We start from the raw sequence: 227,530 nt of genomic DNA, 5'->3' as shown, positions 1-227,530 counted from the left end.
GCTTTATTGCTCGGGCTCCCACAGGACAGTCGGGCTCCCACAAGACAATTTCCGCACCACACAATGTCATTTGGATACAAACCTGGCAACACTGACAAAGCCTCTAGCCTCAAACTGGGCAGCATCGTGTGCATCCGTTAACAATTGCACCAGCACAGTTAATAAAGTGACCCTCTCATATCCACTCCCTCAGTCAAAACCAATGACTACATTCCCACTATTTCCCCCGATAGCACCCTGTGTGGGTGCACCCTCAGGGCCTACTACAGCAGCAGGCTCAGGGCAGACACTGAAGCAATGTTTGCTGAATAAGCAACAAATGAATTCTCAAGTGACAATGCTCTTTTACAAGTTGTGTAGGTTGTCCCCCACCTCCACCGTCCCCCACCCCGTCATTACACACACACACACACACACACACACACACACACACACACACACACATGCCAATCTTCCTTCCCTCTGCAGAGTTGAGTCCTTCTCCTTCCCTGGCCTCCCCTAACAGGAACACCACCTTCCACCTGAGCTACTTTAGCTCTTGGATATCATCATCCAGGCTCCTCCCAACACCGGTAAAAGGTTTCCCGCCACAGTCTGGAGGACCCCAGCCAGGACCCCCATCTGCGAAGCCCACATGCTCAGGGCCTGTGTCCCAGGAGGTCTGCAGCCTCTGGTCCCGCCCTCCAGGACTCAGTGAGGAGCATCCCTTCCTGGCAGGACAGCTCCTAGGGCGATGGGCCTCTGCTCAGCTCCCAAGCGAAGGTGGTGGCTGTAGTGAAGCCTAAAGCAGGAAGAACGCACAGTCCGGTGGGAACAGGGCACACCACCCTGACAAAGGCCGCTCGCTGTGCCCTGCACTCGGGGAAGTCCCTGAGCGCTCAGGTCCCCAGCTCCCGCGCTCAAAGACCTGTCTGCGCAGCTCCGGGCACAGCTGCCTCCTCCTGGGCAATGCCCAGCCCGGGCCAGGGCGTCCACCCTCTCCACGGGCCTCTTTGGAAGGCCGCGGGCAGTGGTAGGTTCATCCCTTACAGAACAGTCTGGAGGCTGTGCACGCCCTAAACACACAATGACAGGGTCCCTGCGCGTGCCTCCACCTCACAAAGTGGATGGGTCCGCGGACGTTATCCTATTATAGGCGGGGCCCAACTGCACCCCAAGATTCTAAATATTGGATCTAACTGCCCTCTTGTCTAACGTTCAGGTGCAAACATAGATCCTTATTTTATTATTGGCAGCTGCTTCGACATTCCTACTGGTGGACAAAGGCAGTGACAAGCAGAGAAGAAAGGAAACATAAAAGCTAAAGCGCAGACCTGGGAAGCGGGGCGCCTGTGTGTGGTCCTTCCCAGACTCTGGGCGGGGCCCTCAGGTCTGGGGCGTCGGGAACACAGTGACACCTTTCCTTAAAAAAAAAAAAAATAAATAAAATAAGCTAAAGCGCGCGCAGAGCGTCTCCCAAACACAAAGTGCGAGCCCTTCTTTTCCGTTCTCAACCCACCCCCACCCCCACCGGCCCTGCGCCCACCCTGTCCACTCCGGCACCCTGTACAGGGATATAGGTAAACAGACAGGGAGATGATGGTGAAGGCGCCGGCCGCTTCGGTAAAAATGGAGAGGTTCCGGAAATGGGGCAGGGGGTGGGGGGGCGCCTCCTCCTCGGGCAGGGGACCTCTCAACCCGGGCGCCGCTTCTCCTGGCTCCTCCTTCTGCCTCCGGCTGGTGGCAGATGGCTCCCGGCAGGTTCCAACCCCAGGGAGCTCCAGGGCTCACGTCTGGGAGGTCTCTGCGTGAAAATCTAGTTTGTTTTCATGGCAACCGGAAACGGAGCGCAGGAGGGAGGGAGGGCGAGCTGCTTGCTGGGAGCCAGGGGGGCAAAAGTGCAGCTTGCAGAGGGCCAGCCAGGATCCCAGCTGCGCCCAGGGCTTCCCCAGGACTTTATTTCTCCTTTTAAAAGAAACAATTATTGTGTGGGGTGGTGTCTTTTTTTTAAACTTAATACATGAAAAAACTAATACATAATATATGTGGAAAATGGAAGTGTGAAGCCACTGTAAGCAAAATCAGTGACAAAAGAAAGGCTTCCACAGTCCCAAGACCCAGAGACATGGCCAAGGAGTTGCTGCTTTTCTTCCCTTCTTCCTTTTCCCATCTCCCTACATCTACACCTGTATCTGTGTATCCTGAACTTTCTGTGCTCCTCACCTGAACCATCCTCCCACTCTCTTGTCATCCACCAGGCTTTTCTCTGGCTTCCATTGGTTCTGCCACAGACTGCTGGCACCACCATCTCCTGGCACCTCCGCTACACTCGGGTTTCCAAGGCTGGTTGGAATGTGGGGAGAACAGCACTAGGACTTATTTGGCTCCCAGTGGGTTGGAGGGGTGCGCTGGCAAGCCCTGCCAGTTGCTGCAGACCCAACTCCAACTATCATCAGAGAACTCCCCACCTCCTGCAACCGAAAGGCTCAGGGGGAACCAGGATCAGTGTACAGAAACAATATCACCTGGGTGCTGTCTCTCATCTTACAGAGCTGTCAGGACTTCTTGCAAGGCCAGAGCCTACCACATAATGGTGAGTATTTATTAAGTAAGTGATGCAACAAATGAATGGCTGTTGGTATTGATACTGTTGTAATAACTTGGTTATTCATTAACAGGAAAGTAGTAAAGGGAAGGCCAAATAATACAGGCATGCCATTAGTGCCAGAAAGCTGCCATTAACATTCTCCAGGTCTGTTCACTGCAGGTCGATGGGAAAGGGACTGGACAATAGACGCATGCCCAGTGAGGTGGGGTGGTGTGGGAAAGAGATTACCTGTCAGTCACACCTGGGAACTGGGTATTGGCCAGAAAGGGTATGGTCACTACAAGGGGGTGAAATCTCAGATACATTAACTCCTGAACAAAGAAGCTTTCTCTCTCTCTCGGCTCTCATATGCTGGGCTCCTGGCTCTCTTGTTGCAGGAGGATGTGGGACATGCTCCCCTGCATTTGCCCACATGGCCCACAGCCATGTGGACCCCACACACAATGGACTGATGGACTGGAATTAGCTGGATGCTGTGCCAGATTCCACTCCACCATGGAACAAAAACTTTGGACGCTGGCTTTGCTTCTAGTTCTACTGAAGCCCCAACTGCACATTTCCCAGGACTGGTTTAGGGGAAATAGGACTTTGCAAACCAAGGGATAGAACTGTACACAAATAAAAATCACTCATTCTTTCATGTGAGTCTTAGAAAACTCTTTTTCTCAAGATGTCTTAAGAACCCCACTTCCATTAGCAATGAAGAAATTCCACCCGTGCAATTCTCTGATAACAGTATCAGCAAGCTCACATTCTCACAGCTTAGCAACTCCAGCTATAAGAGCTTCTAGTTGGCAAAGAGGTACAAAATGTGTAACCCTTGCCCAGCTGGTGTGGCTTAGTGGTTGAGCATCGACCCTTGAACCAATAGATCCCCAATTCAATTCTGGTCAGGGCACATGCCTAGAGGGCGTGTAGGAGGCAGCCCATCAATGTCTCTCATTGATGTTTCTATCTATCCCTCTCCCTTCCTCTCTAAAAAAAAGTTAATAAAACATTTTTTTTAAATATAGAACCCTCATACACTGTTGTTGGGAATGTAAAATGGTGCAGCTACTTTGGGAAACAGTTTGGCAGTTGTATAAAAAGTTAAATGTACACTGACCATATGACCCAGGAATCCCATTCCAGGTTTCCATCCAACAGAAGTAAAAACATCTGTCCACACTGAGACTTGTTCACGAAAGTACATAGCAGGATTATTCGCAATAGCCCCACATTTAAAACAATTTAAATGTTCATCAGATGGCGAATGGAAAAACAAAATGTGATTTATCTATGGGGGGGGGGGGGGGGGGGGGATGTCCAGCCCTTATACGCCTTCAAAATCATTTGGTCTGGCCCCGCCAAGGCATTAGGGGTGAGTTAATGAAATGTTTGACCAAATATAGCAAGCTAATAATTTTATATGACCTACGAATGTTATAAATATCAAAATGGCCCTTGGCAGAAAAAAGGTACCCCACCCCTGCTCTAGAGGAACAGTCTTGCTGACCAGCTATTTCAAGCCAGTACTTGCCCATGTGGCTGGCTACTTTTCCACACTTGAATATTAAATGAAAGCATCTGAATAAACTTAAATGTACTTTATCTTGTCATAGTTTATATTTTTATGTAATGAAGCCTCCATAAAAACCCAAAAGGAAAGTTTGGAAAGCTTCTAGGTTGGGTAACTAGAACCCCACCATGCACGCCCAAACTCCATGGGGATAAACACTCCTTTGAAACCTCACCCTGTGTATCTTTCACCTGGCCCTGGATCATATATCCTTTGTAATAAAGTAATAATCTAGTTAATAAAGGTTTCCTGAGTTTGTGAGCCATTCTAGCAAGGTAATTAAATCCAAGGAGGGGGGTCATTGGAACCTCTGAGTTATTGCCAGTCAGTCAGCACAGGTAACAACCTAGGCTTGTCATTGGTATTTGAAGGGCAGCCTTTGTAGGGCTGAGCCCTTCACCTGTGTAATCTGATGCTATCTCTGGGTAGGTAGTGTCAGATTGAGTTGAATTATAGGATATCCAGGTGGCACCCTATACAATTGCTTGGAGGTGTGGGGAAAACCCTCATCAGAATTGAGTGCAGAACCTCTTGCATAGTATTTCCTTATAATCCTTTTTTATTTCTTTAAAGTTGGTAGTAATGGCCACTCTCTTTCCATTATTACCATGCCAAACTGTCTCCCAAACTGGTCCTGTCACTGCAGCAACTGTATGGGGAAAGTCTATTTGGGAGTGTATAGTTGGGAATAGGCATATTTTAAGGGAGAATAAACAGATAAATACAAGGGAAAGCTTGGGAGCAGGCATTTAGGAAAACTGAAGGTTTGATACTGCAAAATCATAGGATCCAATGTAGAAGGAAGCAGGAAATTGGTTGAGGCTGATGCTGGATGAGAAATGGGCAATGAAGCAGAGTGGGTAACCAAGTGTTTATTATCCTGATTAACAGGGCCAATCAGGTCTCAGCTGTTGTTTCCCTAATAGTACTCTACATCCTTATGAATTTCTTAATATTCTAATTTCACTAAGTACATCAGTTTTCAGTTGCTACCATAACAAACTTAGTGACTTAAAACAATAGAAATGCATTCTCAGTTCTGGAGGCCAGAAACCCAAAGCAAGCGTTAGCAGGGCCACACACTCTGGAACAGAGGTACTCAAACTTTTTAAACAGGGGGCCAGTTCACTGTCCCTCAGACCGTTGGAGGGTCGGACTATAGTTTAAAAAAAACTATGAACAAATTTCTATGCACATTGCGGCGGCAAAAACACCCGGTGGGCCGGATAAATGTTTTCAGCGGGCCGCACGTGGCCCGCGGGCCGTAGTTTGAGGACGCCTGCTCTGGAGGTTCTGGGAGAGCATCTGTCTTTTGCCTCTTCCAGCTTATGGTGGCTGTTGGCATTCCTGGACTTGTGGCTGCATCGCCCCAATCTGCCTTTGTCACAATGCTCCCACCTCTGTCTCAAATCCTTCATTGCCTTTCTCTTATAAAAGATACTTATCACTGGATTTAGCCACCCCACCTCCCCAGATAATTGAGGATGATCACCTCCGGATCCTTAACTTAATTATACCTGCAAAGCTCATTTTTCCAAATAAGGACAGTCACAGGTTCCAGGAATCACAACATACATGGACAAACCATTTGGGGAAATCACCATTCAAGCCAGTCAATACTAGGAGATTTTAAATAGCTACAAATGCGGGGGGAAAAATTTTTTCATTTGGGTAAAAAGTAATATTGAAGAAGGAAACATAGCATGACATTACATACAGCAGAAAATCGAAATTTAAAGCCTTTAAAAACATCTGTATTTCATGTATAGGATTGGGAAAAGAACTCTTTGATAATAAACATATTCCAAGTAAACACAGACTTCGTAAATCTATCAATATTTAATTGCAAATATTAATACCCTATGTTACTCTCCTACATAAAGGAGAAACTCCAAATCCTGTTCTTTAGGAAGACACAAGCAATACCTTGAGAGTAACTATTGCCAAATCTTCCCTTTTTTTGGGGAGACCTAACATGTTACATGGATTAATTACAAAAGGATATATCAGACTCCATTGAATTTAAGCAAAAGACACAGCTAAAATTTCCCACTGAGGGTAATAAATATTTGATACTTATGAGTGTGAATACATAAGTTAATTAAATATTAGACACACAAAAAATTCCAAAACTATCTGAAGTACGAATTTAAAAATGTCATAAATATGCCCTGGCTATGTTTCCTTCTTCAATATTACTTTTTACCCAAATGAAAAAATTTTTCCCCCCGCATTTGTAGCTATTTAAAATCTCCTAGTATTGACTGGCTTGAATGGTGATTTCCCCAAATGGTTTGTCCATGTATGTTGTGATTCCTGGAACCTGTGACTGTCCTTATTTGGAAAAATGAGCTTTGCAGGTATAATTAAGTTAAGGATCCGGAGGTGGCTAGAGCATCAGCCCATGGACTGAAAGGTCCCAGGTTCGATTCCAGTCAAGGGCACATACCTAGGTTGTAGGCTCAATCCCTGGCTTTGGTGGAGGCAACCAATTGATGTGTCCCTCTCACATAGATGTTTCTTTCTGTCTCTCCCCCTCATTTCCACTCTCTAAAAATCAATGGAAAAATATCCTCGGGTGAGGATTAACTAACAAACAAAAAATGGCATAAATACCAAATAGTCAGTTAACATAAACTTTGCTATTGCGTATGTTCCAGGCTTCCTCTTCTATTCCAGTGAGATCTGCTTCTTTTTTGTCCAAGGTCTTCCACTGCTAGGCTCCAAGACAGTAAATTGTTTAACACCATCAAGGCCTTGGTCATGGAAAGGATTTATTTTAGAAAAAAAAATTTCCTTTGAACAATAATAGATACAGAGGCAGAGCTGCCTCAAACTGATTGTCAAACTGCAGTGGGAAGGCCAGAGAGAGTTGGGGGGCAGGAGGGAGGGGAGTAAGAGATCAACCGAAGGACTTGTATGCATGCATATAAGCATAACTAATGGACATAAGACACTGGGGGGTAAGGGAGGGTAGGGGTTTGTCAAGGGCGGGGGGGGGAAAAAAGGACACTTATGTAATACCCTTTGTAATACTTTAAGCGAAAAATAAAAAAATAAAAATAAAAAAAATAAAATAAAATTGTATAATGACACACACAAAAAAAATTTCTTTCTTCTTTACTAAAGATTATGATTGTTTTTCTGCTACTTGCTTCTTTAAACTACATATCAACTTCCTGGTATAAGAAAAATTATGGGCAAGAGCACATATTCTATGTTGGCTGTCCCACAGTGTAGTGGCTGATTAATAAAGAAGCCACCCACTTGCCTGGCTGGTGTGGCTCAGTGGTTGAGTGTTGACCTATGAACCAGAAGGTCATAAGTCAATTCCCAGTCAGGGCACAGGCACAGGTTTTGGGCTCCATCCCCAGTGGGGGCATGCAGGAGGCATGTTTCTATCTCTATCTCTCTCTCTCTCTCTCTCTCTCTCCCTTCCTCTCTGAAATCAATAAAAATATATTTAAAAAAAGAAGCCACCCACTCAACCTTTTTGTCATTTGGTCTCATCTAAAGAATAAGTAAAAAGGATCAAGGTTACAAAGGACTCATGACCAAAGTACACCTTTTACAAATATCTTTTGACTGGCCATGGAAAGCTTTATTTCTTCATCAAGCCCCAAACGAGTCTTTAATGGATTAAGAATCCCTTCCCACCTATTAGAGGCCTATAAGGAATAAATGCTTCAAAGATCAGTTTCGAGTAGTACACAGATACTTCAGGGGAGTGGACCAAAGAAAAGAAAAATGTTTAAAGAAAATCCAACAAAATATACAGACCTACTTTTGACTGTCTCCTTTTACTATTTAGAAATTAAGATATTTTCAGTCTTTTGCTTTCCTTTTCCACATTGTCTCTAATATCCTGGAGTTTTCTGGAGTTCTGGGCCAGGAACACCAAGCTGTCCCTGAAATCACTAGTCCCATGATTTCTGCCAACATTTTCAAGCTCATCAAACAAAGCCAATGTCTGTTTAAGTTTGGCCTGAACAGTTTTTTGCTCTTCTAACTCTGCAAGAAGGGCCTGTTTAGTGCATAATTCAGTCTTGTACTTCTCCTGTAACTGTTCAATTTCTTTTTGGAGAACCTGGAATTCTTCCTCACTATAAGAATGCATCTCCTGAGATTTATCTTCCGGAAGCAAGATGTTTGGGGGAATACGCAAAATCCACTGTAAAAACAGCTGCTCCATTTTGACAAAAAGCTTATCAAAACGTCCTTTCATGAAGCAAAGAAACTTCTCTGTGCACTTACGAACCTGGACTGGGCTAATCTCACAGTTTGGGATGCCCTCCAGCTTCTTCAGAATAACCTGTTCAACAGCCTGCATCACTTCAAATAGGTAGTCTTGAAATGCAATGTAGATCCTGAGCATGCAAGTTTGTGGTGTGAAGCCAAAGAACTGGGCCTCATAGGTCATTGGATCGACAGACATCTTGACTTATTTTGCTGTTAATTTTGATTGTGAAAAATCTGCAAATGTAAAGGAAATATCATTAGATTACATCATCTGAAGAAAGTAATAAATCACATTATAGATAGAAAAGTTTGATACCCAATGCCAATTCCAGCCTCACTCATCCACAACAGGATGCTAACCCTTGCCTCTCTGAGGCTGTTCCCATCCATCTATAACCTCCCTTAGACCCTCATTTTCCTTACCTCTCATTTATTGAGGACTCTGGCCTGTGGTTCAGTCTTCTGAAATCTGTTATCATCCTAGAAAACATTCAAATTTAGACAAATAACCTAACCAGCCCTAGAGACAGTTTCATGAGATTCAATGACTTCACTCTTTTGGCTATCTGGCTCTTGATATTTGCAAATTCTCTCCCCAAATGCCCCCCCTTTTTTTGACAACTTCTTATGCTATTCTTCCAACTCTCATCATGCACATACTCATACTACACCTTAATCATCAAGACTTTCAACCCTCTGATCCTCTCTTTCTTGCACTCAGTCTATCCCACTTCACTTCTTTCCTTATCCATTTTAGGCTCCACCATCCATCACTTTAACCACTCCCTTGCCAATGTCCTCAACTCTCTGTCCTTCCAACCTAGTAAACAGGGGAAAAAAATCCAGTTCGTAGCTGAACAAGTGCATTGTCAGCTTTACACCTCAACGTGTTTTTTCAAGGGTCTAGAAGTCTTTACAATGCAAACATCTCGGAAAATAGCTCTCCTATCTCCTTGTCACTGTGGGAGTGACACTAGGCACTTTTTTTCGGAGCTATAATCAGATGCTTGTTGTAGAAATAAGAGAAGTTTCATTATTCCTTCAGATAAAGACAATTAGCAAAATAAATGGAAACCTCAATTACCAGATGAATTTAGGATGGATGAACTTTATGAAAGAACTAGAGGCCCAGTGCACGAATTTGTGCACAGCCGGGGAGGGGATACGGGAGGTTGGCTGGCAGGCCTGCCCCCGATGGGCAGGGGGGGGGTGGGGGGGGGGAGGGGCGGGGGCAGGGCTTGCCAGGGGGAGGGGCCGTGAACAGTTGGCTGGCCGACCCCGCCCCCTAGTCGAACTCCTGGTAGAGGGGACAATTTGCCTATTAGCCTTTTATTATATAGGATTTGAAGCAAATGGTACAAATCTTATTATAAGAAGATATGATGCCATTAATTTTGAGAATTTATATATGCAATGACTAAAATAGAATGGCTGTTGTTGTAATGTACCCCGCGAATCACAGAAGGACGCCTCAAGAAGTCGAATTAAAGAGTCACATTTATTACAATACGGGACTATGAGGGGCCATTCCCCAAATCTCATAGTTACAAGATGGTCGCAGTCCAAGGTTATATAGGCAAAAAAATCACAAAGGTATTGATTACATCCCAGGGTTTGGAATGAGGAACCTAGTTTGCAAAAAAGCAGTTTACAGAAGCAGAAACAGCATGTTATCTAAATTACAGTTTTGGGTCTAGAGCCCTCTGACCTTGGGATAACTGTGCTGTCCTTCCCAGGTAAAGGAAAATGTGCTTTCTAAGACCAGTATGACTACAACCCATGGGATATTCACATTACAATCAATAAGGCATTTAATCGAATGGGATGATTTATATAATTCAAAAAATCAAAATAACCTGTCCATTGTTAAACAAAGCAAATAGGTACATAAGCCAAACAGCAGGGTTAAAGTTAAACTATAATTTCTACCTGTGATGGTTACTACCATTCTTCACTGTAATTGCTTGGCTGCATAAATAAGGTAGAATTTCTTTCTGTCTTTGTAATCTCACCCAAATTATCCACAGTACATTGTAATCTGAATATGACTATTCATTAATAAAACTACTTTCTTTTCTATGTGTTGTGGAGAGGAGTCTCTGGGTTTGGCAGGGTTTTTATTTCCTCAACACTGCCCTATGCTTCAGAATCAAGTCCAAAACTCTTTCAACATGGCTTGCAAGAGCCTTCATCACCCAACCCTTACTAACCACATTCTGTCCGTTTTAAAACTTCATGTGTTCACAATCGAGCTGATCAGGGGTCCTCAAACTTTTTAAACAGGGGGCCAGTTCACTGTCCCTCAGACATTCCACACATGCACACTGCGGGCCCGGGACAAGTAGGCAGCTAAGCAGGACAGGCAGCGCGGCAAAAACACCCGGCTGGCTGGATAAATGTTTTCTGGGGGCCGCCTGTGCCCCGCGGGCTGTAGTTTGAGGACCTCTGTGATAGATAATACTTCCTATTTCACTCACTCTATTTTTACTTCAGGCAGGTCTTCTCTAACTCATTTTAGTCTTCTACCTTTCATCTCCCTTAGGAACCTACTCTAATGTTTGTTTTGCTTTCATCACCATTTATCCCCTCTATGCCCTCTTCCACCTCCTCCCCTCTCCCAGCAATCACCACAGTTATCCATGTCCGTGAGTTCTACTTTACTTTTTTGCTCAATCCCTCCCCAACCCCCCTGTTTCTAAATATGCTTTTTTCAATTCATCTTTAATGTTAATTCAACTAGGTTTTAGATATATATATTCTTGAAAAATACAGTTTTGCATATGTATGTTTACATTTTCCTTTGTTTACAATCACTTCGTTATTATACTTCAATTTACTTCATTGGTTCTGGCTGAAGTATACCAACAATTTTATCATATGCACATACCACACTTAATGTCCATTCTCCTTGTGACAAACACCTAGTTTGCTTTCAGCACCTTACTACCAGAAATGATATTGTAATAAACACCCTTCTATGATTTCTCCTTAGGGACTTTGAGGGTATTTATACAGGCAAGTAATTGCTGGCCATAGAATTTTCTCATAATTTCACTAAATACTGCCAAAATGTTCTCCAGAGCATTGCTGGGGGTGGGGTGGGGATGTCCTACCCTGAATTACACTCTCACAGTATGTGAGAATTTCTCACATCTTTGCGAACACCATTAAGCATTCTAATTTTTACCAATCTGGTAGACATACAATTATTTTATTGTGTTTTGAGAACCAAAACCATCTAGCCCCACACACGAGTTGGATACTGAGGACTGAAACTACCTACACTCCCACCCCAACAAGCAATTTACTGTTTACATTAGCGTGACTTTCCTATTCTAGGAAACCAGTCTATTTTCATTGTTCTAATGGCTTGAACTGCCCCAAAGGTGGATCAGCTCTTCAATGGGAAGCATCAACAAAGCAGAACCTGGAGAGAAAATGGCGGAGGCTTAGACAGACGTGTTGGTGCTTTGTCCCGGACCAGATAGGGGCGAGCAGCTGAAACGGGTAACAATCGGCCCGATCAAGCTGGGGAGGTTCAGCTGAGAGACAGTCTGCAGCCAGGAAAGACAGAAAACTCCTAAAAAATGCGGATGGTTAGAGATTGAGGCTGAAACCTCCCCCTGGGCGCCAGCGCAGCGGCGAGACCGCGCCATCTCAGGCAGCGTTCACCGGCATCCAGAGATCGGCTACTGACCCGGAGGCAACGATTCGCAAACAGCGCGACTGCAAGAGCCAAGGGGAGACCTGCACCCCTCCACGGAAAGGTTAGACTTACCTCAAAGGTGCGGTTCGCAGTTCAGGTTGGAACGAGGAACGCGCGCACAGGCGCAGGGGGAAATCTGCGTCCGCCAAAATCCGCGCTCTCCAAAAGCCGTGCCTATAGAGGCCAGCGTGTCTCGCAAGGGGGGAGGGCTCCCGCAGGGCTGCTGCCAGAAGGTAACACTATAAATGAGCCCATAGTTGGACTGGATGCATGAGGGCTGCCTCAGAGTTTCCCTGATAACCGGCTACTTGTTGATGCCAGGGGCTTGAGCGCGCGCGCAGACACTCCGCGCGGTTCTGGAGGGTGGAACCCTGCGAGTTCGAACAGCTTCCCAGGCTCTAGTTTGCACACTTCCTCTTACTTCTGTGAGTTTGATTGTTGAGCCCAGTGCATGTGAGTGCCCAGTTGGGGTCACTAGCAGAGCTTGTAGGGGAAGATTGTTTTTGGGGAGCCTGGGAAACAGAGCTGGGAGTGGCGCCGAGGGAACCACCTCTGGGCGGAGCTGGTTCAGGTACAATAGAGAACTGGTCGGAGAGAAATTATAACCTCGGAGGTCAACCCAGACACACTGCCACCCAGAGGCAGAGCCACGAACTGACTCCTCTGTAAATACAGATAAGGCTATAAGGACTGTGGCTTGCAACAAGGAGGAGCAGCGTATCAGAGAGAAAGTCAACATTCTCCTGAATTCCGGGCGTGCCAATAAGAAGAGTAGAAGATCTGAAGCACCTGCATTAATGCACATTTTTATTTTTATTTTTTTAAATTACTTTTTCTCCTTTTAACTAAGAAAACATTTTTCTTTTTTTTTTTTTCTTTTTTTTTTTTTTTTTTTTTTCCATTTTTCTTTTTCTCCATCACCCGATTTTGCCCTTTCAGCTACTACATTTTTATTTTTAACTAGTATTATTACCGCTACCATTTTACCAGTTTTTAAAGTGTCATCTTATCTTGTCTTTATTTTATTTTGGGACTAATGTTCTCCATTCTATTTTCATCGTTCCTTTAGCAACATTTTTCTCTACCTCAATTTGCCTCTGTGCTAAACAATCTTCCCCACTTTTTCCCTTTTGCTGTCCTGTTTCTCTTACCCTACTCCAGCTTTAGATCTTCCCTATTCTTTTTACCCTCTGTCAAAATTTAACCCTGCTTAAATATCCTACGTCCAATCCCCTGTTCCAAATCCTTACACACCTTTCCCTTATCTTCCTTCACTATCCATTTTTTTTTCCTCTCTCTCTTCTTCTTCTTTTCTCTCTCTATTGTTTTATCGTTGTTTGCCTGATTGACGAGTATATTGTTTTTCTTTTTTTTTTCTTTTTTCTTCTTCTTTTTTTTGATTGTTTGTAAGGTTAGACTGCTTATTCTTTTTATTTTCCTGCCCCTCCCTCTCCCCGCCCCCCCCCCCCCGGTTATTTCTGCGCTTCTCTGTCCCCTTGCGTCGCTTGATATTATTGGTTGTTTGTAGTTTGTATTCATCACCAGGAATCTGTTGCTGCAATTTGTTGGTATTAGTGGCGGTCCTATAGGAGTTTCCTCCTCACATAAATAGTCTCTTCCCCTTTTACACTTCACTCTCTTTTCTCTCTTCTTTTTTTTTTTTTTTTTTCTTTTCTTTTTTTTTCCTCCTCTTTTTCCCCTCCCTTTTCCAATCTCATTTTTGCACTCCTTTTTTTCTTTCTTGCTTTTTTCTCTTCTACCTTTTTCTCTTCTTTCCCCCTTACCTCCCAACTCTCTTAGCTCGGGTGGCCACCTTTATTTGGGGTTAGTAATATCGTAAATACAATAGTGTTCAGTGCCTGGTACGTTGTGCCTTGTTGTGTTGTATTTTGTGCCTCTAAATCAACGCAACAGATTCAAGCAACAGCGGCCTCCTGATCACCACACGCTCTGCCTGGGGAACAGTTGCTGAGTCTGAAGCCACCCTCCACCAGCCAGAAGAGCCACCACAACTGTGAACAGCACCCATCAGAGGCTCTGCTATCAACAGAGGAGCCGCTGCTACCACAACCGCCCAAGGAGCAACCACAGACCGAGGAGCCACTGCCACCCAGGGAGCAGCCACTGCCACCCAGGGTCCAGCCACTGAACAATTCAACAACAAGCAATGTCAGTGAGATCAAACATGGGTAGACAAAGAAACCCCCAAAGGAAAGAAAAGGAGGACTCGCCAGAAAAGCAGCTAAGTGAGACAGAGATATGCAACATGACGGAAAAAGAATTCAGAATAAGGTTCCTAGAGTACATGCACCGGATGTTCAAGAAGCAAGAAGAAACAGATGAAAAACTCAACTACGTATGCAAGAAGCTAGAAGAAACAGATGAAAAAATCAACAACTTAAGTAAGTCCCAAGAAGAAATGAAGAGCGACATAGCTGCAATAAAAAACACCATTGAAAGTATCAACAGTAGACTGGGAGAAGCGGAGGACCGAATCAGTGAATTAGAAGACAAGGAAGCAAAACACACTCAAACTGTACTGCAAATGGAGAAAAAAATTAAAAGACAGGAGGAGAGCCTAAGGGAACTTTGGGACAACATGAAACGAAGCAACATACGAATAATAGGGGTGCCAGAACAACAGAAAGATGAACATGGATTAGAAAACCTATTCGAAGAAATAATATCAGAAAACTTCCCTGAGGTGGGGAAGAAAAAAGTCACACAAGCCCAGAGAGTCCCAAACAAGGTGAACCCGAAAAGACCCACACCAAGACACATCATAATTACCATGGCAAATGTTCAGGATAAAGAGAGAATCTTACAGGCTGCAAGAGAGAGGCGGAAAGTAACATACAAGGGATCTCCCATTCGATTATCAAATGATTTCTCAACAGAAACACATCAGGCCAGAAAAGAATGGACGGAAATCTACAAAGTGATGCAAAGCAAAGGACTGAATCCAAGAATACTCTATCCAGCAAGGCTATCATTCAAAATTGAAGGGGAAATAAGAAGCTTCACAGACAAAAAAGGGCTAAGGGAGTTTATCACCACCAAGCCAGCCATGCAAGAAATGCTAAAGGGACTGGTGTAAAAGAAGAAATATCAAGCTCAGAAAGAAATCAGCCACACACACACACAAAAAAAGAAATGGCTACAAACAAGTACCTTTCAATAATAACTTTAAATGTAAATGGACTAAATGCTCCAAATAAAAGACATCGAGTGGCTGAATGGATAAAAAAACATGACCCATACATCTGCTGTCTACAAGAGACCCACCTCATTGGAAAGGACTCACACAGACTGAAAGTGAAGGGATGGAAAAATATCTTTCACGCAAATGGAAAGGAAAAGAAAGCTGGGGTAGCAATACTTATATCTGACAAAATACATCTCAAAGTGAAGGCCATAACCAGAGATAAGGAAGGCCACTTCATAATACTAAAGGGATCAATACAACAAGAAGATATAACCCTGGTAAACATATATGCACCCAATGCAGGAGCACCCACATACATAAGAAAACTTCTGGAAGATATCAGGGGAGATATCGACAATAACACAATCATAGTAGGGGACTTTAATACACCACTGACATCACTGGATAAATCCGCTAGACAAACAATCAGCAAAGAAACAGCAATCCTAAATGACTCACTAGATCAGATGGACTTAATTGACATCTTCAGAACTCTACACCCCACAGCTGCGGAATATACATTCCTCTCAGGTGCTCATGGGACATATTCAAAAATAGACCACATATTGGGTCACAAGCAAAGTCTCCACAAATTCAAGAAGATTGAGATCATAAAAAGCATCTTCTCAGACCACGATGGCATAATGTTAGAAATAAACTACAATAAAAACAACCCAAAATACTCAAACACTTGGAAGCTGAATAGCATGTTATTAAATATTGATTGGGTTACCGATGACATCAAAGAAGAAATTAAAAACATCCTGGACACTAATGACAATGAAAACACAACAATCCAAAACCTCTGGGACACAATGAAAGCAGTCCTGAGAGGGAAGTTTATAGCTCTACAGGCCTATCTCAAAAAACAAGAAAAAATGGTAGTTAATCATCTAACTCTACAACTCAAAGAATTAGAAAGAGAGCAACAAGAAAACCCCAGAGTGAGCAGAAGGAAGGAGATAATAAAGATTAGAGCAGAAATCAATGACATAGAGACCAAAAAAACAATACAGAAAATCAATGAAACCAAGAGCTGGTTCTTTGAAAGGATAAACAAGATTGACAAACCCCTCGCCAGGCTCACCAAGAAGCAAAGAGAAAGGTCCCAAATAAACCAAATCAGAAATGATAGAGGCGAAATAACAACAGACCCCACAGAAATACAAATGATTGTTAAACAATACTACGGGCAACTCTACTCCAACAAACTAGACAACCTGGAGGAAATGGACAAATTCCTAGAAAAATACAACATTCCAAAACTCAATCAGGAAGAATCTAAAAACCTCAATAGGCCAATAACTATGGAAGAAATTGAAGCAGTCATCAGAAAGCTTCCAGCAAACAAAAGCCCAGGGCCAGACGGCTTCACAGGGGAGTTCTACCAAACATTCAAGGAAGAACTAAAACCTACCCTCCTCAGACTACTACAAAAAATTCAAGAGGAAGGAACACTTCCAAGCTCATTCTATGAAGCCAGCATCACCCTAATACCAAAACCAGGTAAAGACATCACAATGAAAGAGAATTACAGGCCAATATCCCTCATGAACATAGATGCCAAAATCCTCAACAAAATCTTAGCAAATCGGATCCAGCAGTACATCAGAAGGATCATACACCATGACCAAGTAGGATTCATCCCAGAGATGCAAGGATGGTACAACATCCGTAAATCAATAAATGTGATACATCACATAAACAAATTGAAAGAAAAAAACCACATGGTCATATCAATTGATGCAGAAAAAGCATTCGACAAAATCCAACACCCATTTTTGATAAAAACTCTCAGAAAGGTGGGAATAGAAGGATCATACCTCAACATAATAAAAGCCATATATGACAAGCCCACAGCCAACATCATACTCAATGGACAAAAACTAACACCATTTCCCCTAAGAACAGGAACAAGACAGGGATGCCCACTCTCACCACTCCTGTTCAACATAGTACTGGAAGTATTAGCCATGGCAATTAGGCAAGAAGAAGAAATAAAAGGCATCCAAATTGGAAAAGAGGAAGTAAAACTGTCCTTATTTGCAGATGACATGATATTATACATACAAAACCCTAGAGACTCCATCAAAAAGCTACTAGACTTAATACATGAATTTGGCAATGTAGCAGGATACAAAATTAACCCCAAGAAATCTGAGGCATTTCTATACACCAATAGTGAACTTTCAGAAAGAGAGATTAGAAAAACAATCCCATTTACCATCGCACCAAAAAAATTAAGATACCTAGGAATAAACTTAACTAAAGAGGTTAAAGACCTCTACTCAGAAAACTACAGGACGTTGAAAAAAGAGATAGAGGAAGACATAAACAGATGGAAGAACATACCATGTTCTTGGATTGGTAGAATCAACATCATTAAAATGTCCATACTACCCAAAGCAATCTATACATTCAACGCACTTCCCATTAAAATACCAATGGCCTTCTTCAAAGATCTAGAACGAACTCTCCAAAAATTCATCTGGAATAAAAAAAGACCCCGAATAGCTGCAGCGATCCTGAGAAAGAACAAAGTAGGTGGGATCTCAATGCCAGATATCAAACTGTATTACAAAGCCACTGTTCTCAAAACTGCCTGGTACTGGCACAAGAACAGACATATAGACCAGTGGAATAGAATAGAGAGTCCAGAAATTAGCCCGAACCAATATGCTCAATTAATTTTTGACAAAGGAGGCATGAACATACAATGGAGCCAAGATAGTCTCTTCAATAAATGGTGTTGGGAAAATTGGATAGATATATGCAAGAAAATGAAACTAGACCACCAACTTACACCATACACAAGAATAAACTCAAAATGGATAAAGGACTTAAATGTACGACAGGAAACCATAAAAATTCTAGAAGAATACAAAGGCAACAAAATCTCAGACTTATGCCAAAACAATTTCTTCACTGATACAGCTCCTAGGGCAGTTGAAACTACAGAGAAACTGAACAAATGGGACTACATCAAAATAAAAAGCTTCTGCACAGCAAAAGAAACCATCAACAAAACAACAAGAAAACCCACCTCTTGGGAAAACATATTTGCCAACGTCATATCTGATAAGGGCTTAATCTCCAAAATTTATAGGGAACTCATACAACTTAACAAAAAGAAGATAAACAATCCAATCAAAAAATGGGCAAAGGATCTAAATAGACACCTTTCAAAAGAGGACATTCAGAAAGCCAAGAGGCATATGAAAACATGCTCAAAGTCACTAATCATCCGAGAGATGCAAATCAAAACAACAATGAGGTACCATCTCACACCTGTCAGAATGGCCATCATCAACAAATCAACAAACGACAAGTGCTGGAGAGGATGTGGAGAAAAAGGAACACTTGTGCACTGCTGGTGGGAATGCAGACTGGTGCAGCCACTATGGAAGGCAGTATGGAGGTTCCTCAAAAAATTGGAAATGGAACTCCCATTTGACCCTGTGATCCCACTACTAGGAATATATCCCAAGAAACCAGAAACACCTATCAGAAAGGATATATGTAACCAGATGTTCATAGCAGCACAATTCACCATAGCTAAGATCTGGAAACAGCCTAAGTGCCCATCAGTAGATGAATGGATTAGAAAACTGTGGTACATCTACACGATGGAATACTATGCTGCTGTTAAAAAGAAGGAACTCCTACCATTTGCAACATCATGGATGGAACTGGAGAGCATAATGCTAAGTGAAACAAGCCAGTCAATGAAGGAAAAATACCACATGATCTCACTCATTCATGGATAATAAAGACCATTACAAACTTTTGAACAATAATAGATACAGAGGCAGAGCTGCCTCAAACTGATTGTCAAACTGCAGTGGGAAGGCCAGAGAGAGTTGGGGGGCAGGAGGGAGGGGAGTAAGAGATCAACCGAAGGACTTGTATGCATGCATATAAGCATAACTAATGGACATAAGACACTGGGGGGTAAGGGAAGGTAGGGGTTTGTCAAGGGCGGGGGGGGGGGGGGGAAGGACACTTATGTAATACCCTTTGTAATACTTTAAGCGAAAAAAAAAAAAAAAAAAAAAAAAAAACAAAGCAGAACCTAAGATTCTCTGAAACCCTTGCCTCGGCTGTTTCTGCCAATCCTGTACTGTCGTGTCAGGGTCTCTACCCAACCCTAATCAAGCCCCCAAATTGAAACCGAACTTGCAGTTCTCAAAACATTCCCATCTTGCCTTTCTTCCCTAGGAGACACGGCCAAAGCTCTTTCAAGGCCCATTGTTCTTCCTTACCAGGGTAAGAGGTACATGAAGCATTCTCTTATCAACAGGGTGTGAGGGTGGTATTTGAGGAGCAGGCAAAAATATTTTTAGAGCATTTCTCTGATTACCAGTAAATTGGGTACTGCTTCCTACACGTTAGCTTTTTGGGTTCCCCTCCCGTGAACACCCGTTCATATCCTTTGTAAAAACCACTCTCTTCACCCTTTGGTTTGGTTCCTTCCTTACATACTACAAGATTTGATGGACACTCCCTATTCCTAAACTTTGAGCGCTTCCTTATTCGTTTGTCAAGATCTGACTACTCTTCCCAACCAAACCGAACTATTTTTTCCCCAGTGACTTCTTCCCTTCAAGGTAAGATGCCGTGGCCAAACCTCCTTGAGGGGTCAGTTTAAACACACTTCCTCGGTAGCGCACCCCCTCCCCTGAACACCATCAGGGCCTTTCTTCAGGCACCGACCGAGTTCCGCTTCAGGATGTTATCACGGGCCCGTCCCAGCTTCCCTGCTGGCCCTAGACGTCCTCAGGGCAGGACAAAGACGGCTTAATCAGTATTTGCAGAGTAAACACACGAGGTGCCCGGAATACCTCAACAAACTGAGTTGACAGAGTTGTAGATAACAGCCCAGCAGGAACTCCTTCCGGCCGGAGGACCGGCTCCCGTCGGGCCCCGCGACCCCGCTGCATGCCGGGACCTTCAGGTCGGAGGCCCAGCCGGCCAGGCGGCTGCAGAGCCCCGCGGTGATGCCTCACCCAGCTCCACTCCTCCCCTCCCTTCCTGTGAGAAAGTGCAGCCCCGCGGCACTTACCGAAGCGACCGTGAGGGAGGCAATTTCGATCAAACAATTGGTTTCCCGCCACCTCTTTTCAACCACCTCTCGCTGCCGGAGATCGGTGGCGCGGCGGCTCAAATCACCGAATGATGCCCGCCTCAGCGAACGAAAGCTAAGGCGGGATGATGTCGCGCTCCTGATTGGCTGGCTGCTCGGTCGGTGACAGACAGGGGCCGGGCGGGCGAGCTAGCTGTGGCCCGCGGGGATTGGCGGAAGAAAACTGCACTGACTCTCCTCTCGGCGACGTGGGAGGGTGAGGAAGCCAGGCTGGGTCCCCGCCGAGACGCAACTCCTGATTGGCGAATGGCTTTCCTTAGGGCTCCTGCGATTGGTGGTTGGCAGGCTGCGCGGCGCCGATTGGACAGCAGCGGGCAGGGTAACGGGAGGCCTCTTAGGCCCTGCCCGGCCGCTGGGCTGACTGGCGGAAGGGGAAGTGGGGCGGGGGAAGGCGGCGGTGGGGAAGATGGCGTACCAGAGCCTCCGGCTGGAGTACCTGCAGATCCCACCGGTCAGCCGCGCCTACACCACCGCCTGCGTCCTCACCACCGCCGCCGTGGTGAGCAGATGCAGCGCCGGCTTCTGACGATCCGGGCTGGGAATAATCGGGTCCCGGGGAGTTGGGCTTGGGCCTCGGGGAAGCCCAGATGGTTGGGTCTCAGGGTGGGTGGCGGTGGACAGGGCGCACTCTGGGCTTCGGAATTGCTTTCAGACTGATTAGCCGGGGACCCGGGAAGGGAGTGCCGCTGCGGGAGGGCTGGAGGATCAGGACTGCGGGTCAGTTTCTGAGACATGAAGGCCGGACCTGTCGCAAGTCAGGGCGGCGCGGCGGGAGCCGCCCACCCAGAAAACGTGTCTGGGGACCCGGGCGATGGCCAAGTGGCACCAATGGCCAAGTGGTACCGCGGTGACTAGTGGGGGAAAGTCCGCCTATGAAGAAACTTAGCTATGGAGGATAGAAAGCTGGAAGTTGTCCAGAGGCAAGAGGCTTAAAATAAACAGTGTGAATACAGAGGTTGGCTGGAAGCAGGGTCTTGAGTATTGTTTCTCTTTAAAAAATATATTTTTATTGATTTTAGAGAGGAAGGCAGAGGGAGAGGGAGAGATAGAAACATCAATGATGAGAGAGAATCATTGCGGGGCTGCCTCCTGCACGCCCCCCACTGGGGATCAAGCCGGCAACCCCGGGCATGTGGCCCGACTGGGAATCCAACTGTGACCTCCTGGTTCGTAGGTCGATGCTCAACCACTGAGCCACCCTGACTGGGCCGGGCTAGTCTCATTTCTTTTGAGTGAGATATGTTGCTTCACCCAACTGTGATGGGCAGATTCGGAGCAGCCGCTCTTACTTGCCCCATATCTAAGATGTGTATCACCACCTGCCTCCCATGCCTTCAGGCCAGCCTCAACTACTGCAATTTAGAACAGACTTTCATTCTGTGTTGGGTATTGAGGACACAGAATTGTACCAGTCCTAGAGAATTCTTTACCAGCCCCTCCTGGCGCCTTTAAAGGATTCAGTCTAAGTGACTGAGAGTTGGAAATTGCCAGCCCTACTAATCCTTCTTTCATCGTAGATGATGAAATTTTACTTCTTGATTTGATTTGCTTAAGGAGCTCTTTCTCTATTTCAGCAGTTGGAATTGATCACACCTTTTCAGCTGTACTTCAATCCCGAATTAATCTTTAAACACTTCCAAGTAAGTGGTCCATGGCAGTCATGATGTTTCAGTTTTTAAACGTGTTTTTCTTACTTTTTAATAGCAAAGCCTGCTATATGCTACCTCAGAAAAGAATGCAGAGAAATCAGTGGGAATGTCTGATTATAAGTCTTATTGTGGGAGGTATAAACAGTGTTTCTGTGGCCTCATTGGGAATGTTTAAGAGATTCTCAAGCTCCTCCTCATGTACTAAGTCAGAATAACCAAGCTTAGGAATTAAGAATCTGTGTGGAGTTTTCTAAAGTTCCCTGCATGGATTTGCTTTGATGTGTCCAGTTCCTATATTTATGAATCACTAGTTCAGAGTTAATATTGTATTTGAGAGACTGACCAGGGAGAATCTCACAAGATGCCCTTATTTTGTGCATTTACTGCCTGGTGCACCCACCACCTGGGTGTTATCACCATTGTCCAGTTCTGGAATTCAGCTCTATCAGTGCATTTTATTATTCATTTATTTATTTTCAAATTGTAAGAGAAAGTTTATTTAGAAAGTGACAAGCTCTGATGGGTAGCTCAGTTGGTTAGAGCGGTGTCTGGTTACACCAAAGTTGCGGGTTTGATCTCTGGTCAGGGTACATACAAGAAGCAACCAATGAATGCATAAATAAGTGGAACAACAGGTCTATGTTTCTCTCTCTCTCTCTCTCTCTCTCTCTCTCTCTCTCTCTCTCGTCAATAAATAGCCCTGGCTGGGTGGCACAGTTAATTGGAGCATCATCTTGTACATCAAAAGGTTGAAGGTTTGATTCCCGTTCAGGGCACTTACCTAGGTTGGGGTTCAATTCACGGTCAGGAGTATACAGGAGGCAACCAAGCAATGTTTCTCTTTCACATTGAGTTTCTCTCTCTCTCTCTCTCTTTCTCTTTCTCCTCCCCATCCCTCTCTCCCTCCCTCCCTCCTTTTCTCCCTCTCCTTCCCTCTCTTCCTTCCTCTCCCTAAACATATCCTTGGGTGAGGATTGAAATAAGTAAGTAAATAAATAAATTTTAAAAATCAATAAATAAAGTTTAAAAAAATAAGTGATCCAGCTGGGCTGCATAGGCTCAGGAAACAAGTTATAGAAGTAAAAGAAGGACCCTTGGAGCTTAGGAGAGGGAAAGACAAAAGTAACAGTTGCCGGGGGCGGGGGGGGGGGTGGGGGGGGGGAGTGGGGGGAGGGAAAGGTGTGAGCATGCCCCCAGGAGGGAAAGACCCTTAACTCTATTAGTGCTTTTATTTTATTTACTTATTTTTGAACTTTTATAAGAATTTCTTTAAGCCAAACTGACAAAATATGCCAGTGTGGGGGTGGGGAGCAAGATCTCAAATGCTCTTTCCTCTATTAGTGCTTTTAAGGTGATCCATCAAAAACTCAAAAGATTGACATCTTAAACGACATGCCAGTTTGGTAGATTGCAGTGGAAGGTAGTCCTTTCCAGTAATTACAGTGCTAAAAGAGAGATGTCTTTTCCTGCTCCAGGATGTTCACATAGGCTATAGTTGGAATGGGAGAGAGACCCAAAAACCAGTAATTCTGCCTCTATACATGCTATTCACTCTGTTTCAAGTGTGTTTCATTCACTTTATACCCACTGAACTCCAGCTTGCCTTTCAAAAGAAGCTTTTATGTAACCATCTCTTTTGTGTCCCTAGGGTATTTGTAAATGCTTCCTTTAGAGCAGCAGTTCTCAACCTGTGGGTCGCGACCCTTTGGGGGTTGAACGACCCTTTCACAGGGGTCGCCTAAGACCTTTGGAAAACACATATAATTACATATTGTTTTTTGTGATTAATCACTATGCTTTCATTCTGTTCAATTTGTAACAAAATTGGGGGGCACCACAACATGAACTGTATTAAAGGATCTCGGCATTAGGAAGGTTGAGAACCACTCCTTTAGAGCATCTCCTGTCTCAGACTTGCACTTGTTTATATGCTTGTGTCCTGGCTAGATTGCGGGCTCTAAATCTAGGACTGCAGAGCTGAATTGTTTCAACTTTATTAGTTAGCAATTCTTAAGAGTTTAATAATACTTAAAGCAGCCCTGTGGACTCTTGTCATGTCTTCTTCCTTTGATACTCATGGCCGTTGCTTGGTGCTGTAGCTCCACCCAAGTATTGCTTCAGGTTAATAATTGCTTGGCTTGATTTTGCCTGGAGTTAAACTCTTGATACTGTGAATCTGCATTAGGAGTTAGAAGTTTTAGGTTGGAGTTCAGAGTCTCCCTTTACAATTTATGTGTTCTGGGCAAGCCATTTTAAAAGTATTCTTAGTATGAAATGGGGATGGTGGAAACAAGATTAAGATCACATGAGCTACTAGAATATGTTAAACTGCTTTAAAATGTTAAGTGCTCTACCATTGTGAAAAGTTGTTTTTATTGTGAGCTCCATGGGTTGGGTAGGGAAGAGTAATTTTCAACAAGAACATGAGTGTCCTTATATCTACCAAGTAGACTCTAGTTATTAGAGCATTAGGTCTTTACTTATAGGAAGTTGGCTTTTTTTTTTTTTTAATGCATTCATTGGTTGCTTCTTGTATGTGCTCTGACTGGATATCGAACCCACAATTTTGGTGTATTGGGACGATGCTCTAACCAACTGAGCTACCCAGCCAGGGCGGGAGTTAGCTATTTGTTCAGACTAGAATTTGAATATTTGCTTTACAATGACTCTTTACTCTGGGTGTTGTGGGCTACTTAATATAGAAACACTTTTTAGTAATTTGTATTAGATCCCTGGAGTTGTTCTCTGGTGTCTCAAGACTATTCATTAAATTGTGATACTACATATATGACAGCACTGTTTTCTAATATGTAAATTAACCTAGTCTTTTCATCAAATTTTTTCCTATAATTTGCCTAACCATGCGGTGTGGGCTTTTTTTTTTCTCCCAAATTATAAGAGAAAGTTTATTTAGAAAGTTACAGAGGTAGTAGAAGTGAGCCAGCTGGGCTGTGTAGGTTCAGGAAACAAGTTACAGAAGCAGAAGAAAAGGACCCTTGGAGCTTAGGAGAGAGAAAGACAAAGGTGCCAGGTGCCCGGGGGGAAGAAGAGGGAACCGGAAAGGCTCAGGAGCAGGTGTGCTCCCGAGAGGGAGAGTGCGCAGGTGTGGGCTTTTTTTTGTTTTGTTTTTTTAAAGACAATCGCAATTTCAAGATTTCTGTCCTATTATCGTTACAGATTTCAGGAGTTGAGTGACATCATTCAGACTTTCAAAATCCAGTGTCAGATTTTGTGCCCCACTTTTTGGTCCAGAACATCGTATCACCTAGCCATGGCCTTTCAACCATCATAGTCAGAGGATATCTCTTTTGTCTTAATATGGAAGTGTTTCTTGGTATATTTACTTAATCTACCTCTCTCTTGATTTTTTTTCTTTTAACAGATATGGAGGCTAATCACCAATTTTTTATTTTTTGGGCCTGTTGGATTCAATTTTTTATTTAACATGATATTTCTGTATCCTTTATTAAGTGGGGTTAGCATAAAAACTTTAGGTTCACTTAGGAAATACAATACTAAGTTGAAACTATTAATCCTGTTATTTTTGTTACCATGTTATTTTTTTAAATATATTTTTATTCATTTCAGAGAGGAAGGAAGAGAGAGAGAAATAGAAACATCAATGATGAGAATCATTGATTGGCTGCCTCCTGCACACCCCCTACTGGGGATCAAGCCTGCAACCTGGACATGTACCCTTGACCAGAATCAAACCCAGGACTCTTCAGTTCACAGGCCAACGCTCTGTCCACTGAGCCAAACCAGCTAAGGCTTTGTTAACATTTTAGCTGTAACTTCTAGGTACTGGTTCAATAGTGCAGAGTACTTGGTCAGATAGTAATGTTTTGAAGGTGTTTGTAGGTCACTGCTGGTTCAAAGGGGAGGTAGCTATAATAATAAAAGTGTAATACGCTAATAAAAGTGTAAAAGCTAATATGCTAATTCCTTCCCCCTGCAAGGGAAGCCCAGGTCCCAGGTGCCTGCCAAGGGCCGGAGGGAAGCTCAGGCTCCGGGTGCTGGAGGAAAGCTGGTGCCAGCAGCCAGGGGAAGGAAGGCCTACTCTGGCATGAATTTTGTGCATCAGGCCTCTAGTTTAACCATAAAATGATTACATGTCTGCCTCTAAGTCACTTGCAAATCTGATCAAGGGAGAGGAGTGATTTGATTGATGCGTGCTTAGAAAGTAACATCAGCAGAAACTAAGTAGTAAAACACAAGATGAATATAGTGATAATTGATAGAGCTTTGATACAGGTCTGGGAGTGGATTCATGAAGAATGGAAACTTGAGATCTTGTATCTTAGTTGCTGGTTCTACTGGCTGAAAAGACAGAGCCATAATGTCTGCCAGGCTTGCCATTCCAGTTTATTGAGAGACAGGAAGAGTTGTGCTCTGGTCATATGGTAATTGGGGCCACTGAGCAGATTTTCCTCCTCCACCCTGACCCTCTGGAAAGAGGGCAGGGACAGCTCACCTCAGCCTGCAGTAGCCTGAGAGCCATGTAGGGGGTGACAGGATTCCTGCTCTAGGATGGATTCCTGTGTCTCCTATATGGTATATTCTGGTAAGTTTCTAATAATTAAATTTTTTCATCAAAATGCAGCTTCATTGACTGAGGTATAGAAATACTCTACCAGCCTGAAGAAGTAGATTACCAGTCAAGGCTTCTTGATCCAGATTTCTTCCAAGTTAGGTGTGCAAAAGCAAGGGTGACGTAGACTGTGGTGTGGCTGGACATGAGAAAGATGATACAAGTTTGAAAAGGTTTAATAGGTGACTGGAGGCATGTTTATCCAGCATCTGGCTTGATTCCCCAATTAGGGACAGTTTTTGTAAAATATGAAGTTGCATAAAATGTAGAGAGAAGTAACCATCCTACCACTTACAAACATTCTTACAGAATGACTTATAAATGATGTGGAGTCCAAGTATTCTTACGTGATACATTAAATTTTACTTTCTTCATGTTTGTGTGCTTAACATTTTCTTAACCTGAAACTTAAGATACCGTTACTGTCGAATGCTAGAAGAAGGCTCTTTCCGAGGCCGGACAGCAGACTTTGTATTTATGTTCCTTTTTGGTGGATTTTTAATGACTGTATCCTTCAACAAATAGAACAAACATAGGAAAATGTACCAACCTCTCTCTTCCTAAAGTTTTTCATCTGTCTCCCACAATTCACTAGATATTCTGAATAAGCAGAGACCTCCAGATTTTAGCTTGAGGGTACTACTGTTTATTGTACAGCACACTTTATGTGACAGTTTCTAAGCCTAGTGGTTAGACAGGATGCTTTTCTACTATGAGCACGTCAGAGGAACTTCTAACCAAGGTGGGTTACTGTCTGCTAGTGGATAAATGGATAAAGATGTGATATATCTATACACATATATATGTGTGTATGTACATACACTGAGTGGCCAGATTATTATGACCGGCCAGATTATTAAGACCACCCCATCAATACTTTATTGACACTTCCAAAAATACTGAATATTGAAAACTTCCTAAGCAAATACTCTCAAGGTTTTATTATTATTATTATTATTTGCATAACTAATTCACTTCATTGTACTGATGGAGTGGTCATAATAATCTGGCCACTCAGTGTGTGTGTGTGTGTGTGTGTATATACTCCGCAAAAAATGTATACATACACTTTAACAGCATTTTCAGTTTTGAAAGTGAAATGTATTTTAATAAACACTGCCTTTATAATTATTCAAAGTATGTGTATACATTTTTGGGATACCCTATATTATTGTTCATGGTGTGCTTCACTTCTAAATAAAGTTGGTAAGACATTTATTTGGTTACTACCAAAACTGATAAATTATTTTAAAAAAGAAGGAATTGTCAACCATATAACAGACTTGAATGTAGTCCGTCTGACACGATGGTTTTGCTGCCGTTGGCTTTATTCACCCTCTGTAAAGGTGCTAATGGTGAGTGAACTTCAATTCAATTATTGACCAAATAATTAACACATTTTCCAAAAAGACAAAAACTTCATGAAAGCAGAATAACACTTTGAAATCCAGATAATTTGGCCTAAGCAGGTTTTTGCCTGATTGCTCTGGGGAATTATTTTCAGGCCTTTTTCTTCTAAAGATGTAAGTAACTAATGCTTAGCTTTCCTAACTCAGACTTTTGTTAGAACACAATCTTTAGTTCTTTTGCACAGTCTTCCCTATTACATTTTAATGTTGATATTTTCCTTAATGCCATCTGCTAGATTTTTGGTTTGTTTGTGAGCTTAGTTTTCTTGGGCCAGGCCTTTACAATAATGCTTGTCTACGTGTGGAGCCGAAGGAACCCCTATGTCCGCATGAACTTCTTCGGCCTTCTCAATTTCCAGGCCCCCTTTCTACCCTGGGTGCTCATGGGCTTTTCCTTGTTGTTGGGGAACTCAATCATTGTGGACCTCTTGGGTAAGAGTCTTATTACTGCTTTTCTATCACGTTACTTATAAACTTATTTTGTCACTATTTTTCATTTTTGGCCTTCATATAATAGCTATTACGGGATTATTTAATAGTTATATGCTCAAAGATTGTAATATTAGTTTTCTAATTCTTACTATACTGATATTTCTTCCTAAATATAAGGAATTTGTGTTGGTAGATTCACTTGCAATTAAAATTTTAATCCTCTCCCTCCTTTATTTCTGGTTGACTTTAGGTATTGCAGTCGGACACATATATTTTTTCTTGGAAGATGTATTTCCCAATCAGCCTGGTGGAATAAGAATTCTGAAAACACCATCTATTTTGTGAGTACTTAACGCCAAGTTACATGTTTTGTTACAGGGTCCATGATCAGTGTTCAGGTCAGTAAATATTTACAGATTGAGCCATCTCGCGGCAGTTGAGGAGTGTTTGTGTGGGAGGAGCAGACAGTGCCAGGCTGGTGGCAGGAGGGAGGCTCACAGGCTCAGGATGTCCCGAGGCTGACTTGTTAACTGCTGTCCGGGATGACCACTAGCACCTCCTGCTCCAGAGAGGAGCCTGTGGGTTTATGAAGGCTGCTGAGTTTATAGAGAGGTAAGAGCAGAATGGGCAAAACCTTCTAGAGCAGCGGTTCTCAACCTGTGGGTCGCGACCCCTTTGGCGGTCGAATGACCCTTTCACAGGGGTCGCCTAAGACCATCCTGCATATCAGATATTTACATTACGATTCATAACAGTAGCAACATTACAGTTATGAAGTAGCAACGAAAATAATTTTATGGTTGGGTCACAACATGAGGAACTGTATTAAAAGAGCCAGAAGGTTGAGAACCACTGTTCTAGAGGAAAGTTTTTAATGGTGGAATTTCTGGCCTTCCAAACAGGTGGCAGTACCCTGGCCGGTGTGGCTCAGTTGGTTGGGCATCATCCCTTGCAGCGAAAGGTTGCGGGTCCAATTCTCAGGCAGGGTACATGTCCAGGTTGCAGGCTCAATCCCCGGTAGGGAGCATGCAGGAGACAGCTGATCAGTGTTTCTCTCTCACATTGATGTTCCTCTCTCCCTCTCCCTCTCTCTCTAAAAGTCAATAATAATTTTAAAATCTTTAAATCAAAAAATACAAACAGTGGTAGAGATAAGCCTTAGAGTAGAAATAGCTTTGGGCTACAAACCAGGTGTAGGCCGTTCCATCGAGCAGCCCTGTGATTTTAAGCAAGTCTCTTCTTTTTTGCACTTCATTTTTCCTGGGGATAGAGCTTTCATAAGACCTCTTTCTACTCTAGAATTTTGTGTCCTTGGGATATACTGTATTAAAAAGTTCACTTGAGGAATGAAATGTAAGTTTTTATATTATAAAATGTTGGTTATACAATAGTTAAACAAAACAAAGAAAGCAAAATTCTCCATAATCCCACCTCTTAGACATAACATTGTTAACTTTTTTATGTATTCGTCGGTCTTTATTGTCTGTGTACTTTTTAAAAATGCTTTTTGCAATCTTTTTAAGTAATGTGTCATAATTGTTCTTCCATCATAAATGTTCTACGAAATTGTGACAGCTACACAATATACCTGGTATGAATATAACCTAATTTTACTAATCCCTTACTGATGGACATTGACATTAGTTCTTGCTTTTCCCTTCTATGATTGGGGTCATGAATATCCCTGTAGCTAAATGTTTGCACACATCCATGATTATTTTCCAAGGTTAAATGCCTAAAAGTGGAATTGCTGTTTTGTTTATTGATAAATCGCCACCCAGAAGGGATGTTCAGGTTTACATTTCTACCAGCAACATATACAGTGTTCCTTTCCCACATCCTCGTCAAACGCAGGGGGTATTGTATTTACTCTTTCCTAGTTTGATAGCCATAAGATCGTGGACAAAGGATTTTCCCCCCTTGGGTAAGGGGGGAAAGTACATTGTCAGTATAATGCCCCATGACCCACCTCTTAGACATAACATTGTTAACTTTAATTGTGTTTTTTATAAATAAGGACGTTTCTTCTACAGTCAAAATCAGTAAGCGAACGTTAATCCTGAAACCCTGTTACACACTTGGAAGTTGTCCTCATTGTTCTTGATCCAGCTCAGCTTTAGAGGTTGCACTTAGTTATGTCTCACTAGTCTCCTTCAGTTTGGAACAGCTATTCAGGCTTTCCTTGCTTTTCATGACATAGACATTTGTGAAGATTATAGGCCCATTTTGACTAATGTTCTTTCACATTTAGGTTCAGGTTTTGCATCTTTGGCAGGAATGTTGAGAAGTGACATTGCATTCTTCTAATTGCAGCCTATTAGGACAGGATTTCAGGTTGTTGAATTTGTCAAAGTGGTAGTAATCACTGATTGTTTAAGGTGTCAGTGAGGCTCCTCCACTGTAAAGCTACACTTTTTCCTTTTTCTCTTTTTAATTTAATATATTTATATTGATTTCAGAGAGGAAGGGAGAGGGAGAAACATCAATGATGAGAGAGAATCATTGATCAGCTGCCTCCTGCACGTCCCCTACTGGGAATCAAGCCTGCAACCCGCTCATGTGCCCTGACTGGGAATTGAACTGTCACCTTCTGGTTCATAGGTTGATGCTCAACCACAGAGCCACACAGGCCGGGCTTTTGTGTATTTCTCATATGCTGCTTCACTCATTAGTTCATCTAGTTCTGAAAGGTTACTCAGTGTCATCTTGATCAGCCAAACATCTTCATAATAAGATTTGTTGACAAGTCCTGGATTTTCTGCAAGAACTTCATTAATTTCAGTTAATTCTCCTGGTAGAGGAGAGTTGAGTTCACGAGCAGCTTTCACACTTTTCAAAACACCGAACTCATCTTGTTAGTTCAATTTTGTCCCAATTTCAGGCAGACTACAGTAAACATCATCTCCCAAAGCTTCCTGTGCAAAATTGTTGATCCCACTGTTCCAATACCATTTTCTGTTGTTATCCATTCATGTTTCTCTGTGAACTTATGCACTGAGAGCAGATTGGGGCCAGTGCACAGCCTCCTACCATCGCCCTCCCTCAGGCCCCAGGACCACATGCAGGGTGTGGTGGGCACTGAGATGGCACTCACGTTGCAGGCCGCTGCCTGCAGGCTCCCAGCCCTGAGAACTCCATGTTGGTTCGCAGGAGTGCGAAGGTTTTCGGCACAGCTCCTATTAAAAGGTTTTAAACAGGTTGAGCGTGGTGGTGGATTTCGCTGTGGGCCTCTCATAGGGTACCCATGCAGAGGAAAATGCAGCCTTGAACCATTGCCCAGCTGTGGGCTGTGAGCACTGAAGGGGGTTGTACAGTGTGGGGGAGGGGAGAAGATTTTAAGCAGGTTGTGAAAAGATCACTGGGGGGCATCTTGGGTATGTTTATTGGGTAAGAGGATGGAGTAAGTGTGTTGTGTTCATATTAGAATTGTCCAAACCTGTAGAGAATTTTTGTAAGAGTTTATTTGAATCAAACTGATGACATCCTGGGAAGCAAGATCTCAAATGCTCCTGTTTTTATTATTAATTTGTAAGAATTGAAGGAGCTCATATTAAAATACAGATTCTTTTCCTGAGCCCAATATATAATAGAAGTTTTCAGATACACTTCTGATTTTATCAGCTGTGGGCAAGTACAATTAGAAATATGAATGTAAATAGAAGATGCTGCTTTAAAGTTTTTGGACATTTAATTTATTTAAAATTTTAATTGTGATTAAATACACATAACATAGAATTTATCGTTTTATACACTTGTAGGGCACAGTTCACTGGCATTAAGTACATTCACATTGTGCTTCTATCACCACCATTCATCCCTAGAACTCTTCATATTGTAAAACTGAACTCTGCCCATTTAACCAGCGATCGCCAACCTTTCAGACCTCACAGACCACCACTGGTCCACGGACCACCGGTTGGCGACCGCTGCATTAAATAATAACACCCGTCCCCTTATCCCCCTATCCTTTCACAACTACTACTTTCTACTTTCTGTCTCCATGAGTTTGACTACTCTAAGTACCTCATGTAAGTGGAATCATGCAGTATTTGTCCTTTTGTGACGAGCTTATTTCACTTAGCATACTGCTTTCAAGATTCATCCCTGTTGTAGCATGTGTCAGAATTTCCTTTCTTTTTAAGGTTGAATAATATTCCATTGCATGTATATTCTATTTTGTTTATTCATTCGTCTGTCAATGATTGTGGGGAGACATCCATGATAAATTTAGTGAAAATCAGGTTACAAAACAGAAGTGTGATCTAGGTTTTGTAAAATTAAATATATAAAAGTTTTGGAAGAAAAATAAAAACATGAAAAATGATGCCCTAACTGGTTTGGCTCAGTGGATAGAGTGTCGGCCTGCAGAATCAAGGGTCCCAGGTTCGATTCCGGCCAAGGGCATGTACTTTGGTTGTGGGCACATCCCCAGTCGGGGGTATGCAAGAGGCAGCTGATCGATGTTTCTAACTCCCTATCCCCTTCCCTTCCTCTCTGTGAAAAATCAATAAAACATATTTTTTTAAAAAAATTAGTACAGGAGGCTGGGCAGTGTGGATCAGTGGTTAAATGTAGACCTATAAACTAGGTCACATGCTCAGGTTGCAGGCTCGATCCCCAGTAGGGGGCATGCAGAGGTAGCCAATCAATAATTCTCTCTTGCCCTAACCAGTTTTGCTCAGTGGATAGAGCGTTGGCCTGTGGACTGAATGGTCCCAGGTTCGATTCCGGTCAAGGGCATGTACCTTGGTTGCGGGCACAACCCCAGTAAGGGGTGTGCAGGAGGCAGCTGATCGATGTTTCTCTCTCATCGATGTTTCTAACTCTCTATCCCTCTCCCCTCCTCTTTGTAAAAAAAAAATAATAATAATAACAATAATAATAATTCTCTCTTATCTTTGACTTTTTAATCCCTCTTCCTCTCCCTTCCTCTCTGAAATCAGTAAAAATATATATTTAAAAAATTTAGTAAAAAATTTAAATTTTTAAAAATTAAAATAAATAAATAAATAAATTAGTAAAGGAGCCCTGGCCTTTGTGTCTCAGTGGTTGGAGCATCAACCAGTGCACCAAAGGGTTCAATCCCTGGTCAGTGGCGCATACCTGGGTTGCGGGTTTGATCCCTGGTGCGTTCGGAAGACAACCAATCTAAGTGTTTTACATCGATGCTTCTCTCTCTCTCTCTTTCTCTCTCTCTCTCTCCCCCTTCCACTCTAGAACATCAATGGAAAAATATCCTCGAGTGAGGATTAACAAAAAAAACGATTTTTTTTTTCTTTTAGTAAACGAGGCCCTGGCCAATATGGCTCAGTTGGTTGAGCATCATTCCATGCATAGAAAGATTGCTGGTTTTATTCCTGGTCAGGGTACATATCCAGGTTGCAGGTTCAGTCCTGGTCAGGGTGCATATAGGAGACAACGAATGTTATTTCTCTCTCTGTCTCCCTTCCTCTTTTTCTCTTAAAATTAGTAAAGGAGGTAGAAGCTAACATAAATATGAAATAATTGTAAATACCTTTGAAAATATATAACTTTTTCATTTGTAGGCAGATGTAATGCTAGTCCATTGGTTGAAAACTCAGGGGATCTTTTCAACCTTGCAACATTTAGGACCTGAGATGATTCTGGGACTAAATTATATCGGTTTCCTGTTTTTTAGGAAAGCTATTTTTGATACACCAGATGAGGATCCAAATTACAATCCACTACCTGAAGAGCGGCCAGGAGGCTTCGCCTGGGGTGAGGGCCAGCGCCTCGGCGGGTAAAGCAGCAGTGCCAATAACGAGACCCTGCCGGGAAGGACTCACGACATACCCATTGGGATTCTTTTATCCTTTGTGTTGCAAAAGTGTGGACACTTTTGACAGCTTGACAGATTTTAACTCCAGAAGCACTTTATGAAATGGTACACTGATAATCCAGAAGACATTTCCAGCAGTTTGCCGGTGGTTCCTCACTGCACTGGTACTGAAAGTGTAATCTCTCGGAGCCAAAAACTGGAGAAACATACCCTGCCGCCTCTATCGAACAAGTACATGCGTGCTGAGTTCTGTGGTGAAAGGCAGAGCTCTTTCCTCCTCCTCCTCCTCTTTGATAGACGAGGCCGTGGTGTAAATGGAAGTTTCAGAGAGGACAAAATAAAACGCAATTCCATCTCTCTCTCACTCATTAAAGCTTTTGTGTGTGATCTTTTACGTGATGAGATTGTGTTCCAGCTCTCCTGCATAGGTCTGAGCTCAGAGCAGTTTACATGCCCACTCTTCGTGTGTCTCCACAGCTGTCGACTGGATTTCATTTCAAGATTGGAAATATGCGGCTGATAATATGTGGCTATAGATACATCTTACTCATTCAGAATGGCAGCTCCAGTAGGAACATTTGTTTATGTTGTGCAGACAGTTTGTTCTCCTCGGGGTTTTACAAAATGTCAAGTTGTCAGATAATGTGGGTTAGGGTGGTTCTTTTTTTTTTTTTTTTTTTTTTTTTATCCTCACCTGAGGATATTTTCATTGATTAGAGAGAAAGGGGAACATCGATGGGAGAGAGAAACATGCATCAGTTGCCTCCAGTATGTACCCCAATGGGGATTGAACCCTCAACCCTTCAATGATGATACTTTAATCAACTGAGCCACACTGGCCAGGGCAGTAGGGTGGTTCTTACACCAGCAAGAATTCAGATACTGGACAGTTCAGTTATAGGCAGAAAGTTAATGTGGCATCTTATTTATTCTTCATTTCTCCATTAAGAAATCCAGGGGAAGACACATCGCCACCTTTGTAAAGCCTCAGAAGGATCTTTAGACCGGGCATCAAGTTACAATGTTGACTTTGGAGCCAGATGAACAAGGTACCAGTTAGACAGGGATATATTTCTCCTGGGCCTTTGGCTGGTTAACATTTACTGTTTGCTTCATAAAAAGCTAAGAAGCTTTTCAGAGCCAAGTACCTGGTGTATCTTCCAAACTAAGTAGAAATTGGGTTCCACAGAAATAGGAACTTCATGCCTAGGGTTCAATAAATATCCAAAATATTCGCTTCCCTGGGTCTCAGCAGATTTGCATCACATGCCCAAATAATTCAGAGGACTAAAATGGCATCCCAAGAAAAGAGATTGTTTCAGAATAGTTTTAATGAACACCACATAGGCACAGGACTTCTTCCTAAGTAGTTGCAGACTGGTTAAGTGGTAGCTTTCTAGAGTGAGATTTCCCTCAAAGATGATGCTTTAGAATAAACAAAAATTCTAAATGGGACTTTTCAGATTTTGAAGTGAAATAGTATTTTAATGTCTAAATGGAATGTGCGTAAGGAATGGAATTTAAATATTTTAATGCTGCTAGTCGGTAACTTTGAATATGATTGTTGTGATTTAATAGAATATAGGTTAATGGGACTGCTTTTTCCCCCAAGTGGTTTAAAAAATTTAAATGCCAATCTTGGAATGCAGAATCTTTATGGGATTCTTTTTTTTTTTTTTTTTTTTTTTAAATATATTTTATTGATTTTTCACAGAGAGGAAGGGAGAGAGATAGAGAGAGTTAGAAACATTGATGAGTGAGAAACATCAATCAGCTGCCTCCTGCACATCCCCCACCGGGGATATGCCCGCAACCCAGGTACATGCCCTTGACCGGAATCGAACCCAGGACCCCTCAGTCCGCAGGCCGACGCTCTATCCACTGAGCCAAACCGGTTTCGGCTCTTTATGGGATTCTTAACTTGTTATGTCTTTATTCAAGAAAGCTTGAATTCAATTAGAAGGGTTTTTAAAAATTGTTTATTTTTTAAATAAGTTTCTCTAGTTTTATTTGTTCTCTCTTAGTTAACTTTGAGTTATTCAATTTATGGAATTCTTGTAAAATTTTAATCCTAAAATCTGTTCACTGAGTTCATTTAAGGAGGGAATGTCTGTACATATTAATGACTGGGTAAAACTGGAAACCAATTTTGAATTGATGACCTACACACAGTCAGTTATGGGATTTTGGTTTCTCTGTGCTATGAGAATTCCTAGTGGCAGAATTCCACGGTGGCAGTGGTCACTTCAGTCACTGTCCTCTTACCAGGTTGGCCAGTCCCACTACCACCATCCCTTGCCCTATGTTGTAAGCAGGTTACATAAGGAAAAGTCCTCACCTCTTCTCCAACTTACCTCTCAGTCTCAATTCTTCCAGAACACCCTTTTTTTTCATAATGCAAATCAACTGAAAAATGAGATTCAGTGTATGGAATTTTGTGACCAATTTACCTAACATAATTTAAGAGATTCTTGAATTCTACCATTAATAGTGATAAGCACACCTGACTAAGGCATAGTTATTGTGTTGTAGAAATACAATATATGTTCGTGGTTTTGTTTTTATTAAATGGACATACAAATTGCATCTCCCTAGGGCAGTGGTTGGCAAGCTGCGGCTCTCGAGCCGCATTCGGCTCTTTGGCCCCTTGAGTGTGGCTCTTCCACAAAATACCACGTGTGAGTGTGCACGTACAGTGTGATTGAAACTTCGTGGCTCATGCGCAGAAGCCGGTATTTTGTGGAAGAGCCACACTCAAGGGGCCAAAGAGCCGCGTGTGGCTCGCGAGCCACAGTTTGCCGACCACTGTCCTAGGAGATAACATTTTATATACATTTTGATATGGGGTTTACTATGATTTACATTTTCCTCTTCCACTTGTTCTTTTTCTATGTCGCTCTTATATGTCCCAATATCTTTCAAACTTCTTGTGTAGTCTTTCTAAGCAGAGAGCGCCCAAGTGTTGGATTTTGGTAAGGAAGCCCTCACTCTGTCTCTGGTGTCTATGGGAATTAGGAAATATTGGAGCTATTGGCATGTTGCATAAAGGGCTTCCTAGAATTGTCATCTGTCCTTGATAGCCTGCATTTTATGTTGCGGCTGTGTTTTCCTTTGACAGATGAGTGCCATCTGTGTTGTAGTCACAAAATGCCATTGTTTCAAGTGTCCTTAGGATGTCCCCTAAGCTATTTGCAGATTATATGAATTTGCATGAAAGCTGGTGAACTTTTTATGATCAAGTCATTTCTCTGCTCAGAAATCCACAGTGACTTCTTAGCCCCCATATCAAACGCATACCTTTTGCCTTTCCCTGAACCTTACTCCTACTTCTAACAGGAGCCTCAGTTTAGTTTCGTCAGTCCTTCAAGGCCTGACCCCTTTCCGACTCCTCAAGAAATTTTGTCTCTAAGGCCCATTTCATTGTCTTTCTTCTTTGAATCCCTGTAAGCTTCAAGTCTATGATATACTCCTACACGAAATTATATATTGTTTTGTACTGTTTCTAGCTGGTACATGTATATTAGTTTTGTCTCCCTCATAAGAATGTAAGCTCCTTACGGGCAGGGACCATGTCTTAAATTTTTGTATCCACCACAGTGCCTGGCATAGTGCTCGGCACATGGGTGCTGAATAAATACTTGGTTTTGATCAGCAAACTATTATCTGGTATTTTTAAAGAGAGGTTAATGGCCCAGCCAATGTGGCTCAGTGGTTGAGCATCAACCTATGAATCAGCTGGTCATGGTTCAATTCCAGGTCAGGGCATATGCCCAGGTTGCCGGCTTGATTCCCAGTGTGGGGCATGCAGGAAGCAGCTGACCAATGTTTCTCTTCCTTGTCCTCCCTCTCTCTAAAATAAATAAAAACATTTTACTTTTCTCTTATTTTTAAATCCCCACTCAAGGGTATTTTTCAATTGATTTTAAGAGAGTGGAAGGGAGGGTGAAGTGACAGAAATAGAAACATTGATGTGAGAGAGACCCATCTATTGGTTGCCTCCCGCACAGCCTGATCAGTGACAGGGATTGAGCCTGCAACCAAAGTATGTGCCCTTTACCTAGATTGAACCCAAAACCCTTCAGTCCACAGGCCAACGCTCTAACCACTGAGCAACTGGATAGGGCAATAAAAACATAAAAATAAAATGGACAGATTTCACATGAAAATAGTCATTTTTTTACTTTCCTTGAAAAGAATGGGACGGTCTGGCAATACCCAGCCTGCATGGCAGCTATTGCCCAGAGGTCACTAGTGGCTGCTTCTAGAGTCAGGGAATGTTCTCTATGAAGAGATTATTTTACTCATTTGTGTTACCGACCTGGACTTACGATCATGTGGAACACATGTCTCCTTCATTAACTTACTCGGGAAAGCACACTGGGAAAAAGGACCGAGGTCTGTCTTTTACATACTCCAGGTCCATAAATTGAGTTAACATTCAATTATCGCTATGGTTTGAATATTTGTGCCCCCACCCCAAATTCATAGGTTGAAATCCTAATCCCTGATGTGATGGCATTAAGAGGTGGGGGCCTTTGGGAGGTACTTAAATCATGAAGTAGATTCCTCATTAATGGGATTAATGCCTTATATAAAAGCTCCAGAAATCCCTACCCCCTTCCTTCACCTGAGGGTACAAGAAAGGCGCAGCAATGAAACAGGGAGAAGGCCCTCAACCAACGGCAACCATGCTGACACCTTGATCTTGGAATCCAAGCTCCAGAACTGAGCAATTCTTTTCTGTTGTTTGTAAGCTACCTAGTCTGTGGTATTTTGTTATAGCAGTTTTATTTGGTATTTTATTTTCCTTTTTAGTTTTGGGTTTTCTTTCTAAAATTTTAAGGGCAAGAAGTGAAATTTTGTCAATTCTTAAATACATATTTGCTATTAGTTCAACGTGTACTTTTTCAGTAACCCCTGGTCACTATACTGTCAGCAACTAAAGGAAAATTGCTTCAGATCTAGAGGAAGGGGAAAGGAGAATTTTTAACAGGTTTACGAATATAAGTGTCATGGAGATGACACTTCAGAGGATGCCTCAAATCCTTTATGTGGATTGAAGCTAATGATAAATTATTTTTATATAATTTCCTGTATGCAGAGCAAATGGGCTGCTTGCCAGTCTTTCTGTGTGAATTAGAAAATCGTCTAAGAGCTTTGAACTTAGGAGGGGACGGACAAACTAGTTTTAACCTACTTTCCCTTGCTGCAGTTCTGACTCTTCATTGATTGGTGTTTGTGTGATGGGTGTTGGGAAGCACTGTAGAGAACTTCAAAGTCTGGCAGGAATTGTTGGAGGAAAGGAGGGGGAAATACAATCTTAGTTCCATTAAAATCCCTCTTTCCCTGCTTGTATTACAGGAACATGCCACTCCATTTGGGATAGTCATTTTCTGAGGAGAATATAGAATTATTAGAAAATATATAATGCTTTCCTTTTCTGCAACTCAAGATGATCACGAGTATCCTTTTCAACATTCTGATTTTTTTTTTTTATCTGTGAATGACTTTAATTTTGGAGGCTCGGTTTCTTGTCTGTAAATTGGGGATTAATAGTATTAAATTGCTTAGAGGATTAAATAATTGCAAATGTTTGTGTTCCTCATTGATTTTTAAAAATTAAGCACTTTCCTTGAAAAGCGAGTACTATTGTGAAAGGAGAAGGGGAAACGCGTGTTTACTAGAATTAGTATTACCAACACAATAAAACTGGAAGACCGCTTTATTAGCCAAGGAAGGTGAAGATCCCAAGGAACCGTACACCCCTTCTTTCGCCGTGGCCGCTCCGGAACCTTTTCTTGTTGTACCGCGGATGCTGCTCTCCTCGCCCTCAGGAAGTTGAAAGCCTTCCCAAGCTCCCAGTGCATGCTGGGAGTTGTAGTTCTTTCCCTAAAGGCGAGAAGAGGCCGTGTCTCCCTTGGTCGCCGGGAGTGGCTAGCACGTGGCTGGGAGGGGCGGCGCGTGCTGGCACCCGGCTCCCGGGAGCTGCGAGCTGCCCGCCCTGGCTCCCCCAGTCTCTGCGCCCCCCCGACATGCCCGAGGAGGCGGGCTTCCCGCCGCCTAAGAGATTCCGGCAGGGCTTTGGGCCTCCGAACCACGACGGGAGGCGAGTGGTGATGCGGCTGAGTGCGGGCGGCGGCGGCGGTGGAGGAGGAGGAGGCGGCCGGCGGCGGCAGCCGCCCCTGGCCCAGCCCTCGGCCAGTCCCTACCCCGAGGCCGTGGAGCGGCAGCGCCGGAGTCTGCCCATCTTCCAGGCGCGGGGGCAGCTGTTGGCTCAGCTCCGAAACCTGGACAGCGCCATCCTCATCGGTGAGTGGCCGCGCCAAGTCCTTCCTGGTTCTCTGTTCCTGGCACTGCGAGCAGAGTCTTTCTTAGGTGCCTCTCATCCTCTTTGGTTTGTTTCTACCACAAACCTAACCGGCTTTTCGGTGCCAGGCCGGGAGAGGGGCCTCGGAGGAGTCTGACAGCCCTGCTCTGGGGGTGCTCACAGCCCGGTGGGGTGACCGAGTTGTTATGCAAAGACCCTTCCGAGTGAACGGGCGCAGGGGCTTGCCGGGGAGTCTGAGGGCGCATCGGAGCCAGTCTGGCAGGAGGCGGCGGAGGAGGCGGTCCCCGAGGGGGGCATCCTCCCAGGGGGAGAGCTTCGTGAGAGGCGCGTGGAGGCAAGAAACAGCCCGGTCGGCCTGACGCGAAGCAGCAGTTTTCGGTGCTTGAACTAAAAGGCGGAGCTATGACTTGGGGACCGATTGCAAGGGGCCTTGATCCCCAACGTTTAAGTCAGAGGAGCTTCTGAATGACCGAGAGGATGAGCCTCCAAACCGTGGGAGGAGACCCCAAAGAGCCAATATACATAGCTAAAGGGACACAGCGATAAGAAGCGGGAAGCCCTGGCCGGTGTGCTCGGTGGTTACAGCATCGGCCGCGGACTGAAGGGTCGCGGCTTGGATTCTGGTCAAGGGCGTGTACCTCGGATGCAGGCTGGATCCCCACCCCTGGTGGTGGCGCGTGCGGGAGGCAGCCAATCCATGTGTCTCTCTCACATAGATGTTTCTGTCTCTGACTTTTCCCTCCCTTCCACTCTCTCTAAAAATCAATGGGGGGGGGGGGAATATATAGATAGATATAGATGTAGATGATATAGATATAGATAGATATCGGATGAGGATTAATAAAGAGGAGGGGCATGAACAGATGCAGCAATGAGGTCCAATAATAAGTAGACCCCAAAAATGTCCACTGGGTTTGTATTGATTGTGGACCCACTGTGCGCTATTTCAGACAAGTTGTGGGGTAGGAGCTGATTTGTCATTGCACTGAGGAGTTAGTAGGAGGTGAGGGAATGAAGGCAGTGGGAGCTGGCCTCTCTTTTGAGAAGAAAAGGGGGCTGAGAGGAACTTGCAAGTCTGAATTAATAGGTTGAGAAGAAGAACTCAGAAGAGGGGGAAGCTGAAGATGGAAAGCCGGCACTAACAGCTGAGCGCAGGGGTCATGGGGAAGGGGGGCATTTGACGACAGGGGCTAGAAGCAGAATTGGCCTTCAATACAATGAAAGATGTCCAAGAGGCTTCGGGCTGGAGAAAGGAGCTGAGCATGGGTGTGACTGCAGAAAGCTTCCAGGGGGAGGTAGAGGGAGGTCACCTTGGAGGTTTCTTTTTCTGTGAAATAGGCACAGGAGCTCTGCTGAGAATGGGAGTTTCACGGCCTCCAGTGGGCCCTTAGGAAGGATCAGCACAGAGGACAGGAAGCAAAAACAAGGACAGGATGGATGGTCGTGCTGGCGCCCAGGTGCATTTGGCCCCACTGCAAACTCAGGGCTCTGTCTGCACAGTTGGGTTATTTTGCTTTATCAGCGCTCAGCTGGTGCAGGAACAGAAGAGATGGACAGGGAGACAGGAATCCAGGGTTAGGTTTTGCCTGATGGATTCAGCAGGATTGCAGAATAATCAAATTCTTAGTCCATGCTCTTGGCTAGATCAGGAAGGATGGGCAGTCAGAGGGGAGAAAATGGGATAATAATGGGACTATAGGAATGTGAGGGTTAGAGAGGGGAAAGATGCACCGGTGGACTGAGTTGTTTGTCCTAAGTAGGTACCATGAGGGAGAAAGTGACATTAAAGGCTTACCCTGTGCAGGATGCTCAAGTACATGCGAGAGACAGACAGACCTTCTCTGCCCTCCTGAAGCTGCTGGGGTTGGAGGAGATGGAAACATTTAAACTTGCAGACAGTGCGGGTTGGTCTGCTGAAAGAGATGAACAAGGCACTACGGAGCATAGCAGAGGCTGCCAGTGCGGCTCCAGGGGAGCGAGGTTAGGTCTAGCTCATCCTGTGGCGTGTGCCAGGCAGGCATAATGAGAGCAGGCAGTTCATGATAGTGCGGACAGAGGCAGCCCTAGTGAACGGTGAGGAGTCTGTCACAGCTGCAGTATATGGGTGGATGTCTCTACCTGTCAGAATATATACATTTCACTTTTTCTTTTGAGAAGTACATTTTTATATTATAGTTGTATTTCATTTTGTGTTTCACTATACTTATTGTTGAACATTTATATTCCAGTTTTTTGCTTTCATGAACAAAGTTGAGTAAAACATCTTTGAAGCCATATTTTTATGTACATCTTTAATTTTTCCTTAGCATCAGTTCCTGTAAGTGGAGTTTTGGGTCAAAGGGTATGAACATCTGAAAGATTTTTCTGATATAATTTGGCTTTCTGAGAAGCAATTCCAGTTAACACTCCACCAGCAGTATTTGTGAGTACCCAGTTTCCTGTGGCTTTATCAGAACTTAGAGTATTTTTTTAAAAAAATATTTGTATTGATTTCAGAGAGGAAGGGAGAGGGAGAGAGAGAGATAGGAACATCAGTGATGTGAGAGAATCATTGGTCAGCTGCCTCCTGCACACCCCACACTGAGGATGGAGCCTGCAACCCGGCATGTGCCCTGATCAGGAATTGAACCGGGACCTCCTGGTTCATAGGTCGATGCTCAACTGCAGAGCCACACTGGGCAGAACTTAGAGTATTTTCTTTTATCTTTTTCTTCTGACTTTGATACATTTGTTGGTGAAATTTGTTTCAATTTGCATTTAAATGAGACTTTTTTCTTTCCAGGGGAAACTGGCTCTGGGAAGACCACTCAGCTCCCTCAGTACCTCTATGAAGGGGGCGTTGGCCGCCAGGGCATCATTGCTGTGACCCAGCCTCGGCGAGTGGCGGCCATCTCTCTCGCTACTAGAGTCTCAGATGAGAAGAGAACTGAACTCGGGAAGCTGGTACCTAATTTGCTTCTTTACAAAAATTTCTCCCTCCCCTGCCTTTTATTTTTCTGAACAAGACTTCTTTTTTAAAAAATTTAATTATTTTTATTGATTTCAGAGAGAGAGAGAATCATTGATCGACTGCCTCCTGCATGCCCACAGTGGGGATCAAGCCTGCAATTGAACCGTGACCTCATGGCTCATAGGTCAATGCTCAGCCACTGAGCCACGCCGGCTGGGCTGAATAAGACTATACAGAGCGCCCTGACTGGTTTGGCTCAGTGGATAGAGCGTCGGCCTGCAGACTGAAGGGTCCCAGGTTCGATTCCGGTCAAGGGCATGTACCTGGGTTGTGGGCACATCCTCAGTAGGAGGTGTGCAGGAGGCAGCTGATCGATGTTTCTCTCTCATCGATGTTTCTAACTCTCTATCTCTCTCCCTTCCTCTTTGTAAAAAATCAATAAAATATATTAAAAAAAAAAAAAAAAAAAAAGACTATACAGAGCAAGCTTCTTTATTGCCACAATTGTCTAGGTCTTTCTCAGAGTTCTTTACCAGTTCCTAAGAGACCAGAAGGTCTGACAGGCTATCAAACCCATTTGCTTTGCTTTCAAAATTTGTTGGCAAGTTGGATAAATTAATTGTTTTCCTTGAGCATTTTTAAGGTGTCAATAGCCTCTAATCTCTTACCTCTATGTCTCTTTAGAAAAATTTTAAGCATTTTTCTAGCATATGTGTGCATATGGAGAATGAGTCCCAGAACTGTGTATAAGTTAGATTTATTTATGTGTGTGTGTTTATGTATTTCACTTAAAAACATCTTGGATGTCTTTTCATATCAGTACATAGCTTCTCTTGAAACTATTAAGTAGCTGGGGGTAGGAGGCTAGTTTTAAATCGTGGTCATGCTAATTATAATTGCAGTTAAAGGTACATGCCCACTGTCCATGTCATCCACTGATTACCTGGTGGATGACAAGGACAGTGGGCATGTACCTTTAACTGCAATTATAATTCCAGTTACCTAGTGAGTGTTGAGGATGCATTTGGTGAAGGAATGATTTCTCTGCACAGGTTGGCTATACAGTGCGCTTCGATGATGTCACCTCAGAAGACACCAGGATCAAGTTCCTGACAGATGGCATGCTTCTGCGGGAAGCAATTTCAGACTCCCTGCTGCGGAAGTACAGCTGTGTCATTTTGGATGAAGCCCACGAGCGGACTATCCACACGGACGTGCTCTTTGGCGTGGTGAAAGCTGCACAGAAGAGGCGGAAGGAGCTGGGGAAGCTGCCTCTCAAAGTAAGTGCAGCGCGCTCACGGAAGGAGGCCCGCGTTTCTTCCTCCGTGTTCGCCTTTGCCCGTCTGCTTCAGAACCGTGGACCGAGTTCACCTAGTGGGTGTGACAGGTTCCTCATCTGCTTTTAGAGCTTGGGAGGGACACAGAAAGGCTGTCGCCATGTTTGTTTCCATCTTCCTCTTCCATCTCGTACCCAGGTGATTGTGATGTCAGCTACGATGGATGTGGACCTGTTCTCTCAGTATTTCAATGGAGCTCCTGTCCTCTACCTGGAGGGTCGGCAGCATCCAATCCAGATTTTTTACACCAAACAGCCTCAGCAGGATTACTTGCACGCCGCCCTTGTCTCAGTCTTCCAGATTCACCAGGTATGGGAAGGGGGGCCGAGTCCTGAAAAGGTCTGTTTCCCTCACAGCTGATAGAGTACTCAGCCTTGGATGCTGAATGAAACACTTGTCACTGTTCCCTTTAGCAGGCACCCAGCCTAGAAGGTCCTCTGCCCAGCCCCGTCATGTACTCCCGTCCCCCATCTCTTCTATCTTTCAAAAATGGGTAGACACTTCTAATCTTTTCTCCCATAGCATTTGTCTTTCTGGGCTTATACCTTTACTGTCATCTTGATAGTATTTGGAGAAGAAGGTCAGTTTGCCTTGTTTACCTTCCAAAAGCCACCCTGAGCTGAGGCTTTTTCATGAATGGCAGCTGCAGGTGCATTCAGGTACGTGGTGGCTTTGATGAGTCCTCCCAATCGAAGCCATGATGAAGTTTTGACTGTTTTAGATTTCATCCTGTCTGTCCCTCCGAACATTTGTCCTGTTAACACTGGGCTAGCCCGGCCAGTGTGACTCAGTGGTTGAGTGTAGATCTATGAACCAGGATGTTGTGGTTTGATTCCTGGTCAGGGCACATGCCTTACTCCCAGTAGGGGGCATGCAGGAGGCAGCCAGTCAGTGATTCTCTCTGATCATTGATGTTTCTCTCTCTCTCTGAAATCAATAAAAATATATTTCAAAAAACAGTGGGCAAAAAAATACATGTATACCCACATAAATATGTATTTACATGCTTATACACATATACTCACATGTTATTAAACATGTTTTCAGTTATCAAGTACTTTCCAAGTACACCTGAACACACTTCAAAGATCAGGTGATTAAGTGTCTGTTAACTGGCTGTTCTTCCCTTTACAGGGTGAAGTGCTTCTGTGAAAGCCTAATGGTCCCACTTTCACTTTTGTACAGGAAGCCCCTTCCTCGCAGGACATCCTGGTGTTCCTCACGGGCCAGGAGGAAATCGAAGCCATGAGCAAGACCTGCCGAGACATTGCAAAGCACCTCCCGGACGGCTGCCCCTCCATGCTGGTCCTGCCTCTGTACGCCTCCCTGCCCTATGCCCAGCAGCTCCGCGTCTTCCAGGCGGCGCCGAAGGTGAGTGCACCGCCGCCTCTGTCCAGCCCCATCCCTGGGGACGCACGCGGATCCTCCCGTGGGGCCTGTAGGTATGCCTGTCACCAGACTCCAGATAAGGTATACGGGACGGGATGCTCAGGCACCAGATACAGTAGCTGAAAAGCTGCAGGAATATAACATGTAGCTGCAGCTGCAGCTCTCTCAAGGTAAGAACAGGGAAACGGGTGTCAGGGGACGAGGGAGAGGGCAAAGGCAAAAGCTGAAGGGTAAATGAGTGAGTCTTCCAGGGTCCAACATAAGCCGCGTTGGTCCATAATAGCATTTATTGGGCGCCCTGCTGTGCCAGGCACTGTGCTGACGTGCTACACACACTGCCTCTCATCCTCTCGGGAACTGGCAAGGTGGGTTATGATCCATTTAATGAGCACTGAGGCCCAGAGGAGGGAAGTAACTGCTTCAGGGACACACAGTAGGTAACTGGCAGCGCCAGGGTTCCAACCCACATCCACCTGCTTCTGAGTCTTGTGCCTGTGCCGCTACATCTCATCGCCTCAAAGTAAGCTTTTAAGACTGGAACGTCCCCTCTCTCCCACCCAGTTTAGTGGCCCACCATCAATATTAATAACTGTCATTAGTAACAGAGTCACCTTTTCTTGATCGTGAGTGAATTATGGAAATTAATGGTGAGGACTGTTTTGAAACTTCAGAATCATATATGTGTCATACAGCTTTTTGGTTTTCTTCCTCCTTTTAGGGCTATCGCAAAGTGATCATTTCAACCAACATCGCTGAAACCTCCATAACCATTAAAGGAATAAAATATGTAGTTGACACGGGCATGGTTAAAGCAAAGAAGTATAACCCTGGTGAGAACTTGTAGCTGATGACTGTCTCTTCTGTGTGTAGTGAGCACCCTCTGAGTTTCCTGTAGTCCCCGTTTCCCCCAATGAGCATTTCATGCTTGTAACTAACTGAGATTGGGGTGGCAGGCACCAAAAGTGAGACAGTGCAGGGGCGGGTCCAGAAAGGGGACCCGAGGCAGGTCTGTGAGACGAGAAGGCAGGGTAGAAAGAGAAGGCGAGGCTTAACAAACTTGGGAACAGAGGTGTCTGAGACCCTGTCAGAAGGTGGGTGAGAGGATGGCACAAGGGCCAGAGATAGCCTGACACCACATCAAAGGCTCTCATCTTTGAGCTTGGCGGGGTCCAGTTCCAGGTTTCCCAGAATTCCCTGAGCTGGGTGCAGCACTAGCTGTTCCTGAATTTTCAGTGGGAAGCTTCCTTCAGTCATTTTCCTTCGTGTCTGTTGTATACCTTGCTTTATTCTACAGAGGATTTGAGGCAGCTGAAATGATCGATTGCAGATTTTTAATTGACATTCACTAAGTGCTGCCTTTCACTGTGTATCTCTTAGCGATAACATGCGACAGGGCTTGGTTCTCAGTGCCCGGCACAGAGTGCACCTTGATGAAGAAAATCTCTCATTTACTCCTGCAGTAACATACATGGTCTGTTATTGCGGAGGTGGGAGGGAGGATACAGTATACAGGGCCTGGAGGCATTTCATTTCTGAGCCATTGATTGACAGGGTGACAACTATCCTCGTTTGCCAGTGACTGTCCTGGTTTTGTCACTGAAAGTCCCAAGTCCCAGGCCAAATGGGGTGGTTGTTACCATGTGAGCTAAGCCAGACCTCTGAAATTTACTCTGCTGTCCCCCTGCTATAAGCATGAAGTTTTTTTGATGTTTTATTTTTTTTAACATATTTTTATTGGTTTCAGAGAGGAAGGGAGAGGGAGAGAGATAGAAACATCAAAGATGAGAAAGAATCATAGATCAGCTGCCTCCTCCATGCCCCACACTGGGGATCGAGCCCACAACCCAGGCATGTGCCCTGACTGGGAATCAAACCATGACCTCCTGGTTCACAGGTCAGCCATTGATATTGTAATAACAGATTTCACAGTGTCCAGTACCAGGCCTCATTTCACTGCAGAACAGTCTGGTTTTGTGCTTTCTGATTTAGCCTTGAGTTTTTCTGACTCGGTAATGCAGAAAGGATCACTGGTGCTCTGAGGAATGCTCCTTTTGTCCGCACTGTAGAAGCAGTCTGTTTATGTGAAGGATGGGCAGAGCACTGATGTGGGCCATTCTCCCTCCAGACAGTGGCCTGGAGGTGTTAGCTGTGCAGCGGGTGTCCAAGACGCAGGCGTGGCAACGCACCGGACGCGCTGGCAGAGAGGACAGCGGCGTCTGTTACCGGCTCTACACAGAGGATGAATTTGAGAAGTTTGAGAAGATGACCGTGCCAGAGATCCAAAGGTGGGCCCGAGGTGCCCCGCACCCCGGCCACTGCCCCACACCTCCCTCCCTGCTGGCTCGGGTCTCCCCAGGGCTGCAGTCCTCACTGACACGCCTCGGGGGTGGTGCTGACTCGCCGGCTGGAGGATCAGGGGGGTGAACAGCGCACGTCTCTCACTCTGCACAGGTGTAACCTGGCGAGCGTGATGCTGCAGCTCCTAGCCATGAAAGTCCCCAACGTGCTCACCTTCGACTTCATGTCCAAACCGTCTCCAGGTGAGTGGGATCTTCAGTGGAGTGGAAGGTTGCAAGTAGACAAACAACAGCAAATGGACTCTCAAAAAAGCATTTTGGAGGTCTCCTTTGGTTTAGTCTGGTGGAGAACATGAACTGTCAGAGAACCATGAAGGATAGATGCGGTGCCATCAGCACCATCCCAGCACAGAGAGTGGCTTCGAATTGTACTTCTGGCAGCGAAAGGACTGAAAATACCACGTTTCTGTGCTTTTGACTGGCATTTGGTCAGTTCTGGTCCTTCATTGACCTCTCCGTGGAGAAAGAAGTAATTGGGGTTTTCCTAACGATGGCAGCTTTTAGCACTTGACATCTCTTCAAGACATGGTTTTCTTTTCCTTTTTTCCTCTTTTTATTAATGAAAAAATATAATTTTTTTAAAAAAATATTTTTTTATTGATTTCAAAGAGGAAAGGAGAGAGAGATAGAAACAACAGTGATGAGAGAAAAGCATCGATCAGCTGCCTCCTGCACACCTCTCCCCCCTGACTGGGGATCGAACCTGCAGCTCAGGCATGTGCCCTGATTGGGAATTGAACCATGACCTCCTGGTTCATAGGTCAGTGCTCAACCACTGAGCCACACTGCCTGGGCTGTTTTTGTGTGTGTGTGTGTGTTTTTAAGTAAAAATTGATAGGTATACAAGGGTCCCACCCCTGATCTTCAGGTTCTTAGTGTCCTGTTCCTAGAGCAATCCCCTGACCATTTTCTAATTGTCTCCTAAAGAAATTCTGTGCATATGCAAGTGTATATGGTCTCTTTTAAAACACAAATAGCAGTGCACATTGTTCACTTTCTATACTTACTTCTCCCCCCCCCATTTTATTGAGATATAATTGATATACTTCACTGTATAAGTTTAAGGCGAACAGCTAATAATTTGCCTCACATAGATTATGAAATGACTACCTCTTATAAGTTTAGTTAGCATCTATCATCTCATATAAATACAATAAAAAGAGAAAGCAAAAAAAGAAACACATTGTATTTTTCATTGCTAAATTTCTACACACAAAGGAAGACGTGTAAGGTAGGAGGAGTAAAACCAACACCTGTTCACCCCTCACCAGCGCCTTGAAGCCCCCTGCACCTCCTGGCCGCACTCACTTCCCTCCCACTCCCTCGGGGAGCCACCTCCCACCTTTTGTCCCAGGCCCTTGCTTTTCTGCAGTGTGTTATTCTGTGGGTGTGTGTCCCTAAGCAATGTGTTGTTTCTGTTTGCATGTTTCTGTGTCAGTTCCTCAGTAACCTTCCCTTTTCATTCATTCTGTTTTGTAAGATTTGTGTTAATGCATTTTCACTGCCAAATGCTATTGCATTATATGAAGAAAGCAAAATGCACTAGCCATTCTCCCGTTGACTGAGATATCTGTGCATTTCTTTGGCACTTAATGTATTTTACAGGTCGTTTCCTCTCCGTGTGTATATACTTATTACATCTTAGGAGAGCGTTTTATTCTTTAGTAGGTAATGCATTTACATGGCTCGAAATTAAAGACTATAAACGAGTGAGCAGTGAATAGTGGCCTTCTCAGCAGGGCCCTGGTATTGATGTTGTGGAGTGTGCGCTTCTAGAGACTCTGGTCCCTGTACATTGTGTGAGCACGTCTGTGGGGGAATTCTTGTTTGTTTGTTTGTTTATTTATTTGATATTTTTTCTTTGTGGGAGAAATTCTTAAGTATATCATTGCTGGCTTTAAAATTTACATACATATTGCCAAATAGCAGACCATTCTTTTTTTCTTTTTTTTGGTAAGAGAACATTTATTGGGTAGATTACAGAGGTAGAAGAAGTAATTTCTACAAGAAATGGGCTCAGGAAACAAGTTGTAGAGGTGAGGGAAGGGCCCTTGGAGCTTGGGAGTGAGGGAGCTAGTGATGGCCTTCCTGGGCAGGGAGGGGAAGGGAAAGGCACGCGTGCTCCCGGGAGAGAGAGTCTGCAGACCATTCTTTAAAAAGGGAATTGAGCCCTGGCCGGTTTGGCTAAGTGGATAGAGCATCGGCCTGTGCACTGAAGGGTCCCAGGTTCGATTCCAGTCAAGGGTGCATGCCTCCATTGCAGGCTTGATCCCCGGCCGTGTGCAGGAGGCAACAATGGCTGTGTCTCTCACGTTGATGTTTCTCTCCTTCTTTGTCTAAAAAGCAATGGGAAAATATCCTTGGGTGAGGATTAACAAAAAAATGAAATGAAATAAAAGGGAATTGAACTGAAGAAGTGGTGTCATTAACAGCTTTGAAAGTGAGTTCTGAGGACAGTGGTGGTTGATCAGTTGGGAAGTTATCAGAAGCACTGAACTAGTTGCGTCTTCTTTTTTGGATTTTTGGCTCCTTTTTTCTGTCTCTGTTTTTCAGATCACGTTCAGGCGGCCATCGCCCAGCTGGACCTGTTGGGTGCTCTGGAGCACAAGGATGAGCAGCTCACCCTGACTCCACTCGGAAGGAAGATGGCAGCATTTCCCTTAGAGCCCAAATTTGCCAAAGTAAATGATGCCCTCTCTTCAGTCCCCTTTCTGTACATTACAGGTTAGCCATCCCAAAGAGACTTCTAAACCCAGTGCTTCCAGATTAGCCCTCACTTTTCTCCTAAATAATTGTCCACTCCCACTTGTATCTAACACTGATTTACGTTCTCTGTGGGCTTAGAACTCATTTTAAATCATGAGCCCTACCCACAAGGAATTTGGAATCCTTCAGGAAAGACAATCAGTTGTTCTACAAACAAGTCAAGTAACATTAACACACAGTCATGGTTTTAGAAACGCCTGCCCTTTAACGCCTTAGAAGGGGAACTACAAAAGCAATGTACAGGAATACTGCATTCAGAGCCAGGAAGAATTTTGGTTAACGCAGTTTTCAATTTTGACTTGCAGACCATCCTCCTGTCCCCCAAATTCCACTGTACAGAGGAGATACTGACCATCGTCTCCCTGCTGTCCGTGGACAGCGTCCTCTACAACCCGCCCTCCCGGCGGGATGAAGTGCAGGGTGTCCGGAAGAAGTTCATCTCCAGCGAGGGCGATCACGTCACCCTGCTCAATATCTACCGGACCTTCAAAAACTTGGGTGGGAATAAGGTGCGCTTCGTCTCGTTCCTCTTCTCCAGTGATACCTCTTTGCGGGAATGTCGACCTTCCTTTCTTGGCTGAAGCATCTAAAGAGCCACAAAAAGAACGTCAGCTATCATTTCAGCAAGATCTTCTACAGGGACAATACCAGGGAAGAAATGCGATTTCTGCCTTTTGCTCCACTTGTGTTTAACTCATTTAATGTGGACAAATTAGTTCAGTAGTTAGTGACCAGTTTCTTAGCTACAAAATGGGTTTTCCCCACCTGCCCCTGACTTTCTTCATAGTAGTTTTTGCTTGTATGATATTTCAGTTCTTCAGACCAAGGGAAAACGGGTATATTATTTCATTTATCAGTATAATCAGTAATTGTGCCATGGTGTGCGTGCTTTAACTTGCTCTGCATTTTAATGCAGTCAGTTCTTTAAAAAAAAACCAGCACCCACTTTTAGCAGTTGTGAACATTTTGCTCTAATTGTCTCAGTTTGTTTTTAAGGACATAAAACGCTATAGATTTTATGCAGCGAAGGCATGCGCTGCTCCTATCCCTGGCCCTTCCTCCCTGTGTAACCTCTGTCCTGAGGGTGGCGTGTGGCAGCATACCTTACCTCATATCTGAACATTAGATGCTACAGATGTTTGCAGCTTGTTCCCATGTGCAGCACTGCTGTGCCCATCTGTGCAAGAGGAGGGTTTCTCTGGGTCCACACTCAAGCGGACCTGCTGGTCTTGGCAGCTGCATCCAGCTTTCCCGGGCGAGCACGTGGCTCCCCAAAGCTGTCAGCCCCTCTGCACTCCCCCTAGTAATGTATGAGCTTCCGTTCCCACCATCCTCTCCAATGCTTAGTTGAAATGACTTTAATTTTTGCCAAGTTGATGGATTAGAAATAGTATCTCAGCTGTCTCAATTACTTTGCCTTGATTCCTCAAGAGACTGAGAATCCTTATATAAGTTTATTGGTTACAAGTCATTTCTATTAAAACTGAGTTGTCTGTTCATAGCCTTAGTCTGTTTTCTACTGGACTTTTGGTCTTTTTCTTACTGATTTATAGGAGGTTCTTTTTTAAAAAATGTTTTTATTTAGTGATTTTTAGAGAGAAACATCGGTTTGTTGTTCCACTCATTTATGCATTCATTGGTTAATTCTTATATGGTATGTGCCTTGACCAGGGATCAAACCCACAACCTCGGAACAATGCTCTAACCAACTGAACTACCTGGCCAGGGCCTGTATTTTTTGTTTATTTGTTTGTTTTTAAAAACATCCATGTGAGAAAGACACATCGATTGGTTGCCTCCTACATGTGCACCAACCAGGGCCAGTGATTGAACTTGCAATCAAGGTACATGCCCTTGACTGGGAATTGAACCCAAGACCTTTCCTTCCCTGGGCCAATGCTCTAACCAGTGAGCAACTGGCCAGAGCTGTTGGTTTGTTTATTTTTAATATGTTTTTGTTTATTTTAGAGAGGAAGGGAGAGGAAGAGAGAGAGAAAATGATGAAAGAGAATCATCAATTGGCTGCCTCCTGCACACCCCACACTGGGGATTGAGCCCACAACCCGGGCATGTGCCCTTGACTGGAATTGAACCTGGAACCCTTCAGTCGCAGGCTGATGCTCTATCCACTGAGCCAAACCAGCCAGGGCTGTTTTTGTTTTGTAATGTGTTCTGGAGATACTTACCTTTATTGGCTGTAGTAATGCAAACATCTCAGTCTGTAGCATTTTTCATAGTGACTTGACATAAAAAAAATTTTTTGTTTTACTTTTGTTTAAATACTTTTTCTTATGGTTTACGCTTTTTAATATAAAGATATTTTTCTGTATTTTTGGCAACTAAAGTTTTCCCTCTAAATTCAACTATGTTCTAAAAATCATTGTATTTTCATTATAGAAATGAGAGGATTGAGATATCTCTTTTTCTCCTGTTCAGGAATGGTGCAAAGAGAATTTTGTCAACAGCAAGAATATGATGCTAGTAGCTGAAGTCAGAGCCCAGCTGAGGGATATCTGCGTAAAGGTATTCTTTCTTCCTACTTGTACTGTGGGGGACTAAGCTATTACTTTTTTCTAGGTAAAAAAATTTTAATTGTTTATAGCTAGTGATTACAAAAGAAAATCTTATTGTATGAAAATTTTTAAGTAAGAAAGAAAGTGAAAATTATCCACAATTCCATCTCACCATCTTGGTCTGTTTCCTCATAGTCCTGTTAAATGTTTTTTGCATACTTAGTTACATTGTATGTATAATTTATATTCAACTTCTGTAAACTGTAAAAGTATTTTCCAATGTTATTAGAATCCATCATAAGATTATTTTAGTAGGAATATATTTATTCTTTTCAGATTACATAAGTAGTGCATAATTTTTACAAGTTTATACAATGCAGAAAATAGTGATATAAAATGCAGAAAGTTTCAAAGTCTCCCATAACTCTGCCTCTCTAAAGATAAACCTCCGTTAACAATCCTTTATCCTTCTAGAATTTTTTCCGGTGTGTGTACATATACACATGGATACATATGTATATAACATTTTCTTCAGAACATTAATATGATACACACTTTGTTTTACAGCTTGCTTTTTTCCATTTGGTAGACGTTTGAACACTTAGTGCGTCTGGGCTGTCTTTCAGAGTCTTTATATGTCCATCTTACTCTTTTTAGTGACCTCATAGGTTTCCATTGTGTCTACTACATTTTACTTAACCAAGCCCAAGGGTGATTGTTTAGGTTATATCAGAATGACCATCCTCTGACATATGTGTTTGTGCGCATAGAGTGAATGGTGAATTCATGGATAGTGACATTAGTTAGGTCTTGATAGTTATTGCCAAATTGTCTACCAGAAAGTTTTCTGTTAGCTTATATTCCTCTTAGAGTACATAATGTTTTAAAGTCCTGTGTATATTAATGATTGTATGACACTGCATTTTACTCGGAGGTGGGAGTAGTTTTGTAAGTATCTCCTGTTGTTGAGCACAGGAAGCGCCGATGTGCTGTCGTAGACATCTCCGCTGACGGTCTTTGTGTGCCAGGCCTCTCCGGACAGCCCCAGTGCAGACTGTCTGCACGTCCCTAGGAGGCTTGTGGCCTGTGCCCAGCCTGTGTGCTGCCAGCGGCCTGTTAACATTTAATGCTATTTCTTCTCATGGTAGCCTGTTGTGTTCTGAATTTTACACATTTTCCCAAACCCCTCTTGCACTTGAACAGTTTGCCTGCCAAACCATCTCAGCCTCGTGAGTTTTCTGTTTATTCATGACAATAGGGGTGGTGCTTCTCTGTTCTGATGGAAGCTTTAGTGACTGACCACGCCCTCTTTATATGCCAGACACTGGCCAAGGTCCCGGAGGTGTACAGCTGCACTGACACTAAGTTTCTCGAGGAACAATCTGGAGGGGCAATCTGACTTACATATACACATATGTCTCCTGTGGGGAGCTGATGATAATTATAATTATAGAAATTGTTTATGAAGTACTTATTAAGGCACCATTCTAAGCACTTTTCATGTGATGCCTTATTTGAAATCCCCACTTCACCCGCTGTAAGGTTGATTCTGTTATATTCCCATTTCACCAATGAGGAAACTAGAGCCCAAGGAAGTTAAGTCATGTGCCCCAAGTCACAGGGCCAGTGAGTGTGCAGCTGGCAGCCGGAAGGAGAGACCAGTTAGCAGTGGGACTCTGGGCTTCCTGGAGGCGGTGATCCTGAGCTCCCTCCTGACAGATGAGGAGATAGTGTCTTCCTCAGGCCAGGATCAGCTGATTGCAAAGAACAAGACATCTTGCGCCACCTTAAAGCGGAAAAGAGGGGATAAAGAGGTACCTTTGGGATCTGGACAGGAAACAGTCCAACCCCAGTCCATACAGGGACTGGCATGAGGAACCAGAAAAGGCCACCGGGAGCAAGGGCAGCTTTCTGAGTCTGCTTGCCTCTTGTTTTGGGTGCTCTCTGCCTGCCTCCTTCCCCCTTTTCACCTTCCGCCTCAGCACAAGTGACTGCTTTCCCTGGCCTCCCCTTCAAAACCCTAACGGATTGCTCAGACTCCAAATGCCCGGAAGAGAGAACCTGGCCAGTGTGGTCAGGCAGTGCAAGCCACTGGCTGGTTCCGCTGTGGCCTGGGGTGTAAGGGGACGTGGCCCATCGGCAAGGGTGGGGAGCAGGAGACTGACGACCGCCACTGCCGCTGGGGAGCGGAGGGGTGCTCTGTCTCCCCGTGGTGCACGTGGGAAAGCCCCTCGTGGAACAGGCCCAGGAGGGAGGAGGCCATTGAGGATCGCAGATGCTCAGGACAGCTCGCTCATTCACAGCCTCACAGTTGGAAGCCTGCATTGCTTTGCCAGGAGCAGTAGAGAGAGTGAAGATTTTCAGGGGTGAAGAATGAGGAAGATGGCTGGCGGCAATGCATGCGATGGATGGATAGAGGGAGGAGACGAGGTGGTCAGTCGAGGGAAAGGCCTCTCCTTCCTGCCACGTCCTGGCCGGTGTTTCCATGGGGACAGGTGCTGGCTCACCAGGCCTGTCTGCTTGGCCCCTTACGTGACCGTCTCCCTCCTGGTCCTTACTCGCCAGGCTGCGCTTTTCCTATTTTCAGTTCACCCTCCTTCAGCTGCACCTCCTCCGCCCCGGGCTGGTCTCTAAGGTGTTTGAGGAAACACCTCCAAATGGCAACTTCCACGCCGTTAGGCCTGCAGTGTGGGCTGCGTTTTGGGTGCGGGTGTTCCGAATGCGATGCCGTGCCGAGCAGCGTGTATGTTTGGGGTCTTCTCCAATTTTCGCTTCCTCCTGACACAGATGTCCATGCCTATCCTGTCGTCCCGGGGAGACATGGAGACGGTCCGCCGCTGCCTGGCTCACAGCCTTTTCATGAGCACCGCTGAGCTCCAGCCAGACGGGACCTACGCCACCACAGACACGCACCAGCCGGTGGCCATCCACCCCTCGTCCGTCCTCTTCCACTGCAAGCCCGCCTGCGTGGTGTACACCGAGCTGCTGCACACCAACAAGTGCTACATGCGCGACCTCTGCGTGGTGGACGCCGAGTGGCTGTACGAGGCCGCCCCCGACTACTTCCGCAGGAAGCTGAGGACCAGCAGGAACTGAGCCACGGCCTGGGAGCTGGGGCCACAGCCGTCCTCCCAGCCGACTTCCCGCTCGGCGCCTAAGAGGCAGCGGGTTTTAACCTACCAGAACGTGCCCGACTTCCTGGAGCTTACAAGTGTCTTCTTTAAACTCCTTAGGCTGAATGAATCATGTAGATGGGTAGATGCTATTTATACCTTTGAAACATCAAAATTGTGCTTTAGGTCCTTGCTGGGTGACTTTGGGTGACATAGTTAACTTCGGAGCCTCAGTCTCTTATATGCCAAAGGGAGCAATAATCCTTATAGGGTTGGGGTCATGAGGTTTAGAGAAAATGAAAGATGAGCATACAATGAATTGTTGGCTTCATCTTCCTGCTTTTTACATAATGTGAATTGAGTACCACAAGATCCCCAGTTCTCGAGACTAAGGGGGACTTTCTAGAAGGGACTGTGGGAGGGCACAGAGCTATTGTCTTGGATCTATTTTAATGTCTGTCTGTACAGAGTATTTTTTTAATCCTCACCCAAGGATATATTTTCCACTGGTCTTCAGAGAGAGTGGGAGGGGGGGGAGACAGAGAGAGAGAAACATCGATGTGAGAGAAACACATTGATTGGTTCCCTCCCGCACACACCCCAACCAGGTCAGGGATCAAGCCTGCAACTGAAGCCTGCACCCTTGACCAGAATCGAACCCGAGACCCTTCAGTCTTTGGGTCAGTACACTAACCACTGAGAAACCCAGCCAGAGCTGTACAGAGTTTTTTGGGGTTTTTTAATATGTTTTTATTTATTTCAGAGAGGAACAGAGAGGGAGAGTGAGATAGAAACATCAATGATGAGAGCAAATCATTGATGAGCTGCCTCCTGCATGCCCCACACTGGGGGGTCGAACCTACAACCCAAGCATGTGCCCTGACTGGGAATCAGACCATGACCTCTAGGTTCATAGGTCAACGCTCAACCACTGGGCCATCTGGCGGGGCCAGAGTTTTCCAATAGAAAACATAAGAGGGAGGTGCTGGCCGCTCTGCTGAGCCTCTTCCTCAGGTGTGGGCGCTTGCTGCCTCCACGCAGAGGAGAGAAGGAGGCCTGCGGGTTGCTGAGCTGAGCATCTTCGTCCTTGTGTTTCTGTGGCGGACATCCTCACCTGTCCTTCCAGGAGATGTGGACGTCTCCTGAGTGAAGGTTGATTTGTATCTTCTGAATCATGTCAGGTATAACTGGAAAACGCCCGGAGAGTGATGGCCCCAGCATACCAGCTGCTGTTTCTCTGTAACGGCACGCTTAAATATGTGAGCAGAAGGAACGACTCCAGGCTACATTTCAGCAACTTCTCTTCTGGCAGGGCCACTGGTCAGAGAGCTGTTGTGGTGGAGGGAGAGACGAATGGTCCATGAGAACTAGGCAGCATTGGCTCATCCCATTCACAACATCTGGCGGTTATATTCTAGCATCTTATTTATTTTACCTTTTTCCCTCCTTTGGGACTTGGGGACAACCTGGGTTTGTTACTTCCTTACAAAGTGGCCATCACTCTCTAACCCTTAGTGTCTACATTTCTCAGAGGGAATTGGTGGTTCTCCGCCGTCTCTTCCTTTTCTCTTTTTTTGAGAATAAAAGTTCTTCTTAGCTATTTAATTACCAAAAGTGACTGGATGTCTTGTCCCAGAAGCAGCCAAGATTTACCCCTTTTAATGTGCTTAATTGGTCTGAACACCTGTGCAGTATTTTGGTCATTATTTACAGTGAACCATGCAGTTTCGGTGCAAGGGCCCAAACTGAGAGACCCTGCAGGGGCAGCGGACGGTCTCTTCACTCTGGATCCAGTGGACTCCTCGAGACCAGCCTGCTGGAGCTCCCCGTGCCCATCCCATCTATCCATGTCTGCTCGGGCTTCCAGCACTCGCTGGGGCCCTGAGAAGTCTAGCTTTTATCTAATGCTCGGGCACTTGAGACTTAATTGTTAGAAATACAGTGGGGCCTTGACTTACCAACTAACGAGTTTTTTGAGATACCAGCTGTCTCTCGGCCGATTTTTTGCATTGAGTTGATAGAGTAATTTGAGTTAACGAGCTCCTTAACAAGCTCGGTCTTGGAATGAATTAAACTCGTAAGTCAAGGCCCCACTGTATTTACGTTTAGACCAAATGGGATTCGGCAGATCCGATATACCCTATCTCAGTGATTTCCAACCTTTTCCTTCTCGTGGCACACGTGAACTAATTACTAAAATTCTGCGGCACATCAAAAAATATATTTTTTGCCAGCCTGACCCAAAAATTAGATATACTTTCGATTCATTCCCACTGGACAGCTATTGTTGTGTTGGCTGTTGTCTTTTTTTGTTTGCTTGTTTTATAATCTAAGGGAAAAGAGGTCAGCGCCCCTGACTAAATAGTCAGGTATTGCATGCTTTAAAAAGTCTTGCAGCACACCGGTTGGAAATCGCTGCCCTATCTCATTGAATACTTAAGACTTTTAGCAGGCTCTTCCTCAGATTGACTTGTTTTTACTGTTGCTGACCTTCCGGAAAGTTTGTCAGATTTTTAAAGTGTATTTTTCTTATTTATTAAATAGAAGTCTAGGATGTTTAGCCCGACTTGGTAAAAGAAAATGTATTTTTAATAAAAAAAATCATGTTGGTAAAAAATTTCAAGTGGGGTGATTTATCATGTCCCTCCACAAATTCTCTCTCAGAATAATTGTGTACAACTTAAGTACCTAAAGAGTTTCTGGAAAATGTATACTGTTATTCTTTTCTGAGCAGGAATAAGGGATAGATAGCTTCTAAGTAGCTTTAATGTTTCTGTACAGAAATACTTTGATCACTGTAACATTCTGGTAGACTTTTAATACAGTAGTTTTTTATTGGGCTTTTTAAAAAGTTAATTTTTAACATAGCTGCTCAGGGATTACATCAGATTGGAAAACCCATTCTGACTCCACATGTTCCTACAAAGAAGTAAATGGTTATTTATATTGAGAGCTGCAGGGGATAGTACATTTTAAACTTAAACTTTCTTAAGAAAGTTAAATGTTTCACAGTGATGTTGCAATGTGATCTTGAGCTACTCTTTTTCAATTGGTAAAATCTCTTTTCCTATCTGCAACCCATGTCTGGGTGAATCACCAGCTCCCATGAGCAGCTTCATGTAAATACATGCACTCCAAGCAGATCGCATGCCTGCTGCTGGTGTTGATCTACTTGCAGTAATCATGGCATGTGGAACCTCCACTACAGGGGAAAGAACTGGTCCTTGTTAAAAACCCTTACTTAATGTTGCAGCTCTGCTGGTTGTAAAGAGATGCCAGAATGGAGATAAGTTTTTGCTCTGTGAGTAAAACTTTCTATTTAAATCCATTTAATCCAGCATCAAGAACTGCTTGGAACTGTGGCCAGGCACCTAAGGTACCATTCCGTGAGCATATATTGGAACACTGCACCTGTCTGGGGAAGCAAGGATTATGTTTTACTTGATCAGAACATAATTTGCAGAGGGAAAACAGAAAAATCAAGTTGGTTCAGGATTATGGTGTATTTAGAGAATCTGGTTTCATTCAAATAGACATAGCTCTACCGAAATGTCAGTTCTTGTATTTAATGCTCAAATTTGCACATGACTATCAAATTCATTAAAAATGAATCTTGTACATGATATGTGTGGCTTTCTTTGGTCTCTTTTTTCCTTATTACAGAATGCTATTTAGAATATATTAAGTATTAATCTTTTCCACGAATTGGGAATGACTTACTTTCTTGGTACCTTATACATATATATCCTGTGTGTCCTGATAAACTAGGAACATCAGTTCTTAACCTAAATCTGATGTAAGCCATAGCTTCATGCCCCTAGAAAAATAATGTCCTATCAGAACCTGGGGGCAAGCTTGGAGGGACTGGTGAGGGAGGGTTGCAGGAATTAACTGGGGATCCTGCTCTTCAGGAGCAGCGGGCTGGTAGGCTGAGGGGAGGCAAACCAGCAGTGCCAGGACGTTTCTCCAGAGAGAAGAATGGAGTGTAGGGGTGGAAGGGGCAAAGGGGTGCACAAGCATAATTTCCTATCTGTTTCATGGGAGAGAGGAGGAGGTTTCAGGAAGGCATCTTACGGGAGATGACCTCGAAGGCTGGTCTTTAGGTTGCTGTGAATGGCAAGAGTACATTCCACAGATTCCACATAGTAACAGAAAGCCTGGTGTGCTTTTATTGTTATCCTCACCCGAGGATATTTTTTTCCATCGATTTTTATTTTAAAAATATATTTCTATCGACTTCAAAGAGGAAGGGAGAGAGAGAGGAACATCAATGATGAGAGAATCATTGATTGGCTGCCTCCTGCATGCACCCCAACTGGGGCTGGGGATGTAACCTGCAACCCAGGTACCTGTACCCTTGACCAGGAATCGAACCCGTGACCCACTGACCAACACCTGGTGTCCTTTGAGAACACTAGATGGCAATTTGGAGTATAAGCAGCCACTGGAGAGAAGTGATGCTGGCAAATTAAACAAAGCCTTGTACACCAGACTCAGGCCAGCCTGAGCTAAAAAGTTCAGTTAGCAGACTTAACCCGGGGAAGCTGCGCCGCCGGAGGATCCCAGCAGAGGGCGCGCTCCCGTCCACGGTGATTTGACCTGCAACGCTACCATTCGGAAGCGCTTTCCCGGGCGGCGCGGGGCGGGACTTCCGGCGGTGAGCTCGTGGGGCTCTTGGGCTCAGGTCGTCCTCATCCTCACGTGTCTTCCTCTGCAGCTGCCGCGGTCGCCTTCGCGATGCTTCCTTTGCTGCGATGCGTGCCCCGAGCGTTGGGCTCCGCCGCCGCGGGTCTCCGCGCCGCCGCGCCCTCCGCGCCGCTCCGGCCGCTGCTGCAGCTCGCGCCCCGGCCCTGCATCCGACCCTTCGGGCTCCTCAGCGTGCGCGCGGGGTCGGAGCGGCGGCCCAGCCTCCTGCGGCCTCGCGGGCCCTGCGCCTGCGGCTGCGGCGGGCTGCACACCGAAGGTGAGCTCGCGCACGTGGGCCGGGCGTGAGGGCAGATTCCGGATGGGCGGGGGCCGGGCAGGTGAATGGGCACCGCGAGCCGCCCGGCGAGGTCCGGAGCGTGTTCCCAGTTATTGGCAAGCAGAGGATGAAACCCACGTGTGATCTGGTCCCATTTCCCTTTCCCGTCCTTAACGCGTTCCATTTGGGGTTGGGGCGTCCAGTTAAACCCTGGAGTCAGGCTTTATCCTTAGCCTCTCACAAACGGAACTTTGGGGAGGCCCAAGGTCGCGGTAGAAAGTGGCGGGTTAGCCTGGCCCATGTGGCTCCGTTGGTTGCAGGGTCTACAAAGCGATGTTCGATTCCCGGTCAGGGCACATACCAGGTTGCGGTTGGAGTCCCTGTCGGGGTGTGTAAGGGACTCTACCCATTGATGTTTCTCTCTAAAATCAATGAAAGCATGTCTTCCGGTGAGGATTAAAAAAGAAAGTGGCCTGGTTATTATCTTTGGCAAGAGGAAGAAGGTAATTGAGAACTCGTTTGCTCTGTGTGAATGTGATAATGTGTTCATTGTTGCAAATCACTTTTTCAGAATCAAGCTCAGCTTCCTACTGGTAGTATTGGGGCATCTATACCGATAAGGACACTTAGACTTAGTTGGTGTGAGTTGGACTAAGCCCCAGAGAAGGATTAACAGTCTTAGTCCAGATTTCTGGCTAGAGGAACCTGGGTCGCTTTGGACTGATGGGTTCTTTTTCTTAATTTTTAAATATGTTTTTATTGATCTCAGAGAGGAAGGGAGAGAGAATCATTGATCAGCTGCCTCCTGTAAGCCCCTCACTGGGGATCGAGCCTGCAACCTGGGCATGTGCCCTGACCTGGAATTGAACTGGAATTGAATCGTGAACTCCTGGTTTATAGGTTGACACTCAACCACACTGGCCGGGCGGGCTATTCTTTTTCTGTAACATGGATTTTCATTGTAGGGGACAAAGCTTTTGTTGAATTCCTGAGCGATGAAATTAAGGAAGAAAAGAAGATACAGAAGCATAAGACCCTCCCTAAGATGTCTGGAGGTTGGGATCTGGAAGTGAATGGGACAGAAGCCAAGTTGTCCCGGAATGTTGCTGGAGAGAAGTAAGTACTGAGAGCCTGGATTCCAGCGCCTAAATCCATGACCCTCAGAACCTTACCTGTCAAAGCAGGTACTTTGATACATGGTTTCCAAGTCATGGGTTCATCTGGGTAACTGCATAAGTTCCAGGTAGTTCATTCACTGCACACAGACTTCCTGTGGGCTGGTTACTTCGGGGTGTATTCTGTAAGGCACCTACACCTTTTTCCTAGAGTGAGTCATAGCCGCTTCGGGGCCATTGAACGTTGCATTTCTGTGCCCAGGAGCCCCACTTGGTCAGCACTGTTGCAGATGAGACAGATTTTGTGGCTGAACCGGAAACCATTGTTCCTGTGGGAGAGCGGCTTCCTGGCAAAGCAGCCAGTCAGCACCGCTCCAGAGGGCACCGTTGTGGAGTGCCCTGAGCAGATAGCGCTTGCTGGAGTAGCACAGCCCGCAGTGCTAGTTCCACATCTCACACACTTTTACTTTCCACTCAAACTTGGGAACGGGATTTGTCAAGTGAGGGTTCTTGCACCTTAAAGTTGTCATTAGGCGATGTTCCTGTCCTGCTTTGTAATTATAACTCCACAGGCATTCTGAAGACTGGGTCTGTATTGCTGTTGTGAGGCTTCGCCTTCCTGGGGCCCAGGCTGCTCTTGGTCCTTAGCTGATCCTACTCTCTAGTGCTCCTTCTTCCTTACCTTTGAGGGGCAGGTTTTCTGATGGAAAAAAGCTTTTAAAGGAGGCATCTAGTCCATCCCACCAGCTTCTTAGCTGCTCACTGCCACTGGAGGGTAAGATCACTGTGAGCAGTGTCCACTGGCTGTGGCCATGAGAGAACCAGTGGACGAATGTTGGCAGTGAGCCTTGGGATGCTGGCTTGGCTGAGATAAACTGGGGCCTATTAGTTGGACTTTCAGCATCTGGCACATAGTAGGCACTTTTTATACCTGCTGAATCCATTCCGGGACGGGATGGAGGCAGCAGGCTTTTTTGGAAGGTTGTAATCACAATGTAAAGCCGGCTGGGGTGGAGACATTGTTTGAACAAGCATTTTAAACTAGCAGGCCTCAATACTTACTTCACACTCAGTGAAAACTGTACCCTGTCTTTTGTGTTTTCTTTTAACTTTCTAGGATCACAGTCACTTTCAACATTAACAATAGCATCCCACCAACATTTGACGGGGAGGAGGAGTCCCAGGGCCAGAAGGTTGAAGAACAGGAGGTAAGCTTGTAACGCTGTCACCGGCCGAGGACAGCCATCCTTGGGACTTGACTGGTAGAGCAGCATTGGGGCCAGCTTTAGCACCAGGAGTGTGGCCCATTTCCTTTCCCAGGTGCTGCGTAAATTGCCATCTGCAGGCTTGGGCTTAAGAGCTCGGTCTTCGTTCTCCTGATAGAAAGGAATGGGAACTGTCTGGCCCTTCCATGAGGGGAAGGCCTCTGATATTGGAGATTATCATTTGGAGCGTTTCATGTGAGGAATGTTCTAACATGTCACAGGCTGGTAATAAACACCAGCCACTGAGCCAAGGGCGTAAAGCCGGGGGCATCGGAGATTTAACATCAGGTCTTCCTGCGGCTGCTGGCCTTTGTGGTTGGACCTTGGACCTGGATGGTACCCAGTCTTCAAACTTTCTAGGAAGCAGTGTGTCTGGGCTAGAAACCACTTGGTATGAGGGCCAGAGTCCCCAGACTCTGACGAAGCAGGTATCAGTGCTGTCTCAGGCCTAAACAGCCTCCTGGTGACATCACGCTGGCATCTCTGACATTGGATGCTCACCATCAAAGGGAGGGTTGCTGTGATTATTCAGACATTCGATGGCCAGTCAGGCAAATGCACTGGCCTTGGCCCTGGGCTGAAGGATGATCCTGAAACAGAATCCGTTGGAAAGAGATCTTGGGGCTTTATGCTACCTGTGCAGTTCAGGGATGGAAAACGGTCTAGGGAGATTAAGGAATGGTCTAGATCAGCCATGGGCAAACTACGGCCCGCGGGCTGGATCCTGCCCGTTTGAAATAAATAAAACTAAAAAAAAAAAAAAAACCGTACCCTTTTATTTAATGATGTTTACTTTGAATTTATATTAGTTCACACAAACACTCCATCCATGCTTTTGTTCCGGCCCTCGAGTCAAAAAGTTTGCCCACCCCTGGTCTAGATCTAAGTTAATTGGCACTTAGCTGGGGCTGGGATTCAAATTTCTTCATTCTAAACCTAGTCTGTTACTTAAACAAGTAGGTGCTAACAGAAGTGAAACACTGTACTAAATATAAGATGATCTGCCCTCAAAAACAGTCTTTAACTTTAGAAAGGATCAATAGGAAGAGTTCAACCCAGGTTCCTGAATGAGCTGGCACGTGGCTTTAATAGTCTGTTAAAGATTCTCGGCTCCTTATTAGGAACGCTATAGTAAAGACTTTGAAAATGGCTAATATCCTGGCAGAGGTGGCTTCTAGACCCCCTGCATCATCGAGACTTTGGTCCAGGCAGCCAGCCCCTGCCAACAAGGCACGCGCTTGTTCTTGTTTCCCCAGCCTGAACTGACATCCACTCCCAACTTCGTGGTTGAAGTTATAAAGGGCGGTGGCAAGAAGGCCCTCGTGCTGGACTGTCACTATCCAGAAGATGAGGTACGTCAGTCCCCTTTGTGCATGCGTCTGGCTTGTCCTGGAAAGCCCTTCAGTTTCCCCAACTACTGTCTGTCCCCTCAGGTTGGACAAGAAGAAGAGGGCGAGAGTGACATTTTCTCCATCAGGGAAGTGAGCTTTCAGTCCACTGGTGAATCTGAATGGAAGGACACAAATTACACACTCAACACAGATTCCCTGGACTGGGTGAGTGCTTGATAAGATGGGGTGCTCCTGGGCCTGATAAGGGAGGTCCCGGACCAAGGACAGACAAGCATTTTATCGAGTGTTACAGATGAAGTCATACTACTTTTCTGATGGTGAATGTTTCTCCTTGTAGGCCTTATATGACCACCTCATGGATTTCCTTGCGGACCGAGGGGTAGACAACACTTTTGCAGATGAGCTGGTGGAGCTCAGCACAGCCCTGGAGCACCAGGAGTACATTACTTTTCTGGAGGACCTCAAAGGTTTTGTGAAGAGCCAGTAGGACAGACAAGACACTGAATACCTGGAATTTATGGCAGGCTTTGCCAGTGAACAAAACCTACTCTGAAGCCAAACATGTACTTTAAAATGGTTTTCACCCTAATATCATGGAAAATAATTCAGATTTAAATTATTTGTTGCCCTCTTATTTACTATTCATTTGTTTCTTTACAAGTCTATTATTTCTAGATTTTTGTATAACATAATGATGGACAATAAAAAATTGATTTATCTCTAAGGTGATGTCTTTTCTATCTGTATTCCTTCCTCCTTCAAACTGCATAACCAAACACCAAGAGCCAAGATGTTTGAAAGGTTTTAATACAAAATAAGTTACAAATGAAAGGTTGTATTTACAAGGCCCCCTCAGACGGTCTGAGTTGGTTCCAACCCAGCAGGAGGATGTGAGTAAAGGCTGGCTTTAGATGATCGCAGCCCGAGCATCGCAGGCCTGGATTTAAATAGAGAAAGTAGCTTAAGATTTATCTCATAGGGCTGAATGTTGTCATCAGCAGTCACATTTATGCTGCCATTAAATCTCTTACTTAGGAAAGGATGCTGAGTTACTTAGGAAATAGTTGCGGGTATAGTTGTAAGAGGCTTGGCTGGGTGTCAGTCCTGTGGTGTCAAAACAACTGCCTTTTAAACCCTCAGCAACAATAGTACCTGCAAACTACAAATCCTGGCAATGGACTGATTTGATATCCTCACCTCAGGAACCCTGTGACCAAAAAGGTTATTCAGACTTCTGAGAGTTGACAGCTATTAGAGCTCAGCAAGGAGGTGTGGTTCCTTCAGCTTAACAGGATTGAAACAGGCATGCACCATGGTGAGGTACAAATTATGCACACTGACTACAATCAGCTCAGACCCATTCATTCTAGCATACCTTCCCTGGTCTCCCCTAACAATCAGTAAGCACTCGAATGTAAACCTGGTTTCTGATTCCTTGACAGCTCAGCCCCACCACAGTGCTAAGGAATCCTGTGCTTAACCTTGACACCACATCCATAGGTAATATACTTGGCTTTCTGGTGGTCTAACATCCCCATCCCATGACTAGCCCTAGACTACTGTCCCTCTCACATTTCCAATATTCCAAGTCCTTAGGGCTCTATGTACCCAACTTTGGTAACCCACACCTATTTTCACCCTCACACCCACGCTTAATGACCCTACAGCCTGACACACTGGATCTTGAGCCTAATGATCTATTTTTCAAAGGAGTCTCTGGGATAGGCTACTGAAGACAATTTTGTCCTTCCTCTCCTGTTTCTCATCTTGGTATGACTGCCTTCTGCCCAGCAATGGCCTCCCTCTGCCCCCTGAGCCAGCACTGTCAATCATGCTGTCCCCACCACTGATGCCTCCACAGCCCCTGCCTTCCAAACCTCCCCCTCCACTTGGCTTCCCTCCTGCTCTGGGCTGCAGGGCACCGATGGCCAAGTGGGCAGACGACTGCAGCTGGACTAAGCTAAGCAACCTTTCGCGTCCTTATGGAAGCCTTTATCCATAAAGGAAATCACCTCCTCTGAACTCCCACAGGCCCTCCCCCTACAGCTCTCCAGGGCTACTGACTACCTGTTTTCTATATTCTCTTAATTACCAACCCTAGACTTGAACTCAGAGAGAATGCATATTTTTGAATTTTAAAAAGTCCTCAACACATTTAAAAAGAAATGAATAGAATTGAATAACTTATGGAAGAAACTTGATAAAGTGAAATGTTGGCTGTACTAGGCAATACTGTTTATAACAAAAACAACCCCTGTAGGTAAACTGCCTTTGAAATGAGAGGGCCAGGAGAGAACTAGAGATAACCCAGGAGGAGGCCACAGTGCTGGACTTCCCTAAGTGCAGAGCGCTCACAACCCAGGGTTCCCCTTGCTTGGGACTTTAAGCTACAGCCAGAGGTTACTGTAAGAGACACTGGTTCCTACAGCAAGCGTAGGTTCTAAACCATGGTGGCTCTACGTCCACTTGTGTGGTCCTGTTCCCTCACACCTGACTTGTCACTTAGGGGGCCAGACAGCAGCCCCTGGTCCCCCCGTGAAGATTCTTGCTGAGGAGGCCAGCCTGATGCTGCCCTGCTGTGGTTCCTGTTCCGTGTCCTACTGACAAACTGGTACCATGCTGGCCTACCTGGTCTTACGAATATGAAATAATCAGCTTCACCTAAGGCCACTGCTACCAATCAAACAAGAGCAGGCAGTGCCGCCAGCCTTCCTAATTCCAGTCCAATGCACCTCCCACCATCCTGTGCTGCCTCTGTCCTGCCCCTTTCAGGGAATGACTGGACTTTTCATTGAACAGGCTCGTCACCTTCACTTTCCTATTCAAGTAAACTCAGAGAATAAACTGCTTTTAAACGTGTACCTGTTTCCAACCTATGATTTCTCCCAGAGCAGGGATAAACCAAACACTGAGCTGCCCCTACCGTGGGTCCCCGGGAGGCTTACCAGGCAGCTCATGAGAAGACTGGACTTTCTTCCTGTCCCTTCAGTGACTGAAAATTGAGGTGTGTGAGGACAGTGGGCGCTGTGCTCATTCATGCTGTCCTCTAAACAGGCACGAAGTTTCTGCTCTGTCAATTCTGGAGACTAAAAAACAAAAAGGTTAAACCGCAACCTAATCTTAGTTACCTCATCATCAACAGGTAGAAAAACCTGATTCCTCACGATAACCTGTATCTGTGATGACTTGACTCCTTGGACCTTTAAAAGTGCTCATGATTGTACTAAAAAGGTCTCTAAGCCAGTCTCCACCTGACTGCCTCTCCAGACAACCAGAGCTCTCCTCTCCTCTGTAAAGCACCCTGCCACACACAGCACCAGGGACACTTGGAGCCGTCCTGTGCTTCTGCCTCCACCAGCCAAATGTATTCCCACCAAGAGCCAGCACTGCTTGGTCCCAGATCTGTCTGTGCTAATTGAATTTACTACTGTAACTGAGTAATCACATATTATGTTAAACAACAAAATAAGAGAATGAAAACAAAGTTTTCTTTTTTGTAATAATAAGTGGGATGTTTAGGAAACTCGAAAAAATGAGTTGCTTAAAAAATAAAGCTGTTAAATAAAAGGGAGGAAAAATCCTAAAGTTGCACACTCAGCTTCTCAATGCACTTTTCAGAAACAAATTAGAAGCTCCAGGCAATGCATTATAAGAGTGGTTTGTAAAAAAAAAAAGACAGCTCTCCAATCAGCAGAGCCCCACTCAAAGACTGGCAAGTAAATTTATATGCTTGAAATTTACTATGTTTCATTTTGATAATTCACCACTCTAATCAATTGACAAACTTTCACTCCCTGTCATGTCAGATAAGAGGGCTCCCTCTGTATTTTAAGATCACTGAAGCTTAAATTCTGAGTGTAGGTGTGTCTTCATATATGGACAATTTTTATGGATAAGTGTTTAACAAATGGCTCTGGGGTGGGGGCAGGGACCCCCCCTGGTTTGTGTGCTTGCCAATTTCCATGCTGTATATATTCTCACCATGGCTGACTTCAAGCTACCAATGTGAACCGAAAATGAGCTGGGAAAAGATGTGCACAGCCATCTCCAACACACTACTGAAGGGTCTTAAGGCAAATAGATAATTGTGGACAAAGGTGACAAAATCTGGGTGTGTAACACTTACATGAGATGGGATGTACAGGCCACACTGACACATGACCACACCGCTTGTTATTCTCAGGTTGTACCTAGAGGCAGAATTAGGACCCCATAGCTTCATGGCCAGCAGAGGGGAAATTCCACTCGTTTTGGAGTGGAGGGTGGGAACCAACAATGCTGAAAAGGTGTGGAAAACTCTTACTTTATGCACACAGGACAGATGAGGGAGTTTGCTTCCCACTCAGCCAGTATGATGCTGAGACACTGCTCATCAAACTGCAAGCTCTTCTCGTATTCATTGATGATGGACTGTTCTGCAAGGCAATGGACAGGCGGAGCGCTTCACCATGCTGCACCCAGCTGTCCTGTATTTAGTGCTAACTTCACCTTCACAAGCTTCATCCACCTGAGAAAAATTCAGGTAAAACCATGCTACCAATCACTACATAGTTACTCTTCCCTCAGGCTTCCTCTTGTTGGATTCCTCCCCTCCTGTCTGGCCTCACTTTGTGAGCAAAAGAGGTGAAGTGGTGAGGCTAAGGGACAAGAAGAGGACTTTCACACACATCACCAGAGGCCGTAGCGTAGCTGTAGACTGTCAGTCAGGTCCCAGGGGCAGCTGGAGAAAGCTGACACAGGGCACTTCTTTCTGATGCCAGCCCACCCTGCTGAGTCCACAGTGATCTGTCCCCCAATGTCCCTATGCTCAGAGTCTGTGTTGTTCAGAATCTATGTGTTCATTCGTTCAGCAAATATGCAACAATACCTAGGATGTGGCAGGCATGGGGTGCAAAGGTGAAAAAGACTGCTCCCTGCTCTTGATGAGCTCAGTCTAGACCAGTGGTTCTCAACCTTGGCTGCACATTAGAATCACCTGGGAATCTTTTTAAAATCCTGATTTCTGGGCCTCATCCTCGGGAAATTCTGTTTCTTCGTTACTAATGTTGTGGCCCCACCCCATAACAAAGAAACAGAATTTCTGGAGGATGAGGCCCAGAAATCAGGATTTTAAAAAGATTCCCAGGTGATTCTAATGTGCAGCCAAGGTTGAGAACCACTGGTCTAGACTTTAGCTCAGGGGTCAGTAAACCACAGCCCACAGGCCATATCCAGCCCAACTTCAGTTTTTTAAATAAAGTTGACTGGAATATAGCCATGCTCACGTGTTTATGTATTGTCTGACTGTTTCCATACTACAACCGCAGAACTGAGGAGTTGCAACAGAGAAAGCATGGACCACAAAGCCTAAAGTATTTACTATCTGGACCTCCACAGAAAGTTTCTCAATCTCTGTTCTAGCGTGTTCCATCTGACTGAGTATGGGCAGAACACAGTGAATCCTTATCACTTCAGATTTTTTAAACATACCCCAAAAGAAATATTTAGTGAATCTTTTGTTTCACCACTAAGATAGGTTTTGTAGGTGGGGGTGAAGGGTGAATCAATAAAAAAATCTATGGTCTAAATGGAATCAATACTAATCATAACTACTAACACTTGCATAGCACTTACAATATGTCAAATGCTATTTTAAGTCCTTTCCACATATTTTTAAAATATATATTTTATTGATTTTCTACAGAGAGGAAGGGAGAGAGATAGAGAGCCAGAAACATCGATGAGAGAGAAACATCGATCAGCTGACTCCTGCACACCTCCTACTGGGGATGTGCCCGCAACCCAGGTACATGCCCTTGACCGGAATCGAACCCGGGACCCTTCAGTCTGCAGGCCAAGGCTCTATCCACTGAGCCAAACCGGTTTCGGCTCCTTTCCACATATTAACTTATTCACTAATATTATCTTTATTTTAAAGATGAAGACACTGAGGCGTGGGGAGATTAAGTGCTTTGCCCAGGGCTGTACCAGTTAAAGTGGTAAAGCTCAGAAGTGAACCTCAGTAGCCAAGCTCAGGAGTCCATGGTCTTGCATCCTCATTTGTTGAAAGTTTTCAATATGCCAGACACTTCTCTACGTCTTCTACACATATTATTAAACGTAAGTTTCCACACACACAAACTTATAGGTTAGGCCTATTATCTCTATTTTACAGATGATAAATACTGAGCCTAGTCAACCTAGGGCAATGTGGAATAAATGAATTATGTAAGGTGTTAAATTGTGCACTGTACGGTGCTATGAATGCCTCAGGGAGTAGATGCTCACAAGACCCTGGGTAGTCGGTAAAGAATGGATGGGAAAGAAGACACTTAAATTAAGTTGTGCAAGAGAGCTGATCCTGCACTGTATCCTACAGGGTACAGGATTACTATCCATCTATTAATAGAGAGGTAGTGTCGGATAGTAGAATAAGCATGGGAACTGGATTCACAAAATTGATGTTGCTTCCCAGCTCCACCACTAGCTGTTCAGCCTGGGTGAGATGCCACTCTCGTCTGTCTCCTATTGCCTTGTAGGGTAGTTGTCAGGAGAAAATCAGCACGGAATGAGAAGTCTGAGCACAAGACCTGGCATACTTAAGACTCGTATTACTAGGAAGACAGCCAGTCAAGACTTCAGAGTAAAAGCAGAGACTTCTGGATGCTTGGCTGCAGGCAGAAGTAGAAGTTCAGAACTAATTCTGTTGAGAATAAAGGGCATTAGAGTGGCTAGGTTCAGGCAGGAAAGACCACTCCCAGAGATCACCTTGATCAATCAGCTCCTGTTGGATTTCCTCCAGCTCAGCCAAGTCCATCGGCTCCTCCCACTGCAAGAGAAAGTGGGATCATCAGAGGTTTGAAGTGATAATCAGTTGACAAGCCCCACAATGATTCATACTTGGAGGCTGGCTTGAAGAGCCCAGGTTTACCTGAGGAAATCAGTCAGTCCTGCCCTCCTGTAGACTATGCTGACAGTGGGGTAATGTGGTCATGCTGAGAAAGCATCAAGAAATGCCTAAACTACCCAGTGACAAAATAATGGCACTTAACTGGGGGCAGATCATATAGGGCAGCAGCTAAGTATGTGGTTCTGCCAAGCTATGTGACCGCCAGAATGTTCCTAACCCCTGTAAACCTCAGTTTGGGCTTCTGTAAAATGGGAATAAAACATAGCTGAGAAGGTTGTGAAGGTTATTGTGAGTACTAATTGTGATTATATAACACAAACATTTGGCTTACTATAGGACACATAAGAGATACTGAATAATGCATCATTATTCTAGAGAGCTTTGATGTTTTCAAAGCAGTTTCCCACATGTTTTCTTATATAGTACTCACAATACTGACATTATTGTCTTCATTTCATAAATATAAAAACTAAAGGCCAGCGAGGCAGAGTGGAGTTAAAAAGCAGTATCAAAACCAGGATCAGAATTCCAGAGCTGCTGGCTTCCAATCCAGTGCTCTCCCGACACCTGGTAAAAGGTTTCTATCCGCACTCAGCTCCCAATTCTGACTGAGATTAGAATCAGAAAGCTCCTGGAGACCTTCTTAAAAAGCAAGATTTCGAGCCACATGACCACTGCATCAAAACGTCCAGGGGTGTAGCCAAGGAGTAACATTACTTTCTTTTTAGTTTCATAATTGAATATAATGCAATGATGCAGCAGGTCAACAGTCTGGTACTTAGGAACCATTCATCTAAAACAGACTAACGTTAAAGGTAGAAGAAACTGGGTTAAAGGCTGTTAGAATCCCAACTGTAGGTTTGAGAGTATATGGGTGTAGATGACTCGGGGAAATAGGCAAACACATCCCAGCCTGACCTGAGCCAAGGCCTCTGGGCAGCTTTCCATCGAGTGCCAAGCATTCCATTCCTCTTCCATCAACTCTTGTGCGAGAAGGGTGCTCTGAGCCCTCCCTGCCACATTGCCTCCAGCCTGTCGGTATTTGTCCAGGAGCCTGTCCCGGCTGTTTCTCATTCTCTCCAGGCATCCCTTGGAAGAAGGGAGGAAGGTGGGAGGGGGGAAGGAGTATGGGGAAGGGGGAAGGGGTATGGAGGAGAGGGGGAGGGGTATAGGGGAGAGGGAAAGAGGTATGGGAGAGGGGAGAAGAGGGCAGGCAATTCCATAAAAAGCAAACAAACAAACAGTACCTCTTAGATTTCATTATTAAAACATTAAAGAAAACTTATAGACACGAATTATCAACTACAATCCAAACTATTGTTAATTTTGCATATTCCCCTCCCATCCTTATCCACATGTAGATAATGAAATTACAATACTTTGTTCGCATATTTCCAGGTCACTGTATTTCACGTTCTACCTTCAACACCAGCTTCTTTAATGGTTGGATGATAACAGCTCAACACCCATTGTCCTGTTATACAGGTCGTTTGCACCGCTTCCACATTCTTGCTGCTCTAGGTATGGCTGCAGTAGTCACCTAACTGTACAACAGTGTTTCTAAACTTGGGGCAATTTGTCCCCCAAGGGACATCTGGCAATGCCTGGAGACACTGTTGGTTGTCATAACTCTAGTGTCAGGGCTACTGGCATCCAGTGGGTAGAGGCCAGGGACTCTGCTAAACATTCCACAACGCACAGAACCACCACCCACAACAAAGAACTGTCTTCCTCAAAATGTCAATGGCCAAGGTGAGAAACCCTGATGTCAACAGTCATTTCCAGCATCAGATTATATTCCTGGGCTACCTCTACTACTTACGGGACTCCTGCAGTCCTAGGCAATGTTACAGGACGCACGCTGAGCTCAGACTAGGTCAGAACTAAGATGCGGTACAACTCTGCTAAGGCAGTAAGTGAGGCTCTCCTGAACAGACGCTCTACCTTGAACAGAAATAATTTCTCTCTTGCATGAGGTGCGTATACAGTACACAAAGTGCCTTCTCGGCGCCCACTACCCAACAACAGCAGGTGCTGTTACTGTAGAGTGCAGAAGGGTGGCAATGGTCACACTTCGAATTTAAAACAAACCCAAATCCAAAACTAAGGGGCCTGAGGCTGGTCCGGCCCGGGCTAATCCCGCACCCAGGGGTCCAGGAATTCCGGGAGGCAGCCGGGCGATGGACAAGACCCAGACCTACAGGTGCGAAGACTTGAGTCCCAGGTCCACCTCCACCCGCCAGGCACTCCTGACACCTGCCTCATGCGGCGAAGGCACTGAGGAGAGCGGTTCCTGGAGGGATTAGGGGGATGACCACGGCCCGCCCAGCCAAAGCTTCTCAAATCCCACACTCACCTGCCTGAATGTCTCTTTCCACGGAGGCGAGCCCACCAATTTGTACATCGACCGGTGCGGAGAACCAGACTGCTCTTCCATCTCCCCTCCGAGGGAGCAGCCTCCGGAAAGCCCCGCCCCTGCGGGCGCGCAGAACCCTGGGAGTTGTAGTTTCTGGTTGCTGATCATACTACACAGCAGGGAATTCTGGGAAGTGTTCTACTGGCCGTCCCAATAAGGAGACAGCTTTGGGCAAACGAAGGGTGGGTAATTGCGGGAGTGACATCCGTGAGGTTAACCCACCTGGGTTGAGGAAGTTAAGTCTCGAGGAAAAGCTTTGAATATCTAGGTTTACCCAGGTGGAGGTGTCCAATAAGCAATGAGATTCACAGGAGTAAGACTCTCAGGTTCTAGACTTTTCCGCGGCCCCAAAACTTGAAACCGGCACTGGCCGATCGACTTTCTCGTCCCGCCCCCTGGGGCGTGACTGGCTATTGGCTATCCACTAGCGATGCCGCTGCCTGATAGGCTGGCCTCACTTTATTAACCTAGTCTCGTGCTTCCGGGCTGCCTGCTCGCTGATTCGCCAAAGCAGTGGGCGGCCGGCCGCGGATTGGCTGCGCTCAGCGGCGGGCTGAGCAATTGGGATGAGGGGAGCAGTTGGGCCAAGATGGCGACCGCCGAGGGACCCTCGGGCGACGGCGAACTGTGGCAGACCTGGCTTCCTAACCACGTCGTGTTCTTGCGGCTCCGGGAGGGACTGAAAAACCAGAGTCCAGCCGAGGCCGAGAAGCCGGCTTCTTCATCATTGTCTTCGTCGCCGCCGCTGCCGCCGCCGCCGCCGCAGTTGCTGACGAGAAACCTGGTCTTGGGCCTCGGCGGAGAACTCTTCCTGTGGGACGGGGAAGGCAGCTCTTTCCTAGTGGTTCGCCTCCGGGGCCTCGGCAGCGCGGGGGAGGAGTCCTCCCTCTCCCAGTACCAGGTACGGCCCGGCTCCTCTTGGACATGAACCTCGTCCGGGATCCGAACTAGTTTTTTGTTTGTTTGTTCCCTCCCCATCCTGGCTATTTTTCGTCTTCTGTGAGGCGTGCCGTTCCAGTGTAAGCAGACAGACGTCCAGCCTCTGGGAGGGGCACGGTCTCGCTCTTATTTTCACTCCACCCTAACATGGCCACGTAACCTTCCGTAGCCCCTTTTTTGACCCGACACTGTGCCTGTCACAGTTGGAGGGACTCATGCTCTCGGATGCGTGAGTTCTTGGGGCCCGGGAGGAAGGGAAGGACCACGTCAAGCTCAATAAATAGCGTCTGTCACGCAGGGCGAGGGGAGGGAGCGGGTGTGGTTCCTCTTTTTAGGAGGTTGGTCCTGAGAAACCTCAGTAATGATGTGACACTCAAAATCGTAGGGATAGTCCTAACTTCCTCTTGGGATTGTTACGAGCATCATCCGGGAATGGATTTGAAAGCACCACGTTTTGTGCCTGACACAGCGGAGGAATCCCCTGTTCCTTCATTTACTCTTTAGAAAATCAGGCCATCATCCCCAAGGTGGGAAGGGATTTTTGTTTGTTTTTGATAAGGCAGCAGCATGTGAAAGTGGGTGTGATCAGAAAGGACTCCATCCTGGCTGTAATCAAGCATGGCTTTCTGGAAATGTTCATGCTATAGGAGGGGCCCGGTGCACGAATTCCTGCACCTTGGAAGGAACTGTGGGCTGCGAGGCTCGGGTGGGCACAGGGGTGGGTCTTGGCCCATCCTCTGCGCCCTGCCAGGCCCCTCCCGCACCCGCAGCAGCCCCCCCCTCCCTCCCGCCGCTGGCCCTGCTGGCACCCACGGAGGAGCGATTGGGGCCTGGGGTCAGTGCTATCAGTGGGCGCAAGCAGCAGCTGCTGCCCCAATTGCTCCTCAGGAGCAGGGGGAGGGGGAGAAGCCCTCAGGGGCAATTGGGGCCGGCAGCCACTGCTCGCACCTGCTGACGGCGCCGAGCGATTGGGACTGGTGCCAGCCAGCGGGTGCCAGTGGGGCCGGCGACAGCAGCAGGTTCGAGTGCCGGGCAGGAGGACCACAGCGCACGGGAGCAAAGAATTTTCAGTAACCACCAGAGGCTGGCCCCAATGACAGTGACCGGTGCCTTGCCTTGGTCTGGCGCCCCCGCTCACCTGCTCCACCATCCCACCGTGGCCAGCGCCCGCTGTATTCCACGCACGCCCCCTGATGGTCAGCACGTGTCTATTTGCATATTAGGGTTTTATATTTGTATCTATACTAATAAAGAGCTAATATGCTAATGAGTGGGACGCTGTAACGTGTAACGACCAGGTCATTAGCATATTAGCTGGGGCGTTGCTCCGGAGATAGGGCAGAAGTGGGGAGGCGCCCAGAGGAGGCAGGACCATCCCGTGCTGGGGAGGGCAGGGGTGAGAGCCCATAGCACCCCCCCTCACCAGTCCTTCACTACCCACCGCTTGCAGCAGGCGGGAGGCTTCCACGCTCTCCTCCAGAGCCATGATGGGGCGGAGCCGCCGTGTTGCTCCGGAGACAGGGCAGAAGCAGGGAGGCGCCCAGAGAAGGCAGGACCAGCCTGGGGCGACTGGAGGGACTGAGGTCAGGGCTTGAAGCGGCCAGAGAAGGCCAGAGGATTTGGGGGCTGGGCCAGGTACGCTGAAGCTCTGCATGGACAGGTTCGGGTGTCAAGGCAGGGCTGCAGGTGAGTGGCCGACGCTGCGTGATATTGTGCGCGGAGCTCCTAGTAGATAATAAAAGACTAATATGCAAATCCACCAAACAGTGCACTCCCACAGGGGGAGCACCACTCAGCCAGAAGCCAGGCTCACGACTGGCGAACGCAACGCCTCTCCCGCCTCCACAGCAGCACTAAGGATGTCCGACTGCTGGGTTAGGCCTAAGCTGTCAATTGGACAGCCCCCGAGGGCTCCCAGATTGCAGGAGGGTACAGGCCGGGCTGAGGAACACCCCTCTTCTCCCCCGCCCCAAGTGCACAAATTTCATGCACCGGGCCTCTAGTTGGTAAGAAACTGATTTTTTTAGAGATTAAAAACTGCCGAAGCTGGTTTGGCTCAGTGGATGGAGCGTGTCGGCCTGCGGACTGAGAGGTCCCAGGTTCGATTCCGGTCAAGGGCATGTACCTTGGTTGCGGGCACATCCCCAGTAGGAGATGTGCAGGAGGCAGCTGATCGATGTTTTTCTCTCATCAATGTTTCTGGCTCTCTCTCTCTCCCCCTTCCTCTCTGTAGAAAATCAATAAAATATATTTAAAAAAAAACCCAAAAACTAAAAAACTTGGCGAACATTGTAATGCCACATCTAATGTGTGGCATTGTCTGATTCTTGTTGATGAGAAATGATTTGAAACTAAAGAGGTGCTAGATATATTTTTGCAGTTTTGAAAATAGGTCACAGGTCTACAATCTACTAACTTTAATATTTCAGTTTATAAGAGTAACTTACAAGATGCTCAGCACACAGTATTTCACTAGTACCCTACATTGCTGTGCAGCATTTGGCACAGTCATGAGTAAATTTTTCATATTTATTTATTGTCTACTTTTCTAGACAGTAAACACCAAGTCATGGCCTCTGTATGCCTTACTTATTTTTTTAGGTATTTCCAGTATTTCACTCAGCTCCTGGAACACATAAGCTCTCAGTAAATACTAGTGTTTGTCTGAATGACCCTCAATCTTCCAAAAGATCCAAAACTCTGAGATAGGCAAAAAAGCAGTTTAGCATGAGTTGCGAGTTTAACAAGAGTGTAAGTGGTGCCTTAGAAACAAAACAAACTAAAACCCCTAAGTACTCTGATTGTCACAAGTGATTTAAGGTAATTGGATTGTGTGTAGCAGAAGAAAGGTGGCTTCTATTTGATGTGAGGTAGACTGTCAAAATCAAGTAGAAAGAAAATAGGGGTTGAGAAGATAGGGAAAAGAAGGAAAGAACCATGACAGGAGGAAAAAGTCAGCAAAAAGGCAACTATAAAAAACAAACAGGCTTATAGACATCAGTAATAATTAATAGAAATCTCATATTCACAACGTCTTGTCTAAAAGGACTTTGACTTAGTGGGATTCTTCATACATAAGGATAAGCAATACGTTGGCAATTTCATGGTTTATTACTGAAAGTAGAAAGAAAAGAAAAAGGCAACATGGTAACGAGAATAGGAAGAAGTGACGTTTTTTGAGGACATATGATGCCGAGACAAACACTTCCATACCTGCATAGGTAAAGCACCATTTTACTTCCTACAGAAATTCTTAAACCCATTCTCTATCTTATTGTACTATTTCTAATATAATGTAATTATCATTTATTAATGCTTCTTAGTTCTTCATTTGTCTTCACTAAAACATTGAGAGTGAGTTATATTATGCTAAAGATACAGAGAGGAAAGACACAGATTCATAAGTAATTCATTCTTTTTTTAAAAAATATATTTTATTGATTTTTTTACAGAGAGGAAGGGAGAGGGATAGAGAGAGTCAGAAACATCGATGAGAGAGAAACATCAATCAGCTGCTTCCTGCACACTCCCCACTGGGTATGTGCTCGCAACCGAGGTACCTGCCCTTGACCGGAATCAAACCTGGGACCCTTGAGTCCGCAGGCCGACGCTCCATCCACTGAGCCAAACCGGTCAGGGCTAAGTAATTCATTCTTAATATTCGTAGTTGTATGGGATGAGCAAGTAAATAGATACTTAGAATGCAGGGTGATAAGACTGTAATAGAGGATGCTATAGGAGTCAGTCCAGAAAAGATGCACTTATCCCTGGGATATTTTTGGGGGAGGAAAGTGTATCGAGGCTTTCCTCCAAGAATGTGTTAGCTACCAAAAAAAAGGAAAATGAGGGCATTGCAGGAGGAGAAACACGTATGCAAAAACAGAGAAGCATAATAAAGCCTAATAATTACCCAGAAGTACAAGTTAATCTGATTGGAGTGTCAAGTACAAGAGGGGAATGGTGGAGAGTTGAGGCTGAAGTGGGAGCTGGAGCTTGATTATAAAGAGGAAATTTATGTGCAATATTTATTTATCAAGGTAGGGAAATTTGATGCATTTTATAACATTCCAGTCAAAATGGTTAGAACTATTTCTTCAGTTAATGGCTCGAGTGTAATTATCCAGAATGCTTCATTACCCTACAGTTATGGAAAACTAAAGCAGTACTGTGCTTTCAAGTAATTGCCACATATATTTACATTAAAATTAAGTATTTTGACCAGTTTGCTTTAATTTCAGAGATTGCTTTGCATAAACCCACCCCTGTTTGAAATCTATCAAGTCTTACTAAGTCCAACACAACATCACATAGCACTTATAGGAATTAAAGGACTTATGGTATTAGAATTACCTAAAAGATGGGGGAAGAATTCTGAATTTGAAGGTGGAAAATCAACAGTGAATTGTAGGTAAGTTGTATTTCCATTTAGTTGTTATCTTTTAATTTGTAATACATGCAGAAAATTACTCAAGACCATTGGTTCTTAAGGTATATTTACTGTGAATACTCCAGATGGTCTGCACATTGGCATCTTATAATAATGTTTATAGTATATGTGTGATTATGCTTTTTATTCTTCCTGAATTATCACGCTGCTCTCTCAATAGAAGTCAGGCTATTTTTCAAGTAGGTAAAAATAAGGTGTGTGTGTGTTTGTTTTTAAGTACATATTTTTATTGATTTCAAAGGGAATGGGAGAGAGAGAGAGAGAGAGAGAAACATCAATGATGAGAGAGAATCATTGATCCACTGCCTCCTGCACGCCCCCTACTGGGGATCGAGCCTGTAACCCAGGCATGTGCCCCGACCAGGAATTGAACCCTGACCTCCTAGTTCAGTGATGGAGAACCTATGACACGCGTGTCAGAGGTGACACGCAAACTCATTTTTTTGGTTGATTTTTCTTGGTCAAATGGCATTTAAATATATAAAATAAATATCAAAAATATAAGTCTTTGTTTTACTATGGTTGCAAATATCAAAAAATTTCTGTATGTGACACGGCACCAGAGTTAAGTTAGGGTTTTTCAAAATGCTGACACGCTGAGCTCAAAAGGTTCGCCATCACTGTCCTAGTTCATAGGTTGATGCTCAACCACTGAGCCACGCCCGCAGGGCGAGAAATAAGGTTTTTTGTTTGTTTGTAAAATATATTTTTATTGATTTCAGAGAGGGAGAGAGAAAGAGAGAGAGAGAGAGAGAGAGAGAGAGAGAGAGAGAAAGAAACATCAGTGATGAGAGAATCATTGATGGGCTGCCTCCTGTAAGCCCCCTACTGGGGATCGAGCCTGCAACCCAGGCATGTGCCCTTGACCGGAATCGAACCCAGCACCTTCCAGTTCACAGGCCGATACTCTATCCACTAAGCCAACCCTGGTAGGGCGAGAAATAAGGTTTTTTAATAGCAGTTATTATCTATGAATCAGACAGTTTGTTCATAAGTTCAATTAAGTTTTACTTTTGTATTATTTTTCAACAAACTCAGAAAAGTGAGAGTCCGAAAGATCTGTTGAAAAGAATATAAGATAGAAATCCACCTTTAGCTCTGTAATTTATAGGTTGGGTCCCTTTGAAGTATTTCTAAATTTCTATTTCCTCATTTCTACAATAGGAATGATAATATCTGCTCTTGTATTTTTCTTACAAGGTTACTAAAAAGATCAAATAAGGTAATATATCTGAAAAATACTTTTTATTTTGATTCTTTGATGTTAATCGAGTAGGTGCTTTGAATGCTCTTCTAGCAAGACTTAAGTGAAAGAAATTTGAAGGAAAGCAGAGCAAAGAGTGTTAAAATAGGTTTTCCTTTCGAATGTTTTTCATCGAAGAGCTACAAAATGTTTTGGAAAATTGTTGTCTTTATTTTAGTACCACTCCAATTGCTGAGAGATTTTTCACCAGTTCTACCTCTCTGACTCTAAAGCATGCTGCCTGGTATCCAAGTGAAATGCTGGATCCCCACATAGTTCTGTTAACATCAGACAATGTAATAAGGTAAAGTTTATTTTTATGTCTTACAGCTTTGTGAATAGGGAAGTTCTGTTTCTGTTTTCCAGTTAATAGCTCAAGGTACCACTAAAGGGGTCCTTGGATGTTAGAATGCTTTGTATGATGGCTGTTGTAGCCCCATTCTCAACATTCTAACTGCCCTAACTTACATGCCTTAATTACTGCTATTTCCTCTCAAATCTTCCAGTCTCTCCTATCCTAATCTGATTTGTAAGCACTGATAAAATAATCTTCCACAAACTATTTTCTTTATGTCACCATTTTGGTGGTAATGTGACAGGAGAAAGAGAATATAATTGGGAATAGAGAGATTGAATTCTTGTCCCAATGCCACTTCTGTCTTTGAGATCTCAAGCTTCTTTATAGGGAGTATTAGTTTCCAGTTTATAAAATGAGCAGATTTAATCATTTCTAAAGTCCCTTTCAGGTTTTGTACTCGATGATTAAATGCTCTAAAACTACAGATTTCTTTTATCAGTTAACTTTCTGTATCTGCCTTATGTAAAAAGTTGATGGGGAGATTCTACTAACTGAGATACAAATACCTCCAGTTTTATTTTTCTTAATCATTGCTTTTAACTGTGCTCTGCCAAACCTTCCTTCTGTACTGAATGCTTGATCCCGTAATGGCACCTTATACAGATCTCATAGCTTTCTGGTTACTTTTAGGTATAAAAACTAAGTCCATTTAAAACTCCGATCTCAAATCTATTTCAAAACTATACTGGGCCTATCACAGGTCAGACCTTGAGGCATCTGAAATGAGTGGAGAGGGCATGATCTGCTCTTTGACTCACCTTGAGGTAGAGGTGAAGTATAAGGAGGGGGCTGCCTCCTCTGGGTGTAACTCCTTGATAGTGGGAGTAGGAAGCATGGGGCAGCTGAGGCAAACATCTTACCTAACTGGTTATCTGTCAGTGATGGGGCAGAAGGGTGGGGGACATATCCCTGATTCTAGATTAATTGAGTTCCACCTGCTGCTGGTGGCCTGTTGATGTGCTAGTCTCTGCACCAATGGGGTGTATGTGTTTTCTGGGGCAGCTCCCTCCATCATTAAGGAGCTGTTTCCCATTGGCTCTATTAGCTGTCCATGCCCTGAACCCACTCTCAAGAGTAGCCCCAAACTTGATATTCCTCCCTTCTCTACTTAAACTTTTTGGTCGTTCATATGGAGTCATGGTAACTGCCAAGATCCTTTTCCTTGCCCTCCAGGGACCACAGAGACTATCCCATGGTCCTTTCTTATGCTGTGCCAGCCTCCCTCCTTCAGATATGTTCATATTAGATACCACATAGTGAGCACATGCCCCCAACCCTAGGATATGGAATGTCAGTTTTGCCCAAGAATTCCCTCTGTGGCCTGTAGTTTTCTGCAACACATCTGGCATTCAACTCAAATGAGATACTGATCTCCCTTTATTACAGGCACTCCTAAATCTCACTTTCTCTTAGAGCCTTCCCTGTCTACCCATTTGGTTTTGGAGTTGGGGATAAAGAAAGAAGGAGGGATTACCTCCCATTACAAATATTGTACTGTACTCCTAAGGACTCTTGACACCCTCTGTCTTAGTCTTCCTTTTATGTATGCTGGAAAAGGAAACAGTGGGAGATAGTATAGTCTAGGCCAGTGATGGCGAACCTTTTGAGCTCGGCGTGTCAGCATTTTGAAAAACCCTAACTTAACTCTGGTGCCGTGTCACATATAGAAATTTTTTGATCTTTGTAACCATAGTAAAACAAAGACTTACATTTTTTATATTTATTTTATATATTTAAATGCCACTTAACAAAGAAAAATCAACCAAAAAAATGAGTTTGCGTGTCACCTCTGACACGTGTGTCATAGATTCACCATCACTGGTCTAGGCCTTCCTCACTTAAGCCTTAAAGGAAGTATCTGGCCTCAATTATTATAAAGGTTCTTTTTTAGACATGGGGTATTTAGCACTTCTCTTTTCCTAAGCTGTGGATTTTGTTGACAATTTCAGGGCAACAAGAAATTCCCACAATGTCTGTTGCATTTACTTTTTCACTATTCCCCATTACAATATATACTGTTTTGTGCTTATGTATATTTTGAAGTCAGTAAAGTTTATAGGAAGACCACAGTGAATGTGTGTTCAACTGGATCAAATTTTCATTTAAAATATTTATAAGATGGTATTTTATTGGTAATGGAACAGACTGAGTTTTAAAATCCTTAGTGGGTCAGACAAAATAAGTGATTAATTTTATTAATTTGTAAAAAGACTTCGTAAGAGACATTGGATTTCTAATAATACTGACCTTTTGAAAGTTCTTTCTCCTTTTAACAGTAGCCATTATATGCTGTGAAAATTTAAGTTATTTTACATTAAAGTGATTTGGTAAAAATCTTTTTTTCAGTTTTAAACTTTCCTTGAGAAAATAGGGATGCGTGATAGTTTTTATATCACAGAAACATGTATTGTAGGCTACACATCACTCACTCTGCTGGTCAAAATAGTGAGATGTAGTTCCTTCTCTAGTGAGATTTGTTGTCTAACAGGCCGAGGAAGATGGGTATATTTGAAGGGAAGCTGGCAAACTTAGGGGCAGTAGTGAGATGACTAGACAAGGTGAGTATGGCTAAGGATTTAGGATGGAAGAGACAGGTGCAATGCCATGGAGTAGGCTAATAAAGAGTTTGGGTAAGGATGGAGAATATTTCTTCAGGTCCCAAGGAAACCTCCTAATGTTAAAGAACAAATGAAGTACCTACTTTGTCAGTAACAGCAAGATCTTTGACAAAGAAATGGTTGTGATAACTGGTAGGAAAATTCTCAAGAACTGACTAGATATAGAAGAAAGGACAATTTTGGGAAATGAAAGAATTTTAAGTGCTGGCTTCCTTCTCTTTTGATTGTTAGAATTTACTCTCTACGTGAGCCCCAGACACCCACTAAGGTCATCGTACTTTCAGAAGCAGAAGAGGAAAGTCTAATACTCAATAAAGGGTAAGTTTTTATTTGTGTCATGATATACTTTTCAAATGAGGTTATTGAGGTTATAAATGCAATTTTAATAGAGATTGCAAATTTTCCAGGGGTGACTTTAGCATGCTTTTGGTAAGGTGAGAAATAAGCAAAAGAAAGCAATGTGACTAAATAACAAGAAGTTACAAATCTGAATATCTTTGTAACTACTAGCTTGATATATTTTTCAAGAAAGTTTGGAAATGTGAGTGGCTGAAACTGACTCCATGTTGTATCTTGAATAATAGAATAAATTTTAATATTGCAAAGTACAGAAAAGGTGAAAGGTGAGAGTGTTGGGGTAGAGGCCTACCAGCTATTCATTCACTCAGCCGATTGCTGAACTCCCAGACCAGCAACCAGTATCCCAGAACCTGGAGTGGAACATAGATAGCCCTTCTGATTCCCCTGTGACCCTGGCTTTTATGTTTTCTTATCCACTACAGAGGCAAGTTCCTGGCTACTTTGACCACTAACCCAGTCACTCTTGAACTCACAAACCCGATTCCTCTGGCCTCCTGATCAATCTTTCTGGTGACTACCACACATGATCACCTACAGTGTGTCTTTGTCTGTCAGACTTACTTCGCTTAGCATAATACCCTCTCAGTTCTTCCATGTTGTTACAAATGGATTTCATTCTCTTTTTATGGTCGAGTGATATTCCATTGTATATCTGTACCACAACTTTTTTATCTATTTGTCTATTGATGGGCACTTGAGATGCTTCCATATCTTGGCTATTACGTATGTACATAGGGGTGCATATATCTTTCTTGGTTTCTTTAGATAGAAACCCAGAAGTGGAATTGCTGGGTTTTTATTATTACTTTTCCTTTTTTTTTTTTTTTTGTACTATTTTAAATTTTTTTAGGAACCTTCATACTCTTTTCCATAGGGACTGCACCAATTTGCAATCCTACCAATAAGACCCAAGAGTTTTCTCCACATCCTTGCCTACACTTGTCGTTTATTGATTTTTTGATGATAGCCATTCTGACAGGAGTGAAGTGATAACTCATGTGGTTTTAATTTCTCTGGTAATTAGTGACATTGAGCATCTTTTCATATGTCTGTGGGCCACCTGTATGTCATCTTTGGAGGGTTTGTTTAGGTCCTCTGGCATTTTTTAAATTGGATTTTTTTGTGTATTATATGTTAAGTTGTAAGAGTTTTTTTTATAAATTTGGGATATTAACCACATATCGTATGTATCTGGCTAATATCTTCTCCCAGTTGGTAAGTTGTCTTTTTGTTTTGCTTGTTTCCTTTGCTGTGTAAAAACTTTTTAGTTTTCCCTGACCAGGTGGCTCAGTTTGTTGGAACATTGTTTGGTATACCAAAGGGTAGTGGGTTTGATTCCTGGTCAGGCCACATACCTAGGATGGGGATTAGATCTCCCTGGTCGGAGAGCATGCAGGAGGCAACCAATCTATATTTCTTTCTCACATTGATAACCCCCTCACCCCACCCGTCTCCCTTCCCTTCTCTTTCTCTCCCCCTTCCTCTCTCTCTCAAATCAATTTTTTTAGAAAAGTATCCTCAGGTGAGAATTTTTAAAAAAACCTTTTTAGTTTAATGTAGTCCCATTTGTTTATTTTTTCTTTGTTTCCGTTGTATCAAAAAATATATATATCACTAAGAGCAATGTCAGAGAGTTTACTGCCCATGTTTTCTTCTAGGAGTTTTATGGTTTGGGGTCTTAATGTAAGTCTTTAATTCAGTTTATTATTGAACTGATGTTTGGGAATATTAAGAGCACAAATTGGGGTGTGTTCCTTCATAGAGGATTTTCATCAGCTTCTACTAGGAGTTAGAGGTTGCCATCAACCTGGGATCACTTTGATAGCACCAGAATTGAAAGTTTCAGTTAAATGATTCTAATGTCTTACAGCAGCAGCTACTTCAGTTTCAGTGTGTCCATCTCCAAAATAGGGAAATAACTGCCTCTGGGAAGTGACAGGCCCTGTTCTGGTATCAGGACATTTTCTCCCCTGCGGTGCTTCCATAGCTTATACCTTCTTCTGACAGACACATGTCTAGATGAGAGGCAAGAGAGCCATGTTCAGAGCTTTGGCTCTGGTGTCAACACAACTAGCTTCTAATCTCAGCTCTTCCACTTGTCAGCTGTGGCATTTGAGCAAATTACTAAGTTGCATTAAGCTTCATTTCCATAACTATTCCACAAATATAAAAAATAATAATAGTCTGATTCCAAATCTTAGCTATTGTAAATTGTGCTGCTATGAACATAGGGGTGCATATATCCTTTCTGATTGGTGTTTCTGGTTTCTTGGGATATATTCCTAGAAGTGGGATCACTTGGTCAAATGGGATTTCCAATTTTAGCTTTTTGAGGAAACTCCATACTCTTCTCCACAGTGGCTGCATTATGCTAAGTGAAATAAGTCAGAGAAAGATAAATATCACATGATCTCACTCATTTGTGGATTATAATGAACAACATAAACCAATGAACAAAAATAGATCTAGAGACAGAGAAGCATCGATCAGATGCTCAAACCTCAGAGGGAAGGCAGAGGAGGGTGGGGCTAAGGGGGAGAGATCAACCAAAGGACTTGTATGCATGCACATAAGCCTAACCAATGGATATAGACAGTGCGGGGTGAGGGCATGAGTGGGGGCGTGGGGGGACAATGGGAGGATAAGGACACATTTGTAATACCTTAATCAATAAAGGGAAAAAATTTTTTTAAAATAATCTAGGGTAGCAATACTTATAACAGACAAAAAGTAATAATAATAGTGCTCATTAGGATTATTGTGCAGAATAAATGAGACTATGCATTAAAAGTACTTAGCATGGGTCTTGGCACAGATAAGTCCTTATTAATTGATACCAATTATCATTATTAGATAGATAATTAGAAATAATACTAAATTTGATAAGTTCCCACTAAGTTTTAATGGCTTTGAAGTTTAAGTCTCTTTAATTTCTATGTCTGTTTGTTCCCATTTATTGTCTTAATTTTTTAGTTTAACTCACGCAGTTCTTTTATTCTGGATATTGGGATTTCTCATTTTTAGCTTTCTGATAACCATATACCTTTCCATGTGATAAAAAAAACTATGATATGGTACTTATAATACCTTACTTAGAATGATGTTGATTATCATCTGTATGAAATTGTGGTTTTATTTTAACCATATTCATTAACCTTGTATTACTCTGGAATCTTTGAATAATCAATTACACTAAATTTTAAAATTATAAAAACAGCATGTTTTATCATTTATCTTTTCTGATTATAAAGATAATGTATAGCCCTAACCGGTTTGGCTCGGCGGATACAGCGTCGGCCTGCGGACTCAGGGGTCCCAGGTTCGATTCCGGTCAAGGGCATGTACCTTGGTTGAGGGCCTATCCCCAGTGGGGGGTGTGCAAGAGGCAGCCGATTGATGTTTCTAACTCTCTCTCCCTCTCCCTTCCTCTCTGTAAAAAATCAATAAAATATATATTTTTTAAAAAAGATAATGTATATTTATTATAGAAAATTGGGAAAACTATAGTGAAGTATTAAGAAAATGAAATCTTTTGTAGTCTCCTATTGTCTGAACTCAATATAGCAACCAGAGTGATACTTTGGGTGTAAATCAGATCATTCTACTTTCTTGCTCTCCATACTCCATTGACTGCCCCCTCTCCAGCTTCATTTCTCCCTCTGTGCCTTGGCTCTCTAACTTTAACCACCTTGGTCTCTTTGCCATTCCTTAGACACCATTAACCACCTTCCCACCTTAGAGCCTTGCATGTGTCCTTCCCTCTGCCTCAACTGCTTCCCTACGTAACCCAGATGTGCTCCGTTGCTTCCTTAAAGTCTCAAGTATCCTCTTACCAGAATCCTTTCAGACCACCTCCTCTAAAAAACAGCACCTCCATCAGTACCCTCTTACCCTCCTTTATTTTCTTCATAGCATCATTTTCTGACTTTGTGTTATGTGTTTACTTCTCTGTTGTAGGTCTCTATTACTAAAGAGCAGGTCCTTGTTTAATTCACTGGTGTATTCCTAGAACTTGCAACAGAACCTGGCACAGAGCAGATACTTAGTAAATATTTGTGGAGTAAATGCATCCTACTATTCAGGTGTAACTATTGATGTTTTCTTCCTGTTTCTTATTTGTGTTTGTGCATATCTCTATGTGTATATTTTTATTATTGTGTGTCTTTATAATTAAAGTAGCATTATATAATTTTATGGCCTTCTTCACTTAATTTTATGAGGATTTTCCAATGTTGCTTCACATTCTTTATAATCATAGTTTTTTGGTATTCTCTATTGGTTGACTACACTTCCATCCCATCTCCTATTATTAGACATTTTGATTTTTTTTTCAACAAGTTGGTTTTTAAATCTCTTTTCAGGAGGGCATATACTGCATCTCTAGGAGAAACAGCAGTTGCATTTGACTTTGGGCCATTGGCAGCCATCCCGAAGAATATTTTTGGACAAAAAGGCAAAGATGAAGTAGTGGCATACCCACTGTACATCTTATATGAGAATGGAGAGACTTTCCTTACATATGTTAGTCTGTTACACAGGTAAGTTGAGGAAGTGACCCATCTAAATGAAAGCCCAGCTTGTGCTCCAGTAGAGATTGTCATAGTTCAACTTATTTACTTATTTATTGTCATAGTTGGAGTTATTTATTTATGTATGTATGTATGTATTGCCATGGTTTGATGTGGGATCTGTTTTTGAATTGTGGAAGGTGTTGCTTGGCTTGCACCATTTGGAGAAAGATCTGGTACAGATCATAGGACCTTTCATTTACTCATATCAATATGGGAAAATGCCATAGTATTCTTGGATAATCACTTAAGATAAGACTGAATTTGTTTTCACAAAGTGTAGTCAACCAAAAAAGCATTTATTGTGTATCATATGAACAATATATTGTGGGGGTGGTTAGACATGGTAATCTGGTGTCTTACGTCCCAGCTGTGGGAAAAAGACATACATACACAAGAAAAGATAATTACCACATCAGTACAAAGACAGTAAGAACCCAGAAGAAGGAGAGATTATTCTGATTGAAGAAGTTACAGAAATTTTCATAGAGAAGCACTGATGTTATGTGGGACTTAAAGGTCTAATGCAGGATTAAATGAAGCATCAAGAAAGGGTAAGAGCATTTTAATTACCAGGGAAGCATGAAGTAGAGTATGAAAGTAAAAAATGCAAGTGTCATTCAAGGTTCAATGAGACATTTGGGGCTAGAGGAGAGGATTCTGGTAGGGAAAATTAAATGATAAAGCTAGAAATATCTGCCCAGGGAGAAAATGATGGATTTAAACACCTAGTTAAGGAATGTGGGTCTTTTCTGTAGGAATGGGGTAGTAAGAATGTAGTGATGGTTTCTCAGCAGGAGAAGATAAAATAATTGGTTAGGGAAGGGACTGGAGCAGAGAGACTTTAAAAAATTTTTTTTTTATTACTAATTTCAGGGAGAGGGAGAGAGATAGAAACATCAATGATAAGAGATAATCATTGATCCGCCACCTCCTGCACGCCCCACACTGGGTTCGAGCCTACAACCCGGACATGTGCCCTGATCAGGAATCAAACCATGACCTCCTGGTTCATTGGTCGAAGCTCCAACATTGAGCCACACTGGCCAGGCATTTGTTTTTGTTTTTGTTTTTGTTTTTGTTTTTGTTTTTCAGAGAGACTTTTAAAGAAGCTGTTGTAAAATTTATCTTAAAAGTCTACAAGAGTTAGAACTGCGATGGTTGTAATGCAAAGGGAGAAATGAACATAGCAGATACTACAAAGGAAGGATCAATAAGACTTAGTTATTGTTTGGATATGGTAGTGAGCCATTAATAAATACTGAGATCAGGAAGGGCAGCTAATTTGGGGGAAAGAGGATATAATAGAATTGTACACCTGAAACCCATATAATTTTATTAACCAATATCACCGCAGTAAATTCTTTTTTTTTTTTTTTTAAGTAGTTATAGGGAAGAGAGAGAGAGAGAATGCAAAATTATAAAGATGAGAAAAACTAAAGAGCTTGATAGATTGCAGAATGGTAAGGCTTCACTGCTAATTGCATTTTCCTTGACAGAAGTATTCTCTGCCTTCCACACATGACCTCTCTCAAGAGACTTGTGTAACATTATTACTCTCTCCCTCATTTGTCTACACTATGATCTACCTAATAATCTTATTCCCAAACCTAAAAGTCATCTACATTATCTTACATCAGTCCAGTTCCAACATTTTATTGATTTTAACATGAAAATTTCTTGATACATCCTTCTCTCTATTCCCTTGTCCTTCCTTCATACCCTCATCATCTTCTGCCTGGGTCCTTCTTAAAGGTTCTCTCCATGTCGTTCTCCTCACTACTCTCACTACCAGATGAATCTTAGTAGAGCGAAGCTCCATCCCTCTTGATTTAAACCTCAAACGACACACTGTCCCCCAGCAGATAGACTCTGCGCTCTCTAACATGCCATAGAGATCATCTGCTTTGTAAGGCAGTCCTGATAATCTGCTTCACTTCTTTGTTGCCTTAGACTTTGTACTTCACCTCCCCTCACACTAAGCTCAGTTTCCTTCTTGCTAATTCCTTGTCTTTCATGCCTCAGGACTTTGTATATGCTGCTCCCTAGCTTGGGGTGTTTACCCCCCCTTCCCAGAATATACTTTCTCCACTGATCTGACTGTGATGCCATTTTTATACACCTCACTTTTTTTGTACCTTTCTGTATTTCTCAGTAGAGCTTTGGATTGTTACACTTACTAGTATCACGTGGTAGAGTAATTCTGGTTAAATGTCAGTTCTGTGGGGGTGTCATGTAGCTCTCAGTAAATGTATTTATCTAATTCAATTAAATATGTGGGTCTGGAGCTCCGAAGCAACATTTCAGAAGAAAAAAATTGAGAGTCATCAGAACAGAGATAATAGTTAATGGTTTAACATGCTGTCATGTATGTATATTTTGAAAAGAGAATAAAGCTTACAGCACCAGTATTTTTTCACCCAAATATGTTTCACTCTTTCTTTAGCCCTGGGAATATCGGAAAGTTGTTAGGTCCATTGCCTATGCATCCTGCGGCTGAAGATAACTATGGTTATGATGCTTGTGCTATACTCTGCCTACCCTGTGTCCCCAACATCTTAGTGATTGCTACCGAGTCAGGAATGCTCTATCACTGTGTTGTGCTGGAAGGCGAAGAAGAAGATGACCAAACAGTAAGTCAGCCTAGTGTGTGTGCACATTTGTATCTCTGGCACCTAGTTTACATCCTGTACCAACATAAATGCTTAGATGAGGCATTTCATTTGTTATCTGACACCTCTATATATTTTGGTTATTGAACGAAGTTAATCTTAAAAATTTAAATGGGAAGAAGTTAGAAGGTGCCCAACTTACTTGATCCACCAACCTATATATTTCTTTCTTGACTCTACCAAATTGGCAATCTTCGGTGACAAATATAAAGAACTTTTGAGTCACTGATTTAGCTCTTCTCTGACTTGCTTATTCCTGTCTTTCTAAAAGAAGGGAGACTTTTTTCTCTTTGAAGACTATAAAGACGCTGTCAGAATAGGGGGTGGAATTAAGAATTTGAAAGCACTATTTGATCCAGCTTTTTGCTTTTGTTTTTCATTGTGTACATTTTCACATAGACATGAAAGACTAAAAATATGCTTTTTTTTACAGTCAGAAAAGTCCTGGGATTCCAGGACTGACCTCATTCCTTCTCTGTACGTGTTTGAGTGTGTGGAGTTGGAGCTTGCCCTGAAACTGGCGTCTGGAGAGGAGGATCCCTTTGATTCCGACTTCTCTTGTCCAATCAAACTTCACAAAGGTAAAGTATTTTTTTCAATTACAATTTACATTTTATTTATTTTATATTAGTTTCAGGTGGTTAGAAAAGACACCACACCCGCCCCTAATAATTCTAGTACCCAATTGGCACATAGTTATTACAATATCATCATTATTATTTATTTTTCTGTTTACATTTTTAAAAATTGATGACAGTATTACGGAAGCCCCCCAGGTTCCAGCCTTTGCCCCTGTCCACCCAGTCTCCCTTCCTCCACCTTAGACCTTCCCCACGCTATTTTCTGTGTCCATAAGTTATACATATATGCATATACTAGTATATTCTTTGGTTAATCTCTTCCCATCCCTCCGCCCCCACCTCCCCTTTGAGATCTGTCATTTTGTTCCATGCATCCATGCCTCTGGACCTATTTTATTCATCAATTTATTTTGTTCATTAGATTCCACATATAAGTGAGATCATGTGATATTTATCTTTCTTTAACTGGCATATTTTGCTTAGCATAATAATGTCCCGGTCCATCCATGGTGTCACAAAGGGTAAGAGCTCTGTCTTTTACAGCCACATTAGCATTCCATTGTGTAAATGTACCACAGCTTTTTTTAAAAAAAAAGAATAGTTTAAAAAACATTTATTTTTAAGAGATAGAGGAAGGTAAAGCAAGAGAGAAACATCCATCTGAGAGCGTAACATTGATCAGCTGCCTCCTGCACACCCTGTACTAGGGATCAAGCCCATAACCTGGGCATGTGTCATTGACCAGGAGTCAAACCGGCAACTTTTTGGAGCACGGGATGCTGCACAACCAACTGAGCCACACCAGCCAGTGTGTGTACCACAGCTTTTTTATCCATTCATCTACTGATGGGAACTTGGGCTGTTTCCAGATCTTAGCTATTATAAATAATGCTGCTAGGAATATAGGGGTGCATATATCCTTTCTGATTGGTGTTTTGGAATTCTTAGGATATATTCCCAGAAGGGGATGTCTGGGTCAAACAGCAGTTCCATTTTTAATTTTTTGAGGAACCTCCCTACTGTTCCACAGTGGCTGCACCAGTCTGCATTCCCACCAACAGTGTACTAGGGTTCCCTTTTCTCCACATCCTTGCCAACACTTGTTTATTGATTTATTAATGGTAGCCATTCTGGCAAGCGTGTACAATATTACTGATTATACTAGAGGCCCGGTGCATGAAATTCATGCACGGGACGGTCCCTAGGCCTGGCCTGTGATGAGGGCCGATTATGTTCCCCACCCCCACACCTCCCTGCCTCCTCCTTCCCTGGCTCCCTCAGCACCCCGCCGCTGGTTGCCTGCCATGTTCCGTGCCACCCCCTGGTGGTCAGCGCACATCATAGCGAGCAATCGAACTCCCATTCTCCCGGTCAAACTCCCTAGGGGACACTTTGCATATTAGCCTTTTATATATATAGATTCCCTATACTTTACTTTAGATACTCATGACTATTCTATGACTACCAATTTGCTTTTCTTCATCTCTTCATCTTTTTCACCCATCCCCCTCCCCTCTGGCAACCCTCAGTTTATTCTCTTCATCTATGAATCTGTTTCTGTTTTGTTTGTTCTTTACAGTCCACATGTAAGTGAAGTCATACAGTATTTGTCTTTTTCTGCCTTACTTCACTTAGCATAATACTCTCTCAGTCTATTCATGTTGCCAAAAATGGTAAGATTTTATTCTTTTATGGCCAAGTAATATTCCATTGTATTTATGTACCACATCTTCTTTATTTCATCATCTGTTGATGGGCATTTGGGTTGCTTTCATATCTTGGCTATTGTAAGTAATACTGCAGTGAACATAGGGGTGTATATATTTTTCAAATTAGTGTTTTGGATATTCACTAAATTTAATTCTTTTATTTTATTATATTTATACTAAAACTGTCATAGACTGTCCCTGTATAATTTATTTGTTCTGTGGTTCCAGGCTTTAAAAATTAGACTGGCTTCTTTTGTCCTTTTAGTCATAGATCCAAGAAAGACTGAGCAAATTTTCCAAGTTTGAAAATAGTGGTCTTTAGTCTGGATCTACCCACATTTATAACAGTGAATTTTTCCTGGTTCAGTCAAAGGTAGATATTTCATGCTTCAAATACTTAAGGATATACAAACTTTAATAAACTTTAAAAATCAAATTATAATATACTGATATTAAGATATCTCTTTAAAATATCTTTCATTTTTTAGAACACATCTTGTTATAATCAGATCCAGTTTGAATGTTACCCTTTTTATCTTTTTTTCTTTTGTTTTAATTTACCTGGTTGGTCCCAGATCATTCTGGCAACTTATCTCTGTTTACCTAGGGAGGTCTTGGATAAACAGATGAGACAGTTAAAGAGCATGTTGTTCAGAGTGGCTGAGTGGAAGGAGTGTGTGACTAGAAGTCTGGAGTGTCCTAGGTTTTAGTTACAGCTCTAACATTAATAGGCTCTATAGTAGTGGACATTTACTCAACCTTGGTCTTCAGTTTTCTCGTCTGAAACCAATAGGGATAACATCAAATGATCTTTAAGTTCCCTTCTAACACAAAAATTCTGTAATTTTATTTGCCCCTCCACCCTTTCTCAGAGTCTCCTCTAGATCTTGTCTTCTCAGTGAAGAAGGAGGAACAAAAGCTTATTCAGCCTGGAATAACTAGGTGTATCTTTCAAAGTTTTCTTCTGTGCAGTGTGGAGAGAGGGAGTTCAGTCTTAGAACAGCCTGATATAATCTGCTTAGAGTCCCACTAACCATTTTGGGTAGGTTTGGTAATAATGACTTTGACTCTGTATTAAAGTATAGCCAAAACATTTAAGGGGTCTTTATATAATAAACCAGGAAAGAGAACTCATTGGGTATGTCTAATTAAACAGTATTGGGAGAGATAGTCTAAATATATTAAGTCTTAGAACTTTGCTTTATAGATGAGGAAATTGAACCTATAAGGTAAAGTAATATAAACTAATTGGTTTCCTTATAAAGCTACATATGTGCCCTGGCCAGCTAATTCAGTTTGTTAGTGTCATCTTGATACACCACAGTTGCGGGTTCAATCTCTAGTCAGGGCACATACAAGAATCAACCAGTGAATGCATAAATAAATTGAGTAACAAATTGATGCTTTTTCTCTCTCTCTCTTTCTTCTCTCCCCCACCCAAAGTCAGTCAATTTTTTAAAAGTTAAAAAAAAGGTACAGATGTGTATCTTTGGGAAATCTTAAATGTAGGCATTTTTATCGTAGTTCTTCTGAGAATTAACATTCTCATATGTGAAACTAATTCTTGACTTGTTCATAAATTGTATGTAAGGCATATTACAATCACTGAAACATTCATATTTTTAATGACATAAGTGAAATAACTACATATAACATGTTGGGGGGTATCTAAATTTCCTACTTCAGATATTAATGTTGCCTCTTTTTCATAACAGATTCCTGTTACATCCAATATTTACATTTTTCTGACTTTAGCACAACAGGCACATTTTGAAATGCCATTCTACACGATAGTAGACTTGATGATTTGAGCCTTACGTCTCAAGTATGGGCAGATGAAAAGAAGCTTTTCAATATTTATTGTTCAGAGAAATGATTGCCATAGACCAGGAATTTTTAAACTTCTTACAGCACAATGCTTTTTTCAGAGTATTATGCAGAACCCCAGCATATAAAACAAGATAATAATAATTTAACCACTATACAACATGTACATACTATAAAGTCAACAGTAAGAAAGTGAGGCTGTCTGATAAAAGGAATTTTTAACCGTTTGAGTCCCAAGCAGCGCAATTGCGCTGCTGAGATTTTAGGTTGAGAAAACATACGATTTGTTTGAGTCCCAGGGGGTATTGAAAAACACTGTCGAAGAATCCCAAACAGCGCAACCGCGCTTTCTCTAAATGAGTACGAAAAGACCCAAACAGCGCGATAGCGCTTGTTTTATTTTATGTCGAGAAATACCAAGCAGCGCAGTTGCGCTGCTTGGGACTCAAACGGTTAATTTAGGGGCTTATGGATGACAGTTACCATCTTAAATCAGCTTTAGTGTATACTTATTTCTATATCTTGATTTAGTTATCTAATATTTTTAAAATCTTGAGTCACAGAAATATATGTCTATATATATATATATATATATATATATATATATATATATATATATATAGCATATATATATGGCTAATATGCTAAGTGTTCGTCTGGGTAATGATGTCACGTAGCAACGCCCAGCTTCCTCTCCCTAGTGACAACTAGCCTCCTTGGAGTTTCTTCAGCCCAGGAATATGACTTGCTTTATAGCCAGGTACAAATATTTCACACTTTAACCAAATGTCTGTGAAGCATTTTCCCGTGCCTCATCTCATTTGATCCTCACAGAAGTCCTGGAGTAGGTAGATAGGAGATTTAGTGGAATCCTATTTTCTTTTCATTAGCCAGAAAACAGAAATTTAGAACGTTTAGAAACTTGACCTGACTGAATAGAAGAAATAATGGACCTTGAAAATGACTTTAGGTTTTCTCACTGCACAGAATATAGTCAAACACTGCTGCAGTTAAATATTTTACCCTTTGTTCTCCCTGCGTGATCTACAATAATAATCTGCTTTGTGTTGATATTTACTGCTGTGTTGCTGACAATTACCTGAAAGAGAAGTTGGGGTGCTTTACTGGGCTGGAAAAAGTTTAGCTAAATCAGAAAGCAGGTCTAATTAAGCAAGTTTATTCTATATCTATAAAAGGCTAAGTTGACTAGTACATGTGCAGTACATATAAAGCTCTCACTGGCGTAAATTGCATGCGTGTGTTTCCATCTCATTGTTGATCATGAATTTGATTGACACTTCTATTATAGAGAAAGGGCGAATAGTGATATTAAAATATTCTAATTAATTTCCTTTCAATGTGCATAAATTCGTGCACTGGGCCACTAGTTTGTAAATAATAATCAGTATTTAAGAGCTCCTCTTTTAGTCTCAGAATGGTCTTACTAATACTAGGGCTCAAAAGAAGTATAGAAAATTTCATTAAAATTACATAACTTATCATATATTTTTTAAAATATATTTTTATTGATTTCAGAGAGGAAGGGAGAGGGAGTTAGAGAGAAACATCAATAATGACAGAATCATTGATTTGCTGCCTCCTGCACATCCCCTACTGGGAATCAAGCCTGCAACCTGGGCATGTGCCCTTGACCGGGAATCGAACCTGGGACCCTTCAGTCCACAGGCTGGTGCTCTATCAACTGAGCCATACCAGCTAGGGCATAGCTACTCATATTTTTTAGTATAAATATAAGTGATTGTCAAACAAAAATTGGAAGTAGAACTTAAAATAAACTTAAAAATTATCTGTGAGTCAACATTATCAAGACAAGTAAAGCTTTACCTTTCATACCTGCCTTACTGTCTTATGACAGAACTATTTACTAACCAGTTGTACCGAAGTCTTTTAGTGTACCTGTACTATAGGAGTGCACTTGCTTCACCAATTTCATGTAAGTAGATGTGTGCATAAGTTTTCTGCAGACCTAGTCATTTTATTTTGAATACCTGTAAATAAATGCACAAAAGTAAACAAAGGCATAAATGATTACCTGGTAGCAAGTGTTTATATTTTGGTGAACTCTATTGTGTTAATGTTTAGAAAATAATGCATTTGCATTGTGTTTATTCATCATACTTTTTAAAACACCTAAAATATATTTGAAAGTTAAATTCAGATTTTAAAATTTCAAAAACCCCCTAACATAGTGTCATAATAAAAATGTCCTGTTGATCTTCCATCATTTTCATCAGAAAACGTGTTTTTGGGCTGCTGGGGTGAATATTTTCAGTTTTCCACTGGCTTACTTTATATCATTAATGATTCCATTTGCAGATCCCAAGTGTCCCTCAAGATATCACTGTACTCATGAAGCTGGTGTACATAGTGTTGGACTAACTTGGATTCATAAACTTCATAAATTTCTTGGATCAGGTGAGTTTTCTGTGCTTTTCAGTATGTTTCACAGATCCTATTAAAAAGTAGTTTAGAAAAACCCTGGCCTTTGTGGTTCATTTGGTTGAGCATTATCCCATGCACCAAGAGTTCATCGGTTTGATTCCTAGTCAGGACATATGCTCAGGTTTCAGGCTGGCTCCCCAGTAGGGGGCATGCAGGAGGCAGCCAATCAGGGATTCTCATCATTGATATTTCCATCTCTTCCCTTCCTCTCTGAAATCAATAAAAACTTTATTTTTAAGTAGTTTGGAATAGAAAAATAATTTTGGAGAAGAAAATTAATGAAACCAAAAGTTGGTTCTTTGAAAAAATTAACAAAGTTGACAAACCTTTAGCCAGTCTGAGCAAAAATAAGAGAGAGAACTCAAATTATGACAGTTAGGAATGAAATAGGGGTATTACTACTGATCTTTCAGAAATAGAAAAGATTATAATAGGATACCATGAACAGCTGTATGCCAATTAGATAACTTAGATGAAATGGACAAATTTCTAGAAAGACATTACCAAAACTGACTCAAGAAGTAGAAAATTTGAATAGACCTATTCAAGTAAAGAGATTGAATTAGTAAACAAAACTACCTAAAAAGAAAAGTTCAGGACAAACTGGCTTCACATCTTACCTAATAATAGACAAACATGCAAATTGACCGTTCCTTTGCTACACATTAAGCCACGCCCACCAGCCAATCAGAACAACTATATGCAAATTAACCCAACCACGATGGCGGCCAGCAGCCACAGAGCTGGAGCAAGCAGGGGGCTTGGTTGCCCCAATGATGGAGGAAGCCAAGCTTCCCGGAGGCTCTGAGCTCCACTCAAAGCAACAAAGTTTCAATTATAGAAGGTAAATAAACCTCAGATACCTGCTTCCAGTCACCATGGCCACGGAGCTGGAGTGAATAAAAAAATAAATAAAATGAAAGGCTGGGAGTTTCGGTCGCCAGGGGGCTTGGTCAGTCTGAAAACAGACATCAGCCCCTCACCCAGGCTGGCCAGGCACCCCAGCAGGACCCCCCTCCCTGAAGGGGGTTTGGGCAGCCTGAAAACGTCCCTCAGCCCCTCACCCAGGCTGGCCAGACACCCCAGCGGGACCCCCACCCTGATCCAGGACACCCTTCAGGGCGAACCAGTCAGCCCCCACCCATGCACCAGGCCTCTATTCTATATAATAAAAAGGTAATATGCAAACTGACCCTAACAGCAGAACAACTGGGAATGACTGGTCACTGTGACACACACTGATCACGAGGGGGCAGATGCTCAATGCAGGAGCTGCCCCCTGGTGGTCTGTGCGCTCCCACAGGGGGAGCTCTGCTCAGGCACAAGCCAGGCTGATGGCTGCCAGCACAGCGGTGGTGGTGGGAGCCTCTCCCGCCTCCTCAGCAGCACTAAGGATGTCCAACTGCAGCTTAGGTCTGCTCCCTGTTGGCAAGTGGACATCCCGCTAGGGCTACCGGGCTGCCAGAGGGATGTCTGACTGCCAGCTTGGGCCCAATCCCCCCGGAGAGCGGGCCTAAGCCAGCAGGTGGTCATCCTCCGAGGGGTCCCAGACTGCAAGTGGGCATAGGCCAGGCTGAGGGCCCCCCCCCCCCCCAGTGCACAAATTTTTGTGCACTGGGCCTCTAGTTTGAAGAATAAATATCACTTATTCATAAGCTCTTCCCAAAAATAGGAGAGGAACACTTTCTAACTCACTCTATGAGGTATTACCCTGATGCCAAAACCAAACAAAGATGTTAAGAAAACTACAGACAAATATCTCTCATGAATATGAATAGAAAAATCTTCGACAAAATACTAGCAAACCAAATCCAGCAATATATAAAAAGCATCATATACCATGACTAAGTGGGATTTATCCCAGGAATGCAAGAGTAATTTAACGCTCAGAAATCAATCCATGTATTGTGTACCATAGCAATAGCATAAAGGGCAAAAACCATGATTATCTTAATAGAGAAAATGCATTTAAGAAAATTTAATAGCCTTTCATGTTAAAAACTAGAGGCCCGGTGCACAGATTCATGAATGGGTAGGGTCCCTCAGCTTGGCCAGCTCGGGGGAGAGACCACAGGAGGTTGGCTGTGGGAGTGTACTAACCAACAGGGGGCAGCTCCTGCATTGAGCGTCTGCTCCCTGGTGGTCAGTGCACATCATAGCTACTGGACAGTCATCCGATCCTCTGGTCGTAACAGTCGCTTGGGCTTTTATATATATAGATACTCAACAAACTAGCACTTTCTGAAACGGATAAAGGGCAACTGAAAAATCCACAGCTAACGCCATACTTCATGGTGAAGACCAAGTGCTTTCTGTATTAGCTTTCTATTGCTGCTATTATAAATTGCCATAAATGGCTTAAAACAATAAAAATTTACCCTGGCTGGTGTGGGTCAGTGGTTAGAGCACCAGCTTGCAAACCAAAGGGTCACAGGTTCAATTCTCAGTCAAGGGCAGATACCTAGGTTGTGGGTTCGATCCCCGATCTGGGCACATGTGGAAGGCAGCCAATTGATGTTTCTCTAAACACCCACCCCCTTCCCTTCCTCCCTTCCACTCTGAAAAAAGAAAAAAATAATGGAAAAAATATCCTCAGATGAGGATTAACAAAACAAAATAAAAAAAAATGGTTTGAGACAAGAACTTAATTGCTTTTAATTAATATTGTCAGCATTTTAATTTGAAGACGTTTGTGCATCAGTTAACTTGTATAATGTGATAATGTGTTCCTTTGTAGATGAAGAAGATAAGGATAGTTTACAGGAACTTGCTACGGAACAGAAATGCTTTGTGGAACACATCCTTTGTACAAAGCCATTGCCATGCAGGTAAGAACCAACTCCTTGTCTACACAGGTAACTGTTGTTTGCCCCAGTAATCCAGATACATGTATGCATCACACTCACATGCAACTCACCCCTTAGAGTATCAGTTCATCCAGTGATCATCTGGAGCTCCCCTGTCTCAGGACCCTCACGTACTGTGTCCTCTCTCTGGAAGTCTTGTCCCAATTGCAGCTGTAGTTTGCTGTCTTCACTCGGCTAACTCTACTGATTCTTCCTGATCTTAACTTAGTACCAGTTCTTCAGAAGGGGGTCCTCGATTCCCCAGTCTAACCTCAGGTTCTCCTCTTATTCCGCCGTTTTCTCTGTAGTACATTAAAGGTGGCGTCTGTATTTGTTTAATGTCTGTCACCACTGCTAGAGTATGTTTCTGGAGCGCAGAGACCATATCTGTTTCCTGCCATTTACTGTCCCCTCTTGTCGGCATACTCCCTGTCTGACGTGCCTAGTGGGTGTTCAGTAAATATTTGATGACTAAATAAAGGGAAATGTCTAGAATGACTCCCAAGTTCCTACTTGGGATAACTGGGTAGATGTGGTCCCCTGAAGACACGTGGGACATAGGAGAAAGTTATGTTTGGGAGGATGGAGACATGTTAATGGGGGCACTTGGAGTTTCCTGTTCCTGTGAAACATCCAGGTGGAGGCACTCAGTAGGCTGTTGGACATGTGTCTCTGGTGTTCGGATGATCTGGGCTAGAACAGTATGGATGTGGGAATTGTCAGCTTTGGAATGTGTCTATGGTTAAGGTTACTCAGAAAGGAGCCTAGCATGAGTAGAGGAGACCTGTGAAGAGTCTGAGCAACACTTTCTCACAGTTGGTGAGTCAGGATAGAGGAGCCCAGCCAAGGAAGGAAACTCGAGTCCAGGGCTGCCAGAAAGACTACAGGAAACCTGAAGGAAAAGATGTCAGGATGCCAGGGAGGTGGGTGCCTCAGGGAGCAGGCAGTGGGCAGCAGCAGGAAGGAGTCATGAGTCTAGACTTGGCAGTACAGGGGCTTCATCTGGAACTGGAAGGGAAACAATCGTAGGTGGGGGAGGAGAGCACCAGAGTGAAAAGTGAACAGGGAAAAGAGAGAATAAATTCCACTTACATACATTTCAAAAACAGGAGGTAAAATTAAACAGGTAAAAGTACCACCTAGGAAGGAATACATAGAAAACTATGAAGCAAAGCAGGAGCGTGAGTATCATAAAAGTCAGAATAGCGGTGACTGCTCTAAGGAGTGGAAGGCTGGATCGGGTAGCATCAGCGCCCTGGTAGCGGCAGCATTCTGATTGGTGACCTGGATAGTGGTTACAGAGTGTATGTATGCACTCTTCTGTGTGTAGATTTCACACTGAAAATATAAAATACAAAATTTTTAACCTCCCAGACTCCCCCTTACCTACCTCCCCTCTTATAGGTTACAATTTACAGTCTGTTGATTCTAAAGAGAAGGGAAGAAAAACTATGTTAGGGGGTGCTTGAAATTACAGTGGAGAGAGCTTTGAATGAAGAGACGTGAGCATGTTTATAAGCCGAGGGTAGACAATAGGAGATTTTGAAACTACAGAGTTGAGATCAGAAGAGGTGAGAGGAAATGGCATTGTCAGTCCAGGGTGGAAGTGTGCTGTGGGGGTGGGATGAACATTGGGGCAGGTGGAGCAGCCTGTTGGCAGGAAAGACATTTCCTCCAGTGAAATAACCAGGATTAAAAGGGAGATGCAAGCCGTGCACAGGAAATGAAGTCCTGTGACAGGTGTTGGGCTGCCTGGGATTTTTCATGTGAGATAGACTGAATTCAGTCAGCAGTTTCTGAGCACTTAATCTGGGCTAGGCAGAGACAGCTGGGTCTTCTGTGCAAGTTGGGGAGAAAGACACGTATAACTTCATTGAATCATGGTAACTGCTGAGGTTAGTGCGCATCATGAGGCTCTGGGTTCCTGAGTGACTTGTAAGTCAAATGGCCTCTAGGCTGCTAAGTGACAGCATGTTTCAAACCAGTCAAAGCTGTGAGTATTACAGGTTTCCAGGTCAGCACCTTTGAGGTTACTGCACTAAGAGCAGGTCCCAGGCAACTGATAGCCCAGCCAGAGAAGGCGGCGAACCTCAGCCATGTCATTACACTTGGATCCACTGCGGTTGCCATTTCCTAACTTCCCTGTGCCTGTGTGTGTTTCCAGGCAGCCAGCTCCCATTCAAGGGTTCTGGATTGTGCCTGACATCCTGGGGCCCACGATGATCTGCATCACCAGCACCTATGAATGCCTCATAAGGCCTTTATTGTAAGTACTTTTTTGTATTCCCCACACAACTTGTTAATTCTGCAACATCTAAACTGGGAAAATGCCCTTAGAAACGGCTTGAAGGTACTTGGATTATGCTTTGGCTTCTTAAGAGGGTTGGAAAGATAGGATTGGATTGGTTTTAGGCATGATATCTTCTCTGGCTACCTGAGAGTCAAGAGCTTTACTTCAAAGTATGGGAAAGCATACTAAAATAGCGAACTCCATTAATATGAATTATATTCAATGATTATCATGTTCTAACTAAGTGCCAGACTTAAAAGTAAGGCAGTTACATGCATTTTCTCCTGTAACCAAAGCGACCCTGTAAGGACCACACTATTATGCCCATCTTGTAAAAGGAAACAGGGCTTTCTCACTCCCAAGTCCATGCTCACACTTTAACTTCTCCATTTCTGCCAGGCTCAGAGGGACGTCATAGACATGTAACTCTGGAAGTCTGGTGGTATATAGCTGAACTCGTAATCTTCCTTCTTAAAGCACTCGTATGAAGCTATAAGCGCTGTGTGGTTGTTTTGTTTTTCCAGCAACCCTGGAATGTCATTCTGGGTTTTATAAATGCAGGAATAAGCCACCGGTGTTGAACACTGGCACCCCCCTTCCTGAGTCTCCTGGTGTCATTTCAAAGCATGTACTTTTAGACACTGACACAGTTTGAAATACTGCCATTAATTTACTATCCTTCAAAGAACTCCCATGCTCTTTGAAGATTGGTAAGTTACACTATTTGGAAAGCAAAAGAACTCTTATCAATTTTGTATTACTTACACTAAAAGAGACTAAAAACTCTAGCAAGAATAAACATAATACAATAAAATCCCTGAAAAAATTCCTTTTTGCCTATTGCCTCAAGCATATTTTTAAAAACCCATCCTACCTTTAGTGAAATAAGACCTACACACTGGGTTACTTCAGCATAAAAATGTGAATCTCGAAGGAAAAGAAAACTGAAATGTTAAGTTATCTAGATACATTCAAATCATGTTTTCTGCTAACTCCCTAAAATACAGGTTGTCTATAGTGTAATATTGTTAACGAACTCCCAGATTATTGTTGCATTCAGAGTAAGTCGCTCACCATGGTGTTAACTTTTGCAGTCTTTCAAGCTTTCTGAAATTGCCATCGTGAATATTTGTAATACTCGAATGAATGTAATTTTTATAAGTCGTTATATATAGAGAGTAAGTACAGTATTTAGTGGTTATCTGGGTGAATATTGGTTTTGATCAAATCCAAACTGTACCTAGGAAATGAGTGATTCATTTGTTTATGACTGGCTTGTAACAGGCTCTCGAGTCCTTGCAGAAAAGTTCATGATGAATTTATACCCTGTGCTGCCTTGATCTTTACAAAAAGAATTTGGAGTGACAGGGCCCAGAATGCTTTGACAAATGGTAGCATTGGTAGAATAAGGGGGTAGCTCCCCAAGGGTCTGTCTTCATGGCAGAAATGTGCATCCTGGTACTCACACACACAGTGCCACTCGATAGTTCCTTAAGATTCTGGGCAGATGTGGCTAATGCTTTCTTCTGATACAGTAAACAACTTCATGGTAGATTCTGTTTCATTTATTTTGCAGAAGCACAGTCCATCCAGCGTCTCCTCCCCTGCTTTGTACTCAAGGAGATGTTGAAGTGGCAGAGTCTCCCCTCCGAATTCTAGCTGAAGCCCCGGATTCCTTTGAAAAGCATATAAGAAGCATTTTGCAACGCAATGTTGCAAATCCAGCATTTTTGAAGTATGGGATATAGGTTATAGGTTTTAAGAACTGGTTCATCCTGTCTCTCCTCAGCTATTTATTTCATTTCATGTACTTTTTACTATGTTGGAGTTGGAAGAAACATAGGGCATATTTAATCAGCTAGTGAATAGACAGAATGGATATAGAGGCACCTTGAAAATGATAAACAGGAGGTATAAAAAGGGAAAAAAGCAACTATGACTTGAGTCAATTTTTAGTTGTTTTACTCACCTAAAGGAAAGTAATGGTAGAAACTTTTTTTTAAAGATCATCTGAAAAAGATACAGCCCCTCCTCCTGAAGAATGTCTTCAGCTCATCAGCAGAGCCACCCAAGTGTTCAGAGAACAGTACATTCTTAAACAGGACCTGGCCAAGGAGGAGATTCAGCGGAGGTAGGTGGCCTTTGCTCACGTACCACCAGCTCCTGGCGGGCAGCCGACACTGTGTAATGGCCTAGACCTGGCTTCCCATTACATTTCTTTCTTTCTTTCTTTTTTTTTTTTTGCTTTTGAAGGATCAAATTATTATGTGACCAAAAAAAGAAACAACTTGAAGATCTCAATTATTGTCGAGAGGAAAGGTAAGTGCCAAAATTGGTGAGGAGAAAAAAAAAAAAAAAAAAGCTCCAGACGACTGGAACTGTATCTTGCCCTAAAACCCAGACCACATTAGCTGGCGTCACCATCAAGATGGACCCTAAGAGTCTCTTTTTTTCTGCCATTAGGAAAAGTCTGCGGGAAATGGCTGAGCGCTTAGCTGACAAATATGAGGAAGCCAAAGAAAAACAAGAAGATATCACAAACAGGTCAGTGGTCGTACAACATTCAGTTCCCCGCTCAGGTACTACTAGTGCTACGTGCTCAGATATTAGCAGTGCGACGCGAAGTGGGCCTGGAGTGTTCCCCGAGGCCTGCGGGATGGAGCTGGCTCCCTTACCTCTCCTGAGGTGCGTTAGGGAAGACAGTGCAGTGATGCCTTCCCCGTCATCCTGGTGTCTATCCCCTTCATAGATACCAGATTCATCCCTAAGTAGCAGAGATCTTAAGCTGAGATGTTTTCTTGCCTTTTTTAAAGGATGAAAAAAGTACTTCACAGTTTTCATTCTCAGCTTCCAGTTCTCTCTGATAGTGAGAGAGACATGAAGAAAGAATTACAGTTGATACCTGATCAACTTCGACATTTGGGCAATGCCATCAAACAGGTAGGAATGAATATAGGTTGTTAAATTTTGTACTTATGTTTGTTCTGTAAAAATTATTTCATAAAATATAAAAAATTCTCAGAGGGGGTAGGGAAGGTGGGAAGAGATTTACTAAAGAACTTACAAGTATAATCCATGGACATAGGCAGTAATGCAGTGAAGGCCTGGGAAGGGGGCAGGAGTGGGGAAGAGTCAATGAGGGGGAAAAAGGAGAGGGGGGCGGGCAAATCTGTAATACTTTTCAACAACAAAAAATACATTTAAAAAGTAAAAAGATACCATGAAAACATGTAGCAAACCACAGCCAAAAAACCTATGTTCTGTTTGATACTTAAGGTTACCATGAAAAAAGACTATCAGCAGCGCAAGATGGAAAAGGTACTAAGTCCTCAAAAACCCACCATTACCCTCAGTGCCTACCAGCGGAAGTGCATTCAGTCCATCCTGAAGGAGGAGTAAGTAATACTAACAGTCAGCTGTTATGAGGTAGCTTTTTCTTTGCAATAAATATGCCAAAAGTAGCCTTTCTCTGCCCAGCTGACATTACTTGGCATTTGTATGTCAAGTTTACTGAAATAGGAGCCATGTGATAAAGAACTTGAGATGATGACTTCATTGTAATATGATTTTGTTGTGTGGTCAAGGTGTAGTCCCCAGGGAACATGTTAAAAAATATTTCCAGCAGTTGCAATACTATTTGCCACTGTTGTTAGCCTTAAATAAGTAGTAAACACCATTACTATCCATCTGAAATGTTAACCTGTTTATTTTAGCAAAGCACTTCTAATTTCAACATTACTAACTAGTTTGAATTCTTTATGGCTTACTCATTTGTTCTGTTCCCAAAAGTGATTTTATGATTTTACAGGGGTGAACACATAAGAGAAATGGTGAAGCAGATTAATGATATCCGAAATCATGTCAACTTCTGACACCACCAGGAACAGTCGCACCTGAAGTTAACACAAGTGAAGGCTTGAGCTCAAACTGTAAAACAAGCCAGTAGCATTATCTATTTATAAAGAGGCATTTGGATGAGCTTTGGTGTTATATTGTTCATCATTTTCATACTTTACTTGTTTTATAATTATTGAATAAATGCTTTTACTTAAAAATTGGAATGTGCCTTATATATAAGCCTAAATCGATGATTATGTTCAGCAATGACTTAGGATTTTTTTAAAAGCCCAAGAACCTTGAGTTTTCTCCACAGTTGAACAAGATTAAGAGCTGCATTTTAAAGTGCCAACACCAGAAATGTGATTCTGAAAAGGAAGGATTCAAAGGAAAAGGCCACACAATATACTAGGCAGCAGCTTTTTTAATTTGAACACTCTCTTCCTAAGGACACACCTTCAGTACAGTTAACAAACGGTTACATCTGAAATCTGCTTAGAGCCGAGCCCAGGATCCACAACTGCAAAGCCGCTGCTGGCTCACTTCCACAGGCAGTATTACCTTTGAGAGCTCAGTTTGGCTGTGCACTGTGTCCTGATATGAGTTACAAGTGAGTACAAGGTACAAATGTAGGACCTCAAAGGGAAAAAGAAACAAAGACTTTGTATGCAGCATATGATTTTGTTCTGTTAGCGTTGGGTAATGTTTTTTACCTGCCCATATTAGTTCTGAAAGGTAATACTGCACCTGCCCAGAAATGGCCGAGTGACTGCCAATTAAAAGCCACATAAGGCAGGTAACAGGTAGGAGGTAAATCATGTTAGACATGCGTGAGAAAAATATGTGTACAGACTGAACACAAACACAGGAACACTTGTGAAACCGAACTGATCTTTTCTTTTGTCCAGACAGGCTAAATCCTGCCTTCAAATCAGTTTCCCGCTTACACAGAAAACCCAGATTAAAGTGTTTCTTACCAGGATAGTGGCACAATATTTGCTTCATACCAGAAACAAATTGTTAACAAAACCTAGAGTAACAGTTTGGGTTTTTCTAGGATATTTTTCTTAACAAAGTGGGTTCCAACAGTCTGCATCTGCCACAGTAGAAACTACCAGTGGTTCCCTAATCATGATTTTATTGGCCCAGTACCATCTTACTGAGAAAAACATCTGCAAGCTTATCTCAGCAGAGCAGTTCCCTGGGACCTATAGTTTAGTTCAGGAAGATTATGAATTACCCATCCATCCTGAATTATAGTGCCAATTTTAATATTCTGAAACAAATTAGCTCAGGGCTTATTCAAGGAACCAGTCTTACACTTATAATAACATTTAAACAGATTGTATTTTAGAATTAAATTCCCTGTAACTCAATGAGTATAAATGTTTCCTTTAAACCAAGTAGTACTTTATACAAAGGGACTGTAAACCAATTAAAATAATGTTTCATGCATGGCAAGCCTGTAGCACTATTTCCATAATTAGTATTTACTTTTAAATTCATAATCATGAATCCAAGACTACAACAATAACCTAAGGAATGAGGTATGTAGTCTGTATTTTGTCCCATGGAAGACAGAAGTAAAGATCTTTCGGGCTAGTCCACAATAGCTTCATTTATAACAATGACAATTCACTTTAAACTCTAAGTTGATGGTGGCTTTAAATGAGCCAAACAATTTACTTAATCCATTTAATTACTGTAAGTTTCCTTCAAGTACCCTGTTGTTACATAACACCAATCACAAAAATTATCTGAAAACGATTTTACCTTTGAACCATCTCTATCATGAATGAAACCATGTAGACTCCTACTGGCTGACAGTCCTGCAGCAGGTCAATAACCAATAGGAACCGTTCTCTGCTTTCTGCAACCCCATACGGCCACGGCCAAGGCAGCCTGTTCACTGAAGCTTTCTTCACAAAGAAAAGCTAACCTCACAGGAATGACAAAGCAGATTTCCAAACTGATGAACGGACTGACTGGGGTTTTCCCAACTTCATAAGCATTATCACACTGCAGGTCTAAATTATAAAAGAAAAATACAAAATTGGTACCTGTCAAACATAGTTATCACCATTTTGTATCTGACACTTCTGAAACAGTACTTCGGCCCATTGATTGGAGTTAAAAGCAAGCAGCAGATTTATAAATTTGTACTAGATGTTGTCAGCTTGTTTTGTTAATATTATTCTTTTCCCACTGATCCAATAACAGTTTTCAAGAGCAGGTGGCACCAGTTCAGTTTGACCCTGGTACCTGTGGGCCCACGAAATTTATCCAAGTAGCAGAAAAAGTGCTTTCAAACAGTGTCTTGTGCTTTTCCTTTAACCTCAATTTCCAATACGTATAGCCCCAGCTAAGTTTTCAAATTCTCATAATTCAGTTCTTGAATTGGTTTTGTTTGCCACAACTTCTGATTCTCTGGCAAGTTTCAGTAGCATTTAAGATCCTCCAATGAAAGATAGAATAGTTTTTTTAAAAAGCACTGAGCTAGGAAATGCAGTCACTAGCCAATGGCCTGCTCTCAAACTTCATATTTTAATATAAAATACTCATACAGCATACTACACGTGTCTTGCTAGCTGAATACTGTTACTGATGTACTCTATACAACAAAAAATGATCTCTTCCAATATCTATGAACAGGAAATGTAATTCCAAACACTACTGGATGGTGCTTTAGGGAAAAGTTGGATAAACAGGCAAGGAAACAGCACTTTCTCCATCACCGAACCTGATCCACATCTGCTGGAGTCAAGCCTGGGGTCTCGCTAGTGTTCCCACTTTAAAGGTCTTTTTGCTGCAAATTAGCCTGGCGGTTTGCTGTTCCTGTGCTGCACAGTCTTCTCCCACTAGAAACACATCTCCCCAGTCTTCCTTTTTTGTGACTTCTTTAGTTAAGAGTAAGTAATTAATGTTGCTCTAAAGATGAGTTAAAAACCCAAAGTGCAGGCGAGAGTCCTGCTGTGAAGGTGTCATGTCTCAGGAAGCTGGTTAATGTCTGTCAGTTTGGTATCATTCAGAATTGCCCGGACTCTCTCCAATGAGTCTGCTTGCCGGATCCGCTCTAACTGCACCTGGAGAGACAATACAGGGTAAGTGCACATGGTTCCTGCCTAGATTTTCGGAAGGTTACTTTGATTGGTTTAGAGGAGATGGAGCAATTCCCAAAAGCTGCTGTGGAGCAGACCCAGTGTAAGGTGCTGGGACCATGGATGTGAATGAGACCTGACCCCTGAGAACCCACAGTTCAGTTGGTGGTGGGGCAGGGGGACTTAAAGAGAATCTCAGCACAATATGCTAAATGTCACTGTAGGCACTCACTATGTGCCAAGCGGCATGGAGGTGGTGGTGGACCACTGTGGCCCAGTGTGAGGACCTAGCTCTGTAGGTCTATGGGGAAGACAGAGCTAAGCTGGGCCTGGGGAGTCAGGCGCTGATGAGATAATGAGGCTTACCAGAGTGACTACTGTGGGCAAGGAACCACAAGGAGTTAAAATACATTGGAACATGGAATATAAAATATAAGGCAAAGAGGTGAAAAACTGTAGGGATAGGCCTTGTTGGGAAGGGTCTTACATGGTATTCCAAGGACTTCACACTTTCCTCTTAAGGACCAACGGTAGAGAGGGAAAGGGGCACAAGTCTGAGGTACACACCTGGGTTTTGGCTTGAATGACCAGGCAGGTGTTTGGGCTGGATTAGCTATTGTCAGTGGTGGAGTCCAGGGGCGGTGAGTTCTCCTGGGTACCAGGACCCCCTAAAGTGCCTTGGTGCTCTAAGGGTTCCCCAAATGCCTCACCTGAAGGGTTTGAGAAAGCTTTACAAAATCTCTCTGGACTTGTTCACTGACATCTAGTTCTGTCTGCAACCTCTGAGCTTTGTTCTTCTCTTCAAACATTAGTTGTTCAATGGTAACCTAAAAAAATACAAGTTTTGAAGGAGGATTAACGCCAAAGAGCCATAGGTCAGAATCACTTAGGACAGTGGTTCTCAATTTGGCTGCACATTAGAATCACCTGGGAATCTTTGTAAAATTCTAATTTCTGGGCCTCATCCTCCGGAAATTCTGTTTCTTTGTTATGGGGTGGGGCCACAACATTAGTAACAAAGAAACAGAATTTCCAGAGGATGAGGCCCAGAAATCAGAATTTTAAAAAGATTCCCAGGTGATTCTAATGTGCAGCCAAGGTTGAGAACCACTGACTTAGGAGATCTAGGAACTTGTAGTCTCCTACTAGAGAAGAAAGGTGGGTATCGAGTTGCCTAAGCTACTTGCTCAAGGTCCCTAAAATGAATCAAAACGTATTAAAGTGCTGCACGCACAGATGCACACATCTCCCCCCACCCCCAGCAGCCTGGTGACAGTGGCTAATCATCAAGAAGCAGCTGCTAAGCCCTAGCTGGTTTGGCTCCGTGGATAGAGCATCGGCCTGTGGACTGAAAGTTCCTGGGTTTGATTTTGGTCAGGACACATGCCCTGATTGTGGGCTCGATCGCCAGTAGAGGATGTGCAGGAGGCAGCTGATCAATGATTCTCTCTCATCATTGATGTTTCTATCTCTCCTCTCTCCCTCTCTGAAATCCATATCCACAGTAATAAAAGAGAAAGATGCAAATTGACCGCACCTTTTCGACACCCAGCAGCCAATCAGGAGCGAGTATGCAAATTAACCCAACAAAGATGGCGGATTAGTTTGCATGCACAGGTGCCAAGCAGCCGGGAGCGAGGCGGGATGCTTGCATCGTCGCCATGGCGACAATGCAGGCGTTCCGCACTGCCCAGCCGCTCCTGGCCTCTGGGCAGCATGGGAAGGTGGAAAGTTGTCTCCGGGCCAGAACGAAGGCAGAAAGGTGGCTCTGGGCTGGAATGAAGGTGGAAAGGCGGCTCCAGCCGGAGTGAAGGCGGTGCCGGCAGCCAGGGGAAGGAAGGCCCATTCTTGCACGAATCTTTGTGCATCGGGCCTCTAATATATATATATACATACACACACACACACACATATATATATATATTTAAAGCAGCTCTAAGATCAGAGCTACTACAGCAATAGGGACAGAAACTTTGGGGACTTTCTCTGACAACCATAACAGTCAAGCATATGAAAATTCTCAGTGAACATGTATCAGGCAGCCCCAGCTATCTCCCCTTCAGCAAACCATGTGGCAACATTTCTACAGAGAACTATCAGATACCAGGTTCACAGTGTTTTTACACTTAAAAGTGACCATACAGACACTGTTTCTAGGAAACCTCCCCCACAATTAGTCTCATGCACCTTTATTCTAACTGGAATCATCAAAAATTAGGCAGCAAATATGGTTCAATGTAGTATTTGATGAGTCAAATGAATGACCCTTTTGAAGCAGTGTGTCTAGCTATGGCAAAGCCAAGTTTGCTTCACGGCCCTTTCAGCCCAACACCTAAAAAGCCAGAGCGGCAGTGTTAGATCTGACCCAACTCTAATGAGATAAATTCACTGCATTTTCTTTCTGCAAAGTCTTGACAACTTTCAAAGGGTAGCACTATTCAAAGCAGCAATCTTTTTTAAATGGGCAAGATGTGATCCTACATTCTTGGCAGTTTTTTTATTCAACTACCAACAAAAACATCACCTTAGCAGTAGTCTCTTTCTTTAACTGTTCTTCCAAAGTGATTTTCATTTCCTGAAGGCTCTCAAGCTGTTGAGACTTCTCTCTTAATGTGGACTCCAACTGTGAAAGGAAGAAGGAAAAAGCTGAATTCATCGAAACTTCCTACTCAACACACCACCCAGAGGAGCTGTGCCTGGAGCACGATGCCCAAGTTCTCAGGTCTCCTAGGCCATGGACGTTGGCTTTGCTTGTAATGCTCTTCTCACCCTTTGGTCTCTGTGAATCTTCTATTTATTCTTCAAGACCCATTTATTTCATTAAACTAAGCAACTACTATGTTCTAAGGCCTGGAGATGGAGAAATCAGAAAAGACTGACATGTAAGTAAAGAATTATGACATGTGAACATGGAGGAAGAAGCATTTAATTCTGCCAGAAAAGTTGAGAAGGGTTCCCTTGAAGAGATGACATTTGATCCTTAAAAGATGAGAAATTTTACAGGGGAAAGAAAAGGGTGAAGGTGGAGAGAGCTACTCCAAAGAGAGGGGATGGATGAGATGAATAAAAACCGAGTTCAGGAACTGTGGTGACTATTTGCTAAGAGCTACAGAGCTACGGCACAGAGTGCTGCGGCTGAAGCTGGAGAGGCAGTAGGGAGGCTAAGGAATAAGGACTTGGTCTCGGAGGTAAAGGGAACCCCTGGAGGGCTTTTAACCAGACTGGGACATAGTTTACAATATAAAGGCCACCTTGGTTTATTATAAAGATGAATTGGAATGGGATAAATTTGGGAGGCTGTTACAATAACCCAGGTGAGAACTGAAGTCTGAACCCAAACAGCTACAGAGTGGAAAGGATGGGACGTGACTAGAAGGCTGCTGATTTCTGCCAGTGCAACCGCAACGGTACAGTGGAGGCAGAAGCCAGACTTCAACGCGTGAGCAGTGACCAGGAGGTCAGGCGGTGGAGGTCAAGAACCTAGGCTATAAAAGGAAGAAGAAAGATTGGTAACTTGAGAGAGAATTATAATCCAAAGAGAAACCTTTCTCCTCTTAACAGGAAACATCTGTGTAATGGAAAAGACCAATAACAAGGTAGAAGTTCAAGGCCCATAACTGAGCGGAAAACTGAGAGGAAGTCTGGTCAGAAACAAGACTCATTTTCTTTCTTTTTTTAAAATTCTTACCTGAGGATATTTTCATTGATTTTAGAGAGAGAGGAAGGAGAAAGAGAGCCAGAAACGAAACACTGATGTGAGAGCGAAACATTGATCGGTTGTCTTCCATACATGCCCTAACTGGGAATTGAACCCGCAATCGAGGTATGTTCCCTGACTGGGAATCGAACCCAAGACCTTTTTGGTGTATGGATGATGCTTCAACTAACTGAGCCACCTTGCTAGGCAGAAACATCATTTTCTCTGAAGAAACAGGACAGAGAAGGCTGGGAAGAAAAGTAAGAGAAGTAATTGAGAGGCCAGGAAGCTGAAGGTGGCCCTACGATGACAGGTACACGGCCATCACGTGCCGAGTGAGGAGGTGAAGTGAGTGTGACTGTCTGACTCCCACTGGGAGGGAAGGAAGACATTTGCTAAGGGCAAATGAAAGGCCAACTGAGTAGCACTCGAGGCCCAACTGATGACATGAGCAGTGTTTTCTTTTTCTTTTTTAAAAAAATATATATTTTATTGATTTTTTTTTACAGAGAGGAAGGGAGAGGGATAGAGAGTTAGAAACATTGATCAGCCACCTCCTGCACATTCCCTACTGGGTATGTGCCCACAACTGAGGTACATGCCCTTGACCGGAATCGAACCCGGGACCCTTGAGTCCGCAGGCCGACACTCTATCCATTGAGCCAAACCGGTTAGGGCAAGCAGTGTTTTCTTCATTCCAGTGGCATCAGCAGCGTGGGGCAGAGGTGCAGAGGTGCACAGCAGGATTAACCCAGAGCTGGGCAGTACCGAGGGCAGCAGACAGACGAGAAGTCAGGGGACCTGCAGGTGCTGCTGGGAGACTAGGTGAAAGAAGCCATACGGATGCAGCTCAGAGGAAAGCAAAGCCATGAGGACGTCGCTAAAACCAAAGGAAAAGTGCAGGGAGGTGAAGGTCTGAATGAGGTTCTCAGACAGCTGAACCCATGGGTGTAAGAGCCGGAAGGATGGTAAATGAGGATGAGGCAACATGGGGCTGGAGTGAGATATCAGAGATGGGCGTGGTGCAGCCAAGACTGTGGGAAGGAAGGGGCAGGTGGAGGCAAAGGTCAACAAACAAGGAGGCCAGTGTTGAGTAGGGTCATGCTGTCTAAGAGAAGAGGGCTCAGCCAGCTAGAAACCATCATCTCCTATTTGTAAAAGATTCTGTACATATTTCTACTGTAGCTTCAAGTACATATCAATACCATACCTTGCCTGTCTTCCCATGACCATGGAAATTCCAGGCTGCAATCTGCCCCCTCTGTACCCTCTGGTCTACATATGGCCTTGGCACAGAGCAGACTCCTCAGTAAGTGGTCTCGATTATCATCACCCTTTCCCACTAGACACAAGGGACATGTAACTATATTTCATTCCTTGGGTCTAGCACAACAGAATTCAACAAACACTAGTAACTACTGGTTGCTGGTGGAATTAATTTGAAACTCGTGAAACTCACCTGTCCTTTTTCTATTTTTATTCTTTCTAATTCAGCTTTTAAGCTAGAAATGGAAGCTAGAAGGAAAAAAAGAGGGAGAAGTGTTATCATTTATTGATTATTGTGGATTTAAATTTTTTTCTTACAACACTCCTTTTTTCTACCATAATTTGAATCTCATATTATGAAAGAAGTCAAATATATACTAAACACAGGGGAAAACCAACACCCTTTTCTCAAAATTATCCCCAATCAGCATTATAACCACGCTCAGGTAAAAGCAGAGTCCATATGAATGAACACTGTATCATAAACTCCCTCTACATCAGACATCCACATCTAACCCTGGGGTGTGTGGAGATATTCCCTGCAGGAATCTGTTAACCCATCAAAGTCCTGCAAGGAAACGCCACGCATCTAGTCACACTCCCCAGTGGTCTAGGTTCAAGTACTGACTTTCCCATCTCCTAGTAGCTGCCAAAGAGAGGCCTCTAGAGCTCCTAAAAATACCGTGAGTTTTGGGTGTTTTTTTTGTTTTACTCCTAGTTACTGGATATATCAGAACATCTGGAAAAATGGACTGAGTTCTTACTTAACTCTTTCCTATACTTTTCTGTTTCCACATTCTATGGCCATGTATTACTTCTTAGAATCAGAAATAAGTTTTATTTAATGCCTCCAATTCTAAACTATATCACTTTTATCTTCACCTATTTCTTCCTTGCAGTTTTCTATTTCTAATTGCAGAGTTTCTTCAAGGTTCTCTTTTAAACACTGTTCCGCTTGAATCTGCTCTTTTAGGAAAAGTATTTCAGCCTTCAGCTTCTCTTCCATGTGGTCTGCTGCTGTCCGCACATTAATGATATTCTCACGGTATTTTAATACCAATTCCCGGAGTTCCTGGATTAAAGACACAAATGGTTATTGGGTTTGTGAGGAAAGAAAGTAAACAAAGGAAGGTAAAGATTTTCTGCAACCAGAATTTCAGGTGTTGCTATAAATGGTTCAAAAATTAAAGATTTCCAACTCCACCCCACTTGGGGCTTCAAGGGGCAGGTACCGTGCATGTCATATTAACATTCAGAATGTTACAGAAATAAGACATTCCCAGCCAAAAAATGTGCACTGTGAACTACATATTTTTCCCTCAAAACTGTTTCATAAGCAGAAAATAAAAATGTTAAGTGACTTACAATGTGGGGTTCACCATGAATAGTTTAGGAGCTAAACTAGTCCTTGCTTAAATTTAAGGAGTGTTAGGGTATAAGGACCAAAAGATAAACTCAGAAGCAAATGTGAATTCTATGAAGATAAAATTTATTTACTTATTCATTCAACCACTTGTTGAACATCTACCACAAGCAAAGTACTATGTTAGCCCAGAGGCAAGTATGGCAAAGAATGGCTTTCTAAGGTGATCACCATTTGCTATAATAAATTCAGCTTAAATCTCATTTTTCCCTAAATTTTAACTGTCTTCTTTAAACTCCTCCCAATGATATCCTAAAGCAACTGTAAAGCAAAAACTGGGATTCTTAGATAACTAGCAAATGTATATAAATTACAGAACAGAGGGGAAAAAAGTAAAAACTTAACAAATATTTCATAAGATTTACTGCTGAAACTAAGAATCAAGGCTTAAAGGCTAGACTAGTTACATCCTTCAAGGCTTCTTGGATTTACTTTTTTTTTTTAATTTAGGAATAAGAAGTTTTCTAGAGACCATGGAAGAGAGGAATCTTTCCTGCCAAGAGGGAAAATTTAACAGAGCTGTTAAAGTGCTCTGCTGATAGCAAAAGCAGGCAGGTCACGCAAACTTTCTCCCTGATGAGATCAGCCACCAGTTCAGAAAGGAGAGCACCAGCAAACTGAGCTGAGACCACAAGATGGGGGTGAAGGAGGATGAGAGGAAAAGCAAGGAGCTAATGGCAAGGTAGGCAGCGGAGCCCCTGTGAATAAGTAAAATAAAAACCCAAAATTAACAGTAATGCTAATGTGTATATATAGGAAAGAAGAATGAAGACCAAATTGTAGAATGTATAGAGGTAAGATTAAGGAAAACTGTTACTTACAAAAATATAAATTTATGTAATGTTTGATTTTAAATAGTTTTTTAACAATTACAATTTTTAAGATAAAAGAACAAAAGGATTTTACGAGTAACATTTTTCTATTTTGTTTTGAAAACTGCTCTAAGAAATCTCATCTTTAACTATAGTGTTTATAGGTTTTACTTGAGCTTAGCATAAGATGAAGTTTTTTTATATGTTAAAAGGTTTTAAAATGTAAAAAAGGTTGGAGAATGTTAAGGAGATAGTAATGAACGTCTTTGGGCAACTTCTGGGTTTGCAGCCCAGATTCACCCCTAAGCACAGGAGGATGGAAATGACTAAAAGCATCCTAAAGGGTTATTGAAGTCTAAAGGAGGGAGAGTGTAGTACACCCTTTTAAGTGCTGAACAGGAAAACACCAAGGATCCAGCTTGGTGACCCCTTCAAACATTTCATTTCTGGTGCGTTCTCAATCTGGTTCTGCAAGAATAACTTTCAGACCTTCAATTTGGCAAAACATTCTTAGATATGACACTGATAGCACGAGCAACAGAAGGAAAAAATAGGTAAATTGGAACTATCTCAAAATTTAAAACTTTTGTGCTACAAAGGATACCATCAAGAAAGTGAAAAAGACAATCCATAGAATGGGAGAAAATATCTACAGTGGATTTACCTGATAACAGACTTACATGGAGAATATATAAACAACTCTTATAACTCAATAAAAAAATTTTAAAATGAGCAAAGGATTTGAATAGACATTTCTCCAAGGAAGATATACAAAGGGCCAATAAACACATGAAAAGATGCTCAATATCACTAGCCATTAGGGAAATGCAAATCAATGAGATACCACGTCACACCCATTAGGATGGCTATATCAAAAATGAAACAAGCCCAGCTGGTGTGGTTCAGTGGTTGAGCATTGACCTATGAACCAGGAGGTCCCAGTTCGATTCCTGGTCAGAACACATGCCCAGGTTGCGGGCTCGATCCCCAGTAGGGGGGCGTGCAAGAGGCAGCTGATCAATAATCCTCTCTCATCATTGATGTTTCTATCTCTCTCTCCCTCTCCCTTCCTCTCTGAAATCAATTTTAAAATTTTTTTTAAGTGAAACAAGTGGTGAGGATGTGGAGCAATCCTCAAATAATCAGACACCAAGCAATCCCACTGCTAGGTTTTTCCCAAGAGAAATGAAAACACATGTCTACATGAAAACCCATATGTGAAAACCCACATAGCAACATTAAACAACCCAAATGTCCATCAACAAATAGGTACAGGAATGAAGAACTGATACATGCTATGACATGGATGAGCCTTGAAAATAGTATGCTATGTGGGAGAAGCCAGTCACAACAGACTACAAACTATATTACTCCAGTCCTGACTGGTGTGGCTCAGTTGGCCAGAGCATCATCCAGTACACTGAAAGGTGATGGGTTTGATTCCCAGTCAGGGCACATACCCAGGTTGTGGGTTCGATCCCCAGTAGAGGTGGGTACAGAAAGCAACCGATCAATGTTTCTCTCTCTCTCTCTCTCTCTTCCTTCCTCCCTCTCTCTAAAATCAGTTTAATCCAAGACATATCCTCAGGTGAGGATTAAAAAGAACTATGATTCCATTCATGTGACAATCCAGAACAGGGCCATCAATAGGTAGTAAGTAGATTAGTAGTTGCTTAAGGCTGTAGGGTGAAGGAATGAAGGGTAAGGAGTTTCTTTCTGAGGTGATGAAAATGTTCTTAATTGATTGTGGTGATGGCTACATATCTGAGAATATACTAAAAACCACTGAATTATACACTTTAAATGGATGAAGTATTTGGTATGTCAATTATATCTCAATAAAGCCTGTTTTTTTAAAAAAGAAGAATTTATAGCCATTTCAGAAAATGTGTTTGTTTGCATTTTGAGCAGGTGGAAAATAAGTTACCTCTATAGTGTCTGGTAAAATGAAGTCTTCTGCTTGCTGTAATGACACATGCAAGCTATGCTTTCCCTGAAGACTGTCATTGTCTTTTTGTAACCTCACCAACTCTTCTGAAACCTGTTCCCGTGACTGCATCAGCACTGCCTAAAATAGAAACAGATACTAATCACAGCCAGAAAGATTAAATCCTATCTGCTGATAGCTGCACCAGAGAAACACAAGCCAAACCAAATGAGGGCTGAGGAGACAGAGTGCATAAACCTCATAGACTGACTTGCAGCCTTTACATATATTGAAGGGACAGGCAATGAAGCAAGTTATTTGAGCTCATTTTACGCTTCTACCAACAGACTAAAAGTATTGACTCTCTTCCCCCATATCTTGGACTCCAGAAGGAACAGTATCTCTAGCTACATGGAAGTGTCTGACACAATTAAGACTTGTATTAAATAGAGCATACAGTACAAGCCTCCTCTTTCCTGATAGCATGCATTCAACATGAAGTAGGGAGAAACCAAAAGCAGTATCTTTCTTCACTTTTCATGACATGTACATACATTCAAGCTCAGGATCACTGTGAATGGCCCAAGAACTCCCAATATTAGACATCATCAAGAGGATATATGTTTAGGAAATAAAACAGCCTTAAGTAGCTCATTCTTAAAATGGGATAAGCTCCTATTTCTGCTTGCTGATGTAGAAAACTATGTTAGGTACTTCATATGAATTTGTATCAATATAAAAGTTATATAAGATAAAATTCCAGCCGTAACTGGTTTGGCTCAGTGGACAGAGCATCGGCCTATGGACTGAAAGGTTACAGGTTCGATCCCGGTCAATGGCATGTACCTTGGTTGCAGGCACATCCCCAGTAGGAGGTGTGCAGGAGGCAGCTGATCGATGTTTCTAACTCTCTATCCCTCTCCCTTCCTCTCTGTAAAAAATCAATAAAATATATTTTTTTAAAAAAAGATAAAATTCCACAAAAGTACTTAATTTCTGCTGTTTTACTACTAAGTCATTTAACTTAAATACAAAAATGTAAATTACTCACTCCCCCAATATTTATTTAGCAGCTACTACTCTATGCTAGGCATTTTGATGCCCATGGGGAATACAAGACAGATGCCCTGGAGAAGCTCATGGTGCAATGGAGGGAAAGGTGAGTAAACCAAAGATTACCAACCATAATACAAGTGCGAGGACAGAATGGGCCCAGCAGTGGTAAAAGGACGGAAGGGCACCTAATTAGGGGAGAGGGTTAGAGAACATTTCAGGAGGCTGACCACTGACTGCATCCTGAAGGACAAACTGGCTGCTGGCAAGTTTGTCCTTCAAAAAGAAAAAACAAAGATAAAAGATAAATTTAAATGATCATATATGGGAGTAAAAAAAATACGGAATGAAAGTGAAACTTCTAAGTATTTATACATTTTTATAGTTTAAGAAAAAATTCCAGCCCAACCCTTGTGGTTTGAGCTTCGACTTATGAACCAGGAGATTACGGCTGGATACCTGGTCAGGGCACATGCCCAGGGTTGCAGGTTCAATCCCCAGTGGGGGCCATACAGGAGGCAGCCGGTCAATGATTCTCTATCATTGATGTTTCTATTTTTCTCTCTCTCTCCCTCTGCCTTCCTCTCTGAAATCAATTAAAGAAAAATTTTTTAGCCGAAACCGGTTTGGCTCAGTGGATAGAGCGTCGGCCTGCGGACTGAAGGGTCCCAGGTTCGATTCCGGTCGAGGGCATGTACCTGGGTTGCGGGCACGTCCCCAGTAGGAGATGTGCAGGAGGCAGCTAATCGATGTTTCTCTCTCATCGATATTTCTAACTCTCTATCTCTCTCCCTTCCTCTCTGTAAAAAATCAATAAAATATATTTAAAAAAAAAAAAAAAAGAAAAATTTTTTAAATACAGTATATAATGTACATAACACAAAATATGTGTTAATCAACTGCTGATATTACTTGTAAGGCTTCCAGTCAACAGTAGGCTATTAGGCTATTAGTAGTTATATTTTGGGAAGTCAAAAGTTATGTACATGGATTTTCAACTGTGCTGGGGTCAATGTCCCGAACCCCACATTGTGCAAGGGTCCACTATAATAACATTATAGTTATATACACCATTTTTGTTCTTAGGAAATACATAGTAAAATGTTTGGGAGTATATGATGTCTACAGCTTAATTCCAAATTGTTCAGAAAATACATACAACCCTGGCCAGGTCGCTCAGTTGGTTGGAGCATCAATCATCCCATACACCAAAAGGCTGTGGGTTCCATTCCCAGTCAGGGCACATACCCAGGTTGCAGATTCCATCCCCAGGCAGGGTGTGTATGGGAGGCAACCTATAGATGTTTCTCTCTCACATCGATGTTTCTCTCTCTTCTTCTCTCTCTCAAAAAATAAAATAAAATAAAAAGCTCTTTAGAGTAAGGTAGTATGTTCCAGAGCCAATATTCTTAAGGAGAAAAAAACACACACAGGGTGGGGCAAAAGTAGGTTTACAGATGTGAGTATGCAAAACGGTTATTCTTGTACTAGAGGCCCAGTGCCCGAAAGTTGTGCACTCGGGAGTGGGGGCGGGGGGTCCCCTCAGCCCAGCCTGCGCCCTCTTGCAGTCCAGGAGCCCTTATGGGATGTCCAACTGACGGCTTAGGCCCACAGACATCCTTAGTGCTGCCAAGGAGGCGGGCGAGGCTCCTACCACCGCCGCTGTGCTCACCAGCCATGGAGGGGGGTGTCCCTTCAGGGCAGCCTGTACCGTCTCCAATCTGGGACCCCTCAAGGGATGTCCGACTGCCCTCTCATAATCCAGGACTGCTGGCTCCCAAACACTCGCCTGCCTGCCTGCCTGATTGCTCCTAACCGCTTCTGCCTGTCAGCCTGATCACCCCCTAACCGTTCCCTTGCCAGCCTGATCAATGCCTAACTGTTCCCCTGCTGGCCCAATCGCCCCCAACTGCCCTCCCCTGCTGGCCATCTTGTGGCCACATGAGGGTGGCCATCTTGTGTGTTGGGAGTGATGGTCAATTTGCATAATGGCTACGACTAATTAGCATATTCCTCTCTTATTATTGCGTTGGAGTGATGGTCATTTTGCATACTGGTTGTGACTAGCATAACCTGTCATGACTAATTAGCATATCTGGTTGTGACTAATTAGCATATCTGGGCTAATTAGCATATCTCTTATTATATGGGATTATTAATTACTATATTATTTTTCCATATGAACAACTGATAATCTATTTGTCCCACCCTGTATGTGCATATATAATATGAAAGAGAAAGAGACTGAGAAACAATTGCAAGTATGAAACAGATCAGGGCTAGGATTTAGAAGTTAGCTTAAAGGTCATTCAGACACTGACCCAATGCCAACCAAAAAGAAACCCTCCTAGCCAGTGTGGTTCATCGACCCAGGAGCCAAGAGGATGCCAATTTATTCTCAGTCAGGGGACATGCCCAGGTTGCAGGCTCCATCCCCAGTAGGGGGCGTACAGGAGGCAGCCTACCAATGATGTTCCTCTCTCAGTGATGTTCCTCTCTCTCTAAAAATCAATAATAACAAAAAAGATTTTTAAAAAAAGAAAGAAGAAACCACTGCCATGTGACCTGATGCTGTTTTGGTCATCCCTGGAAGAGCTGGACAAGAGGCAGCCCTGTAGGGCCATCCCAGCAGAACCAACAATGCTATAATTTACAAAGGGCCATCAGATGCAGGGTCCCAACTTTGAGAAAAAAGGAAGAATAAGGCAAATGGAGTCAGATGACGGAGGAGGCCCAAATCTGGGGAACTATTTTGCAGAGCTTCCAGCCAGCTCTTCTTCAAGAAGCTCTCTTACCCCAACCATCTCAAAATGAATGGCTTCTCAAAGTTCCCAGGGCCACAGCAGGGTTTATCAGCATGCTTTATCATAACTTGTGGGCAATTAATGAGGTTATTTTAGGTAAATTCGCTGTCCAGGAAAAGCATAACTGCTTATAAGCTACAGCTGCTAGGGCTCTGAGAGATTTCAAGTTTTAGTTTGTACTTGGAACTGAAAATTAAATGTCGTCCACAGTTTATTTGATTTAGGTTTCTGAAATCAGAAAAGTAGATTGGAATATTGGGAGGTCAGAAGGTAGGCTTAAAAAGAAATAATGTCTTTACATAATAATGCTTACATTATTATGCCCTTTATAAGGCAGCATACTAAACTAATGCCCATTACTGTAGGCCCTGGAGAACGTAACAGTAACCACACTTTGGTCTGGGAGATAAAGTCATATCAAAGATGATTTCAAGACAGAACAAAAAGAACTATATTGAACATACTTAACATTTATTTAAATATTAACTTACCATCTGTTCCTGAACATCCCTCTTTGCTTGGGAAAACCCCTGTTGTAACTCTTCAAGTAAAACCTCAGATGCTTGGGCTCTTAGGACAAGTGCTGAGATCTTTTACAAAAAAAAACAAAACAAAACAAAAAAAACATACAAAAAATAGCAGTTATGAAACTGGTTATTCTGAAACTAACTCTTCCATCTCTGCTTGCTTAATGTATAGGATTATGTATCAGTTATCGTAACCCACTCATCACTCATCAACAGGTATGTGAGCATCTGCTGCATACAAAGCCTCAGCCTTTCAGCTATCACAAAGCAGTGCCGAAGTCCCCAGGATCACGTGCTGCCACACATGAGCAAACGGCACTGTATGGGCCTCTAGCCACAGATATTAATCATTGTGACCTAGTCATCAATAATAATCTTAAAAATTATAAAATAAATTAAAACAAATTTGTTTACACAGTTAAAATATTGTCCAAATTCTGCTTCCAGTAGTAGTGATTTGGATCATGTGAAACCACCTTTCTATCAAGAATTAGAAAAATGAGACCAAAATATTGAAGACATGTATGTACTCTTGAGACATTGGAAAATAAGGCAAAAAAAAATCACGGAGCCCAGGTCCAGAGTGAGCACACTGGGAGTGGTGAGTGCAGCATCTGGAACAGCTCTTCTCTAGAAGAATGTGCCAATTCCAAAAGAAACAGATGTGACACTGAGAAGCTGAGCAGAGTGTCTGGGAGTCAAGGATCCACTTCGCAAAGGGACCCCTGGTAAACACTCTGCACTTCAGATTGGGTCCCCAAAGGACCATACCTGAGGGTAAGGAAGAATTTAAAATAATACAACCTTCACGATTTTCTATAATCACAATTCCTATAACAGGCTCAAGGTGATATAGGACTATTAGTACCTGACTCTTATAAGGAAAATGCCTTTGTATTGTTTCAATAATTTTTCATATACAATGTCTACCACTCAAGTAAAAATGCACAAGAAAATATGATAAAAACAAGAGGAAATGATTTAAAAAATATAACAGAAACAGATCTACAATGAATTCAGATATGTGAATTATTAGAGGCAGACTTTAAAATATACTTGATCTGTTTGGAGATTTGAAAGAAAATGTTTCAGAGAACTGAAAACAATAAAAAATTACCAAATTGTCCTGGCCGGTTTTTCTCAGTGGTTAGAGCATCGGCCTGCCAACTGAAGGGTCTGGGTTCGATTCCCAGTCAAGGGCATGTAACTGGGTTGCAGGCCCAATCCTGGCCAGGTCGGGGGTGTGCAGGAGGCAACCAATCAATGTATTGCTCCCACATCGATGTTTCTCTCCTCTCTTTCTCCCTCTTCCCTCCCTTCCACTCTCTCTAAAAATCAATGAGGAAAAAATTATCCTCAGGTGAGGATTAACCAAAAAATTTTTAAAAATTACCAAATGGATTAAAAAAACTGAAAAATTTACCTAAATTAAAAACTCAATGGATTTCAACAGATTAGACCTATTTGAAAAGAAAATCAGTGAAGTAGAACACAGACCTGAAGAAAATAAAGCCAAAAATGGAAAATACGGAAGATTTAAAAAGACATCTAGCCCTAACTGATTTGGCTCAGTGGATAGAGCGTTGCCCTGTGAACTGAAGGGTCCCAGGTTCAATTCCGGTCAAGGGCATGTACTTTGGTTGCAGGCACATCCCCAGTAGGGAGTGTGCAGGAGGCAGCTGATGGATGTTGCTCTCTCATCGATGTTTCTAACTCTCTATTCCTCTCCCTTCCTCTCTGTAAAAAATCAATAAAATATATATTTAAAAAAAAGTCATATAGGCCCTAACCACTTTGGCTCAGTGGCTAGAGCGTCGGCCTGTGGACTGAAGAGTCCCAGGTTCGATTCCGGTCAAGGGCATGTACCTTGGTTGCGGGCACATCCCTAGTAGGGGGTGTGCAGGAGGCAGCTGATGGATGTTGCTCTCTCATGGATGTTTCTAACTCTCTATCCCTCTCCCTTCCTCTCTGTAAAAAATCAATAAAATATATATATTTTTAAAAAGTCATATAGATGCATGTGAAAGTCTAACATATATCAATTATTTAAAGAATAACCAATGGAAACAGCTAGCTACTAGAGCAAAAAAAAATAAGCCTAAGCAAAAACTTTAATTTCACTCATAGATATACTCAAAAGAAATGAGTCCGTATGTCCAACAAAAGACACAAACTAGAATGTTAGAAAATGTATTATTCATTTACAATACCCCAAACCCAGGAACAACTTTACTAAAATCTCTCAAAGGTTCACAAGCAGCTTCTGGCTTCAGCATGCCCCATACTTCCTGCTAAGTGATTCCTAGCTGGGCCTTAGTGGCAGCCAGCTATGGTTCCCAGCTTGGCCTCTCCCAGGCACCTCAAAGTCCACCACAAGTGGCAACCATCACAGATCACTTTGACCTGCACCAGAGCCCCTCCCAAGAGTCCCTAGAACCAACAAACCCTGTTGGCCAGTTTAAGACCACACCAGAGCTCCACCCAGCTACCTCCACAAGTGACACACTCTAAGAGCGCAATTGGCAGACACCAGAGTCCCATTAGAACAAATCCTGCTCCACAGGGTCAGCCCCTGCACAACAACTCCTCTGCTGCAGTCATGCCCAGTCCTCACAGCCCGAGAGTCAATCCCTCCCACTGACATGCCAACAGCTATTAAGGCTCAACTATAGCAGGAGGGCACACACAACCCACACAAGTGACACACACACCTGGAGCAACCGGTTCAGGTGACCATGGAGACTAGGCCCCATAGGATACCTACTACATATGGCCACTCTACCAAGACCAGGAGACACAGCAGCTCTACCTAACACAGAAACAAGCACAGGAAGCAGCCAAAATGAGGAGACAAAGAACATGTCCCAAATGAAAGAACAGAACAAAACTCTAGAAAAGGAACTAAACAAAATTGAGACAACCTACCAAGTGCCAAGGTCAAAGCACTGGTTATAAAAATGCTCAAAGTACTTAGGGGAAGAAGAGATGAACTCACTGAGAACTTCAACAAGGAGATAGGAAACAAAAAATGGAGATAGAAAACAAAAAAAGAACCAGTCAGAAATTTAAAATGCAATAACTATAATGAAGAGTACATTAGAGAGAATGAACAGTAGATTAGATGAAGCAAAGAATCAAATCAGCAATTTGAAAAATAAGGTAGTGAAAAACAACTGGAACAGCAAAAAGAAAAAAATTTAAAAAAAGAGGGTACTTTAAGGGGCCTCTGGGCCCAACGTCAAATGTACCAACATTTGCAACTGGGATACCAGAAGGAGAAGAGAGAGAGCAAGGAATTGAAATCTATTTGAAAAAAAAACCCAGAAAACTTCCTTAACCTGGCGGAAAAAACAGACATATAAGTCCAGGAAATGCAGACTCCCATACAACATGAACCCAATGAGGCCCACACCAAGACACATCATAATTAAAATGCCAAAGGTTAAAGACCAAAGAGAGAATCTTAAAAGCAGCAAGAGAAAAGCAGTTAGTTACCTAGAGGGGAGTACCCTAAGACTGTTGGCTGAGTCCTGGCTCAGTAGTTCAGTTGGTTAGAGCATCATCCTGATACACCAAGGTTGTGGGTTCAATCCTCAGTCAAGGCACATACAAGATTCAACCAATGAATGCACAAATAAGCAGAACAACAAATCTCCTCCCCACCCCCTAAAAAAAAAAAAGAGTGTGAGATTTCTCAACAGAAACATTGCAGGCCAGAAGGGGTTGACAGGAAACATTCAAAGTGGTGAAAAGCAAGGATATACAACCAAGATTACTCTACTCAACAAAGCTATCATTTAGAATCAAAGGACAGATGAATTTCTCAGAGAACAAAAGCTAAAGGAGTTCATCATGACCAAACAGTATTAAAAACAGATGTTCATAACCCCAAGGTAAGAAAACATTCTTTTAAAAACTGGGCCAGCTGTAGCAGGTTTGGCTCAGTGGATAGAGCATTGGCCTTCGGACTGAAGGGTCCTGGGTTCGATTCTGGTCAAGGGCATGTACCTTAGTTGCGGGCACATCCCCAGTGGGAGGTGTGCAGGAGGCGGCTAATCGATGTTTCTCTCTCATTGACGTTTCTGGCTCTCTCTCTCTCTCCCTTCCTCTCTGTAATAAATCAATAAAATATATTTTTTAAAAATTTTTTTTAAAAATTAAAAAAAAATAAAAACTGGGTCAACATTCACTGATCATAAAGAAAAGATCAATAAATTTAACTACATTAACTTAAGAACTCCTGTTCATCAAAAACCACCATTAAAATAATGAAAACAAGGCCCTGGCTGGATAGTTCAGCTGGTTGGAGTATTGCCCCATGCACTGAAGGGTCCCGGATTCTATTCCAGATCAGGGCACATACCCAGGTTATAGGTACAATCCCCAGGCGGAGTGCATACAAGAGGCAACTGATCAATGTTTGTCTCTCACATCAATGTTTCTCTCTCCCTCTCCCTTCCCCTCTCTCTCTCTAGAATCAATGAAAGACATCCTCCAGTGAAGAGTAAAAAATAATGATCATGATGATATAGGGCAGAAGACATTTGCAGCACAAATCACTAAAAGACACCAAGAAGATTATATAAAAAAACTCCTTCCCTAGCAGGTGTGTCCAATGGTTAGAGCATCAGCCAAAACACCAGAGAGTCACAGGTTCAATTCCAGTCAAGGGCACATACCTGGGTTGCAAGTTCCATCCCCAGCCAGTTTGGAGTGTGTGTAGGAGGCAACTAGCCAATGCGTCTCTCTCACATCAATGTTTCTCTCTTTCCCCCTCCCTTCTCTATTTCTTTTCCCCCCTCCCCCATCCCTTTCACTCTCTCTAAAAATCAACAGAAAAAATATCCTCAGGTGAGGATTAGAAAAACAACTAACAAATCAGATAAACAAATAACTTTTTAAAAATTAAAAGAATACAACGCAATAGAAAAAATCAGCATAAGACTCGAGAAGGAATCACACACACACAAAATGATATCCCAGTAGCCAGTTAACATGAAAAATGCTAAATAACCTCAATGGTCATCAGAGAATTGCAAACTAAGCCACAATGAAATAATATTCACACCCACCAAAATGGCTATAATTAAAATAACTAATAAAATCAAGTTTATCAAGACTGCGATCCACAGGAATTCTTCTCATATATTGCTGGTCAGAGTATAAATTCATACAACCACACTGCGAAACGCTTTGGCCTTAGTATCTACTAAAGACATTTTGAACATTCTAACCCAGGAATTTCACTCCTAGGCATATAGCCACCAGAAATATGTTCAACAAGCCCTATACAAAAATGTCAAAGCAGAATTATTTATAATATACCAGAACCAGAAACAACCCAAATGCTCACTGTGATATTTAAATTGTGATATATCCATATACTAGTACAACTGTACGACAATGAAAATAAGCATACTGCTATAAGCATCTTGAGTAAGAATCTCATATGTTGAATAGAGGAAGACAGACACAAAAGAATACAAACAATATGATCCATTTGTTAAAATAAGAAAATAAAAAAACAGACAAAGCGAATCTAATGGTGTTAGAAGTTAGGACAATGGTTACCTCTGGGGAAGAGGTGATAAGTGGAGGAGAAAGTGAATGTTTCTGGTGTACTGGCTAATGTCCTATTACTTAATCTTGATATTGTTACAAGAATGTTAGTTCTGGCATGTCTGAGTTTTTAGTATGAACACTATACTTTTAAAAAGTAAAAAAAAAAAAAGATAATTAGTATCTGTCCTGTCAGCAAGTTTGTTGTGCAGCAGAAAACCAAATAAAAAACAAAGGGGAAAGGAGAATCAGCCTCCTGGTATTCATTAATCAGTTACTTCAAAAGTTTTGTGGCGTTTTTTTTAATCTATAAAACAGATACCAGAAAACAATAGTTCAGAGGGAAAATAGAACTACCAAATCTTCAGGGCAAGAAAGAAACATTATTAAGTTTTCAGAATTTTTTTATTTAAACAACCCAGTCATCCCCCATGGGTCACATTCTAAAAACCCTCATTTACCTACCTGATGACTTGAATCTTCAGTGCTCTGCTTTATGAAGTCTTCTAGCTCCTGTTTATCTTTCATTGTCTTCTCTAACTGGTCATTTGCTTGCCTTAGCATCACCTGTAGTTTTTTCACCTATATAATTTTAAATGTCAATTAGAAGGAAGTACCAGAATTCTTTTATAAATTGAAAAAGTCTTGACTCCAAAATTTTTAAATTCAATTTTCTTTCTCTGAAAAAATCATAGATTTGTCAATTCAGAAAAAAAAAGATAAATGACCTAATTTGATGACCATACTCTGCTTTACAGTTAACAAATCATTTTTCACATACATTATCTGCTTTTCCTCCAGGGTACTCTAAGCTAGGACGCTCCCTGGCCTCCCTGACTCTAATATATCTTCTGCCTCCAATCTACAATCCATACTAACACGACATTTTTTCTAAAACAAAAGTCAAATCACATTACTATTTCCCTACTTAAAATCCCTAGATGTCTCCTAAAGTCTTCAGGATCAAATTTAAATCCCTTCAATTATCACCCCTCCCTCAGTAATGTCCTCATGACCTCTGTAACTTCCTCTCCCATTATTTTATCACACACACCCTTTGCCTAGCCACAGAACTATTCATACCTTCTAGAACACAGAATTTTCCTTCATAACTCTGCTCTTTTGTACATCTTTCCTCTCCTTGAACACCCTTTCCTCACTTCTTTTCCTAATTAATTTTTACTCGAGTTCTAAAAGAAATTTAGCTCAAAAGTTACCCACAAGTGTTACTCAACTGAGCCCAAAGTAAAGTTAGATGTTCCTATCCCTCCGCCAGTTCTGTGTATACATCTCAGGAACAAACTATATGGAACTGATAGCTTGGCTGGCAACACTGAAAGCTCCTTATGAGCAAGCAGTAAGTACTATGTTCTATTTGTATCTGAATACCCAGGATTCAGCAAAATGCCAAACACAGTTGAATGTCTACTAAAATGACTGTAGAGTCCAAGATAGCCCATTCCAATGCCACACTATCAAAGGCTAACCTAAATTTCACAAATAGCTTTAGAAATTTACCTTTCAACCATCTATGAAAAAAGCATATAGGCAGGAAATCAATGCCAATGACATTTGAAAATATTAAGCCATCATTCTAATATGCCTAAACTTATCTTAAAGACAAAGAGAACAATCTTCATAACAATCAAAGAACAATTAGGAAATGTAGGGGAAAAGTATCTTTTCCTTACATATACTTTCACAAGCCTACTCTCACGAAATTCCACATTATTTTCTAAGTGTTACCGAGGAGCCCATTATTAGGTACTATATTTGTAAAAGGTACATGTCAATTTCAGTGTACCAGATCAACCTAATCTTAATTTCTGTGACCCTGTAAATTAACTTAATTAATTCAACAAATTTATGACAAGAAGTAGAGGCAATAAGCAATGAAGATTCCAAATACTAATTAATATGATATTTAATTAATTTTCCATGTTTATATACTCACTAGAAGCCCGGTGCATGAAATTCGTGCATGGGGGCAGGGTAGGGGTGTCCCTCAGGTCAGCCTGCACCCACCCTCTCCAATCTGGGAAATCCCTCTCACAATCCAGGACTGCTGGCTCTCAACTGCTCGCCTGCCTGCCTGACTGCCCCTAACCACTTCTGCCTGCCAGCCTGATAGATGCCTAACTGCTTCCCTGCCAGCCCAATTGCCCCTAACTGCCCTCCCCTGCCAGCCTGGTACCCCTAACTGCCCTCCCCTGCTGACCCGGTCACCCCCAACTGCCCTCCCCTGCAGGCCTGGTCCCCCTCAACTGCCCTCTCCTGCAGACCTGGTCCCCCTCAACTGCCCTCCCCTGCAGGTCTAGTCGCCCCCAACTGCCCTCCCCTGCTGGCCCAGTCACCCCTAACTGCCCTCCCCTGCCAGCCCAATTTCCCCTAACTGCACTCCCGTGCCAGCTTGGTCACCCCTAACTGCCCTCCCCTGCCGGCCTGGTCACCCCTAACTGTCCTCCCCTGCAGGCCTGGTCCCCCCTCAACTGCCCTCCCATGCAGGCCTGGGTCCCCTCCAACTGTCCTCCCCTGCTGGCCTGATCGCCCACAACTGCCCTCCCCTGCTGACCATCTTGTGTCCACATGGGGGTGGCCATGGAGTGATGGTCCATTTGCATATTATATAGGATGATAGTATCACTTGAGCAGAAGGGGCAAGTTTGTAGGTAGGATGTACCAGTGTTTCTGAAAGAGCTGAGCTGACCTGTGAGATGCTGGGCAAGCTGATGAAGCAAAGACACACAGACGCAGAGGTTCTAGTGTGCTCCCACTGGAGATCTAACTGACACTGCATGTACCAAATTATTTCATATTTAACAAGATGGATGTACTTCATAAAGCAAATGGGAGGGGAAAACAATTAATTCTGCACTTCCAATGAAAAGAACAACAGCTCACCAATTTGGCATACCCAAAAGAAACTCACCTGGTCTCTTGTTTCAGCTTCCTGAATCTGAATTCCTTGTAACTGTTTTTCATAATTGGAACACATATCACAACGTCTACCAAGTTTATTTCCAGCATTATGTACCTGAAGGGCACCAAAATTACCTCTTATCAGGCAGAACAAAATAATTCTACATCACAAACGTGAGCAACACATGCACAGTCTTACCTATGTTACTCAGAGTAGAACATGGAGTAAACAATTTCTTCAGGTACTTAAGGCAAGAAGTTACAACATAGGATTGGATTCTAAAAAGTCATAACCTCTGATACAAGTACGTTACCACCAAAAGACTAAGTGCCACAAAACACCACATTTGAGGAAAACACAAAGCAAGCAGAAGGTACTATACCATGAAACTCACAACTGAAACCCAGCCAAGGAAGGGGATGGGAGGAGGAACCAGTGCCATTACCCATTTCACCTGCTCCAATTACCAAGTAGGTATGAAACTATTAAGCAGCACCTTCTCACATGTTAGAGAAGAAACATTTCTCTGCAGCTTAATAAGCTGTTCTACTTACTGATTGACAGCTTCTTTAAAGAAAAGTAACCCTGGGTAAAGGAAAGCACTGGAAGTCAGAAAACTTGTATTCTAACCCAGGTTTTGCTGCCAAGTCAAAGGGGAAACTTAAACAACTCACTTGACCTTTTGAGCTTTCTTCTCCTGTAAATTGGAGACAATCATGTCCTGACTACCTCATTATTATTAAGAAGCTCAAAGAGATGAGGTATGTGAAAGGGCTTTGTAATCTGTAAAGCACTATGCAAGTTGTATTATAGGTTTTATCTTCTATCTTACTTCTGAATTTACAAATACTATTAGAAGGAAAATTAACCTCATTAAAGGCTGCCTTTTTTTCTCTCCCGTATTTTCCACCCTCTCCCCTTAAATTCACTCTCAACATTCACTGCTGACAAGCATTTGCACTTTAAATACCAAGGAAAGATGAAAAAGTAGGAATCTTGGAATACATTGAGATTATAGAAACTGCAAAGCAAAGCAAATTCAGGCTACTCTAACTTAAACTTAGCTATGCTATTCAGGCAGACTGCTCCACTTCAGAGTTATGACTTCAGGTAGAAAAGTTCACACTCAATGCAATTAGCTAGTCAGTTCCTTCATCATAATCACCTGGGAGAGCCAAAGCAGACTATGACAAGGGTCAGACAATAAGGTGAATATCCACTTGCCAACAGCATGTACATGTACTGACTCCAGAGACTATCTTCTGAATGAACAATAAATTCTGGATACCTAGTATTGGTCAAAGTGATCAGGAGGAAAAGAGAAAGATAACTTACCTCTTTTTGCAGGAGATTCCATTCTGTCTCACTGACTAAGCGATAACCACTGGGGGATATATAAGCACTATCCATACCCTGGGTGACACTGGAGAGGAGAGATGCAGTCTCTTCTTGTTCAGGTGTCATTGCCTTGATTGCTCTTTCCTGATCTTTGGTTAATGTAAACCCACTTGGCATTTGCAGTGACCCAAGGGAGGCAGTATCAAAGTTCTCAGACACGGAATCTGCTCCTACTAGTGGTCCAAAATCTGATTCGTCCAGGTTTCCAGCAGATTTTGCTTTGTAGTTATAACCTAAAGCTTTGGATTGCAGTGAGCCTGAGGTTCCCAAGCTGTCTGTAGACTGTGCTCTCCTGAGTCCATCTTTAAACATGTCATTGTCCAATTTACTGAATGGATCTCCAGATGGCAACAGTAAATCTGCATCTAAGGAATGGACTGAACCATGGGTACTATCTAAATGCTCCTGAAATGTGAAAATACATATTGTTACATTAGGAAATTCTCTGTATTTTCAAAAAGGAAAACTACCATATGCTAAAAGTATTTTGCCACAAGTTACACATGATAATCATTAGTGTGTTACCTTCACGTATTTATTGAACATTTATTTATTTATTTATTTATTTAATATGTTTTATTCATTTTTTACAGAGAGGAGAGGAGAGGGATAGGGAGTTAGAAACATCGATGAGAGAGAAACATCGATCAGCTGCCTCCTGCACACTCCCCACTGGGGATGTGCCCGCAACCAAGGTACATGCCCTTGACTGGAATCAAACCCGGGACTCTTGAGTCCGCAGGCCGACGCTCTATCCACTGAGCCAAACCGGTCAGGGCGAACAAACATTTATTGAGTATCCTCTATTTGCTTGCTGGGCACTAAACCAGGCACTTGGGATACATCTGTGAACAAGATACAACTTGCATCCTGTAAACTCAGGATACAACTGTGAGCAATCTCTGCCCTCAAGATGCTTATGGCTTCATGAAAAACTAAACAAGTAAGCAGGCTATCAGAACATTGTATTTAATAAAATGATAGGCTACTACTATGTACTGAATGGCTTGGTAGCTCAAGGAGAGGAATTTAGTCCACACATAAGCAGTCAGAGAAGGTTTGCTGAAATTCAGTGCTGAGTATGTTGAGTGAGATGCCTGTTGTATATCCAAGTGGAGATGTCCATCCAATAGAGGGACATTTAAGTCTTTAGACAGAGACTTGGGAGTAACCATCATATAATGATAACTCAAATCACAGCACCAAATCAGAACACCTAACATAATCTGTAGGATGAGAAGATCAAGGGCAGAACCCTGAAAAACACATTTTGGGGATGGAGAGAGGAAGGAGTAGCAGATTGGCAGAAGTGAAATGAGGGTAATGTGGTATGCCAGAAATCAAGTTTCAAGCACGATGTAATTTACATGTTAAATGTGGCACACTAAGTGAAAGAAGCCAGATGCAAAAGTTATATATATCGTTTGACCCCAAATATATGAAATGTCCAGAATAGATGAGTCCACAAAGACCAAAAACAAACAAGTGGTTGCCAGAGGCTGAGAGGAAAAGAGAATGGGGAGTGACTCCTTAATGGATATAGGATCTCCTTTTGGGGGTGATGAAAATGTTTTGAAACTAGACAGAGGTGATGACTGAATAACATTGTAAGCATATTAAATTCTGCTGCACTTTAAATGGTTAACTCTATGTTACATGAATTTCATCTCAATTTTTTAAAATGTGGTACAGCACATTCTTAAAGCAAAAAAGGGCACCAGTGCCATTCAGTAATGCAGTCACACAGCTAGTGAGGATTAGAAAACAAGGAAAATACAGCAAGTTTCTCTTGAAACTAAATGCACTAAAATTAAAGTACTAGCCTTTATTTTAAGACTAGAGGCCTGGCTAGCGATCAGAGCTGATCTGTGGGCTGACTGGCAGAGCGATCGAGGCAGGGGCCTTTGCTGGTACCCGCCTTGGCTAGGCTGGGGCCTGCAGGCTGGGAGCAGCTCCTGCATTCAGCGTCTGCCCCCTGGTGGTCAGTGCACATCATAGCGACTGGTTGTTTGCTTGATCATTCCGTTTGGTCGATTTGCATATTAGGCTTTTATTTTATAGGATAATAGCCTTCCTACTTTTTGTTGTTAAATGTTCTTCCTTTTATGAACTAAAAAAAGTTTGTGGAATAAAATTTTTTTCATGTCTAAAAAATGTCCTTACTTGGTAAAATAGTTGACAACTTTTATATTAAGGTCTTGACTTCTTTCATCTGTGACATTCAGATAACTAAGGAACACAAATCTAGTATATATTAAATAGCTATGGCAAAGGTCCCAAAGAAGTATCCTAGTAAGAACTGGGAACCCATTCTGTGAACTATGAAGGAGCCTAACATCTAATGCTATCACATACAATGCTGCTGTGACAAAGAGGGGAGGGGACAGGGGCAGAAAAACAGCAGACAGCATAAGGAACACTTCCAGGAGAATTGTAAACTGTTGTGGTATTTCCAAAAGATGATTCAACAATATGTCCTAATACTTTGCAAATGTTTATATCCTCAAACTCAGCAGTTCTCTTCCCACAAACTTATACTAAAGAAGTAATCAGGTAAGTCCATATGATTTTTGTACAAAAAAGAATTATAAAGGGTGTCCCAAAAAAATGTATACACTTTTTTTCTGATAGCTCAATTGATGTTTCTTTTCAGATTTAACCCACTAGAATTAATAATTATTAAAAGTGTGTATACATTTTGGGGATACCCTGTATATAATAGCATTATGGCATTACTTATAATAATGAAAAAGTTGATACTAGTAAAAAATGGACAAACTTGACTATATATATCAGTGTGCAAATAGTGTATTTTTATTTTCTATATTTTACAATGTTTTTGACATTTTGGGGCCTTGCTGGCCAAGGAGAGAGTGCCCTTCCCAAGCTAGCTAATTCCTAGAATAAACATCATGCCTGCAAACATGCCTTTCATATACAAATCAACCAATCCTGAGTCAATATCTCCAGCCAATTCCTTTATCGGACTCTTACACACCAAGCCAGTATTTCCCCTACCCCAAAACCCACTAGAATTACTCAAACTAGCCAATTTTATGCCGTTTACCCTGCTCTTCCTTCCCTTTTCCCCCCAAAACCCGACAATGGCTTTAGGGCATGCTTTGTCCTTACTCCTGTTCTGCCTCATGACCAGCTCTGCTGCTTCCCTAGGTGGCTCACCTAGTGTATCACATATGCTGGGGCATGACTCTCATTTCTAAGAGGAATGTGAATACCATTAAACTTTTCTTTCCCTAGCATTGACCTCTCCATGTTGTCACTCAGTGACTTTTACAAATTAAAACCTGGGCATCAGTCAATCAGTAGGAGAGTAAGGAATTATGGTACATTTAAATGCTGAAATATGTCAGCCATTACATTATCTTTTTTGGAAACAACATTTACTGATGTGTCAAAACCTTTAAAGACAGATTTAAGTGTGGGGGAAGGGAATGATATATAAAACATTATGTAGAGTTACAATTGGATTGTGTTTAAAAAGTACAAATAGAAACACATATACATTAACTTTGGGAATGAAAACAGAAAAAGAGGGAAAAGGAGGGTACATAGCAAAATATTATTGGTGACTATCTCTGGGCAGCAGAATTGCCTACCGGTTATTTTTACTTTGTATACCTTCCTGCATTTTTCAAGTTTTCTATAATGAACATATATACATTGTAGTGAGAAAAGCATATTCTAAGCATAAGGTTAAAGATATGATGTCCTACAAATTTAAATGTTTTTATTACCAATAAATATGACTAAGTTTCCAAAGCATTCCATATTAACTTTAAACCAACAGGCTAAAGTAAATTGTCCTAATTCTCAACTTAAAACAAATATTCAAAACATCAGATCTGAAAGTCTAAAAGATTATTTCAAATGTCATGAAATAATGCTATACACAATATATCAGAGATCTGTTAAGACAAAATTAAAAAAGGCTTCATGGCAAATCACAAAAAATCTCCCTTTCCTATATTCCTGCTAAAATATTTTTGGAAATGTTTGAAACTTTTTCAAACATTCCTGGACACAGGACTGCATGACACAGAAACCACATAATATTTGGCAGTACCCAAAAGTTGAAACAATCTCCTGGGAATCTAACTATTTAAAAAAATGCCACAGAATCAGGCCTAGTGGTCCTCAGTGTATGATTCAAAACAAAGAATGCAGAAAAACAATTACATCATACTTTTCAATGTCTGATAGGATTTTTATAAACTTTTCTTAAAATGTCAAACAATCCATAAACATGGAAATATAAGCCACCAGGAAGATACACATGGCTCAGAGTAAATCTGCAAAATAAACAAAAACACCTCTGAAAGTGGGTAAGACCCTTAATCCAATATAACTGAAATTGCTGTAGCAGGCCGGGAAAGGAGGCAGGGGTAGGGAAGTGAGTATGAAATTCTAAGCAGCAGGGACAGTATTAACAAGGCATGTGAGCACTGACAGTAAGTAGAAATGTCTGGCCAGGATGAAGTGGCCAGCACAGTAAGGCTAGAAGGGTCTTTCAACTGTCTAATACTGGTTAATACTTCATATATGCTATAGGGAGTTAAGTGTTTCAACATTTTAAATAACTGTATGCCAAGCTAGGGACCTTTTTTAGTTTTTATCCTAAAGGCAATAAGAGAAGCATTTCTATCATTGAATAGCGGATACCAGCATGAGTCTTGAAGAATAAATAGAAGGATTTCAATATTAGAAAAGCAGAGGGAGATAAGCATTCCAGGTGAAGAAACCAACATGCAAGGTGGGGAGTGTAGCACAAGACAATCAATGTGGCTAAAACATAGTGCACATTATGAATGGCCTCGACTATCTGAGTGAGGAATTTGCACTTCATTATGTAGGCAATGGGAGGCAGTGGTAGTTTTGAGTAGGGGAGTGGCCTGACTACAGCTGCACTTAAGAAAAATAAATCTGCCAGTAACGCTGAGGGTGCAATGGAGTGGGACAGGCTGAAGACAGGAAACCTAATGAGGAGGCCTGTCCACACTGTGGATGAAAGGTAATGAGGCCATAAGCACACCACCTTACACTTTCCACCTCCAGGTCCCCCTACCCCATCCATTCCCAATACCCGAAATGTTATACCCTACCCCACCACAATCTGCCAAACCTCACTTACTATTATTCTCAGGGCTTTAAGACCTAATACAGTAGGTCCTCGGGTTAAGTCAGAGATCTGTTCCTACAGCGTAACTAAAGTAACATGATTTTCGCCGTAAGTCGGAACCTACCTACATTAGCACCTATGTCACTCATATGGAGCACATACACAGCAGTAATGAAGTGAAACAGTAAAAAAAAATTTAAAAGATAACAATTCCTGACCTTTACTTGTGGTAAATAAATAAAAAACATAAAGCACATATGTACATACGTTGAAATGACGGAACTTTGTTTTTTTTATAAATAAATAGGAGATGGCGACTTAACCACAACACGATGTACATCGAGTCTGACCTAACCTGGGGACTGTCTGTACTTCATATATGCTATAGGGAGTTAAGTGTTTCAACATTTTAAATAATCTCTTTTAAACAAAAAGCTCAATGTATTAACAACATTAATTATTCATATAAAAAGATTTTGCAGATATTAAAGATTTCTTCTAATGTTTTAATTTTGGAACCACTGGATAAAAGAACATCCAAATTATTTCAGAGACTATGAGAGAAATTGCAACACGTTTCAAATAGTACTACTTATACCAACCTAAGAATGACTGAAAGTAAATATCATTTTATCTAATTTTCAGCTAGTAGTTATACACTTCCCAGATGAACAATGTAACTGATTAATGTTTGAGAAGCTAACATGGTAACATCATGCATACAATGATTTTAATTACAGATTCACTATACCTCTTCATTTGATAACTGGGCTGAAGATTCTTCATGAGTTAAGGCACACACTACTGGTAGTTTCACTTCTTCCTCAACATCTGTTTTTTTGTGGTCCTTTCTCTTATTAAGTCTTTGTTGTTCATCTTCCTCCTAAAAGTTAGAAAGAAAAAAATGTTACCCAGTAATCTATATTTAATGATTCCTGTAGTTCTTTAACCACTCAAAACAAAAATGAACAAGAACTTTATAGTGAGAGAAAACTGGACACTTAAGTTTATTTGTTTTGTAATCACATCTAAGGGCATCTGGTTAAAACAGAATGGTGTGTCAACCCTTGAACTGAAGGATCCCGAGTTTGATTCTGGTCAAGGGCATATACCTCATTGTAGACTCAATCCTTGGCCCTGGTTGGGGCGTGTGCGGGAGGCAACCAATTGATGTTTCTTTCTCACATCGATGTTTCTATCTCTCCGTCTCTCCCCCTCCCTTCCACTCTCAAGAAACAAGTAAAAGAAAAAGAAAAGAAAGCAAGCCCCCTCCTCTTCTTCAAATTATCCAAGAAAGAAACTTTGCACAGAACAGTCCTTCAGATCACTGTAGAAGACTAATAAGGATATTACTTATCCATTAGAAAGATGTACAGCCCTGGCCAGTGTGGATCAGTTGGTTGGGTGTCATCCCATGTACCAAAAGGTTGCTGGTTGGATTCCCAGTCAGGGCACATGCCCAGGTTTCAGGCTCCATCCCCAGTGAGTGGTGTGTAGGAGGCAGGCAATCGTTTGCCTCTCGCATTGATGTTTCTCTCTCTCTCCACTCTTTACATCCCTCTCTAAAAATCAATTAAAAAATCTTTTAAAAAAAAAAAGATGCACCAATTTATATGAAATACAAAAGGAATGATTGAAGTAGATGTAGTCATTCACTCAAAAACAAGATACCTTTAATGCCTAGAGGGAAGGGACAAACTCACAAACAATTGCAATACTATACAAGTATGGGTTTTTTTAATGACTGATTTCATTTGAGGGAGCTAGAAATTCAGGTGGATCTTGAAGGATCAGTAATATGAGTTTGCCACTTCTGTGAGCGGAGACAAGCAAGGCTTCCAGGGAAAAAGGAAGCAGGTACAAAAATACAGGGCACAGGCAGCCATCTGAGGGAATTCGGAATAGTCTGATGTGACTGAAAAGAGCAGGCACATGAGAAGTGAGGTATATGGAAGAGGGTGGTGACTAAGTGCCTACACTCTGAAATCAGAGACTGGTCATTACTCTCTACTTCAATTGGACAGTATTATTGTTTTAAGAACTAATCTAATAATCTAATTTAATAATAGAGGAATATGCAAATTTGTCCATTACAGCATCACATCAGGACCATATCAGCAGGCTGCGTCCCCGCCCTCTGCTCTGGCAGCTTCAAGGCCAGGGGTAGGATAGGATACAATAGGAGGGAAAGAAACTGCACGGAAGGGGGTGGCAACCAGGTGGGGGAGGGGGGGCAGACCAGGTGCACCCAGCGAGGGGCAGGGTGCAGGCAGCGCAGAGCGGGAAGCCCGCCCAGATGCGGGAGGAGGGCAGTGGCGGCCCTTGGCTGGGAGGCGCCCACAGGTCCAGGACGGAGTGGAGGACGGTCACAGGGTTTCTAGGTGGAGACGCTCCTGCTTCATGGCAGCAGCACCCGGGCAGCCTTGCGTAGGCCTCGACCACCCTCGCTGGGCCGGGCATCCTGGGCAGGAAATGGGAACGGGACAGTGGCGGGAGGGCTGAGCTCTGGGCTGGGGATTAACGCCGCCCGCCCCGCCCCTCCCCCCCACCAGAAGCTTTAAGAAGAGAAAGAGGGAGGGAAGAACTTTATAAAGGAGTCAGTAGGGAGCAGAGGGAAAGAGGATGTGTGAGTGAACTGTAGGAGCTATAATGCAAATCAAGTATAGTTGTGTACTGGGTACAGATTTTAAAAGTAGGAGTCAGAAAAGAAAGATAAATGCTACTGAACAATTAGGTAGGTAGATAGATATTAAAACAATGGAAGTAAGTAGAGAAGAATGTGGATGAGAGAAAGAGGAAGGGAAGAAAAGTTTTAAAGGGGAGAAGGTAGAGCTTAAAAGGAGAATGGGAAGAAGGAAGAAATGGGGGAGGGAGCAAAGCAGGTCCGAGGGAGGAAGTGAAGAAAAAAATTAAGGTGGGAAGGAAGGAAAAGGGGAGGGAGGGAGGAGTAAAGATAAAGGAAAAAAGGAATGTGGGGAGGGAGGGAAGGTAGGAGAAAGATGGGAAGAAGGATGATGGAACAGAAGTAGGAAATAAGGAGGAAAAAAAAAGTTTATAAATGATGAGTCAGTAGGAAAAAGCGTTAAATAGAGAGAGAAAAATTGTGTGACAGGGAGAAGCCAATAAGGAAGTCAAATACAATTGTGTGTGAAGGGGATAAGATTAAAAAATAAGTTAATAGGGGCGAACAGGCCGGCAGGAGAGGGCAGTAAGGGGGATCAGGCGGGCAGGGAAGGGCAGGGCAGTTAGGGGGATCAGGCAGGCAGGCAGCGTGGTTAGGACAGACAGGCAGGTGAGTGGTTAGGAGCCAGAGGTCCCAGATTGCAAGAAGGATGTCCAACTGCCTAAACTGGAGAGGGTGCAGGTCCTGGGTTCGATTCCAGTCAAGGGCACATGCCCAGGTTGCGGGCTCGATCCCCAGTAGGGGGTGTGCAGGAGGCAGCTGATCCATGATTCTCTCTCATCATTGATGTTTCAGTCTCTTTCTCCCTCTCCCTTTCTCTCTGATATCAATAAAAATATATTAAAAGAATAAAATAAAATATTTCTAATATCTAAAAAGCTTCTACACAGCCATCCTAGGGAAATAATTGTACGTATACACAATTAGCTGCAACAGTTTAAAATGACACACACAAAAGGAAACTATTTAGATGCTCACTACAAGAAGGATTAAATCAATTACAGTACATCCATGCTACCAGCTAACGAGAGACAGATCTCTGATGTGAAAATATATGAGATAATGCTTCTAAGTAAGTTATAAAATAAGTAGTTATACTGTGATATCAGCTGTAGGAAACAAAGTTCTAAATATACACTAATAAATATACGACATGGTCTGGAAGACTATCTTCCAAGCTGATTACTCCTGATTTAAAAGTGGCTACTTCTGGGAAGGGAGGTGTGGGAGAGATGTCAAGAGACATCGTTTTTACTTCATCACTTTATATTTGTAATTTTACTTTGTACTTAAAAACAAAATATTTTTAACATGAGGACTTGTATAATTTTTAAATCATAAGAAGCGAACAGGATCTTGGGTATGCAGCACTCTAGACACCTGCCTTTACATATCACTCAGCCTCTCCATCCCACCCTGTCACCTTCTAAGGCTTTTAGAGCAATTTCATGCAAGACCTGGCCTGGATTAACATACTTCAAGAGCCCTAGGGAAACTGGACAGAACTATAGAGAAATAATTTCTCAGAAATATGCACAGTTGCATACTGCAGTCTGTAGCAGATCATTTCTAAACATGTTTTTTTTCCAGGTAAGGCCATTTCTAAAGTTGAAAAACAAAATCCCTCAAATGCACCTATGTTTTTTGAAATGGCATACATCACTTTATTTCAGGATTAAGTCAGTCTCTAATATACATAAAATAATGAAGTCACATGTATGTGAATGAGTGAGGATGCATTATCAACAAAGCAAGTAAGTCCCATAAAAATGCTACTCACCTGATCTTTCTTTTTCAGTTCTTCAACTTGTCGGAGCTGTTCTGAAGTTAGCACAATCTCCATTCTCTGCATGTCCCTCATCAGCAAACGCTGAGATTCCAGAAACTGGTCATTGGCCTTCTGCCACGTATGTTTTAACTGATTGTGTTGTTGTCGCTCTTGCTCCAAAAGATGGCAAACTGTAAGAATCCCCCAATCAAAAAACCTGAATTTCAATGGTAGGCAAGACAGTATTTCCCAAATTTCTTTGACAAAAAAATCTTTGCCACAATGCCACTCACAAAGCAAGTGTTCTAGGGCAGCGGTTGCCAACCTTTCGGACCTCATGGACCACCAGTGATCCTTCCAGGGAATACACTTTGGGAAGCATTGCTCTAAAGGTCAAAGGTTTAGTAACCACTCATAAATCTGTTACCCAGGAATCCTGCTTGAGCCCATTTAGTTTTGACCTCTCAGGCTAAGTCAAAGAATCTTTGTAAATGCTTGTGTTGTTGATACTCATCAGTTCAACCTAAGCAAGAAACCTAAGAGACAACTCATATTTCTGACTTTTCCTGCCTCAGAAGTCTACTAATGGAACAGAAGCCTACTAACGCTGCCTCCTGTGCAATATGACACAGCCATTTTCTGCCTTAGATCAACCATCATAACTTAGACAACTACAACAGCAGTCCCTTTGTTATTCTTCGCACCATGAGTCTTACCCTCTCTAGTCTATCCTCCACCCTGCTGTTAAATTGAACTTTCTAAAATGCAAAATTAATATTATCACTCGCAAGTTTAAAACCCGTCAGTGAAGCCAGGTACAAAGGCCATACATTGTATCATCCTATTTATATAGAAATCCAGAAGAGGAAAATCTATAGAGACAGAAAGTAGGTTAGTGGTTGCCAGGGGCTGGGAGGGAGGAGAGAATAGGGGATGTCTGGCAATGGATATAGAATTTTGGGGGGAATAAAATAAATGTTCTGAAATTAGAGCTGTACACTTTAAAAGAGTGAACTTCATGGCATGCAAATGACATCTCAATAAAGTTGTTAATTAAGAAAAAAGATTTTAAACCCTTCAGAGGCTCCTTTCTGCCCACAGGATAAAATCCAAAATCTCTGTGGCATGGCCCACGCCTACCTCTCCTATTTCACATTTTGCATGCTACACCTCTTTTGCTGAACCACACTTCTTTTACTTCCTTATCTTGCTGTAGTTGTACCACATGCAAATGACCTCAAATATTATGTTCATCATTGACAAATACCTACTTTTCTTGCAAAACTCCACTTAAGAACAACTTCTTTGGCCCTAGCTGATTTGGCTCAGTGGATGGAGCATCAGCCTGCGGACTGAAGGGTCCCAGGTTTGATTCCAGTCAAGGGCACATGCCTGGGTTGTGGGCTCGATCCCCAGTAGGGGGTGTGCAGGAGGCAGCCAATCAGTGATTCTCATCATTGATGTTTCTATCTCTCCCTCTCCCTTCCTCTCTGAAATAAAAATAAAAATAATTTTAAAGAAAGAACAACTTCTTTAAAGAAGCCTATTTATGGCACTGCTGCCTCCTAACACACCTCCAATCCTAGCACCTCTGATATGCAATTGCACTAACTTGGTTGTACTGTATATCTAATTCCACCAATTTAGGCTATTGTTACCAATTTAGGCTGCTGCTTAAACTTTGTCATCTTTTCATTCAAATACTATTTTTTGGTAGGTTTCAGTATGGAAATTACTCTATCCACATACTCATTTTAGTGAAACTTCTCAGATACTTTTCCAGATATATTAGGAAAGTTTGTCAGTCTTATACTATTTCTGGAAGGGTTGGAGCACATAGTTTAAATAGCAATTCTTTTTTTTTTTTTTAACATCCTTTCAGAATTTGGATGTCTTTTTCACTGCAGCAGCACATTTGAAAACTGTTTCTTGAAAGTCAAAGACTTGCTCAAACTTTGGGTTATTTTCATAACATTTTATGAAATAATTCTGTACACTTATATAATTTCAGCTTTCCACTATTTAGGGAAAAAATACAAACTCATATGCAAACCTAAATTATTTACGGAAGAGTATATGTTTCACAGCATTTGATATACTTAAAAGTATTCACTGTAGGACTCTATCAATATAGTCTTAAACCTGCATATTAAAATGTGTTACTAGCATAACCTGCAACGAATGTAAGATTTCAATAGAGCGCATATAGTTGGATGAGAGGAAAAAATTAGAACTTTACTTTCACGAACCTCTAACTGAAATTTATCATTTCCTTCAATTATGAAATGTAGGCAACCAACCACAGTAAATATAATAATACCTATGACTTGATCACCAACAGAAGCCACAAATATCTTAATATATATATAACATTTATGCTCATAACTACTTCAAAATTATAAGTTGTTAGATCTGCTGCTAGACCTTGTTATTTAATGCATTATTGCAATAGCACATTTATTACTATACCACATATAGTTGGTTTCTTTTGTAATCCTATGTATTTTATGGATTAAAAACATTATTCTGAAAGGGCTTCACAAAATTTCCAAGAGTCCATGACACAAAAAAGTTAAGAACCCCAGGTGTACAGGACTCAGGAGAAGAATTAAAGACAAAAGTATATTTTTAGTTACATGAGGAAAAGATGATCCTTCTTCCTCTGTCCTGGGAAAATAGTCAATTTCTGCATCTCTTCTCTGCTACCAAACTAGTGAAATCAAAATTGTCCCTTATAAATAGGGATGTTACTAAAGAAGACCAGAATACATTATTTATATACATCACTTTTGCTAATCCATCTCTATCAAAATGGATCGAGGGTAAAAAAAAAAAAAAAAATGGATCGAGGGCAAAAACAGTTTAAGCAGAAGTTCCCAGCCCTGTTATCTTTCAGCCAAGAGCTCATGCCCTGTGAAGTTATCACTGGGTCCTGTAAGAAAGAGAAGCCACTAATGATCTAAGTATCTTTAGTAGACCTCAAATCTCCAGATTTTCATGGGAATATTCAAACCAACTGCAAAAGCTTAAATTAAACCACTAATATATTGGAATAGTATTTTAAGATTTGTTATTGTTTTGTTCATCAATATCACAGTTCTCTTAGAAACTAAGATTAAAAAAAATACATAGGATATGCCCTAACCGGTTTGGCTCAGTGGATAGAGTGTTGACCTGTGGACTGAAGGGTCGCAGGTTCGATTCTGGTCAAGGACATGCACCTTGGTTGCGGGCACATCTCCAGTAAGGGGTGTGCATGAGGCAGCGATGTTTCTCTCTCATTGATGTTTCTAACTCTCTATCCCTCTCCCTTCCTCTCTGCAAAAAATCAATAAAATATATTTAAAAAATTTTTTTTAAAAAAACACATAGGATATATATTTACCTTCATGCAATTCTTTTCGCAGTTTCTCAGCATCTTCCTGTAGAACAGATTTCTGAGTATTTAAAACAGCTACATACATCTCTAGGTCAGTCCTACAAGATTTCTCAGCCTCCAGATAATGATTCAGTTCTTTAACCTGAAAGAAGATACATTCTATTAAACTACACTTATATAGAAAATTGGGGAAATAACTAACAGCCTACAATCAAACCACAAGAGTAAATATACACTTGAGATTACACATAAGTTTTGTATTTTCTTTTCAAAAAAGTAGTTCCAATTTGTATTCCCAGAGCAACAAATACAGATGCTCATTTTATCTTATACTCACTAGCATCAGGCTGTTTTTATTTTAGACAGTAGTTACTTTCTAAAGTTAGAAATAGCACCATACCTTTGTAAGTTTGCTTTTCTTTGATTTCTAATGAGATGATTACAAATGCATTAATTTATAAAAAGGAGACATTTTCACAGGCACATATATTCATGGAAGGAAAAAAGAGGAAGTCATGAGGGGGAAAATAACTGGTCTTATACTGTAACAAACACAAATAGGAAGGCAAATGCAGAATACTTTTTAAAATCACAACTTAAAAAAAACTGCTTTACTTCTGTTAGCAATGAACTATATTGTTCAAACATTAATAATTTAGTCTAGCCGAAACCGGTTTGGCTCAGTGGATAGAGCGTCGGCCTGCGGACTGAGAGGTCCCGGGTTCGGTTCCGGTCAAGGGCATGTACCTGGGTTGCGGGCACATCCCCAGTGGGAGATGTGCAGGAGGCGGCTGGTCGATGTTTCTCTCTCATCGATGTTTCTAACTCTCTGTCTCTCTCCCTTCCTCTCTGTGGAGAATCAATAAAATATATTTAAAAAAAAAAATAAATAAATAAAAAAATAATTTAGTCTAAATCTGAAACAGTTATAACCAAAATAAAATGCAATCTTGCCATAGAAAGTGATTATAGAATCACCTGTTTCACCCTTAGAGACCGTCCATTCATTAGCCTTTAGTTAACTTTCATGTGGCATTACAAATCGTTTTTCTAACCATTATGTCTAATTTAATTTTCAAGGTCATTATCATGCCTTTTATCTTCACACTTCTTCAAACATGAAATAGCTGACTGATCTGTTTTCAGTTATCTTTACTCCTAGATATTCATTCAATACAGTAATACTGGTCACAGACTTAAGATAATTATTTAAAGCTGCCATTTGATGCTTCACTGGAGGTTGTCAGCCAATCAGAAAGATACTAACCAAGCATGACAAAGTGCTGGCTGTTGTGAGGCATTTTCCTATTACCTGGAGAGAATAATTGTTCAGTTGATGGTAAAGAGTCAATGCAGCAGATACAAAATAGTAGTATATACCACTAACTCTACCAGTTATTACTTCTTAGAACAAATATTTGACTCAATTAACATTAAAATTTCTAACATTCAAAGGCTATTGAGCAGCACTCTGGAAAAATAGTGGCAATGGTGGAACAGTACATGAATTTCCTTGAATTCCACATGTCCTAACAGAGTTAACTAAAATTAGAAAACCAGCCCTAGCTGGTGTGGCTGGGTTGGGCATCATTTGCCAGTTGGATTTCCAGTCAAGTAGGTAGGGGAGCATGCAGGAGGCAGCCAATCCGTCTTTCCCACTCACATCGATGTTTCTTGCTCTCTCCCTCTCCCTTCTTCTCTCTCTAAAAATCAATTTTAAAAAATCTTTACAAAAATAACAGCCCAGATGGTGTGGCTCAGTCAACTGATGATTTTCTCTCCTTTCCTCTCCCTGAAATCAATAAAAAAATATTTTTTAAAAAACTAACAAAACCAAAAACACATGGATATCTAAAAGAAAACAAAACCAAGTGATAAACAGAAGGTAGGGACAAACCACTGAAAGCTACCTATATGGACTTATGTAGTACCATCATCTATGCAAGAGAAAGTAACAAAAAGCAACAAGAACCCCCTAACAGTCAACTGAGGCTCCAACTTGACACAGCAGCTAGAACTTGGAAAAGTTCCACACACTCAAACAGGGAGTGAACACAACACATTTTTTTTTAAGAGACAGAGGGAAGAAGAGAGATAGATAGAAACATCGATGAGAAACAGCATCAATCAGCTGCCTCCTGCACGCCCCCCACTGGGGACTGAGCTCGAAACCTGGGCATGTGAAATGACTGGGAACTGAACCAGTGACTTTTGGTTCCTGGATCAACACTCAACTGGTGAGCCACACTGGCCAAGCTGAACACAACAAATTTGTAATGTAATCTGGCTAGGGTAAAATGGTATCCCATTTTCACTTACATTTCCCTAATTTCTAGTGAAGTTCAATATTTTTTCACATTCTTTGACTATTGTGATTTCCTCTTTTGTGAACTGCTTGTTCATATTCTTATTTCTCTACTGGGCCATTTGTCACTTGTGGGCTAGGCAATTTTTATTAAATTTGGATACTCATCTTTTGTCAGGTATTTGAGGTATAGATAGATAACTTCTAACTCTACAGCTCTTCAACTTTGGGTGTGACATTTTAAAAAAAATTTTATATTCTAAGGTAGGCAAATTTGTCAATCATTTCTTTCACAGACAATATTTTTGTCTTATTTAATAAATGTTTTTGTCCCCCAAATAACATTGTCTTTATTTAACATAGGAAAGTTTTAAGGATTTACTTTTCACTCTTATGGTTTTTAATTCATTAAAATTATTTGTAAAGTGTGAGGTAGAAAGTTTATTTCACTTAATTCCATATTTATAACTAATTATTTTTAAAGCCTATTTGTTAAGAACCCTTTCTTTTCCCACTGATTTGTAATGCCACATGTCATATATCAAATTTTCATATATGAGTATTTCTGGGTTCTCTAGTCTGTTTCACTGGTCTATTTGTTTACCCCTAAATCAATAACAAACTATCTTAATTACAGTAGCTTTACTATGTGTTAATATCTGGTAGGTAGGGCAAGTCTCCTCACCTTGCCTTCTTAAAATTTTGCTGGATATATTTCTGATCCTTTGCTTGTCTGTATGAATTCTAGAATTTACTCACCAAGTTTCTTACTGGATTTTTTAGTGGAATTCTGAATTTATAGATTATTTTTCAGATATACTGTCTGCTTGTTTTGGTTGTCACAAGGTAGTTTTATTTACTTGCAGTAAGTAAAGGAAACAGGAGATTCACATTCAAAGCTCTGTCTCCCTGAAGAAGAAGCCTTAGCCATTCCTTATATACACACTATTTGGTTAATTATACATTGATTTCTTCTTTGCAGTTGGTTACATTTTTCATTCAGCTCCTGTTAAGCTCAACCTGTTTACAACTGCATCTGCAAAATATTCCATGACAACCCAAGGCTCCTAAGTATATGCCTGCTTTACATTACATTAACTTTTCATTAAGGAACACACATGTATTCAGATCTTCATTTTTAATACAGGGTGGGGCAAAAGTACATTTACAACTGTGTGTACAAAGAAAGTTTATTCTTGTACTAGAGGCCCGGTGCATGAAAATTCATGCACTGGACAGGGGGGGTCCCTCAGCCAGGGCTGCCCCCTCTCACAGTCCAGGACCCCTCAGGGGCAAGAGGCGACCTGGTGATCAGGGGAAGGCGACGCCCCCATCACACCTCTGCTGCTGCCACTGCTGGCAGCGCAAGCCTCAGCTGGCCCTGGTTACCTGAGCCTTGGGCGGGCCTGGGCGGCTGGGCAGCCGACATCGAGGCTTGACTGCACCTTGGGCCCTCCCTGGGCAGCTGGGAGGCTGAGGGCGGGTCTGGCCGCACCATGTGCCTGCCACCCCTGGCGGGGCTGAAAGGACTGGGGGACTCCAGCAGGGCTGAGGGGACTGGGCGCTGCCATCTTGTGGCTATGGGCACTGCCATCTTTGTGATGGTGTGATAGTCAATTTGCATTATTCCGTCTTTATTAGATAGGATTATTATTTATTAATTATTGTATTACTAGAGGCCTGTTGCACAAAGAGATTCGTGCAATAGGCCTTCCTTTCCCCTGGCTGCTGGCACCAGTTTCCTCCAGCACCCGGCACCTAGGCCTTTGCTCTGGCCAGGCTCCAGCTGGAGCCGGCCCCGGAGCCATGAGGCTTTCACTGCTCTGCCGGCCCCGGGGCTGTCGCTGCTCTGGCCCCTGGGCTGTCAGGCTTTGCTCCACTGCTTGGAGCCTACGTATACAAATTGACCACCATCTTTGTTAATTTGCATACTTTCCTGATTGGCTGGTTAGCATAGCAAAGGTACAGTCAATTTACATGTTTGTCTATTATTAGGTAAGATTTTCCGTACAACCAACTATAAACCTACTTTTGCTCCACCCTATACATTCCATAAAGATCTTGCCCATTTTTTTAAATTAAATCTTTATTGTTCAGATTACATTTGTTCCTCTTCCCCCACCATAACTCCCCTCCTCCCAGTTCCCACCCCACCCTCCGCCCTCACTCCCCACCCACTGTCCTCATCCATAGGTGCACGATTTTTGTCCAGTCTCTTCCCGCATCTCCCACTCCCCTTTCCCCCCCCAAGAATAGTCAGTCCATTCCCTTTCTATGTCCCTGATTCATTATAATCACCAGTTCATTCTGTACATCAGATTATTTATTCACTTGATTCTTAGATTCACTTGTTGATAGATGCATGTTTGTTGTTCATAATTTGTATCTTTATCTTTTTCTTCTTCTTCCTCTTCTTAAAGGATACCTTTCAGCATTTCATATAATACTGGTTTGGTGGTGATGAACTCCTTTAGCTTTTCCTTATCTGTGAAGCTCTTTATCTGACCTTCAATTCTGAATGATAGCTTTGCTGGATAAAGTAGTCTTGGTTGTAGGTTCTTGGTATTCATCACTTTGAATATTTCTTGCCATTCCCTTCTGGCCTGCAAAGTTTCTGTTGAGAAATCAGCTGACAGTTGTATGGGTATTCCCTTGTAGGTAATTGAGTCTCTTTCTCTTGCTGTTTTTAAGATTCTCTCTTTGTCTTTTGCTCTTGGCATTTTAATTATGATGTGTCTTGGTGTGGTCCTCTTTGGATTCCTTTTGTTTGGGGTTCTCTGCGCTTCTTGGACCTGTAAGTCTATTTCTTTCACCAAGTAGGGGAAGTTTTCTGTCATTATTTCTTCAAATAGGTTTTCAATATCTTGCTGTCTCTCATCTTCTGGCACCCCTATAATTCTGATGTTGGTGCGTTTGAAACTGTCCCAGAGGCTCCTTACACTATCTTTGTATTTTTGGATTCTTTTTTCATTTTGGTTTTCCGGTTGGGTGATTTTTGCTTCTTCACATTTCAAATCTTTGACTTGATTCTTGCTCTCCTCTGGTCTGCTATTGGGTGTCTGTATAATATTCTTTATTTCAGTCAGTGAATGCTTAATTTCTAGTTGGTTCTTTATCACAACATCGAGGGTCTCATTAGATTTCTTGAGGCTCTCATCAAGTTTATCGGCAGTTTCTAGCAAATTATTGAAAGCCCTCAAAAGTGCGTTTTTTAGCTCTATATCCTCCATTGCTGTCATGTTTTTTTGTCTCCGCATTTTTTATGCTTTCTTGGTGCACCCCCTTGTGGTCTTTGTGCACAGTCTTGTTGTAGTTAAGCCTTAATTGTTGTCAGATCTTGCCCATTTTTGTTTAGATGTATTCTAGGTAAATTATATACAATAGTTCCCCATATCTGTGAGAGTACATTCCAAGACCCCTAGTGGATGCCTGAAACCAAGGATAGTATTTAACCATATACATAGTATATTTTTTCCTATACATACATACATATACTTTGTAGCTTCTCTTTGGCATATCTAAATTGTTAGCATCACTACTGTTGTCTTTTGGGGCCATTGTTAATTAAAATAAGGGTTACTTGAACTTAAGCACTGTTATACCACAGTGTGATACTGAAAACTGAGACAACTACTAAGTGACTAAGAGGCAGGTAACTGATACAGCATGGATATGCTGGACAAAGGGACCATTCACATCCTGGGCATGACAGAGTGGGAAGATGTGTGATTTCATCACCTCAGAACAACACACAATTTCATCACCACAGAACAGCATTGACCTATGAATCAGGAGGTCACGGTTCAATTCCTGGTCAGGATACATGGCCAGGTTGCGGGCTCGATTCCCAGGGTGGGGCGTGCAGGAGGCAGCCGATCAATGATTCTCTTTCATCATTGGTGTGTTTTTTTTCCTCTCTCCCTTCCTCTCTGAAATCAGTAAAATATATATATATATTTTTTTTTTTTTTTAAAAGAAACTGAATGAGATCAGGTCTCATTCTGATAAGAAAATAAACACTAACTTTGTAACAAAGCAGCATCAACATCACTACTGTGGCCGAAACCGGTTTGGCTCAGTGGATAGAGCGTCGGCCTGCGGACTGAAGGGTCCTGGGTTCGATTCCGGTCAAGGGCATGTACCTGGGTTGTGGGCACATCCCCAGTGGGGGATGTGCAGGAGGCAGCTGATCGATGTTTCTCTCTCATTGATGTTTCTAACTCTCTATCTCTCTCCCTTCCTCTCTGTAAAAAATCAATAAAATATATTTAAAAAAAAAAAAAAAAAAAACATCACTACTGTGATTATTTATAATACTACAAGGACAAAATCATCTCCTGGCATTTTTTTTGCATTTTAAAGAAAGTGAGATTCTCAAGATAAATAGTCTAAATTACAGTTTTACCCTCTTAGTGATTCTAACTTTGCCCTTGGCATTAGAGTAGCATCTTGGGTTTTAAGTAAATGAATAACAATGTTTCAAAACCTTTGAGGCTTCCAGCTCTTTAACCTTGTCTTCAGCCTCTGTCAGTTTATCTTTCAAAGCTGCAATTTCCTTCTCCATGGGCATCACAACAGACCGAAGTTTTTCAGCATCTTCTTGGGCCTACGGTTAAAAAGAATTAAATACTTCAACTTATTGACTTATTGCTTTTCTAAGAAATGACCCACCCACTTGTTAAAATTAGTATAATAAATAAGTCTTGAAGCACTCACAAAAATGAACCATATCTAACTTTAAATGTTGCATTACTTTAAATGTCAAGTCATAATCATACTTTTGCATGTATTCCATCTAATATTTGGAAGAAAATGAATTCACCATGACACTTTTGACTTTTTAATTAATTAATTGAGTTGGAAAATATTCTATGTATAAAAGGAAATACACACAATATTTTTTAATAATTCTGGTTACTAAATTAATGAAACCATAATTTCTTACAACTACTGAAAAGACTATTTTTTAAACATTAAAAAATAGAACAATGGCCGAAACCGGTTTGGCTCAGTGGATAGAGCGTCGGCCTGAGGACTGAAAGGTCCCAGGTTCGATTCCGGTCAAGGGCATGTACTTGGGTTGTGGGCACATCCCCAGTAGGAGATGTGCTGGAGGCGGCTGATCGATGTTTCTCTCTCATCGATGTTTCTAACTCTCTATCTCTCTCCCTTCCTCTCTGTAAAAAATCAATAAAATATATTTTAAAAAAAATAGAACAATGTATTTTCTAAAATATTAGAAAATTATGTTGCAATAGAAAGGCTTTCATCCAGTTATTTAAACAGAGAAGTTTAAATCTTTTTACTTTTGACATTTAAATGAAACAAACCCAAAGAATGACATCTAAAAATATTGTGCTGTTTTGCATCCTTCATTCTTAAAAACATGGATTAAAAGGAAACAAGATTCATAAACTAGTTAACTGGTGAGAAACTTACATATCTATAAATATAAAAGGCTAAGCGACCAGCCAACTGGCCAACCGGCCGGTAGCTATGACACACACTGACCACCAGGGGGCAGACACTCAACGCGGGAGCTGCTGAGCTGCAGTGACTTGGCAGCAGCAGTTTTCGGGTGATGCACCCCGGAACCAGAGAAGAAGGAGCCCAATTTCTCATGATTCCTCTTGCAATCCCGGACCCCTAGGGGGATTGTCAGAGAGCCAGTTTCGGCCCAATCTCTGCAGGCCAGGCCAAGGGACCTCACCTGCTGAAGGGACCCCAATTCACTCTGCAGATGCCCTTCGAGCCGCAGCATAGGCCCAGGTGCGGCCGGCAGGGGAGGGACCATGGGAGGTTGGCTCCAGGGTGTGTCCGACCCATCTCGCCCAGTCCCGCCCCACCAGCCACCACCTGGGACTGCCTGCATTAATTAGTCCCTGCATCAGAGGGACTAATTAATTTCCTTTCAATGTGCACAAATCTGTGTACCAGGACACTAGTATATATATAAACTGGAATAAAGGCAGAAAGTTAGCTGTTTTCCTCATCTATACATATAAAAGGGTAATATGCAAAGTGTCCCCTCAGGAGTTCGACCAGGAGACCAGGATTTCGATCACTCACTATGACGTGCACTGACCATCAGGGGCAGCATGGAATGAAGGAAGGCCCCGGCCAGCAGCTGACAGCCAGGGAAGGGAGGACCCAGCCGGCAGCCAGAAGGAAGGCCCCAGCCAGCAGCCAGCAGGCCCTGATTGGCCCTGATCACCGGACAGGCCTAGGGACCCTAACCATGCACGAATTTCATGCACCACATCTCTAGCAGTAAAAAGAAAAAGTAACCTTATTCACTAAATATAATATATGCCCAAATGTGAGTGGAGATTTTTTTCCCTAGAAAACATTTCTCAGAAAAGAGAAGGAGCCCTAACCGGTTTGGCTCAGTGGATAGAGCATCGGCCTGCGGACTCAAGGGTCCCAGGTTCGATTCCGGTCAAGGGCATGTACCTTGGTTGCGGGCACATCCCCAGTGGGGAGTGTGCAGGAGGCAGCTGATCATGTTTCTCTCTCATCGATGTTTCTAACTCTCTATCCCTCTCCCTTCCTCTCTGTAAAATCAAATATATTAAAAATAAAAAAAAAAGAGAAGGATTCAATTTTTTTTTCCAGTTTTTATAGTCATTTCATCATTTATCTTATTTCATACTAAGTCCTGTTTGGAAGGCATGTAAATTTAATTACCTTCAGTCAAGACTAATTGGTGATAGAGGTCAGCTAATAAAAATCAGCAGGAAAAAACCAGGAAGCACAGAGAAGCCCAAACAAAAGGAATCCATCTTTTGGAAACCACAAAAGGAAACCACACCAAGACACATCATAATTAAAATGCCAAGAGCAAAAGACAAAGAGAGAATCTTAAAAGCAGCAAGAGAAAAACAGTTAGTTACCTACAAGGGAGTATCCATATGATTGTCAGCTGATTTCTCAATAGAAACTATGCAGGCCAGAAGGGAATGGCAAGAAATATTCAAAGTGATGAATGACAAGAACCTACAACCAAGATTACTTTACCCATCAAAGCTATCATTCAGAATTGAAGGTCAGATAAAGAGATTCACAGATAAGAAAAAGCTAAAGGAGTTTATCACCACCAAACCAGTATTATATGAAATGCTTAAAGGTATCCTTTAAGAAGAGGAAGAAGAAGATAAAGATAAAAATTATGAACAACAAATACATATCTATCAACAAGTGAATCTAAAAATCAAGTGAATAAATAATCTGACGAGGGGGAGAAACCAAGATGGCGGCATAGGTAAACACCTGAAATTGCTGCCTTGCACAACCACTTCAAAAATACAACTAAAAAACAAAATGGACATCATCTAGAACCACAGGAAGGCTAGCTGAGTGGAAATTCTACAACTAGAAGGAAAGAGAAAAGCCCACTGAGACTCAGAGGAGGTGTGGAAGTAAAGTGCAGAGGTACGGAGGCACAGACGGAAAGGGCTGGCAACTGAGGACGCAATTGTTGCCCAGTGGTTAGAGCGTCAGCCTGCACACTGAAGGGTCTCGGTTTTGATTCCCGGTCAAAGACACAAACTTTGGTTGTGAGTTCACAGTGAGCCCCAAATACGGTGGGGTCGGGGGTGGGGGGGGAGGGTTGTATAGGAGGCAACCAATCAATGTGTCTCTCTCACATTAATGTTTGTCTCTCTCTCCCTCTCTCTCTCTCTCCCCCTCTCTCTTCCTCTCCCTCCTCCTCTCCCTTCCACTCTCTCTAAAAAAATATCAATAGAAAAATATCCTCGGGTGAGGATTAACCAAAAAATAAAAATAAAATAGAAAATGTAATTAAATAGTCTTTATATGGACCATGAATTAGGAACCAAAGAGTATGATTAATCTGATTGAAAAGTCAAATTCTAATTATTAGTTTATATAATATGTGATTTAAAATATATGTATGCCTATAAACTAATAATGTAAAAGTTTATATAATCAAACTGGCTAAAAGTGTTGTTGTTTTTCAATATATATTTTTTATTGATTTCAGAGAGGAAGGGAGAGGGAGAGAGAAAAATAGAAACATCAATGATGAGAGAGAATCATTGATTGGCTGCCTCCTGCATGCCCCCTATTGGGGACCAAGCCCACAACCCGGGCATGTGCCCTTGACCAGAATCGAACATGGACCACTCAATTCACAAGCTAATTCTCTATCCACTGAGCCAAACCAGCCAGGGCTGGCCAAAGTGTTTTAAATTTTCTCAATGATAAAATGTTTCACCTTGTATTTAGTTGGTCTATGTTCAGGCACTATGGTAATATGTTCAAGCATAATATACAGTACCTTTATCACAAAGGAACTAAGGTATACTGAGGAAGAAAGAAAATCAAAAATGAAATCTTTGGTTTAAATACAATCACCAAGCAACAACACTCATTCAACAAATATTTATTGAACATCTATGTACTAGATACTATTCTAGGTATTTAAGATACACAAATAAACAAGACTCCTGCCCTCATGAAGCATATATTCTAACAAGGAGAGAAAGGCATTAAACAATAAAAATAATAAATAGGTGAATGCTATGTATATTATAAAATATGCACTATGGAAAATGAAAAATTAGAATAGAATATGGGTAATCAGAGGAGGAAGGTGGATAAGTTATAATGTTAAATAGGCTGGTCAGGAGAAGCCTCATGAGGAGACATTTAGTCAAAGATTTGAAGAAGGTGAGGGAGTTTCCCATACAAATATTTGGGGAAAGGGCATCAAATCATCCAGTACTATATTTAGGTTTGTGTCCAAATAATTCCTCCAACAAAAAACATAAAAGTACATCTTCTATTACCATAATAATATTAAAGCATCTTGCATTTGGATTCAAATATATCTACAGATAAATAGATTCCTTCATACCTTTTTCATTTCATTTTCTAAATTTTCTTCCTCTTGACCTTCAGACAACCTTCTCCTTAAATCAGCGATTTCCCTCTCTGCAGATTCTCGATACTGTGTCCACTGTGTTCGTTCCTGTTCCAGGCGAAGGTGGAACTGATGCTCATAGTCACGAACTGTTTCTATAACACACCACCAAATATTTCATGTCTAAGCATTATGAAAAAAAATGTTCTGATACACTAAAATTTAAGTAGTTACATAAAGAGCTTTTGCCTAATTTCTGGAAATCTTTTAATTCACTAAAAAAATTAAGTACATTTCTAGTTATTATGTGTAAAAATTTTGCTAAGGGCTTTCATCATCTCTAATCTTCAAATAAACCTGTACCACATTATTTTACAGAAGAGGAAAGCTTAGGAAAGGTTACATACTCTGGCCAATGTTTGCTTTTCTGAGGCAGACTGAAGGAGGAGCAGTCATTTTCAGCCATGAGGCAAAATGAGGTTGAAAACCACATATAAGGAAGAAGGAACAGAATGGAGACTAGAACACTGGGAACATTGTGGAACCACTGTAACCAGCTGTAGATTACCTACCTCTGGGTTTCTTCTTCTGTAAGTAAAATGAACTCCTATTTGTGTAAGCCACTATAGTCAGCATTGTTACAGAGGCTCTGAGTAATCCCTAAGTGATAGCCACAAACTCAGAAATATGGCTAGACTTAACCAGCCTTCTTACAAAGAGCAGTAAGGCAAAAATGACACATAACTGCTAAGTCGGAAGAAGAAAAGTTATCACTATTTCACATTTATAATAAAACTAATTTCAGGAACCCAAAGACTCAGGGGCAACTTCATTTCAATATCATCTTCTCAGAAACTGCAGGAAGTAATTAAGCACTAGTGCAACAGCAGATAGAGACTAAATTACTACTCTTCCTTTCCAGCGGTTCTCAACTGTGGGTTGCGACCCCTTTGGGGGTCAAACGACCCTTTCACAGGGGTTGCCTAAGACCATCCTGGATATCAGATATTTACATTACGATTCATAACAGTAGCAACATTACAGTTATGAAGTAGCAATGAAAATAATTTTATGGTTAGGTCACAACATGAGGAACTATTTAAAGGGCCAGAAGGTTGAGAACCACTGCTTTAGACCAAGGGTCACAAGCTGGCAGCCCATAAAGCCTATTCTAACCCATAGGCCATTCTATTTCATAAACTGCAGAAAAAATTTCACAAAAAATCCAAATTTTTCTTAAAAATGTAAAAGATGTGACAACACTGGACTGGATGGGCAATAATTAGCTGGAATAAATGTAAATAATAAGTTTACTCTTTGCACTGGAGATCTCTCTAGTTCTACATACTCCTGTGCCCATACAGCTTTATTCACTGGCATTACTTGCCTGACTTTTTTTTTTTTTTTTTTTTTCAGATTTTTTTCCCATTATTGATTAAGGTATTACAAATGTGTCCTTATTCCCCCATTGTCCCCCCCACCTCCCCCATGCATGCCCTCACCCCCCAGTGTCTATATCCATTGGTTATGCTTATATGAATGCATACAAGTCCTTTAGTTGACCACTCCCCCTTAGCCCCACCCTCCCCTGCCTTCCCTCTGAGGTTTGAGCACCTGATAGATGCTTCTGTCTCTAGATATATTTTTGTTCATTGGTTTGTTGGTCATTATAATCCACAAATGATTGAGATCATGTGATATTTACCTCTCTCTGACTTATTTCACTTATCATAATGCTCTCCAACTCCATCCATGCTGCTGCAAATGGTAGGAGTTCCTTCCTTTCTACAGCAGCATAGTATTCCATTGTGTAGATGTGCCAAAGTTTTTTAATCCACTCATCTGCTGATGGGCACTTAGGCTGATTCCAAATCTTAGCTATTGTAAATTGTGCTGCTATGAACATAGGGGTGCATATGTCCTTTCTGATTGGTGTTTCTGATTTCTTGGGATATATTCCTAGAAGTGGGATCACTGGGTCAAATAGGAGTTCCATTTTTATTTTTTTGAGAAAACTCCATACTGTTCTCCACAGTGGCTGCACCAGTCTGCAATCCCACCAGCAGTGCACAAGGGTTACTTTTATCTGCATCCTCTCCAGCACTTGTCATTTGTTGATTTGTTGATGATGGCCATTCTGACAGGTGTGAGATGGAACCTCATTGTCATTTTGATTTGCATCACTCGGATGCTTAGTGACTTTGAGCATGTTTTCATAGGTCTCTTGGCCTTCCTTATGTCTTCTTTCGAAAAGTATCTATTGAGGTCCTTTGCCCATTTTTTTATTGGGTTGTTTGTCTTCCTTTTGTTAAGTTGTATGAGTTCCCTGTAAATGTTGGAGATTAAACCCTTAACAGAGATATCATTGGCAAATATATTCTCCCATGCAGTAGGTTTTCTTGTTGTTTTGTTGATGGCTTTTTTTGCTGTGCAGCTTTTTATTTTAATGTAGTCCAATCTGTTTATCTTCCCTTTAGTTTCCATTGCTCTAGGAGTGCTATCAGTGAAGAAATTGCTTTGGCATACGTCTGAGATTTTGCTGCCTTTGGATTCCTCTAATATTTTTATGGTTTCCCTTCTTATGTTTAAGTCCTTTATCCATTTTGAGTTTATTTTTGTGTATGGTGTAAGTTGGTGGTCTAGTTTCATTTTTTTTGCATGTGTCTGACCAAATTACCCAGCACCATTTATTGAAGAGACTGTCTGGACTCCATTGTATGTTCTTGACTCCTTTGTCAAATATTAATTGAGCATAGTGGTTTGGGTCAATTTCTGGGTTCTCAATTCTATCCCACTGATCTATATGTCTGTTCTTGTGCCAGTACCAGGCAGTTTTGAGAATAGTGGCTTTGTAATACGGCTTGATATCTGGTATTGAGATCCCTCATACTTTGTTCTTTCTCAAGATCGCTGTAGCTATTCGGGTGGTTTTTTTTGTTTTGTTTTTATTCCAGATGAATTTTTGGAGAGTTCTTTCTAGATCTGTGAAATATGCTATTGGTATTTTAATGGGGAGTGCATTGAATCTATAGATTGCTTTGGGTAGAATGGACATTTTAATGATGTTGATTCTACCAATCCATGAACACGGTATGTTCTTCCATCTGTTTATGTCTTCCTCTATCTCTTTTTTCAACATTCTGTAGTTTCCCGCATATAGGTCTTTTACCTCCTTAGTTAAGTTTATTCCTAGGTATCTTAATTTTTTTGGTGTGATAGTAAATAGGATTGCTTTTTTAGCTTCTCTTTCTGTAAGTTCACTATTGGTGTATAGAAATGCCATAGATTTCTTGGCGTTAATTTTGTATCCTGCTACATTGCCAGATTCATTTATTAAGTCTAATAATTTTTTGATGGAGTCTTTAGGGTTTTCTATGTACAGTATCATGTCATCTGTGAATAAGGACAGTTTTACTTCTTCTTTTCCAATTTGGATGCCTTTTATTTCTTCTTCTTATCTGATCACAATGGCTAGTACCTCTAGTACTATATCGAACAAGAGTGGTGAGAGTGGGCATCCCTGTCTTGTTCCTGTTCTTAGGGGAAATGGTGTTAGTTTTTGCCCATTGAGTATGATGTTGGCTGTGGGTTTGTCAAATATGGCTTTTATTATGTTGAGGTATGATCCTTCTATTTCCACCTTGCTGAGTTTTTATCAAGAAAGGGTGCTGGATTTTGTCAAATGCTTTTCTGCATCAATTGATATGACAATGTGATTTTTATCTCTCAATTTGTTTATGTGATGTATCACGTTTATTGATTTGTGGATATTGTACCATCTTTACATCCCTGGGATAAAACCTACTTGGTCATGGTGTATGATCTTTCTGATGAACTGCTGGATCCGATTTGCTAGAATTTTGTTGAGGATTTTGGCATCTATGTTCATGAGAGATACTGGCCTGTAATTCTCTTTCACTGTGTTGTCTATATCTGGTTTTGGTATTAGGGCAGTGATGGCAAACCTATGACACGCGTGTCAGAGGTGACACGCGAACTCATTTAGGGTGACATGCATCAACAGAGACAAATTGCATAATTCAAATATTTGTCTCTCAAAATGACCAGAGTTGGGCATCACTCGAGTAATATTATTACTCACATTATTCATGATCAATAATGCAATTCTAAAACCGGATGTAAACATGTACATCGGTGTTGCGTAGCAAAGATACATAGTGAAAACATCCAAGATACACTGTTCCAATATTGACATTACTATGAAAAGGTTAAGAATTGCACTATAAAGAGATTAATCTTTACTGATGACATTTTATTTTTACTCGAGTGACAGAATGCCCAATTCTGGAAACGGCCTCGTTATTGTCAACATGTGCCTCGGGTAAGCTTCCTGTGCGTTCGGGTGCATTCGGCAAACGGACGCACTTGATCGCCACATTTGTTAGGAGACAGGAGTGGGAGGGTTAGGAGAAAAAGATAAATAGTGCAACAGTGCTTGACGAGACATTCTGCGTGTCAGATAATTGATTACAGCACCATATATTTGTTGGTTATACATACTATCTTCGAATTGTTTTGCACCGGGAGTCAGTGCAACAACACTGCAAAAAGTTAATAGGTAAAAAACCTATCAACCTTTTATAAAAAACGCCGTGATTTATATTTATTTTTGCAGCCTTGTGATGGAGAATCAAAAAAATAAGAAAGCAAGATTGAATGATAAAGGAAGTGGAAGTAGCAGTAGCCGACCCTTTCAAGACATATGGACCGAGATGTACAGGATTGTCGACAGAAACAACAGATCATTGTGCATACTGTGTAATGAAATGGTAGTAAGCAGAACGTGGAATGTAAAGAGACATTTTGAAACTAATCATTGTCAGCTCTTGAAAAAAAAGTATCGATGAAAGGAAGGAATACATTTCTAGGCAGCTACACCTCTATAAAAGTCAATCAAACGCCATCATTAATTCGTAAGATGCTCTACAAACTTAACATCAGCAAGTTACTGTATTGCTCACTCCATATCTCAGCATGGAAAAGCCCTCAGTGACGGAGAATTTATTAAGGAAAGATTTCTAAGATGTGCACCAGCTCTATTTCACGATATGAAAAATAAAGATGATATTATTAAAAGAATTTCTGAGTTACCACTCAGGAGAAATACTATCAAAGACAGAATAATAGATCTTAACAAAAACATACAACATCAATTAAAAAAAGACTTAAATAGTTGTAAATATTTTTCGATTTCTCTTGATGAAATACTGATGTCACATCAAATGCTCGGTTGGCCATTATTGCTAGATATTCTGATGGTCTCACAATGAGAGAAGAGTTGATAAAGTTAGAATCAGTGCCAATAAGTAAAACAGGAAACAAAATATGTAAGGTTGTTATAAAAACATTCAATGACCTAAACATCGATATCTCTAAAACTGTGCCAGTCACAACAGATGGGGCACCAAATATGGTGGGGAAAAATGTGGGATTCCTGAAATTGTTTATGGAAGCTATTAGACATCCACTTGTACCTTTTCATTGCATTATCCATCAGGAAGTGTTGTGTGCCAAATCGGGATTCTCAGAATTCAATGATTTAATGTCAGCTGTAACAAAAATTGTGAATTTTATAGCTTCTCGACAAGCGAGAATTTTCTGCACTTTTACAGGAAGTTGATTCAACCTACAGTGGACTACTGATGTTCAATAATGTGAGATGGCTGAGTCGAGGTAAAGTACTTGAGTGATTTGTGGAGTGCTTTGAAAAAATTATGGTATTTATTGAGAAGGAGGATCTGGCAAACTTTCCTCAGATCAATGATCATAAGTGGGTCAGCAATTTGGTGTTTTTTAAAGATCTCTCTGTTCATATGAATGAACTGAACTTAAAATTACAAGGTTTTGGCAAAAGTATTGATGTTATGTTTGGATACATCAAATCTTTTGAAAGTAAACTTAAAATTTTCAAGTGAGATATTGAAACTAAACTTATAAGTATTTTCCTTGGATAAAAAAGTATTTCGAGAAGGCCACTACAACGAGTGTAATGGAGTCCATACTGATGTACCAGAATATAGTAAACTCGTTATTTGAACAGTTCAGCGAAAGATTCAACCAATTTAGAAGCCTAGAACAGACCATTAAAATAATTAAGTATCCGAATGTAGTTGTTTACAGTACTTTGAAGTTAAAGGATTTCCAATGGATGCAAATTGACGATTTAGAGATGCAACTTGCAGATTTTCAAGGTAGCGTTTGGACTCATGTGTTTGTCGACTTAAGGTCGAAACTTGAAAATCTGGAACGAAATCGTTTGAATAATGAAGAAGAGTGCAAATATGAACAAGAAATTTTGAGTGCTTGGAACAGAGTACCTGACACTTTTAGTGACATAAAAAATCTAGCAATGGCTTTGCTAACAATTTTTTCATCAACATATTTTTGTGAGACTTTGTTCTCAGCATTAAATAATATTAAAACGAACAAAAGAAACCGGCTAACAGGTGAAGTTAGTGGCGCTTGCTTGGCCTTGAAGTGCACCAAGTATGAACCTGCAATCGAAGAATTAGCAGACAAACTTCAGCACCAAAAAAGTCACTAATTTCTAGTTTTCGTACCATTTGATTATCATTGTTATTATTTTTTTTTCCTAAACGTACATTGTTTTTCTATTTTTGTTCATTTTATACATATTTTTTGGTTAATTTTTCTTTGTTAAATGGCATTTAAATATATAAAATAAATATCAAAATTATAAATTTATTTTTACTATGGTTGCAAATATTAAAAAAAAAATTATGAATATTTCTATATGTGACACGGCACCAGAGTTAAGTTAGGGTTTTTCAAAATTTTGACACGCCGAGCTCAACAGGTTCGCCATCACTGTATTAGGGTGATGCTGGCTTCATAGAATGCACTTGGAAGTGTTCCTTTCTCTTGAATATTCTGGAATAGTCTGAGGAGGATAGGTTTTAGTTCTTCCTTGAATGTTTGGTAAAACTCCCCTGTGAAGCCGTCTGGCCCCAGGTGTTTGTTTGCTAGAAGCTTTTTGATGACTGCTTCAATTTCTTCCATAGTTATCAGCCTATTCAGGTTTTTAGATTTGTCCTGATTGAGTTTTGGAAGGTTTTATTTTTCTAGGAATATGTCCATTTCCTCCAGGTTGTCTAGTTTGTTGGAATAGAGTTGTTCATAGTATTTTTTAACAATCCTTTGTGTTTCTGTGGGGTCTGTTGTTATTTCGCCTCTTTCATTTCTGATTTTGTTTATTTGGGTCCTCTCTCTTTGCTTCTTGGTTAGCCTGGTTAGAGGTTCATCAATCCTGTGTATCCTTTCAAAGAACCAGCCCTTGGTTTCATTGATCTTTTGTATTGTCTTTTTGGTCTCTATGTCATTTATTTCTGCTCTAATCTTTATTATTTTCTTCCTTCTGGATACTGTGGGCTTTTCTTATTGCTCTCTTACTAATTCTTTAAGTTGCAAGGTTAGATAATTTATTACCAGTTTTTCTTGTTTTTTGAGGTAGGCCTGTAGAGCTCTGAACTTCCCTCTCAAGACTGCTTTCATTGTATCCCATAGATTGTTGTTTTCATTGTCATTTGTTTCCAGAATTCTTTCTATTTCTTCTTTGATCTCTTTGGTGAGGGAAGCCAGTCCATCCTTGCTGCTTGACACAGTTGCTGCAGGGAAGAAACATCTGCACAGCTTATGTTTCAAGGGACCTGGCGTATATGGCATACTGTTCTTAACATGTTTGCTCCCCTTCTTAGCGCTATGTGTTTTAACCAGGGTCACCTCTCCGAGAAAGGTTGTTTCCCCAGGTGGGGATTTTTATCAGTAAAACCCCTTAACTTAGTGCCAGGCAGGTAGTTAATCACTTTAACTACGAACAATCACGCTTAAGCTACATAATCTTTACTCCCTGGAATGGAGATAAGAAACGCCCTAACCTTTGAAATAGAATAGATAGGATTAAAATCAACTGGTATAAATATAGATGTAACAAGACAATAGGACAGAACCTGGCTAGAGAGCCTAGGGAGAGAACACGGCTAAAGAACCTGGATAGAACTTGGCTGGAGATCCTGGACAGAACCTGGCTGGAGAACCTGGCTAGAACCTGGCCACAGAACCTCCCTATGATGATCACCTGAACGCTGTCTCCATGTCATTCCTTCTTCGCCGACTCTGTCCACACCTTTGGGAACCCCTGGACCTGATGGGGTTGGACTCCAACACTTTGGTAATCCAATCCAAGCATGATATTTAGCCTCCAAGTGTTTGATTTTTTTTCATTGTTTTTATTGTAGTTGATTTCTAGTTTTATGCCACTGTGATCTGAGAAGATGCTTGTTATGATTTCTATCCTCTTGAATTTGAAGAGACTTTGCCTGTGTCCTAATATGTGGTCTATCTTTGAAAATGTCCCGTGTGCACTGGAGAAAAATGTATACTTTGTAGCTTTAAGGTAAAATATTCTGAAGATGTCAATTAAGTCCCTCTGATCTAGTGAGTCATTTAGGATTGCTGTTTCTTTGCTGATTTTTTGTTTAGAGGATTTATTCAGTGGTGTCAGTGGAGTATTAACGTCCCCTACCATGACTGTATTGCTATTGATCTCTCCCTTGATATCTTCCAGAAGTTGTTTTATATATTTGGGTGCTCCTGTATTGGGTGCATATATGATTACCAAAGTTATATCTTCTTGTTGAATTGCTCTCTTTAGTATTATATAGTGGCCTTCCTTATCTCTTGTTACGGCCTTTACTTTGAGGTCTATTTTATCGATATAAGTAATGCAACCCCAACTTTTTTCTCATTTCCATTTGCCTGAAATATTTTTTTTCCATCCCTTCAACTCTCAGTCTGTGTGAATCCTTTGTTCTGAGTTGGGTCTCTTGCAGACAGCAAATATATGGTTCATGTTTTCTTACCCATTCAGCTACCCTATGTTTTTTGATTGGAGCATTTAATCCATTTATATTTACTGTTATTATTGATAAGTACTTGTTTGTTGTCATTTTTATTAATGTTTCTGTTTCTTCTGGCCTTTCTGTTTCTTATTTTTACAGCAGTCCCTTTAGCATTTCTTGCATTGCTGGCTTGGTGGTAATAAGCTCTCTTAGCCCTTTTTTTGTCTGTGAAGCTCCTGATTACACCTTCTATTTTGAATGATAGCCTTGGTGGGCATAGTAATCTTGGGTTCAGGCCCTTGCTTTGGATCACTTTGTATATTTCATTCCATTCCCTTCTGGCCTAGTGTGTTTCTGTTGAGAAATCAGTTGACATTCTAATTGGAGATCCTTTATAGGTAACTTTCTGTTTCTCTCTGGAAGCCTTTAAGATTCTTACTTTGTCGTTGGTGTTTGCTAATTTAATTATGATGTGTCTTGGTGTCAGTCTTTTGAGGTTCATCTTGTTTGGGACTCTATGTGCTTCTTGGACTTGCGTAGTTTTTTTCTTGCCAATATCAGGGAAGTTTTCTGTCATTATTTCTTCAAACAGGTTTTCTATTCCTTGCTTCTCTTCCTCTCCTTCTGGTATCCCTATTAGGCAAATGTTGTTTCATTTTGTGTTGTCCAGAGCTCCCTTAGGCTCTCCTCTGCTTTTTAAATTTTTTTTCCAGTTGCTGCTGTGTTTTTGTGTTTTTTCCTACCTTGTCTTCTAATTCACTGATGTGGTCCTCAGCCTCTTCTAGTTTACTGTTTAAGCCTTCCATTGTGTTCTTTATTGCAGTTATGCCATTCTTCATTTCCTATTGGTTCCTTTTCATGTTGGTGACATTCTCTTTCAGTTCCTTATAATTCTCATTGAGTTGTGTGTATTTGTCATCCAGCTGTTTGAGCATCCTTATAACCATTACTCTGAATTATTTCTCTGATATGTTACTAGCCTCAATTTCATTTAACCCTCTTTCTAGAGATTCCTTTTTCTTTCCTTTGGGGATTGCTTTTTTGTCTTCCCATGTTTTGCTGTAATGTTTTAATTGTAAATCCGTTTGCTTTGCTACCCAGGTTCTTTTGGGGATGGTGCTACTAGTGTGATCTCTCAAGTCTCCTGGGCTTGATAATCTAGCGTAGCTCCTTACTTGAGCTATCTGGGTTTTCTTAATATAGGCTTGTGAGCTGGAAAAGCGCAACTGTGGTGTCTAGAAGTCAGCAGCCGTGGGAGGGGGGTGTCCCAATTTTTGCTGTCTTGAGCCCTTGGTTGAAATCATGCATGCCCAGCGGGGATTCACAGTGGCACCCAGGAATCATCTGTTGGGGTGATGGGCCTCAGGAGGCCTGCGCTCTGGAAAGGTGTGAGTGTGGTGTCCAGAGTTCTGCAGTTTTGGGGTGGGCCGACTCAGCTTTTGTTGCTGCCTCCGTGGTTGGATACACACACCCCCCGTGGCGGCTCACAGGGGCACCCACAGTGCGTTTGCCAGCAGGGTGTACTGACATACTCTGAAGGGCCCTGGCACTGAAGCCACGGGATTGCGGTGTCTGTGGGCAGGTATCCCAGAAGAGGGAGTTCAGCGTTTCTACAGACCAGCAGTGCACCCCTGTTTGTATAAGTGCATGCCCAACAGGGGCTCACGGCAGCGCCCAAGGGCTGCCTGTGGAGGGGTGGGCTTGGGAGGCCTGCATGCTGGAAAAGCGTGTGCCTGTAGTGTACAGAGTTCTGCAGCTGTGGGGTGGGAAGACTCAGTTTTTATTGCTGCACCTGTGGTGGATAGGTGCATGCTCCCAGTAACGGCTCACAGGGGCACCCGCAGTTCCTTTGCCAACGCAGCGGCGCACTGAAGCACTCTGAAAGGCCCTGGCACTGAAGCCACATAATCGAGGTGTCTGTGGGCAGGTGTCCAGGATGAGTGAATTCAGAATTTCTACTGCCAGGAAAGTGCATCCCTGTTTGTGCAAGATCACACCCAGCCAGGGCTCACAGCAGCTTCCCAGAGTGCCCTATGGATAGATGGGCTCAGGGTGCCTGTTCCTTGGAAATGCGGGACTGTGGCAGTGCCTTTGCCAGAGCAGAGCTCTGACGCACTCTGAGGGGCCCTGGCACTGAGGTTGCGCAGCTGGGTTGTCTGTGGGCAGTTATTCAGGAAGAGGAAATTCAGAATTTCTACTGTGGGGCAGCATGCCCGTGTCTATACAAAACACCCAGTGGGGGAGCACAGTAGCTCCCAAAAGCTGCCTATGGAGTGGTGTGCCCTGGAAGTCTGCGCACTGGAAACACACGAATGTGGTGTCTGGAGGTCTGCTGCTGGGGAGGGAGGAAGTTGCATTTACTGCTGTGGGAGAGGTGCACCTTTGGAGGTGGAGGTCCCAGGGTCCACGGGTCTGTGGGTGGAGCAGCAGGATTTTGGCTGGAGTGACTGCCGGGTTGGAGGCAGTGTGCAAGGCCTGTCTGGGTGGTGATGCTGTTGAGTTCCTAGAAGAGGCCACTCTCCCCTTCAAGATGGCATGGGCTCCATCTGGGGAGTGCCCATAGCGGTGGTAGTCTCTCCCTGTCCAAGAGAGCCTGGTCTGCCAGCCCCCGCTGCTCCTGCCAGATTTAAATGTCCCTCACTCACTCGCACACACATCACACACTCTCCTTTCATCCCCTCACTCACTCACATCCTCTCCCTCACCTCCGTCCTGCCAGCCGCCATCTTTTTCTCTCTCCCTACTTGCCTGACTCTTATGCCGGTATGGCTCAGTTTGTTGAAGTGTCATCTCATGCACCGAAGAGTCACAGGTTTGATTTCCAGTTAGGGCACATACCCAGGTTGCAGGTTCAATCCCTAATCAGGGCATGTACAGAATCAATGTTTCTCCCTCACATCGATGTTTCTCTCTCTCTGTCTCTCCCTTCCTCTCTAAAATCAACTTATCTTTGGGTAAAATAATATATATGTACATAGATCATAGAGCCATATGCATATCATTGACTTTTCTTTCATTTTGAAAATAGTACATCTTGAAGACAGTAAAACATATAGCTACAAATGAAACTCTGAAAATGTTCTCAATCATCAGAATCAGCTATCTTAGAAAATCATAAAACAGATCAACCACTGTCTTTACCTTTCATAACAGCTTGAAGTGAAGCAACTTCTTCTCTCCACTGTCTTTTTACTTCATCTATAGCTTCTTGTTTGGTATTCTCAGAGACTGTGGCAATGGCCTTGATATTCTCCATCTCTGCTTGGGCTTCCCACAGCTGTGTTCGAAGGTGTCCCAAATCATCTTGTGCAGCTTGTAACACTGCATTTTGTCTCTTCAAATCCTCTGGAAGAAAAGTAAAACACTTTCCATTATGGAGGGGCTCACTTTTACCAGACTGGCACTGCAATGAAGAAACAAAGCATTTAAATTTATAATGTTAACATCGTAATGAATAAGTTAAGCATTAAATTGAAAAATGAAATTGAAAGTTAGAAAATAAAATCATTTTAATAAAGATTTAAGGTATGCTGGATATCAAAAATCAATTATTAACTATGTAACCAGATAAAGATTCAGGCCATAGTTTTAGAGCTAAATGATCTTACTTAATCTCTATGGCCTCCATTCCACACCTTACAAACTCCCACCTCAGAAGGCTGTTTTAATGATAAAACAATTTATTGAAAATGCTTACTAGTACAGTACCTTGCACAAGTAGACATTCAAGAAATGGTTCATAAAAGAAAGCATGGCAGTTACTAGATCCAAGTTTTTAAAGTTATAATTAATTTATCAGCACTCCCTTACCATCTATCTATTTAAAACCCTAATATGCAAATAGCCTGAATGGCAGAACAACCAAACAACCACCAGGGGGCGCACACGGAACATGGCGGGCATCGGCTGCAGGCGGCAGAGTGTGGAACATGGCGGGTGGCAGCCGTGGTGGGATGGTGGAGAGCGGGGGCACCCGACCAAGGCGGGGCGCCAGTTGCTGTCATTGGGGCGAGCTTGTGGTGGTTACTGAAAATTCTTTGCTCCTGTGCGCTGCAGTCCGGCCTGGTGCTCACACCTGCTGCTGGCGCTGGCCCTACTCACACCCGCTGCCAGCCCCGATCGCTTAGCACCAGTCCCAATCACTCTGCACCGTCAGCGGGTACAAGCGGCGACTGCTGGCCCCAATCACCCCTGAGGGATTCTCCACCTCCCCCTGCTCCTGAGGGGCGACGTGGGCAGCAGCTGACACTTGCACCCACTGCCAGCGCCAGCCCTGCTTGCACTCGCTGATGGTGCTGGCCCCAATCGTTCCACACCATCAGTGGGTGCGAGAGAGGCTGGCGCCATCAGTGTGTGGGAGCAGCAGGAGCAGGGCTGCCGACAAACAGGGGACCAGGCCACAGCAGGAGGGGCTGGGTAGGGGCGTGGAGATGGGCCAAGACCCGCCCTTGTGCCCACCGCATCCTCGTAGCCCACAGTTCCTTTCAAGGTGCACGAATTAGTGCACTGGGCCCCTAGTCTCTTAAATATTAAGTTGATCTGATGTGCCTACTACATGATTTAAGCCTAGGTAAGACATGTTTGGCTAAACTGTCTTCCAAAAAAGAGGAACCTACCAACAGTATATAGGGGTGTTTCTTTTTCCCATACCCTTACCAATAACCACTATTTCCCATTTTCTAAAATTCTTGCCAACATCATAAGTAGAATATGGTAATAGTTTTAATGTATACTTCCCTATTGAGAGAGAGAGGTTGAGTATCTTTTCATACAATTACTAATGACAGTATTTCCTCTTTGGTGATATCCTTTACTGTTTCTCTAATAAATTATTTTTCTTCTAATTTCAAAGAGAATTTTATATATACTGGATATTAACTCTATCTTCTCTTACAAAACTTTCCCAGCCAACTTCTTTTTCTTATCTATTGACATCTAAAAGTTATGAGACATTTATGCAAAAAAACAGTTCATCTTTTTAAAACCATCAATTTCCTTTACAGAGCACACTAACTAAGCCAAATAGCCATAAAGACAATTTGATTTAAGATCTAACTCTACTGCTAACCAGATGTATGATTTTAAGGGACTCACAACCCTTTAAGCCAGGATAGGCAACACTCTTCTGTATAAAGTTATAAGCACTGTACTTGAAAATCAAATAGATATTATCAATTAAAGAACTTTTAAAAAGTGAAGATATTCATGATTATCAAACAATCAGAAGAATTAACAATCTGGTTCTAAATAATGGGGGTTGGGGGAACCTAGTCATGCTAATTTTAAGTAAAGTCATTTAAAAAATCTTTAGTCTCTTAACATCAGTTTCACATCACTTTGTTCCCACTATTAAAATATTTTGAAACACTAGCCAAACACAATTATAACATTAATTGAAGAAAGTAATTATCTAAAGTATCTTGAAGAAAAAACGGGTATCCAGCCCTCGCCGGGTGTGGCTCAGTTGGTTAGTGTCATCCTATGCACTGGAAGGTTGTGGTTTGGATTCCTGGTCAGGGCACATACCTAGGTTGCAGGTTCCATTCCCAGTCAGGGAACACAGGGGAGGCAACTGATTGATGTATCTCTCACACCAATTGTTTCTCTCTCTCTCTCCCCCTTCCTCTGTCTCTAAAATAAATTTATTTAAAAAAAATAGTTTGAGCAGTGGCAGTATCACAGCCAATGAGGTTTATCCCAGGCATGATTATTGCTAATTGAAAAAAATAAAAACAAAATAAAATAGAAAGAAAAACAGATATCTAAGAAATTATGGTAGGTATGTGACCAGGAATGACTCAAAAAAAAAACTGAATAAAGGCATAAACACATGAAACCACAAAAATCTATGTATCTACTCTATATTCTAAAGGTTAAATTGTTTCATAAGATGTGAAATAAAAGAAAAATCATTATTTCTGAAGTACTTTATTCATTTCTGAGAACTACAATTTTGTCAAGGTTAAAGTTTATGTACTTAACACCTCCTCATGTTAATTACCCCTGCAACTTTTTTAATCCTCACCCGAGGATATTTTTCCATTGATTTTTAGAGAGAGTGGAAGAGAGAGGCAAAGACAGAGAGAAACATTGATGTGAGAGAAACATATCAGTTGGTTCCCTCCTGCACACCCCTGACAAGGCCTGGGCTGGGGAGGAGCCTGCAAGAGAGGTATGTGCCCTTGATCAGAATCCAATCCGGATCCTTCGAACCGCAGGCCAATGGTCTATCCACTGAGGCAAACCGGCTAAGGCGTCAGCTGTTAATCTTATTGAGGTTCCCTTATAAAGTTGTTTTTTTTCGGCTCCTTTTATATTTTCATCTTTGGGTTTCAACATTTTTACTATAATGTGCCTGTATGTGGATCTCTCTGCATATCTAAAAGCTTCCTAAGTTCAATGTATTTCTTAAATGTGTAAGTTACTGCTTTTCATCAAATTGGGAAATTTTCAGCCATTTATCTCAAATATTTTTTCTATATTTTTCTTACCTCTCATTCTGGCATTCCCATTACATCTATGTTAGCACACTTAATGATATCCCACACTTCTATGAGGCTCTGTTCATTTTTCTATTGTCTTCCTGTTCTTCAGACTGAATAATCTTCAGTGACCTAATCTTCCAGTTAACCAATTCTTTCTTCTGCTAGCTCAAATTTACTGTTGAACCCCTACAGTGAAATTTTTTACTTTATTATTAGATTTTTCAAATCCAGAATTTCCATTTGGTTGTTACAATTTCTCTTTATTGATATTCTCTATTTGATGAAACATTGTCACTCCTAACTTCTTTCAGGATGGATTTCTTCAGTTCTTTAAACATACTTATGACTTGAAGTCTTTACCCTCACAGACACTGCATGTTTTTTTCCCTTTGTATAGGTCAGTTTCCTATTTATTTCATATCTATTAAATATGTTTATGAAAATAAGATTTTTGATAATATATTGCAGCAACTCTAGTACTGGTTCATCACCACCCCTTTCCTGGCTTGTTATTGTTGTCTGCTACTTATTTTTTTAGTGGTTGTCTAGGCTATTTTAGTAAAATCTACTTCTCCCCCTTTCCCCACCTCAGTGTGTAGCCTCTGATGTTGCTCCTCAGAAGGTACAGCCTTGGGCACATGCAGTCACTCTAGGACAGCGGTTCTCAACCTTCCTAATGCCACGACCCTTTAATACAGTTCCTCATGTTGTGGTGACCCCCAACCATAAAATTATTTTCATTGCTACTTCATAACTGTAATTTTGCTACTGTTATGAATCGTAATGTAAATATCTGATATGCAGGATGTATTTTCATTGTTACAAATTGAACATAATCAAAGCATAGTGAATAATCACAAAAACAGTATGTAATTATATATGTGTTTTCCGATGGTCTTTGGCGACCCCTGTGAAAGGGTCGTTCAACCCCCAAAGGATCGCAACCCACAGGTTGAGAACCGCTGCTCTAGGATGAGTTTTTATAGGGATCCCTTTTGAGTGTCTCTTTCACTAACTACATCCATTTGTAACCCCCCACTTAAATGCTGGTGCTCTTCTGAGTGACATATCTGCTCTAACAACAGGGCACTTAAGTTGGGGAGATGGAGTGGCAGCCTCTGGTCTTCTGGGGTTGCTTCTGCCAGCATGGAACCTCCACCCTACAAACAAGCCAGGGGTGATTATGCTGCACCCAAAGTAGAGCCTCCGTCCTAGTAGAGCAGGGGCTGATGGAAAAAGGACCTCCTAGCCACACTCAACTGAAGCTTTACCTGTACATCTGGTGGGGGGAGAAATAGAGGGAGGATGATTCTGGAGCCTTCAACTGTGAACTGGGGAAAGAGAGATCTGTGTTCCTGCCATCATCTCCCTAAAATAGTTCCCAATACACCAAGCTGGGAGCAGTGAGGGAGGGAGTGGTTCATGGATCAAATGCCAGTCTCTCTGTTTTTACCAATATTTAGCAGATTTTCCTGAAGAAATGTATCATTTGCTGTATGCTTTAGGACCACTCTAAAGACTTCAAACGGATGTTTTAAAAAATAATTTTCACTGGTTTTCCTGGGAAGTGGGCCTATGAAGTGCCTCACATTACCATGCTAGATATGAAACTCTCAAACTTATGATTTACATATTTCAGTATGTATCTCTAAAAGGACTATGTTATAAAAATAAGGATAAAATCTACCACCTTACGCCGAAACCGGTTTGGCTCAGTGGATAGAGCGTCGGCCTGCGGACTGAAGGGTCCCAGGTTCGATTCCGGTCAAGGGCATGTACCTGGGTTGCGGGCACGTCCCCAGTAGGAGATGTGCAGGAGGCAGCTGGTCGATGTTTCTCTCTCATCGATGTTTCTAACTCTCTATCTCTCTCCCTTCCTCTCTGTAAAAAATCAATAAAATATATTTAAAAAAAAAAAAAAAATCTACCACCTTAACCGTTTTGGATTTTTTTTGGCTAATCCTCACCCAGGGATATTTTTCCATTGCTTTTAGATAGAGTGGGAAGGAAGGAGGGAGGGAGCTTCAACCCATGTACCAAGAGGTTACTGGTTCAATTCCCAGTCAGGGCACATGCCTGGGTTGCAGGCTCGATCCCCAGTAGGGGGTGTGCAGGAGGCAGCTGATCAATGATATTTCTCTCTCATCAATGTTTCTATCTCTCCCTCGCCATTCCTCTCTCTCTAAAATCAATAAAATAAAACTAAATAAAATATGCTGAGTCTTCCTTTGAGATGAATATATAGTAGTCAGCCTTAACTGCAGGAGATACATTCTAAGATCCACAGTGGATGCCTGAAACCATAGATAGTACCAAACCCTATATTTACTATTTTGTCCTATACATACTAGTGCATACCTTTTCATTTAAAGGAAGCACTTTATGGCTTCTCTTTGGCATATCTGAATTGCCAGCATCACTATTCTTGCACATTAGGGCCATTATTAAGTCAAATATGGGTTACTTGAACACAAGCATTGTGATACCTTGGCAGTTGATAACCAAGATGGCTACTAAGTAACTAATGGGCAAGTAGCACATATAGCATGGATATATTGGGCAAAGGGATGAAACACATCCTGGGAGGGATGGAGCAGTATAGTGCAAAATTTCATCACACCACACAGAAAAGTATACAATTTAAAACATCCATTTTTTATTTCTGGAATTTTCTATCAAATATTTCTGGACCGCAGCTGACTTCAGGTAACTAAAACTGTGGAAAGTGAAATTGTGGATATAGAAGAACTACTGTTTTTTTAAAAAGGCACATTTTTGGTTTCTTGGGTATAGAGTTTCTCATCAGAGATCAAGCTTTTTAAAATTCTATTGCTCAAAGCTATTATATCTTTACCTATTATATTGCTTGATCTAGCAATTGCTATAATGTTAAATGTCTATGTGTACATTTATTCATTTCTCCTTAGTTCTATCACCTTTTGTTTTACATGATGTATCATGGCTATTCTGTAAGGTGTATAAAAGTTCATAATTATTACATTTTCTTGGTAGACAATTTCTTTCATTATAAGAACCTTCTATATACCTTCAATGTTTTCTGTCATTAAGCCCCAATCTTGTTATTATTGCCTCATTTGCTTTACTTTCTTCTCTAAAAAAAAAAAAGTGAAGCAGGAAATCTTTTGGTTTAGTTTTTTATAGTCAGATTTATCAGTTTCTATGATTAGTATTGTTTCTTATATCCTATATATTCACCCTATGTTTACTTTTTAAAAAAAATATATTTTATTGATTTTTTTACAGAGAGGAAGGGAGAGGGATAGAGAGTTAGAAACACCGATGAGAGAGAAACATTGACCAGCTGCCTCCTGCACACTCCCCACTGGGGATGTGCCCGCAACCAAGGCACATGCCCTTGACTGGAATTGAACCTGGGACCCTTGAGTCTGCAGGCTGACGGTCTATCTACTAAGCCAAACTGGTTAGGGCATCTATGTTTACTTTTTTTCATGTAAATGTTATCTTTAATAGTTCTTTTGGTGATTCATGTGGATAATAAATGCTCCTAGTTTTTCTATGCCTGAAATACCTATTTTGCTCTCACTCTTGAACAATTCTGCTGCATATAAAATTTCAGATTGACAATTATTTTTTCTCTACACTTTGAAAATCTTATTTCATTGTCTCCTGGTGTCTATTTTGTTTGTGTGGTCTCTCCTGCCAGCAAATTGCTTCCTCTCTCTGGTAACTTTCAACATTTTATTTTCATTCTTGATGATCTACAGTTTAAAATGTGTCAAAGTTTGAATTTATTGTTATTTTCCCTGCTCAGTATTTATGTTGAGGATTCACTTTTTTTCTTAGTGCTTGAAAACATCTCAGTGATTATCTCCTCAAATATTCTCTACGATTCCCTTAATTCTCTGCTCTGGAAACTTCTTTAAGATGTGTGCTCGAAATTCAATTCATCCTCTATTTCAATTGCTCTTCAATATTTCTGTCTCACTGACATAGAATACTCCTTGGTACTGTTTTCTAATTTACTAAAATCTTGTCTACAATTTAAACCATCTATTTACCTTATTTCAATTTATTTGTGTTAACAAGATTTCTAATGGTTTTTAATATTTAATATCTATTTTTAATATTAAAATACTTTAAAGAATATGCGAGCTTATGGCATCTGAATCACAAATATTTACGTAAACCTAGCTTTTAACTCTTGAAACTCTAATTAGTTAGCATCAGAGCTTTATATAAATTATGAGCATGTACAAAAATCCTTTTGAAACACACTAAAAATTTCACTGTCTTCTGGTGATTAACAGGAGCTCTGTATCTACTATTTTCCTTCATACTGGGAACTCTATGGTCACAACTTGTTTGCTATCTCGTGCAATAGGCTCTTACTCATTGCCCAAATCTGAGATTTCTAAAACATAAACACTGCTGCAGTGCCAAAGCTTTGCATTGAAGTTGGTTAAAGGGAAAAGCTAAATCAAATACTTTTTTCAAAAGCTAAACACTTTTATCCCAGATTAATGAAAAAGTAACAAAACTTTCTAAAATATTTATAACACTTCCCGTTGAAGTTGTGGGAAAATGGGTACTAAGGTAGGAACAGAGAGTAACAGGATTCAAAAGGTATTCTCTTCTTAGCCTTCCTCATTACCATTTGCACTTATATTTCAGCTCTTCTCTAAATAAGTGAAAGCACCAAAGCAATAGCTGTTCCTATTGGAAAAAAATACCAGTGTTTGGACTTCTGGGGTTACCTTGACCTGGTTTGCTGAAAGATAAAACAGACAAAGACTGCTGAACACATCGAAATAATAGCTTATACTGTTATCTCCTGTGACAATTATAAAAGACTAGGTTTACACTTCACAGTATCTATACTAATAAAAGGGTAATATGCTAATTAGACCAGGTCGACTAGACATCTTCCGGTCATCCGGTCCTCCTTCCAGACAAAGCAACAGTGGCAGGGGCCGAGGAAGAGGCAGTTAGGGGCGATCAGGTTGTCAGGGGAGGGCGGTTAGGGGCGACCAGGCAGGCAGGCAGAGGGGTTAGGGGCCATCAGGCCAGCAGGGGAGTGCAGTTAGGGGCGATCAGGCAGGCAGGCAGGCAGGCAGAGTGGTTAGGGGCGATCAGGTGAACGGTTAGGAGCCAGCGGTCCTGGATTGCGAGAGGGATGTCCGAGGGATCCCAGATTAGAGAGGGTGCAGGCCAGGCAGAGGGACCGCCCCCCCCCCCCTCCTGTGCACAATTTTCATGCTCCGGGCCTCTAGTATGTAATAATGTAAGTTGCTGCTTTAGAAGACATCTTTTTTTTTTTTAAATATATTTTATTGATTTTTTTACAGAGAGGAAGGGAGAGAGATAGAGAGCTAGAAACATCGATGATAGAGAAACATCGATCAGCTGCCTCCTGCACATCTCCCACTGGGGATGTGCCCGCAACCCAGGTACATGCCCTTGACCGGAATCGAACCTGGGACCTTTCAGTCCGCAGGCCGACGCTCTATCCACTGAGCCAAACCGGTTTCGGCTAGAAGACATCTTCAAATTTGATTTTTATTCTAATAAAGGCAAATAGCTGAGACAAAAACGAAATCAACATTTACCTTTTACATACTATGCATTTTCTTTAGAAACTAGACCAAAGCTCTCAAAAAGTTTCACATTATTCCTTTTGAAATTTTATAAAAAGTTACCTCAACTGTTCATTATTGGCCAGCTTAAGCTCATTGGAAACTTCAAATAGTAAAGATACAATAGTACACATACAGATTTACTGGGTCTAGGTATATTCAAAGCAACTTTAACACACCAAGCATGTTTTTTGAATGAACACACATTACAAGTGGTTTAGATCAGTAAATGATAATGCATTTCAGAAATGAGAGGTTCTTGATCATCTTCATTTCTCCAGAATTTTATAGAAAAGTCAATTTTATAAATTACAAAGAAAAAAATAACAAAAGGGAAATCCTAACACTTTTACTTAGGGATAGAAAAAAAGAGAAAGCAAATTAACAAATTTTGGACAAGGTTAACTTGAATCCGGATCAAGCTACAGAACTACGGGTGTGAGAGGTGAAGGAAAAATAAGATGTCAATAGCCAGTATCATAGTGAATCTGAATTGGTCATCAGAGGAAATACTGCCATGACCTTATACATACGTACACATTAAAGGTATTACAGGTTATCCTAACAAGAACATACTATTGCACAGAGTTTAAAGTGGTGTCTCATCAATTCAAGGTTAAAACAAATTTTAAAAGGGAAAGATTAACAAATTCAAATGAACATGAAGAATTGGACAGAATTTATTTCTCATGACATTTAATATATATTCAATTTAGTATATACTCAAACAATGATGACACTGTGCAAAATGTATTATCTACCCCAGCAGGCTATACTTTCTGAAAAGATAAAAACTGTATCTCATTCATCCCAACCTCCACAGTATCTTACAGATTGCCAGCATGCCTAAACAGGAATACCAGCTTTCCCACCTCCTTGTTAGCCTATGAAGGAACAAAATAAAACAGCAGCAGCCCTCCTGTGAGCCAGGAGGAAAAAAAATCCCCAACCCATACTCGAGTCAGTAAGCATTTCCAAGCCAGGGCTGAATTCTGTGAAGCCTAAGAACAGTGGCTTTCACACTTCTTTGATCACAACTCATAGCAAGAAATATATTTTATATCACAACTCTATCCATATACATATATATGTAACTAAAACAAAACATTTTGTGCAACCATACTTACTTAACCTCATCAAATATAATATGCTTTTATTTTCCATTTTATTCTTATTTTTAAAAACTGCTGGTCACACCCCCTCAATTTTGTTACTCATCAATGGCTTACAATCTGTAGTCTGAATTCCATCACTTTAGGGCAGTAGTTTTCAAAGTGCCCATGTACCTCTGGGGATATACAAAGATTTTCCAGGGGATTCATAGGCACATGATGTTTTAAAGGAATCCACTTCTAGATCCTCAAATTTCATAAATATTCTTTCCTAAAACAGAGGGGTGTTTAAATGTAGATCCTCCTTGCCCACTACCATTTTCTTAACACCTTTTTCCCACTTAACAAAAGAAAGGCTTTTTATCCATCTTAAATTTTACTATGGTTCACTGCCCTGTTGCATAAAAACTCTGTGATACCAAACCAGAGAAACAATTTAAAATACTAATGTCAGTACTAAAAATGTGGACGACTAATAACTGAGTAACACATCTTTTGGCAGGTCAGGTGACAAACTCTGCTTTCAACAAAACTAAAGGAAGACTTAATTGAGTTGCCAACCAATAAAATAAAAATATTTTTGAAGCTAGAACACTTTGTGATTTAACATATAATGCAGAAAGTTAAATGAATGGAATAATAATTGCTATTTTAAAAAATACTTCTATTTCTATCTACTTATTTATGAGACCAAAGGTTCTAAGCACTTATATCTAAAATAAACAAAAACCCGAATCTTATTTTTCTCTAGAATTAATATTCACCCAGAACTTAATGACCTAATTAGGAGGGGGATCCAATATATTTCATAAGACCTGCATTTCCAATAATTTTTACAACTTAAACTTTTTAAAACTGTTTTTTGTTTTTGTTTTTTAGTGAAGAAAGAAGGAAAAAAGAGAGAAAGAAAAACACTGATGTGAAAGAGAACACCAGTTGCCTGGCACCCGCCCTGACCAGGAATTAACCCACAATCTTCAGGTGCACTGGATGATGCTCCAACAAACTAAGCCACACCAGACAGGGCTAATTTTTACATTTTAACACTTGGAGTGGGGGAAACGAGTTAAGTCGGCTCGCGTGAATTGCGCGTACTCCGCGGGAGCCGTCCTAACTCGGTTCATAGATTTGCGGTGGAGTGCGGGAAACGTGTAAACTCGGGCCGATTGTAACTGCGTATTACCAAATATTTGTTTGTTTGCCGTTCACAAAGATACCTACCTGCGTATGCGAACCGTTTCATACCCATTGGGGTAATAGGTATCATAAAAATCCCTGATTTTGCGCGGGAAACCTAAATAATTGCCCGCGCCAGCTTATATTTTGGCGGGAAATTCACCCCACACCGGAGTGTTAATAATTCTTTTTTAAAATATATTTTTATTGATTTCACAAAGGGAGAGGGAGAGAGAGATAGAAACATCAATTATGAGAGAGAATCACTGATTGGCTGTCTCCTGCACACCTCCTAACTGATTGAGCCCTAAACCTGGGCAAGTGCCGTGACATTATGGTTCATAGGTCAATGCTCAACCACTGAGCCACACTGGCCGGTCAATAATTCTTATTTTAAATGTGTAAAATATTTAGGGCATGTGTACTTTTAATAACTATTAATAACTGAATACAGAAGAAATTTACATATTATTTTTGTTATAGAGAAGTCTGATCAAATTTTCCATTTTAATTTAATTTATTGATTTTAGAGAGGGAGGGAGAGAAACATCGATTTGTTTCTCCACTTATTTATGTATTCACTAGAGGCCTGATGCACGAAATTTGTGCAAGAGTAGGCCTTCCTTTCCCTGGTTGCCAGCACTGGCTTCCCTCTGGCATGAGGGACCGGGGCTTCCCTCGCAGAGGGAGGCCCCGCCCACCCGCCACAGGCAGCCGGTTGGTGGCTTGGGCCTCCCTCTGTGGGGTGATCATGGGTCGATGGCTGGGCCCCTGACCAATCACATCGCACCAACCTTGGCTAGCCTGGCACAGGTGGGTGTCATAGCATGGTCCAGGATGGCCGTTCCGCTGTTTGGTCGATTTGCATATTACGCTTTTATTATATAGGATGGTGATGGGTATTAAATCACTATGATTGATTCCACTTGATATGTTTAAATGCATGAAGTTTTAATTTAAATTGTCAGTATTGACATGATAAAATTAAAAAATATGTGAAGGATGTAAATTCTAAGTAAATTTAAAAATTGGATGATTACTAGTCTAGAGCAGTGGTTCTCAAACTGTGTCCTTGGACTAGCAATACTGCAGTCACCTATGAGCTTATTAGAAATGCAAATTCTCAGGCCCCATCCCAACATACCATGTACTTAACAAACTCTCTAGGTGATTTTTATCCACATTGATGTTTGATAGCCACTGGTCTAGAAGGCTGTGAAAAACCTAGCCATATTTTCCTAGGTCAGTACCCAAAATGTAAACCCTTCCCCTTATCCTTCAGATTAGGTCCCTCATGATATGCTCTCATGTATCTGCTCTCACGTATCTGCCTTTTTTAAAACAACTCACACAATTACTTAATATCTATTTCCTCACTAGAGTTCAAGTTCTATGAGTTAAAGAACCATGTGACTCTTGCTCCTTCTGTATACCAAGCACCTGACAATGCCTGCCTCATAGTAGGCATTAAATAAATATTTATTAATAAATAACTGAACAATTGTTGGATAAATTTCATGAACTATCAGTTTTAATATAACATGGCTAAGGCTATTATTAGAATGCCAACAGTCCTGGTTGGTCTGGGGATATCTCTCAGGTGTTCAGAGCACCAAAAGTCCTGTGTCCCAGAACTATATAGTCCACTATATTAAATATCATCATTAAGGTTAAAAGACAAGGAAAAATCTCAATAATGCATTTTTCACCTTGTTTTTCAATTCCATTCTTAATCCTTACCTCTAAATAGACTTTTATTATACAATATAAGTACAAATAAAATCAAGGTTTATTCAGCGACAACATTGTAGTACCAAGAAACCTGGCATTTTAAGACAGTCTTAGTATGAGGTTAGGGTTAGACTTAAAAACTTACCCTCTTTAGCCAAATATAACTCTTTAAATTTTGCTCTTTTTTGATTAAATTCTTGTTCAAGCTGCTGCTGTGCACGTAAAAATTCTGCATTAATTTTTTCCAATTCTGCTACCCGTTGCTGAAGAGAAACTGGAAAAAAAATATACTAGTTAACATGTAAAAACTTTCATTTTTAAAAATTGTTACAAGAATTAGTATTATAACTGGACATTTCTATAATGAAACAAGTAGTCAAGCTTCTTCCAAAGATCCAATCTCAGAAGTCCTAATTTTAAAAATAAGAAACTTCTATTAGACTTAATATACACACTGTGAATAAATCATGTAAAGTGAAACAGCCTATATATGGAAAATCACATATGGCAAATTTCCCAACACAGTCCCTTTGTGTAACTGACAGAATGTCAGTCCACTTCTGGAATTGTTAAATATTAAATATTAAATAATTTGGGCTAGGAGCATTTGAGATCTTGCTCCCCAGCATGTGTCGTCAGTTTGGCTCCAATAACCTCTCATAAAAATCAAAAATAAATAAATTGGGGTTATTTATCCAACAAATGACCCCACTACCAATCTTGCTAGCTCCTGCTTCTTTCAAGTGTTTCAAGCAAAACCTAACAGGTTCCCTGATTAGGATAGCCATACTATCCTGAACCATTCTTCCAATTTCAAGATGATTCATTACCATTATACGGAAATCATAATAAAAAATTCTTTCATATAGAAAGGATACAGAACTGTACATTGTGTATGAACTCTCAATTGCTGGGAGAATATCTGGTGTTTAGATTAATGTTGACTGTGATGTGGCAGGGACTGAGACACATTTTTACCTTAGGGGCTTTACAATTTGGCCACAACTGATCAAATGCCTATCCTGACCAAACCCAGAGGCTCTTCTGGTTCAAGGAAGGGATGGGAAATTCAAGAGTCCAATTCTTGACCTCCTCCTCTGCCCAAACAGCAGCCCAGCCACAAAGCTATGACCCTAATCTCTCCAGGGGATACCTATCAGTACTAACACCACTGCCTAATTACCTAGGCCAGCAGAGATCCCAGTTCCCTACTACAAGCAACCTTAGATAATGACTTGCCTATAATTTTAACCATGATCTGAGATTCTGAAGGTCCTCCCTCCCTCAATTCATTATTAATTTAATTGAGAGCTAATTTTATAGTACATAGAAAAAAACTGAAAATGCATTAATTATTTATCTATTAGTATTAGAATGTCTAATTAATTTCTTCCATGTGTTTTTCAAAGTTCTCTACAACTCCTTTGATCATAAATAATGAACTAAAACTAATATCTAATATTTTTCATTCGCATGACATCTTCAGACTAGGCTCACTACAGATCTGATAGTGTTGATGATATTCATGGCAGAAAGAGGAAATAACTATGACCTTGAGTTCCATGTTATTAAAGGTAAGGAGTCATTTTGTGGAGCAAATATTAGGGTCTTTAGGTCCAAGCAAAGAATGGCATCTGGTCATTTGAATGTTTGATAACCTTTGGAGAAATGGAGGAATGGAGAATCCATGGGAAAATGTGCAGTTATCTCATATTTATCACTGGAAATCATAAAGGAAACTTGGTCTCTCTGATATTTATTTCTCTTTTATTTTTATTGTCAAATTCCAATTGTTGAATAAAGTTTTCCACTTAACACTTTAATATTAGTGGTAGCTATTGATTATTGCATGAGGTCGAGAAGGGCTCTAATCCTATTTCTACCAAAATACACACACACAAAATACCCATACCTTTCAACATAATATTTAGGAACTAAGGCTAATGAATCAATTAAAAACTAAAATTCAGCCTTTAAAATTGCAGGCAAGATTAAGGGTGTTTTCACTACTCCCAACCCTGTCCTGGCTCTGACTTTTATTATACAATATAAGTACAAATATATTTCACAGTTCATATGAAATCCACATCCACAGCTCTGGCTGCCTCTCTCCAGACTTCAGGACAGTTTTTTCAATTCCAAGAATCATGGATCCCTTTGAGGATAGAGCAAGTAACTCCCTTATTCTCATTTTTTAAAAGCTAAAAGCATTTTCATTTACTTCAAGTACTTCTAACAACTCTACGATATAAAAAAGGGCCAGAACTACTGCTTTTTACAAGAATACCTCTATTGCTATATCTAGAAAAATCAATTCACCTTGCATAAGACAGCAGTAAAGTTTACAAACAGGCATATTCTAATGCATTAGCAACCAACTACAAATCAAACTGAAAATAGCTCTAATCACACAAAATGCTGACTTATTTTTCTAACATGGTAACTATTAAGCAGTTCATAATAATTAGCTAATAACTTATGTAAAAAGTACTTATCCTGGCATATACAAAAAATTTGTTAGCTATAACTATTAAACTAGTAATATTTATTTAATGAATAAAGGAAAAAAGCAGAGTGATCAACTGAGCTTGTACATAGCCACAAAAGACCAGAAGTCAATTTCCAACCTCATGATTCTGACTCAGTTCCATGCTTCCACTTCCTATTACCATGTATTTTCAAAGTATCATGGACAAATTAATCAGTGTTAATGTTAACTAATTAGTGTTAATATTATGCTTTCCATAACTTAGCAGCTAAGAGCTGTTAGTATACCAGTCTTAGTTAAACATTCCACACATTCCTTTTTTATTGTTACCTTTGAGTAGTATATTGTTACCTTTGAGAGGGAAACTATCTTATGCACTTTTTCCAATGGGAAAAATGAATGATAAAATGGTAATATATATGTATTTATCAACAACTGAATTTATAAAAACAAACAGAATAGAAAAAGACTCATAGAGAGCATTTTGACAGTTGCCAGATGGAAGGGGGACAGGGTTAGGAGAAAAAGATGAAGAGATTAAGAAGTACAAATTGGTAGTTACAGAATAGTCATGAGGGTGTAAGGTACAGCATAGGGAATATAGTCAATCTACACTAATAAAAGAGAAACATGGTAATTAGCGTATGACCGCTACCCTTCCCATTGGCTAATCAGCATATCCTTATGCAAATTAACTGTCAGCCAAGATGGTGGCCGGCAGCCAGGCAGCTGGAAGCAAACATGAGGCTTGCTTGCTCCAGTGACTGCAGACTCCAACGTTCCCTCCTGACTTGCCGGCCTCTGAGCTACAACTCTAAGAAACTATGTTGCAAATATAGAAGCTAAACAATACTCCAGAAATCAGCTTTCAGCCAGCTGGGATCTCAGAGCTAGAATTATACATTGTTTCGATTATAGAACGCTCAGCAGCGGAAGCCTCAGAGCTAGAGCCAGAGCTAAAGCTGGCCCAGAATAAAAAAAAAAAAAAAAAAAAAAAAGGAGTGGTTGGGAGCTTCAGTCAATTGCCAGCCTGAAAGCAGCCCTCAGCTCCTCACCCAGACTGGCCAGGCACCCCAGTGGGGACCCCCACCCTGATCCAGGACACCCTTCAGGGCAAACCAGCCGGCCCCCAGGCCTCTATCCTATATAGTAAAAGGGTAATATGCCTCCCAGCACCAGGATTAGTGGAGCCGCGAGGCCTCCTGGCACCGGATCAGCGTGACAGGGGGCAGCACCCAAACCCCCTGATCGCCCTGCGGCTCTGTGTGTGACAGGGTGCGGCGCCCCAACCGCCCCCCCCCACACACAGGCCCTGCTCTGTGTGTGACAGGGTAGAGCCATAACCTCCCCATTCGCCCTGCCCTGAGTGTGAGAGTGGCGGCGCCCCAAACCCCTGATCGGCCCTGCTCTGTGGGTGATACAGGGTGGTGCCCCAACCCCCCCCACACGGGCCCTGCTCTGTGTGTGATGGGGTAGAGCCATAACCTCCCCATTGGCCCTGCCCTGAGTGTGACAGTGGTGGCGCCCCAACCCCCTGATCCGCCCTGCTGTGTGTGTGACAGGGGGCGGTGCCCTAACTCTCCTATCGGCCCTACTCTGTGAGTGACAGGGGGGAGCTCCTCAACCCCCTGATGGGCCCTGCTGTGTGTGTGACAGGGGGGAGCTCCTCAACCCCCTGATGGGCCCTGCTCTGTGCATGATAGGGGGGAGCTCCCCAACCCCCTGATTGGCCCTGCTCTGTGCGTGACAGGGTATGGAGCCCCTACCCCCTGATGGGCCCTGCTCTGTGCGTGACAGGGGGCAGCGCCCCAACCCCCTGATTGGCCCTGCAGGGTACGACGCCCCAACCCCACTGATGGGCCCTGCTCTGTGCGTGACAGGGGGTGGCGCCGCAACCTCCCCATCGACCCTGCCTTGAGTGTGACAGGGAGCGGTGCCCCAACCCCCCAATCGGCCCTACCCTGAGCATGACTGAGGGTGGCATCGGAACCTCCCGATCTGCCCTGCTCTGTGCATGACAGGGGGCGGCGCCCCAACTCCCCAATTGGCCCTGCTCTGAGCCCGACCAGGGGCTGCACCTAGGGATTGGGCCTGCCCTCTGCCACCCAGGAGCAGGCCTAAGCCAGCAGGTCGTTATCTCCTGAGGGGTCCCAGACTGCGAGAGGGCACAGGCCGGGCTGAGGGGCCCCTCCTTCCCCCGAGTGCACAAATTTTTGTGCACCGGGCCTCTAGTAATATTATAATAACGGTGTCAGACGAGTACTAGATTTATCAGGTTGATCACTTAGTAAGTTATATAAATGTCTAATCACTGGGTTGTACACCTGAAACTAATATAATATAGTATGTCAACTGTAATTGAAAAATAAAAATTATTTGAATTTTTAACGGTCTGGCCCTAGTCGGTTTGGCTTAGTGGATAGAGCATTAGCCTGCGGATGGAAGGGTTCCAGGTTCAATTCTGGTCAAGGGCACATACCTTGGTTGCAGGCTCCTCCCCAGCCAGGGCCCTGGTTGGGGTGTGTGCAGGAGGCAACCCAACCAATTAATATGTTTCTCTCACATCAATATTCCTGTCTGTCTTTCCCTCTCTCTTCCACTCTCTCTGAAAATCAATGGAAAAATATCCTCAGGTGAGGATTAAAAAAAGTCTCAAATAGTTGCCAAACAAGGGTAACTTCAGAAATAAGCCAACTATACTAGTATATAGTTCTAATTCTTGAACTACAATTAAGCCAAGGTTCCCTTCAACCTATATTTGATGCAATTTTAGCCAGGTTGCAGAGTTTTTTTTTATTTAAACAAAATTTTAAATTAGAACTAGTGATAGAGCCCTTTGGTATATATATCACCTGAGATCTCAGTGGAGACTGACATTGATAATTAGACTAGAGGCCCAGTGAAAGAAATTCGTGCACAGGTAGGGTCCCAAGGCCTGGCCGACTATCAGGGCTGATAGGGGCCTTCCGGCTGCCGGCTGGGGCCTTCCTTCGTTCCGCACCGCCCCCTGGTGGTCAGCACACATCATAGCAAGCAATTGAACTCCTGGTCTCCCGGTCAAATTCCCGAGGGGACACTGCATATTAGCCTTTTATATATATATAGATTACTCTATTCGTTACAAATTCATTCCAACTATCTTTAGTATCAAGTCACATTTCTTCATTTTATCCATGATTTCATTAACAGTACAGTAAAATGCCTTATTAAAATTCAAAAATAAGCTATCCATAATTCTGGAGTCAGAAACTTGTGCTTCAACTCAAACACAGCTTTTGTTATATAAACTGGGGCAAACAGTTTAAACCTTACCAGTATTTCTATATTAAAATAAAAATAATACCATTTTGCAAACTATCACATACTATGAAAATCAGAAATAGCATTATAGAAAAGCAACTCATATAATAAGCTCTCAAATGGTAGTTATTATCAACTACTTCAGAATTTAAAGTTTTAGGTTCATAATTCTGCTAAAAATGGAGATCTTCATTTGGCTCAATTTGTTCCACAGATTCTTTCTAATGCTAACTACAAAATCACTTTATTTCCTAAAATGCTCATATACCACTTGCTTAATAATATATTTTTTTAAATGTTTCAAAAATTGTATTCAAGCAAAGTTATCAATTAAGATAAATAGGTAAACAAAACTTTGAGAAAAGGTAAAAAATACAGAAGTAACAAAAGAACGGAGATTTCAGCGAATGTTCAGTAAGCAATGCATAAACTACACTCCACACTCTATTCCTATATTCTTATAAGACTATAAAGCTATATTCCACTATTATTTCCATATGGAATGTATGTTGAAAATATGAACCCTGAAAAAAGTCTCAAATAGTTGCCAAACAAGGGTAACTTCAGAAATAAGCCAACTATACTAGTATATAGTTTCTGATTACATTTAGTCCAATTATCATAACTGTCAAAAGTTTGTGTTCAACAGCTGATATAAGTATGCATGGTTGTAAAAATGGACTGTTATCTATTCAATTTATACAAACTGGTATTATTCTACTTCCCAAGTATTTCAAACACCATATAATACAGATGAAAAAGTACGACTACCACTGGACTGATTAGCAGATATATTTTTCTAGCTATTAATATTTTAGTTCCCCCCTTACAACAATAAAGAAGGCTATTCAAAACTTAAAATATCAGGCTTACTTAAGGAAATAGCCAAACCAATTCAATTTTCTGCCTATAACTTTACTGGCATTCATAAGTAGAACTTACATATTACTGGCTTGGAACTCTAAGAATTCACTAAACATGAAAATAAATTCAATTCTTGCTTTGTGCTTAAATTTACCAAGTGTTACTAAGGCTGCTGGTGGGAATGCAAAATAGTACAACCACTTTGGAAAACAGTTTGGCTATTTCCTATAAACATATCATGAGATCCAGCAATCCCATAAGTGAAAAAATATTTTTACACAAAGACTTGTACACAGAAGCTCACAGTGGCTTTACTTAGCCAAATATAAATAATCTAAATGCTCATTATAAATTAACATATTATGGCATATCCACACAATGGAATACTATTTGGCAACAAAAAGGAATGAGCTATTAATATATGCAACAACATGGATAAATCTCAAGAGCATATGTTAAGTGAAAGAAACCATATACAAAAAATATGATTCCACTTACATTAATTTCTAGAAAAGGCAAAACTATAATGACAGAAAGCAGATCAGCACTTGCCCAGAAGTGGAGAGAACCACAAAGGGGCATAAAAAGAACTTTTGGAAGTAAAACATTCTATAACACAATACTACTAATGCTTACAGAATTATGTATGTTCACAAAAAAATCATGGATATATATATATATATATATATATGCTTAAAATTAGTAAATTTTAGTGTAAATTACTTTTGAATCAGCTTTATTGAGATACAAGTTTAAAATTACAAGAATAAATCTGTGCCTACCAATAGCAGAAGTCATTTCCTCATAGCACCTGTCACTATCTGAAATTATTTCTCTGAATATTTGAATATTTAAATATTGCTTTTTACTAAAGTAAACACTCAATGAAAACAGAGACTTTATGTATCCTGCTCAATGCTACATTTCCAACGTCTAGAACTGTGGTTGGCACATGAAATATATATGGATTTGAAGACTTTTCTACAAAAAAAATGTAAACTATCCCAATAATTTTGCAGTGATCACATATCCTATATAATAAAAGGCTAATATGCAAATAGAACGGCGGAACAACCAAACAACCAGTCGCTATGACATGCGCTGACCACCAAGAGGCATGTGCAAAACATGGCGGGCGTCGGCCGTGGCAGGATGGTAGAGCAGGTGAGCAGGGGTGCCAGACCAAGGCTGGGTGCCAGTCACTGTCATCAGGGCGAGCCTCTGGTGGTTACTGAAAATTCTTTGCTCCTACGCACCACAGTCCTGCCCAACACTTGCACCTGCTGCTGGTGCCGGCCCCACTCACTTGGCACTGTCAGCGGGTGCGATCTGCGGTTGCTGGCCCCAATCGCCCCTCAGAGCTTCTCCACCTACCCCTGCTCCTGAGGGGCAATCAGGGCCGGCAACCGCCTCTCGCACCCACTGCCAGAGACAGCCCGACTCACACCCGCTGCCAGTGCTGGAGCCATCACTTTCACCCACTGTCAGTGCCAACCCCGCTCACACCCACAGCTGGAGCCGGAGCCACTGCTCACACCCGCTGCTGGCCCTGATTGCACCCGAGGGCTTCTCTACCTCCCCCTGCTCCTGAGGGGCAATCTGGACAGCAGCCGCCGCTTGCACCTGCTGACGGCGTTGGCCACGCTTGCACCTGCTGCTGGTGCCAGCCCCGCCTTCAGTGGGTGCAAGCGGGGCCGGTACTGTCAGAACGTGGGAGCATCGGCAGCGGTAATGGGGCTGCCAGCACACAGGAGACTGAGGGCCATGGTGGGAGGGCCGGACAGGGGCGTGGACAATGGGCAGAGACCTGCCCCTGTGCCCATTGCAGCCTCATGGCCCACAGTTCCTTTCAAGGTGCATGAATTTGTGCACTGGGCCCCTACCTAGAAGAAATTATAATATCTGGAATATACTAGGGTAAATAAAATGCATTATTAAATTTAATCTCCACAGAAAGTTATATACAAACTAGAGGCCCAGGGCACAAAAATTTGTGCACTCGGGGGGGGAAGGGGGGGTCCCTCAGCCCGGCCTGTGCCCTCTCGCAGTCTGGGACCCCTCAGGAGATAACGACCTGCTGGCTTAGGCCTGCTCCTGGGTGGCAGAGGGCAGGCCCAATCCCTAGGTGCAGCCCCTGGTCAGGCTCAGAGCAGGGCTGATTGGGGAGTTGGGGCGCCGCCCCCTGTCATGCACAGAGCAGGGCGGATTGGGAGGTTGAGATGCCACCCTCAGTCACGCTCAGGGTGGGGCTGATTGGGGGGTTGGGGCACCGCTCCCTGTCACACTCAAGGCAGGGTCGATGGGGAGGTTGCAGCGCCACCCCGTCACGCACAGAGCAGGGCCAATCAGGGGGTTGGGGCGCTGCTCCCCGTCATGCACAGAGCAGGGTCCATCAGGGGGTTGGGGAGCGCCCCCGTCATGCACAGAGCAGGGCCCATCAGGGGGTTGGGGGGCTCCCCCCTGTCACGCACAGAGTAGGGCCGATAGGGGAGTTAGGGCACCGCCCCCTGTCACACACAGAGCAGGGCAGATCAGGGGGTTGGGGTGCCGCCACTGTCACACTCAGGGCAGGGCCGATGGGGAGGTTATGGCTCTACCCTGTCACACACAGAGCAAGGCCCGTGGAGCGGGGTTGGGGCGCCACCCTGTATCACCCACAGAGCAGGGCTGATCAGGGGGTTGGGGCGCTGCCACTGTCACACTCAGGGCAGGGCCGATGGGGAGGTTATGGCTCTACCCTGTCACACACAGAGGCAGGGCCTGTGGGGGGGGGGGGGGGGGGGGGGAGTTGGGGAGCCGCACCCTGTCACACACAGAGCAGGGCAGATAGGGAGGTTGTGGCTGTGGCCCCGCCCCCTGTCACACACAGAGCCACAGGGCGATCAGGGGGTTTGGGCGCTGCCCCCTGTCACGCTGATCTGGTGCCAGGAGGCCTCACAGCTTCGCTGATCCCGGTGCTGGGAGGCATATTACCCTTTTACTATATAGGATAGAGGCCTGGGGGCCGGCTGGTTTGCCCTGAAGGGTGTCCTGGATCAGGGTGGGGGTCCCCACTGGGGTGCCTGGCCAGTCTGGGTGAGGGGCTGAGGGCTGCTTTCAGGCTGGTGGTTGTTGACTGAAGCTCCCAACCGCTCCTTTTTTTTCTCTTTTTTTTATTTTATTCTGGGCCAGCTTTAGCTCTGGCTCTAGCTCTGAGGCTTCCGCTGCTGAGCGTTCTATAATCGAAACAATGTATAACTCCAGCTCTGAGATCCCAGCCTTTTGTTTAGCTTCTATATTTGTTAGAATGTTTCAAACTACCGGCTCAGAGGCCGGCAAGGCAGGTGGGGAACGTTGGAGTCCTCCTTCACTGCAGCAAACAAGCCTCATGTTCGCTTCCAGCTGCCTGGCTGCCGGCCGCCATCTTGGCTGACAGTTAATTTGCATATACTCACTGATTAGCCAATGAAAAGGGTAGCGGTCGTACGCTAATTACCATGTTTCTCTTTAATTAGTGTAGATGATCACAGCAACATGATTCATAATAACCTAAAAAAGGAAACCCAAATATTCACAAATGATGACTGGACAAAGTGTGGTGTATATTCATAGAACAGAAAAATATTTATCCATAAATAGGAATGAAGTACATGTTACAAAAATGGATGGACCTTGAAAACATTATGCTACCTGAAAGCCAGACACCAAAGGCTGATTCCATTTACATGTAATGTCCAGAAAAGGAAAATCCAGAGAGACTAAGAGTAAGATTAATGGTTGCCAGGGGCTGGGGGAGGGAGGAACGGAATGGGGAGGGATTCTTTTGGGGGTGATAAAAATGTTCCAGATTTAGTGGTGACAGATGCGCAGATCTGTGGGTATTCTAAAAACCATTGAATTACATAATTTAAAAGGGTGAACTTGATAGTATGTAAACGAAATATCAATAAAGCTGTTATTTTTGAAAATTAATTTTACTTGTTTTTCTATTTGGAGGTTTTTGTTTTGGTTTGTATTTATTTTATTTTTTCAAAAAGGCTTCTAGAAAAATTTTAATTGTATTCTTTGGATCATGTTACAGTTCTATTAGACAGCACTGTTTTGAAGGGCTTATTTGGTACCCTACATATTTTGAGCCCTCATTTTTCCCTCTACTTCTCTTACACTCTTTATTTTTCCCAAGTTGCCAGACTGCTTCAAGTATCACCATACTTCACAGCTGAGACCCTAAAATCAGGCATCTTAAAACCTAGATTCCCTTCTCCCCCTTCTCCCTTGTGCTTTTATAGTAGAACAGTGCTACTCTAATGTAATATGCAGACTGTTTGTTACTGGTCTAATGAGATAAAGAGCTTGTATTAGAATGTACAATCAACTAAGACACTAAGCACACTGCTCCGTTCAGCTGATATTTTGTGATGAAGGAAGTAGTACAAAAATTTGCATGCTGGTGGAAACACTTTATCTCCTCTACAGGCAACTGTCAAATCCTTGTCTGCCCACCATCTTTTGAATAGTCTTTCAACATTTTAAGATACTTCTATTTTATGAGTTGCAGCTTTCTAAATATAGAAGTCAGATTCCCAATATCTTTTTTTAAAAAACATTAAAAGAAATTTTTTTTTAATCCTCACATACTTAGAGGGAGGAAGAGAGGGATAAACCTCAATCTGCTGCCTTCCGGATGTGCCCTGACCCAGAATCCAACCAGCAAAGGATGACAGTCAACCAACTTAGCCACTCTGGCAGGGCTTCCCAATATCTCTTGAAATCAAAATGCCAGCATGTCACCTAAGCTTCTTCAACAAATGCAACTTCAATGCAGAATTGAGCAGCATAAAGAAACAAAGTTGAATTTTCCCTGCTTTAAGGCAAAAAGTGACTTCCCAGTGGTTTCAAGTCCAGTTCCTGAAGCAGAAATGGCATCAGTGTAAGCAGCAATGGCAACTGTATTAAAGTGGAGCTCCATCTGCTCATTAGCATCAGAGAAAACAGTTTCCTATTAGGCCAATTCTGTGGCAACTTTTGAGTGTTCTTCAAAATTTAGCCAAGGAGAGCAGTGTTTCTCAAAGTGTGGGTCTGAGACCACAGAATCACTAACCTCACCTGGAAACTTGTTAGAAGTTCAAAGTCTCGGATCCTATCTCAGACTTCCTTGAATTTCTGGGTGTAGGACCCAGAAATGCGTTTTAACAAGCCCCTTACATGCATGCTAAAGTTTGGAAACCAATGGCCTAGAATCTATTTCTCCCTGACCTCCCAATAACTCTGTAAGACATTTAATACCCAAAAAATTCCTTTTATGCTTAAACCAGACAGAACAAATTGTTTGCAACAAAGAACCCAAAGTGAAACATAACTATACTGTCACTCCCATCAGCATTTTCTTAAAGACTGCTCATAGGGCGCTAGACATTAATGTAAAAAAAAAAAAAAAAAAAAAAACCCACAAGGGATTAACACGGGGTAGAAGGTAGGAAACACTCTGGAAAAAAATCTGCTTACAATCAACTTGACTGATTTCCTTCCAAAGAATATAGTATGTCACACACATACAAAAGGGGAGGGGGGAGACACTTTACAGTTCTTGAAACTGTAACAAACATTACCCTCAGTAAGGGTGATAATACTGACAATACTTGATAAGATGCAAAGAAAATGGCACTTTACCTGCGTGGTCTTCTCAAAACCTACAATCCTAGCCTAATCATGAGAAAAACATCAGACAAATTCCAATTGAGACGGACAGTCTCCAAAATACCTGACCAGTAATTCTTAAAACCAGAAAATTCATCAAAAACAGAGTCAAAAAAATTGTCACTGTCTAGAGGAGCCTAGGTTGACATGATGACTAAGAAAAATGTAAGAAAACCTGAATAAACTATGGACTTTAGTTAGGAATACTGTATCATTAGTTCATTAATTCTGACAGATGTACCATCTATCTTCTTCTAGTCTAGATATATAAAACCCTAATATGCAAATAGACTGAAAGGCGGAACAATTGAACAACTGGTCATACGACGTGCACTGACTACCAGGGGGCACACGCGGAACATGGCAGGCATTGACAGCAGGCGGCAGAGCACAGAACATGGTGGGTGTCAGCCGCGGCAGGATGGTGGAGCAGGTGAGCGGGGGTGCCAGACCAAGGCGGGGTGCCAGTCACTCTCATCGGGGTGAGCCTCTGGTGGTTACTGAAAATTCTTTGCTCCCACACGCCACAGTCCCGTCTGGTACTCACACCTGCTGCTAGCGCCTGCCCCACTCGCACCTGCTGCCAGCGCCCAGCACCAATCCCGATCGCTCAGTGCCATCAGCGGATGCGAGCAACGGCTGCCAGCCCTGATCACCCCTGAGGGCTTCTCCACCTCCCCTTGCTCCTGAGGGGCGATCGGGGCAGCAGCTGCCTCTCGCATCCACTGACGGCGCTGGCCCTGCTCACATCCACTGATGGTGCCGGCCCCAATTGCTCCATGCCTTCAGCGGGTGCGAGCAGGGCCAGCACTGTCAGCACATGGGAGAGGCAGCGGGAGTGGGGCTGACGGCAGACAGGGGACCAGGGGCCATGGCAGAAGGGGCTGGGTGGGAGCACAGACGATGGGCTATGCCCCTATACCCACTGCAGCCTCACAGCCCACAGTTCCTTTCAAGGTGCACAAATTCGTGCACTGGGCCTTTAGAGTGAGTGTGTGTGTGTGTGTATCTACACTAATAAAAGAGAAACATGGTAATTAGCGTACGACCGCTACCCTTTTCATTGGCTAATCAGGGTGATATGCAAATTAACTGCCAACTAAGATGGCGGTTAACCGCCAAAAAAATGGCGGTTAATTTGCATATGTAGGCACAATGCAGGGAGGCGAAAGGGAAAGCAGGAAGAAGCCCCCTATCACTGACAGTGATCGGAAATCCAGGGGGGAGCTAAGAGCCTTTGCCCTGCCCCCCAGCCATGATCGGAGAATCAGGCGCCTTTGCCGCCCTGGCCAGTGATAGTGGGAAGTAGGGGTGGAGCCAGCGATGGGAGCTGGGCACAGGCGAAGCTGGCAGTCCCGGGAGCTAGGGGTCCCTTGCCTGGGCCTAAAGTGGAGCCGGTGATTGGGGCGCTGCTGCCGCTGCGGGTCCCCGCTGCCCAGGCCAGATGCCTCGGCCAGAGGCGTTAGGCCTGGGCAGGGGCGGAGCCTGCAACCACAGGGAGCTGGGGGTCCCCTGCCCAGGCCTGACACCTCTGCCGGAGGCCTCAGGTGATCGGCGATCGGAGGGTGATGAGGGTGAACTCCTCTGGCCGAGGCATCAGGCCTGGGCAAGGGGCCGATCCTGCCATTGGAGGGTGATGGGGGTCAACGCCTGAGGGCTCCCAGTATGTGAGAGGGGGCAGGCTGGGCTGAGGGACACCCCCACACACACACCCAGTGCATGAATTTCGTGCACCGGGCCACTAGTATATATATAAACAAAAGCCTAAGTGACTAGCCAAGTGTTCGACCAGTAGCTGTGATGCACACTGCCCACCAGGGGGCAGATGCTCAACACACAGGCATGGAAACATGGAACAGACTGATGAATCGAAGAGGGAAGGGGGAAGGGGGGAAGGTGGGAAAAGATTAACCAAAGATCTTATATACATACTAGAGGCCTGGTGTATGGATTCATGCACTTGTGGGGTCCCTCAGCCTGGCCTGCGCCCTCTCACAATCCGGGACCCCTTGGGGGATGTCGGATGGCTGGTTTCGGCCCAATCCCCGCAAGCCAGGCCAAGGGACCCCACCAGTGGACAAATCCGTGCACCGGGCCGGTTTCAGCCTGATCCCCACAAGCCAGGGCCTCTAGTACTAATATATAATGCTACTGACAGGGAAACTGGCTGTGCTGTATATAAAAACTCTCTGTACTATCTTCCCAACTTTTCTGTAAGCCTAAAACAATTCTAAAATAAAGTTTATTTTTTTAATTTATTGATTTTTTTTTTTTTAGACAGAGAGGAAGTGGGGGAGAGAAACACTGATTTGTTGTTCCCCTTACTTATGCATTCACTAGTTGCTTCTTTTTTTAAAATATATTTTATTGATTTTTTTACAGAAAGGAAGGGAGAGAGAGAGAGAGAGTTAGAAACATCGATGAGAGAGAAACATCGATCAGCTGCCTTCTGCACACTCCCCACTGGAGATGTGCCCACAACCAAGGTACCTGCCCTTGACCGGAATCGAACCCGGGACCCTTCAGTCCGCAGGCCGACGCTCTATCCACTGAGCGTTACGGCTCACTAGTTGCTTCTTGTATGTGCCCAGACCTGGGATCGAACCCACAACCTTGACGTATTGGGACAACACTCATAACCAACTGAGCTATCAAACCAAGGCATAAAGTTTCTTTTTTTAAATGCTATTAGGGCACTAGACATTAATTAAACTTCAAATGATTTTCAAATCCAAGTAAATGAATAGCTTTTACTGAAGCTGGAACCAGAGGTCTAGCAATGTTGACCACATGGAAGACAGCATATACCCCTCCACACCATTACCACATTGTGTCTCCACCCCCACCCCACACCTAAAAAGACTTCAAGCTTAATAGAAATGAAAAACTCATGCATTTGAATGCTTAGCTGAGGAACAGACATTCCCTTCCTACCAGACTTAATATTACACTATATATGACCTGATTTTATCACCTAATAACCCTTAGTCTGCTTATAGTCCGACAATCAGAAAACAACAGATAAAGAAAAAGTAGAGTTTAGAGATGAGTGAAGATAATAACATGAAAAGTCTTATAGCTGAGAAACAGACCCCACTAATAGCAAGGTGGACTCGGTCACAGGCAAACAAAAATAAAACCATGAGCCTACCTAGCATGGTTGAATGTCGACCTATGAACCAGGAGGTCACGGTTCAATTCTCAGTCTGGGTACATACCCAGGTTGCAGGCTCAATCCCCAGTGTGGGGCATGCAGGAGGCAGCCAAGCAATGATTCTCTCTCATCATTAATGTTTCTCTCTTTCTATCCCTTTCCCTTCCTCTCTGAAATCAATCCTATCCTATATAATCCTATGTAATAAAGAGTAATATGCTAATTAGACCAGACGGTGGAACAACCTTCCAGAACAACCTTCCGGAACAACCAGTGGGCAGGGGGCTGGGCTGCAAGGCAGCCGAGACTGTGAGGGCCAAGCCCCTTGCACGAATTCATGCATCAGGCCTCTAGTAAAAATATATTTTAAAAATAAAATAAAACAATGACTAATACCGATTAGAATTTGGTACTATATATATCCCACGTTCAAAGGTTGTTAAATCGCGTTGTTTACTCATATCTTGAGAAAAAAATCACTTCTACTGTCGTTGTAAACAACGTGCTTCCCTATTTATAATCTGGCCCTCTAGCAACTTCAGCGCAAAATTATAGCTAATTTGCCTACAAACGTCACGTGGTCATAATAATCTGGCCACTCAGTGTAAAAAGGCTACAATATAACTATAAATCTGACATTAGGAGTTACTTATCAGAAAAAAAGTTCTTCATAAATAAATTAAAAAACAAGGGATAGTTTTATTTATAAGGAATGCCAAATGCATTAATTATGAGTTTCTCAGCAATATCAAAGTCATCGGAATTTTGATAAGCAATTAAAATAGATTAATTGTGTATCTTTGAAAGGGGACATCAGAAACCAACAAGTAAAAAATTTCAAGGACAGAGCACTGATGTTAATATTGGAGGAAGGGCCTGGCCGACATGGCTCAGTGGTTGAGAGTCTACCTATGAACCAGGAGGTCCCCAGTTCAATATAACCAGTCAGGGCACATGCCCAGGTTGCAGGCTCGTTCCCCAGTGTGGAGCCTGTAAGAGGCAGAAGTTTCTATCTCTCTCTCCTACTCACTTCCTCTCTGAAATGAATAAAAATATGTATTAAAAATATATATATTGGAGATAGGGAAGTCTCAAAGCTGGAAAAAAAATGAAATAAGGAATAAAAGGAGCTAACAATTAAGTATTTACCTATTTATCAGGCATTATATAGGAAATAGTATAGCATAATTGTTTAAAGAAAGAGCTCTAGAATTAAATTAGGGTTTGAATCCCAGCTCTCCTACTTATAAACTGGTTCCTTTCCTGCATCTGTAAAAATGGGGACTAGAATAATATACTACCTTGTAGGAGTATAGCAAGGATTAAATAACCCACATATAGCTCTTCATGAAATATTAGATAAGTTATTGTATGCACTGACTCATTAAAATTTCAAAACAGATCATAAAGTAGGCATTATCATCCCCAGTTATAGATGACAAAATATTATCTGAGAGATTAAGTAATCTGCCTATTGTTACACAGCTAATAATTGGCAAAGGTGGATTCAAATACTAATCTGCCTGGCTCTAAGGCCTCGGCAGATATCCCTGTGATTATAAGTATTTAATAGAGAAGATAAATATAGGAGATTTTAGGCATCACATAAGCAGGAGCAGCACCCTGCTCCTAGGGGTGTTCTTTTATTTAGTTGCACTGTTCATTTACATGTTGCAATACGTATTACTTAATTATAAATTTTTTTCCTTTCTAGAAAGGCATTATACTGTTAGATTTGTTTTTTTAGTCGTGTGTATAATTTTATCAAAATGGCAAAGGAGCTTCTCAAGTATTTTGTTTTAAACCAGTGGTTCTCAACGAGGGGTGATTCTGCTGCCCAGGCAACATTTGGCACTGTTTGGAGATATTTTTGGTTGTCACAACCACAAGAAGGGATACTGGCATCTTAGTGAGACAGAGATGCTACTAAACATCCTACAGGACAGCCTTCCACAACCAAGAATTACCCGGCCCAAGATGTCAATAGTGACAAAAGTGAGAAACCCGTTATAAACTGACAGCGTTGAGAACTTCTGATATAGAATGATAGACTAGAAGGTGGGAGGGAAAAAAAGTCCCTTACAGTGCTAAAATTCTGAGATTCATCTAGTTCAAATCTCTATTGAATTCCTAAAGCTCTGCAACAGCTTGAGATGATCACTTAGCATTTGTTTAGGTACCACTGCTTAGGTTCTTTTCAATACTCTCAATCACACAAAGAGGAAGTTTAATTTACATATTGGAAAAATACAGCAAAGACACAGCAGCCCTATCAAAACTATTTAAAAACTGAAACTAAAATAGTCATGGGTGTTTTCCAGTCCAAGTTTAAAAAACTTTTTTTTAATGAGGAAAGACTGAGCGAAAGGAAATAATTTGGTTTCTTGTTCCAAATTCAACCAGATCACTCAACTGTCAAACAAAAAGGCTTTCAATTTCATTTCACCAAACAAGAAATACACTGATTGCCAAAACCGGTTTGGCTCAGTGGATAGAGCGTCGGCCTGCAGACTGAAAGGTCCCAGGTTCGATTCTGGTCAAGGGCATATACCTGGGTTGCGGGCACATCCCCAGCAGGAGATGTGCAGGAGGCAGCTGATCGATGTTTCTAACTCTCTATCTCTCTCCCTTCCTCTCTGTAAAAAATCAATAAAATTAAAAAAAAGAAATACACTGATTGTGGGAATAAAGAGGAAGGAATTTATCCACAAGTGTCTTCTGCACAATCTTAAGGCTCTTGCAGGAGTAAACATGGTCCACAGATCTGTAATGTTTCTATCAATTGTACAGTCAAATCAGGTGATGGGGGCCATGCCCACATTAACACCCCCCCACCTCACAATCCCATTACTTATTTTCCTGTGACCACTTCGCAAACTAATTTAACTTTATGGCAACAAAAATTTCATTAAAAAAAAAAAACCCCACAAAGTAAAACAAAACAAAAAACCCACCAATCTTGTTGGAGTAATGCCCTTGTACAAAAAGCTGCTAAATATGAAAAAAATGACAAACCTTATAAGACAAAACATTTGCAGAAGAACTCCAAATTCCAACAGAAATTTTAAAAAATGCAAATCTAAACATGACATTTTGCTCACCAAATTAGCCAACTTTTTAATGGATTTTTTTAAACTTAAAGATACCACTACGTAGGGTTGGCATGCTCAAACATGCTAGTAGGAGGACAAAGTACTACAATTTTAAAGGACTGTTTATTAATGGGTTTTTTTTTCTATATTTTATGATGCTTTGACATCATGGGGCCCTGCTGGACAGCAAGAGAGTGCTCCTCTAAGGGCTAATTCCAAAAGATAATAAACTCACCCAGGAACATGGCTGTCATATACAAACCAACCAATCCAAAGTCCAAACTCCAACCACCTCTCTTATCTAACTCTCCCACACCAACCCAACATTTTCCCTGCCCTAAGTCACCCCAGGGCAAGGTATCAGACAACTAGCAATGACCCCTATAGACTAGAGCCCACCAACATTACTCAAACTATACAATCCCAAATTTGCTCAAACTATTCCTTGCTCAAACTGCTGCCCCATCTATTCCTTCCCATGGAAACCAAAATAAAGGCTGAGCCATGCTCTCCCTGAGCTTCTGCCTCCTAATCAGCCCTGGTGCTTCCCCATGTGACTCTTCATAGTGCAACATGCGCACTTCTCTTGGGAACTGCAAATAACAAACTCTTCTTTCAAAGGGAATTGTCTTTGTGTCTATCACCTTACCATATTTGACTAAAACAAATCCAGTGTATATTTCAAGACATATGACCATGTGATAATCAAAAGCAAAAGCCTTAAAATTTTGAATACTCTTTAACCAAGCCGATTTCACAATCAAGAATTTATCCTACAGAATAATGGATATATGTAAAAATTTAATTGCAAGAATGTTAACTGTAATATTAGCTAAAATTCCAAAAAAAAAGCCAGTATCTAACCATTTAAAATGACAAAAACAATTATGAAATATCTATAGAAGTTTCAAGATGAAACTTGAAAGAGAACATAAATTTTATCAAATCTACCAGGAATAAATATTTCCTATACTATTTAAACTCTCTCAGCATAATAAAAGATGGAATGGAATATTTCTCAATTTATTTTTATCAGGCTAGTATAATCAAGATACCAAAAAAACTGCCCTAGCTGGTTTGGATCAGTGGATAGAGCATCGGCCTGTGTACTGAAGGGTCCCGGGTTCAATTCTGGTCAAGGGCACATGCCCAGGTTGTGGGCTCAATCCCCAGTGTGGGGCAATGCAGGAGGCAACCTATCAATGATTTTCTCTCATCATTGATGTTTCTATCTCTCTCTACCTCTCTCTTCCTCTCTGAAACCAATAAAAATGTATATTTTTTAAAAGATACAAAAAAAAACAAGGTAGTATCAACATGGAAAACTATAGGCCAATCTCACTTATGAATATAATGACCCCCAAAAATGTTTTAAACATTAGCAAATCAAATCTAACTACATACTAGAACAATCCATCACACCCAACTTGAGTTTATCCCAATTATACAAAACTAGAGGCCCAGTGCACAAAAATGTGTGCACTTGGGGGGGGGGGGTCCCCTCAGCCCAGCCTGTGCCCTCTCCTCTCGCAGTCTGGGACCCCTCGGGGGATGACCACCTGCTGGGCTAAGCTGGCAGTCAGACATCCCTCTGGCAGCCCGGGAGCCCTCGGGGGATGTCCACTTGCCAGCAGGGAGCAGGCCTAAGCTGCAGTTGGACATCCTGAGCACTACTGAGGAGACGGGAGAGGCTCCCACCACCACCGCCGCTGTACTGGCAGCCGTCAGCCTGGCTTGTGGCTGAGCAGAGCTCCCCCTGTGGGAGTGCACTGACCACCAGGGGGCAGCTCCTGCATTGAGCATCTGCCCCCTGGTGGTCAGTGTGTGTCATAGTGACAAGTCATTCCCAGTTGTTCTACTATTAGGGTCAATTTGCATATTACCCTTTTATTATATAGGAGTGCCTGGCCAGCCTGGGTGAGGGGCTGATGGCTGTTTGCAAGTTGGCCACACCCTCATGGGGTGAGGGTCCCCCCTGGGGTGCCTGGCCAGCCTGGATGAGTGGCTGATGGCTGTGTGCAGGCTGGCCACAGCCCCTTCAGGGTGGAGGGAGGTCCCCGCTGGTGTGCCTGGCCAGCCTGGGTGAGGGGCTGATGGCTGTTTGCAGGCTGGCCACAGCTCCTTCAGGGTGGGGGTCCCCCCTGGGGTGCCTGGTCAGCCTGGGTGAGGGGTTGATGGCTGTTTGCAGGCTGGCCACAGCCCCTTCAGGGTGGGGGGTCCTGCTGGGGTGCCTGGCCAGTCTGGGTAAGGGGCTGAGGGCCATTTTCAGGCTGGCTAAGCCCCCCAGCAGGGACCCTCACCCCATGAGGGTGTGGCCAGCCTGGGTGAGGGCCTGATGGCTGTTTGCAGGATGGCCACGGCCCCCAGCCACCCAAGCTCCCAGTGGAGGCTGGCTGGAAGCAGATATCTGGGATTTATTTGTTTTCTATAATTGAAACTTTGTTGCCATGAGAGGAGCTCACAGCCGGCTCAGGGCCAGCGGGAAGCATGGCTTCCTCCATTGCCCGGACAACCAAGCCTCCTGCTTGCTCCAGCTCCGTAGCTGCCGGCCGCCATCTTGGTTGGGTTAATTTGCATATAGTCGCTCTGATTGGCTGGTGGGCGTGGCTTGGGGCATAGCGAAGGTACGGTCAATTAGCATCTTTGTATTTTATTAGTGTAGATCTGTCCATTAATATAATCAATTGTTAAGCAAATAAAAGACCTAAAATAATTTCAGTGAATTACAAAGGGGGAAAAAAAGTAAAGCAATTAAAGAGGAAATAACTATGAGAAACAAAGAGTGTCCAATATTAGCATGATCCATGTTCCTAAAGTACAGAACCCAACAAATGGAACTAACATATTAAAAGAAAAAAAAAAAAAGATCAAAAGAAAAAAATGTTCCTAAACCAGAACTAAATCTTCAAGAAAAAAGTAAAGATATGAGCAAACTGGCCCACAGAGGAGGGAAGTAGAAAATAGAAGGAGCCTGGATCTTGGATCCTTGAGCAGTCTTGGACTGCTTTACTTCTAAACTTGCTACACACACAAAAACTAAACCCTTAGCTTATTTAAGCCTCCAGGGGTTGGATTTCCAATTGTTCTAAAACAGAAATATTCCTGCCTGATACAAAATATATCAAAATGTAAATGTATCAAAGTATCAAATTTTAAATATACATAACCTTTAAAACAACTGATAGGGATTTATTGAGGGAAATCTATATACCCTATATAACAGCGGTTCTCAACCTGTGGGTCGCAACCCCTTTGGGGGTCGAACAACCCTTTCACAGGGGTCGCCTAAGACCATCAGAAAAACACATATATAATTACATATTGTTTTTATGATTAATCACTATGCTTTAATTATGTTCAATTTGTAACAATGAAAATACATCCTGCATATCAGATATTTACATTACGATTCATAACAGTAGCAAAATTACAGTTATGAAGTAGCAACAAAAATAATTTTATGGTTGGGGGTCACCACAACATGAGGAACTGTATTAAAGGGCCGCAGCATTAGGAAGGTTGAGAACCACTGCTATATAATAAAAGCATAATATGCAAATTGACCAAACAGCAGAACGACCGGTCAGCGGGGGTGCAGGGCTGGCAAGAAGACAGCGCCAGACCAGCCAAGGCATGTGCCAGTGGGCAGAGAGAGGGGACGGCGATTGGGGGGCAGCGACAACCAGCAGTGGCAGAGGGGCGATCAGGGGGCAGGGCCGGCCACTCGTCAGCTGGCACCGTCCCCTGACCAGCCTGCCCAGTCGCCTCCTACAGACATCAGTCAGACATCCTCTGAGGGCTCCCGGACTGCAAGAGGGCACAGGCCAGGCTAAGGAACGCCCCCCCCCCACCCCCGAGTGCACAAATTTTTGTGCACTGGGCCTCTAGTCTACATATAAAAGCCTAAGCGACTGTTAGTACCAAATGACTGAACAACAGGTCGACCAGTCACTATGACACGCACTGACCACCAGGGGGCAGACGCTCAGCCAGGAGCTGGGCTCACAGCTGGTGAGCACAGATGGGATGGCGGGAGCCTCTCCCACCTATACCGCAGGTGGATATCCCCTGAGGGCTCCCGAACTGCAAGAGGGCACAGGCCGGGCTGAGGGACCCACCCCCCTGCCCAGTGCACAAATATTGTGCATCAGGTCTCTAGTTATTATAATAAAGTCATATGATAAACTACAGTTAAAACCAATGTTTTTCAAAAAAATAACTTACAACAAAAGGAAATTTCACACCATAATTAAAATAAAAATTGGAGAATTCAAAACCACACATGCAATATTATCAACTGCTTTAAAATGTTTTATTTGTAGATCTAAAATACTCAAATTTTTTAATTTGTAGACCAGAAATACTCTAAAATGATGGATGTAAGTATGGATTAATTCAGTGTTCGTTACACTTCTTTGGACTTCATGATCAAATAAGAAACTTGGGGTTTTGCTTTAATTTTGCCCATTTTAATGACTTAAGAGTTTACTTAACTAAAAGTAACCTGAGAGGCAGTTCAATGAAATGAAAATAGTCACAGGGACCTGGATCCTGGGCAAATTATTAAACTTTTATTTTAATTATGAAACAGAAATAATACCACCCTCAAAGTATTTGGAGGATAAGATAATTAATGCATTTGAAGTGCTGTAAGGCACTTTTCTGGTAAAGATGTTTGTTATACGTTCTCCTAATTTATAAACTCAATCAATGAGGGTTTGTGTGTGTGTTTTTTTAAGGTCTTTTTAAAAAAATATTTTTTTATTTATTTCAGAGAGGAAGGAAGAGGGGGAGAGAGAGAGAAACATCAATGATGAGGGACAATCAATGATTGGTTGCCTCCTGCAGGCTCCCTACTGGGGATTGAGCCCACAACCTGGGCATGTGCCTTGACAGGGAATCAAACCGTGCATGACCTCCTGGTTCATAGGTCAATGCTCAACCACTGAGCATACGAGCTGGGCAAGGCCTTTTTTTTTTTTTTTTTGCACGGGGCAGGTGGGGGGAAGAGGAGTTAAGGATGGTGGGCAGACTTAATGTCATCATTCCAAATTTTATCTGAATAAATACATACCTAAGAATAACTAAGAAAATTCTGGAAAATGAAGAGTTCCTGGGTCTTTAAAATACTAAAACCTTAGGAAGTAGAAAGAAACAGTAATTTTAACCATGTAGTATGACATTAGAATACATAAATCAGTTGAACAAAATACAATCCAGAACTGGATAGTTGGCATATAATAAATGGTGGCATTTCAAAATCAATGGAGAAAAATGGATTAATCAATACATGGTACAAGAATATCTGACTAGCCATTTTAAAACAGTCAAAGTTGGATTCCTAACTCAACTCCTACATCAATGTATATAATGAATTAACCTCTCTCCCATGCATCTAGAATGGTATTAGCTATATCATCTTTTGGATAACTGGGAAAATAACCCAATTATTTTCTGTGTTGTGGTTAAGATGAAGAACCCAGGTGAGTATAAACAACCTAATCTACCTGACTGCAATAAAGATCTCAAAACTACTACCTCCCATGAGGACAGGTTCCTTGTCTGACTTGTTCACAGTTCATACTCAAATTATATATGTTGAATAAATAAGTAAGAGAATGGAAGCTACACATATATTTAGTCAGTTTCTCTTCTACCTCAGAATGTTCTCTACCTTTCTCTCACTCATCCTTTTCTTTTTCCCTCTGTTTTGAAGGATGAGATCTCTGTCTCTTCTCTTAACACTCAAGCTCCTGATCCATCTTACCTGCTCTCAATTCCTCAGAGATCTTCGTATCTTTAAGCTCTCCCTTTCCGTCGGCAATTCTTCCAGCATCTACAATTATTTAAATCTCTATTCTTAAAACATATACACACACAAGCACACACTTTGTCACAACTCTTATCATCTCTCTCAAGTTGAGTGCCCCACTCGTATGTGTATCACCGTGATTTTAAAATTTAGTCTATGCATCTGCCTCTACCTATTTTACTTCTTCCTTACTGAAACTCTTCTTAGAGGTCCTGATGATCACTTAGTTGCTGATTTCAATGACAACTTGCTTTCATCTGACTTCTCTGTAGCATTTAGTACTGGTGATCATCTCCCTCCTCCTTCAAACTTGCCCTAATACTGACTTCTAACACTAATTTTCCTCCTAGCTCTCCATTTTTATGATTAATCATTGGTTTCCTCTTCCTCACCCAATCCATTAGTTTTATCTATGGCCTTCCTTATAGCCTGTACTTTTGTTGTAAAATTACAAACACAAGGCCTATCATGCAATAAGCATAAGCAATGAGCAGTGTTCAACCTGGGTGATTTCTAAGCATCAAAGTGTATCTACACTACTGATTTCTTCCTTGAGCTCCAGGCCTGTATCTCCAGCTATCTACTGGGTATCCCTGTGCCACTACTCCGTATCAACATACCAAAACCAAATTTACCACTTTCTACTACTAAATCCTCCCTTTTACTGGTTGCCTACATTAGTAAACTGCATCTACATTCTCAGAATCCTGTTTCTCTCCTGCCTGCTCCCCAAACCAAATGCTCAGCAAGTTGCTATTTTAACAACACAGTATTCCTAACATCTATTACCTGTATTTCCTTTCCTCCATTCCCGTTGACATACATTATAATCCCATCATCTCTTTCCTGAGCCACAGTAAGAGCCTAACCAATCTCCTTAACTAGCCTTCTGCCTTAAAACCAAACCACAGACCTAGCCACATCATCTAGAAAAACCCAAACTCCTTTGCTGGCAGCAAAGCTTTCCACCATTCAATCTTAATCCCCCTTTCCTAACTTGTCTCTGAACACAAACCTCACCTCACACTGCATATACTCAATCCACACCATGCAAAGATTCTCGATCTCCTCTAATGCCTTTCTCCAAGGCACCATCTCCACCTGTCAAAAATTCTACACAACTCTCTAGGCTCTATTCAAATGCCACTTTCTCTGATATAACTAGGGTGCAGTGAGGGTAAAATAGAGGGTCCCTGTGTTAACTATACTTCCTGAATGATTGAAAATGTTTCTGCTACATTTTGTCAATATCGTGAACGGGGAAGAGCTTACCACATTATTGTAACTGCATGTTGTGCTCTTTCTTTCTTTCTTTCAACAAATACCTATAGCTCATATTTATTCTATGGTAAGCACTGTGCTGGGGATGCCATCGTCAGCCAGACAAATGCCCTTTCCTCATGGAATCTGTCTGTATTCACCACTAGACTTTATGCTCCATAAGGAGGACTGACTCTGCTACAACACATCACTTTTCTTTTTTTTAATCCTCACCTGAGGATATGTTTTGTTTTGGTTGGGGGGGGGGGGGGCGGGGAGGTACATTTTACTGATTTTAGAGAGAGGAAGGGGGAGAGAAACATTGACGTGACAGAGAAACATTGATCATCAATCAGCTGCCTCCTGTACGTGCCCCAATCAGGGATCAAAACCACAAGCTAAGTATGTGCCTTGACCAGAAATCAAAACCACAACCTTCTGTGCATGGAATGATGCTCCAACCAACCAAGCCACCTGGCCAAGGCTCCACTCTTTAATCCCTAGTCTCCTGATCTGTAAAATGAAAGAAGGCAACTGTCTTTAGAATTCCTTTCAGTGATATAGCTCTGCATGTACTACTGTCTAAAGGTTACATTCACCTAGCAAAAATCAGGTACCACCAAAAGTCATTAACAATTGAAATCTATCTCAAAGAAAATCAAAAGAATGTTAAGTAGATTCAAACATATGACAGGAAAAATAAGAATATTTAGGAAGGACATAATGCTATCATCAAATTTCTTCAGACCAACAGGGAGAAGAATGCCTTAGATTTCCTCTGTGTGGTCCTAGAGAAGAGAACTAAAACCAGTGGGTAGAAATTTTGGTGAGGTAAGTTTCCGCTTAATTAAAAGATAAATAAAACATTAAACTATTCAAAACTAGGAGATAGTGAGTTTCTTCTCTCCAGAAACATCCATACTGAAATCAGACTACCACTTGGAAGAGATTCAGGTATCTAAAGAGAAAAACAGAACAACGGTACCTTCCTTCATAGCTCTTCAAGTAGAGGAAAACTATCTTCTACAGCTAGGCACCTCAGTTCACATTAGGGTACCTAATGGATGGACCTGGAGAGTATTTGCTAAGTGAAATAAGCCAGTCAGAGAAAGACAAGTACTGTATGATTTCACTTGTATGTGGAATCTAATGAACAAAAGAAACTAACAAACAAAACAGAAGCAGACTTATCCAGAAAACAGTCTGACAGCCATTAGAGGGGAAGGGTGTTGGAAGGCTGGGTGAAAAAGGTGAAGGGATTAAGCAAAAAAAAAACAAACAAACAAAAAAAAAAACACAAAACAAAACAAAAAACCCACAAATATAAAACCCTCATAGATACAGATAATAGTATGGTGAATACCAGAGAGGAGACTTGACTTAGGGTGGTAAACACACAATATACAGATGATGAATTATAGAACTGTACACCTGAAACCTATATAATTGTATTAACCAATGTTACCCCAATAAATTCAATAAAAAAATTTTTTTTGAAGCACAGTACTTTTATGTTTTGGATCCAGAACCTGCAAGTTTAATGGTTGGGAGATTGATCAAGTTATAATAAACAAAGCAAATACATGGATTATTTTCTAAATGGTGTTTAAATTGATTATTTGGAAGAAAAACTAGATCCCTATGTCACTCCCAGATGTAGGCAGCTTCCCTCAGCAAACCAGAAAACAGCTTTCCAGCAAGTTCTGCCAAACTGAACTCTGCCCTTCAAAGGGCCACAGGTGCACTCTCTCCAAAAAAGTCTGGATCTCAGTTCTGGGAATGGCCTCTTGAAGATGTAGCTACTGCTACCTTGCATGGTCTACCTCAGCCCTACTGGTAGTGACTGCTCCTTATACCTGCTATTTCTGTATTCTTTAGGGTTTTCTTTTTCTCTTAGGTAATTTGTTTAGTTAATAATTCTTTATATTAAACTCCCCCTATTTAAATTTAAAATAAATTCCAGATAATATAAATGACAAAACTATAAAATTGTTGAAAGTGAGGGCTTTAAAAAACATTTATGTTGCCCTAGCTGGTTTGGCTCAGTGGATAGAGAGTTGGCCTGGGGACTGAAAGGTCCCAGGTTTGATTTCAGTCAAGGGCACATGCCTGGTTTGGGGGCTCCATCCCCAGTAGGGGGTGTGCAGGAGGCAGCCAATCAATGATTCTCATATTGATGTTTCTATCTCTCCCTCTCCCTTCTTCTCTGAAATCAATAAAAATATATATTTTTAAATGTATGTCTATTGCTGAAAGTATTACAGATATCCCCTTTTTTAAAAATGAGGGCTTTCTAAGTATATAAACATGGGACTTGAGGTCTTCCTAAGCAAGATCAGAAACCCAGAAATCATAAATTTTAAAAATGATCAGATCTACATTAAAATTAAAGCTTTCTGCACAACCAAAGAAAAATGCATATAATTGCCAAAACCGGTTTGGCTCAGTGGATAGAGCGTCGGCCTGCGGACTCAAGGGTCCCAGGTTCGATTCCGGTCAAGGGCATGTACCTGGGTTGCGGGCACATCCCCGGTGGGAGATGTGCAGGAGGCAGCTGATCGATGTTTCTCTCTCATCGATGTTTCTAACTCTCTATCTCTCTCCCTTCCTCTCTGTAAAAAATCAATAAAATATATTAAAAAAAAAAAAAAAAGAAAGAAAAATGCATATAATCACTATCAGGGAAGTACAAATTAAAAAGCCTTCATGTCACCTACTTGCTTTTTTCCCCCCTAAATTCTCACCTGAGATATTTTTCTCCATTGATTTTTTTAGAGCGTGGGAGCGGGAAAGATAGAGAGAGATAAACATTAATGTGAGAAAGACACATTATTGGTTGCCTTCCGACGTGCCCCAAGCAGGGCCATGGATTGAGCCTGCAACCAACTGAGGTACGTGCTCTTGACCGGAATTGAACCCTCAACCCTTCAGTCTGTGGGGGTGACACTCTAACCACTGCGCCAAACCGGCTAGGGCTACCTACTTGCTTTAAAACCCTTCAATGGCTTCCGCTACAGCTCTAAGGCTAAAGCCCACTCAGACCAGCCCATACCTATATTTCACACCCTCTCATTCTTTCTACCCAGTCACAAAGACATTTCTTGAGTTCTTTTACTCAAATTGCTTCTTCCAGAAAAAATAAAGGGCGGTGGGGCTACTGCTCATCCATTGGCTCTCAGCTCCAGGACCACTGCCTCACCATTTCCCGGCCTCCCTAAATGGGTCAAACTCCTCAATTACAGGCACTCATAGTATTGTGTACCTCTCCCAGTTGCTCAGGTCAGAAACCTTTGAGTGTTCCTTGACTCCCCTCTCTTGTATCCCATAATCTAATCCAAATCCTATTGGCCATATCTTCAGAAATAATCTCTTGTAATATACCCTTGGTCCAATCCTCATTTTTTTCCTGGATTAATGCTTCCTTTATTGCCAATCTAGCAACCAGTGCATTTTAAAAAACATAAGTCAGATCACATCACTCTTCTGCTCAAAACCTTTTCAATGGTTCCCCATAGAGAAAAGCCAATATTTATTTATTTATTTATTTTTTGCTACAACGGGGTCCCAACAAGATCCACCCCATCCCCACTACCTCACCTCACATCCTGCTACTCTTCCTCTCCATTCCACTCCCGCACCCCACTCCCCATTCCTATAACTTCACTCCAGCCACACTGGACTCCATGTCATTTCCAAATATATATGTCTTCCTTAAGGCATTTGCAAAAATTGATCTGTCTGGAACACTCCTCCTCCAGATATCCTTGTAGCTAACTCCTCTATCTCCTTCAAATCTTTGCTTAAATGTCGTTTTGTCAATAAGGCTACTCTGACCACACTATTTAAAACCAGCCTATCCTTCCTTTTACCTTGCTCCATATTTCTTTTTTCCATAGCACTTATCACTTAACAATGCATATCATTTGCTTATGTTTGTTACTTAATATCTGCTTCTCCCACACTAGGGCAGGGTCATATATTATCTGCGTTGTCACTAATGCATTTCAAATACCTAGAAGTGAGCCTGGCAAGTAGTATATGCATATTTGTGGAACAGTTTATATATTTCTGTGGCATTATCTAATTAATGGCCAACTGATTCACTACCTAGGAGCCAGGACTGGATTTTGTTTTGTTTGTTACTATACTTTAAGAGCCTAGCATAGGGCTTGCCACAGACTAGACACAGAAACATTTATTTGTTAATTGAAGAATATCATTTCTTAATCCATCAGAAAATACAAATTTAGCCCTGATCGGTTTGGCTCAGTGGATGGAGTGTCGGCCTGCGGACTGAAGGGTCCCAGGTTCGATTCCGGTCAAGGGCATGTACCTTGGTTGCGGGCGCATCCCCAGTGGGGGGGGTGTACAGGAGGCAGCTGATCAATGTTTCTCTCTCATCGATGTTTCTGACTCTCTATCCTTCTCCCTTCCTCTCTGTAAAAATCAACAAAATATATTTTTTTTAAAAAAAAGAAAATACAAATTTAAAACAACTGACATTATCCACTGCTTGTAAGTGTACAGGGGAAATCCACCCTCTCATATACTGTTGAAGGTATGTAAATTGATACTTCTTTTGCAAGTAAACTAGCAATAGCTATTAAAGTTTAAACCACTCAGAGGTCTTGTCTTTTAATTCAGTATTCTTACAGAAGTAAAAGCAAGAGTACCTGAAAAATATGTAATAGTATATCTATTCCTGCACTGCTTATAAAATAATGAAAAAATCTACAGCAATCTACCTGTCCATCAATAGAGAAATAGGCAAATAAACTATGCATGGTACATGCATGTGATGAAATACTCTGTAACAAGAATGAGGCAGATCTATAACACTGACCTGAAAAGGAGTCCATAATCTAGTAAATAGACCAGAGGACCCTGACATCCAGATGACCTGGATTTGAATTCTGGCTCCCCACACTCCTAGCTATATAATTATTAACTTCTCCGGGCTTCAGTTTCTTCATCAATAAAATAGGAACAACAATAATAAATAATACATTACCTGGCCACATAATCATTTATAAGTATATAATAATTCTAACGTTTATGAAGTAAAATAGACAAGATGCAAAGCTATGTATGTAAACCAGCAATTTTCAATTGGTGAGGCATATAATTTTTAAAACATGCAATACTACTTCGCCAGAGGTACTGACCTCTTTTCTCTTTGATTGTCAAATAAATTAAAAAATGACAACAGCCAACACAACAATAGCCGTCTGGTGTGAATGAATCAAAATTATACCAATTGTTATGGTCAGATTAGCAAAAAATATATTTTGTGGTGTGCCACAGAATTTTAGTGATTACTTTATATGTGCCAGGAGATGAAAAAGGTTAAAAATTGCTAGTGTAAACCATGTCCACTTCAGGGCAGAAGGAAAAGGTAGAATGTCTGTGTAACTACAGAAAAAAAAGTCCAGAAGGAACGAAAACTTAATAGTGGTAACCTCTGAGAGATGGAAGACATACTTCTTATACATGATTTTTAGAAGAAAGTGTTTTGTTTTGTTTTAAATATATTTTATTGATTTTTTACAGAGAGGAAGGGAGAGAGATAGAGAGTTAGAAACATCGATGAGAGAGAAACATCGATCAGCTGCCTCCTGCACATCTCCTACTGGGGATGTGCCTGCAACCCAGGTACATGCCCTTGACCGGAATCGAACCTGGGACCTTTCAGTCCACAGGCCGACGCTCTATCCACTGAGCCAAACCGGTTTTGGCTAGAAGAAAGTGTTTTTAAATAAAAAAGAAATAAAGTAAAATCAGACCAAAGGCTTCTAAGATATAATTTAACTTAGATTTTAAAATATAAAAATTTGAAGACAGTAACATATATAATCTTTAAATACTCAAAGTAAAATAGAATAATTGGCTACAATTTGTTTAGCTATTAAAATTACCTTTATTCTAAATGAGTAAAGCAATATGCTACATCAAAAAAGAACAAAACTTGCCCTAGCTAGTTTGGATCAGTGAATAGAGCATCGATCATCCTGTAGACTGAAGGGTCCCAAGTTGCTGGCTTGATCCCCAGTAGGGGGTGGTGCAGAAGGTAGCCGATCAATGATGTTTCTATCTCTTTCTCCCTTTCCCTTCCTCTCTCTCTAAAAATCAATAAAAACATACTTTTTACAAAGTTTAAAAATAAGAAATCAAAGTGAAGAAAAAGAAAATTATTACATTTCATCCTATCAATTACACACTAATCGATTATTTTTTGTTGTTAATCCACACCAGAGGACATTTTTTCCTTTAGTTTTTAAAGAGAGTGGGAGGGAATGAGAGAGGAGAGGAGAGGGAAAGAGGAGGAGGAGAAGGAGAGAGAGAGAGAGACAGAGAGAGAGACAGAGAGAAACATCAATGTAATGTGGTAACCAGAGCTGGGGATCAAGCCTGCAACCCAGATACCTGCCCTACAACAGGAATCGAACACACCACCCTTTAGTGTGAGGGCTGAGCCACACCAACCAGGGCTGGATTCCTTTCTTGTCTACCATATCTCCATGAAAACAAAGATATCTCCCCTACCCCCCCCCCCCCAAAAAAATATTCACGGCTAGAGAGATGGGTGACAAAGGGGAAGGGATTAAAATGTACAAACTGCCAGTATAAACAAAACTATGTATGGTGTCACATGGCTGCTTGACTTACCAGGATGATTACTTCGTAAGTTATATAAATGTCTAATCACTATGTGGTACACCTGAAACTAATATAATATTGTATGTCAACTGTAATTGAATAATTTTAAAAAGAAAATATTAACATAAAAGACAACTGCTTCTAAAATGGGATCAAAGCAAAATTAAAATAAAAAACTAAGCAGTTATCTTTTACCATCAGTTTGACTAAAAGAATTCTGTATTCTTTTTTTTTTAATCAGTGGGCTAGGTAATTCTAGTGTGCTTAAAGCTAAAGTGTCAAGAAGTAATCTATATTAAGTCTAATCCCCAAGAACATTTCTAAGAAGATACTGACACAAAGCACTCAAATATACCAAATTCTATCTCCTTTTGTACACAGTAGCTGTGGCTGCTCATTTACTACACTAATTGAATATAAATACTGCAATCTATGCAAACTAAATCTCATCCTTGAGTCACAGGATTTGAAAAAATAGGGAACCTACACTAAGAATAGCAAGAATACAAGATTTCCTAAAGTGAATTTTCCTAGCCGATTTCAAGTGCTTAGTCACGTCTGCCTATTAACAAGGAAGACCATTTCACATCTCGAAAGAGGCAGGGGATTTTGATTCCAGACTGTCATGTCACCTGAGCTGCCCTAGAGTTTGTTTCCATGCAACTCAAGCGATGGCAGCAACCAGCTAAGCATACCTACCACTCCAGATCAGAACCAGAAGTCATTGGAGCTCTCTGTATTCTGTCCCCGTCTGCAGTAACAAAGAGGGGTTTGTGGAAAATGCAGGTTTCTTCCCTGACACCAAATGCAAAAGGTGAGAATTAAAATGCAGCTTGAAAGCACGTGTTTCTGCTCTCTGACAGATAAACAGAAACGCCTCCCTTCTCTCTGCTGGAAGGAAAACAGCAGGCAGACCCTTATACAACCACAGGTGAGGGTACTGACATCTCTCCTCGGGCAACTAACAAAACCTAAAACTAGAGGCTAACAGGGGTTAAAGCATACTTCCAAGAAAGCAGCCAGCCTTTAAATCTGATAACATTATAACATTGTTTCAGGTTCCCCAAAAGCAAGCAGCAGAGTAAGGTTTTCACAAAAAGTTATTTTAAGAACGAGGCAAAGGCCAAGTTTTAAGTGGCTACTATGTGCCCAGCACCATATCCCAACATTTCACTCGCATTTAAAGAAGCTTAGTACAAAAAACAAAAACAAAAAAATAGCTGCAGCAACAGCAGCTTGGTACACACGCCGATTATAGAAGCACACCTACCCAGCTGGAAGAACTTCCTCAACTACTTACAGAAGGACTTTGTCAAAGACAAAGCACATTCTTCCCAAACGTAACTCCAGGTAATAAAAACCTGCAAGGATGTGGTCAATCTCTGAAGCGGAGCTCAGTCCACTTCCCAGAAGGTCGCGAAGGACTCTGACAACCAACTCGGAGTATTTAAGGATGGGAGCCTTTTTCCTCCCGAGAACGAAGAGCTACAGAAGACACTTACGCATTCTCCACCGCCGTTCTCCTCAACACCCCCACAATAATGCCCATCGCTCTACATACGTACACGTTGCCGTCCTTAGAGATAAGACATCAAGGCATGAATTCACATCTTTTCATTCAGCGACAATACTGACGTTCAAAGCAGCTAAGAATTTTGCCCAGAACTTGTGAGCGAAGGATCCAGGTCCTTTGGACTCCAGCACTTAACCATGAAACCACCCTGGCTCTCAAGGAAAAATACTAAATCCAGTTACTGATGCCAACTAGTTTTATCACAAAACTGGGTGCAAAGCGCTCGGTCAGCAGAGATTGGGGGAGGGAGGAGGGCACACCACCACTATCTAAGATTTTTTTTTTCACCCCTTAACGAATATAGCAAGTTCCCGATTCCCATCCTCCCCAGGGGCAGAACCCACGTGCGGGTCCCACGGCTGTCCCAGGACAGCACCCTCTCCACGCTCCCCAGCTTCGGCCCGGTCCCCCGCAGCCTCCCCACGCCCTTCCCTCCGCCTTCCGCCAGCGCGGCCGCCGGCGCCTCCCGCCCCCTCCCCAGCGACGGCCGCCCAGGCCCCCCGCACCGCCTTCGCGCGCAGCCCGCGCCGGAACCCGCGCGCTGCCGCCCCAGCCCGGCGGGGTCACCCCCGGGCCCTGCGCGCACCCTTCCCGCCGCCCGGAGGTTCCACGGCGACACCGGCTCCCCGCAGGCCGCGCCCGCCGCGCCTGCCATGGTGGGCGCCTCACCGTCAGGTTGAGAAGCCGGGCCCGGCTGCGCCATGGCCAGGCGGCGGGCCTCAGGGAGGGGATGGGCGGGGAAGCGGCGTCCCGGGCTCCCGCGGGCTCAGCTGGCGGAGGAGGCGTCGACCGAGCCGCCGCCGCCCAGGGAGGAACCGCTAAGGCTGAAGCCGCCGGCGCCGCCACAGCCGCGGGCAGAGACGGACCGGAGCGCCGACCTCCGCCTCCTCATCCTGACAGCGGGAAATAAGCGGTGCGCAGGCGCGGGGGGATGGGGCGGCACGTGACGTCGCCCTGGGGGCGGGGCTTCGCGGACGGGAGCCCGTGGGTGGGGCGGCTCGGGACTCCGCGGGCCAGACAGCGGGAGCGCTGGAGGAGGCGGGAGGGTGTGCAGGAGACACTGCGCAGGGAAGGCCCCGTAGTTTAGAGGGGCCGCTTCCAGGCCTCCGCCCCAGAGCAGAGGCAAAGAAAATAATAATAATAATAATGAAAAGAAGGACGGCAGAGGAGGCCGGATGGTGAAGTGAATGCAAATCCAGCCTCTATCAGCGGTTCTCAACCTGTGGGTCGCGACCCCTTTGGCGGTCGAAGGACCCTTTCACAGGGGTCGCCTAAGACCATCCTGCATATCAGATATTTACATTACGATTCATAACAGTAGCAACATCACAGTTACGAAGTAGCAACGAAAATAATTTTATGGTTGGGTCACAACATGAGGAACTGTATTTAAACAGAAGGTTGAGAACCACTGCTAGCTGTTCTAGCTGTGTGACCTTGGGAGAATCGTTGAGCTAACTCTTTGAGCCTCACAGTCTTCATGTGGCGAAGAAGAGACGTTGCGGACTGACTTTCCTTTACGCACCTGTGTGCGATGTGACTTCGGCGCCGGGCACTGTGGTGAGTGCCGAGGATGCAGCCAGACACAGCCCCGCGCTCAGGAGGGGCCGAGGAGCGCTGGTGCAGACCTACTCTCAGCAGGTGCAGGTGCAGGTCCAAGTGCTCCAGGCTCAGAGTCAGAAGACCTAGAAATTCTGACACAGGTTAGCTGTTGACTCGGAACACATTATTTAACCTCTTTGAGCCCCTGTTTACTTACCTCTAAAATGGGGATAATAGACCAGCCTCATGGCACATTAGGGTGGACTAAGGGAATAAAGAACCCAGCCCCTGACACACAGTAGTTGCTTTATAAATGCCTGCTTCCTCCTCGCCTTCTCTTCTTTCCTTCCTTCTTTCCTAGATCGGGAGTTTCCATCCCGAGGAAGAAGGATTCCTGCACAGCAGAAGTCAGTCTGTGAAGGTATTCCTAGAGGTCCAGGGCAGAAACTCCCAATGTCCCCAAAGCCTAACAGAACTGTCCCGTTTACACCAGATAAGGCCCCAAGACTAAAATGTCAAGTTTCTTTGCTTTGGAAGAATTTTTATCGAATTGCTTATCTCACGCCGATTAGAAGTTCTTATTCCAGTTTTGTATTAGCTGTTGATTAGTAAAACAAAGAGGATCTATTATTACTTAAGATATATAGTTGGCTAGATAGATAAGCATCTTTACATGTGGTGAGTGCTCCCTTCTCTCAAAATTCCCCTTTTGTATAATATCAACCACACAGTGGCATGATTGCCTGGAAATAAAAATCACTGTGCTGCCCTGGCCGGCTTGGCTCAGTGGATAGAGTGTCGGCCTGCGGACTGAGGGGTCCCAGGTTCGATTCTGGCCGAGAGCACATGCCTGGGTTTCGGGCTCGATCCCCAGTGGGGGGTGTGCAGGAGGCAGCTGATCAATGATTCTCTCTCATCATTGATGTTTCTATCTCTCCTTCTCCCTTCCTCTATGAAATCAATAAAGAAATATATTTAAGAAAAGGATGGATGGTTGTGCTGGCGCCCAGGTGCATCTGGCCCCACTGCAAACTCAGGGCTCCGTCTGCACAGTTGGGTTATTTTGCTTTATCAACGCTCAGTTGGTGCGGGAGCAGAAGAGATGGACAGGGAGACAGGAATCCAAGTTTTAACCATTACTGCTATTAATACCCACCATTTAACCAAGCACCTACTATATTGCTAGAGGTTTTACCTGTATTATCCCCTCCATCCTCATAACAATCCTTTGAAATAGGTTGCATTTATTATCTCAGCGCTCAAAGAGGTTAAATGACTTGCCCAAGTCACACAGTGCTGGAAGAACCAGAATTCAAATCCAACTTCGTCTGACTCCAAAGTTTATGCTTTTTTGTTGTCAGTACTAGCTAACTATATCTATTAGATATCAGCAAACATCCCTATGCCATTTTCAATTGAATTCACTTTCAGAATTTTCAATATCTTCAAAAGTTACCCTCCCTTATATTTCTTGTTTATTTTTTTCAAATTACTCCAGTAAAATTTTAGTTCTAATTTTTTTTAAAGTACAGGTAAAGCAAAAGTACCCTCTCAACCTCTCCTCCCCCCGACACACACAACCCCAGATCTCTCTCCAGGGCAAACTACTCTTATCACCTCTGCATGAATCTCTTCAGACACTTTTCTGTGCATCTATGAATGTGTAGAAACATGTGCATTTGTTTCATGTTCTTCACATAGATAAGATCATATCATATATATTATTCTGAAATTGGTTTCTTCTTAAAATGCAGTTAATACATATATCTCTACTTCATTCTTCTTTTAAGATTTTTTTAAAAAATCATTCTCACAAGAGGATATGTTTATTGATTTTTTTTCTTTTTTAATATATTTTTATTGATTTCAGAGAGGGAGAGAGAGATGGGAACATCAGTGATGAGAGGGAATCACTGATCGTCTGCCTGCTGCACACCCCCTACTGGGGATCAAGCTCACAACCCTGACATGTGCCCTGGACTGGAATTGAACCTGGGACCCTTCAGTCCTCAGGCCAATGCTCTATCTACTGAGCCAAACCAGCCAGGGCTTTACTGATTTTAGAGAGAGGCAGGGAGAGAGATGCAGGGAAGAGAAACATTGATCTGAGAGAGAAACATCGATCGGCAGCCTCATGTATGTGCCCCGACCTGGAATGGAACCTGCAGCCTTGGTGTGCGCCTTAGCTGGAAACCAAACCCACAGCCTTTGGTGTACCAGATGATGCTCCCACCAACTAACTGATGATGCTCCAACCAACTGAGCCACCCGGCCAAGATTCTACTTATTCTTTTTAACTCCCACATGGTTTTCCATTTGGGTAAATGGTTAGGTTAATTACAAATTTTCATGATTTACAAACAACGTGTCAAGGCATGCGTATGCTCCTTTAGGCATGTATATGAGTAGTTTCCCAGGAGACTTATTTACAATAACCAAAATTTGGAAGCAGCCCAAGTGTCCATTATTAGATGAGAAGATAAAAAAGCTGTGGTACACTGTTCACACAATAGAATACTACTAGGCCATAAAAAAAGGCAAACTTACCTTTGTGACAGCATGTACGGACCTGGAGAGTATTATGCTAAGTGAATTGAGCCAGTCAGAGAAAGACGAGTACCATATGGTTTCACTTATATGTGGAATCTAATGAACAAAGTAAAGTAACAAACGGATAAAAATAGACTCATAGAGGCAGAGAACAGACTGATAGCTGTCAGAGGGGATGGGGATGGTGGGTTGGGTGAAAAGGTGAAGGAATTAAGGAAAAAAACCTCATAGACACAGACAATCTTATGGTGATAACCAGAGGGAAAGAGAGGAATGGGAGGGAAGAAGAGGGTAAATGGGGAATAAATAGTAACAGAAGGAGCCCAGCTGGTGTGGCTCAGTGGTTGAGCGTCGACCTATGAACCAGGAGGTCACAGTTTGATTCCCACTCAGGGCACATGCCCAGGTTGTGGGCTCAATCCCCAGCGGGGGCTAATCAATGATTCTCATCATTGATGTTTCTATCTCTCTCTCCCTCTCCCTTCCTCTCTGAAATAAATAAAAATATATTTTAAAAAAATACAGAAATGGAAACAGTAGGAGACTTGACTTTGCGTGGTGAACACATAATGCAGTATACAGATGATGTATTATAGAATTGTACACCTGAAATCTATATAATTGTATTAATTCATGTCACCCCAATAAATTCGATAAACAAAGGTCATGAACACTTTTTCTGACAGATTACTCTCAAAAAGTATCACATCAATGCATATTCCTTCCAACAGTGTATAAACATATTAATTTTTGCACATCCTTGCCAATGCTGGCTTTTATCAATCTTCCTTATGTCGGTCAATCTTCATATATTAACTAGAGGCCAGGTGCACAAAATTCATGCAAGGGGCTCGGCCCTCGCAGCCGTGGCGACTGCCTCAGCCCTCGCAGCCCTGGCTTCGTCCGGAAGGTTGTTCGGCTATCTGGTCTAATTAGCATATTATGCTTTTATTATTACAGATGTCATTTTAATAAGCATCTGCCTGAATGTCAGTGAAGGTAGAAATCTTTTCATATTTTTATTAGCTGTTTTTATTTCCTCTACAGTGAAATTTATATATCTTTCATCCATTTGTCACTGGTTTTTTTGTCTTTTATTATTAATTTGTAGGAGCTCTTAATATGTTTAAATATTAATTTTTTGTATGTTATATATGGTGTATTTTCTTCCAGTTTATTTGTGTGTGTTTTTTCATTTTAATAACAGTAGTGTTATTTATTTACAGAAGTTTTACATTTTAATTGCTCATTTTTCTTTTTGTAGCTCCTGAATTTTTCATCTTGTCCAATAAGACCATCGGAGAGTATTAAACAGAAGAGCTATAGGATTTGATTTACATTTTTAAAGAGAGCATCCTGGTTAATATTTGGAAATGGGTTATGGGGAGGGGAGAGGTAAAGATGGAAGTGGGAAGGCTAGTTGGGAGATCCTGCCATAGTCAGGGAGATAAATGATGGTGACTTGGTCCAGGGTTATACCAGCAGAGATACAGAAAAATGGTCTGGTGTTTGGGTTATAATTTTTCGAGATGAGAATTTGCTGAGGGGAAAAATAAAGAGTTCTGGTTTTGCCACAGTAGGTCTAAGAGCTTATTAGGTATATAAGTGAAAATGTCAAGTAGATAGTTGGATATACAAATTTGGAGCTCAGGTATGAGCATGTGGTTTGGGAGTCACCAATTTAGATGATAGTCGACAGCTAGAATATATGAAGAACTGTAAAAATCTAGAGAAACAAGAACAAAAACCTGATTGAAAAATGGGCAAAGGACAGGGAAGCTCATTTTAAAAGTCATCAAAAGTTCTTTAAACATATCAAAAGATTCTCAACCTCACTCAAAGTAGAATTCACATTGAAACTATACTGAGATACTGTTTCTCACCTATTGACAAAAATCCAAAATTGTACTAGTGAGGTTGTGAGGAAAATAAGTACTCTCTTACATGACTGTTGGAAGTACAAAATAGAGCAAATACTATGGAGAGAAAATTTGTAATATTTAATAAAGTTATATATTCATGTACATTTACCTTTGACCCAGTAACCTCTTTTATAGGAATTTACCTTAAGGATATATCTGCAAAAAATTAAACAACAAATGCACAAGGTTATTAACTGTGGCATTTTTTAAAATTTAATTTGATTGTTGACAGTATTACAGATGTCTCCCAACTGAGGCATTATTTTTAATAGCAAAGCATTTGAAACAGCCCAAATGCCATCTAATCTACATAGGAAACTTGTTTAATTAAAGATGGTACAGCTAAATAATTGAATACGATGTAGCTATAAAAGAGAATGAAGAGGAGTGTTATGTTCTGGTATGAAGTGAATACCAACATATTATAGTATTAAGTGAAAAAAAGCAGAGTTCAAAAAGTATATATAATATGCTACATTTTGTTAAGAAAAAATGGGGGAATTAAGCCTATTTTGTATTTCCTAATCTTTTTATTACAGCTTTATTAAAATACTAGAGGCCCAGTGCACAAATTCGTGCATGGATGGGATCCAATTGGCCCAGCCCCAATTAGGGCCGATCAGGGCCGGGCCAGCTGGGGGAAGGGCTGATTGGCTGGCAGGCCTTGCCCCCGATTGGGGTGGGGGGGCATTGGGGGTGAGGCCAGATGGGGGAGGGGCTGCAGGAGGTTGGCTGGCCAGCTCCGTCCCCTATTTGGGTAGGGGAGGCAATCAGGGGTGGGGCCAGCCAGGGGAGGGGCCACGGGAGGTTGACCAGCCAGCCCCACCCCCCAATCAGGCAGTTCCCTGGCCTCAGTGGGTGTCATAGCAACAAGTCGTTCCAGTTGTTCTGGCATTCTGGTTGCTGGCTTTTTATATATATAGATAATTCATGTGATATAAAATTCACCCTTATAAGGTATACATGTCAGTGGGTTTTTGTATATTCATTAAGATATGCAGCCATCACCACAATTGATTTTTTAAAATATTTTATTGATTTTAGAGAGAGAGAAACATCAGGTTGCTGTTCCACTTATTTATGTCTTCATCGGTTGATTCTTGTATGTGCCCTGATGGGGGATTGAACCTACAAGCTTGGTGTATCGGAAAGACATTCTAACCAAGTGAGCTACCCAGCCAGGGCAACCATAATCAATTTTAGAACATTTTCATCAGCACAAAAAGAAACCCTGTACCTGTTATAGTCACTCCCTATTCCACTCTCCCTCAATCCCCTGGAAATCTCTTCTCTATTTTCCATGTATATAGATTTTCCTATTCTGGACATGTCATATAAATAGAATCATACAGTACTTTGTCATTTATGTCTGGCTTCTTTCACTACACATAATGTTTTCAAGGTTCGTTCATGTTGTAGCATGTATCAACATTTAGTTTTCTTTTGTGGCCAAATAACATTCCATTACATAGATATTCCACATTTTGTCTATCCATTCATCAGTTAAGGAATGTTTGGGTTATCTCCATATAACACTGCTGTGAATATTCACGTACACGTTGTTGTGTAGACACGTGTTTTCATTTCACTTGGTTATATAACTATCAGTGGAATTGCTGGGTCATATGGGAACTCTGTGTTTAGCATTTGAGGAACTGCTTGCTGTCCTTTAAAGTGGCTGCACCATTTTACAATTCAACCAGCAATGTATGAGGGTTCCAAATACGCCACATTTTGCCAACACTTGCTATTTGTTTGTCTATATTTTCTATTTCAGCCATCCCAATGAGTGTAAAGAGGTATCTCACTGAGATTTGGAATTACAGTTCCCTGATGGCTAATGATGTTGAGCATCTTTTCATGTGCTTTATTGGCCTTTCGTATATCTTCTTTGGAAAAAATGTCTATTCAAAGACAAAACAAAACAAAAAAAGGAAGAAAAGAAAAAAAGATCCGTTGCCCATTTTTTTTTTGCCAGCTTGTTGATATATAACTAATACATATAACATTGTGTAAGTTGGAGGTATATCTTTGTCCATTTTTACATGGTTTACTTTTCTTTATATTATTGAATTGTAAGGGTTAGTTTATATTCTAGATTCAGATCCTTATGTGATATTATTTTGAATTAAGAAGTATGAGTCCTTCAATTTTATTTATTTATTTATTTATTTAATATATTTTTATTGATTTCAGGGGGGAAGGGAGAGGGATAGAGAGTTAGAAACATCAATGAGAGAGAAACATCGATCAGCGGCCTCCTGCACACTCCCCACTGGGGATGCGCCCTCAACCAAGGTACATGCTCTTGACCGGAATCGAACCTGGGACCCTCTATTCCACAGGCTGATGCTCTATCCACTGAGCCAAACCGGTTAGGGCCATTTTTAATTTTTTGAGGAAACTCCACACTGTTTTCCATAGTGGCTGTACCAGTCTGCATTCCCACCAATAGTGTTCTAGGGTTCCCTTTTCTCCACATCCTCACCAGCATTTATTGCTTGTTGATGTATTGATGGTAGCCATTCTGGCAGGTGTGTATTATTCTTTTTATGTGTTGCTGAATCTGGTTTGCTAGTCCTTTTTTTCTGTCTATATTCATAAGGATATTGGTCTATAGTTTCCTTTCTTTTGATGTCTTTGTTTTGGTTTTGGTATTAGAATAACACTAGACTCATAGACTGAGTGGGGAAGTGTCCCCTCCTGTCTGTTTTTGGAAGATGTTGTGAAGAATTGATGCTAATTCTTCTTTAAACATTTAGTAGAATTCACCAGTGAAGCCTGCTGGTCCTGAGCTTTTCATTGTGAGCAGCTTTTTAAAAAAATATCTTTTATTGATTTCAAAGAGGAAGGGAGAGGGAGAGAGCAATAGAAACAGCAATGATGAGAGAGAATCATTGATTAGCTGTTTCCTGCACACCCCCACAGAGATGGAGCCTCCAACCTGGGCATGTGCCTTGACTGGGAATCGAACTGGTGACCCTTTGTTGCATGAGATGACGCTTAACCAAATGAGCCACACCGGCCAAGACATGGGTAGCTTTTTTATCACTAATTCAGTCCTGTTATTTGTTATATATCTATTCATAATCTTATCTTTTTCTTCATTAGTCAGTTTCAGCTGTTTGTATCTTTAGGAATTTGTTTATTTTATCTAAATTGTCTAATTTAATGTCATATAATTACTCATAATATTTTCTTATTATACTTTTATTTCTATAAAATTGGTATTAATGTCCCCTGCCTTTATTTCTTGATCAGTCTTACTAAAGGTTCGTCAATTTTGTTGATCTTTTCAGAAAAACCAACTTTTGGTTCTGTTGATTGTTTCCATTGTTACTCTATCCTTTACTTCATTTATTTTCATTCAAATTGTTATTATTTTTTTTCTTTAGATTGCTTTCAGTTTCATTTGCTCTTCTTTTTCTAGTTTCCTAAAGTACAAGGTTAGGTTATTGATTTAAGATCTTTCTTCCTTTTTTAAAAGAATATTTTTATTGATTTCAAAGAGGAAGGGAGAGGGAGGGAGAGATAGAAACATCAATGATGAGAGAGAATCATTCATCAGCTGCCTCTTGCATGCCCCACACTGGGGAACAAGCCCACAACCCGGGCATGTGCCCTGACCAGGAATCAAACTGTGACCTCCTGGTTCATAGGTCGATGCTCAACCACTGAGCCATGCCAGCCAGGCAGGAACTTTCTTCTTTTTAATATAGGCACTTGCAAATATAAATTTCCTTGTAATCACTGATTTACCCGCAGTCCGTAATTTTGATATATTGTGTTTTATTTTCACCTGTCTCAAAATATTTTGAAATTTCTTTTGTGATGTCTTCTTTTTTCACCCATTGGTTAATTAGAAGCATGTTGTTTAATTTTCACATATTTGTGAATTTCCCAAATATACTTATGCTATTAAATTCATTCCATAGCTATTAGAAAATACCCTTTGTATGATCTCAGTTCATTTAAACTTATTGAGGATTATTTTGTGGTCTAAAATATGATCTGTGTTAGAAAATGTTCTATGTGCATTTGAAAATAATGTGTTTTCTGCGTCTGTTGTGTGTGTGTTAGGTCTAGTTGGTTTATAATGTTGTTCAACTCATCTTTTTCCTTGTTGATATTCTTTCTAGCTATTCTATTATTGAAAATAGACTGTTGAAACC

At 42.0% G+C, this 227,530-nt stretch overlaps 7 protein-coding genes and 2 pseudogenes across 14 annotated transcripts; 5 read left to right on the top strand and 4 right to left on the bottom strand.

Annotated features, from left to right (window-relative positions):
* Positions 1-6,899: 6,899 nt before the first annotated feature.
* On the bottom strand, positions 6,900-20,784 carry MIS12 (MIS12 kinetochore complex component). 4 transcript variants are annotated; one of them, XM_070395300.1, is made up of 4 exons: positions 20,358-20,784; positions 12,163-12,313; positions 8,808-8,864; positions 6,900-8,618 (listed from the first exon to the last, which is right to left on the bottom strand). In XM_070395300.1, exon 4 carries the CDS (start codon positions 8,578-8,580, stop codon positions 7,960-7,962), a length of 621 nt encoding a protein of 206 aa, XP_070251401.1. In that variant the 5' UTR covers positions 8,581-8,618; positions 8,808-8,864; positions 12,163-12,313; positions 20,358-20,784; the 3' UTR covers positions 6,900-7,959. The 4 variants fall into 4 exon arrangements, with proteins under 4 accessions (XP_070251401.1, XP_070251400.1, XP_070251402.1 ...); XM_070395299.1 differs by lacking the exon at positions 12,163-12,313; XM_070395301.1 differs by lacking the exons at positions 12,163-12,313; positions 20,358-20,784 and adding an exon at positions 20,137-20,188.
* A 15-nt stretch (positions 20,785-20,799) lies between these two features.
* On the top strand, positions 20,800-34,692 carry DERL2 (derlin 2). Of its 2 annotated transcripts, XM_070395297.1 has the most exons (7): positions 20,803-20,937; positions 22,013-22,078; positions 25,470-25,543; positions 27,092-27,185; positions 28,324-28,519; positions 28,770-28,860; positions 34,179-34,692. In XM_070395297.1, the coding sequence occupies exons 1-7, from the start codon at positions 20,845-20,847 to the stop codon at positions 34,282-34,284; spliced, it is 720 nt and encodes a 239-aa protein (XP_070251398.1). In that variant the 5' UTR covers positions 20,803-20,844; the 3' UTR covers positions 34,285-34,692. The 2 variants fall into 2 exon arrangements, with proteins under 2 accessions (XP_070251399.1, XP_070251398.1); XM_070395298.1 differs by lacking the exons at positions 25,470-25,543; positions 27,092-27,185; positions 28,324-28,519; positions 34,179-34,692 and having other exon boundaries at positions 20,800-20,937; positions 28,770-28,855.
* Positions 31,129-31,754, bottom strand: LOC138994517 (glycine cleavage system H protein, mitochondrial-like; annotated as a pseudogene).
* A 5,506-nt stretch (positions 34,693-40,198) lies between the features above and the next one.
* On the top strand, positions 40,199-60,695 carry DHX33 (DEAH-box helicase 33). The gene is made up of 12 exons (XM_070393608.1): positions 40,199-40,628; positions 43,430-43,590; positions 44,650-44,877; positions 45,073-45,243; positions 46,120-46,305; positions 47,042-47,153; positions 48,449-48,608; positions 48,775-48,863; positions 51,234-51,361; positions 51,752-51,955; positions 53,883-53,969; positions 56,747-60,695. Exons 1-12 carry the CDS (start codon positions 40,352-40,354, stop codon positions 57,053-57,055), a joined length of 2,112 nt encoding a protein of 703 aa, XP_070249709.1. The 5' UTR covers positions 40,199-40,351; the 3' UTR covers positions 57,056-60,695.
* A 1,052-nt stretch (positions 60,696-61,747) lies between these two features.
* On the top strand, positions 61,748-66,491 carry C1QBP (complement C1q binding protein). The gene is made up of 6 exons (XM_070393023.1): positions 61,748-62,035; positions 63,001-63,151; positions 64,268-64,358; positions 65,672-65,767; positions 65,849-65,971; positions 66,105-66,491. The coding sequence occupies exons 1-6, from the start codon at positions 61,810-61,812 to the stop codon at positions 66,252-66,254; spliced, it is 837 nt and encodes a 278-aa protein (XP_070249124.1). The 5' UTR covers positions 61,748-61,809; the 3' UTR covers positions 66,255-66,491.
* Positions 66,492-66,553: 62 nt separating this feature from the next.
* Positions 66,554-75,438, bottom strand: RPAIN (RPA interacting protein). 3 transcript variants are annotated; one of them, XM_070393025.1, is made up of 7 exons: positions 75,013-75,148; positions 73,575-73,745; positions 72,515-72,575; positions 70,071-70,182; positions 69,894-69,957; positions 68,713-68,853; positions 66,554-66,704 (listed from the first exon to the last, which is right to left on the bottom strand). In XM_070393025.1, exons 1-7 carry the CDS (start codon positions 75,091-75,093, stop codon positions 66,675-66,677), a joined length of 660 nt encoding a protein of 219 aa, XP_070249126.1. In that variant the 5' UTR covers positions 75,094-75,148; the 3' UTR covers positions 66,554-66,674. The 3 variants fall into 3 exon arrangements, with proteins under 3 accessions (XP_070249126.1, XP_070249127.1, XP_070249125.1); XM_070393026.1 differs by lacking the exon at positions 66,554-66,704 and adding an exon at positions 66,711-66,926 and having other exon boundaries at positions 75,013-75,438; XM_070393024.1 differs by lacking the exons at positions 66,554-66,704; positions 69,894-69,957 and having other exon boundaries at positions 68,746-68,853; positions 75,013-75,435.
* Positions 75,439-75,636: 198 nt separating this feature from the next.
* Positions 75,637-107,971, top strand: NUP88 (nucleoporin 88). The gene is made up of 17 exons (XM_070393710.1): positions 75,637-75,973; positions 80,250-80,419; positions 81,880-82,005; positions 84,909-84,995; positions 89,399-89,575; positions 92,052-92,238; positions 92,711-92,858; positions 98,732-98,830; positions 101,595-101,685; positions 103,868-103,969; positions 105,570-105,728; positions 105,999-106,124; positions 106,247-106,312; positions 106,457-106,537; positions 106,807-106,933; positions 107,270-107,388; positions 107,802-107,971. The coding sequence occupies exons 1-17, from the start codon at positions 75,662-75,664 to the stop codon at positions 107,863-107,865; spliced, it is 2,241 nt and encodes a 746-aa protein (XP_070249811.1). The 5' UTR covers positions 75,637-75,661; the 3' UTR covers positions 107,866-107,971.
* A 265-nt stretch (positions 107,972-108,236) lies between these two features.
* Positions 108,237-218,234, bottom strand: RABEP1 (rabaptin, RAB GTPase binding effector protein 1). 2 transcript variants are annotated; one of them, XM_070393708.1, is made up of 18 exons: positions 218,014-218,234; positions 183,614-183,742; positions 170,491-170,694; positions 158,465-158,625; positions 154,073-154,192; positions 147,288-147,423; positions 143,915-144,093; positions 140,203-140,334; positions 134,252-134,719; positions 132,926-133,030; positions 130,462-130,578; positions 124,402-124,500; positions 120,054-120,194; positions 116,774-116,963; positions 116,085-116,140; positions 113,453-113,551; positions 111,639-111,755; positions 108,237-110,913 (listed from the first exon to the last, which is right to left on the bottom strand). In XM_070393708.1, exons 1-18 carry the CDS (start codon positions 218,045-218,047, stop codon positions 110,812-110,814), a joined length of 2,589 nt encoding a protein of 862 aa, XP_070249809.1. In that variant the 5' UTR covers positions 218,048-218,234; the 3' UTR covers positions 108,237-110,811. The 2 variants fall into 2 exon arrangements, with proteins under 2 accessions (XP_070249809.1, XP_070249810.1); XM_070393709.1 differs by lacking the exon at positions 132,926-133,030.
* LOC138995292 (U4 spliceosomal RNA) lies at positions 173,006-173,088 on the top strand (annotated as a pseudogene).
* Positions 218,235-227,530: the final 9,296 nt, after the last annotated feature.

This window comes from Myotis yumanensis, unplaced genomic scaffold (assembly GCF_028538775.1).
Source record: "Myotis yumanensis isolate MYYU_CA2020_CCGP unplaced genomic scaffold, mMyoYum1.0.hap1 SCAF_16, whole genome shotgun sequence".
Lineage (NCBI taxonomy): Eukaryota > Metazoa > Chordata > Mammalia > Chiroptera > Vespertilionidae > Myotis > Myotis yumanensis.
This window is presented reverse-complemented; position numbering and strand designations above follow the sequence as displayed.

What these genes read in the sequence shown, in the direction of transcription:
- C1QBP (XM_070393023.1), top strand. Translation starts at nt 61,810, where the DNA reads ATGCTTCCTTTGCTGCGATGCGTGCCCCGAGCGTTGGGCTCCGCCGCC. An exon ending in CGGAATGTTGCTGGAGAGAA is followed by an intron (nt 63,152 to 64,267) that starts GTAAGTACTGAG and finishes TTAACTTTCTAG; the next exon opens with GATCACAGTCACTTTCAACA. An exon ending in GTCACTATCCAGAAGATGAG is followed by an intron (nt 65,768 to 65,848) that starts GTACGTCAGTCC and finishes CTGTCCCCTCAG; the next exon opens with GTTGGACAAGAAGAAGAGGG.
- DHX33 (XM_070393608.1), top strand. Translation starts at nt 40,352, where the DNA reads ATGCCCGAGGAGGCGGGCTTCCCGCCGCCTAAGAGATTCCGGCAGGGC. An exon ending in GGACAGCGCCATCCTCATCG is followed by an intron (nt 40,629 to 43,429) that starts GTGAGTGGCCGC and finishes TTTTCTTTCCAG; the next exon opens with GGGAAACTGGCTCTGGGAAG. An exon ending in TAGAGCCCAAATTTGCCAAA is followed by an intron (nt 51,362 to 51,751) that starts GTAAATGATGCC and finishes TTTGACTTGCAG; the next exon opens with ACCATCCTCCTGTCCCCCAA.
- MIS12 (XM_070395300.1), bottom strand. Translation starts at nt 8,580, where the DNA reads ATGTCTGTCGATCCAATGACCTATGAGGCCCAGTTCTTTGGCTTCACA.
- RABEP1 (XM_070393708.1), bottom strand. Translation starts at nt 218,047, where the DNA reads ATGGCGCAGCCGGGCCCGGCTTCTCAACCTGACG. An exon ending in GTTATATTTGGCTAAAGAGG is followed by an intron (nt 170,695 to 183,613) that starts GTAAGTTTTTAA and finishes CTTTTCTTCCAG; the next exon opens with AGGATTTGAAGAGACAAAAT. An exon ending in GGAATCTCCTGCAAAAAGAG is followed by an intron (nt 133,031 to 134,251) that starts GTAAGTTATCTT and finishes GGTGCCCTTCAG; the next exon opens with GTACATAATGCTGGAAATAA.
- RPAIN (XM_070393026.1), bottom strand. Translation starts at nt 75,180, where the DNA reads ATGATCAGCAACCAGAAACTACAACTCCCAGGGTTCTGCGCGCCCGCA. An exon ending in GGAAAGAGACATTCAGGCAG is followed by an intron (nt 73,746 to 75,012) that starts GTGAGTGTGGGA and finishes CCTTCTTCCAAG; the next exon opens with GGATGCCTGGAGAGAATGAG. An exon ending in ATCTGTCCTGTGTGCATAAA is followed by an intron (nt 69,958 to 70,070) that starts GTAAGAGTTTTC and finishes TTCTGCCTCTAG; the next exon opens with GTACAACCTGAGAATAACAA.
- NUP88 (XM_070393710.1), top strand. Translation starts at nt 75,662, where the DNA reads ATGGCGACCGCCGAGGGACCCTCGGGCGACGGCGAACTGTGGCAGACC. An exon ending in AAGAAGAAGATGACCAAACA is followed by an intron (nt 92,239 to 92,710) that starts GTAAGTCAGCCT and finishes TTTTTTTTACAG; the next exon opens with TCAGAAAAGTCCTGGGATTC. An exon ending in CAGTCCATCCTGAAGGAGGA is followed by an intron (nt 107,389 to 107,801) that starts GTAAGTAATACT and finishes ATGATTTTACAG; the next exon opens with GGGTGAACACATAAGAGAAA.
- DERL2 (XM_070395297.1), top strand. Translation starts at nt 20,845, where the DNA reads ATGGCGTACCAGAGCCTCCGGCTGGAGTACCTGCAGATCCCACCGGTC. An exon ending in TTATTTAACATGATATTTCT is followed by an intron (nt 25,544 to 27,091) that starts GTATCCTTTATT and finishes CTGAAACTTAAG; the next exon opens with ATACCGTTACTGTCGAATGC. An exon ending in AATCATTGTGGACCTCTTGG is followed by an intron (nt 28,520 to 28,769) that starts GTAAGAGTCTTA and finishes GGTTGACTTTAG; the next exon opens with GTATTGCAGTCGGACACATA.